Source organism: Schistocerca gregaria, chromosome 2, assembly GCF_023897955.1.
Source record: "Schistocerca gregaria isolate iqSchGreg1 chromosome 2, iqSchGreg1.2, whole genome shotgun sequence".
Classification (NCBI taxonomy): domain Eukaryota; kingdom Metazoa; phylum Arthropoda; class Insecta; order Orthoptera; family Acrididae; genus Schistocerca; species Schistocerca gregaria.
This window is the reverse complement of record NC_064921.1, coordinates 401915441-402203798: the sequence shown is the minus strand read 5'-3', so window position 1 is coordinate 402203798 and position 288358 is coordinate 401915441. Positions and strand designations below refer to the sequence as shown.

Genomic DNA, 288358 nt, shown 5'->3' with positions numbered 1-288358 from the left:
CCAGACTGTAGCGCCTAGAACCGCACGGCCACTCCAGCTGGCCCGCATAGTGCGCAGAGCCATTTGAACACACTGTTCGAATAAATATTATTTTGCCTGATCTGACTCTCATTCAGAAACCATTAAAAGTAAATTATTCAGCTGATATGCCCAGGTCCTCCAACCATAAGCAACAGACAACTGACAAATTCAGAAACTTATCATATAACGTTTTGCAGTGTGCACTGCAGCTGATGTTTTATGCAGCCTACTAGCTTCATGGGGGAACCTATCATTTTATATTATTTGGGGTTCACAGATTCAGCATCTCTCTAATCTGCATACCCACAGAGCACCAGATGAGCAACAGATTGTGTTCACAGCATATCTGCCTTCTGGCAGCTTCCGTATCTTTATTTGGCATATCCTACTGCTTAAATTAAAATATAATTGAACATTACAATCACCTGTTATTCAGAAGCAAAATAATGCTTAATAAATACAAGTACATTTTATTGAACTGGAATCTCGCATCCATTACGTGCTTCAGACACCGTGTGCCAACCAGTCATTGTGTGATCATGATTCTACTACAGCCCACCAAGGCTTCTGTGGGATCCTGCCCACTTGTATCTTTTAGGGTGCCTAGGAAGGTGTTTTCTCGGATAGCTAGACAACATACAAACAAATCATATTAATAGAGTTTATTAAAGCAGTTGAATTGATAATACTTAATTGGCGACATGTAAATAATCAAATTGGGAAGTCACTGCTATTGTTAATATCACTGCAGCTCTTCTAGTGCGCCTTTTCTACTGTCTGAGTCTACTAGTGCGGCTGAGCCCATTTTTATTTCTTTATTTCAATGTCCCTTATGGGGTGGGCTGGCAGCAGCATAGGCGCCGCTCTTCAGCCGAGAGAGAGACAGTAAGTACAGAATGTGGAGACAGTTAAAATGGCAAATGGAGGTAATGCAGGGAAACAAACATATAAAAGGGGAAACATTATGGAAAATGGCTTAAAAAAGGGTGGACTGTAAAAATGGTGATAAAAATCTAAAAACTGTACACAAAAAAGCACACACTGTGACGATTAAAAGAAACACAAGGTAAAGTACGGCCGGAGCATAAAAGTAGCGATGGGCGGTGTAGCACATAACAATCACTGGTAGCAAGACTATGTATTAGTCCAGCACATGATTAATATCACAGCTCTTGATGTCACAGAAGAACAACACCAAACACAACACTGACGTAGCACACCAACAATGACGAACAAACTGAGAGGATCCGCCAAGGGGATGGAGACGAGGGACAAGGGAAGAAAGGGGGGAGGGGTAGTGCTAGAGGAGGGGGAGAGGGGAGACGGTTGGAGGGCCTGCCAAAGGGGGCCAGGTAGGGAAGGACGTGGGAAGGGAACAGTTGAAGAGGGGGAGCAGAGACTCATGGAGGGAAGGAGGAAAATCCGCTCTGGGAGAAGGAGAGGAGAGGAAAAGGGGGGCCCTGGGGAGGGGGGAGAAACAAGGCCAGGCTACAGTTGGTAGGAAGGGTACATGTCACAGCGAAGTTCAACATCTGGAAGAATGAGGTGCTGGAAATTGCCCAGATGAAGGAGATGGAGGGTGTGGGGGTGGAGAGAGGGAGGGATACAGCAATAAAGGTGCGGCAATGGGCAGGGGGAGGAGAAGAAGGAGGAATCCAGGGGGTGGGGGATCAAGCATGTGGACAGAGTAAAAGATGTGAAAATGTTGGAGGAAAAGGAGGAGATGGGGGAAGAGGATGAGATCATACAGGGGTTGTGTGGGGGAAGGAAGGCAGATAGAAGGTAAGGCAGAGTGAGTGGAATTCTAGGATTTGGAAGGCCTTATAAAAGTGTGTGTGTGTGTGGGGGGGGGGGGGGGGGGGTATAACAAAGGATAGGACAGATGAGGGATTTGTAGGTGTGGAGGATGGTGGAAGGATGCGATCAATCCCCATGTCCAGCCAGACAGAAGTTTCAGGAGGCTAGATGGTCAGAAGATGAGGGGTACAGCTGAGGTGATGGTTGAGTGTGAGGCCAAGGTATCTCAGGGTGGGGGTGAGCTGGATGGGACTACCATAAATGGTTAGGTAGAAATCATGGTTGGAAGGAGCGGGTGGTGCGGCCTATGATGATTGCCTGGGTTTTGGAGGGGTTAATGTTAAAGGGTAGGATAGACAGCCAAGAAGGTAGTGTCATCAGCATGTTGGAGGAGGTGGACAGGTGGGGATGGCTTGGGCATGTCTTCAGCTGTGTACAAGAGATAGAGGAGAGGGGAGAGGACAGAGCTCTGGGGGACACCACCAGTGGGATAAAAGATCAGGAGTTAGTGTCATGGAGGGTGACATAGGAAAAACGGTGTGAGAGAAATGAAGCGACCAGGCAGACAAAACTGATAGCAGGGCATAGGTTTGGAGTTTAAAGAGGAGACCGGGATGCCATACATGATCATAGGCATTTTGGATGTCTAGGGAAACAAAAATGGCAGAGCAATGGGAATTAAGTTGGAGGGCGAGAAGGTGGACAAGGTTATGGAGTTGGTCTTCAGTGGAGAAGGAGGATTACAAGCCACTCTGGGTATGGGGGAGGAGATGGTGTTGACGAGGGTGGTGATGGATACGACAAGAGAGGATGGATTTGAAGACCTTACTGAAGATTGAGGTGAGGCAGATGGGGCATCAGGAAGAGGCGATGGAAGGGGTTTTGTTGGCTTTGAGTAATAAGAAGATGCAGAAAGTCTTCCACAGGTCAGGGTAGAAGCCGGTAGAGAGGATGAAGTATAAATTGGAAAGGACACTCAGGAAGGAGAATGGGCATTCTCTGAGGTGGCAGTAGGTGACACATTCATGACCAGGGGTTGTGTTGCGTTTTAACCAGAGGATAAATTTAATGTATTGTGCTGTGACTGGAGTGTTTATGTTGGAGGGGGAAAACTGCCCAAGTACTGGAGACTGGGAGCAAGTGGAGCTACCGAGGTATTGGTGCATTGCATGATGGTGGGGAAAAGGGAATAACCAAAGTTGGGATCATCAGGGATGGAGAAGTTCTCAGAAAGGTGGGAAGCAAAGTGGTTGGCCTTACTGAGGTTGTCAGGAAGGGAGTGGTCATTATGGAGAAGGGAATAATGGGGTGCAGAATGGGAACCAGTTAGGCAATGGAAGGCTAGCCAGTACTTGAAGGAGTTAATAGGGAGGGTGGCATTGAGACATGTACATGTCTGGTATGAGTCCCAGCGCTTCTTTGCTGTAATGAGGTGACTGAATGTGTCGCTGTACTTGCCAGTGGCACTGGAGTGTGTCCCTGTCACGAGTGTAGCAGAGGTCAGGGGGCCCATCGCTTTTATTCTCTTCGTACAAGTGCCATTCCTGTCGGTGACGTCCTAGTCAGCCTGTCATTGGCTGATGTCGTCTCACAGCCCTCTCTGCTGTATCATTCTTGATCTTCGTGCCAGCACTTTTACTTATGCCGGAACAACTTCTTCACCAGGAAGTAAAACCATTGCTCTCATTGCAACCTCTTCTTTTTTGTTAACAGGATGACACACTCTGGGTGTCCTGTGAGGGATACCACCCTTCTGATGTGGAGCATGTTGGTAACATTTCATACTATCCGCGACCTGGCTTCAAGGCAGTCTACTTTCCATACAAAGGAAGTTCGAACTATTTGTCGCCCATAGTTGCAGTTAAGTTCAGCGAGCCCATGAGTAAGTAATTCTATTTAATGACCTTTGTTTTCTGAATATGCTCTACATATAATAGTCAGAAATGCACTCATTAAATTGACAGTACAGTTTTCCTACAAAAAAAGAAGACAAGCAGTTCACATAGGTTGTTGATGGAGCTGATACACAGGTTAAATCCTGAAATGGTAAGTGATGGAGCACCAGCTCATTTCAATGCCATTGAAGCAAGGGATATGTGATGTTTACACCACCCTCATAGGAAACATGCGTCCTACAGACAAATGATAGACGAAACTTCCTGGCAGATTAAAAATATGTGCCAGACCAAGATTTGAACTCAGGATGTTTGCCTTTTGCAGGCAAGTGCTCTACCAACTGAGCAACCCAAGCACAACTCACTACCTCTCCTCACAGCCGTACTTCCGCCAATACCTCGTCTCCTACCTCCCAAACTTCAGAGAAGCTATCCTGCGAACTTTGCAAGACTAGCACTCCTGGAAGAAAGGTTATTGTGAAGACATGGTTTTTCCACAGCCTGGGGGATGTTTCCAGAATGAAATTTTCATTCTGTGCTGATATGAAACTACTTGACAGATAAAAACTTGGTGCCAAACTGAGGCTCGAACTTGAACTTGGGTAAAGCTGTGAGGATGGCTCATGTGTTGCGTGTGGTAGCTCAGCGTGTTTGGTCACAGAGTTAGCTACCCTCTGCAATAAAAAATCAACAATGAAGTTAAACAAGTGTCATAGGACACCCGCCCTGAGCAAATATGATGATCAATTATGAGCAAAAATGAGATAAAAAAATTGTTTGTAGAGCACTTACCCACAAAGGGCAAAGGTCCTGAGTTCAAGTCTCTGTCCAGCCTACAATTTTAATCTGCCAGGAAGTTTCATACCAGCACACATTCTGCTGCAGAGTGAAATTTTAATTCTGGAAACATCCCCCAGACTGTGTCTAAGCCATGTCTCCACAATACCCTTTCTTCGAGGAGTACTAGTCTTGCATGTTTCGCAGCAGGGCTTCTGTGAAGTTTGGGAGGTAGGAGATGAGATACTGGTGGAAGTAAAGCTGTGAGGACGGGTTGTGAATCGTGTTTGGGAGCTCAGTCAGCAGAACGCCTGTTCGCAAAAGGCAAAAGTATCGAGTTCGAGTCTTGGTCTTACACACGGTTTACTCTGCCAGGGAGTTTCATGCCAGCACACATTCTGCTGCAGAGTGAACATTTCATTCTCAAAGTGGTAGGTTATCTTTCAATAATTAAGACTGGATGAATTTAGCGTTTTTACATTCTGTTTGATAAAACAAAGTTAGAACCTTCATAAAGCATGACTTTATGCCTTTAGTCAGCAGCCCAAGATTCTGTTGGGAGTGTCATAAACCTCCAGGTGACCAGTTAAATGACCACAGCAGCAGAACAAGAATCCCCATATTCAGTATACTCATATTTTAACTGTGTAATTTCTCATCAGACCTAACAAAACAAAACAAAAAAAATTTTATAACGCTACATATGTCTTATATACATCTGTTATTCTGGTAAAAAATAACATAGTCCTTAAACAATGTTGGTGGCTCTATCTCGAAAGGATACAGAAGTTGAAACAATTGTTGGTCTTCGTTTCTTGAGCCTTTGTTTACTATTCCTCCAGGAGAAAAGAGATTGCAAACATGTGTCTGTGTATGTACGGATGGCTATATGTGTGTGTGTGTGTGTGTGTGTGTGTGTGTGTGTGTGTGTGTGTGTGTGTGTGTGTGTGCGTGTGTGTGTGTGTGTGTGTGTGTGTGTGTGTGTGTGTGCGCGAGTATATACCTATCCTTTTTTCCCCCTAAGGTAAGTCTTTCCGCTCCCGGGATGGAATGACTCCTTACCCTCTCCCTTAAAACCCACATCCTTTCATCTTTCCTTTTCCTTCCCTCTTTCCTGATGAAGAAGCCGCCGGCTGTGAAAGCTCAAAATTCTGTGTGTGTGTTTGTGTGTTTTATTCATTGTACCTATCTACCGGCGCTTTCCCGCTTGGTAAGTCTTGGAATCTTTGTTTTTAATATATATATATCACTAAGCTATCATAATGGTATTGATGATCGTGTACAGTTCAATTTATTTGTCATTTAATTTATAACAGTCACAAGCTAATCTAAAAATCTATTGCTGTTATTAATACGCAAACCCATCTTGGTGGTGGCCTGTAAGATGTCCGTTAATCTGACTGATTTATGATTTCAGTAGCATTTCCTTCATTCCTATCTACCACAATTAAATTCTATATCTGGAAAGATGTTACAACTATTTTCTTCTGAGGAAACTTAATTTTATTAAGTGCTGAAGAACCAACCATTTTGCGATTGGTCTTAAATTGTAGGCAACTTGACCTGGAGTTTTCTCATTAACTTTACAAATGTAAAGTTACAGGCATGAAAATTTATCCTACACACAATCCTTCACAGCCCCTGCCATGTGGTATCCTATCATCAACCTAATCTATGAAACATCTTCATCCATCCTTATGGCATACCTGCTTCCAAACCCTTGCCACATGAGCCATGCCCCTGTAGAAAACCATAGTGCAAAACACAACACAACAAATTTAAGTCTTGTTACAGGCATATTTTATTCCATCTGGTGCAGGGCCACCTATGAAAGCTGTCATGTTATGTACCCACACAGAAGTAACTTTTACACAGGTTTTTATGTGAGCATGACCACCAGTCAGCTGACCTCCCAAATGAACTGGACTACCCATTGGTGGAATACTTTGCAATGCCAATACAATTTAATTGTCTGGGAAAATGAAGGTGTACGAATGTGTGTTTTTGGTCTTGTTTATTCATCTATCAACCACTCAATGCCTCAGCTATATGTTGAATTACTATGTTTCCTTCTTGCATTGTTTATGTTCTGCCCAGGACTTTTCATTATCATAGGTATGAAAATACTTAAACCAATGCATTCTGATTCAGAAATTAAAGTAAATGTTTATTGTTGCAAGGCAGCACATCAGTTTGTAAAGTTTTGCATTCTGAGGACTGAGAGCACATGGAAGGATGGAGTCAAAGAATATAAATAATTTTGTATACCACTGTATCTATTTTAGTAAAAAAGATTAACTGTATTCACAAAACGACAAAATAAATTATTATATTTTGTGTGTAATCTCAGTTGTATTAATACAATTCATAAGTAAACATACGAAAAACAGTTTAAAATTAAGTACTAAACTTGTTATTGTACAAGCAACAGAAGTGAAATATATGTTATTGAAAAGAGAAATTATAGTTCATATACGTGAATTTACAAGGATTTTTAAACCTGAATTTACTATTTCTCATTTTTTTCCTTAGAAGATCTTCTGATAACAGTGAAGTGCCGTGCTTGGGCAAAGAACATTGGAACATTCACTACAGAAACTGGACGTACAGATTTTCAACTGATGATTGGGCAGATGCCACTTCCCAAACAATGAATGAAATTATTTTGTGGAAATTTAGTCAGAGGGCTGGTAATAGATTTTTAACTCATTTGAGTAGCTGTCAGCAGCCTGTTTTAGTAAACCACTAGATTACTCTACTTCTCATTTAAGAAACTAATTACTTTATTTATTTTCCAATGTGCACTATTACAATAGTATTCCATTTTTTGATCTAGTAATGTGGTGATAAATTCACTTTCTTTTCAAGTAAAAATTTAAGAAAGATCCATATTTTTGTACCTAGGAGATAAACAAATGTATGCCCTTGTATGCTCTTTATCCTAGGTTTGCAGGAGCAACAAAAAACTGGTATGTCACATTAGTCTGAATAGTTCAGGGTAAACTTTTAGGACAACCATTATTTTGAATGATTGTAATGAGGAGGTGTTTAGAAACCTAATGTTTTGCAGAGACATACTATTGATTATTGTCATGTGGACAAACTATAAAAATAGGACATATGCCTTTCCCCCATGCAGCTATACGGGGAATCCTTCTATGATAGTAGTACATTTAATAAATTTTTTACTATCTCAGACTGCATTCATTTAGGAATGCAATACATAATTCATATGAATTACCAAATAAAATACATTACCAACCCTTCCTCAAGAAGAGTAATGTTTATTCTTGCACTACACCGAACATTCCAACTCTACAGGTCCATCACATACACACTCAGAATAATCGTCTGCATCTTTGTAAGGTACATCTTGATAAATTTTCAAATTGTTTTGGAGCATCAACTAGATGAAGGTCTATAAGCCTGCATTCTTAATGTAACTTGTGAGCTTCTCTCCAGGAAGTACGTCAAGAAGGACAGTGAACTGCTGTCAAACTGTGTCATCATCTAATGTCAATTTCTTGGAAACTCTCATCTGATCAATGTACTTTGCAAGACATACATCATTAACACAATTTAAATAAGAGACATTTCATCATTATAAGAAACTTTTATGATGGAAAAAAAGGAAAAGTATGTATTGTTCATCCTCTGATTTCACCTCATACACCACCAAAAGTTTATTTACTTCACATATTTGTCTAAACTGGCTCAATCACATGCATCAGGGATATCCATATTGGAGAAATGAACCATCTTTTGCATTACAGAATGAGAAACAGGTGTACATGATTGCAGTGCTCTTTTTTGACAGTAAAATCATCAGACCAGATAGTTAGAATCCTTCTTTTGTGTGTGAGATTAATTTCAGTCCATCTTAATTTTATTACCATATAATGGCAAAATGTGTATTGTGACTAGTTAATTTAAATGTCCAGACCTCAGTAAATAAAATGACAGGGAGTTGGTATGACATAGTGACAAAAGTCATTTTAGCAGGTCCACTTTAGTGTGACTTCTTTTTGCCTCCGCTTTGCCAGCTTTATTGTGGGACTGGGCAGCTTTTTCCTGGTGATATTTTGTTTCCAGTTGCACCACCTCCATCTCTTCTTCTACATCTACATCCATGCCCTGCAAACCATTATTAACTGCATGGCAAAGGATATGTCCCTCTGTACCAGTGATTTGGGCCTTTTGCCATACCATTCCCATATGGAGCATCGGGAGAATGATTGCTTCAGTGCCTCTGTGCCAGCTGTAATTTCTTCAAGAAAATATTCGAAATGTAGCACTGCACTCAATCTGACAGCAGATGCCAAAGATATATGTGACACTGTGACCAATTGACTAAAGGAAATTTAAAAACTCTTATGTAGTTAGCAGCTTTCAAATTATTGAACAAAAAAGTTTACTTCATTCAGAAAACATTTCCCACCCACTTAACAAAATACATTTTCATTAAGGTACAGTTACTTCATTTGCCACAATAGATTGAACAATGAACTGTCAGTGAGTTATCACAATGACAGTTTTAAAGGCTTTACATTGGTCTGTTATCTGTTTACTTCCCTCGTGGAACATTTCCTTGAAGAGACATTCACTGAAGTGCACAAAACTTTGCAAATTGCATTAACTACATTTGTTTCAACAATATAAGTTGAGTAAAGTTTAAACAGTTTAAAAAATTAATACCTTCCTCTGCAATAGTGTGTCTCAAGAAGGGCTAAACTCAAGGGCTGTTTGTTCCATTCACAAGGAGGAAATCAGTGAAATTCCAAACTTGAACAACAGAGTGACTGACGTGTTTTCTGACAGTTAGAAGAATAGGTGTGCCCAGCTCTTGTATAAGTAACCTGCAAAACAGAGACCTCATTAGGTAATAGTTTAGTTATTTAAAATACATATTAAACTGTTCCTAGCACATATTTTTCTCAGAGTTTGTTCCCTTGGCCATAAAGCAAAATCCAGGAGGGTCCCCATATTTGCTCTCTGGTGCATTTTCTATGGGGAAGAAGTCACGAGCTCCCTTCCACAGTTACACCATTTTTGCTTTCACACCACAAGCCCGTCACAGAAACACATCTAGATTAAGTATGAACATCAGCAGGAGGAGAGCTGCTGAACTTTGATCTGAACCCAGATAGTTCGAAACCCCTAAAGTTATTCCATAAAATGTACCAGCACAGCTTAACCTCACACAGCTACAGAAGTACATGGAAAAATAGTTGTGGAGCTGAATACCTACAATATTATACACATGGGAAAAAAATGAGCTCACTTCTGTATGTACTTCATCATACTTTTTACAATATTTCATGGATTATAGCTATAGCTGTGTGATTACCATATTTAAGCAATACAGCATAAATGAAGTTCATACAGGTATAACAAACACTTGAGAACAATTCGGTGTTAAATATATTGACATTTTTCTCTCAGTTGCAACAATGAAAGCGAGCACGAGTCACCCCTGGTTACACCCATGTATTTTGGATGAGTTTAATGATTCCATTGTGACTCACTGATGTCATACTCATAGGATTCTACTTTTTTTTTTTTAATTTTGTGAAATGCACAGTTTAACATTCCTGAACATTTAAAGCAAGTTGCCAATCTTTAACCACTTAGAAATGTTACCTAGACTTGACTGAAAATTTGTGCAGTTTCTTTCAGACTATACTTCATTACAGATAACTGCATCATCTACAAAACATTACATTACTATCAGTATTGTCCATAAAGCCATTAATATATAATATTAATAGCAAGAGGACAATACACTTCCCTGGGGTCACCTGGGTTATCCTTACTGTTGATGTCTCTCCCTCCAAGATAACTTGGTGCACCCTCCATATCAAAAAATTGCTCATTTCAGTCATAAACTTTGCTTGATACCCGATATGATCATACTTTTGACAATAAGCGTAGGTATGGTAGTGAATTATGCTTTTCAGAAATCAAGAAGTACTGCATATACCTGACTGCCTTGCTCTGTGTCTTTCAGCAAGTGCAAGTTGGGTTTCACATAATTGATGTTTTCAAAATGTGTGCTGGTTGTGTAGTGTACTTACTCTGGGATACCTGAAGGATTGTAATTTTCTTTTTAATTGTCTATTTCTCTTGCTCTCATGATTTATAGGATGATAAAACCTAACAATATTATAATGCAAATGGTACTTAATCACTGTTATCTCAGTAATTTCAGTTTTTAATTGTTCATTTGGTGACAGTTTTTTCTTATTAATCATGTCTCTTGTTTTGGACACATGTAGTGGTTTTAAGGAGATTTTATGAAGGAAAAAGTGTAAACTTTATCAAAAAGTATTCAGTATAGTATTTATTTCAAGTTTGGAGTGGAGTTTTATTTAGTAGAAGGAAAAACATATGTCTATTGAGACTCCTCTCACAAAAATTTTATATCACAAAGATGATGCCATATTGATGTGACATGGTCGGAAGAAATTTGTTTGTGTAGCAAGAAGAAAGTTGCAAAAGAAGATTTTGGAGTTGCTACTATTAAGAATAAAAAAGGTAGAGCAATAACTTCCACTAGCATTACTTTACAAGACATTTATAAGAATTAACAGTGCTACAAGTGAATGCAGCAATAGCAGTGACTTGGTCTGCTGTCGTCCCTACATATCTTCAAAGACTTACCATCATTTATACAAAAATAAATAAATAAATAAAAAAATAAAATAATTAATCACATCGTCCTCACTTCAATTTGCTATCAATGACAGAAATCTGATAAAACACCAAATCTCTGACATCGCTGCAGCCAGAAAAAGATCCTGCAGGAATGGTAGCAATGATGACTAAAGAAAATCATTAAATGTGACACAAGTGCAACCCTTCTGCAAATTGCTGCAGATTTCAATGCTGGGCCATCAACAAGTGTCAGCATGCAAACCATCCAACAAAACATAATTGATATGAGCTTTCTGAGCAGAAGAGCCACTCGTGTACCCTTGATAACAGAATGACACAAAGCTTTACACTTCGCCTGGGCCTGTCAACACTGACATTGGACTGTTGATGACTGGAAATGTGTTGCCTGGTCGGATGACTTTTGTTTCAAATTGTATCGAGTGGATGGACATGTATGGCTATGGAGACAGCCTCATGAATTCACGGACCTTGCATGTCAGCAGAGGAATGTTCAAGCTGGTGAAGGCTTTGTAATGGTGTGGGGCATTTGCCAGTGGAGTGAATGGAACCCATGATACATACAGATATAACTCTGACAGGTGACACATAAGTCTGATCACCTGCATCCATTCATGTCCATTGTGCAGGACCCACACATCCAGAATTACACTTCTTCTGGCCATCAAATGTCACAGACATGAAAATTATTGAGCATATCGGGGATTCCTTGCAACATACTGTTTAGAAGAGATCTCCACCTCGTTGTACTCTTACGGATTTATGGACAGCTCTGCAGGATTCATGGTGTCAGTTCCCTCCAGCACTAATTCAGACATTAGTCGAGGGCACGCCATGTTGTGTTGCAGCACTTCTGCAACTAAGGCACCCTACATGATTTTAGGCAGGTCTACCAGTTTCTTTGGCTTTTCAGTGTAAATGTATGAATTGTACTTTATTTCTGTGTTACATACTTGCAACTATTGTGGATGAATGAAATGAATAGTGAAATCAAGAATGTAAAAAACCTACAGAAGAAAATTATCCAAATAATATACTGGAGATAAATGGTGAAAAACATGCAGACAACTACTTAGCATTTATTAAACTTGCATGGTTATGCTTGATAGCATCTCTATCAGTACTAAACCAAGATCCTATCCAGTCCTAAAATTTGTGGAACTGTTGTTATATTATTTGTAGTAGTAGTATTGTTATTCTATAAAATTGCTTCAGTATTATGTAAACCGTAGTGCAAGCAACAAGTACTCACAAATTGGACACAGTGTAAATTGTGCAAGAAGTTTTGAAAAGCCTCTTAATATATTGTAAAGAAGATTACTGTTTTAATTTCTCACACTTTTTATTTTTTAATTTGTCAATGTGTAACCTGTCAATATAGTTTTTGTTTAGGGTAGTGAAGGAAATTTAGATGTAGTAAATGGTACTGTACATACCAGATGACAAATGCTAGCAAAAACAGGAGGTCAGATGTCAGCAGGGTAGTAATGAATTTTATTTAAACTTAGTTGCTATCAGGGAAGAAAATGAGCTGATGGTTGATATAACATAATTCACAGTAGATGAAATTGACTCGCAAGCAACCCCAGAGAGAATTTTTTTCCTAAGATAATTGTGGAAGATAAGCTAGCATGGATTCTGAAAAATCTGTTTGTTTGATGTCACATGCACAGACACTGATCATTAATGTCCAAAATACAACTAATTTGAAAAGCTATTAATGACCTAAATATGAACATGTACAATTTGCGCACAGACTTGTGGAATGTGTTAACAAAACAATTTGAAGATTGGAACACAAAGTTATGTGTCAACCTGTGCAGAGTTTTGGCAAAGGACTTACACAGATACTTGTCCACTGCCTTAAATGAACTAGATCAGAAGCTCTCGCCCATAATTAAAGATCAGAAGAAGAATGTGGTCTGGTTTAGCAGTATAACCAACATTGAGAATAATTTACAAACTGCACCGACCAAAATTACAGAAACCGTGAATGTTGTGCAAGGCAATGGCATGGAATTACAATAAGTTTGCAAGGACTTATTAGATGAACTACAAAAACTATCAGGAGAGGTGAAGCATTTGAAATTAGCTCAGAAATTTGGAAAAAAATACCAAGAAAGTACCAACAAGTATACAAATTCAATGATCCACAGTTCACTTATTAGATGGTGGCACTATGCTTGTACAAAGGTTTGTCTATGAGCTTAAAACATACATAGATGTTGTGAAAGGAAAGGAAAATAATTGCTAAAGTCAACTCACATATTACAGGAGCAGGAGAACGAATACATCCAGAGCTTGTGAATCATAGCAGTAGCTCAAAGAAGCCAGCCGCAGCCTATAATCAAAGCTGAATAGTTATGTCAGGAAGTGGGAATGCATACATGCATTCACCTTTGACTATATCTGATGGTGAAGAAAGGGAATATAATTTGAAACAACCAATGACAATGACAACACCACCATATGTTGCATACAGTCCCAGGCAGCCGGAGACAGTGCCACAGCCTGTGAGCACAGCACTTTGTTTGTCATCTATTTTGGCCAATGAAGGCCTGATTGGGTATAGGCAGTTTTCAGTACATTTGACTGAGGGCAGGAAAGCAAACCCTGTTGTATTCATAATGGTAATGGCATTCCAGAATGTGCCGTCATATAACTGGACTAAAGCACAAACGGTCAGATTTGTAGTAGACTATGCCCAAGGTGACACTTTGCTTTGGACTACCAACATGGCTGAGCATTGCCATATATATAAAAAATGATTAAATGTTTCTTGACAAATTCTGGTCAATGATTGTACAAGAGAAGTTGCATCATGAGGCTTTTAACCTTTAGCACTTTAACAGTAAACAGGAAAGATTGTGTCAATATTTATAAAAATATCTTAATAAGATGCAGTACTGGACAAATCCAATCTCATATGTTGATGTCTCAAAGGTACTCGAGAATCAGTTGCTACTGCTTATCAAGACAAAATTATTTACAATACCAGAGAACAATCTCGAGTAACTCCTCTGTATTCTCAACTCAATCAATGTCATTTATGAAGAGGAGCAAGCTCCAGCTGAGAATAGGAATATACAGCCTGATACATCATGTGATGAAAACCACTATAACAATAACAGAAACAAGCTTGAACAGCCAGCATGGTTGGCATCCTTACATGCCTCAGCAAAGTAGCAAAAATAAGAACTACAGTAACAGAGGAAACTACAGATACCAAAGAAGGAATAGGAGAGAGCATGATACAGGTTACTGTGACCCAATACCTATGGAGCAAAAGTGTCCAGATACCAGATTTCAAGGTCCACCACCAGTAGGCAATAAACATTGATATGGCAATTGACCAGGACATACCGACACCAGGAGGCATCCTAACATAAATAACAGCTGTTACACGCAAGGAAACAGGGAATATGTACAGGAGATAGGACAAGGACAAAGGAAAATGATTCACAGTCTGAGCAGGATACAAATTGAAGAAACCATGAGCATACTGTGCATGTACTAGAGGTAACACAAAGCAACAAAATTACTCTGTTGCTCCCACAGGAAAACAGAAGCAGGTCGCAATAAGACCCCACTCATGGACCAAGGAGAGGAGCAGGGGCAAACACTTTTTTAAAAACTGTTTTAAATACTATAATGAGGATAATGATATTATGAAGGAATTATGTGTGAAAGATGGAAGTGATATTGAAAAGGCAGAAGAAATAACACAGGCAATGATAACAGCTAAAATAGTCAATGTCTCAGTATACATTTTATAAGATACAGGGGTGATGACTAGCTTTGTTTCACAAATATTGTTCATCAGGACTGGGAAGTATATAGACACACCAATTTTAACATTACATAATTGCTGCATCTTGAGTACAACTGGAAACAGATCAAGGAGAATAAAATTACAGGCTCATATACCCATAACACTCAAAGACATCACTATAGAATGTACCATTTTGATAGTAGAAAAACTGATTGTCAATTGGTTAATGGAGAGGGATGCTTTCAGACAATTCAAAGTACAGACTGATGTAAGTAACAGTAAGTGTTATTTCACAGTGAATGAGCAAGAGATATCAGTAGATTAGGTGAGTGCAAGAACAACACATAACAGCTGCAGAAGGGGTGGTAATGTAAAAATACACTTGTTATATCCTGAGATATTATTACTTGATGAACAAAAACACAAACACTTTAGCAGATAGAACGTAAATGCACTAGCAATACCTAGAGAGACCAATGAATCTACTTGTTTGTCCAATGCATAGAGGGAGGAGTTAGGAGTACTCATCCAACAACATGCTCATGTGTTTGAGAAATGAGCAGGAGTAATAAAAGGTTATGTGTATAAGATGGATGGCTATGTCCATGAAACATTTTGTTATTCATCTTACCCCATACTGTGGTCAAAAAAGGAAGCGATAAGGGAGGAAATAGAACACATGATTGAGTGGGGGATGGAAGAATCTTTTCATTCACGCTACTGTAGTCCTGTAATGATGTTTAAAAGCCAGTTGGCAGTGTGATGTTAGTACTTGATGGAAGGGGCATAAAAAATTTAATGTCCCAGCAAAGACATGACCAAAAAGTTTAGAAGAAACATTGCTGAAGTTCCATGCAGTCCAGTTTCTTACTACAATTGATATAAAAGTTTCCTACTGACAAATAGCCAAGAGCATTTGTATGTGGTGGAAGGAGTTATGAATTTTGTGTGTTATCATTTGGTTTAAATGTAAGTGCCAGTGTCTTTATCACAGTCCTGGATATCGTATTGGAACTGGAGCTGGAAAGCCAAGTTATGGTACAGGAAGATGACCTCCTGATTGCAACTCGCACATGGGAAGACCACATGTATATGAGCACAGGTGTTTTACTGCTTTTCTAAACATGGAGTAATAACAAAGTTGAAAAAGTCTGAATTCAGAAAAGAAAGGGTTAAATTTTAGGACACATTATTTCACCCCAAAGGATCTCATCAGACCCTGGGAAACTGAATGGCATTAGATACTTTCCATCTTGAGAAAATGAGAAACAGCTCAAGGTGTATTTGGATCTGGCCAACTTCTTTAGGAAATTTGTGCACAACCAATGTTTAAATAGTGACATAATTTTGAACTTATTCAGGAAAAAGAGTATTTTGTTATGGACAAGTCAATGCCAAACAAATTTTGAAAACACAAAACAAGCATTTGCCAGTGCCAATATTTTAAACTACCTGACGTAAACCAGAGATTCTGTATAACTACAGACACACCATCACAAGGCCTCAGAGCATGGCTTTTTCAAGTTAGAGCTAAATGGTAAACAAATTAAACAAACATCAAGCATTATTATTTTCAAGAGTAGAACCATTACAGAATATGAGAGAGCATACACTGAAACCAAACTCAAAGCACTCACTGATTTGTGGGCATTTTGAAAATTTTAATATTATTTATGAGGCATATACATGAGGGTGTACTGTGATCATCAAGCCCTCTCATTTCTCCTAACTTGCAAACCACCGAACAGTAGGATAGCTCACTGTTGCCAATATTTAAAAGAATTTAGTTCTGAAGCAGTACACATTAGGGGTGAACCAAACAAAATTGCTGACACACTATCACGACTACAACAACATGATTTTCTGGAAGTATTAGTTCATAGATGCACACAAGGGCAAGAAAATTGGTAGGTGTGCTTACCAGAGGATTATGTTAATAACTTAATTAAGTACATTCATAACTTGTGAGGATGCTGTGGTGTCCCCAAATGTACAGGCAAAAATCATCACCTGTTATTATTTCCTGAATATGACCTGTAGGATATATCAAGTGATCAGAAAATGTGTAATATTCCAGAAAACCAAACACACAAATAAGTCTAGATTGAATGAATTGCATCTTGTCATTCTGAGGAAATGGCTTGAATTAGTATCAATAGATGCAGATGGCCCATATCTCCAAGGAAAGGGGAGAGTGAACTATGTGATAGCATTGTACAATGTATTTTCTAGGTACCTCAGATTAAATGCTGTTAGGTCAGTAACCTCAGGCCCAATCATAAGGAGCATATTGGAAGATTACTTCCCTAGGGTGGAAAAGTCTAGGGTAATCTTTACTGACAATGTGACATATTTCATTAGGAAGAAATGGGAAGAATTTGTCAATAAATAAAATGTCAAACACATAATAGTATCCCATTTTCACCCAGAGACCAGCCCCAGAGTTTAACTGATTCATCTGTACATATACTACGCAGAAACACTCTAATTGGATTGAATTTGTATCATCATTCCAGCAGATCATAAATAATTGGCCACATAAATAAACTTGCTTCACATCCACACAGTCTATGTTTGACAAGGTTACAATAGATAAATGGGCAAAACCATTACCAACAGTACCTAAAAAGAAATTACTGTGGAGGAAAAGGTTATACAAACTGTAGTAACCTTAGAGGAAAAGGCAGAGCATAGAAAAAAAATCATATAATAAGAGATTGGCATGCGCAACTAAATTTGAAATAGGTCAGAAAATGTTGCTGTTTCCCATCCAAAATCAATAAAATACAAGAAACTCAATTAAAAGTGGCAACTATTATACACTGGGCCATGTACAACACTCAGTATTCTACATTCAGGATGTTACCAACTGTCCAAATAGTGGAAAGGAAAAGGCCTTGTACCCACATAAAGACCTGAAGCAATTTGTTCATTAGCAGAAAACAATAGAATTAGTACACACAAATTGAGCAGATGAAGAAGTTGGAATAGCATATATCTATTCAACAGCAGACAAATCATACATTATATATATTAAATGCACTTTACAGAAACATGTATTAACCACCTAATCAGAGCAATAAGTTTGCTATGATAAGATTTAGGTAAGTGCCAGGTAATACAATGGTAAGTGAATGATTATTTTAAAGGATGTTCAGAGGTGTAGTTAATAAGTGACAATTAAATAAACAGCAGCCGATCGACCTATTTAGAGTCACCACAGTATGGGACAACAACAGAGTTGACAAATGATGGATGTCTTCTGACCTAAACATAACTGTAAAGTACACTAATATTTACAGCATGTACTATGAGTTAAGTTTAGGTTTATTTACTGTATAAGCTAACTACAGTATTTAACAAAAGTACAAACTATATGGAAAATAACTGAAAACTGGGTACCATATATTAAAAGAATAACTTCAGCTTATTTATGCTATGCCTTAGATAAAAAATGTTACATGCAAAGTTATTTACATGTACAGAAAATGTTAATAGAAGAAATGGCAAGGATAAAACAAGGATAAAGTTTCCACAGTGGTGCAGCAGTGCAGCATATGGCTACAGGAGGGAACTGTTGAAGGAAATAAAGGAAGCAATTTTACCTTGTCCTTGATGGGTACTCATTGTGGCATTGATTGTACAAAGTGGCTTCTTCAGATTCTGCAGCAATATAGGGTTCATCATAGTCTATGAACTAATTGTTGGGAACTTATTAGCTTCTTCATTACATTATGACACTGTGTGTGGTGTGGGAATTATAATATGAAATGGCTTCTCCAGTCTCTGCTTTGACATATTGTTTGCTGTAGTCTAAGAACTAGCAGACAGGATTTCCTTCATTGCAGCTCCAGCAGGAATGAGACGCATTCGATGTCATTATACTGTGGGGACATTCTGATTGGCTCCAGTACTGTGTGATGGTTACGCACTAGCAACGTGGAGTGGAGACTGAACTTAAATAATCAATATTCCCACTGTAGGGACAAATGTAAGAAAAGATTATAAATTGATCTAAGGAGGGCATGGAGGAGAGAGAGAAAACTAAATGAAAAAATGGAAATGGCCGAGAGGCAGCACAGCTATAGCAAAACAAATACCCCCACAGGCATTAATGACATCACATGAGATTTCAAGTGCTTTTTGGGCATTTGTGTGATCATGTGTCCTCTCAGGCAGACAAATATGCAGGGATTTGGTAGACTGAGTGTGCACCTGATTAGGAGGACCCGGTTCTACAGGATATAGAGATGAAACTAGTTCAAGCTCCAGCCAAGTAACCTGCCAACGTGGTGTAAGCCAAAGCCCAATTGTGTGTATCCTACATGACAACCACTATTATCTCTATCAGCTGCATTCCCATGGAGGCCACTTTGAACTTCTGATGCAAGGTGGAGGCCGTGCAGCCCTGTACCTTGTTCCAGCATGATTTACAGTTGTTGCTGTCACACCATCCATTTCCAGACACATGTTCCTCCATTTTCAGTCAGCAGTCCATCCCTGCAATTTGTTGGTTTTATTAATGTTCACCTTGTATATACAGGGTGTTCAAAAACAGAGTCAAATACTTTGAGAGGTGGTAGTACTCATTGAAACAAGAAAAATAAGTCCAGTAAACAGGGTCTGGAAATGCATACTTTGTCTGAGATAAATCCAATAAACGGGGGTCCAGGAATGCATACTTTCTACAGTAAACACATGTTTACAGGAGGTGTTCAATGTGATACCCATTCATGACAATGCACCCCTCTGCCCTCCGGTGTGAGGAATTATGCACCCATTGAAGTAAACACTGTTGTTGTTGTAACTGCTGGCATGTATTGAAAATGTGACCCTGTAGTGTCTGCACATTGTATGGCATAGACCAATTCCTTCAAATGTCCCCATAACAAGAAGTCTAGCAAGATGTGCCCCCCCCCCCCTCCCCCACCCGACCAGTCCAGCAGTCCTGAAATGTGTGTGCATCAGATGTTCATGCACATTGCAACAAAAACATGCTGGTGCACCATCATGCATGAACCACATTTGTATTCATTGCTAGAAAAGCACAGCCTCCAGTAAGGTAGGCACCCTAGTTAAGCTTTGTGGTAGCATGTATGGCCATATTAATCCATCACCAAGTACAACTGCCCATACATTGACTTAGAATCGGTATTGATGCCCTCTTTCCTGAATTGCTTGGGGATTTACATCTGTCCATGCTGGTTAGGAAATTTACAACACCATCTCTTGTGAACCTGCCTAATCAGTAAATAAAATCCTGGATGTGAACAGTGGATTTACAGCACACTGCTGCGACAGCTGTTGACAGAACTACCATCTGCCATGATTATCCTGTGGTCTTAGGGCCTGAACACGCTGTAGATGATACAGGTATAGCAGTTGTTAGTGAAGTACCCCCCCCCCCCTCCTCCCAATAAGAGAATGAGACATGCCCACTGCTGATGCTAATCATTGCACTCTGGTCCCAGGGGTTTCTTCCACTGAATCACTTAATGTAGCACACGCTCATCCATGTCAGGTGTGTGGAATGCGCAGGGCCTTCCACTGTCAGTATTTTGATTTGTAAGGGTACCTGTGTTCCTCAGATACTTGGAAAGTCTACCAAATAGCTTATGAGAGGGCTCTCTTAGCTATGGATATTTTTCAGTGTAGAGGGCATGGGCTCGCAGGCTACATCCATTTGCTAAACCATACCAGAATATCATATCTGCCATTTCACTTTTTGAGTAGTGGGCTTCCATTGTTGACAAGAGGTAGAAGAGAGAAAATGTACATGTACTACACCATTTGTATGCACAAACAGCACAATAACAGTAAATGCATAAGTGAATCCACATTTGGAAGAAGGTAAAACATCATGATATGTAACCATGGTTGAAAGCACTGTACAATTAGACATACAAACACAATGAAAACTGATGTAAAGTACAACATGGCTCAAAGCACACAACTGACTCCAGAGTAACTATTGGTAGGTGGAGTACTGTCAGTAAGACATCATAATAACCTGCTGACACATTGGACAGAGTGCCAATGCAACAACTGTGCTTATATCCACAACCAAGCATTGCACAGCCCTTTCTGTAAACACATATTTATCTCGGAAAGTTTGCATTTCCAGACCCATGTTTATTGGACTTATTTTTCTTGTTTCAGTGAGTACTACCAGCAAAGACTCAATATAGAAATTGCAATGTAACATCTGCTCTGAGCAGTGAATAAACAAACACTAGACAACCAAGAAAGTCCACCACTACTGTCTACTGTTGTTGTGGTCTTCAGTCCTGAGACTGGTTGGATGCAGCTCTCCATGCTACTCTATCCTGTGCAATCTTCTTCATCTCTCAGTACCTACTGCAGCCTACATCCTTCTGAATCTGCTTAGTGTATTCATCTCTTGGTCTCCCTCTACAATTTGTACCCTCCACGTTGCCCTCCAGTACCAAATTGGTGATCCCTTGATGCCTCAGAACATGTCCTACCAACTGATCCGTACTTCTAGTCAAGTTGTGCCACAAACTTCTCTTCTCCCCAATCCTATTCAATACTTCCTCATTAGTTATGTGATCTACCCATCTTATCGCCAGCATTCTTCTGTAGCACCACATTTCAAAAGCTTCTATTCCCTTCTTGTCTAAACTATTTATCGTCCATGTTTCACTTCCATACATGGCTACACACTATACAAATACTTTCAGAAACGACTTCCTGACACTTAAATCAATACTCGATGTTAACAAATTTCTCTCATTCAGAAACGCTTTCCTTGCCATTGCCAGTCTACATTTTATATCCTCTCTACTTTGACCATCATCAGTTATTTTGCTCCCCAAATAGCAAAACTCCTTTACTACTTTAAGTGTCTCATTTCCTAATTTAATTCCCTCAGCATCACCTGATTTAATTTGACTACATACCATTATCCTCGTTTTGCCTTTGTTGATGTTCATCTTATATCCTCCTTTCAAGACACTATCCATCCCGTTCAACTGCTCTTCCAAGTCCTTTCCTGTCTCTGACAGAATTACAATGTCATTGGCGAACCTCAAAGTTTTTATTTCTTCTCCATTGATTTTAATACCTACTTAGAACTTTTCTTTTGTTTCCTTTACTGCTTGCTCAATATACAGAATGAATAGCATCAGGGAGAGGCTACAACCCTGTCTCACTCCCTTGCCAACCACTGCTTCCCTTTCATGTCCCTCGACTCTTATAACTGCCACCTGGTCTCTGTACAAATTGTAAATAGCCTTTCGCTCCCTGTATTTTACCCCTGCCACCTTTAGAATTTGAAAGAGAGTATTCCAGTCAACATTGCGAAAAGCTTTCTCTAAGTCTACAAATGCTAGAAATGTAGGTTTGCTTTTCCTTAATCTTTCTTCTAAGATAAGTCGTAGGGTCAGTATTACCTCATGTGTTCCAACATTTCTACGGAATCCAAACTGATCTTCCCCTAGGTCAGCTTCTACCAGTTTTTCCATTTGTCTGCAAAGAATTCGCATTAGTATTTTACAGCTGTGACTTATTAAACTGATAGTTCCGGTAATTTTCACATCTGTCAACACCTGCTTTCTTTGGGATTGGAAATACTATATTCTTCTTGAAGTCTGAGGGAATTTCGCTTGTCTCATACATCTTGCTCACCAGATGGTAGAGTTTTGTTAGGCCCAGCTCCCCAAGGCTGTCAGTAGTTCTAATGGAATGTTGTCTACTCCCAGGGCCTTGTTTTGACTTAGGTCTTTCAGTGCTCTGTCAAACTCTTCACGCAGTATCATATCTCCCATATCATCTTCATCTACCTCCTCTTCCATTTCCATAATATTGTCCTCAAGATCATCGCTCCTGTATAAACCATCTATATACTCCTTCCACCTTTCTGCTTTCCCTTCTTGATATTCATACAAGTGGTTCTCTTTTCTCCAAAGGTCTCTTTAATTTTCCTGTAGGCAGTATCTATCTTACCCCTTGTGAGATAAGCTGTCATCCAGTAAAGTCTGGAGAATGCCACCATTCAGTAGGGTGGAGTTGGAGGTGGGGGAGGGAGAGGGGGTGACAGTTATAGTGTACCTAAACTGAGATACCTGAAAAACTGTATTTTATTAAATAATTTGTCTCTCTGTCTCTCATGATTTATAGGAAGATAAACCTAACAATAGTATACAACATATGGTATAGAATCAGTAATTTGAATTTTTTAATGTTCATTTGTTAACAGTTTCTTTAATTAATCAATTGCTTGTTTTGGACACTTCCGTGATAAGATGTTTCATGGTTCTCCAAATTGTGTGTAAAGGAAAAAGCGGAAACTTATATCAAATAGTTATTCAATATGGTGTTTATTACAAGTTTGGCGTAGGCTTTTATTTCATTGGAGGAAAAACCTACATTTATTAAGATTACTAATACAAAAGCTTTATATCATGACCACGATGTGACATAGTCAGAAGAAGTGTATTTATCTACTAAGAGAAGAAGATTCTGGAGCTGCTACTGTTAAGAAGAAACTAGGTAAAAGTATAACTTCTGTGGACATCACTTTACAATACATCCCTGCATATCTTCAGAGACTTGACATTATTTACACAAATTAAAAAAAAAAAGAAATAATTAAATCACATTGTCACCACTTCAGTTGGGATGGTGGAGATCATTCTGTTTGCAATACCTCATTATGATTGAACTCAGAATATGTTCTAACATTCTACAGAAAATGGCTGTCAAGAATATTGGACAGTAGTTCTGTGGACCTATTGTGCTATCCTTCTTGTTGCTGGGCATGGATTTTTGTTCAAGGGATTTATGATAGATTACAGTTAACAGAGGGACTAACTCAACTGCAAATTGGGTAGATAATCTGATAGGGATTCCACACAGCCCTGCGATTTTGTTCAATCCTAATGATTTCAGCTATTTCTCAATACTACTGGTGCTGGTACCTATTTCACTTATCTTTTCAGTTGTATGAGAATTAAATTAGGGCAATTCTTCTGCATTTTCCTTTGTAGGGAAGCATTTGAAAACAAAGTTAAGGATTTCTGCTTTTGTTTTCCTAACCACAATTTCAGCTGCTGTCTCATCCATGAATACCTGGACACTAACTTTGGTTCCACTAACAGCCTTTACATATGACCAGAATTTCTTTGGATTTTGTGGAAGATCATTCAACAGTATTCTGTTATAAGTGACTGTAGGCTTCCCTGGTGTAAAGGGAAGTTTCTCAGGTCTCCAGCTGGGTGGTAGCGTTGATATCTCGCGATGTTTTGGGAAGTGTCATACTGCCCATCTTCTGGCAAAGTGTCGAGATTCGCAGAGAGCATGCTATTTTATGCACGGTCACCCCCCTCCACTAGACCTCGGGTGACTGCGGTGGACCAGTTGTGTGCACACAGTGGTGGGGATGGCGGGCGCCCCCGGCGGTCACGTTCGGTTCTCGGTGTAAGCATTCTGCGTCCACAGCGGAAGACGTTGATGGGTGTGCTCCCAACGGATTGCTGCTATTGCAGGGTTCCATGCTGCACTGAGTTGATATCCCTCATCTCTGTTGACCAGATTCTCGTGAATCCTTATTTCTATGGATTCTTTGATAATGCTTTCCCAAAAGCCAGATGCTCGGCACAGTACCTTCATGTTTTCGAAGTTGAAGGTGTGTTCTTCATTGATGCTGTGTTCTGCTGTGGCTGATTTTTCTGTGTGGCCTAGTCGCACACATGTGATATGTTCTTTGCAGCATTTAGATATGCAGCTCTGTGTTTGCCCAATGTATTGCTTTCCACATTCGCATGGTATACTATATACTCCTGGTCTGTTAAGGTTCAGCGGGTGTTTGGCAGAACCTAGGAGCTCCCTCATCTACAGTGGTGGTTAGAGAATGGTTTTGATCTTGTATTTTCCCAGAAGTCGTGCAATTTTGGCCGAGAGCGGACCCACATATGGAAGGAACATGAGTCGTTTATCTTCTTCTTCTCCATCATTATTTTATTCTGGGGTTGTCACTGCTTCCTTCTTCCTTTTAAGCGCCCTGTTGATCTGCGTTTCACTGTAGCCATTTTGTTGGAAGACTTCCCTCAGGCATTGCAGCTCGTATGGTAGGCTGTCTTTGTCACAGATGGCACGTGCCCTATGTACCAGGGTGGTCAGTACTGTTTGTCTTTGTGCTGGATGTTGGCAGCTTGTTGCATGAAGGTATAGATCTGTGTGTGTCTTCTTCCTATGTACTGCATTGCCTAGTGATCCATCTGCCTTCCTCTTAATTAAAATATCAAGGAAGGGGAGGCATCCATTTTTCTCAGTTTCCATTGTAAATTTGATGTTCAGATGGATGCTGTTGAGGTGTTCAAGAAACTCATCTAGTGACTGTTTTCCATGTCCTCACACGACAAAAGAGTCATCGACATAGCGGAAGAATTGCTTTAGTTTCTGCCTGGCAGTTTGAAGGGCCACCCCCTCGAAATGTTCCATACAGAGGTTTGCAATCACAGGAGTCAATGGGGAGCCCATGGCCACACCGTCGATATGCTCGAAGAATTCCCCATTGCACTGAAAGTAGGTGGTTGTTAGTGCATGTTCGAAGGAACTGACTGTTTGTGGCTCAAAATGCTGGTTTAAAAGTGCCAAGGAGTCTTGAAGAGGCGCTTTTGTGAAAAGTGACATCACGTCAAAGCTCATGAGTAGGTCCTCCCTTTGTAGTCGCATGTCACTGAATATTTTTACGAATTCGGCTGAGTTTCTCACATGGTGGCTGAGGTGTCCCACAAGGGCTTGAGCAGTGTCACTAGGTATTTAGCAAGTTTGTAACTGTGGGAGTTGATGGAGTCCACTATCGGTCTCAGAGGTACCCCTTCCTTATGGACCTTGGGGAATCCATAGAGGTGTGGTATCGTTGGAGCTCTGGGGTACAGTTGCTTTTTCATTTTCTCTGGTAAGTCTAATTTCTTCAGCAGAGCTATTGTCTTTCTACTCATTGTTGGGGTTGGATCCTTCCTCAGCCTTTTGTAGGCCTCGTCTTGTAGCAGAAGGTTTATGTAGTAGTACGAGGGCTTCCAAAGGAGGAAGCAGAGGGAGTCAGATGGGAAACTTGCAGAATAATCAACAGATCTCGATTGCTTAAAAAAATAACATATCTGCGGAAGAACGGGCAGCTCTCCAGTCCCTTAGAGATGACCCTGATGTAATGATCCTACCAGTGGACAAAGGGAATGCGACAGTGCTGTTAAGTACTGCTGAGTACCGGCAGAAAATAACTAGAACCTGGACAACAGAGATGAGCGATACCAACTCAGTGGAGCAAGGGACCCTGCGATAGCAGCAATCCGCCGGGAGCACGCCTGTCAACGTCCTCCACCGCAGATGCAGACAGAATGATTACACCGAGAACCAAACGCGCCCACCAGGGGAGCCCGCCATCCCCATCACCCCAAGCACACCACTGGTCCACTGCAGCCACCTGAGGTCTAGTGGAGGGGGGTGACCACGCATATAAATAGCTCGCTCTCTGCGAATCTCGACACTTTGCCAGAAGATGGGCAGTATGACACTTCTCGAAATGTCGTGAGATAGCAACGCTGCCACCCGGCTGGAGACCTGAGAAACCTTCATCAGTATTCTGTTATAGTAATAATTGAAGGCTTCACAGATTGCTCTCTTAACAGCCAAATGCATTTCATTCAGTATTTCTCTATCTTCAATCCTTTCCTCTACATGCTCCTCTTGTAAGCTAAAAGTTTCAAGTTCCTCATTTAGTATGACACTGCTGCTTTTTTCTGTAGTTTACTGACCTTCTTGTTTTAGTTGCCATTTGCACTCTGGTATTCACTGTTGCTATAACTACTTCATGATCACTGATAGCAGCTTCAGTGTGGAAATTGTAAAAGACATCAGGTCTATTTGTTACCATAAGATCTAATACATTCCCGTCTTGAGTGGGTTTCTGTACTACTATTCTAAGAAGTTTCCAGAGAAGGCATTTAATAATGTTTCACAGGATGTCTTTTTGAGCCCATCACTAACAAAATTGTACTTATCCCCATTGATAGTTGGATGGTTCAAGGCACCTTTGATGATTGCAGTATGATCAGGGAATTTTTGTACAAGTGAACTAAGGTTAAAACTGTGTGCTGGACTGAGACACGAACTCGGGACCAGGTTCGCAGAAGAGCTTCTGTAAAGTTTGGAAGGTAGGAGACGAGGTACTTGCGGAATTAATGCTGTGAGGACGGGGCGTGAGTCGTGCTTGGGTAGCTCAGTTGGTAGAGCACTTGACCGTGAAGGCAAAGGTCCCGAGTTCGAGTCTCGGTCCGGCACACAGTTTTAATCTGCCAGGAAGTTTCATATCAGCGCACACTCCGCTGTAGAGTGAACAATTCATTCTAGTAAGTGAACTAAGGTTTTCTCTAATGTTTTTGGTTACATCAGGAGGTGAGTCCAGAGGGTGACAGAAGGATCTGCTTATAATTTTAGGTCCACCCTTGATACTGAATCTTGCCCAAATAGTCTTACATGGAGCTTCAGTTTCTATCACAACAGACTTGAGTTTCTTGTCTACTGCATTAAATTCAACTCCATTTCCCACTAGTCTATCATTTTGGCATACATTTAAATTTTCCCCAAAATTCTCGCTACTGTCAACTTCTGATTTTACTCACTTTCTGTACCTAGTATTACATGAGCTTCACTGCCTTTTAGGAGTGCTTCAATTCCAGTCCTTTTTTGTGGATGCCTCAGCTGTTAATCATTAGGATTTTAATACTCACACCTGTGGTGCAAGTTTCTTTGGACCATACAATGATACTTCTGGGTTTCCTACAGCTATCCTCATTTGTACAGGATGGAGAATCATCTAAGCTTAAAAAAACATGTGTGCATCCCATACACCTTTGTTGTGTAGTGCACACCTGACCCGTTTAAAGTGACCCTTTGGTTCTCAACCCAATGGTGCAAGTTTAGGAAGTCACAATCTAGTGTGTCACAGAACCCTACAAGTTTGTGCTTCAAGCCTCTCAGTTGACTCAGAACCAGTGAGCCATGATCTGTTCTGTGGAAAATGAGGCAGACTGTGAGCTTTGTTGAAGCTCTATGGACAAGACTGACATTCTCAGCCTTCTCTGCCAGGAACTGGAAAGATGCAAGTGCAACCTTGGATGCCAAATGACTGGCGTTGCTTGTTCTTTGGTGTGCCACAATCTGCAGTTGGTTGCATCATGTTCTCTCAATGACTGCCAGAGTAGCCTCTTGAAAATGTTGAATGAGGTACATAGGCATACACACAGGGTGCACCTGGTGTTCCTTCCCATCCCTTGCTGCCACTTCCCTGAGGGGTACCATTTTTCTCTGTACTTTTGAGATAACAATGATTAATAGAGTGCTAACCTTTTTTGTTTGCCTACCAATGATGTGGCATACAGCACATTTCCTTATTTTTGAAGTGACTCTCACTGGCTCAGTTTTAGTTTCAGTGGAAGATGGCGCCTCAACATTGTTGGTTAGCAGGATGGGTATAACACCCTTAGTTCTCCTTGGTCCCTGTCTCTGCTGTACAGGCCATCTAGACCTGCCAGTGATATGCCACTCATAGTAAAGTGCATGGGTAGTGACAGACTATCAATTTACTACAGAACAGACAGTGTCCACAGGAGAGGGCAGTAGCTGAGGTTCTTCTGGCAGATGATATTTAGTAGCCCTCCCAACACATCTGTTGAAGCAACTTCCAATCACTTGATAGTTGTCAGGGTGATTTCCATTGGTTTATGAACAGCAACTAGCTCAATCCATGCCTGAGCACAGCATACATATTGGGGAAAAATTGTGCCTGGTGGAGTATTTTACAGGGTAGTAAACAAATAATTTTAAATGTAGCTTACTGATTCCCTCACAATTTATTTTTTAGGTCTGTTATGCTACAAGTATTACCAGTAATCTTTTAGAACTAAATCCAAAAATGAGGTAGGTTATATATTATAACATAAAAATTTGGCAGCTTTGAAAATGGATTCTCACCCAAGAAACCCAGTGCAGTTGGCCATGGCACTTGACTCTGTATATCTCCACATCCCTGTTCAGTATCTCCCAGAACCTCACTAAATCTCTTGCTGAACTGCTCCCAATGGTCTCTACTGCAAATGGTGGTTATTCAGACTTTTGACAGGTGATCATGTTAGTGTGACTGGTGTATTTCTTTCTCAACATAGGCACCTTGATGATGAACTCATTTCTCCCAACAAGAGACCAGTTTGTCAGTATTGTCAATGAAGAATGTTTGTCTTTAGGATGGAGCCACAACCTCACTTCTGCGTGCACCACCTCATCACTATCAAAGTGAAGTTCTCAAGAGTGCTCTTGTTTTGGAAACAGATGAAAATGGGATGACACACACATTGAGGTCAGCATCAACATTTCCTTCATGATGAGCATGAACAACCCAATGCTGCATGTTACTGATATTTATACAATCAGTGCCATACACAGCTTTAATTCTTCTATGGATTTCAATTGGTGGCACATTTTCTGCAGTTAGAAACTCAATTACTACTTGCTGTTTCACATGCATTAACATAGTTATGTTACACACCACCATGTTACACGCTACAATTCAGAGCCCTCTATTGACAGAGAGTTGCAGTTTGCACCAGCAAAGCAGGAAAATTGACCATGTTATATGTATGACATGTCGTTCCTTAACCAGTACTGTGAAAGAATAAAAAATTCAGAGGCATAACTTTTCAGTATGTCCTTGTAATTTTCTACATTACTATTGTCAGAGGAAAATGGGGGCTTCATTGTAACAAGTAACAGTTATTTATTTCAGCTAACTAGTATTTCTGGCAGTTTTCCATCTGAATGTTAGAGGCTTGCATAATAAGCTACAACAATCCACAATCACAATGCACAAGCACAAAAATATAGACCATGCCCATGTACTGTATTTCACTGAGCACATTTGTTCTGAGGTTGAAAGATTTTTAATATGTGATTAAATCTGATCCGGGAATGAGGAGGTGTAGAGTTCTTTTTTCTTCTTTTTTTAAAAAATAATTGTGTCAAATATGATGCAATTGAGGTCTGCCATTTTTGTCTGGAACAACATTTTGAAGCCTGTGTTATTGAATTGCCTGTAAATAATCCTTGCAACTGCTGCACTTGTTTAAATGTAAAAGAGGTGAGGTGTGTACATGGGCATGTCAGCATAAATTGCCTAAAATACTGTAATGAGAAGATGGACCCAGAAAATTTTATATACATCTACAGCCTCATACCAGTAGTCAGTTTGTCCATCAGAGTAACTTCAAATTCAAGACACACAACCAACTTCATTTTTGTTGGCCAAAAATGATCTCTCCAACAATGGCTGTCAGAGACTTACTATTGATGTAATTTGGCACAATGAAACTGAGCTGTGGATGAAAGTAGTCAGACTGAAGAAACAGTGCAGACCTTTAAATCATGTCTATAAACTATAAACAGGAGAAATACCTATTGTGAAAAATACAGCATGTTTTGCAATGAAATAGAAACAATATTTGAAGGTCTGTTACCAAAAAGAGTTTACAGGAACTTCCAAAAATCTTCAGGGATAGTCCTAAAAACTTTATACTCATATCTGCTTTTCGTCAAATGGCTGGTGTAGGTCTTCAGTTAATAAATAATCTCTCCTTTATGAGAAATGTGACAATTATCTAATTGACTGCTTTTGTGGAATTATGGGAAATTACTTCAGGAAGTGTGTGAGAAGTCTATAGTACTCCAGATTTCAAAGTGGAGCTGGGCTGGGGCACAATTGCTCCCCACCACGTTTCAGATGCCTGAGTTTCTGAGCATTTGTTGCAAGTGGTTTTTAGAAAAGCATTTATTAAAACAGTTGCTGTAGTGCCACACTGAGAAACATTTCAAGGACACACTGTGCGTCTATAATTTTCATATTAGATCACTTGCCCTCTTTTTCATTGTGGATGGCCTGTATCCAGCACTGATTACCTGTATGATTTTTTTAACTCTCACTACAATGATACATCTTTTTTTATTATATATACTGTCTTCTATACTGTCTGTGATCTTCATTTAAGAAACAGATTTTGTCACCAGTGATTTTTGAACTTCCTTGCAAGTGAGAGTATTTGAGCTGTGTCAAATGAAAACCCAAAAGACAGTAAATGAGAATCAGTACCTTGCCTGTTAGTCCAGGGATTAGCTGGATTAGATTCACACTTGTTTTGTATTCAGGCATGTCAAATAATGATAATAACATAAACATCAAAGAAAAAAATTGTATACACCCATATATTCAATGACAAAAATTATAGCAGATCAAAATGAGATTTTTAAAATCTAGCTAGTGTAGGATGGTACCTGCCATAAGAAGTTTGACATACAATCATACAGCTCAGTCAAAACCATCCGTCTATGCAAACCATATATCTACTATTGCCATGTACCATTGTTTGTGTCTGTTGGATGTGCAAAAAATTTCACCCCCTGAAGATAGGTACTAACCAGTAGTTCTGTCTCTTTTATATATAGTGGGCTAGCTCTGTTCCACTAAAATGCTTTATACTATAACCTACAGGTTATTATTAGTATTTACGTTGCCATCAAAGTAGCAGTACTAATAATTTTATTCACTTCAGTATACTGGTCAGGTCATGGTATTGGGGTTTAACCTGTCATGAGTGAGATTGGGTATGTCATACTTGATAAGTTTTTTAGCCCAGATTATTGAATGTCATCATTGCCTTGTAAATCTCATCACAGTAGCTGGAGATAAGGGAGATGGGGGGCAAGGAGCAGTGCTGAGTCTCTTGTTACCCCAGTGTCAGCAAGAGATACATATGTACAAAGGTGGCTGGGGTATGTCACACCTGACCTTGTAGTCAGTGTTACATTTTTGATATGTGAATAAGTTTATGAGATATCGTTGTTTGTAGTATCCTATGATTTATTTTTAGATTTTGTATTTCTCAATATGTCTTATGAAGAAAATGAATTTAGGCTACAAGAATTATTAGAAGAAAGTTTGGAAAACTTTTCAAGTGCTGCTTGCTGTGACTCTGAGAGCAAAAAAGAGATTGGCATTTCTCAAAGAAGTGAAGAAAGTGATTCAAACCTGGATGGTATTTTGGATGGTTTGGAATAGTCAATAGCTGCTTATTGGCTCCTAGTCTTATACATACAAAAATGGCACAAAATGGATGGATTGTCCTAGAGAAAGCATTTGTATTTGTTCTGAGAGTATTATTGCTAATTCTCCAGCCATAAAAGGTGCTGCAAAACATGCCAAAACAGAGACTGAATGTTGAGTTGCTTTATAACAAATGGTATATTAAAGGCTGTACTTTCATATACACCATAATCAAATAAGGAATAAAGTGGGAAAGTGTCCAGAAAATAAAGAGCAATACCACATGAAAGATGCAACTTTGGAGGATTTGAAGGCATTTATGGGACTTTCATATATAGTGGGCCTAAACTGCTCAAATAAACAAAACTTGAACAATTTGTGGCATTCAGGTGGTACATGAGTTGCAATCTTTCAGACTATAATCCCACTGCAGAGGCCTTACTTCCTCCAAAACTGTTTGAAATTCAATGATAAGAACACCTGGGGCCAAAGGAAAAAGACTGGCAATGTGGCTGCTATACAAGACATTTTTAACAATGTTGTTGACATTATTCAACAACATTAAATACCTTCTGAGAACCTTACTATTGATGAGATGCTGCTACCTTTCCAAGGGTGATAGCCTTTCCATGTATACATTAAAAAAGAAAAAGTCAAATATGGCATAAAAATACATGCACTCGTAGATGTGAAGACATTCTGTATCCTCAAACTGGAAGTGTACATGAGAAAACAACTACCAAGGCTTTACCAACTGAGTAACAAAGCATATGATATCATGAATCATTTAGTGGAACTAATAACAAAAATGAGTAGGAATCTGTCATTTGATAATTGGCTTATTAGTTACCCTCTTATGGTTCATCTCTTTAAGGAACGTTCATTGTCTTCTGTTGACATAGTGCATAAAGACAAGAGAAGTGTACCTGAGATTTTCATAAAATGAACAGAAGAAAATAACTCTCAATTTGGATTCTGAATGACATTATGTTGGTGTCCTACACACCTAAAAAAAGTTGTGCTGGTTATGTCAACTTAACACCATGATAAAAATATAATACAACTAAAGTTTGTGTTGGTGTTGCAGATGAACTGACTGCCACTTACAATGTTCCCTGCAACAGCTGATGTTGGTCTGATGATTTTTTATAGCGTATTCAATATACCTGCCATAAATGACATCATAATCTACCAAGAAAATAACGTAGGTGACAAAATATGCACAAAATGCTGGGATTTCATTTTTAATTTAGGTTTAACTCTGATAAATTATAATCTTCGCATTAGACAACAAAACATACGTCTTCCAAGAGAAACTCAAAAGAGAATTGCTGATCAATTGGGAGAACCTTTGCTGCGGGTTTCCAAAAAGATGGCTGGTAGATACCATATGCCAGGTGTGGTGACTGTACAGAAAAAAGAGGTATGAAAACAAAACATTGCTGTTTGAAGTGTGAGAAACTCATGTGTATGGAACACACAGCTTTTATCAGTGGAGAATGTGCTGATTAGTAGGTATATTGTGGTGCTGTGCTAATTGATCTCAAAAGACCGTTTAGTTATTTTTCTGTTGTTATTACTAGAAGATAATATAGTTATGTTAATTAACTGAAGAAGCTGTTATTTTGTTCCAGTTTTATATGAAAAATGTTAAATCTGAAAAATTGTATTTTTTCAAAGAAAATATAGACACTTCATTATTTTACTCAAAAAAAGTTTTCTATCTCAAATGAAGTATTTTATGTACTCATGTTGTTTAATAGATAATATTATAAATACGCTAAGTATAAAAAAATGCTTACTACATAATTATAGAATCAAAAATTCATCATCAAAATATCAGGTATCTGCTACCCACCTCATAGCTGTTGTAACAGTTTGTCACCTCATTCATGCCGGGCTCAGTATAAAATACCATACTTCATATATCCAAGCATTTAAATACTTACAAGTCAAGTTTGACAGAGATGGAGCAGGAAAAAAATTCTTAGAGTACTGATTTAAAAATTGAGTAAAATTATCTTTAGATGACATATGTGAGGAGGACAACATGTGACCAAAATATTACTGACACCTTACAAGTTTATGATGTAACTTAACAAAGTATCAGTATGTACATTACTGAACTGTAGGTAATGAGGTGTGGAGATTAATATTTTTTTTCATTATGGTAGGGATTGTGATAGTCATCACCTCTATCTTTACAATAAATTATGGATTGATATTCCACTAAACTGATGTTGTAGGTTACGTAAGTACCAGATGAGCTATTCACAATCCCATTTGATCACAGCCACTTTCAAGTATTTCCATTTGATTTTTACACTCCATGCATTCCACTGTGTGATGGTGAACAGTAAGTCAAATCTTTCACTGTTTGGTCCATAGGGCATCCTTCTATGGTTATAATTAGGGGCATTTTGTGATGTATTTATTATTTCATGAGCTATGTCTTCCCTGTGGCATCAGGTAATGTATTTATTTTCCAGTTAAGAAATTCAACCAATTATTTGCTAGTTTATGCACTACATTATATTTACTAAAGCTGATCCAATTTATTAGTGACTGACTGCTGCTCCTGCAGGAGATATGAGTGGGTATTGGTTTTGTCTAATTGGGATGATATCTCTGTTGTTATGATATAACTTGTTAGCCAAAATTGTGATTATATAAAGCACCTTTGTCAATTTTGAAATGTTCACTTCTTAGTATTCAGGAAGTTAAGGTTTTACTGTATTGAATTAATTGTTTAGGCCAGCTGCAGTAGTTGCTAGATGTAAAACTATAGGCAGGAATGGCCATTATCAATATGGAAAACAATAGAGTGGAATATGATTATGTTCTTGATCCATTTTTATTTCCAAAATCTGATATTATACATAACACAGAAATTACAGAGCTTATATGTTTAAGAAGATCTGTAATATGTGGTTTACAGTTCATGTTCTTATTAACATAAACTCCTAGGAATATAGAATATTCTATTTTATTTACTGATTTACGCCCTTGGGCAGAGTAGAAATTCAAGTGGCATGTTTTATCTAAGTTTAATGACAGACTGTTTGTAGAGAATGAGTTATCAGTACATGTGATGACATGTCAGTATGGGTGTCTGGACCACCAGCTTGGATCTTGTTAAAACTTTCATCCACATTACAGTTGCTGTGACTGTTCAAACACATGCATTACTGTAGCTGTGTAATATAAATATTACCAATACTATCATTCTCAATTAACAAATATCTAGAACAAGATTTTTGCTGCTATCACTGCTCTGCCTTGAATATGCTACCTGTATTTAAAAGATTGTTATACACATCCTTATGCCAATGTTGCTACTATAGTGACTCATTCTGTTGCATTCACTGCTGTTGTTGTTATTACAAACTCTGTTGTAGCTCTCTGATCTGCTGGTACCCTACCTGTTGTGGTTGCACAGGAATTTGGTAAGATGCTGAAGTCTGTAGTACTGCTGGCTGCAGTAAATTCTTGTTGTGTTACAAAATATGAGTAGCATGCCTGCAACCTTCTAAAGGCTTCTCATGCAAACTAATCATGCCTGCATATCAGACATTAATGGTAGTTGCATGTCTTGTTTCTGTTGCAGGAAGGTCTCTCATTTTCAGTTAACTACTTCCACATGCCATCATAATACATGTCAATATTCACAAAAAGCTGTCTACTCATGCTCAGCTTATTTACTATACACTTGTATGAATTGGGATGAAGGAAGCAGGTTTACTCTCAACTACTTCTCCGACAAAACTGTACTAATACAGTACTGAAATAAGTTTCCATGTTGGTTATTGTTTAGGTTTAGGTTTGTTTTAAATTTATGTGAGAACAGAAAGCTCTGTATTGTGTTCTATATTTTAAGGTAATACTTTATGATATTTTAAGTAAGACTATAATTTTAAAGTGGTACAATCTGGTGGTTCAAAGCAAGGGTACAACAGTTGACTGCTCCATAGTTTTCCTTGACTGTTCCACAGAATTCACCTACAAAATAAATACTCTGTGTACTCTGACAAACTACACACAATCTTCAATGCATTGGAGCAGATGAGATATAGTCAATCATCATAGTTCCTCATTTGCTCTGATTCTTTGCAGACCATTCAGTAGCCCTACCCAGCAAATAAATTCGTTCAGAATATCCTCCTTTTCCAGAGGCAAGAGAAGGTTGTTCACTCTGCTGGGTAATGGGCCAGGTAGAAATAGCCAGCAGACTATATGATCAATACAGCATATGGTTTAAATATTGCAATTTCTTGTGGTGTCCCCTTAGATAATACTGTATATTAGTTGAGGATGCTGTGGTAGTGTGAGTTTTGGATATGATTTGTTACAAGCTGTGGCATGTGAAGGCAATAGCATAGCCACAGTGAATCTTTCTCCAGCCAGGGTATATGATGATATTCCTCTCACAAGATTACAAATAGGTAAGCCCCCTTTATAGCACAATTTCATTCTGTGGTGAGAGGCCCCATCAATGTGGAGTGCTTGTGGTGTACCACCATTAGTATCACAACTGTTAGTTAATTGTATTTTGTTTTCTGGCCTACAAATACCTACAGACTTGTTCTTTATTTTAGATTTTGACTAATGTCACAGTGGCCATTTTTAAAGCAGTGATCAACCATCCAAATGTATCTGTAGGAAGATGCTAGCTCATGTATCCATGTATACATGTTTTTTATGCTAAATCTGTACAACAATTACTATAATAGCTATATTTGGGAAGGAATGAAATTTGTCATTTACTTCGTACATCAGTTCACAGCATTTTTGTTATGAGTTCTCACTAAACGCTATGGCTGAGTCATCAGTCATAATTTTGTTATATTTTATTCTTAATTTGTGATTTCAGGGTAAGTGAAGGCATACTTTGTAGGAACCAGTTATTCATCATTTCCAAAAAGCATTTATTAAGGGTTTTACACCTAAAGCACCCTTAATAAAAGCTTTTTGAAAATGATGAACAATTGGTTCCTTCATAGACTTATTAAGATCTAACTGCCTAATGAAACTGAAAAAGTTACCTGCTGATGGCAAGGAGACTATCAGTACCTTCTATTTGTGTGCTTCCAGATTCACCTTATTGCCACAGCATTCAAAAAGTATTTCAGTACTGTTGTGATAGTGCCACGACATTTAACAGTGCCGCCACGACAGTACGCACAAACGGCGATAGAGGCGCTCCGCAAATCAGATGAGCGCGGGAGCGCCACCTAGCTACGAACGGTACCGGCCGCATGTCACGGCACAGCAGTCGAATACGAGAGACTGAGTTGTAATCATGTGATCAGCTATTGTTTCTAAGAGAGAGTGTGAAAATCCACGCAATTATTGTGATTAAAGGTTATAACACTTTTTGGCGACGAGGATGGGATATTTTCACCGCGTTGTGGATTTGCGTGTTCGTGACGGGGCAGACATGGAACAGCTTATGCAAGCGCTCATTGAACAACAAACACAGCTGACGGCAGCGATTCAGGCGTTGTCGACGTCGCTTACTCATCGTCTGTCTTCCTCTTCTCCGCCTCCATTCCCTCCTTACGACGAGGCCGCTGAAGACTGGGAGAATTATGAGAAGCGTTTGCGGCAACACTTCTTGGCTTTCGGCGTTGTCGACGCTCCTATGTGTAAGTCGTTATTTCTATCTTGGATTTCCCCTCGGGTCTATCAGCTGCTATCTCAGTTAGCCCCTCTGCGGGAACCAGCCTCCCTGTCCTTCCAAGAAATGTGTGACTTATTGTCTGCCTATTATCGAACAAACACCCACGTCGTTGCCGCCCGCGTGGCGTTCTACCGGTGTCGTAAACAGCCCCATCAATCTTACCGGGCTTGGGCGGCGGAACTACATGGCCTGAGTAGGAAATGTCAGTTTGTCACGGACACTCATCACGAGTCTTATGCGGATTCAATGGTTAGGGATGCTATTCTACGGCTTGCTCCTGATAAAGAAGTTCGGCAACGTGCCCTACAACTGCCAAACCCGTCGTTGTCGGAAGTTCTAAGCATCGCTCAATCCTTTGAAGTGTCTCACGCTGCTGGCGCGCAAATAGACGCGTGGTGTGATGTAGGCGCTGTACAGTCAACTCTCGACAAGGACAATTTGCCTGTTGCACAGGAGAACGAAGATGTGGCGGCGGTTCACTCGCGTAAACAACGTCGCGTTGGGCCGCAACGCTCGCAGCGAAACCAGCAACCACAGAAGCCGGTTCGTTCCGCGCTTCCTTCTTGCCCCCGTTGTTTCGTACAGCACGACAGGGCAGCGTGTCCAAAACGTTGGGCCACGTGTAATTCATGTAGGAAAAAAGGCCACATTGCTTCTGTGTGTCAGTCCCATAAAGTTCCTGTCGACGAGGACGAGGCGTCGGACATGGATGTTCACTGTGTGCTTTCTCAAACAAATAAGTTGTTTGTTACTGTTCGTGTTCTGAATAAAGACATCCGCATGCAAGTGGACACTGGCTCTGCAGTAACTCTCATTAATTCTCGCACGTATTTGGCGTTGGGCTCCCCTCCTTTGTCTCCAGTTACGCGCAATCTGAGGACTTACAATCAGCAGAAAATTCCTATCATGGGCCAGTTTGATGCTTCCACTGCCTACAAGTCTGTTGTTCGGCCCCTCACGTTTTATGTGGTGGATCATGCGGGCACTGAAAACCTGTTCGGTTATGATGCTTTCCAGTTGTTTGGGTTCTCCATTGATGATGATGTGCACCTCATATCTGAGGACATTCCGTATCAACAGCTTGATGGATTGTGTTGTGAATTTTCGTCCGTGTTCTCTGCTGGTCTGGGTTGTGCCAAGGATTTTGCAGCCCACATTACTCTTAAACCTACGGCTCGCCCTAAGTTTTTCCGGGCACGCCCTATTCCAGTGGCGTTGCGTGCACCTGTCAAGGCTGAGCTAGACAGGTTAACAGCTTCAGGGATTCTCCTTCCGGTTACCTCCAGCGAATGGGCATCGCCGATCGTGGTGGTTTCTAAACCAAACGGGAGTCTGCGATTGTGTGGTGACTTTAAAGCCACTGTCAACGCTCAGAGCGTCATTGACACTTATCCTCTTCCTCGTCCTGAGGAGTTGTTTACCAAGCTCGCTGGGGGCCAGTTCTTTTCCAAACTTGACTTATCGGAGGCGTACCATCAGTTGCCGTTGGACGCTCCTTCCAAGGAATTTCTCGTTATCAACACTCCTTGTGGGTTGTATCAGTACCAGCGATTACCATTTGGCGTCGCTAGCGCACCGGCCATTTTTCAGCGGTTTTTGGAACAGCTCACGGCTTCCGTTCCCGGCTGCATAAACTATCTGGATGACATTGTTGTCACGGGAGCCTCCACTGCGGAGCACCTTCGTAATTTACGTTCACTGTTTCGGGTTTTGCATTCGGCTGGGTTGAGGTGCAATCTGGACAAGTCACAGTTCTTCCAACCCTCCATTGAGTATCTTGGTTTCCAGTTGTCCCGTGAGGGCATACGCCCTCTCCGTGAGCACGTTGCGGCCATTAACGCTCTACCCCGGCCGTCTACGGTCAAAGAACTTCAGGCGTTTCTAGGCAAGATTGCTTATTATCACAAATTCATTCCATCCGCAGCAGCGGTAGCTTATCCTCTGCATCAGCTGTTACGCAAAAACGTCCCCTTCTGTTGGTCCGACGGGTGTGAGCAGGCTTTTGTCCGCCTGAAGGCTCATTTGCAGTCGGCGCCTTGTCTTGCCACATTCCGTCCGGGTCAGCACTTGGTTCTGGCGACTGACGCGTCACAGTATGGCCTAGGGGCTGTTCTCGCCCATCGGTATGAGGATGGGTCGGAACGACCCATTGCCTATGCTTCCAAGACCCTCAACGAGACGCAACGGCGTTACTCTCAAATCGAAAAGGAGGCGCTCGCTATCATTTATGCTCTAAAAAAGTTCAGCGTTTTTTTGTATGGTTCTAAGTTTCACCTCATCACCGACCACAAACCGCTGGTCTCTCTGTTCAGCCCCTCGGCGTCACTTCCGGATAAGGCAGCTCACCGCCTGCAACGTTGGGCCTTATACTTGTCTCGTTTTCATTATGAGATTCACTATCGCCCCACGGCCCAGCACGCAAACGCGGATGCATTGTCACGATTGCCGATGGGCCCCGACCCTGTTTTCGATCGCGATGAACTCCTCTGTTTCCACATTGATGAGGAAGAACGTCGTGCAGTCGAGGGCTTTCCACTTACAGGTTCGCAGGTCGCGTCAGCTACTGCGCGGGACCCGGTCCTGCGTCGGGTGATCGGTTTTGTTCAACGAGGTTGGCCAGACAGGACCGGGGGCCGGGCATCGGATCCCCTTCGCAACTACCATGCCTTGCGCCTTCGTCTGTCTGTTCGTGATGGTGTTGTTCTTCTGGCCACGGATGGCGCATCTCCACGGGTCGTGGTGCCAGCCTCTCTTCGCAAAGATGTTCTCAAACTGTTGCACGGAGGCCATTGGGGTATTTCTCGGACTAAGTCCCTGGCCCGCAGGCACGTTTATTGGCATTGATTCGGACATCGCCCATATGGTTGCTGCATGTGGCCAGTGTGCTCAACAACTGGCGGCACCTCGTACAATGCCCTCTCCGTGGCCTGATCCAGCTCAGCCATGGGAACGGGTGCACGCCGACTTTGCTGGCCCCTTCCTCGGTACTTATTGGCTACTGTTGATTGACGCCTTCTCGAAGTTTCCATTTGTTGTTAGATGTCCGTCGCCCACCACTGCGGCGACGACGCTGGCTTTGTCCAAAATCTTTGCGCTAGAAGGTCTTCCAACCACGATCGTCACGGACAATGGCCCTCAGTTCTCTTCGCAGGCCTTCCGTGATTTTTGTACTGGACAAGGGATTCATCATGTTACCGCACCTCCCTTCCATCCGCAATCGAATGGGGAGGTCGAGCGCCTTGTCCGCACTTTCAAATGCCAGATGAAAAAATTCCTTAGTGATTTTTCCACAGATGACGCCCTGCTGCAATTTCTGAGTTCTTATCGCTTCACGCCTCTGGGTGATCGCAGCCCTGCTGAACTCTTGCATGGCCGCCAACCGCGCACTCTACTGCACCTGCTTCACCCTGTCAGGCCTTGTACTGTGTCTCCTAGTGCGGGAAAATACTCGGTGGGCGCCGACGTGTGGGCACGAGGGTATGGATCTCGCCCTAAATGGATTCCAGGGGTGGTCAAGGCTCTTCGCGGCCGCCGGCTTTGTGAAATCCGTACGGGCGACGGCACGGTTGTTCGCCATTACGACCAGATGCGCCCACGAGTGGTGGCCACGCCTGTGCCACCGCCCCATCCTTCGCCTCCACCAGCCCGAGACGCCAGTCCAGTCGCTGCTGCCGATCTACCGTCCGTGTTGATGCAGCCGCCGTCGCTGCCGCTTCCAAGTACTCCGGAACCGGCCCCAGTCGCGACGCCGCCTTCTCCAGGACCCATCTCGCTGGAGCACACTCCCAGGTCAATGACACCTATGGATGCTGCTCCGGAGTTTTCACCCATCATCTCATCCAGGAGGCACGTTCCTCGCACGAGCTTCCGTCCTGGACATTTTCGACCATACTCCCGTGTCTCTGCGCGGGATCTCCTCGGGGCCTCACAAGAGGCCATGGATGTCTCTGCGCTGTCCATGTCTCCAAGGAAGTGAGTGTTTATTTTTTTCAAGGGGGGAAAAGTGTTGTGATAGTGCCACGACATTTAACAGTGCCGCCACGACAGTACGCACAAACGGCGATAGAGGCGCTCCGCAAATCAGATGAGCGCGGGAGCGCCACCTAGCTACGAACGGTACCGGCCGCATGTCACGGCACAGCAGTCGAATACGAGAGACTGAGTTGTAATCATGTGATCAGCTATTGTTTCTAAGAGAGAGTGTGAAAATCCACGCAATTATTGTGATTAAAGGTTATAACAAGTACAATATATATTAACCTCCATTTTTTGGTAATTGAGTCCCCCTTTGTCCATTTCTTTTTACTGATTTTATAATAAAATGATAAATGTTTGCTTCCATTGTTCAAGTTTCAGGATTGCCATGTGATACCCTGGTAAGAATCAAACATCCAATTACGTTCAATTGGCAGCTCTGTTTTATGGTACTGGTGTTAGAATTGAACTTTTTTTTATCAAGAAGTATTCTTGTACCAGTATTTTAATAATTAATTTTATATTAAAGGATAGTGAAAAAATGTAGTGACTTGTTTACATATTTACATACAGAAATTTCTACTTCTTCCATGGAGTGGGGGGGTTTTCAAGCAGACTGTGATTTTAGTTTTTGTTTAAAGTTAATTTTATTACCTGTTGAAGTCTTTACATTGCTCGGTATGTGATCATAGGCTTTTATGGCTGAATACCTCACTCCTTTCTGCACCACATTGAGGCTGAGTTATGGGTGATGTAAGTAATTTCTCCTTTTAGCATTATAGTTAAGAACTTGAAAATCTCTTCGGGTTTGCTGCCGGATTCTAAAATCAACTTGACTCGATATTTCGGTGATCCAACTGGTCGCCATCTTCAGGAGAATGCTGCTTGCTGATGAGTCCCACTGAGAACTAATGCCTGGCTGCAAAATGACGTCTTATATAGCCCACCGTGCAGTACACGGCGCGTGCGCCGCCCGTCACAGTTGCTGCCCTCCAAGACAGGGTAGGGGCGCCGCCCCTGGTAGAACTCTGCGGCAACGATATATCGCACTCATGGTCGCACCGAAGAACGTTCAATTTTGATGCGGGATAGTCGATTGAAATCTTTGAAGTTGAGTCCTTCAGATCTATTAGTGAGTTTTGATGTGGTATCTCTGTTTACGCAAGTTCCTCTAGAAGAGTCGCTTAATTTGATTAGTGAAAAACTGTATGAAGAGTTGGTGAAGCTTTGTCGTCATGTGCTGACATCCACATATTTTTTATTCAACGGCAACTTTTTTGAACAGAATGACGGGGTGGCTATGGGTAGTCCTTTATCACCTATAGTCGCCAATTTATTTATGGAGGACTTCGAGGATATGGCACTAAAGACTTCAGCTTTGCAACCAACGTGCTTCTGGAGATACGTGGATGATACGTATTTCGTGTGGCCGCATGGACGTGACTCTCTTAATAGATTTTTGGACCGTTTCAACTGTCTTCATCCCCGCATCAAATTTACCATGGAGGTCGAAAGTAATGGGATGCTTCCATTTTTAGACGTTATGGTTTATAAAAAACCAGATGGTACTTTGGGACACAGTGTTCACCGAAAGCCGACGCACACAGATCGGTATCTGCATTCTACAAGTTGTCATCCACCCTACCAACGCAGTGGCGTTCTCAGGACTTTGGTATGGAGAGCATATGCCATTTCCGACACGGACAGCTTAACCCAAGAACTTGCGCATTTGATGGCTGTTTTTAAGGATAATGGATACTCCGAGAAGCAGATTCGTCGGGCTATGGAGTTTGGACCATCTCTGGGGGTGCATGAAGAGGAACATGGATCGGTGGCCTTTCTTCCCTATGCAGGAGGTATATCGTTTAAGATTGGATGAATTTTAAGGAATTTTAACATCAAAAGTGTGTTCCGACCTCCTAAGATTAGGGCACTACTTGGCTCTGTAAAAGATGATCTGGGGCTTAGGAAACCCGGTGTATACAGAATTCTGTGTCAGTGTGGGAAAACTTACATTGGTCGTTCGATTCGCACAGTTCATGACAGGTGTGTGGAACACCGACGCCATACGAGGCTACAACAGCCGGAAAAATCGGCAGTAGCAGAACACTGTTTAAATGAGGGACACGGCATGAAATATGACGAAACGGTGGTAGTTGCCAACATTTCCAGTTTTTGGAATAGTGTTTATAAAGAGGCAATTGAAATTAGGTTGCGGATAATTTAATCAATAGAGACAATGGGTTTCCTCTTAGCAGGACGTGGAATCCGGTACTATCCCGCATCAAAATTGAACATTCTTCGGTGCGACCATGAGTGTGATATATCGTTGCTGCAAAGTTCTACCAGGGGCAGCGCCCCTTCCCTGTCTTGGAGGGCAGCAACTGTGACGGGCGGCGCACGTGCCGTGTACTGCACGGTGGGCTATATAAGACGTCGTTTTGCAGCCAGGCGTTAGTTCTCAGCGGGACTCATCAGCAAGCAGCATTCTCCTGAAGATGGCGACCAGTTGGATCGCCGAAATATCGAGTCAAGTTGATTTTAGGATCCGGCAGCAAACCCGAAGAGATTTTCAAGACTTATTACGCCGGGAAAGCCTACGAAGTCATTATAGTTAAGAATATTGCCATTCTTTCCAAACTATGGCTGCCTATTGACAGTGAATTTCATAAGAGAATAAAATTACTATGATTCTGCTGTCAGTATGTCCAGCTGTTTAAAGAACTATGTGCAAGAGGTTCCAGAGTAGGCACCATTTATCACATACTTCTGTGCAAAAAGCAAATTTCCCTAGAACATGATGCTATTAAGGCATTACCGAATCCATATGGGAACATAAATCAACTTTATCAGATTTTTAGCACTAAAATAAGGTAATATGTGTGAAGCAAATGCTGCAGATCTTAGATGTTTAGAAGGTTTCTAACAAGTGACTTCCAGTTCGGGTTATTAACAACATAAACACCTAAAAATTTAGAACATTTTGTCTCATTTATTTATATTGAGTCATCACAATTTTTGCAGTACAGAACTGTTTGTGTTGTGACAGCCTATTTGCTGGGAACTCTGGTTACATTATCAAACAACGGAAAATTCAGGATGTAATAACAGCATTAATCAGAACAGATTGCTATTCACAATATAAAGGAGGTTTTTAGCAGCAGACAGGTAAATTTAAAAGTAGATTATAGGATATTATTTAGTCAAACAAAGTCCTTCATCAGACAAAGGCAAACACATACCCATCCCCCCTATATGTATATTTGCAACTCGAATACACAGGGCTTTGTCATCTTACTGCAATCCAAGATGACATTGGCTGTACATGTATGAGTTGTACATATATGTCTGTCTCTCTCTCTCTCTCTCTCTCTCTCTCTCTCTCTCTCTCTCTCTCTCTCTCTCTCTCTCTCTCTCTCTCTCTCTCTCTCTCTGTGTGTGTGTGTGTGTGTGTGTGTGTGTGTGTGTGTGTGTGTGTGTGTGTGTGTGTGTTTTCTTCATATGATGAAGAACTTTGTCTGATAACTAAATAATAACCTACAGTCTACTTTTAAATATGTCTATCTGCTACACAACATTTCCTTTATGTAATCATATAATGAGTAGCAGTCTAGTCCAGTTCATATTGTTAAGTCCACAAGGATCACCTCCTATGAAATGAAAACTAGTTACTAGCAAAATCTTAGATACCATAATACAATGATGGAAAAAAATTGTAACACCAAGAAGCAATTGTGTGACATAAACAAAAGTTGGTAGGAAAGTTTCTACATCTAAAAAATTATGTCTATTCAAATTTTGTGCCTGTTACAAAAGAATGGTACCAGTAGTGCACTATGAGGATGCAAATCAGTTTTGCATTAAATACATTAGTTACCTTTTGATATTGGATATGGCGAGTTGATGTTACTTAAGAATGCCTTCAAGTTAGCAAGGACACCATTATCAGCACCTCATTGAGTTTGAATGAGGTCATATAAAAGGGCTACCCTGAAACCTGGATGTTTCTGCTGTGATGTTGCAGAAAGACTTGGCAGGAACGTAAACACTGTACTGATGGCTGTACATATGCAAGGAGACCGGGCTCTGGATGACCACATAGCACTACAAAGGGGGAAGACCATTATGTTCAGCAAATGGCTCTGGCACATTGAACTGCATCTGCAGCAGTAATCTGAGCAGCAGTTGGCACAACAGTAACACAAAAAACTGTTACTGTACTGTAAGGACAACTCCAAGCTAGATGCCCTGTAGTGTGCATTCCACTGACACCAAACCACCGCCATTTGCAACTTCAGTGATGTCAAGCTAGAGCTCATTGGATGGCACGGTGGAAGTCTGTTGTGTTTTCTGATGAAAACTGGTTTTACTTTGGTGCTAGTGATGATTAGGAGGAGGCCAGCTGAGTGTCTGCAACCAACCTATCTGTGTGCTACACAAACTTGACCTGCACCTAGAGTAATAGTCTGGGGTGCAATTTCATATGACAGGAGAAGCCCTCATGTGGTTATCCTATTTATCAAGACTGAAAATTTGTATATAAGTGTGATGATTCGACCTTTTGTGCTGCCATTCATGAACAACATTCCTGTGTGACTATTCCAACAGGATAACACTCAACTTGCCCGTGAAAGGCAAAGGTCCCAAGTTCGAGTCTCGGTTCGGCACAAAGTTTTAATCTGCCAGGAAGTTTCACTCAACCACATACTACTGTTGTAACACAATATGCTCTACAGAGTGCTGACAGTTTGTCTGCTTGATTATGAGATCCATCTCCAATCAAGCACCTATTGGACATCATCAGATGACAACTCCAGTGCCATCCACAAAGAGCATTCACCATCCCTGCATTGACTAACCAAGTGGAATAAGCATGGAACTCCATCCCGCAAACTGACATCTGGCACCTGTACAACACAATGCATGCATGTTTGCATATTTGCATCCAACATTCTGGTTGTAGCAGTATTTCACATTTGCAATGGCTTATCTCATTGTTACCTTAACCTGTGATCTTCCAGTGTCAATCACTTACATATGTTACCTAGACAAATATATTCCCAAAATTTCATTACTATAAATGAATTATTCTTTGGTGATGTGATTTTTTTCTGTCAGTGTATCTGAGCTTCTCTGGGAGAGTTTTGTGAACAGCACAAATGCTTTTGACAGATCACAGAAAATACCAGTTGACAATACTACATCACCTAAATTTTGTCTAATCTGATTCATGAATCAAAAAACTGAATGTTCTGTAGAGAGCCACTTCTGAAATCCAAATGGAAATCAAGTATCTTACTTTAAGAGGAAGGAATAATAACAGTATGGAAAGGATAGAGGAGGTATTGTGATGTGGACAGGCACAATGAGAAATACATGCTAACCTTTCTTCATAAGTATAGAATAAACAATTCATCAAAAACATCTCACACACACAAGGGTGTGCAGACAGTGGCCATATGCATGTGAGTTGTTCTTGTGTAAATCCATGTGTTTTGTGCTTCTGAAGGAGGACTTTGTTTGAAAGCTGAAAAATTTCTGGCATTCTTTCTAATTGTGCCATCAATGACTCAACATCTCCTACATGTGATGAGTATTGATCTGCCTTTTCCATATTGCTATTGTTTTGAGAAAGTTTTGTCACAATTCTAGCATACATAATCTTTTACACTCCTTTCAGGAAGAAGATACATTGAGAGACTGGTTGGCAATCATTAATATCTGTTGCATTATCTTTCTTGTAAAGAGGTTTGGTAGTACCATAATCTGTCTGGAAATTTCCCTTATGATTGCGATATATTGCAATGTGACTGAATACATTGCATGTATAAGAAGGACAGGATTTAGAATTTCTCTTGGGAGTTCTCGGTTTTGAAGAAGTTCAATACATGCTTAATTTCTTTGGTAGAGCATAGAGTAAGTGTGGTTTGACTACATTTATGAATCAATGCTTCTTGCATATATTCTATCGCTTTATCCCTTAAACTGTCTGTGCCGCTACTTAAAGCAAGTGTTTATTAAGCAAGTTGGTTACTTGACTGCCACAATTAGTTATTTGACTGTTTTCTTTAATAACAAAGTCCTCACATCTTCTCCAAACTTGATTCAAGGCCAACAACTGCTAAATCAGTATTCCAGAAACTTGAAGTTAAAATCAGAATAAATTTTACATAGACTGTAAATCAGACAAGAGAGTAATCTTTAGAATATGTTTTTATATGAGGCTGACTTTCAGTTTAGACTCTGATATTCAACCAACTGATCAAAAATGTTTTTTTCCCAGAAAGATTCGGTATATATATTGACATTATTGCAATATACCATGTTTGAGTCGTTGATATTTCTTGGAGCTGTGTATGGTGCAGTGATGTCAAGCAGAGCAGTAAAGCTCCTGTCACTGCTCAAAGCACATGAGGGATACCTTAGCAGATCTCTGTTTCACTATGTCAGCTATAGAATTGTTATATTTAAAACAGAACTTATATCTATGCAGTCAGTTAATATATTTTTCCAATTTTTGATCATATTATGCTTTTGTAAAAAAGGAAATACGATGTCTTTTTGACATTCCAGTTCTTGTTCTGAGCACCATGCTGTAAGGTCATGTATCTTTTGCATTATGTAATTTAACATGAAATAATAATCTGGTTGAACTTATCTATGTTTTTATTCATTATTACTCTGAATATTCTTTCTACTAATGATTTCTAAAGCCTGGATTTATGTTTCAGTTTGTTAAATACAATGGAAATGACTTGTTTGGTGAAGCAATGATCACACAGCATCAGGTCACTATTGTTTATGCATTTTCACTTTTACAAATTGAGCCTGCAGTCTAGTGCTCTTTATGAAATCTGTTTATCACTGTTATTATCATGCAAATATTTTTATCGCATTGAAACTGAATGTTGACTTGGTCTTGTGTCACAAAGCTTTTTCACTCTCCAATGGCGATTTCTGCTCCTGATATTGAATTGCACAGGTATCAGGAATTTAAGTAATTGTCAGACTAAACATGCAGTGACAGATCTCTCATTTAACTTCAGTAATTTTAAATCCTATTTTTTTTCAGGGCTGTGGTATTCTTTCGCAGCCATCAGTGTGATGTGGCCTTGTTTCTCAAACATTTTACTTGTTGTTGTTGTTGTTGTTGTGGTCTTCAGTCCTGAGACTGGTTTGATGCAGCTCTCCATGCTAACCTATCCTGTGCAAGCTTCTTCATCTCCCAGAACCCACTGCAACCCACATCCTTCTGAATCTGCTTAGTGTAGACATCTCTTGGTCTCCCTCTACGATTTTTACCCTCTACATTGCCCTCCAATACTAAATTGGTGATCCCTTGATGCCTCAGAACATGTCCTACCAACCGATCCCATCTTCTGGTCAAGTTGTGCCACAAACTTCTCTCCTTCCCAATCCTATTCAATACTTCCCCATTAGTTATGTGATCTACCCATCTAATCTTCAGCATTCTTCTGTAGCACCACATTTCAAAAGCTTCTATTCTCTTCTTGTCCGAACTATTTATTGTCCATGTTTCACTTCCATACATGGCTACACTCCATACAAATACTTTCAGAAAAGACTTCCTGACACTTAAATCTATACTCGATGTTAACAAATTTCTCTTCTTGAGAAACGCTTTCCTTGCGATTGCCAGTCTACATTTTATATCCTCTCTACTTCGACCATCATCAGTTATTTTGCTCCCCAAATAGCAAAACTCCTTTACTACTTTAAGTGTCTCATTTCCTAATCTAATTCCCTCAGCATTCCCTTAATTCAACTACATTCCATTATTATCGTTTTGCTTTTGTTGATGTTTATCTTATATCCTCCTTTCAAGACACTATCCATTCCGTTCAACTGCTCTTCCAAGTCCTTTGCTGTCTCTGACAGAATTACGATGTCATCGGCGAACCGCAAAGTTTTTATTTCCCCTCCATGGATTTTAATACCTACTCCAAATTTTTCTTTTGTTTCCTTTACTGCTTGCTCAATATACAGATTGAATAACATTGGGGACAGACTACAACCCTGTCTCACTCCCTTCCGAACCACTGCTTCCCTTTCATGTCCCTCAACTCTTATAACTGCCATCTGGTTTCTGTACAAATTGTAAATAGCCTTTCGCTCCCTATATTTTACCCCTGCCACCTTCAGAATTTTAAAGAGAGTATTTCAGTCAACATTGTCAAAAGCTTTTTCTAAGTCTACAAATGCTAGAAACGTGGGTTTGCCCTTCCTTAATCTAGCTTCTAAGATAAGTCGTAGGGTCAGTATTGCCTCACGTGTTCCAACATTTCTACGGAATCCAAACTGATCTTCTGTGAGGTCGGCTTCTAGTTTTTCCATTCATCTGTAAAGAATTCATGTTAGTATTTTACAGCTGTGACTTATTAAACTGATAGTTCCGGTAATTTTCACATCTGTCAACACCTGCTTTCTTTGGGATTGGAATTATTATATTCTTCTTGAAGTCTGAGGGTATTTCGCCTGTCTCATACATCTTGCTCACCAGATGTTAGAGTTTTGTGAGGACTGGCTCTTCCAAGGCCGTCAATAGTTCCAATGGAATGTTGTCTACTCGGGGGGCCTTGTTTCGACTCAGGTCTTTCAGTGCTCTGTCAAACTCTTCACGCACTATTGTATCTCCCATTTCATCTTCATCTACATCCTCTTCCATTTCCATAATATTGTCCTCAAGTTCATCGCCCCTGTATAAATCATCTATATACTCCTTCCACCTTTCTGCTTTCCCTTCTTAGCTTAGAACTACTGGGTTTCCATCAAAGCTCTTGATATTCATGCAAGTGGTTCTCCTTTCTCCAAAGATCTCTTTAATTTTCCTGTAGGCAGTATCTATCTTACCCCTAGTGAGATAAGCCTCTACATCCTTACAGTTGTCCTCTAGCCGTCCCTGCTTAGCCATTTTACACTTCCTGTTGATATCATTTTTGAGACGACTGTATTCCTTTTTGCCTACTTCATTTACTGCATTTTTATATTTTCTCCTTTCATCAATTAAATTCAATATTTCTTCAGTTGCCAAAGGATTTCTACTAGCCCTCGTCTTTTTACCTACTTGATCCTCTGCTGCCTTCACTACTTCATCGCTAAAAGCTACCCATTCTTCTTCTACTGTATTTCTTTCCCCCATCCCTTTCAATTGCTGCCTTATGCTCTCCCTGAAACTCTGTACAACCTCTGGTTCTTTTAGTTTATCCATGTCCCATCTCCTTAAATTTCCACCTTTTTGCAGTTTCTTCAGTTTTAATCTACAGGTCATAACCAATAGATTGTGGTCAGAGTCCACATCTGCCCCTGGAAATGTCTTACAATTTAAAACCTGGTTCCTAAATCTCTGTCTTACCGTTATATAATCTATCTGATACCTTTTAGTATCTCCAGGCTTCTTCCATGTATACAGCCTTCTTTTATGATTCTTGAACCAAGCGTTACCTATGATTAAGTTGTGCTCTGTGCAAAATTCTACCAGGCAGCTTCCTCTTTCATTTCTTAGCCACAATCCATATTCACCTATTATGTTTCCTTCTCTCCCTTTTCCTACTACTGAATTCCAGTCACCCATGACTATTAAATTTTCGTCTCCCTTCACTATCTGAATAATTTCTTTTATTTCATCATACATTTCTTCAATTTCTTCGTCATCTGCAGAACTAGTTGGCATATAAACTTGTACTACTGTAGTAGGTGTGGGCTTCATATCTATCTTGGCCACAATAATGCGTTCACTATGCTGTTTGTAGTAGCTTACCCGCATTCCTATTTTCCTATTCATTATTAAACCTACTCCTGCATTACCCCTATTTGATTTTGTGTTTATAACCCTGTAGTCACCTGACCAGAAGTCTTGTACATCCTGCCACCGAACTTCACTAATTCCCACTATATCTAACTTTAACCTATCCTTTTCCCTTTTTAAATTTTCTAACCTACCTGCCCGATTAAGGGATCTGACATTCCACGCTCCGATCCGTAGATCGCCAGTTTTCTTTCTCCTGATAACGACATCCTCTTGAGTAGTCCCCGCCCGGAGATCCGAATGGGGGACTATTTTACCTCCAGAATATTTTACCCAAGGGGACACCATCATCATTTAACTATACAGTAAAGCTGCATGCCCTCGGGAAAAATTACGGGCATAGTTTCCCCTTGCTTTCAGCCGTTCGCAGTACTAGCACAGCAAGGCCGTTTTGGTTATTGTTACAAGGCCAGATCAGTCAATCATCCAGACTGTTGCCCCTGCAACTACTGAAAAGGCTGCTGCCCCTCTTCAGGAACCACACGTTTGTCTGCCCTCTCAACAGATACCCCTTCGTTGTGGTTGCACCTACAGTACGGCTATCTGTATCACTGAGGCACGCAAGCCTCCCCACCAACGGCAAGGTCCATGGTTCATGGGGGGGATATTTAACTTCTGATTCTAAAATATTTTCTAAAAAAAACCACACTTATTGGAATGGATCTAGCATTACACACATCATACAAATAAACAGAACAACCATAACAGGATATGCTCCGTAATAAATCTTTATATGTAATGAAGATAGTTGTAACTCTTGAAATGATATTCCTGCCCAACTCAACCTAAACACAGAACTAAGTATGATTGTTCATCTACACATCAGGCTAGTACAATGTTTTCCTATAAATCAAATGGTTTTTCTATATTGTAATTCTTAGCAATAAAATACAGAAAATCTTGTATCCTCTCAGTTTGGTGAATATTGTTGTAGTCAGGTTTAACAGTTCTAGTGCATAGGCTTCTAAGTAAACCATTACCAGGCACTTTCTAATTGAGGTGGCAGTCCAACCTTTAATGTTCCATGCTAATCACTGGATATTGTGTTGTGTTCATATTATTAAGATAATAACGTCACACATTCTGAAATAACTCTTTAGTAATTACACCAAGACAAAAATAAAATTTGAAACAATTTAGAGCCTATTATTCTTTTAAAAGATTTATTTAAATTTTCCTTGGTATACAGCTCCTTAAAAATGAAAATATATTGAATTTTATAATTTTATGAATCTATGTGAACATCACGTTTAACATTCTTTGTCTCATATTGGTGCACACATTTAAAATTACATTACAAAATTAAATCACAAAGTGAGTGAAATTGCTAGTAAAACTTTTGTTGACCAAAATGTAATGCAAAAAACTAACAATATTAATTTTTGCTGTATGCATATTTGCAAGATAATATCTGACTTTAAAGGCAACACTTGAAGGAAAACTGTACTGTCTGTTTAATTTTGTGTTTGTGATAAACATAAAATCTAATGCTGTCATCAGACTGAAGGTTGGTTTAAACAACACTTCTTTACTACAGAACAGTCCTACTTGAAACAGTAAGTCTCTGCTTTTTCAACCTTTCAACTGATTCATCCCTCAACTTAAACGGGAACCTACAGTGTAGGCAGATTCTGAACTACAGTGTAACTTAGAATTTACCACATTAATAATCATTGCCAGATGCGAAAGAAGTGGTGACAGAACATTTGTAGGACTGACTGAAGAATGCACTTCAGGAGTTCAGATTTATGCAATTTAGTGTACAAATTACTTTCCTTGTTTGCAGTAGTGAAAGGTACGTCATCTGTCATAAAAACTGGGAGTCATCATTGTCTTCAAAATTTTCCCTTCCTCTGTTGGCTGCAGTGATACTACAGAATGGGAATGAATCCCTTTGCTTCAGCTTCCCTTGCTTATTTTTTACTCTTTCATTATCATTATGAACAGAAATTTTAAAAAACAAGGCTTAGAACTACTGTTTAAAACCTATAAATAAGAGAAACAACTGAAAATCAAGGCAAAGAATTGATCTCTTTGCTCCTCTATGATTTAATACATAGTCTGCATTTCACTTTATATTTAATGAGAAATGATGTAACCAGGTTCCATTGAAGCTGTTGTGGCATGATGATGATTTAATGTTATTGCATTAGCAAAGAACTCCCTCATTAAAGTTGATCATTATGACCTGATGAGGTCTCACAATAAGTTTAACACTTTATTCTGAGAATTTAAATTCATCTGTTTAACAGTAACAATGCTCTGATACCATGTTTGCTATATGATATTCAACATACAAACATTTTTTATTACTTCATGATTGTGGATACCAAATGGAAATTAAAACTAAAATGTTGTCAAATAAGTGAGTTTTGTATTGTCATTAGACATTTCATTCAACGAAAGAAGAAAGAACAGTTTGCAATCTCTGTTTCAACACATCATTCAAAATTTATAATGAAAACACTTCAGTTTTTTGTTCATATCTGTATATAATGGAATTTGTTTTCTGATAATATAGTACATATTTGAATTTTGTTTTCAGGTTTTACAGGTTTTTATTTAATACTGATGTAATAAAACAACTTAACAAATTATTTACTTCACAGTTTTATAATATATTTCAAATATATACACTTAGCATGCAAATAAAAGGCAATAAGTGTCTATGTATTAAATTATCATCTACTTTTTTTTCTTAAATATCACACAAACATATTTTTTCTCACACGGACCTGCCCCTGACAATTTTGTGCAGTCCTCAATAATAGCCACAAATTTGTACTGCTGATTTCTAAACATTTGTGTTTCATTTAAATAGCCTTCTCAAATCATGTTTAAATCTGTTAATTATTTTCACAAACATGTGAACAGTTAAAACATAGAAGTGAAAAAATTATGATATACTCAGTATAAATATAATTTTAATTCTCTTCTATGACTGGAATTCCTTGTGCATCAAAGTGGGAAACACACAAACAAAAAAACAAAAAACATCAATATATTGGGTTCATTCATGAGTTTTTGATTTTCCCCACTAAAAATGCACTTTTCAACACTTCTAACTTGATTACTCTCACAGAAATATCTATTGTTAAAGCACAGATAAAGCAGTCCTCTTTATATCTTCATGGCAGATTTGTTTTGACTTCTGCCACTACAGAAAACAATGGCACATATCTTCTCAGTGGACCAAAAACTGCAGAAAATAGGCACAAACTTGCTATAGCCATACTAGCGATGGTGCTAGTCCATCATCAGTTCTAAATGCATTGAACCTTCTCGTTCACCTTTCACTTTAGAGTAAATGATATTCTTTGCCCAGGCTCTGCATTCAACATTAATCAACACATGTTCTGTAACAATAAAACAGAAAATATTCATCAAGAATATAGATTGCTGGACTAGGGATGCACATTATTTTAAAAATTGAGTTTCTATTGTGTTTTTCAGAAACATATTTTTTAATTTTGGAACCAACCTAATTGCAAATTCCAACTGGTCCTTTATTTTCTTTATTTGTTCTTTTCTCTGTTTGTTACCTGCCCTCTATTTATCAAGTTATATTTACATTTGCCAGAAAGAGCTTATACCAGCCTAGGAAATACAAGGGGTCCAGCAAAATAAAGGCACTCTCTGATATTCAGTATTAATGGAACAAAATGTCAATATGATTACAATTCTCACAATGGGGAAGGTTATTTTATGTGTTCAAAGTGATCCCCATTTATACCCAAACAATGTCGATGCCGCTGAACTGTTGACTGAACTACAGCTGTCAGTGTTGCCAGTGTGATAACCATATAGGACACCTCAATGGTTTCTCATAGCTCATTCAGTGTAGCTGGCTTCTGTTGATAAAGTTCTTTTTCAAGGTCTGCAATAAGTAGAAGTCAAGAGGTCTGGAGTTTGTGGTGGATACTCAACAGCTCCTCTTTGACCTATCCATCTTTCAGGTAGGTTTTCATCCAAGTAGGCTCTAACATCTCTGTGGTAGTGAAGCAGAGCACCATCTTATTTTAGGCAAAATAATTAATTTTCAAACAGCTCTCAGATGACAGGTAAAATTGATGTTTGCAGCATATGAAGATACACTTCGCCAGTACAGTACCTTCAAAGAAGAATGGGCCAATTGAACCTTGTGATGACAGATCACACCATGCATTAACACCTGGCAGGTTAACATGTTTGTCCACATTAACATGAGGATGTTCAGAAGCACAGTACAAGCAATTGTGGCAGTTTACTGTACAATTCAGTTTGAATTGCAGTTCATCAGACTAGATAATCATGTCTGCAAACCTTCATCCTCTCAAATCATGCCTTGAAACCGCTCGTAGTACTCCATCTTTCAATCCAGGTCATCCTTGTTGATAAAATGTGTATACATCTACATCTATAACATACTCCACAAGCCACCTAAAGGTGTGTGGCGGAGGGTATGGTTGTCAGTAAGCCTCTGTATTGCCTTTAATTTCTCGAATTTTCTTTTCGTGATCAATACACAAGATGTATGTGGGGGGGAAGTTGTATGTTGAATGACTCCTCCTGAAAAGTGCTGTCCTGAATTTTCAGTAGTAAATCTCCCCATGATGCACAATGCCTAACTTGTAATGTCAGCCAGTAGAGTTTGTTTAGCATCTCCGTAATGCTCTCTTGCCATCTAAACGATCCCGTGATGAAACATGCACTCTTTGTGGGATCATCTCTATCTCCTCTATCAGTTCTACCTGATAGGAATCCCAGATAGATGAACAATACTCAAAACTTGGGCGAACAAGTGTCTTATAAGCCACTTCTTTCATGGATGAGCTATATTTCCTGAAGGTTCTTCTGGTGAATCTGGTATCTGCATTTTCCAATGTCTGTTTTATGTGGTCATTCCACTTAATCTCACACTGGAAAGTTACACTTAGATATTTTACGTCAGACACTGTCTCGAGCTGTTTGTCATCAATAGTGTAGCTGTACAGCACAGGATTTCTTTTCCTGTGTATGCGAAATATGTTACATTTATTTATGTTCAGGGTCAACTGCCACAGCCTGCACCTTTCATCAATTTGCTGCACGTCGTTCTGATAATTCTTACTGTTTTCTGGCATTGCTACTCTGGTATAGACAACTGCATCATCTGTGAATAGCCTGAAAGAGCATCTGACACTTTCTACTAGATCATTTACATACACACATAAAAAAAAAGTTTTGCATCACCCTGGTTCCCAGAACTCCTGAATATAGACATTGACTGTGGATATTGTATCACAGACACAGTCACTTTGACTGTTCAGAGATGTCATTAAACCCACCCAAAGATGTAAACAACCATGCCAGAGCAGCACATTTTACATGGAGGGGGTCCAACAGACAATCAGTTCCAGTCATTCCACCAGGACAGAAGTACACAGCTCATGTTGTCTGTAGATCAACCATGCCTAGATGGTCAATACTGTGCTTCGATCATGTCAACATCGTTACTTTGTGCCAGGAAGGGCTCTCAACAAGGGAAGTGACCAGGCATCTCGGAGAGAACCAAAGCAATGTTGTTAAGACAAGGAGATACAGAGAGACAGGAACTGTCAATGTCATGTCTTGCTCAGGCCGCCCAAGGGCTACTACAACAGTGGATGACCACTACCTATGGATTATGGTTTGGAGGAACCCTGACAGCAATGCCACCATGTTGAATAATGCTTTTGGTGCAGCCACAGGACATCATGACTCAAACTGTGCACAATAGGCTGCATGATGTGCAACTTCAGGGTAAGGTTCATATTTGCGACCACAACACCATGCAGCATGGTACAGATGAGCCCAACAACATGCCAAATCGACCACTCAGGATTGGTATCATGTTCTCTTCACCAAAGAGTGTCACATATGCCTTCAACCAGACAATCATTGGAGATGTGTTTGGAGGCAACCCGGTCAGGGTGAATGCCCTACACACACTGTCCAGCAAGTGCAGCAAGGTGGAGGTTCCCTGCAGTTTTCGGGTGGCATTATGTGGGGCCAACGTACACCACTGGTGGCCATGAAAGGTGCCATAACAGCTGTAAGATACGTGAATGCCATCCTCTGACCAACAGTGCAATCATATCAGCAGCATATTGGTGAGGCATTAGTCTTCATGGATGACAATTCGCACCCCCAAGGTGTACAAATTGTGAATGACTTCCTTCAGGATAACAACATCGCTCGACCAGAGTGGCCAGCACATTCTCCAGACATGAATCCTACCAAACATGCCTGGGACATATAGAAAAGGACTGTCTATGGACGACGTGACCCACCAACCACTCTGAAGGATCTACGCTGAATCACCATTGAGGAGAGGGTCAATCTGGACAAACAATTCCCTGATGAATTTGTGGGTAGTATGTCACATGAATACAGACATGCATCACTGCAAGAGGATGTGCTACTGGGTATTAGAGGTACCGAAGTGTACAGCCATCCAGACCATCACCTCTGAAGATCTTGCTGTATGGTGATACTACAAGCAATGTGTGGTTTTGATGAGCAATAAAAATGGCGAAAATGATGTTTATGTTGATCTCTAATCCAATTTTCTGAACAGGTTCTGGAACTCTTGGAGTCAAGGTGATGCAAAACTTTTTTGATATGTGTATATTGTACACAGCAATGGTCTTATCATACTCCCCTGTGGTACTCCAGATATTGGTCTTGGAATGTACACTTTCCACAATTTGCAGCCTTCAGAATTTGTCATATGCTTGACAGGCTCATTCAGCTTTCACATGGATCCTGCTTGACAGATTTTTGAAGTGACCTAGTAAAATGTTGCAACACAGCAGTGCTGGAAGTCAGACTTGTTGCATGTTTTTGGTTGGCCAGACCTTTCCTTATGCACAACCTGAACAGTATCATCAGCATCAGATTTATCCTAAACGTGGTAAATTGCTATATGTATTGGTGGCTGAGTTCCGTAAATATTACACTATTGCCATTATACCTCTACAATGTTTCTGTACTTCCAGTACCACTTCAATAAAGCCTTGCATAGCTCAAACAACAATTTTACATCATTCATTGCTGCACTGACATCTGCTAAAAAACATGCACCAGGATCTGTCGAGAAAACAATGGGCTATGCTACAATGCAAAATTGCAACAAAATGTGATTTTCCAAAGATATTAACCAACAAAGAGTGTCTACATTTCTCTGGATCCCTCTGTAGTATCTAAGTCAGTAGGTATTTCAAATTGACCAATTCCATTACTGAATGACTCAAAATAACTCACTGATGTGGCAAGCACTTATTAAAGGTACAGTAATTAGAAAACACCATGTTAATTAGTTTTTCAAATTAAGAGAGAAAAAAATGATATTAAATATGTCAAATGTTTGATTAGGAGGACTAGAAACAAAAATAGTGAAAATCACATCAACAGAACATACATTCAACATGAAGACTAATGCAGTCACAAGCGTAGAACAGGAAAGGGGAAGCATATTTGGCAAAGTGAACAAACATAGGTCAAAGTGGAAAGTGATCTGGAATGTATGAGTTCATCAGGGAATCCATTCATTCATCTATATCTTGTCTCATGTGCAGGTCAGTCACATATATGTATATATAATATTTAAAAAATTGAAAGATCAGCATGAAAAATAACACACTACCTTACAAAACTTAAAGATGAGGTAGGTAAAGTAACATAACATATTAACAGCATGAGGAAATGAATGAAGTGTGGGAGCATGTTCCTAGATGCCTCACAGAGAGCTGGATGTCACATGGTGTGAGGTCGTCTTGACTGTAGTGTTGTGGTGATGAACTACAGTGTGTAAGTGCCTGCCACTCATCTTCTTCAACAGCTGTCAATGGCAGAAGACATGCCACACAGTGCCAGAACAGGCCACATACAAAAGTAGACCGAAGAGTTGGAGTCTCTCTCCGCCATGCATTTCCTTGCTACAGCTCAGGGTTTTTCCCAGAAAGTCACACCACAGAAAGTGCTGCCTGACCAGCACTTCCCACATTGATGCCAAGTGATTCAATATCTTTGTTTAAGGAAGATAAATGTGTTTCTGAGTGTTTAATCTGAAGTTTTAATTTTGAGTACTTTGGCCACCACACTTATTATCAAAGGGGTGCACATGTGCACCAGCATGGGGCTGTCTTTTCAGTGATAACCAGTCATTTCCTTCTCCATGTTAGCAAGAGGATTTGATCATATTGTCTCCCTAATGTTGTAATTATTACGGAGTAAATTCATATATGCTCGTCATTTTTACCTGACTGTTTCCTTTGTGTCTCATGTATGATGTGGTATTAATGCATAACTGCACCCTTGTGGATAACATGCCATTTCCCTTGCCACTGTACGAAGAGTACTTAATTGTTTTGTTTCTTTCACACATGATTAAGTTTAGAGTAAGTTCATCCATGATCACTTCCTCCACCACCTCTTGTATTACAAGTTCATGACGGAGTTTTGTTATCACAACACTGTTTGTGCCTAGCCTGTGCTGATGTATTGGTCTAACAACATAGACTGCCATGAGCTTGCTTGCAGCTTATAGATTGCGTAGTGCTTTGTTGACAGGGTCATGTGAGATAAATGGTGTTCTCACCTCAAACTGTGAGCACCCACTATGTATCACCCACCACGACTTATTTGTGATTTGACATCTGCCATCTGTAAGCCAAATACAGACAATCTCCCTGTAATCAAGGGAATGCTGAAGGGAATTATGTTAAGTGGTACAGACCCCTTCAAGCTAGTATTTAGTTATGCTTTGGTAAGCAGATAAGATATCAGTGTGTGATATGAATAGTAGTGCCCATGAGGGAGGTAGAAATGTCATACATCTCAACATCATCAGTAAAAAAACACAAATTGCTGTCCACCATGTCCACCAAATCATTATGTATATAGAGGACAACAGTAGTTGTCCTTATGATACCCTTGTCTCTGATGAACACTTGCTGTCAAGGACAACATACTGTGTTCTATTACTTAAGAAGTCTTTGAGCCATTCATACATCTGTGAACTTATTTCACATGCTCATACCTTCATCAACAGCCTGCAATGAGGCTCTGTGTCAAATGTCTTCCAGAAATGTGCCTGTTGCCCTTCATCCATAGTTTTCAGTATATCATATGAGAAAAAGGGATGCTGAGTTTTGCAAGAATGATGCTTTCTAAAACCATGCTAATTCATGGACATAAACTTCTCAGTCTCAAAAAAAGTTTATTTTAATGAACTGACAATATGTTCAAGGATCCTGCAGTGAACCCAAGTTGGAGATATTGGTCTGTAATTTTGCAGATCCATTCTTCTGTCCTTCTTATATACTGGAGTCACCTGCACTTTTTTTCCAATCACCTGGGACTTTATGCTTGGTGAGAGATCCATGTACATGCAGGCTAGATAAGGGTGTAATGCTGCAGAGTACCCTTTGTAAAATCAAATTGGGATTCTATCTAGATCTGGAGATTTATTTGCTTTCAAATCTTTCAGTTGTTTCTCTATGCCAGGGATGCTTACTACTGTGTTGTCCATGTAGGAGTTTGTCCAATGGTCAAATGATTGTATGTTTGTATGATTCTCCTGTGTGAACAATTTCTTGAACACGAAATTTAAGACTTCAGTTTTCATTTTGCTATCTGCAGCTGCCATACCACACTGGCTAACAAGGAACTGAATGGAAGCCTTAGACTAACTTAGCAATCATATATAGGACCAGAATTTTCTCAGGTTCTCTGCCAGATCTTTTGCTAAGGTGTGATGGTGGTAGTTGTTGTAGGTTTCGTGCACAGATCTTTTCAACAGACACATGAACCTCTGCTAAGCTTTACTTGGCATCATTTGAGCATTCTCTTTTGAACCTAGGGTTCAACAGCCTCTGCTTCCTCAGCATCTTATGAATTTCATTATTATACCATGATGGGTCTTTTCCATCAATTATCCACCTACTAGGGCCATAGCTCTCCAGACCACAATTTACAATCTGCTTTGCTTCAACTTTGCCAATAATTTATCATGTCCATCTTACTGGAACTATGTGATGTCAGTTCACTGTCTAAGTGACATTCTAACAAGTGCTTATCTACTCTACCTATCAGAAACAGTCTTCTAGCCTTCTTGACTGATTAATTAACTTTCATAATGATAGTTTCTATAATGACATCATGATCTTTAATCCCCATTTCCATACTGAAATTAGCTACAAGCTCTAAGATATTTCCATTGCATGTGGGCTGCCAAGCTAGCTGCTCAGGACAGTTTTCAGAAAATGTGTTCAAAAGTACTTCACATGACTATCTGTCTGTACTTTATGCAATGAATCCATGGACATTCCAATCTATAGTCAGTAGGTTAAAGTTGCCTCCAACTAGTGTTGCACAATCTGGATATTTACATGCTACTTACCGTAGACTTTCTTTGAATGACTCTAGAACTGTCATAGCAGAATTGGGGGGCCGGTAAAAACAGCCAACAATTAATTTGGTTTCATTTACACCTGTTATGTTCAACTGGACAACTTCACTGTCACACTCAACTTCAATAGTGACAATATTTTTGTCAATTACAATGAACACTCCCTCTTCTACAGCCTCTAATCTGTCTTTGTTGTATATGTTACATGATGCTCTGTCTATTTCAGAGCTTGACATTTTTTGTTACAGTCAGCTCTTGATCCCAAGAATAATTTGAGTGCAAGAACTTTTCTGGAGGGCAGTAAATTTGGGAACTTTATAATAAATACTTTGACAGTTTACTGATAAAATTTTGACAGTTGAACTGTCTATACTCTGAATGTGATCTAACTTCCCTTGCTGTGTATTTGGTGGTGAGTGATCGTCAGAGCACCTCCAGTGCACTCCACAAATACTCTTCTACCAGAGTAGCTGCTTCCTTTGTGCAGTTCACCTCTGACCTACTAAGAGGAGTCCTATAAATCCCCACATGATAACACAGGTCTAGGAACATGTAGCCAAAACTGTCAAAGAGTTGATGAAGCCTGGGAACAATGCTGCAAATTGTGAGCTCTGCTTGCACCCCACATGCAAGACCAGCAGTCTTCACCACCTGCACCAGCTGCCTGTATGAACTGAGGATGACGCCAGAATCCATACAAAAGGTTACGTCAGTGCCAACGTGAGTCACTACTTGCAGAGGACTGCACTCTGCACGCTTGATAGCCACAGGCAAGGCCACCTCCACATCTCAGATGAGGTCCCCTGGCAGACATATTGAGTGCACATTTGCTTTCTTTCCAGCCCATAATGCTACCTGCCTAAGGGGTTCCATAACTCGCCTAACATTGAAGCTCCCGATAACTAGTAAACCCCTTCCCCCATGTGCCTGCTTGGACTGTGCTGAAGGAGCTGCCACATGTCTGTTCACAGGATGAATAGGTGAGATCAGGTGGCCAATCTCTGCATTGGCCCTCTGCCTTGAGCGACGTGAACTCATTACTACGTGCTACTCACCCTCCTGTGAGGGCAGATCCATCATGTCAGTTACACTAGGGGGTGCCTTGGGAGCATAGCCGTGGACAAAACAAGCAACATCTGAGGTGTCCCATGTGACAAACCAGATTCTCTACCACCTTACACCCCAAGGCAGCAGCCTGAAGGTGACTGACCATAGTCAAAAGCACATTCAGCTCTTCAAGAACTGTGGCCAGTTCCTCCTGCATCCTCAACACAGCATTGTAACCATCCTAGCAAGAGTAACTGAGGAAGTGAACTATAAAATCAGAAAGAAACACTGATATGGAGGATGTGTCACCAATGGATGCTGATGCATTAATGAGCTATGTAGCTGGCTGTTCATTCAGCAACTGTTGTGCTACAGACTGAATGAAATCACCCTCACAAAAACACCAGATTGAACCTCTTAAACATAAAAAAGTGCAAGAAATTCAATAAATACACTCCTGGAAATTGAAATAAGAACACCGTGAATTCATTGTCCCAGGAACGGGAAACTTTATTGACACATTCCTGGGGTCAGATACATCACATGATCACACTGACAGAACCACAGGCACATAGACACAGCCAACAGAGCATGCACAATGTCGGCACTAGTACAGTGTATATCCACCTTTCGCAGCAATGCAGGCTGCTATTCTCCCATGGAGACGATCGTAGAGATGCTGGATGTAGTCCTGTGGAACAGCTTGCCATGCCATTTCCACCTGGCGCCTCAGTTGGACCAGCGTTCGTGCTGGATGTGCAGACCGCATGAGACGACGCTTCATCCAGTGCCAAACAAGCTCAATGGGGGACAGATCCGGAGATCTTGCTGGCCAGGGTAGTTGACTTACACCTTCTAGAGCACGTTGGGTGGCACGGGATACATGCGGACGTGCATTGTCCTGTTGGAACAGCAAGTTCCCTTGCCAGTCTAGGAATGGTAGAACGATGGGTTCGATGACGGTTTGGATGTACCGTGCACTATTCAGTGTCCCCTCGACGATCACCAGAGGTGTACGGCCAGTGTAGGAGATCGCTCCCCACACCATGATGCCGGGTGTTGGCCCTGTGTGCCTCGGTCGTATGCAGTCCTGATTGTGGCGCTCACCTGCACGGCGCCAAACACGCATACGACCATCATTGGCACCAAGGCAGAAGCGACTCTCATCGCTGAAGACGACATGTTTCGATTCGTCCCTCCATTCACGCTTGTCGCGACACCACTGGAGGCGGGCTGCACGATGTTGGGGCATGAGCGGAAGATGGCCTAACGGTGTGCGGGACCGTAGCCCAGCTTCATGGAGATGGTTGCGAATGGTCCTCGCCGATACCCCAGGAGCAACAGTGTCCCTATTTTGCTGGGAAGTGGCGGTGCGGTCCCCTACAGCACTGCGTAGGATCCTACGGTCTTGGCGTGCATCCGTGCGTCGCTGCGGTCCGGTCCCAGTTTGACGGGCACGTGCACCTTCCGCCGACCACTGGCGACAACATCGATGTACTGTGGAGACCTCATGCCCCACGTGTTGAGCAATTCGGCGGTACGTCCACCTGGCCTCCCGCATGCCCACTATATGCCCTAGCTTGAAGTCCGTCAACTGCACATACGGTTCACGTCCATGCTGTCGCAGCATGCTACCAGTGTTAAAGACTGCGATGGAGCTCCGTATGCCATGGCAAACTGGCTGACACTGACGGCGGCGGTGCACAAATGCTGCGCAGCTAGCGCCATTCGACGGCCAACATCGCGGTTCCTGGTGTGTCCGCTGTGCCGTGCGTGTGATCATTGCTTGTACAGCCCTCTTGCAGTGTCCGGAGCAAGTATGGTGGGTCTGACACACCGATGTCAATGTGTTCTTTTTTCCATTTCCAGGAGTGTATATTATGATGAAAATACAGAAAATGATAAACACGTAACTTTCCACTCTGTGTATGTATATTAGTCAGGAGCTGGAGCCTGACTGATTGTCAACATGGAGAAGTGCATAATTTTTGGGCTCAGGGCACCCTCAGTGAGAAGATCCAGTCTGTGTCCAAGTTCCCACATTCCCCTACATACATGGAATGCTGCAGGTTTCTTGGGATGGCAAATCTCCTTAGGTACCACCTGAAGGATGTCATGAGTGAGCATGCACCACTCATTTACACAGTCCAGAGTGAGCGCACAAAAGGTGTTGGTCATGTTTGCTGGATGGCACACATGTCAGACAGTTCTGAGCAATTGAGGCATGACCTCTTGTAAGCCACCCTGCTAGCCCACCCTCAGCTGACTGCCCCGCTTCCAATTGTTAGTGATGCCAGCCAGTCTGTAGTGCCTTGAGAATTTCGATGCAAATTCTAGATACCCTTGGCTTTCCACCATCTCGAACACCCAATATTTTACGCACAAGCATGAGAAATGGGAGAGTGTCTCTACCTCACAAAGGTTTTCTGTGTGCACAGGGTGGAAGTGTGTCAAGAGAATGCCACAATGTGGACGGTCAATTGGCGTGGGCAAGTGGTTGTCTCGCTCATCACAGAAGATACATGACCAGCACTAGGAGCAAGTGTGCCTTATTCCATGACAGTGCTACGTCAGTCATTGTGTAAAAGAAAAGAAAAGACACTTACTTTTTCTTACTTACTGACTCTCTAGACTTGCAGATGGTGGGCTTGTGAGAACCTTGAATCATTGGACTTACGAAATATGACTCACTTATGTGAAAACTGTTATGTGGTGTTCCATTTGTGGAGGTGAAAATATAGTCTGATTGATTTAAGAGTATCCTGAGTGTATGCAATCATTGTTAAGAGTAGAGAAAGTTCCTCCAAACAGCATCAAATCTTCGGGAAGAAGTTGGGCAGGTTGTCGCAGCTGACTATCCTGAGAAGGAGCTTGGCAAAGCACCTCCAAGTAAGTCCACTGAAGAAGGAGACATGTGAGTCTTGCACACCAACACTACATTGCTTCCTCTAGTTGCTGGAAACTGCCAGAAGTCTGCACCACCATGTCGAGAGGACTTGGCAGTCTCTGCTGTTTTTCTTGGCAAAGATCACAGCCACAGCAGCATTGAGCCTTGTATCGTTGTGAGCTCCTCACTGGGTGTGAGGTGATTAGATATTTCTGTCCCTCAGTGGAGGGGTGCCATTTCACCATTTTTACTGGCTACCAATCCCTGACAATGGGTTTTGGTCTCAAGGAGGGCATGCAGATCCCACCCCACCTGCTCTGACAGGAGGAATGTATCGCACAATTTTCTATGGCCATCAAGACTGAAGTGGCACTGTGCAGCAATGACAGCACCTTGGCCAGCACCTTCAACCCAGGAGGTGGCTCATGGGCCCCAAGGCAGGAGCTGCACTGGCATTCAAACCACTACTTGCCTTGGCAGAGCCCCAAGCCACAGCAGGCCCCACTACACTGACTGACCATGTGCAGTGCCACTCATTGCCCCAGTTGTAGGTGTGATGTCACATCACCCATGCTCCAGGTGTACAGTGGGGCAACAGCAAGCCCACTGCAAGCTTTGCTGCTGTTCTTGCTGCAACAATAAACACCAGGCCCACTGACACCATGTCCTGTCTGGTGTGTAGGACTAAGTGTGCGCAGTCATCTCCTCCATCATACTTGATGCTCTGTTGCACCCCCACCCCATCTGGAATGTTTCCTACTCACTTGGGGAGAAATATGTGGCATCACACCACAGCTTTTATGTGCCTGCCACCTCTCTGATTCAACAGATAGCAAAAGCAGTTGACATGTCACACAATTCTGTGTTGGGCTGTGAATAGTAGCAGACCCTACAGTTCAGATCTCTCTCCTCTCCACCATGCATTTCCTTGCTGCAATTCAGTGTTTTTTCCAGAAAGGCATGCATTCTCTAAGCCAAGTACAAACAGTCCCCCCCACCCTCTTCAATCATGTGTATGCTAAAGGATATTATGTTAAATGGTACAGATACCTTCAAGTTAGTATTTAGTTTCACTTTGGTACTCACAGCAGATCGATATTCACATGAATAGTAGTGTGCACAAGGAGTGAAGTCGTGATTTCTCTGAGTCAGCTTAAGTTAGTACATTATCCTATGTAATCCTACAATTGTTATAAGTAATAGTGTCCGGTTCCAATAAACAAAGTATGAGAACATTCCCGTGTCCATTTATACCATTCTGCAGACTCAGCCTTGCATTTGCTAGTACATGGCACAAGTTGAGTTCATGTGTAGTTCGACAGTGAGGAACATATTTCTCACCATGCCAAATGGAGCACGACTCACAACATGAGGCAGTTTAAGGAATGGGAGAAGACAGTATATATCAATTAGTAAGCTGTTACGGTGTGCTAGTCTTCTTGATTTACAACATGGCCAGGAGTCAACATTTGGACGACTTCACAAGGGGAAGATCATCAGAAAACTGGAAGAAGATTCAAGTGTGATGAGCATAGCTCATGGGTTTGATATTGCTTACAGTGGAGAGCATTTCAAATCATAGGCACTGCTGGCTAAAGAAGAAGAGGTGGTTAGCCATGGTCAGTTGTAGCAGTAGATGACCATAACTTTTTGCAGCAGGCAAGAAGGGACCCACGTCAAACAGCAGGTGCAATTGCAACCACAATTAACAAGACTGCAAGGCATGCAATTTCATTCTTCACAGTGGCATGGTAACTGCATAGGGTGGGTCTCCAAACCTGATGACTGATATGTTGTGTTTGTTGACACCTGCACACCAGTGACACAGTTTGTGGTGATGCCATGACCATAGGGAGTGGACCAACAATGAGAGCAGATTCCATATAAATATGGATTCTGATCATACCCTCATATGGTGAGAGGCAGGAACATATAATGCACACAGTAAATTGTCATACATTTTGGTGATCCATGTGTTATGGTGTGGAGAGACACATGGGTATACTAATGTCTAAATCTTTAAACACCAGTCCATGTTAGTGTGACACTGTCCTCCTCCATACACTTCTTTTCGGGGGTGCATTTGGCACTGACTTCATTTTGGTGGATGACAATGTGCGACCGTGTCAAGCTGTACAGGTGGAGGAGCTTTTGGAACAAGAGGATGTACAGGGAATGAAGTGGTCTACCCAGTACCCCAACTTCAGCCCCATGGAGTATGTATGGGATGCATGGGGAAGATGTACTGTAGAATGTCCACATGCACCAGTTATCATCCGACAATTGTCAGCTGTGTTGGTGTAGGAATGGAACACCCTGTCACAGGAACCCCTTACCAAACTAGTGGCCAGTAGGGGAGCACACTGCAGAGCAGCATTGCTGTCTGTGGTGATCACACATGCCATTAAGAACTATATCCTGCTGTTTGTAATGTCCAGGTGACCATCGTAAATCCCACTGACTTCAGTGAAATTATTGTCTTTGGATAAAAGTGTCATGTCTATTCATCTCTTTGTGTATTTCTAAGTTCTGCATACCAGTCTGTTTGTGGCTGGCTGGTAAATTATTTTCTACTTTATAAGGCTGAAAAACTATGAATAAACATCTTACATATAAGATGCAAACATAATACAATGTAACGTCTGTAAAACAATAGTGATATCATCTATTAGAAATTCTTCTGACTTCACACTAGAAACGGAAAAAGAAAATTAAGGAAGCTGCTGACAACAACTAACTGCATGGCTCAAGGATACTAAAAGAACTGAAATGAATTTTTCACAAAATGTATTGAATAACAAGTAACACAGCTGAGTAGTTAAGGCAGTAATTTAGGGGTATCCATTAAAGAAGATGCTATTCATAAGAGAGATATCAGATGAAATGGAAGATAATATTTTGTGGCTATTAATAATCATTTTGAATTGATAACTGCTCTAGTTGACAAAAGAATAAATAATTTACTTCAACTGAAAAGGTGTATTTAGTTAAAATTCTGTGCTCTACTAGATTAGGTTATAGGCTGGAAGATGTGAATCAATAAGCAACTATGTTAATTTCTTTATCATATAACTTTTCCATTACAGAAGATATTAGCAATGGGTACACTAGACAGGTCATTGATTAAATAATTCTTTCTTTTACAATAAAACTATGCCACGTTTAGAATTTTAGTTTCACTCACATTATGTTTTCACTCTAGATCAAATTTACAAAAATGTGTAATTAATTATAAGAAACAGACACTGTATCAGCAACAAATGATCATTAATGTGATCATAATTTCTACGCCATATCTAAGGACACTGACTACTGGATCTTGTATTTATTAACTGAACCAATGAGAAATACAGGCTGAGGTACATTTATTTATTGTCATGAATATGTTCAAATAGCATTTTTGAAAATCATCAGCTTTTGACATTGTCATTATATGCTAGACTGTTCAAAATATTGTGAAACAAATTTTTTATCATAACAATTTTGAAGACATGGATATTGTACACGTAATAACTCTCAAACCCTTTATGTGGAACAATTAATATGTCCATCTAATTTAATCTGTAAAATTGATATTAAATTTTCTAGAGCTGAGCTTTTCTTAATATCAACAAAAAGAGGAATAAAGATTTGGATATATACAACAGCCATCCACATAGTTTCAACTTCCTCATTTCTTTTCTTATTAAGAAAAGAAGTCACATTACTAGTTAGTGCTATAAAATAAAGCTTGGTGATTCTTGACTGGTTAGTTGTTTGCTATTCTCATAACTGAAAATGGACTCAGAGAGTATTGGGTAGATTATCTCTGATGTGAATGAAAAGTGTAATCAAATGAATTCCTCTACGTGAGAATTAAAATTATTTGCATAATCAAATCCAGTGCAGTACCTTGTGAATGAAATATATACTTACTTGTTGCATTTGTAAGCTGGATTGCAATAACAGGGGTAAGATAGTTCTCCTGATTTTTAAAGGGAAAATAATACCCAGGCAATCCATAGCCACTCACGTATTTAACGGGCCCAATGGTTTCCACATCTGCTGGATTTTCACCTCTACATGATATCCATATTGTATTTAACTGTAAAAGTAAGCAGTGTTTTACTTTACATTGCCTACCAAAATATTCACAAAATTTGTGTTTCATAAGTTTGTTGAACGAAGCTTTGGATAACAGCTACATTTTGCTTTTGTTTGTATCTTTTATCATGTAATTCAACTCTCAACAAATTTTGTGTTCTGTTTCTGTTACCTGCTTTGGGTCAGTCTTGTTAATATTTTTTATATGTTGTTTCAAGTCATTTGGCATCTGCTCTGGAAGTTCATAATCATATTTGTAAAATTCTGGTGCCCAGCCATATATCTGCAAACAAGATTTTGCAAGTCAATAAATTTTATAGTTACATGTAACATTATAGTTCACATAATTTAAATTTGCTGTTTCCATTTCTATGTTAGAAATAACAAATAGAAGAGGTACTGAAATATATGTGTGCCTTTGTAGGTAATAATAACTACAGTAATAAGTAAATGTACCTAAGAATACTTATAGGGTGTCCAAAACCCTTAAATGACAGTAGATGATCTTAACCTCAATATTAAATAAGATGTCATTGGTAAAAAATGAATGAATGAGGCCCTCAGTTAGCAATATGTGTGAGACACATATTTGTAAATTGCTCATTTCTGATAACAAATAACTCTAGCCTCATCACTGTGGCGGTGCAACCTGAAAAACATTCACAGTCAAAACTTATGTGTCCAAGGTGGAATTTTATCACTGTTTTACATTTCATAACTACATTATTGGTTAAAGCCAGCCCTTTACCCCCAAACATTTCTTATTCATTACCCACAATTATAGATTGTGTTTCAGTACATATGATACTTTGTATCTTCTTTCTGTCAGTGCCTTTCCCTCTATTACTATGCCTACTTCATTTACTGCATTTTTGTATTTTCTCCTTTCGTCAATTAAATTCAATATTCCTTCCCTTACCCAAGTATTTCTACTAGCTCTCGCCCTTTTACCTACTTGATCCTCTGTTGCCTTCACTATTTCATTCCTCTAAGCTACCCATTCTTCTTCTACTGTATTTCTTTCCCCCATTTCTGACAATTGTTCCCTTATGCTCTCCCTGAAACTCTGTACAACCTCTAGTTCTTTCAGTTTATCCAGGTCCCATATCCTTAAATTCCCACCTTTTTGCAGTTTCTTCAGTTTATCTCCTTAAATTCCCACCTTATTGCAGTTTCTTCAGTTTCAATCTACAGTTCATAACCAATAGATTGTGGTCAGAGTCCACATCTGTCCCTGGAAATGTCTTACAATTTAAAACCTGGTTCCTAAATCTCTGTCTTATCATTATATAATCTATCTGATACCTTCTAGTATCTCCAGGATTCTTCCATGTATACAACCTTCTTTTATGATTTTTGAACCAAGTGTTAGCTATGGTTAAGTTATGCTCTGTGCAAAATTTACCAGACAGCTTCCTCTTTCATTTCTTACCTCCAATCCATATTCACCTACTATGTTTCCTTCTCCCTCTTTTCCTACTCTCGAATTCCAGTCACCCAAGACTATTAAATTCTTGTCTCCCTTCACTACCTGAATAATTTCTTTTATCTCATCACACATTTCATCAATTTCTTCATCATCTGCGGCTAGTTGGCATATGAACTTGTACTACTGTAGTAGGCATGGGCTTCATGTCTATCTTGGCCACAATAATGCGTTTACTATGCTGTTTGTAGTAGCTTACCCGCACCCTCTTTTTTTAAATTCATTATTGAACCTACTCCTGCATTACCCCAATTTGATTTTGTATTTATAACCCTGTATTCACCTGACCAGAAGTCTTGTTCCTCATGCCACCGAACGTCACTAATTCCCACTATATCTAACTTAAATCTATCATTTTCCCTTTTTAAATTTTCTAACCTACCAGCCTGATTAAGGGATCTGACATTCCACGCTCCGATCCGTAGAACACCAGTTTTCCTTCTCCTGATAATGATGTCCTCTTGAGTAGACCCCACCCGGAGATCTGAATGGGGGACTATTTTACCTCCGGAATATTTTACCCAAGAGAATGCCATCATCATTTAACCACACAGTAAAGTTGCATACCCTTGGGAAAAATTACGGCTGTAGTTTCCCCTTGCTTTCAGCTGTTTGCAGTACCAGCACAGCAAGGCCATTTTGGTTAGTGTTACATGACCAGATCAGTCAATCACCCAGACTGTTGTCCCTGCAACTATTGAGAAGGCTGCTGCCCCTTTTCAGGAACCACACATTTCTCTGGCCTCTCAACAGATACCCGTCCATTGTGGTTGCACCTATGGTACGGCCATCTGTATCACTGAGGCACGCAAGCCTCCCCACAAACGGCAATGTCCACGGTTCAATTTTTCCACTTAGGTTTTACTGAATATATTGGTTCAGTTTTTCCACTTGGGTTTTACTGAGTATATTGATTAAATTATTATTATTGTTATTATTAATATGAATATTATTACTTATTTATCAGCTTTGCCTGTACATATATGGATCGGATCTGAGTACACACTTGCACTTATGGAAGTATTTCACTATCAGATGGCAGGAACATCCCATAATAGAGTTGAGATTGTTGATAGTGAATGTACTTTATTCACAAAATGTGATACATCAACATGCTTACATAATATCATCACTCATAATGTGTGTTGTTATTGATATCCCCCACACAATATTAGTTTAACTCAATAATGATTAAATAGACTAGTTAATTATTGACTTGTATTATTTTCCCAAAAAAATATTATCATATACAAACATTTTGTAACTACTTTACAATTTGTTTTTTTAGTATGTGTACATTGATTGAATAGAATGGACTTCCTACAAGCAATAGTTTTATTGTTTGGTTAAATTTTTCCTTCAAGCTATATTTGAAATATAAAATGTTAAGCAGTTGTACAGTTTTACTGCCATGTAATCAGTACTTCTTTCTACACTCATGCTCATAAATTAAGGTTATGCTGATACATGGTAAAACAATGCTCTGGTGGGCAGTTTGCAGGTTTAAATCACATCAGGGTATGACCGTGCGGTGCATTTGACCTACGGTTGTTGCACAGTGGAGCTGGCAGCAGTCACATACGCAGAGGGGTGTCAGTGCATGTCAGAGTATGGTGCAGCGAGTAAGTGTGCAGACATTTTCAAATGTGCTTATGGTGACTGTGTGTTGAAAAAGGCTCAAAGAACACATATTGATGATGTTATGAGAGGTAGATTACTAGGGCAACTGCAGGCTGGTCAAATACAGCAGGTCATAGCACAGGCCCTCCATGTGCCACATAGTGCGATGGCAATGATTCCAGCAGACAGGAAACATGTCCACACGCTACAGTACAGGATGTCCACAGTGTACAACATGAGAAGTCAACCGATATTTCACCATCAGTGCCCGCAGTCAGCCACGGAGTACAGCACGTAGCGTTGCTCAGGCCCTTACCACAGCCACTGGAACATTTGTCTCCAGCCACACAGTCTACAGATCACAGCAAACATGGTTTATTTGCCCGCAGACCTGCAAGGTGCATTCCACTGACCCCTGGTCACAGGAGATCCCATAAAGCCTGGTGTCAAGAACACAATACATGGTCATAGGAACAGTGGTCCCAGGTTAGTTCACAGATGAGTCCAGGTATAGTCTGAACAGTGATCCTTGTCGGGTTTTCATCTGGTGTGAACCAGGAACCAGATGCCAACCCTTTAATGTCCTTGAAAGGGACCTGTATGGAGGTCATGGTTTGAGGGTGTGGGGTGGGATTATGATTGGTGCACGTACACCCATGCATGTCTTTGACAGAGCAACTGTAACAGGTCAGGTGTATTGGGACATCATGTCGCACCAATACGTCCACCTTTTCAGAGGTGCAATGGGTCCCACCTTCCTCCTGATGGATAATAACACATGGCCCCACCGGGCTGCCATCATGGAGGAGTACCTAGAAACAGAAGATATCATGTGAATGGAGTATCCTGCCTGTTCTCCAGACCTAAACCCCATCGAACATGTCTGGGATGCTCTCGGTCAATGTATCGCTGCACGTCTTCAAACCCCTAGGACATTTCAGGAGCTCCGACAGGCACTGGTGCAAGAATGGGAGGACACTCAGCTCTCTGAAGAATAAAGATTCTACTGGAGTAGATAATACCTCTAACAACTTATTGAAAATTGCTGTGGTCCTATAAATGATGTGTTTAGCCGCATTTTCAGTGCATCCTTACAATGTGGGACTATGCCTGACAGACTCAAATATGCTGCTGTGAAACCCTCTTCAAGAAAGGTGAAAAAACAGAAGTTGCATATTACAGGCCAGTTTCTCTTCTGACTGTTTCTTCAAAGATATTAGAAAAGCTCATGTACACAAGAATTTTGGAACATTGTCAGCAAAAGACAGTTTGATTTCTGAAAGAATCAGTCAATCAAACAAGCAAAGTATACTTTTATAAATAAAATTCTACTGTCCATAAACAACAGAACTGACAACAGGATCATATTGTGATTTATCAAAAATCTTTGATACCATATACCATCAAAGATTATTATAAACTGCTAACCTTTAGGAACAAGTGGTGTACCAAATAAGTAGTTACATTCATCCCTCAAAGACAAGAAGCAGAAAGCAGTATTAGAGAACACAGATGATTTTTGTAGTTGTGTAGCTTTATCAGAATGGAAATGCATCAAATGTGGAGTGCCACAAGGATCTATTCTCAGTGCTTTACTGTTCCTGGTATTTATAAATGACCTATCACAACATATAAAGCTACAGTGCAATTTCATCATTTTTGAAGATGATGCTAACATTATGATTAATGGCCATGCATGTGAAAATCTTTGAAGAACTACTATTAATATCCTCGTTGAATTAGTACAATGGACTCTCATTAAACTTTAATAAAACTAGTTATATTCACTTCACTGTGAGTGCCAAAACTAAAGAAGAGGTATATGTTAATTGTGCCCCACAGATAACAGAAAGTGTTGAAACGACAAAGTTCCTGGGTGTTATGATTGACTGCAGAGTAAACGGGTCTCATCATATAATGAATCTTTACAAGAAACTAACTCATCAGTGTTTGCATATGTATTATCTCTGAGAGTAGAAACTAAAACATTGTAAAACAGGATACTATCGATGTTTCCATTCTCTAATGACATGTGGTGTTACATTTTGGGGAACTGATCACTGGCAAAGAAAATATTCTTGCACCAAAAATGTGTTTAAGATTAATGAATGGTGTAGACTGTAAATCTAGTTGTAGAAATCTCTTCGAGAAACTAAAACTTCTTACTACTTCTTCTCAGTGAATATTTTCACTTATGCTTTTCATCAGTAAAAATAATAGTTGTATCAAAGATACTGTGATTATCATGAATACAATACCAGGAAAAAGCATGATTTACACAACGATTGTAAAACTTTGACAATGGTGGAGAAGGGTGTGCAGTACACTGGGTCAAAAGCTTATAATGCTGTACCTCCAGATATTAAATGTAAGTTTGACAACAATTTCGTGTTTAGGGATTCTCTGAACAATTTCTTCTGGAAAGGTCATTCTACAGTTTGGGTGAGTTTGTTAGTCACAATGAAAAAATCTTCTAGAACTATGGAATCTACGTATCGTGTAATATAATGTGAGATTAAAGAAGTAAGTAGATACTCATTTTTTTGTTTTTAACTTTCTATGTGAAACTTAGGTAAAATGCAAACATGACCTAGTATTACTATTGTCTTTTTGCAACATCACTATGAATCCACCAATTTGTTTAGAGAGATCACACAAATAGTCATAAAAAAATGAACTGACATGCATGTTATCATTCTGAGTTTGTCACTGATGGAGCAATGTAATAATAAACTAGATTTAAGAAACACATCATTCGCATAGCATCCTCTATTACTAGTGGTTTAATGTTTTGGAGAGCAGATAAAGCTGAATTTATTTGCTTGTTCGGGTAGTGACATGGTATTTCCACAGTAAACAGTAATCAGTAATCTATGGCAAGCCCAAAGAACTTTGTGTTTTGAACTACATTCATATCAAGTTTTTGTAATTGTAGCTGTTCTTCTTCTCTTGTTGCTCTTAAATAGTATTGTTTTAGTTTTCTATCATCAAGAATTATCCCGTTGGTTTCTAGCCACTAAGCGATAGAGTGAAATATCATTTTGCATTTCGTTATGATATCACATAAATTTGTGCCTGTGATTATGCTGATGGTATCATCTGCAAAAAGAATAATTTCACTTTCAGTGTTGAAAGGGCAATCATTTATATATCTCAGAGAAATGTCATAAACTTTCAATAAGTCACAAAATATACCAAGAAGATTTTGGCCTGGATCTAATCCCTCTGAGATTATACTTAATACATTCAAAAGCTGCAGAACTCTTGACTTTCCTGTCTGGAATCCAAATTGTATACTATTTATAATGCCATTTCTTACAAAATATGAGATGAATTTAATGTATATTTCTTTTCAGTAACTTCTGAGAAAACGTGCTGTAGGCTAAGTGGTCTGTAGTTGCCAGAGCACGGTGAAACCCCATTTTTGTATAGTGCTACAACTTTGGCTATTTTTATTCTATCTAGAAAACTACCTTTTGTCAGACATGAATTAACTAGGTGGCAGAGCAATTTGGCCATTTCTTTTGTAATTAACTTTAAAATTTTATTTGGAATCCATTTATGTCAGCGGAGATTTTATTGTCAAATTTGTCACTTGTGTTATCTATTACTCTGTTGAAGGATGCAAATACAAGAATTACTGGTGGAGTGTAGCTTATTTTCAGGCAATTGTAGGGCTTTCATAGGATCAATTTTGTTGTTTTGTGTAAGTCTTTGGAATATGTTGGTAAAATATATGTGGAAAGTGCTACTAACAATTATAGAATCTTCTAATATCCTAATGTTTTCTGTGACCTTTAGGCATTTGCTATTATTGATAACAATTTTCCTGCTTCTTTGTTAATTAACTTCCATGTGCTCCTGACACTCTGATTACTGAGCACTCATATTTCCCACAAAAATTTATGGTTTATAGCATTCATTTTCCTTTTTTTATGAGATACTAAGTGTGCCATTAATCAACCATGGCACATGCCCTTCCTGTTTCTTTACTGACCTTGCTTTACTCAGTAGGCATTCTTCTATGGCTTTTAAGTAAATATCCAGTAAAATGACATATTTATCATTTATATTGTATTATCCATTTATATTATATTGTCCAGGTTTTGTATAAATCTATTGACTTCAACACTCAGTGCCCTGTATATAGATATTATAAGTAATGTTTTGCAGTTCAGCTTTTGCATCATTGAATTTGCAGTGCTTTTCTGCAGAACATTTGTCCATGGGAACTGCTGGTACTGGGCAGTTTGTTTTCCTTTACAAATATGTAACTACCTCTGTTACTGAATTGTTTCCTACAAAAGTGTGATATTATTATTGTCTGGATTTTATATGCTTATTTCTTTTTCTCTGAGCCATGTGATAGTTACATACTGATATGCCACCTTTCATGTACTGCATCTTCTTGTATAAAATATGGAGCCAGGTTTTATTTAGTACTTCATACTCTTCCTCCAGAGACAGAGTGTGCTACAAGTGACATCAGCAAGTGCTAGATATCAATATTAATTCTATTTTGGAGATATCTGCCAATAGATCTCCCTTTGTATTCATTTTGCCTTAATTATTTTCTTTAGATCAAAACTAAACAGTATTAAAGGTAAGTTATATCACTACCTGAGCTGAGTCTTGGTCTTGAATAATGCAAAAAGATCTCTCAAAAATGTAACTTTTGATGTTGTGTTAGTTGGACTTCATTTCATTAAATGCCTTGCTTTTTATATTATTTTTTATCAAGATGGAATTCCACTAGTATGTTTCACATTGCCTGCCTGTGTTTAGAACCATAAGGTTTTCTGACATCAAAAAATATGACTGCTGTTTGTAATGACAATTAATTCAATGACATGCTGTCATGTGCCAACAGTGAAACTGCTAACTATCGGATTTCATGAATTTATTACAGTTGAAGAAAGTGTTTTACCCACAGATATATTCAACTGAATTGGGTGTAAACTACATTTTTCACTGCTGAAATCAATTGTTTCAAGACACACCTGCCAAAGGTATAATGAAGATGACTGTTGTTACAGCATTTCTGACAATGAAGATATTATAATCTTCTCCATATTTGATTGTGACTGTGTACCCACCCCTTCCCCTCTATCTCAACAATAGATCAATGAATTAACATGTATTCCCAGTACAACTGAAATATTGTCTATCTGTAAAAATGTGCATAGTAAAATAGAAAAAGATTACAGACACCACATTCCTTCCAATCTATTAAAAAATGAGACTGAAACCTCTGAAAGAAAATATGTTTAATGTAAAGACACTTTTCCTCTCAAATGCCTGTTTGATATCTGTAAAGTATTCTTTATAAACAAATGCATATTAATTTCACTAAAGAAGTTTTGACATTGATTTAAATCCGCAACTGCCATTTTCTGTGAGCTTAAACAAAAATATAGTAGGAAACTGAACAATTTTTGTAAGAAAGACAACCCTCTCATGTGGCCCCCTCCAGGTTCAGTACTTGGCCCTGTCTTGTTCATGGTCTATATAAATGATTTAGCAGAAGTATATAAAAAAAATTTCAAAAACAGTATTTGATGATAATGTAGTGGACCAACCAAAGACATGAAGGATGAATTAGATTATAGCAGATATAATGAAGAAAACATCCAAGGATGCTAACTGATTCAGAGCCAATAAATAGCACTTAACTATCAAACACCATATGAGCACATAAAAAATCATGAAAAAACTTAAATTTACAGTGTGTCAGTCTCTTCCTTATCATTCAACATGAATGCCTGCTCATGTTTTTTTTACAAACTCGGACTGATTTGTGGAGTCTCATTGTGCATCTCCATTATGATTTAATATTCTCTGTTGGTGTCACCAAAGCATTATTTACCCAGTTACCTTACCTTATTAAGTTTAATGAAGAAACATGGACGTGAACGATTGTAGCTGTATCCCATTTCAGGTCTACAGTCTCCCCATGTACTGGTATCCACAATGCAGCCTTTTTTATCCATAATAGGACGATCATAGTCACAGTGCATTAGTGTCTGCTTCAAAGTTTCATTGTAGTAAGCTGTAATTGGAGAATTTTATAATGCATAGTTCATGCTCTCTATTGTGAGAAACATTATTCACTCTTGGGACAACTTTAAATCAAACATCACACTGAGTGTAAAATTAGAGAGAGTCTCATTAAGGACAAGTAAATTGTCTTTCATACTGAGGCTGGAAGATTTTATTGATTAATACTACCTAAACACAATCAAATGTATTTCGTACTTACGTGCACTGAATTCATTTAGAATTTCTACCCAATAATCTACACTAGTCTGATTGTTGGCTGTGTACCAGATAAGTGAGCCAGCTTGTTCAATGTCCCTTGACATTGGTCTGAAGCCCATTCCTGGAAAAAAGTTGTAGATTGCAATAACACTGACATGAGAAGAATACAAGCAGAATGAAATTAATGATTTAGAATGTAATTGAAAGTCAACTTCACTAATAAGTTTTTTAATATATATAGAAAACAGATAATCACAATATCAGTCTTACTCATGGGAATAAAATGGAATTCAGATACCAAAAAGTCAAATAAAACATCCATTTTTTTAGTATTTGACCAGTTTTTGCTCTTATATGTATAAACTGTCTATCAAAGAGAAACATTAGTATCTACTGACAACAAGACTGACTTGCCACAAACCTCAATTAAACTGGGGCAACATTGTAAACATAATAGATTAGGAAGCTTAAATTGATTCGCAGCAAACAATCTAAAGTGTGTATGTTGCTAAAGACTTTTGTCTCAGGACCTTCAACTGATGCTTGTTTAATGATTTTTGTGATGTCATGCCAGCCACTCATAGTGACAAAATGTGAGGAACATCATTAAACAAACATTGTCTGCTGATACTGAAGCAAAAGCCTACAGGGACTATGTCAAGTGGCCAACTTTGCAATCTAACCCATTTCATTAAATACAAATCAGTCCCTCTTTTGCAAATCTTTGTGTGTTGTTTGTTCCATAAAGTCTATCTAAAAATTTTGGATGAATTTTTACTCATACTTTTGTTATAGAAATTAACCCTTTCTGCTCCTTGGGTCCTCCAATGTACCTAACATTTCTTTCAATATGAAACAAACTATTTGTAGGGTAATAAAGGAATTTATTTGGAACATACCACTATTTCCACTCTGTAATAAATTTTAAGGTTTTTCTCAAATTGCATTGTCAATTCTTTGTCTACACAGTGGTGTATGACACAAACCCAAATATTTAATAACCTCAGAGAAATGGAAGAGGGAAAATCACAGTCTGCTGACATCTGTGCAGGTACTATGAATCCATGGAGCAAAATTATTTTCACAAAGTTAACAGATAGATGTTTATTAGAACAATGAATACATGCTTTTACTGAAGCCCTTTTAAATGTGAGAACAATTTTTCCATTCCAATTTTTTAAAAAAATTTAAATCTAGCTCTTTGACCTTGATCAGCTTTCATCTGCTCCTGACTGCAGAGATCAGTGACATACAGAATTTAATTGGTACTCTATAACAGTTGATCTAGTTGTGATGACCAATTACAGCAGAGCTGCATCTGCATATACACTCTGCAAATCATAGCAAAGTGCATGGCAGGACTACTTCAATTTGTTCCTATTCCATTCACATAACGCATGGGAAGAATGTCTCTTTGAATACCTTTGTGTGCACTGCAATTAGCCTAATACTGTCTTTGAGATCCCTATTGGAATCATACACAGTGAACTGTAGTATATTTTTAGATTGTTCATTTAAAATTGGTTTTCACAACTTTGAAAGTAGGCCTATCTTTAAGCATCTATCAACTCAGGTTTTTCAGAATTTCTATCACAACCTCTCATGAATCAAACCTGTAACCATTTATATCCACTGTTAATCCTGTTTGTGTGGGTCCTGCACACCTGAGATCTTATATCACTCCATAATACTCCCTGTGCTCCTTATTTTCGTCATTGGTCACCTTTCTGGGGAATAGGTGATCTTCAAAGATGACCATCTGAGAGACTCATACCCTGAAAATTTGGGCATTTCTTGATCTGATGATGCTGCTGTACATCATCTGACACTATCCAGAACTCATGAAAGCATTTCACACTACCTTTGAATTCATGAAGAGATACTGACTCACTGTTATTGCCTGTCTCTTCACCCATCATCTCCATGAAGAAATACTTCTTCCTCAAGGGTATTGAGGCTTTGCTGGATGGATTTTACCTTGTCTGCATCACAAAGTAACCTCATCACTTGGCAATAATTTGGTTAATTTGTCATATATTGCAAAAATCTCATCTAATGCTGTTTATTCTGTTTTGCAACATAGTTAACATATTAACATGAAAAATGGTTATCCCTTCCAGCTAGATATTTGAGATGAAAGGTTGCAGCAGACATCATTTTTAAAAGTCAGCTCAGTAATTTAAGACTTTTCAATGAAGCACTCACTAACAACAGCTACTTGGGCACAAGGGATTCAAGAGAGAGCCTCTAGAAGAAAGAGCACTCCAGAGAAACTTTTGGCACAGATGTTTCCCTCCCTGGCCTCATGGAAGTCATATGAGATTTCAAAAATGAAAAGAGAACATACCTACTGACACAAAGCATCCCCTATAGTCAAAAAATACTTAATGTTCTTTTTATTGAATTTTATTTTTATTTTTACAGTTAATGTGTTGGTATGTTGTATGTACCCTGGTTTCCATACTCAAAGAAACCAGTAAGATAACTACAACTCAAAAAGGTTATGTATGCCATTGGATGAGATTTTGCTAAAGGATACAGCTTACTTAAAAAATGAATGCAATATTTGTTTATCATTACTGTGGTAAAAACATATTTAACTTTGGTAGTTAGTAGTTTTGTTTTCCAGATAACTGCAGTTTTTCTGATTTTTTGTGACTGATGTAAAAAGAAAGGAAAAAAGTTCTCTGACATTTATTCATATTACATGAATTCATTTCTCATATATACCAATATTATCTATAAAACATTAATGAGTAAAGTTAACTATTTGCCAAATAGCTGAGCAGAGCTGTTGGGGAGGGGGGGGGGGGGGGCTACATGCAAATAATTGTCCTGGCTGGTTACACAGCATCAGCACTGCAACAATGGCACACAATATAGTCTGCCAGGACAATGTTGTTATTCAGGTATATGTGTACCCTTTAAACCCGAAGAAGAATTCTGTGAGTTATTACCTTTACTTCTCGTATCATTCCTGTCTCACCAAAGAAATTCCTTATAGTATAACTAATAATGTGGATACAGAAAATCTACTGATTACAAATATTTTCTGTTCATTGCTCACTTTCTCCAATAAGATAAATGCTTCAAAAGTGTGGTAAATTTCTATGAAAGGTTTAATTTGGCAAGTGGCAACAGCATTTTTATGTGTGGTTCTTTCATTAACTGTGAACATTGTTTGAGTCAGATGCATATTGACACACATCTCAAATCCTCTTAACCATTCATACCTGGAAGATTTGCAGCCATAAATCAGAGACTGTTGTGAAATTTCATGATGAAATAGTAAAAAAACTGGGTGAAAGTGTTGAGTTGGCTGAGATTCTAAGAGTATGAGAAGAGTGCATGATATTTCGGAAAAAAGAACTGAAAATAAAAAGGAGATGTGTGTGATGAATTTGTATTTGCTAAAAACTGCATCTAGATCAATCTTTCAGTGAAGTGTTTTGCAACATTTAGTTACAAGCATCAGGATTTTTTGCACCTATTCATGACTGTGGTGGAAACCCGGCTCTGTCATCACACTCTACAGCTGAAATAACACAACTCAGTAATGGACAATGACCAGTTTGAGTGCACTGGAGTAGGTTATGGACATTATATCAGATAACAAAGTGCTGGCCAGTTTTCTTGGGATTCTCTTTCCAGTGATATCAAGAATTACTATGAAAACAATCTATAACTGTAACCTATTTTGCTTCACTATTGAAAATAAAACTTGAATGGAAAGTGACCAAGAATGTCCTGTTAAAATGTTACTCCCTGAGCAGGGCAAAATCCTATGCACCCTATACCATTCATAATATGAAAATGAGTAAACTCGTCTTTGAACTAGTTCCATATTCATGCTAGTCTACATATTTACATCCTAGTGACTTTCTTCAACTCCTGAACTTGAAAATTTGGCTGCTGGATAAAAATTCTTCATAGAAATAATCTCCTACACTGTGGCTAGGCCAGACCCCCAAGTATCATTTTTATCCAGAACCTATAAACTAATAACGGAAGATTGAAGTAATGTTGGTTTATAGAACACTGTTTCATTGTTTCTAGCCCAGTGTATTTCAGTGCTCCATCTGATTTATTTTTCCATATATAAAGTAGTTGGCGATAATTGCAGCAATCTGTTAGTTTTTTTCCCCACTATCTCTGAAACGAGGAAGAACAAAAGGAAGGTAAACTGCTGTAAATTAGGGTAATCTGTAAAGGAATTACCTGGATTGGTTCCAATTAGAGACTGGCTGCCTTGCCATTTTGGTGAGTGATCATCTAGACAGTAAAGGAGTCCCTGCATGCAGACCGCAAAAAATGCTGCCAGTGCAGCATAGAAGATCAGGTAAAACAGTACGATACCACCTGGAACAAAGTAAATATATATATAACTGAATCAAAATTCTATATTTTTTACAGTGATTATCCTTCATAAAAAGGTTATTTTTCATTAGAATGAGTTTCATCTTCATCAGTGTCATCAAATACAGGCAGTATAGTTATTCTGTGAAGTCTAATGGAAAGGAAATTCGTGCAAAATAACATGTGCAAAATTTGTATGTACTTTTTTTTACCAGTGTCACATCTTTCTGAATAAAAGAAATAGAAATTTTATCAAAATGACTGATATCATATCAGGGGATGTCACAGTAATGTTCCTAAATGATGTTAGAAAGCTCTGTAAAGGAATTAGCACAATCATTTTGTAGATTTGTTCAACAGTGACATAATGTTCCTCCAGTAATCATGCAATGTATAATGATAGAAAAATTAGGGTGTTGCTGTTTACTTTTCAAAGGAAGCATCTAAGTATTCAACCTTATTGATATAGGTGCACTATAATTTTCTTTCAGCACACCAAACATCTTACAAAGACTTGATCTGTACCTAACTCACTGCTTCAGAAGGAAGGCATACTCTTTGTTCACAATAATCGAAATAGTCACAGAATGAAGTTGATCCAGGTGCAACATAACTGACATGTATGGTTACTATATAAAATTGCATGAAATTTCCCAACTCTTTCCATATCAAACTTTTTAATTAATTATACTTTATCACTTTCTTTCTGTGAATCAAGTTTTCATATTTGGTTTCTCCTTTAGAAATTATCTCCAGCATAACTAACATCTTTCTGTAGTGATATAGTAGGTTTTGTGGCAGATAGTGGCCACAAAGTGAGATATGAGAGTATTGCTCAGCTACTGTTCGACACGTTGTTTGAAAAATGTTCCTATTTCTTAAGCAACTGACGTATGAGGTCGATGCAGAAGTATAAAGTCAAAATTCCTCAATACAGGTAACAATTAAATAAAACATCACTACAAACCATTTGATAACTTAAAGATTTCTTGCCCTGCAAACATTCATGTTCAGATTTATTATCTATGTTTTAAATGCAATATATATATGGTGTTAAATGGGGCAAATTGTAGGAAAATTGATAAAGAAGGTATGTTAGACATATGGCCAAGAATGCATTACAAATGGAAATAAATCCACTTGAAGGTGTAGATATGAGATCTCTGACAGCCTAGATTCCAGTAATTGAAAATGAAAATGAGAACACACCAGGAAAGTCAGAATGTTGTATCTGTACTAATGTTTTAGCTTCAGTCTCAAGAGGAAGTATTGTCCGTCATAGTCTCTCAGTCAGACATGGATCTTAGGAGGACTCGACTTTACTGCTGTTGCCTGCTCACTCTGTTGTGACCCTGTGAAATGTAGTGTGGCCCTGAGAGATGATGGCCTGGTATACCAATCAGGAACAGGCTGACGCTGTCTTTATATGAGGACATGCAAATAGCAGTAGGCAGTTGGTATCATGACTGCACCAGGCAAAGTAGCCCCACCAACAGCAATCACACCATAAACTGTTCGCAACAGTGTTTCATTGTTTGTGTGAGACAAGCTCTTTGATGCATGTGGGTAACCACAAAAGGTGGTTGGGACCAGTAGATACACAGGCCTTGGTGGAATAAGTGTTGAGCAATATAGAATAAGATGCCAGTATGAGCACGGAACAGGTGGCCTGTGAGCACGAAGTAAGTCAGATGTCCATATGGAACTTTCTCAACAGCAACTGCCTCTGCAGTTGCAGACCTTGTTATCTACGGGCACAACTCCACGACTGAGATTTCTGTTACCCACCCTATTCACAGATAAGGCCACCTTTACAATGGGTGTTACCTTTAACCTTCACAACACCCACCTGTAGGCTGAGTATAGTATGATGGCAGTGAACCATTACTACTGGTTCAGCCTTAAATTGTGAGCAACCATTATTGGAAACCACCTTGTGGAACAAGACATCCTCCCACAATGCCTCACTGGCGATGCATAATTATACTTCCTGTGGGAGACCAAGACTCCCATGTGGAAATATATGTTTTTGGTGTACAAAATGTATTACGCCTGCCACATGCTGGTGCTGCTACCACATGATGATGCTACGGCTCACTTCCACATTTACATATGAAGGCAACTTGACAACACGTACCCTGCTGATGGTTCGGATGAGGTGGTGCAGTTTCATGGTCTGTTCAGTTGCTGAACCAAAATCCTTTACATTTTCAACTGTGATGACATCTGAAAGAAGTCATGCATACGGAGCTCATCCTGGATGTGCAGGTACTGGAACAACACATTCATGCTGCCTGTAATGCCATTCAGTTACAGTATAGCACTTTTGAATGTGTGTGGCAGTTGTTGTGTTGTATTAACGCACATTTAGAGGCCTGTGGAGGCCACCTCAAACACTTTGTGTAATAGTGGTCTCATCACAGCATGTCGTCCAATGCATTGTACTGAACAGGGAGGATGAATTAATAAATATCATGTAGTGTACACACCATGGATTTCTGGCCATATGTCCAAATGTTTTGCGCTTTATATCCTCAGGGGTGGTTTCCTGCAGCTTGTCTCCACTAACAAAATTACAAAATCACTGTTTGATTTTTATTTTTGCATTTTTGTAGTAATTTTCGCTTTTTATGTTTTTATCTTTTCTACCAACATAGCAGCCGTGTTCAATCAATGTATTATAAACAGGATTTGCATGCAAACGGAACCAGCGCTCTCTGAGGGTGCACTAATTCTGTTTTGATCCATCGAATCTTACTGAAAATTGGCCTACATTATCATCGGAAATTGTACAAATGGTCATTCGAGTCATAAGACGTTTCATAAATCTGAGTAGAGTTTGTTTGGCGCCGTAAAAACGTAATAATTCACCATAACATAAGAAGCCGCTTTTGTTGGAGTTGGGCACTTCTGTAGAGTTTTCAGTGAGTTGCGCCAGTTACTACCAGAATGACAAGAGGAACAGTTTTAGACGATTCGATTCTTATAAACAACATGATAGCAACAACGACGACGTCCTGTTGAACTGTAGCGATATATTTTTGTTCAGTGCTGAATAATAATAAACGAAGGTTACATAAAGTTTTTATTTTGGCTTTCAGTCATTTTGAATCACCACAGACATACGAAGCTGTGGCCTGAAACAACGGACAAAGCAAATTAAGATAAATATATCCATGTAAGTTTTGAATTTGACAGGCGACTGATTTGGGGACTTGACTCAACGGACCAACGGACAAAATAGTAGGTAGATCTGATAGGGCAATTAGAAAGCCTAAATTAATATGTTCACTCAGGGATTCAGCCCCGTTCTTTGTGACTACTAGTGACATGTTTAAACACAAGACCACCTCCCTTGTTTCAGAGAAGAGTGTTTGCGGAAAACGAGTATGGCTATACTGAACCCGGACTCTGATGCTCCACTGCGGTGCTGAATTTTCATGAAGTAGTCGGTCAGATCGCCCAGATTCTGAGCTGTGGGGAGCTTAACAGCCTGATCCCTGCCGGTGTACAACTTATCTTATCACTGATAAGCTAAGGAAAAAGTAGTAAATTTCGGTCAGGCAGATGCTGTGCATTGTGACATGCAGCTGTCAGATCAGATTGTGTGGGGCAAAGCGAGTGTAAAGCACTTGGTTCTCATCCTATACAGAGTGAGTTAACGGGTGAAATACCGTTCAATTGAAAAGAACAATCTTTCTGCTCAAGCACGTATTCTGTTACGAATTATTAACGACATTCCAGCCAATTTTTTCTACTTTTTTTACAAACAGACTAGCGATGCTTACTGATTATGTACATGGGACGCAAGACAGAAAACTTCGCTTCTATTGGCATGCTGCAGTGAGACTGTCTGGTCTAATCTATCAGACAGTAGACGTCAGTATTATCTCGTGTTCTCATTTCATTAGCACTACTACGATAGACTTCGAGATTTACGCTAGTAAGTCAGGCTACATGTGACTAGAAACTTTATTGCAACCCACCACCGTCCTGCAAGTCACGACTACCTATTACTTGTCCTCTGTTTTCTTTTCCCCGCACAGTTTTCTAATAGGCGAACTTCGCGCTGGTCGTTCCCAGGATATGCCACTTAGCCCCATGGGGTGAAGAGGAATGTCGGGTATACACAATATCTACGTTAACCGCTAGAGATGCCACAGATAGAGTACTGTCCTGTATGCCTACATCAATATGGGCTGCAGCACAAAAATGCAAAATAAAAAATGTTTGTTTTAATGTGGTGGTGCGGGCTCCCTTGTAGTCGTAAATGACGTTGGCCTCATTTGGCTGAATTTTCCAGTGGGCAGCTGACAAGAATTAAGTCAATATTCACCAGTCAGACCTCTCACTGCCTTGCGTCAAGTTCCCAGTGGTATCCCGGTCAAATGCTTGGCGCTTCAGTTGCTTCAGATTTTTGGAATAATAATTCAATGGAATTTTGGCAGTTTAAAATGAGAAAGATTTCCCGTGAATCTCATTTATTGTCTACCTTCATCCACACCACTACCTATAAAATGTCAAAGATTGCATTCATAACATGGAGATCGCTCTAAAAATGTACTAGTCACTTATGATGGGACACCAGTGGGAAAAATGACATTTTCATAACTGAAATTTATCAAAAATAGCCTTCAGACTACCATGTTATAAGACAGGCTCCAAGTTCTAGTCTTCAATTTAAAGCTCATTACTTCGAAAACCATCGTATTTGAAGTAAACACAAAGTAACTTTCCTTAGATCGTATTGAGTACTTTAATTACTTCAATTATTTAAACCTCGTTAATTTATTAAATCATATGTTTTGTACTAAATTTCTTACATTTAAGTAATTAACCTTAAATATGTTTTTAATTCGAAAGCTGCACTACAACGCTATTTTTATAAAAATTCCGCCGGTAAATCACGCACCAGAAGTGCATCCTAAGAGTCTATAGAGCCTAAAACGGCCCTATTCTTATGAGACACTGACGCAAAAAAAAGAAAAAGAAAAGAAAAAGCAAGCAACTGGTATTCATCTTGATGAGTGGTGCTGTAGGCGCTAAAGCATTCATTATCAACTCGTTGGCCTCAGGATTCCAAAGGTGACAGTTCCGAGAGGATTAAGTTTTCTTTTCGTTCAGTGCAAATAGTCATCCTCGAGTTTAGATGTGGTTGCTGACATCCAAGCTTAAAATCACTTAGTTGTGCATTGAGGGCTGAAAGTTCCACGAGGTTCCTAATTGCTTATCTGAATCGACATTTGCGTCTTTAAGTCTTGAAAACATGTGATCGAGAAGCTGTTGCAACTAAAGCAGATCATATGCTGAAAGGAAAAGGCAACGAAACGTGAATTTCTTTCATGTATTGCAAAGCGAATGTAGTAAACAACTGCGAACGGTTTTCTCAATGGGCGTTACGTCTTGCTAGGACGTCAGGAATCATTTTATTGCCAATCTAGGCAGCCAGAAGTAACTCGTAAAAAGAATGGAAATTGGAATAGAGCAAGAGCCAGCCACTGGCCCATCTCACGGATAATTAGCGTCCTCTTTGTGAGCGTTTCGCCATAAATGGACAATGACATGCCGCTCTTAGCGGCTGTTCTACTGAAGAGCTATTTCGATGTTGCATACGATGTTAAATTCTCTCACTGAGACGTTACAGCTGATATTCACGACTTTGAGCTTTGCAAACGAGCTTCAAAGATTCTCATCAGCAGAGGAAGCTTCTTACACTCTGTATAAGAAGGTATGGGGCACTAAGTGCTGCTGGAATTTGACTGCGATGCTGTGGTTTATCAGTCAGTTGGTAAGTGCACTATTTAAGGTAGTCATTGAAACGAAGGCATTCATAGTGGTACAACAATTACATTGATGGATGGGGGAAAGGGCGTACTTTAACGTTCAGTCGACGTATTTGTAATAAGGGACGAGGCTTAAATTCATATTAGACGAGGGCTGTGGAGTGAAATCGGTCGGGGATCATGTAACGGATCATCAGGTTTCTCATGCAATAAGTGAAACCGCAGGAAACCTTGATCAGGATGGTCGAACAGTGATCTGGGTCCCGTTCCTTTCGGTTACGAAATCTGTGCTTATCGCTTGGTTCATACGAGTGATTCCTCTGTCGTTCCTAGTTGGAACAAAGTTATATTTAAGGAAAAAAATAAACTGTCTTTGAACATTATCCTCGATTTATTTACTAATGAGTTTTGGCTTACAATGCCATCACAAAAAAAAAAAAAATGAAACCACAATTCAATTGCGATTCTTCTACTCACATTTTAAGGTTCAAATGGTTCAAATGGCTCTGAGCACTATGGGACTCAACTGCTGAGGTCATTAGTCCCCTAGAACTTAGAACTACTTAAACCTAACTAACCTAAGGACATCACACACATCCATGCCCGAGGCAGGATTCGAACCTGCGACCGTAGCAGTCGCACGGTTCCGGACTGCGCGCCTAGAACCGCGAGACCACCGCGGCCGGCTCACATTTTAAGGAGAAAAGTTTAGTTGCTGATCATACATATAGACTTTAAGGAAGGAAGGGTATACATTTTCCGAACGAAAAGTAACGAATCAATAAACATCAGCTCTGGAAAGTCCCAATGAAGTGGTTTTCCGTCGAGACCGATGGAGGTGGGGCTCCAATTAAAAAGACTGGACTCGTGTACAAGAGGACGGGATACAGACTCCCTTCCCACCATCCACATGCAATTTTATTGCGGGCTTAAATCACGTAGGCCGAGAGTCAAAGTGATTTCTTTCTGAAGGGCGCCGTCGAATTACTGTATTTGTTTCTATAATTAACAAATTTGTTTTACATGACAAAAGAAGCCTTGATTATTAAGTCGTGGCTTTCAAATAGACAAACTGTTACATCTACGTATTTATATGAGTTGAGTGTTTCCAACTGTGTCTCACTGACATTATAGCCATATGACAGTATTACATTTTTTCGGTTTGTGAAGCGCAATGAAAAAGCTTTTGCTTTAATTATTGCCACATCAACTTACTTATCTTATTTGTGACATTCTCTCCTCTGTTTCGTGATAGTACAGAAGAAGATGATGCCTTTCTTGGACTTTTTTGATGTCCTCCGTCAATCCTAACTGTTAGCGATCCCAAACTCCGCAGCAACAGCCCATAAAAGAACAGCCAAGTGTAGTGTAGGTAGTTTCTGTAGTAGATCTGTTGCACCTCCTAAGTATTGTACCAATAAGACACAGTCTTTGATTCGCCTTCCCAAAAATATTATCTATGAGATTTTTCTTATTTAAGTTGTTCGTTATTATAATTTCTAGACATTTAGTTGAATCGACAACCTTCAAATTTGGGTGATTAATTGTGTAGCCGGAAGTTACAATTTTTTATTACTCATGTGGAGGTCTTCACAGTTTTTATTGTTCAAAACAACCACTACTTTTCGCAGTATATAGATATCTTGTCTAAACTTTGTAATTCGTTTTGATCTTCTGATGACTTTACTAGGTAACAAACGTCAGCATCATCTGCAAACAATCTCACATTGTCTCCTAAGTCTTGATACAGATTAGCAGAAGGACTACAATGTTTCCTTGGGGAACCCACAAGTAAATTATGTTTCTACATCTACATCTACATCTACATCCATACTCCGCAAGCCACCTGACGGTGTGTGGCGGAGGGTACCCTGAGTACCTCTATCGGTTCTCCCTTCTATTCCAGTCTCGTATTGTACGTGGAAAGAAGGATTGTCGGTATGCTTCTGTGTGGGCTCTAATCTCTCTGATTTTATCCTCATGGTCTCTTCGCGAGATATACGTAGGAGGGAGCAATATACTGCTTGACTCTTCGGTGAAGGTATGTTCTCGAAACTTTAACAAAAGCCCGTACCGAGCTACTGAGCGTCTCTCCTGCAGAGTCTTCCACTGGAGTTTATCTATCATCTCCGTAACGCTTTCGCAATTACTAAATGATCCTGTAACGAAGCGCGCTGCTCTCCGTTGGATCTTCTCTATCTCTTCTATCAACCCTACCTGGTGCGGATCCCACACTGCTGAGCAGTATTCAAGCATTGGACGAACAAGCGTACTGTAACCTACTTCCTTTGTTGTCGGATTGCATTTCCTTAAGATTCTTCCAATGAATCTCAGTCTGGCATCTGCTTTACCGACGATCAACTTTATATGATCATTCCATTTTAAATCACTCCTAATGAGTACTCCCAGATAATTTATGGAATTAACTACTTCCAGTTGCTGACCTGCTATTTTGTAGCTAAATGATAAGGGACCTATCTTTCTATGTATTCGCATCACATTACACTTGTCTACATTGAGATTCAATTGCCATTCCCTGCACCATGCGTCAATTCGCTGCAGATCCTCCTGCATTTCAGTACAATTTTCCATTGTTGCAACCTCTCGATACACCACAGCATCATCTGCAAAAAGCCTCAGTGAACTTCCGATGTCATCCACCAGGTCATTTATGTATATTGTGAATAGCAACGGTCCTATGACACTCCCCTGCGGCACACCTGAAATCACTCTTACTTCGGAAGACTTCTCTCCATTGAGAATGACATGCTGAGTTCTGTTATCTAGGAACTCCTCAATCCAATCACGCAATTGATCTGATAGTCCGTATGCTCTTACTTTGTTCATTAAACGACTGTGGGGAACTGTGTCAAACGCCTTGCGGAAGTCAAGAAACACGGCATCTACCTGTGAACCCGTGTCTAAGGCCCTCTGAGTCTCGTGGACGAATAGCGAGAGCTGGGTTTCACACGACCGTCTTTTTCGAAACCCATGCTGATTCCTACAGAGTAGATTTCTAGCCTCCAGAAAAGACATTATACTCGAACATAATACGTGTTCCAAAATTCTACAACTGATCGACGTTAGAGATATAGGTCTATAGTTCTGCACATCTGTTTGACGTCCCTTCTTGAAAACGGGGATGACCTGTGCCCTTTTCCAATCCTTTGGAACGCTTCGCTCTTCTAGAGACCTACGGTACACCGCTGCAAGAAGGGGGGCAAGTTCCTTCGCGTACTCTGTGTAAAATCGAACTGGTAATCCATCAGGACCAGCGGCCTTTCCTCTTTTGAGCGATTTTAATTGTTTCTCTATCCCTCTGTCGTCTATTTCGATATCTACCATTTTGTCAACTGTGCGACAATCTAGAGAAGGAACTACAGCGCAGTCTTCCTCTGTGAAACAGCTTTGGAAGAAGACATTTAGTAATTCGGCCTTTAGTCTGTCATCCTCTGTTTCAGTACCATTTTGGTCACAGAGTGTCTGGACATTTTGTTTTGATCCACCTACCGCTTTGACATAGGACCAAAATTTCTTAGGATTTTCTGCCAAGTCAGTACATAGAACTTTACTTTCGAATTCATTGAAAGCCTCTCGCATAGCCCTCCTCACACTGCATTTCGCTTCGCGTAATTTTTGTTTGTCTGCAAGGCTTTGGCTATGTTTATGTTTGCTGTGAAGTTCCCTTTGCTTCCGCAGCAGTTTTCTAACTCGGTTGTTGTACCACGGTGGCTCTTTCCCATCTCTTACGATCCTGCTTGGCACATACTCATCTAACGCATATTGTACCATGGTTTTGAACTTTGTCCACTGATCCTCAACACTGTCTGTACTTGAGACAAAACTTTTGTGTTGAGCCACCAGGTACTCTGAAATCTGCTTTTTGTCACTTTTGCTAAACAGAAAAATCTTCCTACCTTTTTTAATATTTCTATTTACGGCTGAAATCATCGATGCAGTAACCGCTTTATGATCGCTGATTCCCTGTTCTGCATTAACTGATTCAAATAGTTCGGGTCTGTTTGTCACCAGAAGGTCTAATATGTTATCGCCACGAGTCGGTTTTCTGTTTAACTGCTCAAGGTAGTTTTCAGATAAAGCACTTAAAAATATTTCACTAGATTCTTTGTCCCTGCCACCCGTTATGAACGTCTGAGTCTCCCAGTCTATATCCGGCAAATTAAAATCTCCACCCAGAACTATAACATGGTGGGGAAATCTACTCGAAATATTTTCCAAATTATTCTTCAGGTGCCGAGCCACAACAGCTGCTGAGCCCGGGGGCCTATAGAGACATCCAATTACCATGTCTGAGCCTGCTTTAACCGTGACCTTCACCCAAATCATTTCACAATTCGAATCTCCGTCAATTTCCTTCGATACTATTGCACTTCTTATCGCTATAAACACGCCTCCCCCTTCACTGTCCAGCCTATCTCTGCGGTATACATTCCAATCCGAGTTTAGCATTTCATTACTGTTTACGTCTGGTTTCAGCCAACTTTCTGTTCCTAGTACTATATGGGCGTTGTGACCGTTTATTAATGAGAGCAGTTCTGGGACCTTTCTATAGACGCTCCTGCAGTTTACTATAAGCACATTAATATTGTTATTCCTTGTTGCATTTTGCCTACTGCCTTGCCGCGTCTCAGGAGGCGTCTCGTCGGGCCTAGGGAGGGAATTCTCTAACCTAAAAAAACCCCATGTGCACTCCACACGTACTCCGCTACCCTCGTAGCCGCTTCCGGCGTGTAGTGCACGCCTGACCTATTCAGGGGGACCCTACATTTCTCCACTAGATTAGTTCCCGTCAGATTATTACAAAGTGTATTATTTGTGATAGGAAATCATGAATGTATTCGCTGAACTGAGACGATACCACACAGGGACGCAATTTGATTAGAAGTCCGTTGGGAGAAATGATGTCAATAGGCTTACGGAAATCTAGAATCAACTTGAAATTCCGTGGCCATAGCACTCATTACTTCGTGTGGTAGAGATTTCATGATGTTAGAACACTGTATATCCTCTGAAATCCTGATATAAATCTATGCAAGTGTTCCCAGCTACTCACTTTACAATGATGCGCAAAACATTCATTTATACGTAGGCAGGATTGTTGGTGATAAATGATTTTTTTTCTCACACTCTAAATCTTCGGATTATTAGATATAGCAGCCACTATACAACCACATCACCTTCACTCCTCCAAGTAGTTACAGAACAAGTGGATGGTTGTATCCCTAGTGTATCTGAGGGCGGCAAACAGAATGAAGCACAAGGAAGGCCTTGAAATTGGCTACCAAAGAACAAAATGCTAGAACCGGTTGGGGTCAGGAGTTAACCGAAGCTGTTCCAGTTCACGGCCTTACCTCTGCGTCAGGACGGATGTTCCACTGAGAGCACTTTTCGTCGACGGGAAATACCAGTTGCTTAAAGGGATTAAATTGCTCTCTAAATTTCCATCAGCGTCCGTGAGTCTTCTTGAAGGCACTTCACGCCAGCGAAAGAGACACACAACAGCACGCTTCCACCATTATCCTATACTCTCTACAATTGGTACAGTTGGCCTGAGAATTCATATCGTTTGCGCTAGCGTTATGTCTTCCGGTCACGGTAACAAATTTAAAACTGTATTCGTTGTACGTTTACTGCCCAGTTTTGAGCGTCCTTGAAGTGTAGCAGATGACATCTCTTGACACGAACGGTTAACGTGCAAACACGATGGTTGTTGGGTGATAAATGACCTCCGTCGCAAACTCCAACAAGTAGAATGTGGTCAGTTTCTATTATACGTTAAGGCCTCTAATTCTCCTGTTTGCTCTATAGCCTTGCAGAGTCAGCTGTAGTTTTTTCCATCAAAAATAATTTTACGAACAGCGAACCGTTGTAAATTTATGCCTATTTATTCTAAATGATATGTCTTCGTGTTCCTTTCGTAGAACTAACGTCAGCATGGACTTTCTAAATCGTGAATTTCCGACGCTGACGAGCGTGGTTTTCCGCCCAATCTTTACCCCGTAGACTAAAGCAGGCGGTCTGAGATCTGATCCATGGTACAGCTCGCCTCTTTTTGAATTTTTTTACCGAATGTGTTGAACTGCCATGTGAATGGGGTAGTGGGGCTCACAGGTAGAAATACCAGTTCGGCATTTTTCCTATAATCGCGAGAAACACTTCGAACACAATGGTCGGAATTGGTGGATTGGAGCTATTTTTTTGTCGTTCTGGAACATTATGTCCCAGATACATATTTAAAGGCGTAGATTGCGTAAGAGTATGTGTATATTGAAATGTGTGTAAGAGAATACATTGACGACCTGTTCGATATGTGTTTCAGTGTACGTCGCTATCTTAAGAACACGTTTAAATATAATTTTGCTCGCCTTTTCAGCTACAAGAGTGATTTTGCAGTAAAGGAAACTAACTGCAGTGTATCTATGACTTGCAAGATGCAATTGTCTGGATATGAGCAAGTGTGATTCGTTGTCCCTACGATTGCATATTCAGTCTGTTTATTCAGTTTATTTATGGCTCAGTATTTAGTTTACAGAAGTTGTTAGAAGCGCTTCCAAAATGAGTATTAATCTGATACATTTACTTGGCCTTTGATATGTCGTTTAGTTTCCATGCCAGCGAGTAGACAAACACAGGCTAAAAGAAGTAGGTTTTCTGTTCGTTGTACAAAAAACTAGCAGGGGACTATCTCATTTTCAAGATACATGTATGTAGAACAGTTTTCCTGTAGACTGCATTAAGATTCAGTAATTTCGTCATGTGGGGGGCATACTTCACCCATTTCGTGACACTATTATCTGCTGGAAACATTACGAGTGCGAAGAACGCGTATGTGACTTTTGAGTTATTAAATCATTTCGCTTGCTCCTTTCAATTAAAAGAGTAATTTTGCAGGCACAGAAGTTACCGCCAGTATATCTGCGGCGTTAGAAATAATGAGTTGCACGACAGTGTTTTGTCAGTTACGTAGAAGTGTATTTGGATACGTATTGCTTTGATTTATTCATTCAGTGTATATTTACGTAGGCGCGCACTGTTTATTGTTACTACAGTGTTATCTTAAGCAACAACAGTGATCGCCTGTTATCATCGATGACCACTACGCCTCGGTTGCTGTCAGCTGGGATGATCACGCTTGTGATTCCACCTCAGAGCCGAATAGTCCTTGCAACGTAGGCAGTACCACGTTCGCGATTCGTGACGCCTCATACAAACACATGATGGCAGCTACCTGCTCGCCGTCTGAGGCGTCTTCGTTTGCGTGACCGAGGGAGGTGGCGCAGTGGTTAGCACACTGGACTCGTATTTGGGAGGACGATGGTTCAATCCCCTCCGACCATCATGATTTAGGCTTTCCATGACTTTCCTAAAACGTCCCAGGCAAATGGCGAGGAAGGTTCTTCTGGAAAAGCACGGCCGATTTTCTTCCCTCATTCTCTTCTAACCCGACCTTGTGCCCATTCCATAATGACCTCGTTCTCGACGGCGCTTTAAATACTGAAGCTCCTTCTTTCCTTCCTGGAGGGAAGACGGTGGTACAGCACTTCCCAGCCCCATGTCCTGCAAAGCGATGGGCGCGTCATGCAGAAAGCGTCACCGTTTCTCTCTCTAAGCTGTTAGCAGGCTCTGTCGCAAAACTGAACAGATTGGAGAAACAAGCGGTGATACTTTCTGTAGGACCCTCCCATCGTTTTGCAGGACAATGCTCGGACTCATGTGCCGTTAGTTGTGGCTGATTAGTTCCGTCGATGGGGTTGGGAAGTACTGTACCATCCACCAGACTCCACAGACCTAAGCCCTGGTCACTTTAAATTCATTCCTAAATTGAACCAATCACTTCATGGCATTCGCTCCAGAAATATTGCAGCGATTCGTCGGGTAACACAACTGGTGCTGCTGAGGATATCCCACGAGATCCACATGGCTGGCCACGCTGGTGACTACTTACAAGGACAGTAAAACTTCGAAACATGTACCTATTTTAAATAAGTTGTAATCAAATAGTTCCCACTATTAAACACCCAAAGCTGCTAGCTAGGGAAATCTTTTGCAGTAAGTTTCGTTAATTCCCAGCTATTTGGTGATGTTGAGGTTACGCTTCACCCGTTTTGTAAGCCGCCTTAGAAACGAAGTAATAATTATCTTAGCATGCTTCGAATTCGTCGTTTCCCCTACATTTAAGCAACATTCGTAGGAGGGAATCGCAAACGAAACACACTGCTGACCATTAAAAACATGGTTCCTTGGTCCACTCAGGTGTACCGTCCGTTTCGGACGTAATTGAGACGAAGCGTCATTTCGAGGGGCAACGGAGAGTTGTGCATAATTGACAAACTTAGTCTGCTACATTTTATAGTAAGTCTGTATTCGGTTTGAGGCAGTCTCTTTTGCTACGCACCGAGCGAGATAGCGCTATGGGAAGACATTGGACTCGTATTCGCGAGGGCGGCCGTTCAAATCCACGTCCGGCCATCTAGCTTCAGTTTTTCGGGGATTTTCCTAATTCATGGGCAAATACCGGGAAGCTCCCTTTGAAAAGCGCACAGCATTTATCGTCCTCCTCCAACCCAGGCTTGTGTACCTTTTCTAACGATGAGATTGCCGACGGCATATTATATCCTGATCTTCCTTCCTTCCTTCTTTCTCTTGCCAATCAACAATGCAGTGCTGAAGAAAGGAAGATTTGTGTTTACCTACGAGACGATTTGGAGACAGGGCGCAAGATCGGATGTGTAAAGTGCGGAGACCCAATCATTTTAAAGAAACCATCACGACATTTTCCTTAAGCGATTTAATGAAACAGAAAATATCAATGAGAATGGTCAGACGATACTTTGAACCACACTCTTCCAAAATGCGAATCTCGTATCTCAACCACAGTGCAGGTTTGCTCGTACATTTACTGTAGTGGACTGCAGTGTACATGGGCTGACTTCAGAGGATTAGCACATCAGATGACTGATTTACAGTGTACATGACCGTAATGGTTGTAGGTTGAGCGCAATGGTAGGATAAAATTGTTATGACGAAAAGCACACTGTGCTCAGGACCCCCGAGGAATACAGGGGCCACTGTTAACAGCATATTTAAGTTAACAGAATTGTAATTTTATCGCCCCACGGATAACTGTCAGACTATAAATTCTTATGAAAACCCATCATTCTTGTGGGCGTGGGATAGAGGCTAACATTATATTTAATGAAAGTGGAACACCACGCCCGTATATTCAAAGTATTTATCATTCAGACGACTCTCATAGTTGATAGTAAGCAAATATTTACGTTAGAAGGTTACACCTTTCCCACATATGCTAATAAACACACGTATGATTACTATGACGCATTTTTCCACTGTGTTTATATCTACAGGGTGAATCAGGAAGATACGCAAATATTTAATATGCTGTTCTACAAGTAAAACTAAAGAAAAAAGTTCATATAAATATAGGTCCGCAAATGTTTAGTTACGGAGTTACGGCTAATAAAAGATTTTGCCTGAAATTTAGCACCTTCGCTATATAAGGAACTTGAATCTTAAAATGGATAAAAGTACATGAACATCAAAACACAGTGGAAAAATGATTACTATGATACCGTTTTCCATTGTGTTTTTATGTTCATGTATTATTATCCATTTTAAGATTTATATAAAGTGGAAAAATTCGTCATTGTGTCCAACAATTTTAAATACTGTATATGGCAAGACGCCAGACATGATCCAACTGAAAAATATACAGTGATGTCCAAGAAACATAACGTGTAAAAGGTTGTACAAATTATATAAGATAAGTAAAATGGCAGCAAGGAACCCACATAGTGCAAGTCAGCAGCAAGCAAGGTATAAACGCATAACAACGTATCTGCTATAGCCGACTTTTCAAGAACAAGAGCAGCAATCAAATCTAAAGCCCCTGGTTAGTATAAAAGACCCATAATTGTGAATGCTGGGAACTCAAATGTCATATTCACTATCTTATCTACATGCAATAAAAATTACATAAACGGGAAAATCATCAAATGTAAAAATGGGTTAAATAACGTCACGGACAATATACCTACAGGAGTACTAGAACGGTATAGTACCATCGTATCTGGCTGCACATAGTTTATGTTTTATCAAAATTGGGGACCAAAGTGTAGAACACCATCCGGTACCCCATTAAACTCTTACCATATACGGCAGACACAGTATAATCAATCATATGTATAATAGAAAAATAGGTGTAAACGCCAATAAAATGTAAAAGAATTTGACTGGTAAATTCTTAGTTTTATTTAATCCCTAATAAAATGGTTGTTGAACACCTGCGTGGGTAAAAAACCATGGTTTCGCGTTAACACAAAACAAAATGCTTGCTGCAGCCAATCAAAAGTGCATAAGGTTCGACCTCGAGTCGATCCTAGGTCTTCTTATCTTTGCCTAGAGCTCTGGAAGTGCTTCATGAATGGGAAAATTTACGAAGATACAACGCAGTTCTAATTCCGCGTTAAACTGAAATTATCCCTCTATGTAACGAACTGTGTGAGCTGGTTCTCAAGTCGGACGAAGGCATGGTCATTTCACCCTTAACAGGATCAGGAAAAGTAGAGTACTATGTTGGAAACCAACAGTCGTATTAATGGCTGCTTCTCTACGTCCTAACGACTGCAGACTAGTGACAAAGAGAATAAATTCTGATGCAGGGTACGATTTTTATCAGTGTTCTTTATAATTAGGGACGTTAATTGGTTCACTGCAATCTACACGATTATAATCAAGTACTGCAGTAAACAACGCAGCGTCCGAGGTGTTACCCAAGATTTCCGAGAATTTGAATAATGCGCCCAAATAATCGGCAGTACAAACTTGCGCTGCTACGCGCCTGATAGTTGTCTCTCTCAACTGTCAGTCTGCCAAGTGCCGTCATTGTGAGAGAATCACCGTGAACGTTACTAATTACATCTTTACTCTGGGTTCTATTATACCTGTGAATTTAGAAATGGGTGACCTGAAGGATCAAAGGATGTGCATGAAGTTTTGTTTGAAGCTCTGCAAAACCACAGCTGAAACCTCTCACATGCTAAGAGAGGCTTTTAGTGAGCAAGCTTAGAGCCAAGCAAGGCCATTTGAATGGTTTAATTGATTTAAATATGCCCAAGAACGTATGAAGGATTAGCATACTCAGGTCTACAGGCATTATGCACAATTCTGGAATCGATGGAGAAAGTGCGTAAAGTGGTAAAGGACAGAAGGCAGGCAATCCATGATGTTTGATAAATCGTTGCATTTTGTACAGGGCATATCAAGACATTGTATTTGATGAAATGGGCATGAGACGAATTGCAGTGAAATTCTTCCTCGTCTTTTGAACGGTATCCAATGAGACCATCCATTTCAAGTGTATTGGGAACTGCCGATAACAGTTCGAGATTATCGCAATTACCGGCATAGACTCGTAACTGTCGATGAATCAGGGAATTGAACTACGTTAGCAGTGGAAGACACCATCCTCTCCATGGTCCAAAAAGCTCACCAAGTTTACAACAACATTAATGCTAATATTGTTTTTGACATTCGCGGAATTGCCCACAAGGAGTTTTCTTAATGTGATCAGTCTCTGCACCTGGACATACGTCGTTCATTGTGACAGAATTCCTGAAGAAAAAAAAAGCAATCCAGCTTCCAATTTTTTTTTCGTCTTTTCAAAAATGAAATTGAAGTTCAAAGGACGGTGTTTTGACTTCACAGAAGAGATTCAAGAGGAATCGCAAATAATTGTGCATACTATTTAGCCAACAGACTTCCAGTAATGTTAAAATCGGTGGAAGCGTTGCATATAAGCAGTAGGGGACTGGTTTGAAGGTGACGATGGAATTTAAAATGTAAGATACTTTTCTGGCTTTTATGGAGATATTCGCCGAAATTTGAGAATCACCCCGTCCAGGCTGTGCTTACTCCAGTAACCACTGGCGCAACAAGGTAAAACTGGAGGATTACATCATGCTCTCTGAATCACAAATGGAAAACAAGTGGAGGACATTATGATATTCCCAGAAGTAGTATACAGACAAACAGAAACGTACAAGTTTTTCTTTGAAACTGAAAGTAGGTCACAGTGGAAAATTCGTAATGGACGTCATGGCAAAAGGGATGGAGGTCCCTTGTGCGCTCCAGATAGTGAGTGGCGTATTATTAATATTCTGAGAGGTACAGCTTGCTGGCACTGGCCTGTGACGCACGGCGCGGACTAATTATAAGGCGGCCGCCGCTGCTCGCCCACGGCAGGCGAATTTTTGGCCGAAAGCCTGTGGCTCGACTTCCTTCCGCCCGGGTCGGTATAGTTCACAAAGTTGCACAATCTCACGCACTAATTGTCCCCTCTCAGCGGATGAATTACGGGGGTATTTTCCTGCATGGAAGCGGAAAAACTCACCCGCAGATTAATACCGTTTACAGCCATTAGTAAACGCTCACCTGACAACATACAGCTGATAAGAGCATTTCGATGAAAGAATGGAACATTTTTGTTGCACTTTCATGGTTGGTAAGCTTGATTATTCCGAAGGTCATATAAACTATTTCAACAATGTACAGCGTACATTTCATTGTTGACAGCCGTCTGAATTTCGTCAATGTGTCGACTGCGATGGAAAATGGAGAACATCGCGTTACATGAAAGTTTCTGGCAGATTAAAACTGTGTGCCAGACCGATAATCGAACTCGGGACCTTTGCCTTTCGCGGGCAAGTGCTCTAACAACTGAGCTACCCAAACACGACTCACGCCCCGTCCTCACAGCTTTACTTCTGCCAGAACCTCGTCTCCTACCTTCCAAACTTTACAGAAGCTCTCCTGCAAGCCCTGCAGAACTAGCACTCCTGAAAGAAAGGATATTGTGGAGACATGGCTTAGCCACAGCCTGGGGGTGTTTCCAGAATGAGATTTTCACTCTGCAGTGGAGTGTGAGCTGATATGAAACTTTCTGGCAGATTGTTTTGATCTGCTAGAAAGTTTCACATCAGCGCACACTCCGCTGCAGAGTGAAAATCTCATCACGTTACGTGTTGCTCTTAACATTTTGATTTGGAAGACTGGACTGTCGCACAAGCCAAAACAGAACTGGATGAAGTTCATGCGCATTTTGCACCATAACTGAAGTCCATTTCCTTTTCGATTAATGAATTTAAACGTGGTCGGATGAGAACAGAAGACGAAGCACGCTCTGGCTATCCAGCTGAGGTCAACACATAGGAAACCATTGACAACATCCATGATATGGTAATGCAAAACCACTGAATGAAAATTCGTGATGTTGCTGAGACTGTGGGTAGCTCAGGTGAACAAGTGGATAATACCCTGCACAGAGAATTGGCTATCAAGAAGCAGTGTGCGAGGTGGGTGCTGCGATTGCTCACAGTCGACCAAAAGCGCGTCGAGCACAACATTTCACCACAATGTCTGGCGATGTATAATAGTAGTTCACAAGATTTTTGAGCTGATTGGTGACTGGTGATGAAACCTGGATCCATAATTACATGCCAGAGTGAAAACAGCAGTCAAAACAATGGACAAGGGCTGGTGAAAGTGAACCGAAGAAGACAATGGCAGCTGGTAAGGTGATAGCCACTACTTTTGGGATTCCCAAGGAGTATTCCTCATAGATTACTTGTAAAAAGGCTGGACCCTATTATGTTTCATTGTCGGATCGTTTGAAACTTGCTCTGGCTGAAAAAAGCCCAAGGTTGGCAGTCAAAAGAGTGACCTTTCTCCAGGATAATGCATCATCCCACACATCACCCATAACATTCGCGAAAGTGCATGAATTGAGCTTTGAAATGGCTCCTCATCCATCCTGTTCACCAGACTTTACCCTAAGTGACTTCCTGTTCCCTAACTTGAAACTTTGGCTTGCTGGGAAGAAATTTTCATCAAATGAGGAAATGCTAGTTCCAGTAAATGAGCATGATGCTCATTTGAGACCTTCATTTTCAGATTACATTGTCATTTCAAATGATTATTGGCTCTTACCCTTGTTTTCGGTGCTCATTAGTCTGTAAGCTTCCAATTTTTTTCACCTTTTCCCGTTTTTAAAGCCGTATTTCAACCTCGAAGTGCTTGGCAAAACCTTCAGATAAGGAAAAGCACAGAGGTAGAGCGCAGTTAAGCAGCTGAAGCGACGCTATTTGTCTGTTACTGCAGCCTTTTAAAGATACGGACATGTGATGACTTAAAGCAATAAGTTTACCTTTCTCTCAACAAGATTAAAACATGCAAATTTTATATGAAGCAAAAACAAAAAGCAACAAACCAGTAACCCGACGAGCATTCGGTCTGATTAGAAACCGCTCTCCAATATGGTTCTCATCAGTTGCCTGACATAACCTGCAATATTACAGCATCCGCAGACGAAAAGAAGCAAATAAATACATAAAAGCCAGTGTCTCCTGAGTGACTACTCTGGCTATAATAACTTCTCTCCATTCCCGTGTTGGCGAAAACAATGGTAGATCCACAGATAGTACCTAAGACAATTAATGTTTCATTACGCTCTAAAACTTTTTCCTTGCATGTCGTGCGTAAAACCACGGGGCTTCTGACTGCAGGGTCAAGGAACTAAATTTTTGGAGTCGGCGCATTAAAGAGGTAATTTTTCCAGCGATAAAGACAAACACAGTGTCCTTTCTCCAAGGTATAAAACTATACATGTTAAATATATCTAATTAGTTTTGTCTCGGTCTCATTACAAATATGTGGAGCGAAATTATGGTAATAAGGCTGGCAAAAAAATCTAAAATATTTCTTGGTAGGCTTAAAGACAGCCTTTGAGATTATGCGCTTTCCACGCTGGTGACAGTCTGTAAACTCCGCGTTGTTGTCGTATCGCTCGTGACCGGCCGCAAGAAACATGGACGCCATGGAATGCACTGTTCAGCCAGTACCCGCAGATGGAGTGTTCTGTTTTGTCTGCTCCTGTAAATTCCAACAGTCACCCGAGATTACCGGTGAAATGTGTTCACTTGCTAGCCGACGAGTATAAACATCCCTTAACTTACGTAAAGTCTAATTTTCGGTAATCTGTCTAAAATTTGCGTTGTACCGTCGTTATTTTCGATAGAGCTCTACCCGCTCAGCAGCAAATCAAATGTGCTACCGATGTGGCACAGTGTTACTAATAACTGCGCTGTGGTTTGACACAAATAACTGCTCTCTAAAAATTCAAAATATACGTTTTATTAATGTTCTGCCCATCCCTTCTTCAATCCTAGCTTGTGCCTCATTCCTAATGACCATATCGATGAGGTTAATCCTTTTTACTATGGGGTATCCGAAAGTTTTGTGTATGCCTTTTCCCTCTTACGGAATTGTAGCATTATGACAGATGAACCGACTATCTTTTTTTTCCTTGAAGCATGGCAGATCTCTCCGTCTTCCGCGGCTCTAAATGACGTAACAGATCTTTGAGTTGCTACGTGGACAGTAAAATATGTCCGTACAGAGATCACTGTGGCGTAAATATTGCGTAGAGTTATACGGAACTCTTAAGAAAGCAACAATGAGGCAAGAAAGGGCTAGCTAGCTCTTGCTTTACAATACACGGGTGAAAATGTATCGTGACATAGAGTTTTTTGTTCTCTTGTCGTGTACAGTTGCGATGATGTGCTTGAGATCAGTGTGCTGTAATTGGGTGTGCTTGAGATCAGTGCTGCAGCTGGCCCAATTAGGTAGAAGTGGGGTCCTATCCTAGTTAATTGTTGGTACGTAAATCAGACATGAAAGAAATTATATATCGACAATAACCATATAAAATTAATTGTTCGTAAGGCGGGTGCCAGGTTGAGATTCATTGGGAGAGTCCTTAGAAAATGTAGTCCATCAACAAAGGAGGTGGCTTAAAAAACACTCGTTCGACCTATACTTGAGTATTGCTCATCAGTGTGGGATCCGTACCAGGTCGGGTTGACAGAGGAGATAGAGAGGATCAAAAGAAGAGCGGCGCGTTTCGTCACAGGGTTATTTGGTAACAGTGATAGCGTTACGAAGATGTTTAGCAAGAGAGGCGCTCTGCATCGCGGTGTAGCTTGCTGTACAGTTTTCGAGAGGCTGCGTTTCTGGATGACGTATCGAATATATTGCTTCCCCCTACTTAGACCTCCAGAGGAGATCACAAATGTAAAATTAGAGAGATTCGAGCGCGCACGGAGGCTTTCCGGCAGTCGTTCTTCCCGCGCCCCCTACGCGACTGGAACAGGAAAGGGAGGTAATGACAGTGGCACGTAAAGTGCCCTCCGCCACACACCGTTGGGTGGCTTGCGGTGTATGTAGTGCCGAGATGTAGAAGTAGATGTAGATGTAGAAATGCGAAAGTATTGCCGGTGCAGGATTTTGTACACGAACTGACCTCTCGATTACCCCTCCCCCCCACCCCCCACCCCCATAAATGGTCGATGGGATTCACGTCGCGTGATCTGGATGGTCGGATCATACACTCGAGTTCTTCAAACCAGTCGCGAACAGTTGTGGCGTGGTGACAAGGCCATAGTAGTTTGGCTACATGAACTCCATGAATGACTGCAGATGTATTCCAAGTAGCCGAACACAACCATTGCCAGTCAACGATCGGTTCACTTGGATCAGAGTACCCAGTCCATTCCATGTAAATACAGCCCACATCAATATGAAGCCACCACGAATTTGTTGTCTTGTTGACAACTTGAGTCCATGGCTTCGTCAGACCTGCGCCACATTCGAACCCTACCATCAGCTCTTACCAAGTGAAATCGGGCCTCATCAGACCAGGCCACGGTTTTTCAGTCGTCTAGGGTCCACACGATATGGTGACGAGCCCACGAGAGGCGCTGCAGGCGACGTCGTAGTGTCAGCAATGGCATTCGCGTCGGTCGCCTTCTACGACGACCCATTAACGCCAGATGTTCCCGCACTGTCCTAACGGATACGTTCGTCGTACGTCCCACGTTGACTTCTGCGGTTATTTAACATACTGTTGCTTTTCTGTTAGCACTTACAACTCTACCCAAAGGCCGCTGCTGTCGATCATTAAGTGAAGGCCGGCGACCACTGCGATTTCCGTGGTTTAGAGGTAATGCATGAAATTTGGTATTCTCGGTAGACTCTTGACTCTGTGGATCTCGGAATACTGAACAACCTAACGATTTTCGAAAAGGAATTTCTCACGCGTCTATTTCCAAACTACCGTTCCGCTCTCAAAGTCTGTTAATTCCCGTCATGTGGTCACAATCACGTCGGACGCCTTTTCACATGAATCACATGAGCACAAACGACAGTTCCGGTAATGCACTGCCCCATATACTTCTCGTACGCTATACTACCGCTATCTGTATATGAGTACATCGCCATCCCATGACTTTTGTCACCTCAGAATACTTGTCGGAAGATGATAAGAAGATCTGGAGAAGGGCTGCGCAATCCTCCCCTGATCAACACGACTCGTTGCGTAAGTACTCAACAAACTCTGTCGAAAGTCGTGTTTTCACTGAAGTGCGTGAGACCTATTGGGCACACAAGAGATGAACAAAAATAGGGAAAAACCGAAAACACAACAGATTATCATGTCTAACACAGAGCAGGATAATCGTAGCTATTCTAAACAGCTTCTAGTCGTCTTCGAATGCATAAATACAGGTCCTATTGGGTTTTCGAGGGGTCCTATACCATTCTTCCTGCGAAATAGTCGCAAGTTCAAGTTAGGAAGATGGGGGTGGATAGCGATCTAGACAACAAAGGTGCATTAATATTGAGATCTGGCGACTGTGGTGGCCAGTAGATGGCTGGCTCTGAGGACTATGGGACATAACTTCTGAGGTCATCAGTCCCCTAGAACTTAGAACTACTTAAACCTAACTAACCTAAGGACATCACACACATCCATGCCCGAGGCAGGATTCGAACCTGCGACCGTAGCGGCCACACGGTTCCAGACTGAAGCGCCTAGAACCGATCGGCCACTTCGGCCGGCTGACGTTGCGAACTGTGTGAGTAGGGGCACTGATGTCTTGCTACATCGCCATTGGGGAACAAACAGTACACTATGAGATGGACCTGGTCAACCTAAATGGTCACATACTTTTGGCAATAGCGCTATCATGCAGAGTAGCCACAGGGCCCTTGAAATACCACGATATGGCTGTCCAGATCATCACCGAACCCCATTCATGCTTCGCTCTTGGGACGTAAACTCGACCAGAAGTTGGAAACAGTGTGAAACAAAACTCATACGACCAAATGATTTTCTTCCATTGCTCCGTAGTTCCGGTTTTATGGTTTCGGCACCACGTTTTCCTGTTACCGACATTTGCATCAGTGACGTGTTGCTTTGGAATTCCAGCTCGCCCTGCAATTCCCTACTAACGGGATTCCCTTCGCGTTATTTTGCTGTTGCCAGTATTCGCGAGTGCAACATTCAGTTAAGCACTGGTTTTTGCAGCTGTCGTCGTCTTACTATTCGTCAATAATCTCTTCTTTGGCCGTCTACCACGACCACTCAACACACTCTTTCATCCGCGTTTGACTTCCCCGATGATGTTTTTCCGTTTTCTGTGTATACGGTGCCGGCTCCCTTGGCTTCGCAAACACCCACCATTTACGAGCAGCAATAATTTGCTCACGTTTGGATTCATTTAGCTCCGACATAATGCACTCGCAACTGCATGAACACTGTTCTGACTTCGACTGCCACTTGCAGCGTATCGAGGACGTTGCACAAGTGCAGTTCGTGGACAAATAAAACAGTACGACCTGCAGGCTTCGCTGTTATGTTCATGTACGAGGGTGTCCAATAAGTAAGTTTCCCTATTTTATATAAAAACATTCCATACAATTGCCCTGTAAAAATAATTTTATTGACATTGTACATTGTTACTTCGCTACATAGTCGCCATATTTTTCAAAGCGATATTAGTAACATGACACAAGTCTTTCCAAACCAGTGTTCTACCAGGTCCGGTACTGTGCTCGTAACCAGCTGTTAACTCAAAAATGTGTGTGAAATCTTATGGGACTTAACTGCTAAGGTCATCAGTCCCTAAGCTTACACACTACTTAACCTAAATTATCCTAAGGCAAACACACACACCCATGCCCGAGGGAGGAAGCCTCCGCCGGGACTAGCCGCACAGTCCATGACTGCAGCGCCCTCAGACCGCTCGGTTAATCCCGCGCGGCCAGCTGTTAACTGATGATGTGACTTCATCATCGGTACTGTAGTGCTTATTTCTGCTTATCTCCAAAATAATGTTTGAGAATGTGTGAAAATCACTTGGAGCAACACCCGGTGAATATGGAGGATGGGGCAACACTTCCCAGTTGAATCTTCATACCGCCACTTGGGTGGATTCGGCCGACCGATGGGCCGAGCGGTTCTAGGCGCTACAGTCTGGAACCGCGCGACCGTTACGGTCGCAGGTTCGAATCTTGCCTCAGGCATGGATGTATGTGATGTCCTTAGGTTAGTTAGGTTTAAGTAGTTCTAAATTCTAGGGGACTGATGACCTCAGAACTTAAGTCCCATAGTGCTCAGAGCCATTTGAACCATTTGGGTGGATTCTAGCTGTGTGAGGCCGAGCATTGTCACGAAGGAAAAGAACTTTGGAGACCAAACTCCAGGATGTATTCTTTTGATGGCAGCTTGCAGATTCCTCAAGATATTACGATATTTTTCTGCATTCATTGTGGCGTTACGAGGCAGGCAGTGGACGAAGTAAACCCCGTGAGAGTCCCAAAAGATAGTTTCCATAACTTTTCCTGCCGAATATGTGACCTTTGCCTTTTTGGGGCACTTTCGCCAGGTTTCTTCCACACAATGCCCCAGTGACAAGGAATTTCGAGATCAGATCATCCTTTTTCTGATGCATTTCCAGAAACATTCTGGCCCAATCCATCAGTTGCTACTTGTGGACATCCTTCAGAAAAACAGGCGCCCACCTTGCACAGACTTTGCGGTCGTGAAGAGGGACCGTCGGGATCTTTGCGGTGGATGAGCGCCCAACTGCAGCCACAGGAGACAGCCGGATTAGGATGTTGTCAATGGTAACGCTACGATCTCCTTCCACAACACTGAGAATTGTAAAAATGGCACCATCACGTGTCGCTGTAGTGTGCCTCGATGTGCGCTGTTCGTCATATATATCTTCGCGCCCTTGCAGAAACTGTACACGCCAACATCTAACAGTTCGAATGTTCAAGGCAGAGGTTCCGATGGATGTCGACAACGGATAGTTATTTTGCTGCAAAAAACCGAATTGCAGAGCATAGCTATAAAATGGCACACTTTGTAGCGGTAACTGCACTGCGTACTGGATAAATAATGCAGTAGGAATCGTAAGACGGTGTGGGCATTGTCAACACATACCATTCGAACTCGCCAGCCCTCAGATGTCAAGGGCATCGTTTACTGTGCACAGAAATAAACGAGGGAAACTTACTTATTATACGGCCATCGTATGTTCAAGCATGCATTACCCGTAGTGTTTGCATATTTTTGTCCAACAGTTGTAAGTGCGGCGTGCTTGAATAACGCAGCCTATGTCTCATTAGTATTAATAAGGAAACTTACTTACAGGTTGCACATCAGTGGGTAAGCAGCATCTTCAGTTGAGGACAATATACACAACGCATTATCGTCCAGTTACGAATACAAAATTATACGTGCTTTGTACACCATAATAGCACTCTTCTGAAACCGTAAACAGATTTTTAATGTGGAGTATCATTGTGGCTGTGGTAACCATTCTAGCACGAGAGTGAAAGTAGCAAGTCATATCTTCAAAAGGCGCATTCGTTGTCATTTTGGAAATTATTGCTGATCTTTCTTTCTCTGGAAGTGACAATCTGCCAACTTCTTCTCACAATAAGAAAAGTACTTAACAATAAGCTCCTCCAGTGGTGTAAGTGTGCTAGTTGTGTGAAGTGCGTTATAATTTGTGGGAAAATTTACAATTCACCGCGAGAAAAATTAATTTATTCATTTTCCCTAGTAACTTAAACAACAAGAAAAAGTAGCAGCAAGAATATTTCCGTTCGGTACCAGAATACATTTCGTCTACATATGTAACCTGATTGAAGACGTACCTGTCTAGAAAAGAAGTCACCTACAATAACTAGCTTGTAAATTTTCTTTTATACTTTTTAGATGGTTGAGGCTGAGTTACCTTTTAATTATTTTCAAACGTATCAGTCTTTCCCCTGCTTTTTATTCTGAGTGGTACCGAGGTTGTTTTACAGATGATCAATATTTACCGGCATCTGCGTGTTTCATGCCTAATTTGTAAACTCAACGCACTTCCTTGAAAGACCGCTCTTTCATGTACATAGCATACTTTTTTTAAAATTAAAAGAAGGTCTCAGATAAGCGAAGATGAAAAAGGATTCAGAAGTAGCAGGACTCAATCCCGCATACGTGTCAGCTACATATAATTTCGAAACTTGAAATCTCTACCAGTTACACCACTGTGAATCCACAGCCTTCGTAAGTCCATTTTTCACTTACAGCTCCTGAAGACTTTAACCATCGATACCTTTAAGTGTAATAAACCGTGACAATAACGCCACGCTTTGGAGAGATCCTCAGTATTGGAAGCAGCATACAAGGGGAGATGGATAAGTAATGCAGACACATGTGGGTTTAAGTCAGTATTCCAATAGGCTATATTACCCTCCATTCTTTTGAGTACAAAACCCTATTTTTCAACATAATTTCCGTTCAATACCACGACCTTACGCCGCCTTACTGGGAGGGCCTGTACGCCCTCGTGGTACCATTCTGCTGGTCGGCGTCGGAGCCAACGTCTTGGTGCATCAGTAACCAACGGAGATATACATTTGTGCATTTCTGTTTGATACGGCCTTGCCGCAGTGGTAACGCCGGTCCCCGTTACGCGCTGTCGGGCTGGGCTGGCACTTGGATGGGTGACCATCCGGTCTACCGAGCGCTGTTGGCAAGCGGGGTGCACGCAGCCCTTATGAGGCAAACTGAGGAGCTACTTGATTGAGATGTAGCGGCTCCGGTCTCGGAAACTGACGTACGGCCGGGAGAGCGGTGTGCTGACCATGCCCCTCCACATCCGCAGCCAGTGACGCCTGTGGCTGAGGATGACACGGCGGCCGGTCGGTACCGTTGGGCCTTCATAGTCTGTACGGGCAGAATTTAGTTTAGGTTATACCGGTACTGATGGAAACGTGTGACCCCATAAATGATTGCGAGCGCCTAATTTTCAAGTTGACTGTAGCTGCATTGGGCCTTTATGGACTGTTCGGGAGGAGTTTAGTTTAATTTTTGTTTGATTGTGATCTGTCGAGCACATCGAATAAGAGTGTCCGCACGTTCCAATATTGGAGGTCACAGCTGTATGCAGCTGACCGGCACTGGGAGAACGGACAGGTTTCCGATGATGACAGCCCCTCACCCAACGACTGACCGTGCTTTTGTTCTCTGCTAGGTCTCAGTAGACATTCTGAAAGTGCCTGTGTATACGTCCGATACTTTGATTTTCCACCAAGAGAGGCTCAGTGACAGCTTTCTATTTGGAACGGACCTCCGATACTGACGCGGGTTCGAAGGCTACGTATAGCGCCGCCACTATGGGAACTCATGAAACTATAGGGGCTGCAGTGGGAATATTCCACGATATCCCACAATAATTTCCATACTTTTTCAGCCGAAACTGGCAGAGAAAAAAATATGTTGCATTGCTTAATTGAAAGAAGATCACAGGAAACGCACTGTAACTGAAAACGACTGAAACGGCTAAATTCAATCTCGCTACTCCCGGTTCTGGGAACTCGATACGACCACGAATGCGATAGAGATCCCAAACCGTCGTGACCGGGCACGTACACGCCATACTAACGTCACGGAAGAGTATAGCTGCGGTGAGCCTAGCGTCTCCCAGCTACGCCCCCGTCCTCAGACGTCAGCGGCCTTGGCGCGGGGCGAAGGAACCAGCAGTTGCTGACAGGGTATCGGGCGAGACGCAGCCTTGGGGTGGCGAGGCCAGGGCGCCACGCGGCGTCGACGTCACGGTCGGTGTGGCCGAGTATCGACGGCAGCACCCCCCACCCCCGCGGCGCGGCGTCGCGACCCACCACAAGGCGGCGCGCGCTGGCTGGAACCGGTAGGCGCCGGCGGCCGGCTCCCGCCGTGGCCTTCCAGGGCTCCAGCCGCTGCTCACGTGCCTGCGCCGCACCTATTGCCCTACCTGGAGGACGCGCTAGCAGGCACGCGGCTCTCTCTAAGCTCATAGGTCGTAAACAACACCTTGAGAACAGTAAGCTTCTCTAACAGAAACATTGCCAATGTATTTTACCGAAACGTCCCACACGTTACATGCTACGTGTCTGATATAACGGAATAGGTTCACATGCCTAGATGTGGCACACACACACACACACACACACACACACACACACACACACACACGCGCGCGCGCGCGCGCACACACACAAAGGCGTGCGCGTGCTCCCCGGTACACCTCAGAGTATTTTATCTCTTATTGTAACCATAGCTTCAACTGATGAAAGAAAGCGTTGGCCACAACAAACTTGTTAGTTGCTTCAGAAACTCAGGTGATAGTAACACAACGACTACTGCGCGTGTTCCAGATTCTACAAACTCTTCTTGCTTTTTTTCACTTGCTCTCTCTCTCTCTCTCTCTCTCTCTCTGTCTATCTGCAATGACTGCTCTACTAAATGCTTATTTCTATTTCGTGGTACCCATGGGGAATATTTTTGGCGAAACCGAGACATTGCAGTGAATAGACCACTTAATAACAATATCTGTGTTTAATTTGCCAAAGCACATTTCGAAGTCACCGCTTCATCATCAGAGTTGCAATTGTTACGTAAGGGCTTTCATTGAGTTCAACGCACCGTAAACGAGTATCTGTAGAATTTACAACGCGTTTTTAATTGAAATTTGTGAAACTGTCGTGGAACGTTCATTAAGTTGTAGAAGAATATAAATGTGGATTTTTTTTCAAAGATATAATACACCATCTGATCAAAAGTATCCGGATAAGCGGAAATGACCACGAGAAGTCACCTCAGGCACCAGTATAACCGGGGATGGAATTAGGTCCTGAGAGCTTAGTGACTTCGAACGTGGACTACTCACTGATGTTACCCGAAAAACAGCTCTATCAGGGATATTTGAACCCGTCTAAAGCTGCCCTAGTCGTCTGTTGGTGATATGACTGCGAAGGAACAACCACTGCTAAACCAAGAATAAGCAAACCTAAATTACGAACGGACACGGACCGTCCAGCATTGCGTGGTTGTAAAAAAAATCGCACGAAATCAGCGGAAAGAATCACCTGTGAGTTTCAAAATGCTACCAGTAGTGCAGTTGAAACAATTGACTTTTCGCAGGAGTTAAAAAGAGTACGGTAGAATGGTCGAGAAGCTCCTCATGAGGCCTACACTTCTGCAGTCAATGCTATCACTTGGGGTGGTCTAAAGGGCGACGTCAATCGGCCGTGTATGACGGTAAAAGATCGATTTGGACCTATGACTCACTCTGTACCACGTGGAAGAAACGATGGAACGGTTTGTGTTTGGTGAACAAGTGGAGAACGTTATCTGCCAACATGCGTAGTGCCCACACGGAAGTACGATCTACATCTACAACTACGTGACTACTCTGCAATTCACATTTAAGTGCTTGGCAGAGGGTTCATCGAACCACAATCATACTATCTCTACTATTCCACTCCCGAACAGCGAGCGGGAAAAACGAACACCTAAACCTTTCTGTTCGAGCTCTGATTTCTCTTATTTTATTTTGATGATCATTCCTACCTATGTAGGTTGGGCTCAACAAAATATTTTCGCATTCGTAAGAGAAAGTTGTTGACTGAAATTTCGTAAAAAGGTCTCGCCGCGACGAAAAACGTCTATGCTGTAATGACTTCCATCCCAACTCGTGTATCATATCTGCCACACTCTCTCCCCTATAACGTGCTAATACAAAACGAGCTGCCCTTTTTTGCACCCTTTCGATGTCCTCCGTCAATCCCACCTGGTAAGGATCTCACACCGCGCAGCAATATTCTAACAGAGGACGAACGAGTGTAGTGTAAGCTGTCTCTTTAGTGGACTTGTTGCATCTTCTAAGTGTCCTGCCAATGAAACGCAACCTTTGGCTCGCCTTCCCGACAATATTATCTATGTGGTCCTTCCAACTGAAGTTGTTCGTAATTTTAACACCCAGGTATTTAGTTGAATTGACAGCCTTGAGAATTATACTATTTATCGAGTAATCGAATTCCAACGGATTTCTTTTGGAACTCATGTGGATCATCTCACGCTTTTCGTTATTTAGCGTCAACTGCCACCTGACACACCATACAGCAATCTTTTCTAAATCGCTTTGCAACTGATACGATGGATGGATGGTTACACTATGGAGGTATTTTCCGTTGTTAGGATGTGGTCCCCTTATTATGCATAAGAAGATGCTATTGCTGAAGGATATGAACACGATTTACAGCAGTGTATACTGCAAACGGTGGAGGAAAAGTTCAGAGACTATGGCTGTATCAGCTTGACAATGCTCCCTGTCATAAAGCAGCATCTGTCAGACAATGGTTTGTTCAGAGCAACATTCCTTAAATGGGGTGGTCAGTCCAGAATCCCACCTGAGCCGTATGGAACACCTGTGGGATGAGTTACAACGTCGACTTTGCACCAGATCCCAGCGCCCAACATCGCTACCTGCTCTGCTTTCGGCTCTTGAGGAAGACTGGGATGCCGTTCTTCCACAGACATTCAGACACCGCTCCACAAACCTACGGACACCTGATTGAAAGTTTCCCTAACACAGTTCAAGTCGTCATAAAGGCGAAGGGTGGACGCATTCCATATTAATGTCCACTAATAGGTGTCTGGACACTATTGATGATGTCTGCGAATGTCACATATGACGGCTATAAAACAACGGGGCCATTGCTGCAAAACACTTTATTTCAGCCGCCTTCAATATCATTCTCCTCCCCTATCACTAAAGCGCTCCACGAGAGATGGAAACAGTGCTGGAAATCTTCCTCTGTGAGCTCCTTGATGACGCGTGCCGCTTTCCCTTTCACTGCTTCAACGAACTGAAATCTTGCTCCTTTTAATGCAGATTCGACGTGGAGATACGGACAAAAGTCACACGGTGCTAGGCCAGGCGAATAAGGCAGGTGGTCTAACACTGCAATGCTGTACTTCGCTAGAGACCTCTTAAGAGACAATGGGTACCAGCAGATGCGTTGTCTTGATGCACCCATGACTTGTTCTTGCGCAATTCAATTCGTTTTCTTCTTGTTTTATCACGCTGTTGAACAAGAACCTGAAGGTAGTAATGCTGATTAATAGTTTGACCTTCAGGAATACCGCGAAGAGACACAATATAGAAAAAAGACAATCATCATCGCTTTGAATCTTGGTTTGCTCATCCGAGCTATTTTCATTCTCGGTGAAGCTGGGTTCTTCCAGGGCTCGGATTGGCACTTAGTTTCTGGGTCATATATGAGAAAGACCACGTCACTCTTTTTAAGAAATTAGGATCATTTTCAATAGTGTTCAAAATGTCAGTACAAAAATGATCAGCCGCGCGGGGTAGACACGCAGTCAGTGGTGCCTTCTGACGGTTCGCGCGGCTCCCTCCGTCGGAGGTTCGAGTCCTCCCTCGGGTGTGGGTGTGTGTGTTGTAATTAGCGTAACTTAGTTTAAGTTAGATTAAGTAGTGTGTAAGCTTAGTGACCGATGACCTCAGCAGTTTGCTCCCTTAGGAATTCACACACATCTGAACATTTTTATTTCTTGTAAACACATATACGGTTTCGACTTGGATAAACCTGTAAAGTGAGTACAAAATGAACTGGACAATTGACGATCTTCGTCGAATTTGTATTTATCTGAATAGATAACAGGTTTGGGCTTCACAGCTATGAACGAATCTTAAAAAGAGCAGCGAAGTGCAGGACGATACTCATAAACTGCAGCTAACTGTTTACATATACACGCCCTGCGTGTTGCTGTTATTTTTTTTTAAATTTGATCCAACGATGCCTGTAAAATCTAAACCAGTTATTTTTTTTAAGTAAATGAGAACGTGTAAGGGAGGAAAAGAGAGGCTAGACTGACAACACTTTTAGCGTACGTAATGCGAACTACAAATGTCTTTTTTAATTAAATATTGATCGAGTTCTTTCTGTGACTTATCGTACCTCTCACCTATCTATTTTTGCCAAATATGCCCAATCGTTTCATGTGGCAGATTACACCTCAAACTTTTTAGTACGAGTAGTTTCTGCAGCAAACCACTATTTCATTAATTTTCCAGTTGAAGTACCAGTGCCTTTCGCGTGAAACCATCGATGTTATTGTGATCATTGACAGTGACTCTAAGCATATCTAAAGTTGTTATAATGTAAATTTGAGTTTCTGCTACTCCTTTACGAGTGGGCGGCATTAAAGTTTAGCCCCATTTTTATTTTTTAAGTTTTTAAGGACTAGTAAGCATTATGAGTTCATGGGAGTTTCGCGATGTGCTATTGTGTCTAGGAAAAATGCGAAAATAATGTTTCAGACGTTCCAATGTCAAGCCACCTATTTAAAACAGCCGGTTATTTCCTTGTTGCTAATTTCTTTTTGTATTTGCTGCTCAATATGACGATAAAGATTAATTTCTGAAAAATTTTAAAATCCGAGAGGCGTTCAGTAAATAATTCAACACATTTTTTTTTCTGAAAGCAGATTGGTTTTATTCAGGATTCCAATACACCACATTATTTCCAAATCTTTTGGCTAAGAAACCTCCGTTCAATGCAACGGCTTTATGCCACCTTACTGGGAGCACCTGTATACTCGCTAGGTCCTCCTCTACGCGTCGACGTCGAAGCGAACGTCTGCTTGCCATGGAGTGCGTTCTTCATTGAGCCAAACAGACGGGGGTCGGAAGGTGCGAGGTCAGTGCATTAGCGTGGATGAAAGAGGGCAGTGCCTCGGGCATGGATGTGTGTGATGTCCTTAGATTAGTTAGGTTTAAGTAGTTCTAAGTTCTAGGTGACTGATGACCTCAGGTGTTAAGTCCCATAGTGCTCAGAGCCATTTGAACCAAAGAGAGCAGTCCAATGACGACAGACGCTTCACCCGACGACTCACCTTACTTTTGTCCTCTGTCGTCTCCATAGACAGCCTGCAATTGCCTATGAATATCTGCGATGCTCTAGCTTTCGCCAGAGCAAACTCGATGATACCTCTCTGTTTGAAACGCACCTCAGTTACAGACGCCATCTTGAAGGCTATGTACAACGCTGTCACCTATCGGAACTTCGTGAAACTATAGGGTCTGCAGCGGGAATTTCCCATATTGTTCCACAAAAAATTCCGCCGTTTTTCAACTGCAATTGGCCGTGGGGAAAAAAGTGTTGCATTACTTATTGAAGGCCCCTCGTAGACTGTGGGTTACGCTGCTTTTGCACTCTGCGGAAGTAGTCTGTGAGAAGTTACAAGTCAAATCGATTGACAACCTGTTGTACGTCGGCAGAGCCGAGCCTTGAATTCCAGCGCAGTTGCCAGCAACTGGTGGTGCACGTGTTTGATAACGCCACGTCTGTAGTGATGTTACGGAAGGAAACAGACTCTAACCTCCGCAGTATTACTTCACTTAGTCTCTTGTGCAACCTCAGAATTCGTAACGCCTTTTGGCAACGACGGAGGCCGCACCGAAATTGAGCAAGCTTCTGGCGGACAGCGCTCGTTATAAATAACGGCGGCGTTTGTCTCTTCAGGGTCTACGGCGGCTTGTTTATGTAGGTCAAGGACAGCAGCCTGTGTTCTACGTGTTCGGGTGCTGTGTTATTCACGCGGACTTCCCCCCGATAGCTGTGCCGGCTATTCCCGTTACGCCCCGCCCCCTTGCTGGTGGTGAGGGGGCGGCTCCGCGATGACGCGCCGAGTCGCTCAGTCAGCGGGCTGCCCCCACTGGCCACAGGCCACCGACCCCGGGCCCACAATCGATAAGTTGTCTTTACGCAGCTCGTCAAACGCCGCATGGGTGCGCACGCGTCAGTCTGGCCGGGCCCTTAATGAAGGGCGCGGGCCGAGAAGCACACGACCGCCTCCTGTTCGCACGGCTCAGACCACCTACTCATACGGGCTTACAAAATCGAATGTGTTCCGCAAGTCAAACTCGCTCTGTTGAGAAATTTTGTACCACGCTAGTAGTCCAAAATAACTACTGGATGATTGAGCAGTCGACTACTTATCAGATTCATACTAGAGTGGTTTCGTAAGTCTGTCAAATTTCCGTGAAAGAATGGAACATTTGTGTCGCCCCTTCATGGTTGGGCAGCTCGATTATTACAACGATCGTATAAAGAATTTCAAATGTTCAAATGTGCGTGAAATCTTGTGGGACTTAACTGCTAAGGTCATCAGTCCCTAAGCTTACACACTACCTATCTATATCCGAATCCCGCTCCAGCTGCTGCCGGGTCTGGGTGCTGACGAGTCCTCTCCATTTGGCACGGCCCTCCCACCACTTTTCTTCCTCCACTTGCTGCCAGGTCACACCTCTCCTTTCTACAGATATTCTCGCTCCCATTTTCCACCGTGTTCTTGGGCGCCCTCTAGGTCTTTTCCCATCCATCTTTAGTTCTTCCATAATTTTGGGGAGTCTCTGCCCATGCATCCTCTTAACATGCCCATACCATCTTAATCTCTTTCTTTCAATTTCTTCTCTCATACTTTCTTGTTTAAGGTCCTTCCTAATCTCTACATTCCTTAGCCTGTCCATTCTTGTTTTTCCCTTAACTGCTCTGAGAAATTTCATTTCCCCTGCTTGCAGTCTGCTCCAGTTCCTTTCTTACACACTACTTAACCTAAATTATCCTAAGGACAAACACACACACCCATGCCCGAGGGAGGACTCAAACCTCCACCGGGACCAATCGCACAGTCCATTACTGCAGCTCCCTAGAACGCTCGGCTAACCCCCGCGGCAAAAGAATTTCAACAATGTTTCTTAAGTGCCGTCTGAATTGCTCAGTGTGTCGACCACTATTGAAAATCGAGAAAACCGAATTTCGTGATATTATTAAACGTTTTCACTTGAAGAGTAAGACTGCCGCACAAATCAAAACAGAATTGGATGAAGTTTACACGGACTCTGCATCACCACTGCGACCATGTACTTTTGGATTAATGAATTTAAACGTGGTCTGTCAAGCACCGAAGACGAAGCGCTCTTCGGCCGTCAAGTTGAGATCACCACAAATGAAACCTATCACACACTCCATAATATACTAATGGAAGATCGCCGAGTAAAAATTTGTAGGATTGTTGTGTCTGTAGGCATCTCAACTAAGCGAGCGCACAGAGAATTGGCTATGAAAAAGCTGTGTGCGAGTTGGCACCCCTCACAGTCGACCAAAAACCCATCTGACACAGCATTTCAACATTATGTCTGGCGATGTTTAAACGCAATCCGCAAGACGTTTTCCATGGATTTATGACTATTGGAGAAACCTGGACCCATCATTCCACACCAGAGTCAAAATGCTAGTCAAAACAATGGGCAAAGGCTAGAAGAAGGCAAAGACCATTTTGCCAGCAGGTAAGCTGATCCCCAAGGAATAATCCCCATAGATTACTTGGAAAAGGCAGAACCATAACTGGACTCTACTATGCCTTATTTTCGGATAGTCTGAAACTTACATTCGCTGAAAAGAGACCAAGGTTAGCACCAAAAAAGTGCTCCTGCGCCAACGGCGGAAGTGCATGAATTGAACTTTGAATTGGTTTCTCATACACCTAATTCACCAGACTTACCCCGAGTGACTTCTTCCTGTTCCCCAGCTTGAAGCTTTGGCTGGCTGCGAAGAAATTTTCGTCAAATGAGGAAATGATAGTTGCAGTCAAAGAGTATTTTGTAGAGTTTGACAGAACCGCTTTTCTGATGGGATAAAAAAGTTGTAGTATTGGTGGACCTAGTTTATATCCCTCAAAGAGGATACCCCAAGTGTATATCCCTGAAAGGAGACTGTCGAGAAGTAAGATGTTTAAGAAACAAACATTTTTCTTCCTTTCTTTTACCAGACTTATCAAAACGCCGTTGTATGTCGAACTGGGCTGCAATGTACTAGGAGGGATAGTATAAAGTTTTGAGTATAAAGGGACTTCAAACACTAAGTTGCATAATATAGGGTGCCCATAAAAGAATGTGCTAGTTAAAAATTTAGATAGTATGAACTGTATGCGTTGTAAAGCATTGGTTCAAGGTCAAAATTAAATAGCAAGTTGGACAGATTTAAGTAAGCAAATGCGCGAGTGCTGCTTTGTTGTTTTCCGGCTTGCAACACCACATATACCAAATGGCGACCACTCAGCATAAAACGTTTGGTGTTCTGTAGTTTGGTAAGACGAAATCAGTAATTTTAGTTCAACGTGCATTTTGTTTAAAGTTTAGTTGTGATCCTTCATGTGGCAAAAACATGCGCCGACCAGTTGTGTGAGTAAAGGGAAAAGTACGAGAAATGACATTTATTCTGTCAGAGCATCTTACCATGAAGTAATAAGAAGTGTGTCCGGAAAGCGAGTCTTGAACTTCAGTTGCCAAAATGACAGTGTGGATGGTTTTAAGAAGACGTTTACACGTGCATCCATATCAGTAACAGTTGGCACATGCATTAAAGCCAGATGACTGACATGTGAGTTATAACTTTGCAGGTGAAATGCTGCAGTGCGAACTTGACTTTCTCGATCTTGTGGTGTTCAGCGGTGAGGCAACTCTTTATCGAATTGCGAAGGTAAATACCCATAATGTTCGTATGTGGTGGTCAGAACATATCATGATCTTGTACATTATCAGAGGGATTCCGCAAAATTAAACCTTACTGTGCTGTGTACCGACCTGAAGTGTGTGGACTATTTTCTTTTCGCTGAAGCTACCCTAACAGAAGTGGCTTATCTGAATATGCTGCAAGAATGGCTCTTCCCTCAATCAGAAGGTGAACCGAACACCGTAGTTCCTGACTATTCGATTACTGGTTACATTTTCCGCTGGCCTCAGGTCATGCGATTTTGACTTCTGGGGCTTCATGAAAGATCGTGTCTACGTTTCGCCACTGTGATTTGCCAGAGTTGAGACACGAAGCTGAAGAGACTATTGCTTTCATTTCTATGAACTCGTTAACGAAAGTGTGGGAAGAATTGGATTTTAGGTTGGGTCATACAGGCAACGAGATGTGCATGTATTGAACATTTGTAAAAAAGTTCTAGTTTAGTTTACCTTCAATCTGTTGTAAATAGTCTACACTGACATGTTTTAATACGCCATTGACACTGGGACTATCGTTTATGGTCCCCTGTACTTCTGTAGGGTGAGTAACTTTTATCGAATGCTACACTACACTTCAAAGTGACGCAGTTCCGTGAAAGTAATTTTCGAAATAGGCATCAAACCTCTGTAAAGGACGGCCGGAACGTTCTACCAGTCCTTCAGGTTTTCGGCAGCAGAAATCGACTCCTTACTCACGGAGACGTTCGACAGCCGCTGCGTGGCCATCCTCATCTTTGTAAAATCTCCTTTCTCCAGATTTTCTTTCAGCTTGCCGAAAGTATGGATAACACATTTTGCAAGATCTGGTCTTCCCGCTCAATATCACCCATGTTCATGTGGCCTCGAGCAAATTGGTGGCGCCGTTTCACTACGGCTGGTCGAGACGTTATATTTGGTCCGTATACTGCCGGAATATCACGGTGAACCTCTGTGCAACTTAGATTTTTTCCCCACAAGAATCGTACTGTCCCGCGTAGCAATGTAGCAAAGATTCCAGTTGCGGCGTCATTTCACTCCCACACTGTGCTGCACCCCTCATTTGTAACGCAGCAGAACTGTGTCTGCAGCAAACCCGGATCATGTACTCTCTTCTGGCAATGTAGTAGTCTTATTGTGCAATGGTCTTAGTGTGGGGCTACGTATTTAACTTACTTTCCGAATTCTCAAAGTATCGCTTCAGAAATGTTATGTAGTTAGCATTTTGTTTGTTTGTGGACATACAGTTGTAAACAAATAAAAACATATCGCACTTTAATTTTTTCGAAGAGATAATGAAACAGGAAGTTACAAACTACTGCAGAAAGCTCATTCACTTTATGAAATTCCTACATCTACGAATCTCCTCCCTTTTTACGTGCGACGAAATGTAACCTGAGAGCCTTGGGTTCATCTGAGCGGGATGTCCTGCATGTTAAGCTGTAATTAGACAAAGGCTATCGAAACACATTAGGAGAAAGTGACGCGGTTTTACTGTTTAAATTTTCTCTCTTTCTGTTTTATAAGTCTATATAGGTAACCGTTTTCAGTTACATCACAACGTGTAACGTGGAAGTCTGCAACAATGTTACAGTTCTGGCTCATGAATGATACATCATATACGCGAGGAATTATCTCATATTAAGCAGAAAGCGGTAGCATTGCTTGGAGAGGATGACCTTGGTCTGTCAGCAATCTTATAAACACCAAAACATCATACGTCTTTCGCTTTTCCATAAGTGTACAGAGTCTACCATAATTAATGCGTAAATGCATAGAGGCAAAAGTACACGATGCTACAAGCAAAAAAGGTCTGGTAAACATGGACTCTTAAAATGTATATCTGAAGAGCTATGGGAACTTCTTAATCTTCGATACTGTGAAACAAATCTCTTCTACTGCGAGCTCGTTGCTTTCCATATTTTGAGAGGTGGTAGTATGGACCAAAACAAGGAAAAAAAATACATGGGCTCTAAACTGCATGTCTTAAGAACTAGAAGCACTTGTTCATCTTCACTACTGCGAAACGCATCTCTTTTACTGCATAGCCCCTAAAGTATGTAAATTAGAACCCGTGTTCAGTAGATAGTGTTTTCCTATTTTTGTCCATACTGCCTGTTCTCAAGGGAAAACAAAGAGCTTGCAGTAGAAGGGATTTGTTTCATAGTGCCGAAGAAGTTTTTACAACTCACGTTTACAACACTTTCTTGCGTCTAGTAACGTGTACTGCAAACTCGATGCGTTTACGTCATTAATTATGTTACACTCTGTATAAAATATATGACCTATTCCCCGTCGTTATGAGATATTGCACAACTAGTATATGTAGAGAGTTTTCCTAACACCGATTCATCACAGTTATGAGGAACTTGTGAGCCTTAGAACCAGTAGCGTGAGGTTGTTGAGCGATCTCAGATCAGCTTAATAACTATTCATTGTCATCTGAAGTTCATTCTAGATGAATCGCGCCCACAACGAGGGCATAATGAGATTCTACATGATGATACGGTGATATATCTAACTGAAATTCTCACCATTGTACAGCAGCCTTATGAAACAGTTTGTCAGCGCTGCACAGTGGAGGCGTCCGATGAGGAAACGGGAAACTACCTCCAACTTTAACATTGAGATATAAATTATTTAATACGTAATTCGTGTTCATGCACCAGTCATAAGACGCCACAACAGAGTCACCAACAAAGTACGAACTGATCTCTTGCGAAACAATATTCCTTATTCAAGTGACACCAGCTAATGACACTAATGTTTTTCGAAAATGAACATGCTAGATAAATGGTACAAATGAAGAAAAATTACTAGTACAATATTTGGTGCAGTGTACCAACATCAGTGATTAAGGACCCAGAGAAGTGGCCTGTAAATAGGCTCAACAGCGACCTCTGGTGTGTAATAACTATGATCAGTGTTACGCTAGGCGCAATCAATGAATAGCCGTTAAGGTGAAACCTTGAAAGCAACTGTCAATATGCACTGTTGACTTCAAAGGGCGTCGTATGAAGCATGCGAGTGAATTCGAACGATACTGAATAGTCATGCTGTGACATTTCGATTCGTCCTGGCCTTGGCGTTACGCCACTGTTTTATGTATGGGTCCAGTGGGTAGAGACTGGACGTGCGCAGCGCCGAAGGGCTGCTAGCCTAGACAATGTGAACACGGAACCCGGTGACCACCGTCTTAGCCACAGGTCCATAACGACCAGTGCGGTTTTATACACAATGTTTGAGTACTGTAGTGGGCGTGGTATGCCTCTGTGTCGGTTTCTGTTCTCCGGAAATCAGAAACGCTTTAGTCTGGAATGGTCGCGCGAAAGTCTTCGCTGGTCAGGTGAGCAGTAAAACATTTTCAGACGACTCCTGTTTAAGAGAGGCCCGCATCGATGATGTTATTCATCTTGCACGCTACAATGTTGACGGAAATTTGGTAGCCTGCACTTTATGCCACTTGCGAAGAGTGCTCTTTTGATATACCATTGTACGTAATTGGGACAGCCTGAAACACAATAGGCCGCTTAGGCAGGAATTAGAGCCCGAGGTTTCAGTTTTCAGCACTTCTGGACTTCAAACAAAATTGGATTCTTAGAGAAAAATGTCTTATGCAATCACGTAATCCTAGTCACTGAATATGATCGGGTATCTAATATGATAAATACTGTTTATTTCAGTCACACTTATATCGTTCTTGGAGCAATTTTAAATACCGTTAGAGCAACTACACATGGGAATGCTTGTTCTCCCTTCCGGTTGCGGCCAATCATGAGCTAGACATATCCTGTTCTCTGATGCATCGAATGTCTGACTTTATATATATACGGACTGGCTGTTTCAGGGTTCTGAATGTATATAGATGTGTTATACTGCGCATAAACGAGTGTAGAGATCGATTACTGCTCCATTATGGTATTGGAGAAAACTCAATGGAAGCCGTAACAACCATACATCCGTAGGTGTGACCGTCCGGAGCAACATAAAGTGGAATGACCACGTAAAGCAAAAACAGTAGTAGGAAAAGCAGATGCCAGACTGAGTTTCTTTCGGAGAGTCTTAAGGAAATGTAATTCATCCACGAAAGAAGTAGCTTAAAAAGCACTTGTTCGACGGATTCTTGACTGCTGTTCATCAGTCCGGGATCTTTACTAAGTTGGACTAACGGTAGAGATAGATAAGATCCAACAAAGAGCGGCGCGTTTGCTCACGGGATCCTGAAGAAGTAGGATTATCAGAACAGATAAATAAGATCCAAAGAAGAGCGGCGCGTTTGGTCACGGGATCCTTATCAAGTAGGACTAACAGAAGACATAGATAAGATCCAACGAAGAGCGGCGCGTTTCGCAGCGGGATCGGTTACTTGGCGGGAAAGAGCTGCGCAGATGCTCAACAAACTCCAGTAATAGATATTACAAGAGAGTCGTTGTGTAACACAGAGAGAGAAAAAAAAATGGAAATTTGTGGTAAGGTCTTATGGGACCAAACTGCTAAGCTCATTGGTCCATAACCTACACACTACTTAATCTAACTTAAACTAACTTAGGCTATGGACAACACACACATCCATGCTCGAGGATGGACTCGAACCTCCGACGGTGGCAGCCGCACGGACCGCCGCACCACGGAGAGACTTACTGTGTAAATTATGAGATCGTACGATCGAAGAAGGTTAGCGAAATGGTCATACGAAAAATCAGATAAATTAGATGCAATACGGGGTTTTACCGACAATCATTCTTCTCATGTGCTATTCATGAACGGGGGAAGGGGTTAGACACTACTACCATCCCTGCCACGCCAGTAAGTGGCTTGCGCAGTATACATTTTGGTGTAGACGTACATCGTTAGTTTTACGTGGGCATCGCTGTAGACCAATATTATGACACCAAATGTTACGCGCGCATACATTCTAAGCTCTGATATAAAGACCGCCCTCGAACTATGAAAGTTTCATGGAACTCGTTCTTTTTTATTTTTATTTTATTATTTTTGAATCGAATTCAACTCGCATCATTTACGTGAAACACATTCCGCTCTTCTTGTGCCTGGTGAGTTAGTTTTACATGGTAGACATAGACAAGCGCACTTTCAAAAGCTATTCAAAACTTGCGATACTGTTGATTGATACACGATATCTACACTGCTATATAAAGACATGACGTTTAAGGTTGTCATCAAAATTCTCGAAAAGTTCTTGACCGATTTACTTCAAATTTTTGTACGTTATACGAGTGTAAAGCGGCAAAGAGTTCCACTACGATTCTATTCTGGTATGGGAGTAAAATCTCTGGAAACAGTAACAACCGTAAAATACCTTGTGGGAGAACACACGTACGTACACACCCACACTCACACACACACACACACACACACACACACACACACACACACGAAACGCTTCCACTATGGAAAGTGCTATTGATGTGCGGTTTTCACGGAATGGTTTGGTAGCCAGGTGCTCATATTGTTACCCAATACATAGATTGTAATAATACTTAGACAGTGACTTTTTGTACAAACATACACTTTTTTTTAAATGGAACGTTGCCTGCTGACATTAACAGACTAAAAGTATGGCAAATTAGAATTTCTGGTGTTTGTTGCAGGATTCGAGTGCTTGTTGTTTACGAGATACTGTATCGTATTTTGAAATGTTTCCACACTGCCACTTGTTTGTGCCATTAACCAGCGTAGTTGCTAGATGCGATGTTGTTATGTTCCCTTACTGTGTCTCTTGAGTACGACTTTATATTAAGTTAGTGTGTGACAGGTTAAGCAATAGGCCGTTGGTGGATGAGGGGATTTATCAATGCGGAATATATATATGATTTTTTGTTTTCTTCCTTGCTGTCAGTTTTAACAGAGAAGGCGAAAGTTGTATTTATGGCATGGGCATACGATTAGAATACTACTACGGGATCTGAATCGTCCGAAACTAATCCTACCCGTTGCAGATTAAAACTACGCGAAATACTGTCACTGAAGCTACTGTCTTCAAAGATCCAGCAGCTAAGAGATTTCTCTCATACCCTGTATAACAATGATACCAACCGATTTACTCATTCAGTTACCAGTTAAGGTTTTGTTTGCAGTACCAATAAACAAGGCTCAGGGTCAGAGAGAGGGATAAAGAGAAGGTGGACAGAGAGTGGTGGGAGGAAACCGACATAAGGAGGAAAAGGAGAAGATGGACAGTGAGGAGGGCAGGAGAAGATAGAGATAGAGGGGAAGGGGGGAGATGGACTGTAGGAGGGAGGAGGACAATCAGATGGAAAAAGAGAGGGGGAAAGAGGAGATGTACAGAGAGATGGGGGAGAATGAGATTAGGACATACATCTAATTCCTAGACATAGCGCCGGCCGGAGTGGTCGAGCGGTTCTAGGCGCTACAGTCTGGAACAGAGCGACCGCTGCGGTCGCAGGTTCGAATCCTGCCTCAGGTATGGATGTGTGTGATGTCCTTAGGTTAGTTAGGTTTAAGTAGTTCTAGGGGACTGATGACCTCTGAAGTTAAGTCCCATAGTGCTCAGAGCCATTTGAACGATTTTGAACCTAGTCATTTAGGAGCAACGCCGTGTTCGCTAGTGTACCACAACGTGGAGTAGTTTTCTTCTTGTTTAATGACATTAGTCCCGCACGTTGCAGGATCCGCTTTTTAGCATACGTTCCTCATTTGTCAAGTGGAGTATGTCATGGAAGTTCAAATTTGTGACCTTCAAGTCCTCTTCAGCTCTGCAAAACCACCGTACTGAGACGTCTTTGATATCGCCGATCTGTGCTATTGAACACAGCCCAATCATCTCAGACTTTTTTCCTGAAATCTTCTTGCTGCTAGAGGTGAAAGAAACAGGCGACCTGCTTCAGTAGATGATGATCGTGACGATGACACGATTGGATTATAGAACACGAAACTCGTGACAAAAATATCAAAAACACAGGAAGGGAGGAGTTTCAGAATTATTTCGTTTGTTAAGTTCCATGAGGGGCCACATCCAGGCGGCATTTCCCATCCCAGACGAGAGGGGTCCAGGCAAAGCCTTCTAGATACAAAGCCTACGCACAGCGGCCATATTGGCAAGTGACGTCACAAACTGTTGGCCATCTTATCTTTACTCGCCAGTCCTGTTGGCGTGTATGTTGTGTTGAAAGTGTGTGCCACGTGACACTGATATATATTTCATACAGTATTCGCCTACAGTTCTTCGAAGTATGGGATACAAGTGTTGCGTTCCCTTTTGCCAGGGAAATTATAAATCCCAAAAAGGCATGAAAGTGCACTTGTTTCGATTTCCCTAAAGTGTGAAGTTGAGAAATCGCTGGATTGCAGCTATTCCCAGAGAGGAATCTGTGTCTACGCATCATTCAAGGGTAAGTAAATGACAAAAAAATTTATAGCCTGATATTTGTTTCCAATGCACCATGTTTACCAATTGTTTTTAAAAGCAGTTATGTACCATGTACCAGTATAATTTGTTTCTTAATTCTGGACCATTGCTGCGAGGTTAATACGAAGCTGGCTGTGAAATGTGTCTCGTATTTGCAACTATTGTCACACAAAATAGTCATATTAATTAGTGTGGCTCGAAATTCCTTATCATTCCTACCAGATTATTAAGTTTCCAGTACTTTTATTTCGAAGAGCTACAGAATGATTTTGTTCGGTTTTACATATACAGTTATTCGGAAATAATTTCAACTTGAGTAAACTACCTTAGAAAATTGCTTTAATGAATTCAGTGTTCGACAGATTAAGCAGTGTAGAAAGCAGAATTTCGAGGTAAGTGGATTGTGATTAAATTAACAACACTCTGCGATTAAATTAACAGCACTCATTAAATTAACAATACTAAACTAACAGCACTATCCTTCAGTCAATGATATTTTCATGTTTAAGGTTCTAAAATTCTGGAGAAACAGGGAAATAAAATATTTTTTCGGGTTTTTTGATTTATTAAACATTATGTCAGGAGGTGCTCCATTTCGTCGAATGATTTGAGTTTTGTGTGAGGTCAGTAAATTTTGAAGTAGATAGGAAAATTTACGAAAATAACAGGAGAAAGAAATTCTTAAATTCTGTAGGAGCTCCAGCTGCTTTATTTAAAACCGAAAACGACTACTTGTTGTTGCATATTGCCTTTTTTACTGCAAGAAAACGTAGCTCCCGAGGTAGAAGAAAGAATTTAAAATTACAGTTTGTATTCAAGCCTAGAAATGCGTATTTAGGACAAATTGTCAAAATAATCTTACATCTAGATATAACATATGGTAGTTTTGTTCAGTTACTTCACGCAGTGATATAAATTTCCATACTGTCATTACAAGGCCATGTAGAAGTGGAAAGCACGAGAATCCCTATGCAGTTTAAGCTCTAAAACCCGTAAAGTTCGTATAACTGCAGAGTGCTTAACAGCACCGTTCCGATAAAGACCCGGCCATCAGTATGTGACGTCACACGTGTGCGCGCAGGCCTGTGCTCTAGGCGGTGTTGGTCCAGGCCGCCGTGTGGCTGGCCGCAGGGCTAGGCGGCTACCTGACACTGTTTACCCAGCGGCAGCGCACGAACACGTTCGCCTTGAGACAGCCGCGCGAGCGCACCGTGCCGCGTCACCAGCACCGGAGCGGCGACTCGTCCGACGTCCCCGCCACGCCGCGCTGCTCTGGCAGATCTCAGGCACACTATTGTTCTTCACTCCGCGTTACGATTAACCTGTCATCCCGGGAGACAATAAAAAGCAACAAAAGAAGAGCTCAGCGCACAGACTATTTCTGAGTAAAGGAAAGCTTTTCGGCCGGTTGTGCGCCAGCGTTTCGTAACACTTGTTTCTCAACCACCCACAGCGCCGTTCTGGCTGAATGCCTGTTCGACTGTGCCGCGCATGCAAAGGCAGCTATTCACACGCGATCACTGACGCCCATCCGCTACCAACTGTTCCGTCAGCACAGCTTCATCCAGAAGGCCTAGAGGCATTCCGTAAACAGTACGCGAGTGCAAATAAGTAGCGTTGTGCCTCAACAAGCTGACTTTACTTGCTTGTTACTTTTATGCCCGAGTATTGGTTCAAACGGCTCTGAGCAGTATGGGACTTAACATCTTAAGTCATCAGTCCTCTAGAACTTAGAACTACTAAACCTAATTAACCTAAGGACGTCACAGACATCCATGCCCGAGGCAGGATTCGAACCTGCGACCGTAGGCGGACTGAAGCGCCTAGAACCGCTCGGCCACCTCGGCCGGCTATGCCCGAGTACTCACAACTTCTATCCCTCAGATTTTTTCAGATCAATGTTAGATTATACACCACATCATCATCACAGAACGTAGCATGTCATTCTCAATGGAGAGAAGTCTTCCGAAGTAAGAGTGATTTCAGGTGTGCCACAGGGGTGTGTCGTAGGACCGTTGCTACTCAAAAAATGGCTCTGAGCACTATGGGACTTAACTTCTGAGGTCATCAGTCCCCTAGAACTTAGAACTACTTAAACCGAACTAACCTAAGGACATCACACACATCCATGCCCGAGGCAGGATTCGAACCTGCGACCGTAACGGTCGCTCGGTTCCAAACTGAAACTCTTAGAACCGCACAGGCACACCGGCCGGCCGTTGCTATTAACAATATATATATAAATGACCTTGTGGCTGTCATCGGAAGTTCACTGAGGCTTTTTGCGGATGATGCTGTGGTGTATCGAGAGGTTGTAACAATGGAAAATTGTACTGAAATGTAGGAGGATCTGCAACGAATTGACGCATGGTGCAGGGAATGGCAATTGAATGTCAATGCACACGAATGTAATGTGCTGCGAATACATGGAAAGAAAGATCCTTTATCATTTAGCTACAATATAGCAGGTCACCAACTGGAAGCAGCTATTTCCATAAGTTATCTGGGAGAACGCATTAGGAGTAATTTAAAATGGAATGGCCATATAAAGTTGATCGTCGGTAAAGCAGATGCCAAACTGAGATTCATTGGAAGAATCCTAAGGAAATGCAATCCGAAAACAAAGGAAGTAGGTTACAGTACGCTTGTTCGCCCACTGCTTGAATACTGCTCAGCAGTGTGGGATCCGTACCAGATAGAGTTGAAAGAAGAGATAGAGAAGATCCAACGGTGAGTAGCGCGCTTCGTTACAGGATCATTTAGTAATCGCGAAAGCGTTACGGAGATGATAGATAAACTCCAGTGGAAGACTCTGCAGGAGAGACGCTCAGTACCTCGGTACGGGTTTTTGTTAAAGTTTCGAGAACATACCTTCACCGAGGAGTCAAGCAGTATATTGCTCCCTCCTACGTATATCTCGCGAAGAGACCATGAGGATAAAATCAGAGAGATTCGAGCCCACACAGAGGCATACCGACAATCTTTCTTTCCACAAACAGTACGAGACTGAAATAGAAGGGAGAACCGATAGAGGTACTCAAGGTATCCTGCGCCACACCCCGTCAGGTGGCTTGCGGAGTACGGATGTAGATGCAGATGTAGAGATCATCATCATCATGTCCGCCACTGTATCTGAGTGGACAGCGCTTCAGCTTGTCATGCTGGGGGGTCGGGTTCGATTCCCCGCTGGGTTGTAGATTTTCTCTGCTCAGGGACTGGGTGTTTGTGTCATCCTCATCGACGCGGAAGTCTCCGAAGTGGCGTCATCTCAAAAGGCTTGCACCACACGATCAGGTCTACCCTCGGGGAGGCCGTCGCCACACGATATTTCACTTCATTTCACCATCATCATTACCCCCCACCACCACATTATGCATCCAGCCCCGGAGAAAGGGCTGCTTTCCCATGCGTACAGTTTTCAGCAGCAGGCTTCCGTTTTATCGCAGTATGTTTCATGTCATCACCTACTTAGATTCGATCAGATCATAAATTTGCTCTTTTCTCATATTCGGAAATCGACAAGAAACTTCCCTGGTCCATCTACCGTCCGTTCTCAAAAAAATGGTTCAAATGACTCTGAGCACTATGTGACTTAACATCTGTGGTCATCAGTCCCCTAGAACTTAGAACTACTTAAACCTACCTAACCTAAGGACATCACACACATCCATGCCCGAGGCAGGATTCGAACCTCCGACCGTAGTGGTCACGCGGTTCCAGACTGAAAAGCCTAGAACCGCTCGGCCACACCGGCCGTCCGTCCTTTCATTTCCCGTCTATCTCTATTAAATTTCATTTCAGCTATAACTAGGTATTTCACTTTAGGTCTCTTCCAGATTCATTTGTTTGTCTTCGAACCACTCTTAGTTCTTCTCAACGTGCACAACTCCGTTGTTCGCTAAACAACTCCTAATGGCAGAGCGTCATAGAAACCTCCCATGCCGAGTCTGTGGGCGAAATTGGTGCTCTGATTCTAGCTCGACTATCACCAGATCTCACTAAGGAACAACAGAAGAAGCTACTTGCCATTCTTCAAGAGTTCTCTGAATACTTCAATCCACAGGTGAAGAGCAAATTAGACACATCGACGGTGAAGCACCGGATTAGCAATGGAAGGCCATTCACAGTTGTTACAGACCAAGTACAGGGTCAGTCGTCCACGTCATCAAAGTTTTCGCGTTTTTGTTTTTTTTTTTCACTACTGTAAAAAAATACTGGTAGCGTACACCGTAAACTTTCCGTTTCACACGCATCGGAAGCTTCATTTTCAAAAATAACTCCTCGCAATGTTTTATCAGCTCTTTATTTCTTTTGCTGCCATCCACTTGTCAGCGGCTTCTATGACTTCATTGGTTACTTTCTGCTATTTTTGTTTTGATGCGTTGGCTGTAAAATATTATTGTAACTGATTTTCAGGCCTGTTTTCAAACTATGTTAAATTCGCTTTAAAATTTGTGTGCGCTACAGGCAAACATTTCAGTAGCAACCGAAAATACTTATGGTTCAGATATATTCAATGAACACGTAGTCCTATTTCTTTTTCCCAGTTTAACGATATGATGGTTTCTCCTGGGGCTCCTGAGGATAGTTATAGTGATATAAAATTTGTAATTTTCTCACTTAACTTTTTTTTTTAAATTTACGGGTTCACACTATCCTCATGAAGTACAATGGAAGCTGTAGCATCTATGTATACATTAATCAGTAATCAAACTCACATTGAATGAATGCGTTGTTTCTGAAGATCAGATTTTGTGGTAACCAAGCCAAAAGTTTCCCAAAGTCTACGAATTCTAGGCCAACATGTAATTTATACTTATTGTTCACTGTTATAATTTCACACCTTGCAAATGGCCCATTAGCCATTTTTATATAAATCCAAAGTTTTTCTATGCGACTGGTGAATGTCTTCTACAGTTCAGCCACACTCCCTATTTTACAATATTAACTGACATTTTAGTATCTCCGGACGCACTGTGAGGTATGTAATAGAAATAAACTGTCTCCAGTGTCTCGGTTATTTTTCGGGGTAAAAGATTCAAAACCTGTGAAATATAATTGCTTTGGTTCTTCCTTGAATGGGAATTTGTACGCAGCACACTCTTTTTCCAATATTCTCACATTGTGTCCACGCGTCTCTCCTCTTCCACATCCTCTGTCACACCTCTGAATTGTTTATTTTCATTTAGATCCACATTACATAACATTAGACCATAAATATGCAAATATATATATGAACAGCATGATGTGAGAAGACACAGTAGAGTCAAGTTATGAAAAATATTTATATGGATTCAAAATTTTTGTACTGATACAGACGGAAAATATTCGTGACTAAAACAAGATAAATATCACAAACTCATACTCAGAATTAATGTTACATAGAGTTTTGTATGATGCGCTGTTCTCGTAATATCAACATGTCTCTTTCCAATAGCTACAAAAGTGCCATTAAAGACGAGAGTGTAGTACGTAAGAATTCATTTTAAATCTGAAAGTCAAAAATGGTAGAAAAGTACTGTACAAGTGATTGGAGACTGTTTGTTGCTAGTTAAGCAGTCACTTTTAGCTGTTTTCTTCGGTTTGACTAAGAACTTACCACACTGGATTGGCGATCTAGAACATCGCTTTTATGTGGCTTGCCATATTTGTACACCTACTTTTACTTGTCTGTCTTAGGTACACGATACACAGACTAACAAAAAACGGCCTACGTTACTCATCGGTAAAGGTCACGCACAAGTTTCCCCACCTCAGATAAGAAAGTCTATCATCATGGTTTACTCGGTGAACTGGTTATTGCTACTGCAGGCCAGAAGCGAACTGCCGCCTCTGCTGCACAGCACATTCCGTAGAACTAACAAAGAATGAGGAGAGAAAGTTTCCTATGAACTTCCCGATCGTATACTGCGTAGTATACGGACATGGGTTTCCACCGCAATTTACTTCTCTCATGTAACCATCTAAAATCACCAATGTTTTCGATATACAGGAGAAATATAATAGAATGTACAAGGCCAATTCTCTCCACTGTCAAATAGCAAAGCTAGTGTCTCCTATCTTGCTCCTTTCTCTTTTTCCTCTTCGTCTATCTCTATTAGCCACGCAATCTTATTTTCCTTTACATTTCCTTAATTATGTTTCGTCATGTCCCTATTCTTCTCCTCCCTTCCCCATCAGTCTTCCTCATACTCCCTGCTGCTAGCACTCCTATCCTGTCGTAATGTCTAATTATAGCAGTACTTATCATCTACGAATATAAACTCTATATGTATGTATTTTTCCAAGAGTGCCTTTGTAATTGTTTATTTCACTTTTACTTGTACTAGATGTAGTTTAACATGCCTACTAAAACATATGAATGTAAAATAAGTAGAATGTCTGGTTAGATGTAAGAGAGGGCCTGATGGCCCTAATCTTGCCAGGTTAAATAAATCAATAAATAAATAAAAAATAAATAAATATAAACTGGGTTGGAAACCCGTATTCGAAACCTTCATCCAGCAGCAGCTACCTCCATCTCCACTGGCCATAGCGGCAATTAGTTGTGATCACTGAATAACAAATAATACTGCGAGACGTTCCTCCTACGGTCCGTCAGAGTACAAAGTCACGTTTGTTGCTAAAAGAATGGCCTGGTGGCAGGCGCTGGCGCCTGTAACTTCAACGCCTTTGGATGACATCTACGGACACGGGTCCCTACCCTCGATTTGTTTCTCAAAACACCCTCTACAGCCCCTTGACGTTTCTCGCAACATTTCCGGAACAACCCGTATACAAAATGTGCTTTGTGTAGTTGCTCTAAACTGCTGACGATGTGCATATCTTAGCCCGTAGTAAACGTCAGGGTTATTTCTCGTTTGTTGCATGTCACTTTCGTAGTGCAGCGATGGTTACTGGCGAGGGGCATGCATTACGTTACTTATTTACTAAACTATTGTCTTACTGTCTTCTACTGCCGTTTCAAGATATCAGGCAGATGTAAGAGTGAGGCGAGGGGCCATCGAGGGGCACCAGTGGTAGCTGGCAGCTCGTACCTGTCAGCTGGCGGCCTTGACACGGAGGCCCAGATGCGGGCCCGCCGCCCTTGTTGTGCCCACGGCTGCAGCGCCGCGCCGCTCTGCTGCCTGCCTTCGTCACAAACATTTAGTTTCTCCGTTGTCAGCAGGCGACTTGTCTTGTACATTCGACCAAGCCCAGGCGTTCAAGTGTCATGGCCACGTACAGTCCCATCACATCACTTTACAAGCACGCAATCAGCTCATGCAACAGTGTCATGGAAAGCTGTACAGTTTCCGTCGGCTCGATGGGACGACGGTCGGTGTCACTTTCGAATACTTTGCATATGGTGATTCTACACTGTCGATTTACATTGACACTGCCACGCCTGCCTAATATCGTGTAGGGCCCCCGAGAGCACGTAGAAGTGCCGCAGCACGGCGTGACATGGACTCGATTAATGTCTGGAGTGTTGCTGGAGGGAAATGACACCGTGAATCCTGCAGGGCTGTCCCAGAATCCGTGAGAATGCAAGGGGGTGGAGACCTCTTATGAACGGCACGTTGCAAGGCATCCCAGATAGGCTCAATAATGTTCATGTCTGAGGAGTTGGGTGGCCAGCGGAAGTGTTCAGACTTAGAAGAGTGTTCCAGGAACAATTTTGTAGCAATTCTGAACGTGTAGGGTGTCGTATTGTCCTGCAGGAATTACCCAAGTCCGTCGGAACTCACAATGGACATGAATGGATGCAGGTGACCAGACAGGATGCCTACATACGTGTCACCTGTCAGAGTCGTAGCTAGACGTATCAGGGTCCCGTATCACTCCAACTGCACACATCCCATACCATTAATGAGCCTACACCAGCTTGAACAGTAGCCTGATGACATGCAGGGACCACGGATTTATGAGGTTGTCCCCATACCCGTACACATCCATCCGCTCGATACAATTTGAAACGAGACTCGACCGACCAGGTAACGTGTTCCCAGTCATCAACAGTGTTCTGTCGGTGTCTTTTTTTTCTGTTTTTTTAAAAAAAATGGTCGTGTGACTAGGGTCTCCCGTCGGGCAGACCGTTCACCGGGTGCAAGTCCTTCGATTTGACGCCACTTCGGCGACTTGAGCGTCGATGAGGATGTCGGTGTTGACTGCCCCAGGCTAGACGTAAATCTTTGTGTTGTGCAGTCATCAAGGGTACACGAATGGGCCTTCGTCTCCGAAAGTCCATATCGATGATGTTCTGCTCAATGGTTCGTAGGTAGCAATTTGCGGAAGGGTTGTACTTCATCTACATCTACGTGATTACTCTGCTATTCACAATAAAGTGCCTGGCAGAGGGTTCAATGAACCACCTTCAAACTATCTCTCTACCGTTCCACTCTCGAACGGCAGGCGGGAAAATATGAGCACTTAAATTTTTCCGTGCGAGCCCTGATTTCTCTTATTTCATCGTGATGATCATTTCGCCCTATGTAGGTGGGTACCAACAGAATGTTTTCGCAATCGGAGGAGAAAACTGGTGATTGAAATTTCATGAAAAGATCCCGCCGGAACGAAAAATGCCTTTGTTTTAATCTGCCCTATTTCGCGATAATACAAAACGAGCTGCCCTTCTTTGTACTTTCTCGATGTCATCCGTCAGCCCCACCTGATGCGGATCCCACGCCGCACAGCAATACTCCAGAATCGGGCGGACAAACGTAGTGTAAGCAGCCTCTTTGGTACACCTGTTGCACCTTCTAAGTCTTCTGCCAATGAATCGCAGGCTTTGGTTTGCTCTACCCACAATATTATCTATGTGATCGTTCCAATTTAGGTTATTTGGTAATTGTAATCACTAAGTATTTAGTTGAATGTACAGCCCTCAGATTTGTGTAGCTTATCGCGTAATAGAAATTTAGCTGATTTCTTTTAGTACTCATGTGAATATCTTCGCACTTTTCTTTATTCAGGGTCAATTGCCACTTTTCGCACCATACAGATATCTTATCTAAATCATTCTGCAAGTCGTTTTGATCATCTGATGACTTTACAAGACGGTAAATGTCAGCATCATCTGCAAACAATCTAAGACGGCTACTCAGATTGTCCCCTATGTCGTTAATAATATAGATCAGGAACAACAGAGGGCCTATAACACTTTCGTGGGGAACGCCGGATATTAATTCTGTTTTACTCGATGACTTTCCGTCTATTACTACGAACTGTGACCTTTCTGACAGGGAATCACGAATCCAGTCACACAACTCAGGCGATACTCCGTAGGCACGCAGTTTGATTAGAAGACGCTTGTGAGGAATGGGGGTCGAAAGCCTTCTGGAAATCTAAAAATATGGAATCAATTTGACATCCCCTGTCCGCAGCTCGTGATCGTGCGGTAGCGTTCTCGCTTCCCACGCCCAGGTTCGAATCCCGGCGGGGTCAGGGATTTTCTCTGCCTCGTGATGACTGGGTGTTGTGTGATGTCCTTAGGTTACCAGAATGAGATTTTCACTCTGCAGCGGAGTGTGCGCTGATATGAAACTTCCTGGCAGATTAAAACTGTGTGCCCGACCGAGACTCGAACTCGGGACCTTTGCCTTTCGCAGGCAAGTGCTCTACCATTTTTTTTTTAATTTCATTTTGTTCGCGTTTGTTCGTTGCATCTGCTCGGGGCGGACGTCGTAAGACATCCGTTTAAGTTCGTTGTTGATCGATTAGCTTAGTTTTTTTTTATTATTATTACAGAGGGCTGCTAACCCTCTGACCGAACACGCTGAGCTACCGTGTCGGCTATCCATCTGAGCACCGAAGCACGACTCACGCCCGGTACTCACAGCTTTACTTTCTTTCAGGAGTGCTAGTTCTGCAAGGTTCGCAGGAGAGTTTCTGGAAAGTTTGGAAGGTAGGAGACTAGGTACTGGCAGAAGTAAAGCTGTGAGTACCGGGCGTGAGTCGTGCTTCGGTAGCTCAGATGGTAGAGCACTTGCCCGCGAAAGGCAAAGGTCCCGAGTTCGAGTCTCGGTCGGGCACACAGTTTTAATCCGCCAGGAAGTTTCGTCCTTAGGTTAGTTAGGTTTAAGTAGTTCTAAGTTCTAGGGGACTGATGACCATAGATGTTAAGTCCCATAGTGCTCAGAGCCATTTTTTGACATCCCCTGTCGATAGCGCTTATTATTTTATGAGTATAAAGAGCTAGTTGTGGCTCACAAGAACGATATTGTCTGAATCCGTGCTGACTATATGTCAATAAATCGTTTTCTTCGAGGTATTTTAATGTTAGAATACAGTATATGTTCTAAAACCCTACTGTAAATATACGTTGGTGATATAGGCCTGTAATTCAGCGAATTACTCCTACTTCCCTTTTTGGGTATCGGTGTGACTTGAGCAATTTTACTGTCTTTAGGTACGTATCTTTCTGTGAGAGAGTGGTTGTATATAATTGCTAAATATGGAGCCATTTTATCAGCATGCTCTGAGAGAAACCTGAATGGTATACAATCTGGGCCTTGCCTTTATTAAGTGATTTAAGCTGCTTTGTTACACCGAGGATATCTACTTTTATGTTTCTCATCTTGGCAGTTGTTCTTGATTGAAATTCAGGAATATTTACCTCGTCTTCTTTGGTGAAGGAGTTTCGGAAAACCGTGTTTAATAATTCTGCTTTAGTGGCACTGTCATCAGTGACTTCACCGTTGTTATCGCGCAGTGAAAGTATTGATTGTGTCTTGCCACTGGTGTGCTTTATATATGACCAGAATCTCTTTGGGTTTTCTGCCAGATTTCGAGACAGAATTTCGTTGTCGAAATTATTAAAAGCATCTCGCATTGAAGTACGCGCCATATTTCGAACTTCTGTAAAACTTTGCCAATCTTGGGGATTTTGCGTGCTTTTAAATTTGGCATGTTTTTTCGTTGCTTCTGCAACAACGATCTGACCCGTTTTGTGTATCATGGGGTATCAGTACCATCACTTGTTAATTCATGTGGTATATATGTCTCAATTGCTGCTGATACTATCCCTTTGAAAACATTCCACAGCTTTTCTACACTTACATGATCAGATCGGAAGGAATGAAGATTGTCTCTTAAAAAGGCGTTAAGAGCATTTTTATAAGCTTTTTTAAATAGATATACTTTGCGTTTCTTTTTGATCATTGTAGGTGTTACGGTATTCAGCCTAGCAGCAACTGCCTTGTGGTCGCTAATCTCTGTATTCGTCACAACACTCACTATGTGTCCAGGATTATTTGTTGATAAAAGGTCAAGTATGCTTTCGCAACCATTACGCTCATGAACTAATTGTTCAAAATAATTTTCTGAGAAAGCATTCAGTACAATTTCGGATGATGTTTTATGCCTGCCGCTGACTTTATAAAAGTATAGTTTTTCCAGCATATCGAGGGTAGATTGAAGTTACCACCGACTATAATTGTATGAGCGGGGTACTTATTTGAAATGAGACTCAAATTTTCTTTGAACTATTCAGCAACTATGTCTTCCGAGTCGGGGGGTCGGTAAAACGATCCAGGATCCAATTAATAGTTCAGTCCGATTGTCAGGTATAACTTCTACCCATACTATTTCACATGAACTATCAACTTCAATGGCGGCCGCGGTGGTCTCGCGGTTCCAGGCGCGCAATCCGGAACCGCGCGACTGCTACGGTCGCAGGTTCGAATCCTGCCTCGGGCATGGATGTGTGTGATGTCCTCAGGTTAGTTAGGTTTAAGTAGTTCTAAATTCTAGGGGACTAATGACCACAGCAGTTGAGTCCCATAGTGCTCAGAGCCATTTGAACCATCTACTTCAATTTCGCTACAAGGCAAACTACCTCTGACAACAATAAATACTCCACCACCCACTGTATTTAATCTATCCTTTCTGAACACTGTTAGTTCGTTTGAAAAAATTTCGGCTGAATTTATTTCCGGCTTTAGCCAGCTCTCTGTACCTACAACTATTTGAGCTTCAGTGCTTTCTGTTAGGGCTTGGAGCACGTTGAACGATTCTCTTCAGTCGTCATTGGTCCCGTTCTTGCAGCATCTTTGATATATTACCAGATTCCTGATATTCAAAGCACACTCACGAAATAATTGTACGGGAAAATGCCCACTTCATCGCTACCTCGGAGATGCTGTGTCCCAAAGCTCGTGCGGCGACAATAACACCATCTTCAAACATACTTAAATATTGATAACCTACCACTGTAGCAGCAGTAACATCTGCTCCAGACACTTATTGTCTTATATAGGCGTTTCCGACCGCAAACGCCGTATTCTGCCTGTTTACATCTCTCTGTACTTGAATACGCATGCCTTCAACAGTTTCTTTGGTGCTTCAGAGTATATTAGAGTGATTGCTAACTAGTATTCAGAGCAAGTACGATTCACGCTTGACGTTGATGTGTCGCATCAGGTCGGAACCATCGAGTGGAGCTGTGTTCATATTACACCGAAAGTCAACATGCGTCGCTTTGTCTGGTGCTAAAGGTGAGATTATTAGGAACCGTCAGTCTTACAAACAGTAGGACTGTAGTGTATTTAGCAAAAAACTTGGAATGATAATAGATTTTAAGCGTATTTTGCTGTTGTGAACTTAATTGTATAACATACGATGCACTCTCGCAACGTCCGTTCTCCTGTGAGCCTCCACAAAAGGATACGTCTGGCGTGACGCTATACGAAGAATTATGACATAAAAAAGTTTGTGTTTTAGTAATTCACACGATGCATTTCGGACCTCGTGGGCCACCAGTAGGTGCAATCATTTAATACATTGTTTATGTCTGCGCTTAAGCCATGTGATACCAAATTTATGTTCCTGTTGTGAGAAGGTTAGACATTAAGTTTCGAAATTTGCAAATCAGACAACGAAAAATGAGGTGAAAAGAGAGAAAAATCTTTTGGTAAATTTTTCACTATTTCTCATCTTATTTTCCATCGTTTAATTCACGAATCAAACCTTGTCGCAGCAGAAACGAATTTTTCGATCAAGAGCAGACGTAAATATTGTACCTGATGATGGACCCCAGGGTCCTAAATGCATCGTGTGACTTTTTCTGTGATTGAAGACGTTATTGTTCTTACTTACTGTTTAATAATAGTAGAGTTTATTAATGGCCATTGCAAAATTCACTATGGATGTTCTTGAAAAATATCGGATGTTAATTCCAGCACACTGCTGGAAACTGAATAAAACAGGAAAAGTGTTGTCTAAACATCTACATTTATTTGCCAGAGAAATATACAGACATATCAAATAGTACTCAGAAGACAGTACATAGCACCTTTTTGAATTTCTGCTGTGCCCCTTGTTTTTTTCCTAATACTTCCAAACAATATTAAAAATATTTACGACCCAACGAGCCCGCAGCGTAGAAGATATCTCTTAGAGACATTATGTAATAAAATCCAGACTGTTGCTATTGTAGTTTAATAATGTATTTATTGTATACACTGTATGAATTAATAAACTACCATAGCAGCAATCTGGATTATATTTCATATCATTAAAACGCTATGTTTTTCTCAGAGTGAATATTTCACAATTAAAAAAGTCAGTAAATTTGTAATTTTTTAATCTATAATACAGGCTTTTTTTTTTAGATTTCGTGAAATCTAAATTACTTTCACTTTCAGAACTTCTCTCTTTCCCGAGAAATAAGTCGTAGGAAATATATGATGTCATCAGGCAACCTTCGCAACGTGTCACGAAAACCAATCAAGCAATGCAATAAAGATTAAGGAGACACAGTAGTACATTGCTGTAACATGAGTCAGCGCAGTGAAGATGGTTTAACTTTGTGGTGGACGACGACACCGCACCGTCAGCGTCAAAATTTTCCTTCTGAAAATTCTAGACAGTGACGCACCATTTCGTTGACAGTCTCTCTGTGAATGCCCCCGTTTCAGATGCACTGAGGCATGTTTTGACGTTCCATTCTGTGAAGTGCACCATTAATCGAGCCTTAAGTAACGGTCACTAAAGAGGCAGTACATAGACGATCTGGGGGTCTCCAAACAATGCCGACAAATCTTTTCGAGTGTATGGAACTCGGTTGACTCACTGCTGTCAGTAAGGACTTACATAGCAGATACAATTATTAAAGTACATTAAATTTACGTTAAGACCTGAAAATTTCTGGGATCTCGAAAGTACTTTAAAATCTTATTCGTGCTTTTCTGTGAACTGCCGTAGCTAAGTGGTAAGCGGAATTGTACTGCCCGAAAATTCCATACTCTTCATGGAAGACGATCACTAAGTACGGGCCGGCCGCGGTGGTCTCGCGATTCTAGGCGCTCAGTCCGGAACCGCGCGACTGCTACGGTCGCAGGTTCGAATCCTGCCTCGGGCATGGATGAGTGTGATGTCCTTAGGTTAGTTAGGTTTAAGTAGTTCTAAGTTCTAGGGGACTGATGACCACAGATGTTAAGTCCCATAGTGCTCAGAGCCATTTGAACCATTTTTGAACCACTAAGTACGGATAAACAGAATCTTTGAGGATGGATTCGTAACCACGGCGATCAAATGTGTCTTGCTAATGACCTGTTGACCCTAGAGAAGGCCACGAAAACATAGCTCATACTACACTGCAGCGTCCTCGGCCTTGTGTTTACACAGCAGTGATAGCAAAGCGTGTGTTATCCAACGTTTCTCGTTGGACGCGCGGGTGTCTGTCTGTCATATGACGCAGGGACTGCGACTCATGAGAGAAGTCGTCAGCCAGCAACAGTCCAGTTTCGACAGAGCTGAGCAATTCGTTTCTGGTTTGTTTCAAGAGGTTTGCAATCACGTAACTGGCGTAGCTCATTTCCATCAATTTCTGACTACAGTGGAACGACCAGCTGTATGTTTCAGCATCAGTTTGGAAATGCGTGTTATGAGTGAACGAATACTCTTCTGTTCTTTATTGACTGACAGATACCACGACTATATCTATTACTAAAGTATCTTCCACACAACGCGTGCATTCTGGATAGGAATAAGAGACGGAGAAACTACATTTTACGTTGTCTTGCCTTCTTGTTGCAGTATTTTCCTCATGTTTCAGGTCGACCATCAGCTGTTAATGTCATATGTGCGTGGTAGTGTAAGACTGAATAGAGTCAAAGCGTATACTTAAATCACTTATACATTTTTTATTTGTGAAAATAGCCTATGTCATAGCCGGCCGGGGTGGCCGAGCGGTTCTAGGCGCTACACTCTGGAACCGCGTGACCACTACGGTCGCAGGTTCGAATCCTGCCTCGGGCATGGATGTGTGTGATGTCCTTAGGTTAGTTAGGTTTAAGTAGTTCTAAGTTCTAGGGGACTGATGACCTCAGATGTTATGTCCCATAGTGCTCTCTCGTGGTCGTGCGGTAGCGTTCTCGCATCCCATGCCCGGGTTCGCGGGTTCGATTCCCGGCGGGTTCAGGGATTTTCTCTGCCTCGTGATGGCTGGGTGTTGTGTGATGTCCTTAGGTTAGTTAGGTTTAAGTAGTTCTAAGTTCTAGGTACTGATGACCATAGATGTTAAGTGCCATAGTGCTCAGAGCCATTTGAACCTATGTCATAACATCAGCTCTTATTAATCTACCGTTATTGACTCTCATCGTAGCATTTTTTAAATTTTTTATGCGATACTTGAGTCGTGACTGTAGGATTACAACTACATCTGAAGTAACAACAGGCGAGTCACAACAGAAAGGATTTAACGCCTTTTGTCAGTGGTTTTTAGAGGGTGCCACTGTGCACGTTCATACTTTAGCCCACGTGCTGTTTGTCAGGTCAATAGGGTTTACTTGTCAGTACGGACCACGGTCGTCAGACCAGAGCCGTCGCAGTGTGAGCACAAGTGGGCAGAAGGCCTTCCCTCATTGGCAGCGTTTCAGAGGAAATGATGCAAGTGCTCACCGCTCGTGACGTGCTGTTAGTAGGTGCCAAGATGAGCCAACATGCGACGCTCTAAGGTCCATTGTTCGGTGCTTTGCTGTGCGTTATCTGCCTCTGCGTGCCACACAAAAGCCTAGGCGAGGCGCTAACACAACACGGACACGTCGCTAAGGACAAACGCCTTCCTGACACTGCGTCTCTCTTGGTGGTCTCCTTCCTAGTGGCTGTCCTGTTGTCATGGCCATCGCTTATTCATTGTACGATTAAAATTATTTGTTTTTATCTTCGTGGCCAGATGACCTCCCGGCCTCCACAGCCGTCAGATAAGCTAAAGGAGTGATGTCGTTTGCGTTATCTTCTGGCGAATCGTGTAAACTTGGTTCTACGCGTTATCTTATTCTATTTGTCTGTGCATCGTGGTTCAGGGATGGAAATAAAGGAGAGGCCCGGCATTTCACTAAACGTGCGTGGGAAATCACCTAAAAGCTGCACTAGTTGGCCGCTGCACCAGAGCAAGGATTGTTAGCCTGCAGTGTGGATTCGATCCGGGACTCATTCAGCTACCTGTCTCAGGTTAAGTTAAATGGCCCAGTGATGTCAGTTTATACTGTAAACCTGAAAATTTTATTTGTGACCTGTAGATCTCACACCCATAAGAGATATAATGCTATTTAAAGAAACTAACTTTTAAAAAATCAGTTTCACTACTGTTCTGATGATGATCAGAATAGCAAAACACTGATATTATAATGTCATGGGTTTTCCTCGCACGGCTAGGTCAAAATCCTTGCCGAGATGTTTCCCAGCAATTTCTGATAAATTTCATTAATTACTCAATTAATTTGATATCGAAATTGGTCCAGGGTTTCTGGGAGGGGGAAGGCTGAGGATTTCCCAAAGGGGAAAACCATTTAACAGAACAAGTGGTGAAGGAGCATTACAAAGTTTGTAATCAAGCAGAGTGGAAAGAGAACTGAACAATAGGTTAAGGGGAGAACGATGGTTTGCAACAGAACAGTAAGTTAAGGGACGATTATAAATTTGGCAACCATGCAGAGTGCGCTGATACCGTCATTCCATCTTGATTAAATCTGGCAACAATGCAGAGTTGGGTGATGTCCACTTTGCCCTACTACTTATAGGATAGACTACAGTAGGGGGTCGTTTCAAACCTATCTTCGGACTGAAGACCACACAGTTTGTCGGTAAAGTTCAGTCTCATTATGCGATATTTACTCTAAACATGCCTCAAAACCGCTCTTAGCCGTGATTTTTCCTTCAATTTTAATACCTCTTCCGGCTATTTTTGTGAAAAGGTTCATGGCACACTTCGTAAAACTTATAATGGCCGTAGACCTGTTTGCGTAAGCTATAATAGCAATTAAAGCGGTACATTGTTCCACTCCAAATGCAGAAAACTCTAGGTGACATTGTTACCTCAGCATATAACCCAATATTAGCCATAAAGTAAAATTCTTTCCACTTCGCTTGTTACCACTTGCTGCAGTCCTTATGTGGATATTTTGAACTGTTGAGGTCTACTTTTCCTTTGAGAACTACGTGCATTTATTTTTCCAATTATATGCAGCGCTTGACCTCTGTGAGATTATTTTTAGGTGGTACAGTTTTACTTACAACAGCTACATGTGTAAATGGTATTCAAAGTAGAGGCCAGCAGATATTATATTCCTGACAGATTAAAATTATGTGGCAGGGTGAGTCTAGAAACGGAAACCTTGCCTTTCGCGGACACTGCGTTTACAGATGAGATATCCAAGCACGACTTCTGACTCGCCTCTCAACCTGAATGTCGTTCGTACATCTCTCCTACTTTCAAAACTTCTCAGGAGCGCTCCTGCTTACGTGCCTGGAATACCACTCCTAGAAGAAAATAAGGTTTCGTCTACGTGAAAAGTAATTCAGCCATGAATCCGAAATTAGTTTGTAATACCTCTGCGCTTAACTACGCGTCGTACAATAAAAGCTGTAATTCGTTTCCATTTCTCCCACATGATGCAGATTTCAGTTGCTCATATGCGATAGGAACTACTATTTAACAGTGAATACGAACCACGTTCTGACTAGAAATAACGTATACGTTCAAAATTTTGTTGGGATATTACCCTCAATATTAGTCTGTACTAGTCTCGCATTTCCAAGCCAGGCCTATGTACAGTAGCAATCACAATAAAGTTCTCAACGAGCAGTAATGGAGATTCTACCTTTAAGACGAATGTGAGTTTTTCTCCGACAGAAAGTTTGGTAAGTACTTTGACTGAGAGTGATAAAGGTGTGTTGAGTTCGAGTCTTGGTTTAACACAGTGTTTTAATCTGTTACAAGGTTGCGAGGCTCTAACAGGTACGATCGTTTATTGTCCACGTAAGTTTCTATTGAACCTCTGGTGCTGAAGACCAGTGTTTCTCTTCTCATTCTTGTTAACTTCCGTACTAGTTATGATCATTTCTATGCACATGAAACGAACTCAGAATCTGTACATCATGTGCCATGTGCGATTAAATTCTTGATATTGTTCTGGAGTGTAGTACCATTCATTAGACTGACGACTTGCATGTACGGCCAGAAGTCCACTTACTATGACTGCTTTATCGACAGTGTAATTACGGTATTAAGAATGCGATACGGCAAGGTAAAACAGGATCTGCGATTACCTTAAAGTAACTCTACAACTTGAGTCAGCTTTGTGAAATTTGAGTGAACCGGTATCCCAAGTGCGTAATGTGCAAAAATAGAAAGAAACAAGGTTACACATTAACATATAGCCAATAATCTGACCATTAAAAGCAGAGTACATCAGTTTAATCAAGATGCGATAGGAAATGGACCACGCCCTACTTAAAGAAGCCATTTCCGGTATTCACTTGACGTAATTTACGGGAATAACAATAAACACAGATGCCAATGGCTAAATGAGCGTTTGAGCCACGTTACTCCCGTCAGCAACGCGTCACGTCCCTCAGGTGTGATGAGCGACAATGCACCAGAGCATCGCTTATTCACAAAGAAAATTTGCACTATCCTATAACTGTAAGAACACTCCTCTCCCCCTTTCTCCGACAGAGATAATAGTGTTAAAAAGGCTCTTTATAACATTCCTCATTACTTGTTCATATCCGTAAACAAGAAGGAAATTGAAACTTCCTGACAAATTAAAACTGTGTGCCCGAACGAGACTCGGGCCCAGAAAGATGAGGTTCGGGATTCGAGTCCCTATCCGTTAGAAAGTATTAATTTGCCGAGATGTTTCAAGACGACGCACACTCCGCTGGAGAGAGAAAAACTCATTCTGGAAAGAAGGAAGTTGCGTCACATTTGACGAGAGAAACGTTTGCGCCGCCGGCAGCAGAAGAGTGGGACGTGAGCTCAGCATCAGGCGAGGGGGGAAGCCCCGGGCACGTCACGTGACATCATTGGCTACGCAGGCGCCAGCATGGCCGAAACCTTATAGCTCGCGCGCTAAATCGTACGCCAGATTTCCTAAATGCAACGGTGGCGAACTAATTGACCCAGTTTCCTTTCTTGGTGTCTGGAAGCATACCGATGCTAAAATGCATGTTATGTAAATATATTATTCAGTCAATTGTCCACCATGTTATTGACAGATCCCACAGGAGGTGCAAATACAAAAAGCAACACGTTACCATGCCATACGGCGTAGGAAAACCGATGGAACTCAAAACAGCTTCTAGTCGTCTCGCAACGCATAAATGTTGTTGTTGTGGTCTTCAGTACGAAAACTGGTTTTATGCAGCTCCCCTTGCTACTCTATCCTGTGCAAGCCTCTTCATCTCCAAATAACTTTTTCAACCTACGTCCCTCTGAATCTGCTTACAGTATTCATCTCTTGGTCTCTCTCTACGATTTTTACACCCCATACTACCCTCCAGTACTAAACTGGTGATCCCTTTACGCCTCAGAATGTGCCCTATCAACCGATTCGTTCTTTTAATCAGGTTGTACCACAAATTTCTCTTCTCCTCAATTCTATTCAGTATCTCCTCATTAGTTATGTGACGCACCCATATAATCTTCAGCATTCTTCTGTAGCACAACATTTCAAAAGCTTCTGTTCTCTTTTTGTCTAAACTGCTTATCGTCCATGTTTCAAATCCATGCATGGCTACACTCCATGCAAATACTTTCAGAAAGGGCTTCCTGAAACTTGAATCTGTGCTCGATGTTAACAACTTTCTCTTCTTCAGGACATTTATTTTTAATTTTTTTTTTTTTTTGCCTTTGCCAGTCTACTTTTATATCCTCCCTACTTCGACAATCATCCGTTATTCTGCTTCCCAAATAGCAAAACTAATTTACTACTTTAAGTGTCTCTTTCATAATCTAATTGTCTCAGCATCACATGATTTAATTCCACAACATTCCATTGTCCTCGTTTCGCTTTTGTTGATGTTCATTTTACAATCTCTTTTGAAGACACTGTCCATTCCGTTCATCTGTTCTTCAAACACCTTTGCTGTCTCTGGCGGAATTACAATGTCTTCGACAAATATGAAAGATTTTATTCCTTCTTTGTGGATTTTAATTCCCACTCCAAATATTTCTTTTGCTTCCTTTACTGCTTGCTCAACATATAGAGTCAGTAGCATCAGGGATAGTCCACAATCCTGTCCTACTACCTTCCCAACCAATGCTTCCCTTTTGTGCCCCTAGACTCTTATAACTGCCATATGGTTCTTGTACAAATTGTAAATAGCCTTTCGCACTCTGTATTTTACTTCTAACACCTTCAGAATTTGAAAGAGGGTATTCAGTCAACAATGCCAAAACCTTTCTGTAAGTCTACAAATGCCATAAACATAGGTTTGCCTTGTCTGTACTGCCACGTGTGTTCCTACATTTCTCCAGAATCCAAACTGATCTTTCCGAGATCGGCTTGTACAAGTTTTTTCATTCTTCTGTAAAGGGTTCGTGTTAGTATTTTGCAGCCATGAATAATTAAATTGATAGTTCGGTAATTTTCACACTTGTGAACACTTGCGTTCTTTGGAATTGGAATTATTATATTCTTCTTGAAGTCTGAGGATATTTCGCTTGTATCATACATCTTGCTCCCCAGATGGAAGAGTTTTGTCATGACTGGCTCAGTAGCTCTAAGACAATGCTGTCTATTACCGGGGCCTTGTTTCGACTTAAGTCTATCTTCATCTACGTCCTCTTCCATTTCCATAATATTTACCGCAAATGTATCCCCCATTGTATAGCCCCTTTATTCTCGTTTTGCTTTCCCTTCTGTGCTTAGGACTGGTTTTCCATCTGAAATCTTGATACTCATACAGGTGGTTCTCTTTTGTCCAAGAGTCTCTTTAATTTTCCTGTAGGCAGTATCTATCTTACCCCTAGTGATACATGCGTCTACATCCTCTAGCCATTCCTGCTTAAGCCATTCCTGCTTAGCCATTTTGCACTTCCTAGTGATCTCATTTTTTAGAAGTTTGTATTCCCTTTCGCCTGCTTCACTTGCTGCATTTTTATATTTTTTCCTTTCCTCGATTAAATTCAATATCTCTTTTGTTACCCAAGGATTTCTGTTAGCCCTCATCTTTTTACCTGCTTGATACTATGCTGCCTTCACTATTTCATATCTCAAGGCTACCCATTCTTTTTCTATTGTATGCCTTTCCCCTGTTCTTGTCAGTCATTCCCTATTGCTCCCTCTGAAACCCTCTACAACCTCTGTTTCTTTCAGTTTATCCAAGTCCCATCTCCTTAAATTTCTGCCTGTTTGCAGTTTCTTCAGTTTTAATCCGCAGTTCACATCTGCCCCTGGAATTTAAAATCTGCTTCCTAAATCTATGTCTAATCGTTATGTAATCAGTCTGAAAACTTCCGGCGTCTCCAGGCCTCTTCCACGTGTACAACCTTACTCATGATTCTTAAACGAAGTATTAGCTTTGATTAAATTATGCTCTGTGGAAAATTGAACCAGGTGGCTTCCTCTTTCATTCCTTTCCCCAAGTCCGTATCTCCTTACTATTTTTCCTTCTCTTCTTTTCCCTACTATCGAATTCCAGTCCCCCATGACTATTAAATTTTCGTCTTCCTTAACTATCCGAATAATTTCTTTTATCTCATCATACATTTCCTCAACCTCCTCCTCATCTGCGGTGCTAGTTGGCTTATAAATTTGTACTACTGTGGTGGGTGTGGGCTTCGTGTCTATCTTAGCAACAACAATGCGTTGACTGTGCTGTTCATAGCAGCTTCCGCATTCCTATTTCTTTTTAATGATTATTAAACCTGCTCCTGCATTACCCCTATTTGATTTTGTATTTATAACCCTCTATTGGCCTGATCAGAAGTCCTGTTCCCACTGCCACTAAACTTCACTAATTCCCACCATATCTAACTTTAAGCTAAACACTGCCCTTTTTAAATTTTCTAACCTACCTGCCCGATTAAGTGATTGGACATTCCACGCTCCGATCAGTATAGCCCCAGTTTTGTTTCTCCAGATAACGACGTTCTCCTGAGTAGTCCCCAACCGGAGATCCGAATGGTGAACTATTTTACCTCCGGAAAATTTTACCCAAGAGGATGCCATCGCCGATTAACCATTCAGTAGAGCTGCGTGCCCTGGGAAAGAATTACGGCTTTATTTCCCCTTGCATTCAGCCGTTTTGGTTGATGTTACATGGCCACATCAGTCAATCATCCAGACTGTTGCCCCGGCAACTACTGAAAAGGCTGCTGCCCCTCTTCAGGAACCACACGTTTTTATGGCCTCTCAACAGATACCCCTCCGTTGTGGTTGCACCTACGCTATGGCTATCTGTATCGCTTATGCATACTAGCCTCCCCATTAACGTCAAGGCCCACGGTTCATATAAGTCCTGTATGATTTTCAAGGAACTCTTATACCATATTTCCTGCAATGTAGTGATAAGTTCATGTAACGATGATGGAGGTGGGTACTGATTAGACACCCTTCACTCCAAAGTAGACCACAATGAGATCTGACGGTTGTGGTGACCAGGGGTGACACGACAATTCATCCTCATGTTACAAAACCAACCATGGGCGATACGATCCTTGTGAACAGGAGCCCTATCGTCTTGGAACACTGCATTGGCGTTGGGGAACAAGCATTGTACCACGGGATTAAACTGGTCAGTTAAAATGGTCACACAATCATGGGCGGTAATGTGACCTTGCAGCGAAACTATGGGGCACATGGAATACCATGATATATCTGCCCAAATTATCACCGACCCCCAGCCATGTTTCACTCTTGGGACGTACACTCGGCCAGAAGTTGGAAACTGTGTGGAAACAAGACTCATCCAACCAAATGACTTTCTTCCACTGCTCCATAGTCCAGGGTTTACGGATTCGGGCCGGCAGCGGTGGTCTCGCGGTTCTAGGCGCTCAGTCCGGAACCGCGCGACTGATGCGGTCGCAGGTTCGAATCCTGCCTTGGGCATGGATGTGTGTGATGTCCTTAGGTTAGTTAGGTTTAATTAGTTCTAATTTCTAGGCGACTGATGACCACAGATGTTAAGTCGCATAGTGCTCAGAGCCATTTGAACCTTTTTTTTTCTGATTCGGCATAATGTACCACTGTTGTGTGGTTTTGCAAATCTATCTCGCCTACAGTTCCCAGAATCTGGAACTTCCTTCGTGTTGTTTTGGTGTTGACAGGTTTCGCAAGTGCGACATTCAGTTCTGCTGTAACTTTCGCAACTGTTGTTCTCATGTTTTTCGTCTTATATGAACTTACGCTCTCGGAACTTTAACGATAACTGACAGAACGATGCAGAACGCCTCTCTTGCAGGGTCTTGCATTGTAGTTGGCAGAGAATATCCTTGACGATTTAGGCTTACTAAATGAACCTGTAACGAAACGTGCAGCTTTTCTTTGGATCTTCTCTATTTTCACTATCAGTCCTATCTGGGACAGGGTCCAAACTGACGCGCAATATTCAAGTACTTGTTGGATGAGGGTTTTATAAGTTATCTCATTTCTGGGTGGTCTATATTACCTAAAGATTGTTCCAATGAATGTCAGTAAGGTAAATTATATGTCGTCGATTCACTTTAAATCGCTGCGATCGCATTCCTATGGATATTTTATGGATGTGACTGCAGTCATGTAAACATACAATTATGTGTCTTTGTGCATCTTTGTGTGTAGGAAGTTACGCATGTTCGTGCTAAGGGGCAATTCTACCTGCACGAAGCATAGATCCTCTACAGATCTTCCTGCATTTTGCTACAATTTTCTAGTGTTGTGACTTCTCTGTGGGCGACAGCATCATCTACGAAAAGTCCCTCGGAATTTTCAATGTTATACTACACTACATGTATTGTGAAAAGTAACTCTCCATTGGGATAGGCCCAAAGCTATTTACGTCTGAAGGTTTCATTCCTTTGAGAATGACGTGCTGTGTTCTTCTTTTTGCTGGAAACCCTTCAGTCCAGAGCCACTGCTGTTAGAATAACCTGTGGTACTAATTTCATAATTCAGTATTAGTTTCTCCATTCACGTCGTCGTTGTTGTTGTTGTGGTCTTCAGTCCTGAGACTGGTTTGATGCAGCTCTCCATGCTGCTCTATCCTGTGCAAGCTTCTTCATCTCCCAGTACCTACTGCAACCTACATCCTTCTGAATCTGCTTGGTGTATTCATCTCTTGGTCTCCCTCTACGATTTTTACCCTCCACGCTGCCCTCCAATACTAAATTGGTGATCCCTTGACGCTTCAGATGATGTCCTACCAACCGATCCCTTCTTCTAGTCAAGTTGTGCAACAAACTTCTCTTCTCCCCAATCCTCTTCAACACCTCCTCATTAGTTATGTGATCTACCCGTGTAATCTTCAGCATTCTTCTGTAGCACTATATTTCGAAAGCTTCTATTCTCTTCTTGTCTAAACTATTTACCGTCCATGTTTCACTTCCATACATGGCTACACGCCATACAAATACTTTCGGAAACTACTTCCTGACACTTAAATCTATACTTGATGTTAACAAATTTCTCTTCTTCAGAAACGCTTTCCTTGCCATTGCCAGTCTACATTTTATATCCTCTCTACTTCGACCATCATCAGTTATTTTGCTCCCCAAATAGCAAAGCTCCTTTACTACTTTAAGTGTCTCATTTCCTAATCTAATACCCTCAGTATCACCTGATTGCCGTCCGCGGTGGTCTCGCGGTTCTAGGCGCGCAGTCCGGAACCGTGCGACTGCTACGGTCGCAGGTTCGAATCCTGCCTCGGGCATGGGTGTGTGTGATGTCCTTAGGTTAGTTAGGTTTAAGTAGTTCTAAGTTCTAGGGGACTAATGATCACAGCAGTTGAGTCCCATAGTGCTCAGAGCCATTTGATTTTGAACCATCACCTGACTTAATTCGACTACATTCCATTATCCTCGTTTTGCTTTTGTTGATGTTCATGTGAATCTTATATCCTCGTTTCAAGACTCATTCACGTCGTATTAAGCACTTATTTCAAAAACTGTCATGCGTGTATAATATTCCTTTCATGCTTCACCTGAAAGCAGGATGTTCAGTCGTGATACGCTGTTCACCAACAATATTTTAAATTTTCAATTACAAAACATCAGGAGCCTAGTTTATTCAGAGAGAAATTTCTTAAGCAATAAGAAGTGAAAATTATTATTTTTATTTCCTTCCGACGGCTGACACTATGTCAGACATTATTTCAATTCTCTGCAGTTTTCACGTGCAGTGTTAATGTCAAATTTCATTATGTCAAATAATTTTGTTGTTTCTGTTTCCATTAGGACTTCTCCTTCTATTTTTGCAGTAACGGGAGTTTGTACAACACTGAATATTTCATGTACTGCCGCAGTTCAAATGGTTTCGACTCATGTTTTATTTCTCCTAGAGTTCAAACTGTCGTCGATATCGAGATCACGAGCGATGATTGTAGACAACAAACGAAGTGTAAAATGCCTAGCTTTTAGGCGGCAGTGCAGGAGCGGCACTAATTTTTACTGAAGCGTCCCAAAACGTGGAAATCAGTGAAATGGTCGATAGATGCAACGAAAATGTCGAGACCATTAATCTGATACTGGAAAAATTATTGCAAAACTGTCGTCACAGCTGTGCTAAAAGTGACGATTACGTTGTGGGGATGTTTCTGCCTGTACTCGAACTGAAAACTTGATGAACGGAGGTAAAGAAGACTAAGCTTGACTAGTAACGCATTTTTAAAGATATTATTTTCTTTATTAACTGACAGTAACCGCCTGCGAATTTCTGCTCCAGGTGCATTTCGCAGTACGCAAACGCGGTTTAGTGAGCTTGCTGTGGCCTGCGTACGTCAGCGATTGACCCTGCTGTAGTGGGGCTTCCCGGTGCACGGGCGGTTGAGCAGGACAAGAGTAAATGTTTTAAGACCGCAAATTCTGCCAGCCACAACAGTCTGTGGGGCCAATCTGGCTTTTCATTCCCCTTGGCACTGAACCGAAACCACGGAGACTGTAGTTCATTTGACGAGTACGTATCAGGGGTACATTGCTTTCGAATAATACCCGAATTCGTGATGCCTGTCTAAGATATTTTAGGCAAATTAACACAGATGTACGAGAATTGAGAAATTAGGTGCACGATTTGACTAAGTTTCATATTTCCCGTGAAGCAATATTTAAGTGCACACCACTGTAAGCCGGAATTTCAGCTAGCGATGGTTGAGAGTCTAGGTTCGCATCCAGAGTGGATAACCTCCGTTCAGCCACCCACATCTAAGTTTTCTGCGCTTTCATTAATTGCTCAGGGCCCTTTTGCAAATGAATGGTTGTTTTGCTTCCCCACCATTGACCATCCCGAGCTCGACTTCCATCTCTAACGACCCAATCGTCGACGGACGGTAAACCCTTCTCTTGCGCACCAGAGTAGCACGAGTTAAATATTTTTAAGAAGCGTCTAGTGCTTTGCTGAGATAGGTTCCTTAGATCGTACTCCAATACTACTCAACCATTCTGTAAAATGTAAGCCTGTGCTATGGACCATATTCGTGACAAGTTGTGTAATATCGAACGTGTTAGTGTGTTTACAAATTAGATACATTTAGATAAAATTCTCTCGAGCTTATAGGCGTCTCACGTGGTTTAAAACCCACCAGCTTTCGGCCGAGTGACTGTTGTGAAGTATAGGGTGATTATAAATTTGTTATACAAAAGTAACCTTTAATTGTGAAAAAGGTAAATAACTTACAGAAATATTTTATACAGTACTGAATGAAGTATATCTTATTTAAAGATATTCAATGTGGCTGCCTTTTGTAAAACGACAAATGTCCCATCGGTAATCAGTTTCCTGGCAAGTCCTATGAGACAAGTCTTGGTCTATGGCGGCAACTGCTTGTATTATCCGCTGTCGCAGCTCGTCGAAGTTTCCAAGAAGTGGAGGAACAAATACCCCTCTTTAATGTAACCCCATACACAGAACTCCATTGGGGGAAATAGATGATTCGTTATGGCCAGGATATTGTTCCTACATTGCAATCCAAGTCAGCACATTCCCACGGAGATAGCCGACAACTTCACAATGACAATGCGGTGACGCTCCATCTAGTTGGAAAATAAATTCTGTGTCCTTATCTTGCTGTAATTGAGGCAGTACATAATGTTCAAGCATGTCGATGTACGAAATGCCAGTTACAGTTGGCCGTGAATCTTTTTACAGCTTACAGTACAACCCCAGGTTGTATTGAAGCCAGTTTCAGTGAAACAATTGTACCAATTAATAACAGTTTGTCTTTGAGGCGGTGGCTTGCGATATTTAGTCCTGAATTGTCTCTCAGCTTAGTGGATTTGGATTGATAAAACCACAAACAACGCTGCACATGCTCTGCACCATTATACGACTCCATGATGACTATTGGAATAAGTCATTCGCGCATGCCACCTAGAGGGAATGTCGCGAACTGACAGTGTTAGGCGGGGATGCGAATTTGAGATTTGTAGTATTCAGTGCTGATCAAGCATTTCTGTAAGTTAGTTACCCTTCTCACAAGTAAAGTTACTTTTGTACAACTAATTTATAAACACCCTATAGTGTCAGTGACTGCTTGACAATGGCCGAGATGCACTTTATCAGTGAACATCACCATTAAGCCATGTATTTATATATAAGTAGATTCTCTCTGTGAAAACATGCCTCTATGCTGGCAATTTACATTGTCCCATGGAACTGAAATTTAACCAGATTTCCCTTCCCACCCACCTAGCGGGTCGCGTCAGGGCATTCCGTCACTGTCATCGCACCGTGGGGCGCGTGTTTCGGCGAGTAGTGGTGTTAGCTCCAGGCCAAGCTGAGCTGTGGCACCGCGATACAGAGGAAATCTATCTACTGCACAGAGAGGAAATGGCGGCATCGCCTTGAGCCAGCTCCACAGGTTGCAGCGGGCTGCCGCTGACAAGTTGTCGGGTGGAGCCAGGGCTTGTATGGCGTGTTGGCCGCAGCTGTTTTGTGTCAGCATAGTTGGCACAAAGAGTTGCTCCGCGTAGCAGTTATTGGTGAAAACGGAAGCCCACAGTACCGAGCGGAAGCGGCGATTTCGACTTATACCAGCGCCAGAGGCCACTGGCGACAGCGGCTGGCAAGCTGAGGAGTGGCACCAGGGTCTTATGTGGTCAGCTGGCCACATTTGTTTGGCTCGTCCAAGGAGGCTCAGTAGGACATAGTGACCAGCAAGAAGTGGGAGCAGTCACACCGTTTTGTTCCAGCGCCATTGGCTGTTAGGGACAGCCACTGACGAGTCGTGGCGGCGGCGCCACGTCCTTGAGAGCATCCCACGTGGACTTACCTTTGCACCATCGTGGCCAACCAAGGGTTTGGCTGCAGCCAAGGCCTGCAGGCACCCCAGCTGGACTTGTCTTTGCATCGGCCTGGCAGACCAACGGTTTGACTGCAGCTGAGGTCTTGTGGGAATCCCATCTGGATTTATCTTTGCATCAGCATGGCTGATCAAGGATTTGCCTGCAGCCAAGGCCTTGTGGGCATCCCAGCTGGACTTAATTTTTGCATCAGCGTGGCTCGCTGCAGTCATTCACTGAACGTGCTGAACTGAAGCCAAGTGAGCTGGAGTGCATGGACAGCGACCAATCAAGAGAAACTCAGTAGGGAACAGTGCCGTAGAACGACAAGCAGTGTGACAGTAGCAGCATACTGTAATGACCAGAGCAAGGTGTGGCAACTGGCTTCAATACAACTTGGACTTGTACTGTAAGCAGTAAAATGATTCACGGCCAACTGTAACTGGCATTTCGTACCTCGACATTGCGGAGCTGGGGTGGTCAGTGGTGTCATCTTGTCAGTGTCCAGTAGAAGATGGCAAATCATTGCTGTGAGGAGGATTAGTGTGGCAAGACAGTGCAGAGAACAAAGTCATGTGAGCTTTTGTGGTCCATATTCTATATTGCCAAGCTGCGTTAGTTGTCTGACCAGCATAGATGAAGTCCGCTTGATACAGTTCGCTTTTATACGAAAGCACAGCGAGGCCGAGAGGAATCTGGTTGCGCCAGGAATCTGACAAATGTTTTGTTGCACGATGCGGCTGTGGTGGCTTGGAGCGTAACATTATCATTGTGAAATTATAAGAAATTGCACATACAGCGAGGCCATTGGTCGATAACACTATGGTGTCTTTCGTCTCCCTGGGTTTTCTGTTAATGTATCTTTGCTTATCTGCCTTTTGGTCGTAGATATAGTCGTTTGTCCTTTGCTTGGTGCCCATTTGTAGAGTTAATCATGGGCAAGACAAGTTCTCATTTTATTTTGAAGATCTCTTATATTGTTATTTTGGGCAGAAGAAAGATTATTTTATTCGTGTAATGCATATTTTAGTTTAAATCCAGTTGTATATAATTTTTGCTCATTGTGACATACGCTTTTTAGATTTCTGTGGGGGATGGCATATTATTTTGATCTGTTGTATCATTAGATTCCTGTAATAGTCATTCTTGAAATTTAATGTCAGTGTTCTCTGGTGCTGTAACGTATTTTTTAATAACGTAAATATTAATTATAAGCCCACACTACCAGTCAAATTCCACCCAGATTCTGTCCCACAAGATAACAACATTTTTAAACACAGAATACAACAAATTTTGAGGTACATATCCCAACCACAAAAATTTGAAGTATATATATATGTATCGTTTTTATTCTTTTATATGCTGGATGACAATCACTGGTTTATTTTTACACTTACGGGTTTTAGCTGTAACATAAGACGATTTACAGATCAGTGTTGCAACATAACATATAAGATGGCACGTAACGCTAAGACTCATGCATTCTATACAAGAACCGTAATTCATGCACGAAAGGCACACCCTTGATTTACAAGGTTGTTTACGTTACGGTCCCCGCACCCCGTCGCATCTTTCCCCTCCCCCATCTTCTCAATCCAGTTCCATTCACGGGTGAATGAATTTGGATACCACTTCATAGAACACACATTGCCTAAATCTAGTGTCATCGCCATTACATAACACGTGGAACAAAACTTATTTCTTGACTCGTTTCGTAACGTGGGGTCTCGGAATTTTGTTAAGGCTCTCCGCCAGGTACCTCGTCTGCCTTCAAACGTCTCTCACTGCTGACTTCTTTGAACATTTCGACCACTCTCTTACGCTGATAAAGCAAATCCGTGATTAATCGGGCAACTTTTCTTTGAATGTTTTCTGTCATTACTACAATACTAGAAATAAGAATAATCTTCACAAAGATTTAAAGTCACTCAGTCTTGTACAAAAAGGTGTGCATTATTCAGGAACACACATTTTAAATAACTTGCCAGCAGCCATAAAAAGCTTAACAAACAATGAAATTCAGTTTAAGAGAAGCCTAAAGGATTTATTGGTGGCCAACTCCTTCTACTCCATTGATGAATTTCTCTGTAGAACCAACTGATTTGTGTGCATACGTATATAAATATAATCTAACTTCTGCACTATCTCAGTGCAGTAATGTGTTCATTATATATATATATATATATATATATATATATATATATATATATATATATATATATATGTGTGTGTGTGTGTGTGTGTGTGTGTGTGTGTGTGCGTGTGTGTAAGTACAATCTAACTTATGCATCATTTCAGTGCAGTAATGTGTCCCTTGTAAATAAGCATTATAGTAGTCGTATTACATGTTTATTATTACCTTATAAATAAATAAATACTTTTTTATTTTAAGTTCAGTGCATTAGTATTTGTAAAATGATTCTTTCATAGAGCGTTCATCAAAAAATGACGATCATTTCACTTGGGACCTGTAGAATGGCACATTAGGTTATGTGTTTGAGTTGTAAATATTTGTCATGTATTGTTTTTTTTCTGACATGTTCTACATCCTGGAGGACCTCCTTAATACGGATCAATTGGAAAGAAAGTTAATCCAAATTCGTAAAGGTCCCATACTGACAAAAAATAATAAAGAATTGTTAGACGAGAACTTTTCGTGTACAAATTAAGGTTCTTAGGTTTTTTCTAATAAATCTGAGACTAGTATTAACTTTCCCGTGGCCGGATCGTGTGGTCTGGGAGATTCGCCTGCACGAGGCGACACTGTGTGTTTCCTAGATGTGCGTCCAGCATTCGCGCCGGAGAGGCGCTGACGGGCTGGGTGTCCGCATCGCAGAGTGCGAGACGGCGTCGCGATATTATTACCCGCGCTTCGCTTCCCGGAATAGCCGTGTGCGGCACGCGGGGACCGGGCTGTGTGTGTGGCGCCCTCGCCAGTCGGAGCCCAGCCCGACCCGGCCCGGCGCAGTCCACAGCCTGATTGGTTAACGACCCCCGTGCCGGTTTGTGCACCGCCGGCAATCAACGAGCGGCGAGGTGGTCATCGGACTGTGACCCGAGCCGGCGGCCGCCTCGTCCCCCACACCGGCAACGACAAACCTCCACCTTTCCCTGCTTTGTTTCTATTGCTAGCTTCAGAAAGCCTTCCGTCTGACTCATTCTGCTAATTTCAATAATTTTTATTCGCAAGTAGGTCGCAGTATTCGTTCTAATTTTGTTCAAATATTAAAAAGATGGTTCAAATGGTTCTGAGCACTATGGGACTTAACTTCTGAGGTCATCAGTCCCCTAGAACTTAGAACTACTTAAACATAACATACCTAAGGACATCACACACATCCATGCCCGAGGCAGGATTCGAACCTGCGACCGTAGCGGTCGCACGGTTCCAGACTGTAGCGCCTAGAACTGCTCGGCCACCCTGGCCGGTTCAAATATAAAGACTAGTGTAATCACATTCGATAGTAACTCAGAGGACATTTACATCTAAATTTACATCAAAGCTCTAATCATCAATGATATTGGTCACAAACGTGAAACTATCTGATTAATTAAAAAAATAAGGCGACTTTCCACGAATTTCTCTCCTTTGCCAACCTTTTCATCTCAGAATACACTTGCAACCTGCGCCCTCAATTATTTGCTGGACGTATTTCAATCTCTGTCTTCCTCTACGCTTTCTACCCTCAACAGCCCCCTCTAGTACCATGGAAGTCATCCTCTGGTGTCTAAACAGATGTTTTATCGTCCTGTCCCTTTTCCTTGTCAGTGTTCTCCATACCTTCCTTCCTCCACCGATTCTGCGAAGAATCTCGCGATTCCTTACCTTATCAGTTCACCCGGTTTTCAACATTCTTCTGTAGCGCCACATCTAAAATGCTTCGATTATCTTCTGTTCCGGTTTGTCCACTGCCCATGTTTTGCTATCATACAATGCAGTGCTCCAGGCGTAGTTTCTTAGAAATTTCTTCTTCATATTAAGTCACATGTTTGATATTAGTAGACTTCTCTTCGCCAACATACAGGATGATTATCTTTGTGTCGTCGTTGCCACTGTTGAGTCTTGTGCCACAGGAAGCAAGGTTCAAATGGCTCTGAGCACTGTGAGACTCAACATCTGAGGTCATCAGTCCCCTAGAACTTACAACTACTTAAACCTAACTAACCTAAGGGCATCACACACATCCATGCCCGAGGCAGGATTCGAACCTGCGACCGTAACGGTCGCGCGGTTCCAGACTGAAGCGCCTACAACCGCTCGGCCACTCCTGCCGGCCAAGAAGCAAGGGACCGGATGTTTGGTGGCCAGTATCCTCTTTCTACAACATAACTGTAGACATGCATTAACAGGGTTCCTTATTAACAAGAACTAGGAAGCTACTTATCTTCAAAAAAATCCATGTGATGTGGTACAAGCTCTTCAAATAATAGTCCACGTTAGCCTCACTGCTGCCGAAGTACAAGTCCCACTATAAACACTATACTCTCGTAACCGGTGACGTGAACTAACAGACGACAACCAGAGTAGTGACTGATCTAGTAATTGAGCTGACTGCGACTGCGACTGACTCTGTGACTGACTTAGTGACTGCCTGGAACTGTTACTCAGACTGGGCCCTCCGGTCCGCTGCGGCGATCTAAATACTTTCTGTCGAGAGGGCGTTGGCGGCAGCTTCTCGCGAGTCTGTCTTTGGCCTCTCTCCTAATATAGGCGCACTTGTTTCAGCGCGTTATCGATCATCTTCGAACCTCTTTGCCGACCGATGAGCTGGCGACAGTTTACGCCAGCACAATTATAAATAAGCTTTCGCTACTTTAGCCAGTGTAGAGGGAGAACTATTTGCTGTATGGGTACCAATCTTTATAGGAATAACTTTCAGACTGTGTGCTGTAGTATTTGATTTGTTAGAAGTATTAGTGTAAATGACTTACCGTTAGGCGCCGGTAATGGCATTGCGATGTAGGGCTGAACTCACATGCATCAGTGGGCATTGTGTTTGCAGACGGTCAATATGGGTCTGGACAAGCTGAGCACGGCTTTACTCGCAAAGATGTTTTATCAAACCAATAGAAACAGTAGTGCTGCTCTTCGAGAGCATCGGCACATTAAAGGAATACGGAGAGATTCTCTTTCTGCACGGAGATCGAAGAACATGATTCGGCAGTTCGAATAAAATGGAGATTTGGGGAGTGCTCCTGGGATAGGCCGACGGCCAACTGCGCCACAAATTGTTGAAGTAGGTACTGTTGCCATTGCTGAGAATGCTGGCTGCAGTGTGCAGTCTTCAAACAATGCACGGGCTGTGTCTCGACAGCTGACAATTCCCCGGTCCACCGTTCGAAAAGTGCTGCGAAGAACTGTGAAATGGTATTTCTTGAGCGCGTTCGGGCTTTTGCGGATGCAGATGGTCTCACATTGAACAAAGTTTGTAGCCTGGAAGGTAAACATGTTACGCAATTAATAACTGTTACCCTCTCACGTGGGAATTGAAACGTGTTTTTTTTTCTCAATTTCTTATTCGTCATTTCTCTTCGGCATGTCCTTAGAAATGTTTCAACAGAGTATCATTGCGATACGATCACTCGCTTTTCGTGGGGGACCTTTCAAGTACCGAAAGTTTAACTCTACGGCATAAAAGTATTTCACGAAATACAGCTCTTGAAGCCATGCGGACATTACATACTTAAGTTATTGAAGCTGCAGCTTATCCTGGTGATCATTAAGCTCTTCAAATATCTACAAGTTATGTAGCACCACCTAAAAAACTTACTGGCATTCTGACTGATTTAAAAATCCACTGCTTCTGTAAATAATCTGTCTTTATTGCACGACTAGTTTCGGAAGATTATACATTCATCGTCAGGTGCCACCAAGCAATTTATTAATTCAGGGATGGGTGACGGGCGAACCAATCAATGCCCGCCAAGCACCTATGAATCGATAAATTACTGGATGGCTCCTGATGACTGAGCTACAATCTTCCGAACTAATCGTGTAATAAAAATATACATTATTTATAACTGCAGCGGATTTTTTAATTCACTCAACCTGATCATTAGTTGCGGATGTTCTCAAAAACACATTTGAAGTACTGACATTTTGTTGGTAGAAGAGAAGCTGCAAGAAGGCTACGTTGGAAAAATCGAAACTCAACCTAGCTTATCCTGATGGAGAGTGCTAACTCTTGCCCGGCCTATTCTCCAGCATTAGATGTGAGCCTGGAACAATTCAGCAGAACAGAGAGAGTCGACATAAGTAAGAAATGCAAGACTTGGCAAAGAAATATTACCTGGAACGAAAACGCTTCAAAAATTCTGAACAAACTCGATTGGTAGATGCTACCAGAAAAACGCTGAGTTAGTATTGCTACGTCACATAAGCAACAAAAAACTAGATACATGCGTTTGTTATAAGCTGTGATTACTGTATAGTTGTTCCATACCTTTGCTTGTTCATCAATAGTCCGAGAAACCTGTTTGCCTGTTTGGTCATGCTTACGGAACTCAGTGTATATGAGAACTAAAAGTAGCACAATACCGTAGCCAGTAAATTTATTTTGGTAGCTTGTCCTCCTAACGTGACCTCGACTACCCCTTTCACTTGAAAGCGGCAGGTTGATGTACGTTCGTGACCGGGTTTGTTGTGGGCGTGGCCCAGTATCTTTAGGTTCGGTCCTAGCGTGACCGCAATGCTTGCGCCCACCCCATCCAGCGTTTCATCAACAAGCTACTACGAGGCTTCGCACTCATCGAAGGAGGTTCAAGATATTGTTATATGTACTGAGGAGAATGTCGGTTAAATAACCTGTTTCCCTCTAGTAGCCGAAGTTAGCACGTCAGTTAGACGCATGTTCAGCGACTGGCGAGTAGTTGAAGTGGTGCCAGAGCTCCAGGAGCTGACTGTGTTCGGTGCTAGTAGTCACGATGACAGCGACTGCGTGGTGCGGCACCTCAAAAACTTAGTTTCCCAGAATCAGCAACCCCGTCAGCCACAAACAGGGTAGAATAAGGTCTGATGATGTGGGTTAGTAAATGCCGCTAAAGTGTCTGAGGACATAAGAATTTGCGACTCTGAGCCCATTGAAAACAACTGTCATCATGAGAGAGTCATCAGTCTTTAAGCGAGGCTAGGGGGCCCCGGTCCACTAGCTCCATGCTGGGCAATGTCCTCCGGCCACAGAATACATCAGCTAAGAGGGCGGGCCTACGGCCGTGGGTGGGGATGATGCGTTTCACAGTTACCATCTGCGGAATTACAGCCTAAAACTCAAGTACAGAGTGGAATACATAAACTCATTAGACGGAACCATGAACACCACGCACCAGATTCTTTAAAGACTCGAGCTCGCATGTATAAAACAGCTTCAAATATCTGATTACTTTACAAGTGAGTTAACGAGTTAAATAAATCGTTATGCGTGTAATCGATAAAAGCTTATAAAGTGGTTGAAATTATCTGCGAAGTGTATTGGAAGTTACTAAATACTCTCATTATCATATACTGGATGAATACAGTCTGGGCAATTTGGGTGCTCTTAGTTACACTACCTCAAAACATATTCGCAGTTTATAATATTTCTCTTAATGTGTTACACGTTTAACAGAAAAAAAATGAGAATGAGCATAAGGCATCGTTGGCCAGGAGGCCCCATTCGGGAAAGTTCGGCCGCCAAGTGCAAGTCTTATTTCAGTCGACGCCACAGTGGGCGACTCGCGCGCCGGTCATGAGGATGAAATAATGATAAGCGCAACAAAACATCCAGTCCCCGAGCGGTGGAAATCTCCAACCCGGCCGGGAATCGAAACCGGGCCCACTTGCATGGAAGGCGAGCACGTTAGCACCCAGCTAAGCAGGAGGACGTTTAACAGAAGATTATAACTCTTAACGAAAAGATTATGACGGAATTTTAAATTATTAAATTCGCCCAATAATCGACTAGCTGAGTACCTGGCATTGCCTGGGCATATAGTTATTCCAGTTCTATTAGTCCATCTCTTCGTCCCTCATCTCTCTGTCCCACTCCTCCTTCACCCTCTCAGTCCAACGCCCCCTCCACTCCATCTCTCTGTCCACCTTCTCAAACCAACCCCCATCTTCCAGCCTATATCCTCCTTGCCTTCTCTTTGTCCATTAGTTTTACCCCCTATCTGTCTGACTGCTCCATCCTCTCTCTCTCTATCCAGCTGCCCCCCCCCCCCCCCCTGTCCACCTGCTACCTCTGTCCATCTCTTCCACCTCCTCTCTCTGTCCGTCTCCTCCTCAATCTCTCTCTGTCCATCTCCTCCTCCACCCACACACTGTCTGCTAATCTCATTCCCCTCCCCCCCCCCCCCTCCTTCTCTCTCCACATCATCACACCAACCACAGTAGGAGGTTGCTAGTTCTTACCCGCAAAACATTCCTTTCGGTAGTAAACAATATGTGCGCCAAGTCTGGCTGAAATCGATCCAGGAGTTTGGGAGGAGTTTTTTTTTTTCCAACAGCTTTGACCGCATAGGCACATGTTACATATACACTCCTGAAAATGGAAAAAAGAACACATTGACACCGGTGTGTCAGACCCACCATATTTGCTCCAGACACTGCGAGAGGGCTGTACAAGCAATGATCACACGCACGGCACAGCGGACACACCAGGAACCGCGGTGTTGGCCGTCGAATGGCGCTAGCTGCGCAGCATTTGTGCACCGCCGCCGTCAGTGTCAGCCAGTTTGCCGTGGCATACGGAGCTCCATCGCTGTCTTTAACACTGGTAGCATGCCGCGACAGTGTGGACGTGAACCGTATGTGCAGTTGACGGACTTTGAGCGAGGGCGTATAGTGGGCATGCGGGAGGCCGGGTGGACGTGCCAGCGAATTGCTCAACAAGTGGGGCGTGAGGTCTCCACAGTACATCGATGTTGTCGCCAGTGGTCGGCGGAAGGTGCACGTGCCCGTCGACCTGGGACCGGACCGCAGCGACGCACGGATGCACGCCAAGACCGTAGGATCCTACGCAGTGCCGTAGGGGACCGCACCGCCACTTCCCAGCAAATTAGGGACACTGTTGCTCCTGGGGTATCGGCGAGGACCATTCGCAACCGTCTCCATGAAGCTGGGCTACGGTCCCGCACACCGTTAGGCCGTCTTCCGCTCACGCCCCAACATCGTGCAGCCCGCCCCCAGTGGTGTCGCGACAGGCGTGAATGGAGGGACGAATGGAGACGTGTCGTCTTCAGCGATGAGAGTCGCTTCTGCCTTGGTGCCAATGATGGTCGTATGCGTGTTTGGCGCCGTGCAGGTGAGCGCCACAATCAGGACTGCATACGACCGAGGCACACAGGGCCAACACCCGGCATCATGGTGTGGGGAGCGATCTCCTACATTGGCCGTACACCTCTGGTCATCGTCGAGGGGACACTGAATAGTGCACGGTACATCCAAACCGTCATCGAACCCATCGTTCTACCATTCCTAGACCGGCAAGGGAACTTGCTGTTCCAACAGGACAATGCACGTCCGCATGTATCCCGTGCCACACAACGTGCTCTAGAAGGTGTAAGTCAACTACCCTGGCCAGCAAGATCTCCGGATCTGTCCCCCATTGAGCATGTTTGGGACTGGATGAAGCGTCGTCTCACGCGGTCTGCACGTCCAGCACGAACGCTGGTCCAACTGAGGCGCCAGGTGGAAATGGCATGGCAAGCCGTTCCACAGGACTACATCCAGCATCTCTACGATCGTCTCCATGGGAGAATAGCAGCCTGCATTGCTGCGAAAGGTGGATATACACTGTACTAGTGCCGACATTGTGCATGCTCTGTTGCCTGTGTCTATGTGCCTGTGGTTCTGTCAGTGTGACCATGTGATGTATCTGACCCCAGGAATGTGTCAATAAAGTTTCCCCTTCCTGGGACAATGAATTCACGGTGTTCTTATTTCAATTTCCAGGAGTGTGTTTAACATACTCTCTATGACAAAAAAAGAACCGACGCAACACGAAAGAATTATCCGAATGGGACGGAATTTGGTAGATGTGCCCTACATGTAGAGACAGTTTCAGAAAAATTGGATGATTTATTCAAGAAAAAGAGCTGCACAAATTGAGCAAGTGAATAACGTGTTCGTCCATCTATGACCGTTAATGCAACCGCTTATTCGGCTTGACACTAATTGACAGAGAGGGGAGGTTTCAAAATAAGCGTAGCTCACAAAGCGCAACTACGCAAACCATATTCGTCCAGTATTTGAGAATGAAAGCATCAAACTTCGCACATAATTTGAAACCTTTACGAGACTTTCTCTCGCTCACACATCCTACAAACTGATGAAAGGAAAGAAGTTTGTCGCTTATTACATTTCCGCTATTCACGCAATAAAACTGCTGCATCAGACATGTTCTTTTAACATAATACTTCTTTTCCAACAACTCTAATCCCAACACATTTTGTGGGCAGCATTCACATATAAAACTGACTCTACCTAATAAAATATATCACTTTACAACACATAGCTCAGGAGATGTGATATCGTAAACACTGAGATGCGTTAAAAACTTCCGCATTACGCACAGCTTTTCGGTTTATTACTTCTTTACTACTAACTATATCCGCAACACATTACGCAGACAGAATCAGATACATCACGGGCCGTTACTGCAAAATTATACTGGTGCCATTGCACGATGCATTGTTCAGGAAGTGTGACGGCTTGTGTAACCGAGCGGTTCTAGGCGCTTCAGTCCGGAACCGCGCTGCTGCTACGGTCGCAGGTTCGAATCCAGCCTCAGACATGGATGTGTGTAATGTCCTTCGGTTAGTTAGGTTTAAGTAGTTCTAAGTTCTAGGGGACTGATGACCTCAGATGTTAAGTGCCATAGTGCTTAGTGTCATTTGAACCATTTTGTTCAGGAAGTGTGACGTCATAGACATTGCGCAGGGTGAAATTCGCTAGACATACGGGTGAAATATGTGTATAAATATGAGTGAAATACACTTTAAGACATAAAGCAAAACAAAAAGAACGACGCTCCACGAACAAATTATCCGAATGTGACAGAAATCGGCAGACGTGATGTACATGTACGGGCAAACAAATGATTATAATTTCTGAAACAATTGGGTGATTTACTCAAGAGAAAGAGCTTCGCATGTTGATCAAGTCAGTAATGAATTGATACAACTCTGGCCTTTATGCAAGCAGTGATTCAGCTTGGCATCGATGGACAGAGTTGTTGGATGTCTTCCAGAGCGATATTGTGCCACATTCTATCCATTTGGTGCTTTAAATCGTGAATACCCAGAGCTGATTGGACAACCCTGCCCATAATGCATCAAACGTCCTCAATTCGTAGCAGGACTCCTACAGTTGTCATTTGAGGCACTATGTACAGCACAGCGGTATGTCCACGATATTCTACGCTTCGTTTTATTGCCCTTCATGGTAGGTCAATCTGGGCTTACATTTCAGCAAGATAATGTACGTTCGCACACGGCCAGAGTTTCTACTGCGTGTGTTTGTGCTTGCCAAACCCTAACTCGGCCAGCAAGATTGCTGGATCTCTTCCAAGTTGAGAACGTTTGATGCATTATGGGATTTTGACGATCTGATGGACAATTGGCTATAATTTGGTACGATATCCCTTAGGAAGTTATCCAAAAACTCCACCCCTTTGAGCGTTAGGATGTTCTTACCCCACAGTGGTTCTTTCCATACAGTAAGTGATTAATGTACGAGGCATGTTTTTTAAGTAAGTACCGTTTTGAAGTTAAAAAGAGATGTGCTAAGATACCTCAATAATTTTATTTTTACATGAAAGCCTGTACCTTAATCTACTTTTCTACATAATTTTCGTCAATATTAAGGCACTTGTCATAACGTTGTACCAGTTTTTGAATACCCTCCTCATAGAAGTCTGCCGCCCGATTTGTTAACCACTGCATCACCACTGTTTTGACTTCGTCATTGCCTTGAAGACGCTAACCGAACAGGTGTTTCTTCAAGTGCAGGAAAAGATGGTAGTCACTGGAAGCAAGATCGGAACTGTAAGGAGTTTCCCATCGAAAAGATGTGATGAGATCTTTGGTCTGAGTCGCGATATGCGGACGGGCATTGTCTTGCAGCAAAACGATGCCCTTGCTCAACTTCAATGGACTGTTGCCTTGATTCTGATGTGACGTAGGCCACCCATGTTTCAGCGCCCGTAACAATTTGGCTTAAGAAATCATCACCGTCGTTGTGGTACCGCTCAAGGAAAGTCAATGCACTGCCTAAACGTTTGGTTTTGTGCACATCCGTCAGCATTTTCTGTACCCAACGTGCGCACAATTTTCGGTAATTCAAGTGCTCGGTCACCATGCCATACAAAACACTGCGAGAAACATTAGGAAAGTCATCCCGCAAGGAAAAAATCGTAAAGCGTCTGTTTTCTCTCACCTTATTGTCCACTTCCTGCACCAAACTTTCATTAACGACCGAAGGACGCCCACTCCGTTGTTCATCATGCACATTTGTGCGGACATCTTTAAATGCTCTCACCACTTTCTTACCATACCATCACTCATAATGTTTTCTCCGTAAACTGCACAGATCTCACGATGAATATCGATCGCTTTTAGGCCTTTGGCACTAAGAAATATTATAACAGCCCATACTTCACAGTTGGCGGGACTCACGATTATCGGAGGCATCTTAAACACTCAGTACACAACATAAACAAGGAAGAATCAGTCTGTAATTGCGTCAGTGTGTAGATTAAGGTACAGGCTTTCATGTAAAAATAAAAATTATTGAGATATCTTAACACGTCTTTTTTTTTTAATTTCAAAACGGTACTGACTTAAAAAACAGGCCTCGTACCATGTTTGGTTGAAAACCACGTAGTGGTTCAGGAGGTGCAGTGGGACACACATACATACATACATAAATCCACATTTATAATATGTACGGTCGTTTCTAACAACAGCATCAAAGAAGAGAGAATCGGCGTCTGTGTGGAGTGTCTCGCCTCTGCGACTGGCACAGCGCGGCAGGACGGCTTGTGAGAGGCGGTGTGCTGGCTGGCTACACGCGCCTTGGCTGGACCGGCTTCCCAGAAGCTGCAGAGCCGGCCAAAAAGAGAACGCCGAGCTGCAGCCGAGGTGGGCGCCTCCGTAACGCTGCAGCAGCTGGCTCCACTTAACCCGCTTTGCTGCTCGACGAATTTATACCGCATATTTTGCTACGCAGCTAACAAAAAAATAAAACGATGCTCCACTAAGTGTATGCTCGTCTACTAATGTACGGCATATGGACGACACCATCTCTATCTGGCAAAGAGAATCGCACAGGTGTCAGGTCGGTACATGACATCACGTTGTATTGCAATGTTACCTTAACATTGAAATAATACCCAACAGCATTGTACATGTGGACCTTCGCTTTGGCTGTGGACCAACACAGATGGTAGTGTATGTACAGGGTGCGTTAAAAAAATGTATACGCACTTTGAATTGTCATAGACAATTTATTTCCCGTTCTACAAGGTAAATAACTGTGAGAAAGTAATGTTATGTTTCTTCAATAGGTGGCAGCAGTGGTAAGGAAGTAATTGCAACATGGCGGACGTGCGTTTGAGCTTTGAAGCGCGGAAGCAGATAATTAAGTGGTACTGGAAGTTTGAGAATGTAGCTGCGGTTCGAAGACAGTGGAGAAGTATGGTACAGAACCACCTTCAAGGTTAACAATTACACGTCTATGAGACAAATTCGAAATTCATGGAACAATGTGTGTTGTGCATAAAGGTCGATTAGGGCGATTCCACAACTGCGATCTTGGAATTGCTTCAGCGTTCGCCTCAAAAATCTTCAAGGTAAGCGGCACGTAAGAGTAATGTAAGTGCCAATAGTGTGCTACGCATTCTGAAGAAAGGCAAGTCTCGTGCGTACTTTCCAAGGCTGGTGCAACAGCTAAGTGACGAAGATCCAGATCGAAGGTTAGAATTTTGTGAATGGGTTCAGGAGATGGTGAGACGTGAACTGGGATTTATGGGTACCATAATTTGGTCGGATGAAGCCCAATTCAATCTCAATGGAACTGTCAATAGGCACAATTGTGTGTACTGGGCTGAAGATAATTCTCACATTACAGTTGAAAAGGATGTGAATTTGCCTGGTGTAAGTGTGTGGTGTGGTTTGTCTGCAAGGGGACTCATTGGTCCTTTCAGCTTTGAAGGTACTGTTACTGGAGAAACGTACCTAACAATGCTTGCTCACTCCATATTCCCTGCCATTCGTGCATTATACGGTAATTATGAGTTTTACTTCCAACAAGATGGCGCCCCGCCGCACTATCTTAGGGACGTAAGAGCGTACATGGAGCACAATGTGCCAGGCCAGTGGATAGGACGCAGGGGACTAATCGAGTTTCTTGCACGCTCTCCATTCCTCACATCGCTAGATTTCTTCTTATGGGGCACAGTAAAAGATGAGGTGTACAAACGTAAATCACGTAACCTGGACACACTTTAGAATGAGATTCAGGCGGTGTGCACAGAAATCTCATTGGACACGTACGATGTACGGAATCAGTGGTGACCCGTACTCAGAAATGTATTGATGCTGGAGGCCACCAGTTTGAACATTAGTCACATTTGCAAAGTACATTTATTTTTCAAGTTAGACTTTTAAGCTTTCCATTTCCAGAAATTTAACATTGTAGAACGGGAAATAAATTTTCTATGACGCTTCAAAGTGTGTATACATTTTTTTGACGCACCCTGTAGAGCACGAGGGGTGTTCAATAAGTAATGCAACACATTTTTTTTCTCGACCAACCTCGGTTGAAAAAATGCGGAATTCGTTGTGGGACATCGTCGAGTATTCTCGCTGCAACCCCTATTTTTCATGGATTTCCGATAGGTAAGGAGTTTACGTAGCCTTCAAAACGGCGTCTATAACGGAGATGTACCAAGCAGACAGCTGCAATTAACTTTCTTTTGGCGGAAAACTAGAGCATCGCAGATATTCATAAGAGGTATAAATTGTCTACAGAGACTTGGCACTAAACAAAAGCACGGTGAGTCGTTCGGAGAGGCATCTGTCATCATTGCAACAATGCCTGCGTGACGACCGGCCTCACGCAGCTGTGACTCGTGCAATGTTGGAGCGTGAAGACACTCTCATTCGATTTGATTGACAGATCACAGTGAAACAGCCTGCTGATCAACTGGACGTCTCTGTTGGTAGTGCTGACACCTCCCAGCTGAAGTACTCAAACGTATGTGTCCGCTGGCATAACAGAAGATCATAAAGAGCAATGGTGGACATCTGTTCGGAATTGCTTGCGCGTTACGAGGCTCATGTTGACTTTTTTGTCGAACATCGTCACAGGTGGCGGAACACGGGTTCATCACTTCGAATTGGAAACAAAACGACAAGTCATGGAGTGGCGCCTCTCCTCTGAAGAAAAAGTTGAAAGCCCCACCCTCAGCGGTAAAGTCGTGGCGACGGTTTTCCGGGACTCTGAAGGAGCTAATCTATTTGATGTCCTCCCTCATGATGCAACGATCATCTCTGAAGTGTATTCTGCTACCCTCAGGAAATAGAAGAAACGACTCCGGCGTGTTCATCGCCACAAAAATGCGAACGAACTTCTCCATCCCCATGACAACGGAAGGCCTCATCCAAGTCTGCGCACCCGAGAGGAGCTCAAAAAACTTCATTCTTCCTCACCCACCCTGTAGTCTGGATCTCGTACCTTTCGACTTCCATCTGTTTGACGCAATGAAGTATGCACTCCGCGGGAAGCAAAATTTGATGAAGGAGAGGTTACTGATGCAGCAAGACATTGGCTCCGACGTCGCCCAGTACTGTTGTACCAAGAGGACACACTGGCCCTCAATGTAAGGTGGCGTAAGGGCGTCACATTGAACGGAGATAATGTTGAAAAATAGGGTTTCGCAGACAGAAGCGTATGATGTACTGGAATCCTGAATAAAACCAACCTGCTTTCAGAAAAAAAAGTGTTTGCGTTACTTACTGAGCGCCCCTCGAATTTCGGCGAGTATCGCTCCAGAAGTTAGTGAAACTCAATTCATAAATTCTCGGGAAACCGAAGCAGTGCATACAAGATCCCCCGGGAAACCAAAGCTATTGATCGAAATTCCGTGACACAACTCATGAAATAATTGGAATATTAAGAAATCTTGATTCTTTGGAAGATATAAATTACAATGTCAAGAGAATACCGCCCCCCCCCCCTCGATAAACCGGCAACATATCTCACGTTACTACACTTATATTTTCACGATATTACAGTTTCTTCTCCTTTCGTACAAGATATTTATTGTTATCTGGTATATATATATATATATTAACAGTAAAAAATAAAAAATAAAGTAAGATACAATCTGACAATCTGTGGCTATTGGCCCGACTGCTGGTAAAGTGCATCCTCTCTTCGCTCTTCACCGCGACAATAATGGGCGGGGGTGGAGGAGCGGGTCGGCGAGCACATCGCCAAGTCACCTTTTACCCCCGGCAAAGGGCACCGGTACTCAATTCGTTCCGTGGGCGTTGTGACACTATTTTAGTTGCCACAGATACGTTGCATTCCCGACCAACCGGTTTTGCGCCATAGGGTTTCCGACAAAAGCCTGCCCCGCTGCTGATTTATGCCAGACGTTCTACCGCAGCGGACGTGCTGTCACCATTGGTCAGGAAGTACGCTAGCCGACTGCCTTGTTTCCGCTCATTTCCGTGCGCTACTTAACTTCTACACACTGTGAGTAATGGAGATAATTACAACAACGAAAGCGAAATTGTATCTTCCAATGGATGGTCATTGCTACAGCGTGCACAGAAAATGCGATGAGTGTAACAACTGGTTATGCGTGAATTACGATGGAATAACTGCTGAGGCTTTTAAAAATTGTAGATGGCCAAATAATGGCTGAAGGGCAACATTCTTGCCTATCTGAAGAAGCAGATGTGCACATTAAAAAAACAAACGTAAAACTGACGGAAAAGATTCCTCGCAAAATTGACAATGCGTTTTTCACGTATTTTTAAGAGGAAATTCAAGAGCTGAGATATAAAGGATTACATTTTACCAAAAACTGTAGTGTTGAACTATGAAATGACTACAGTTAAGCAATGAAAGTAGTTCTCCCCAAACATCACTTTCCGGATGTGGTTTTCGCTTTAACCATTGTGTGTTGAAGAAAATACAAGAATTGGGACTAACAGAGGAATAGATGGACAGACAAGAAGTAAGATTGTTTTTCCGCATGTGTGCGCACCTTCCACTAAGTGTTGTTGGTGAAGCGCGGATGGCAACAATGGAGGAAAAGCCCAGGTCATGAAATTCGCATAGCAAATGGTCAATAAATGGACAGAACATCCTAGTACATCAATTGAAATGTGCAATGCTTTTAACCAGCGGCACAGGACACTAATGCTGAAGATCCTTTGTTTCGAAATTCGTGGCACAGGAAACAAACACTGGCTCTGAGGCATGCGTATATAGTCATTTTCAATGTGTCCAGATCACGAAATAAACAAAAACCTATAACGACAAAATCATCTGTTTTCCAAGGAGGGATTTTCACGGCACTCCTGAGTAATGTCAAAATACGTAGCGGAACGTCCCCTTGCTCGGATGCAGGCTTGAATCCATCGTGGCATACTATTGAGTCATCTTCAAACAAGATCTGCTTCAAATTGTCCCATTGTTAAATGTTCAATTTTGGAACATAACCTACAACCAGCTTAGAAACAGAAGTGATGACACTTTCTGTAGGACCTGGCCATCATTTTGCAGGACAATGCTCAAGCACGTACAGTGCAAGCTGTTACTGATTTGTTTGGCTGATGGGGCTGCTAAGTACCATACCACCTACTGCTCTCCCTTGACTTAAGCACTCGTACGTTCAATTCGATTTATAAACTGAAGGAAACACTTCACGGCATTCACTTCAGAACGGCTACAAATTCGTCGGACAATAGACCGCGCCGCTCGCACTGTTAACACAACTGGCACTGCTAAGAGTATCTTCCGACTTCCACATCGCTGGCACCGGTTTATACACAATGCTGGTGACTACTTTGAAGGTCAGTAAAACTATGAAACACGTATCTATTTTGTACGAGCTGTAAGTAAATAGTTGCGACTATTAGAGTTCCAACCCTCGTAGCGAAGTTAGTGCCATGTAGGAAAAGATCTGCAATCTTCACAACGAAGAAGAAACTCGCAAAGTCAGGTCTGACAACAAGAGAGACTAATCGTTCTGAGCAAAGCGGTTTTGAGATATGTGCTGCAAAACGTGTGGGCAAATCATTGCGTGACAAAGGTGAATACCGAAACTGAAGGAGCTAATAACCTTTAGTTGATATGTTTATATTGTTGCTGTAGATTATCATTAAAAATAAGTTAAGTAATGTGTTAAATATTTTGATCCACTTCATAACTAAATTTAACTTTTTTATTGTTTCTTGTTTACTTCGTCACTTACTGTATCACTTTGGGCTTACTTGAAATATTATTTAGCAATTTATTATCAAATTATTGTTGTTACTCATAATTACCGCCATGAATAGTACACTTTGTTTATCTTGTTTTAGTACTGTTGCGCACAGCTTACCCCAGATGTGTTTAGCGACTGTTAAACGACTGCTGAAAATCCAGCTGGCCTCGGTCACAAAACCTCCCCTTTTCCCTGAATCTACCTGCCATTTTCACTTCCTGGAACCTGCGCTGCCCCACCCCAGCGCATTCCTCGTGCTTTGTTCCCTCGCCAGCGCTGGCCCATAGTCGGAAGTGTCAATCACCGGCATCCTTGCAGGTTCTACACCTGAAAGCGCCTAGCTCCGTAACGCACACGCAAATGTCCAATCTCTGCCAGCTTTGCCGGACGAATTCCGTCATATATTTCAATGCATAGAGAGATGCATGTAAAACTTCTGCCGGAGACCTGGCACACCTCATCGCTCAGCCGCTTTCTAGAAGCCTTCATGGAAACACCTCCGTCGCTGTGTTAGAGAGCTGAATGGCACAAAAAGACCAATTAATATGTCTGTTGAAGCACTGATAATGACTTATGATTGTCTCTGGACACACACGTTACCTCTTTATATCCTCCATTCGAACCACATTTTCCTCGTTTCCCAGCGTTCTTAGCTGATGTAGTCTCCTTAAATTTCCCTTCCCCAGAATTCGCTATATCAGAAAATATTTTGTACAGCTATAAATTATTTCATATTTGCCATTATCATTATTAATATTATTATTATCATTACTGAAAACAGCAGAAGTAGAACTACTGACAACATTAAGTTTGTTAGATCTTAATCAGTACTATCCATTCACATTGTCTCTAGAGACATATAAATAATTTTATTAGTGTATGTTCTATTAAAATTATTGCTGTTTCTAAGGTAACTAAAAAAAAAATGGCTCTAAGCACTATGGGACATCTGAGGTTAGCTGACCCCTAGACTTAGAACTACTTAAACCTAACTACCCTAAGGACATCCATGCCCGAGGCAGGATTCGAACCTGCGACCATAGCAGCAGCGCGGTTCCGGACTGAAGCGCCTAGAACCGCTCGGCCACAGCGGCCGGCAGATAACTAAGACGTAAGAAAGGTACTGTATGGGCGAAATCCAGGTCTGATGTAAGAGAGACCCCGAAGGCCCTAATCTGATCGGGTTACATAAATAAATAAATATCCAGGTCAGGCATGTAGTTTATACCTACCAGGATATTTCAAAACAGCTCTATTTTCGACATAGAGTGAAAGATTTATTCTGAGAATACTTATGTAGCCTTTTGAATACATTATGGGAGAGGCAGTGATCAATTTCTTACAAATATTTACTATTAAAAACAGTCTTGATCACGATTTATTTGTCAAGGTGACCGGTTTCGACCACTACTGCGGTCATCTTCAGACCATTGAGTAGGAACCTCTGATGGAGAATCACTACTCTCCAACAGAAAGAGGTTCCTACTCAATGGTCTTAAGATGACCACAGTAGTAGTCGAAACCGGTCACCTTGACAAATAAATCGTGATCAAGACTGTTTTTAATAGTAAATACTTACGTAACCGTTTGGAAATGGTATCTGTATCACACAAGGAAAAGAGTCTTATTTCGACAGTGGCAATAAAATGATGAATAAGTAGATGTCTCTATACTGCAGCAAGAGTCCACTTAGGTAGCACTTCCGCACGACTACAAGAAGCGGTAGCGCCACCGGCGATGTTAACCCAACGGGCCTCTGAGGTCCAGTGACGTGAGGCGGCCTGCTCTGCGCTTCCTGCTGTGGTCAGAGTGCGAAAAGTGTGTCCGCGGTGCAGCGCAGCGGCAGTGAAGCGGAAGTCGCCGCTTCCGGCGTCCGAGTGGCGAGCTGCCGCAGGCATCTGGTCCCTGGCGCAGCCGGCGGAGAGGGCAGAGGAACCAGTCAACACGACGTAGCAATATGCTACACGTTACCATCGCTCTCTTTGGCGGTTACACTGGACACTAGAAAAGTCCAACTGGCAATGGAGTCCCACATTTTCCTGTTACTTCTCTTTTTCTTCCCGAAGCTACGCGGAGTTTAATACTCTGTTCTTTCATCATTCTGTGTACTTTTTGAAAGGGGTCATTTGTCCATAATGGCTGTCCAAAACGTTTATGGTTCTGAACTGTGTTAGTTTCGGTACTTACGCTGTTTACAGGCTCTCGGAGTACTTATCAAGGATCGAGCACAAACGACATTGGTGAATTACTATTTTTCACACATATTTACAATGTGAAATATCGCCTTGGAGCATTCTACTGGCATTGAGGAAGTTTTTATATGGATAAAGCAGGCACTAAAATGTATTTACGATTTCAGAAACATAACTTCTACAGAAGTACTAATAGTACTTGGAGATATGCCAGAGTGAATGCTAACATATTTGAAACTATGTCAGATGTGCACTCGTGGAACGAGGAAGAACTAGAACAGGCTTTTTGCACTATGAGACTCCTTGTACTGCAGTTATCTTGCCAATTATTGGGAGACTCCTAGGGGTGTGCCCAGCTTCCCAATTGGGAAGGCGTCCTTTCTTCGCGGCGAATGGCATCTTTCCTTTAAAAGTTTAACAGTTTGTTTTAACCGTGTCTGCTGAACTAGGTGACCATAGTGAAGCGCATAGAGGTTTAGTGTCGTAATAGGGTTGTCGATAGCTGAGGAAAAGGGGAGATACCCTCACTCCATGAGACGCGGTGGCTATGTTCCCAATACAACTCAGAACATGTCCGATGACGAAGCTTTGTAAGCGACCACTTTTCCCCCCTTTTGCTGGCGAAATACTGTTAATGATAATTTCCTCCAGCACCAGTATATGAACCTCCTCCTACACAAGTGTGCATTAACTATGCAGTTAGGGAGGAAGGGATATGATTACAGTTGCACACCATAACGCAAAACCAACAGCAAATCAAGCATTTTATGACGTGAATACAGTCTGGTGCAAACTGATATATTACAGTAAGGATTATGATTTCAATGATAACGAAGTAAAATTATAAAATGATATCATTCCGAAAGAGTCGATTAGTTTCTCTCGACACTGAAAAATGGTCATATTAAAATCCGTAAAATGTTACTGTGTCATGTATTTTTATGGCGAATACAATGGCACACTTTTATAGGTCAACTTCTTTTTCTATTCATCACCTTCCTCAGTAACTGATTGTACATACCTACGCGTGGTAATGATACCTACAGACTAATAACTACATTTGATTTGATTGGATCTGAGGGAAGGCCGAGAACGTAAGCACCACCTTAGCAGTGGACAACGGCGTCACCACGCGGGCGACCGTCTGTTTACAAGGTTCCCTTCATACATTATTTATGAACTCTTAGCTATTCACGTGACGTGTTATGTGTGGCCCTCTCCCCTCACCTTCCTCGCTCCCATCCCATTACCGGCTCAAAAAGTGGAGCCCCGCTAAGGCCGCGACAAATGAATCTCTCATCTTCTCCACAAGCATCTAAATTTGAAAATAATGCAGTCATTTAAACAATTACTCTCAGTTACATTAGTCATCGTTCCAATTCATTTAATGCTATACTGTGTTAATCTTTACATATCACCACATCTACTGTCATAGCTACTAACCCTAACAATCCTTTTTATATATTCTAATCTTTGTATGAGCTACAAAGTTTACCTTTTGCTGTTTCAGTGCAAACTGTTCCAGAATGACTCAACACAGACTTGTTACCCTGTCCTTTTGTCTAATTTTCCCATAGACCTGATTCATCACTTATTCTTTGCGTTACCTCTGCATCCAGTACTTTAGAAGTCCATTTAATTATTAACATCTCTCAGCACTGGGCATAACAGAATGTGAAGCAATTACAAAGACAGTTATCCTTTAGTCGACGGCTGACATGCTACTGCTGTTTGTGTCTGCGAAAGACTGTATTCTTCCCAAACCAGCTGCCTCTAATAGGGGAACCCAAGTCCAGCCACTAAGAACTTGTGCGTTAACTTTACGGTATCGTACATCAGACAAAATATATTGTAGTAGAAATATACTTGCAACTGCGAACACGGTAAAACTTCAGCTGCACGATTTATTGCCGAGGTATGAAAATTTTTGCCAGACAAGGACTCGAACCTGCATTTCTGGCTTTACGTGGGCAGTCTCCCTAACAACGTCCGATATCCGAGCACACTTCCTGCACCGAACAAAACCCCCCATATTTCACTGTGTGCCCACATGCACTTGCACAGTTGCTGTGATTCCAACACAGGAAGAGGCTATTATTGTCGCGGTTTGTGTATGCAGATGATACTATTTTACAGTATCTGCATTTTACCGTGTACTATGCAATGTCCTTCAGACGTGCATGTATGTCACTAAAAATTATGTACTGAAGTCTAACACCATTCGCAATTGTGAATTCATTTAATCTATTTCATACCGTTGTAGAACACAGCAGTATCTATTCCTTCTGACATGCATGCATGTTTAAAGGACATTGCATAGTACATCGTAAAATACAGACACTCCAAAAGAGTAAGCATATCCTGTTTGCTGTACGTAGTGCCATACTAAACAAGAAGACACAACCTGAATCTAAACATGCTGGGCGGCCAGGGTGGCCGAGCGGTTCTAGGCGCTACAGTCTGGAACCGCGCGACCACTACGGTCGCAGGTTCGAATCCTGCCTCGGGCATGGATGTGTGTGATGTCCTTAGGTTAGTTAGGTTTAAGTAGTTCTAAGTTCTAGGGGACTGATGACCTGAGCTATTAAGTCTCATAGTGCTCTGAGTCATTTGAACCATTTTTTTAAACATGCTGACTGATTGCAGGCTACTGGAAACAACACCTTATGAAAAATATTTTCCAGCGGTATTGCAGTCTCAAGCATCGGGGAAGGCACTGATGAAGTAAGGCAGTTAAGTACCGCGCACTTCCATTCATGAATGAAATCCAGGCGAAGTTTCGCACGTTTGACAAAGTGTCACCCTGATCCACTGCCATCCCAGTGTGTAACGAAATGGCAGACCAGGTCCTTCCAGTTCACTACAGCCTCCTATGAGAATTTCTGACCAAGGTATGAAGAAGCAAGAGCTACGTGGAAATCCCCAAACCGACTTAGACCTAGAACTGGGGGATCCAGGAAAAAGTTTTAGCTGTGGTGTTTCCTTCGTGCAATTACTCTTTGCGACTGTGGAGAAGCACAAACGATTTCTCACCTGCTCAGTTGCACACCTCAGGCCAGCTACAGTGTGCCATGGAGGAGCTAGATAAGCAGTAGCCAGCTGTGGCGAGCTCTATAAATACTGATCTAACTTACAAGAAAGTCCTGTCTTTTCAAAATTATTATATTGGTTCCTTAGAAATATCTGTTAAGTATTATAATTGTGGCACATATATTATTTTTGATGTGTAAGGGCTAATCAAATGGAAACGAGACAGATGGGGAAAAAATAAGTTAACTATATAGTGATTCAAAAGTAATCGCGACATCTGTTAATAAACTTATCCGACTGTGACACAAAATCATTTTTCAAGAAATAAATATTCCATAGCTACAGTTGACTTATTTGTTCATTTATTTATTCTCTCTTGACTAATTTATAAGTAAATGCCATTATCAACTGCATATCATAATCATACGCTCTTAATAATCGCAAAGAAGGCACAAATTATAGAAATTACTACTACAGTAATGATAATTATAATTGGTATCGTAGTAATTTACTAATTATAACTGGTGAAGATCATGAAGAATGTGTCACAACACATGTAATATTGACCTTGGTTTCCATATTTCGTGGCCTCCTTTCTACCGTTAAACTGTATGATCCTGTATGATGATGTTCATCAGCATCATCACCTCATATGATAATGAGACTTTAGACTCGAAATTGGTTTTAAGAGAATAGATAAATAAAGAAGTTATCCGCAGGTAGCTGTGAAAGATTTACTTTTTAAACATAATTGTCAGCTGTCAACTCATACAAATATTCTCCCCATCATTAGGGAAGTTCATAAAACATCATTGTATGTATGTTATTCCTTAGATGAGTACAGTATTTAAACTGAACAACCTCAATGGAATCGCTCAGCGATGAAAACTCAAAACATTTGCATGTTGTCTTAAGAAGTATGATGGTTTTCTTCGCTCTCCACCGCTTGATGCACGTCTGTGAAAATCTGTCATCGCTGTAGGACTACAGACCTTTTATATTCTCTGGACGCCCCCTCACTATGGAGAGGCAGCTCATGACTAGCATAAGCGAAGAGTCACGCAAGGTGTGCCACGTGCAGTCAGCCGTTCTTGTGCCACTCTTCCAATACCCAGGTGGATGCTGCCACTTAAATGCTTTTTATTTAATTTGGATGACCAATAAGAACTTTATAGACTCTCCCGACCTAAAAGAAAGTTGACTCTAGGACCGCTGAATATATTGAAAAACGAACACGTTCTTGTGATTGGAATTTGCCACCTACCTTGATTTGAAACCGTGCCCTTAAGGAATGAGGACCTAACTCCTTAGCTAAACGTCATCCATCTCGGTGTTCTCCAGAAGTCATCTTCATTGTAATTTATTTTTAAAATTATTCTTCAAATTAACACAGTTGTCTTGTGACGTTCGGAAATTACGGTAGTAAATTTGCAAATTTTCTGAAATACAAAGCCGCGCGGTATTAGCCGAGCGGTCTATGGGGTTGCAGTCATGGACTGTGTGGCTGCTCCCAGCGGAGGTTCGAGTCCTCCCTAGGGTATGGATGTGTGTGTTTGTCCTTAGGCTGATTTAGGTTGTGTGTAAGCTTAGGTCCTGATGACCTTAGCAGTTAAGTCCCATAAGATTTCACACACATTTGAACATTTCTTTGAAATACAAAACCCAACAACCGTATTGAATACACGAGAGTTTAAGATCGACCGTCATTGGTATGGAAGGAATAAATATTTGAATAATTACTGAATTTCTGACGCTAAAAAAACTTCCCCTCATCGAACCACAAACCACAAAAGCACAAAATTTACGCCACTTAGTGACACGGTTAAAAATCATTGTTGTTCAACTAGTATACTGGATGTCCATTCGAAACTAAAATAAAGCTTTTCACGCCTCTGAAGCACTGCCCAACAAACTGTTTTGATAGAAGTGTACGGTTCAGAATGTAGCTAACTTCTGAAGAAAACCGAGAGAGCTGCCGACAAGCTAAGGCGCTAGATCCGTATTCCTTAAGGAAGGTGTTTCAGACCACTCCGATAGCCCTCATTTAAATATTCCGTAGATTTCCTAACTCACGTGAAGTCGATGCTAGGCTAATTACTCCAGCTATTGTAGCTTTATATTTATGGTTGCAGTCAGTCGCAGAACATGAATCCAAATATATTTATTGTTTCTGTGGGCATAAAGTTTCGGACTTTCATCCACGAATTAATTCATAATTTTCTTAAGTCCAGCACTAAACACATTTTATATACTATAAAATAAAAACTAACCTAAGTTAACCTATTGTAGCAGTCTGTTTACTGTTCCATATATATGTTCTTTGCTCAACAGCAGCTTGGTAGATGCAGCCATGGCTTCAACTGATGCTGTAAATTCAGCATAACGACACTGGGATATTTTACAGCAACGTCTGTAAATGTTTTCAGAAAGAAGTGCACTCGCCACGGATCATGAGAAAACAGCGTCTAGCGTTGTGTGAACACGCTGTCTCACATTTTTCTGTGGAATCACTCCCATTAGTTTCTCTTTTTCACATGTCCACACCTTTCAAACGACATTACTTGTGTTTTGGACCGAAGACAAATACTTTTCTAAGCTATACCATCGACGCTTAATAAAACAGTGGAAGCGGTTCTAAAAAATGTGTGTAGCTCTACTACATAACGCACAAGGCAAGAAGCAATGTTTGCACACAAGACCGGGTACTGCTTCTTCGTGATGACGGTGGGTGCACTTTTTCTGACGACGTTTACAGAGACCACTGTAAACTTTGACTCCAGTGTTGTAGAATTCAATCTGGATTCTGCTGAATCCTGCCAGCTACTGTTAAACAAGAACAGGTATCAGCAACAATAAACAGAATGCTAAAACAGGTTAAATTAGCGTATGGTTTATTTTAATTTATTGGACGTAGATACAGATCTAGATGTAATTGTGTTAAATTTAGCCGGCTGCGGTGGCCGAGCGGTTCTATGCGCTTCAGTGCGGAACCGCTCGACTGCTACGGTCGCAGGTTCGAATCCTGCCGCAGGCATGGGTGTGTGTGATGTCTGTAGGTTAGTTAGGTTTAAGTAGTTCTGAATTCTAGCGGACTGATGACCTCAGATGTTAAGTCCCATAGTGCTCAGAGCCATTTGAACCATTTTGATAAATTTAAGTAAATAAGGGACCAAGTTCGGAAACGGGTATTACTATGCGCATGCAGGAAAGTACACCATTTGAAATAATGATGTTATGTGACTGGTTGTGGCCACAAACACGCATCTCGTCACAGTAACGGAAAAATAAGAGTCAATACGCTATACAGATTTCCTTCAACAAACCCACGTCATACGGAGCATGACTTTTGTTCAATTCGAGCAAGTAGTACGTTCCCAATTACCCCTTTCTGAGCTGAGCGTTAATCAGTAGGCTTCCTTTCTTATTGTAAAATTCCCTTGGAGATCAGGTGGGATGTGACGAATTTATCTGTTATTATTTTACAAACAGTGCATTTATAATGACATAGATTATCATTGCCTTAACTGCCGCAGCTATCATTTAAAGTGCGCGCGTTTAACGGATCAGCACATCGCCAGGTGAATATATGTCACCTACTGTAGTGAATGAACCACAGCCCCCTTCTCCAAGGCAGGCCATGAAGAAGCAGCGCCGTTATTTGTGCTGAGTGGGGAGAGACGGATAAGTGTAGGTGGCCGTCACTGCGACCTTGGTCTTCTGCTACCTGCTTCGCCCGCTACAGGCAGCTCAGAAAGTGCACACCCCATGGCAGCCACTGTTAAAGGAGGTCCCTGTTTGCCTGATGCTATTCTACAGATCACAAAACTCCTGCGAAGTGGTGGCACGCAAGCAGACACACACACACTGTGGGGTGAAAATGAATTACCGTTGGTTACGTGTTGCATTTCGCCATCCGATACGCCAACAGTTTAACGTGAGAGAAGGTAACCGAGTTTATTACAATACCGGAAGTATCTCGCGCCAGATAGTGGTAACTAGCTTAGACTGTCAGACGTCAGATGTTTGAGATCACCGGTAGTGGATGATAAAGAAAGTTCACACACTAAAATACAATCGTTTAGTTTCCTTTGTCAAACTGTGGCTTAGTAAAAGCGCACAGCAGTTGAAGATCTATTTATTTACAAAGCGCCATCAAAGGTGGTTGTATAAATGCATATACATCTCTACATTAGGAAAGTATTATTATACTACGCTTACAGGTCCAGCAAGTATTTTTTTTCTTTTTTCGTTTCGTGATCTAGCCGCTCATGGACTGGAATATAACGCACCCGTAATATCTCCGTCTGATAATAAGCCTACAGTGACTCTTAAAACTACTTAATAGTACAATAAATTGTATTAAATTCAAACAGCTACTCCTCGCACATTGTACCTGCATAAACCACCAATTTAAACTAAACTTGAATGTCGTTTGGCCGGCCACGGTGACCGAGCGGTTCTAGGCACTACAGTCTGGAACCGCACGACCGCTACGGTCGCAGGTTCGAATCCTGCCTCGGGCATGGATGTGTGTGATGTCCTTAGGTTAGTTAGGTTTAATTAGTTCTAAGTTCTAGGGGACTGATGACCGCAGAATTTAAGTCCCATAGTGCTCAAAGTCATTTGAACCATTTTTTTTTAAATTCGTTTTCCAAGATTTGTATAATGAATTCACAACATTTTAAAAAGATATATGCGTTATCAGCCTACACCAATATTCTAGAACATCAGTACGTGCTATTGAGATTTATCATTTATTGTAATGTTATGAATATAAAGACACAAATCTGAAATGTGTTTATATCATCATGCGCTCTTAACTTTCTCATAGACAAAAATAAAATGACCTACTGACGATGGTGATACTATACCGAAAAACATACGGATGAAACAGAAAAAGTTTGTGTTTGGTCAAGGCTTTTCAAGTTTATTTCTTTGAAAACAAACAGGGACGAAGAGACAAATTCAGCCTCAAAACGAATATTAGTTTTCAACAGGAATGACATTGTGTTTTCACGTAATGGAACTGGCAGAGCACCACTGTTGCTGACACCTGAAGATGAAAGCGTATAGCCGAAACTCACTCTGATACACTTATTCCTACAAATCATAAAACCAGATGTACGTGTATGTGTATGCACATGTCTTCCACATCTCTGCTTAAACCACTCGGTCGATTTCAAACAAACTTGGTACACATATGACTTATTGTCTGAAAATCATCGTTGTGGGGATAAAAACCACCTACCTGTCGATGGGGTGGGAGGTAGATGTGAAAAAGCAGCGTAGCCTATGACGTGCGAACTTTCAGATTTCAGTCATTCAGAAGTTGAGCATGAGAGCACTTAGTGGCTTGGAACAATCTTTACACGTAATTTCAAACCTTTGTGAAAATTTTTCTCCCTCACAACCCAAACAAAAAATGACAGTAAAAAAAATTGCTGCTTACTACATTTACACTGTTCGTGCCAGTGAAACTGTGCCGCATAAAGCACGAAGTTTTAATTTATTACCTCATTGCTAACTCTACTCACAATGCATTTTGCAGACAGTAGCTACATATACCGGGTGATCAAAAAGTCAGTATAAATTTGAAAACTGAATAAATCACGGAATAATGTAGATACAGAGGTACAAATTGACACACATGCTTGGAATGACATGGGGTTTTATTAGAACTAAAACAATACAAACGTTCAAAAAATGTCCGACAGTCGGCGCTTCATCTGATCAGAATAGCAATAATTACCATAACAAAGTAAGACAAAGCTAAGATGATGTTCTTTACAGGAAATGCTCAATATGTCCACCATCATTCCTCAAGAATAACTATAGTCGAGGAATAATGTTGTAAACAGCACTGTAAAGCATGTCCGGAGCTATGGTGCGGCATTGGCGTCGGATGTTGTCTTTCAGCATCCCTAGAGATGTCGGTCGATCACGATACACTTGCGACTTCAGGTAACCCCAGAGCCAATAATCGCACGGACTGAGGTCTGGGGACCTGGGAGGGCAAGCATGACGAGAGTGGCGGCTGAGAACACCATGACCACCAAACGAAGCGCGCAAGAGATGTTTCACGCGCCATCTGTCGGACATTTTGTGAACTTTTTTTTTTGTTCTTATAAAACCCCATGTCATTGCAAACATGTGTGTCAATTTTTATCTCTCTGTCTACGTTATCCCGTGGTTTGGTTCAAATGACTCTGAGCACTATGTGACTTAACTTCTGAGGTCATCAGTCGCCTAGAACTTAGAACTAATTAAACCTAACTAACCTAATGACATCACACACATCCATGCCCGAGGCAGGATTCGAACCTGCGACCGTAGCGGCCGCTCGGCTCCAGACTGTAGCGCCTAGAACCGCACGGCCACCCCGGCCGGCTATTCCGTAGTTTATTAAGTTTACAAATTTATACTGACTTTTTGATCACTCTGTACTACTGGATATACCTGAAAATTATATCATTGTACAGTGTGCATAGTTCAGGAGATACGGCATCGTAATTACTAAGTTGCTTGAAAATGAAACTAAAAGACGAAATTCACTAGAAATTCGAGTGAAATATGTGTCTAATAATGTGTTAAATACATTAATATATTTGACATGTGCGTACATGGGCAAAACCACATCTGAAAAGCTCATCCTGGAATAATTTCAATCAAATTTGGTACTGTATTAGTTACGATCTGGAAAGAGGTACTGTGGGGGTAAGGATCAACAGAGTTCTGTTGAGGTGAGCGTGATAACTTGGAGAGAGGAGAGGGGGAGGTGGAGATGAACAGAGAGAGTGGAGAGGAGGAATCAGACAGAGGAAGGAAAGAGGGGAAGATGAACTGGGAGAGGGGGGGGGGGGGAGGAGAAGGTGGAGAGATGGGAAGAGAAGATGGACACAGAGGGAGTAAAATGTAAAAGATGAGATACACAGCGAGAGGAAGAAGGAGGTGATGGATTAGATACAATGGCCGGGCTGAAAAAAAAAAAAGAGCTGTTTAGTGTAACGCTCGTTTCGGTATCAACTGTTCGAAGTTAGAGGAGAGACTGCACGTTAAGTTGACTGCCAGTGAGAAACTTAGGTTGTGGACGCGCAGGCTGTTGAAGGGCATGCTGGAGAGCGCTCGCAGAGGCGGCAGCTGCTGCAGTGTTGTGACCTGGGCCACAAAGGCCGGTCCCGCGGAACACAATGCTGGCTGAGAGCCAAGGCCCACCACCGCCGCCCCCACCCCGCACGACAACCTGTGGGGCGCCGCCGAAGAGGGCGGCCCGTCCCGGCTCTGCTGTGTAGCACCTGTTGGACGCTGAGCCCGCGCAAATCCACCAGACGACCGGAAGCGATGACCTGCGCATCACCGCCTGCTCCGTCTGCATTTACGCGCATTCATCGCTGCCGAGCTTACGCTAAAGCCGTCGGCACACGGACCGTGCTGTCGAACGTCAGCGTTCGGCGTGCTGAGTTCAACGTGCTGCTGAACGCTCGGAAACGATGCGACTTGTGCATACGGTACGTGGGTGGGCCCCAACGTGGTATACGCGATCGCAACGCACTCCAGCGGCAATTGCAGGATGTTTCTAGTTCGTAAATCACACTGTTTACTCAACAGGCGTGCGCAAAATTCCCACGTTAGCTCTATTAAAACGCACATTTCCTCCGTTGTTCATATCCTAGTCGCGTTGTTCCATATGTAATACACACAAATAAAAACATCAATATCAATGTACATGTTTTAAGCCAAAAAGGAAAGTACCGTGTCCAATCACTAAGGACACAGGCTCATAAAACTTCCATTACCAACAATGCGACACAAATTTGCAATAGTTCTCCACATAAGATAAACACTATTTTATCTTCCCCCCCATTTTAGTAAAACCCTACTAAGGTCATTCTTACTTGAACACTGTTCCTACCCAGTATCAGAAACTTTACAACATGAAAATTATGAAACTCAAAAGAAAAAGGAACAAAATATCTTTATACAAGTAGCGCAAGCTGTCCTGTAGTTTAAGCCAATCGAACAAACTCACTCCTCAAAAAACGGTGAACTTATATTTACATAACATCAAATATTGTACTATATACTTCCATTAAACTAATAATAAAGCATCAGAACCTATTATATTCCTGAATGTTAGGAAAAAATATTTAGACTTGACAAGACGCGAACCATCTTTTCTTTCTTTTTTTAATCTCATTTTGTTCGCTTTTGTTCGTTGCATCTGCTCGGGGCGGACATCGTAAGACATCGGTTTAAGTTTTTTGTTCATCGATTAACTAGTCCAAATCCAAGAAACGGTGGTCTCTTTCATCAAAAGAATAAACAATTAGAACACGCAAATGGCTAAAGAAATATTGTCTGATTGTGATAATTGTGGGACGCGATAGATCTTGACTAAGTTCCGTACCTAATTATCGTTTTTCGCAGGTTTAATTTTAGATTCTTCAGAGGACATCTGAGTGTGCATTCTGAAACTGAGAATTTGGGCGCTGATGCACGGAACTGATGCGTCCTTCACTGCTCTGGAGTAAGCGGCGACCATGAGAGTGACGAGTAAAATGTTCAAACATTTCGGTCACTTCTGGACGTGGTTTCCTTGAGGATATGGTTGCCGTAGTGAAGGAGAAGCTTGAAGTAATCACACACCAGGAAGTATCTCTGTCTGATAGTGCCCTCTGAAACCTAAGCTTATTAACAAGAACATTAATAAGTTAGCAACGCATGTACACTTAATGTTTGTATTTAAAATGGTTGAAGATAGCACTTCGTCTCAACTACATTTATACCTTGATGTGTGATCTAAAACTGGATAGTTTTGAAACAGCAAACTTCCATCTTCAGACCTACGTCGTCGGAAGAATCACAATACCTCATCAAATATAAGACCTAATTTTCTCTGAAATCATTGAATGAAACCTGCGACCTCACTAAAGTAAACGAAACGATTCGCACATCAGAAAATGGTGCTACATCCAATGTAACGCGGCAAAGAACAGATTTCTCGTTTCATCCAGCCTAAAGCTGTGGCTGACTAGAGGACTAGGTTAACTTTATTAATTTCTCATCTGTAAAACAACAGGCATCTTCTTACGATTCGCACGCTTTTAAGAGCTAGCTGAGGAAAATTTCCTTGGTCCAAGAGACAAGTTGGAATACTGTTGTTCAATTATTTTGAAACAGCAACTGGAACTACCCAAAACAAATGAAGATTTATGCCTAAAATGTGTGTTGGGAACAGTTTTCTTCCACTCAGTGTCTCACTATAAATATCTATAGAATGAAAATAAATTCTAATGGACCAGTGATGACGGTACAAAAATGTTGATATGTGTGCTTTTGAAAACCAGTACGAAAATCACATATCTATCATTATTTCTGTGAAAACGATTACTAGAAAACACAATAAATCTAATGCTCAGTAATATGTCTTCTAGATACTACAAGATACTACACAAGTTCATATTAAGTATTTCTACTGCTGTAATCCGAAACTATCAGCTTATCGCCAGGTTCCATTTAACTCGACGTGCCTCGTGTACAACAAAAATAAACTTCATAATTATTCTCATCATTTTAATTAATTTACTTCAGCCACATCAATCAAGAACGCAGAAGTTTTGCCTCTACATCCAAAGCTACATACATACTCCACGAGTCACCGTAAGGTGCGTGGCGGAGGGTACCCTGTACCACTCGCAAATAGAACGAGGAACAAACAACTGTCTATATGGCTCCGAATGAGTGCTAATTTCTCCTTTTTTATCTTCTTGGACCTCACATTTACACTGTGAACACATCTCCACGCCAGTTCGGATGACGAGTAATTCAGATGACGATTTATTCGGATGACGAGTAACTGTGCATCGTTATCGAGTGCTTACAGTTGTGTATTGAAGTCTTTTTTGTAATTTAGTTTCCCGGTGTTTTACCGACCCTCTTCTTCCCTTCTTTTGAAACAAATCATCTGGTTATATCTTAGTAAGAAGTCAAAACTGGTTATGATACGTTTTGTGTACCTTGAGGCTGGAAAACATAATATAAAAAAAATTACAGGTCAATCACTGATTTTATTCTGAGGCGGAATGTCTAGACTGTATAAAATTTCGTCTACTGTACAGTGTGAGTACTATCGGTTTTATACATTTGACATGGAGTCCACAACTCCTGAGGTTTTCACCAAACAAGTCCATCTTCGATCGCTCTGTACGGAAATATCATTCTGGCAGCATGAAGAAGCAGTTTAAGAAGCACTGTATTATCTTTCTTTGAGTTTCAGTAGCCAGCTATGCATCAAGTTGTTTAAAACATATTACCTATTTCTCTTTCCGTACCCCAAGGCGTTGAAAAGCTACTGGGTCCATTTCAAGAGAACTACTTTCTAAAACGTGAGGGCTAAGTCGCTGGGCGTTCTCACACAAAAATAGATATTTGTGCTCCAGATGGACACGTCGGCTTTGTTCTCGCACTCGTTTAGGCTTCGCAGCTTGCCGTCAAACTTCTGAGAACTGGCCAGGCGTTTCCTCGCTCCAGTGCAAGAGCGGTCCCTTCCGGGAGATGTGGGCGGCTCTCGGTACTTCTGTCCGGTTATATCTTCTGCTGATTTTGTCAAACTCACTGAAGCAGATTACTGTACTTCCTGTACCAGGCCTTGGCGAATATACACACCTCAATCTGTACGAATTAACCTGCAGGTGTTGTCCGCATTTTCTAATGGAGCATGTTGACAAAGTGCTGCGTGCTACTTACACTGTAATAATTGATAGCAATCAACAGACAGCACCGTGTAGAAGAGAGATACTGTTGAATGCTATCAATTATTAATGTCAAAACCTACCAACCGTTTCCTCACAATAGTAATGAATAATATTAAATTACCTTCTTCCACTAATTTTCCTAAATTACGATTACCTTCATGTGTTATTTTACGAAAATATTTATCTACTCAATTCGGATGTACCTGGATGCGATCTCGTCAGTGGGAAATAATTATGGTATCTGGAATTTCGTTGGCAGGGAAGGAGAAGTGATTCCCTCGTCAGCAGACTGTCAATCTCTCAGTAGTGTCTCTTGGTGGAAAAGTGTATAGTCTGAAGTTGAAATCTTCTGGGTTATTAGGCCGCGTCATATTTCTTCTAAAATGATCGACGTTTCGACTCCTCTGCTGGGATCTTCCTCAGGATCTTCTGGTGTCCACTACTGCTAGAAATAGTGGTCGCCAGAAGATCCTGAGGAAGATCCCAGCAGAGGGGTCGAAACGTCGATTATTTTAGAGGAAATATGACGCGACCTAATAACCCAAAAGATTTTAACTTCAGTGACAACGGTCATGAAAGAATGCAGGCTTACATAGTGTATAATCTGTTTATCAATCTGGGACATTAAACTTGGCCGGCACGTAGGTACTGGGGATATTCAAGAGGGGCTGAGTGTGTGACGTCACCTGGTTTTGCCGACTCTCTGCCATTTCTTTACGAGCCACAGGTAACACAGAACCCCTACGCTGTGCAGATACTCATGACAGCCGTCTATGCGACAAAGACATACGTGACACTTCACTGGCAGGACTAAAGTAAGGAGTACGAAGAAGAATTACAAAGCATGTGTTACAGGTTTTCATAAACGTTTATTATTTTCATCATGGCATCGACAGCAGCAACCGTTACGAAATTGTCTCGAATGAAAAACAGCCCACAGTTGCACTAAATTATGTTTATTTTAAACGTTGACAATGGTTTCAGCTATAATAATATGGCCTTCTTCAGAAGTCACACTAATAAGTGAAAAATGGCTGCCGGCCGGTGTGGCCGAGCGGTTCTAGGCGCTTCAGTCTGGAACGGCGCGATCGCTACGCTACCGCTACCATTTGAACCATTTCCTAGTTGATTACATGTTGTCATTCCACTTTAGATAATTGGTATTTTAAGGTAATTACCGTTTACAGTGATTCCTCGCAGATAGTATAACGACTACTAGTGAATATATTCGCCTATCTATGCGCAGTATGTTAGATTGATTTACGTTCTTGGGGAACTGCCAGTCTGTCCATCAATCATTTTGAGCTTCTGCACCTATTTCTGCAATTCACTACAGTATTCTGGGATTGCTACCAAGGAGGCGCGTATCGACTAATCTTGTAATACAGTTATTGCCCAACATAGCGAGATGGGGCGTTGTTTAAAATACTGAATTAGTGTACTGCAATATTAAGGTTGTATTTCCACCCTTACCATCATGATTTATTTATTTATTGTTTATTTGGCCTGGATGCCTCAAGACCGTCTCTTCAGCAACAGCACTTTTTTTAAAAAAATATTACTAAACATTCTCAGTTTTCATGCGCTCTTCTGGTTCAGCTATGTAGAGTTCAGTTATGTACATCTTGAGAAATTATCATGAGAACAATTATAAATACCAAAACGAAAATAATAGTGAATAATAATAAGAAGTTGCAGTCATAATAATAATTGTAAAAATAGTAATAAGAGCATTAAGAATAAGATTTGCTGTTGCTGGAGAAAGGGCCTTGAGGGTCTAATCTGGTAAGGCTAAATCAACAACAAATAAATCAATCATGATGGTGAGGCGGGAAACACAACCTCACTCTAGCAGCACACGAGTCCAGTATTTTATACAACGCTCCATTTACCTATTTATGGCAATAACTATAGTACAAGACTTGTTGGTACGCGTCTTCCAGGTAGCAACGCCAGAAGATTGTGGCGAATTTTAGAAATAAAACTGTTGATTAGTTAAGCATATCTGAAGCAGTGCATAGTACCATTAGAAACGGAAGGGATAGTGAAAGAGGAGAAGACTGAAATAGCAGTGGTAGTGACGCTTAAGAAAGAACTGAGTTTCAATAAAAGAGTGTGGACAAGGGGGAGGGAGAAGTGAGGGGGGGGGGGGGGAGAGAGGCACTGACGAGGGTGCGGTGCAGACAAGTGGAGCAAATTGCTTTTGTGGCACAATGTGGATCATTGAAGTTTGAAAGGAATTTAATTTCACCGACGTTTTGAGAAAGATTACTTCAAAATCGGGTTCCTGATCTAGAAAATGATTTGGAGAAGATAGCTGAGCTACTTTGTGGTATAAAGAAGATTTTACTTTGTTTAGAACGAGTATCTCTGCTGCGGTGCCCGACAGTAGTGTAAGAGCTGATGATAAGAGGGAATGCGGTGATCGAGAAGATAGTAGAGCAAACCCAGGGTACGATGGTCTCTACGCTTATCGACGAACAGCCATGATAATTATTCGTAGGCAGGAATGATGTCGAAATAGCGAACGTCATAGAAGTATCCCAAACAAGAATTCATAGCCAGCTACAGTCCGCGTGATCTGTCATACTAAAGTTTCTGAAGTGCGGGATCACCATAATCAAGATAGGCTGTATTAGTGATTCGACGAGCTTAGTTTTAAGCTTGAGAGGAAACAGTTTTTATATTTCTCTAGTGAATGAAGTGACACTGTCACCTTGTTGCTATCCCAAAGTTACATGTAGACGAAGAAAAAGATATTCCTCAGCCGTTTAGGATTAAGGGTGGAAAAGATTAACTGAACGGAGAGTAGTGAGCGATTAAGATTGTTTGTGTTTAAGATGGGTTAAGAGTTTCGAGTCAGTGTTTTGCATCCGCTCTGTTAAGTAAGTGAGCACTTACATAGCAGTTGAAAAGTTAGTTGGACTTGCTGTTAGGTTAACGGAAGGTCGTCAGTGTATGAATGATATTTGGAGTGAGGGAGAACAGACGACATATCAGCAACATATAATGATAAACGTAATGAACCCACTACTGATTCCTGAGCCACCGCTGTTGTTGCATCCGCGACTACAACGGTCGCAGGTTCGAATCCTGCCTCGGGCATGGATATGTGTGATGTCCTTAGCTTAGTTAGGTTTAAGTAGTTCTAAGTTCTAGGGGACTGATGACCACAGATGTTAAGTCCCATAGTGCTCAGAGCCATTTGAACCATTTTTTTGTTGTTGTTGTTGCATCCCCCCAATTTGACCTTTTTGTTCTGATCACTGGACACTGTCGCTGGAATATAAGAAGTTAGTGGAACTACTGTAGGTGCACTACGTCTTCGCTAATAGTTTTCCCATGCTGCACCTAACCATCAACAGGACGAGAATCTAACGTTTTTACAGTTATTCGTGTGGGAAGCGAAGCTCACGCTTGGCGTGGAGCCCCTACCGTGTCTCCTCGCTCGGCAGCTGTTCGCCGCCTGGTCCGAGGCGGCGTCTTTCGCCTCTCGCCGTACGCCGCCGTCTGCCATCCAGCATCGTAAGCAGAGGGCAGCCAGCCGGCGTGTCTGTGTTGCACGTGAAGCGCGTTTTTTCTCTCCGCCGGCGACTCCGCTCGCCTTGCCGTGCTGGGAAAGACTCGCTGCCGGCTTTCACTGATCGGTATGCGTCCTCCGTCTCGCGCAACATTATTTGTCAGTCTGTACTTTTAACAGTGTTCCCAACTTGCTAACATTCAGATTTCCAAGACTGTGTTGAACCCACCATGAACCAAGACAAGAGTCTTGCCTAGGTGAGGTAGCTTGTGTGCCTCAATGATATAGACAGCCGTAACGCAGGTCCAACCACAACGGACGGTATCTTTCGAGAGACCAAACTAATTCCTGGTCCCCGAAGGGCGGCAGGAGCCTTTTCCTTAAATGCACGAGCAACAGTCGGAATCCAGAACGAGAGTTTCATTCTGCAGCGGAGTGTGCGCTGATATGAAACTTCTTGGCAGATTAAAACTGTGTGCCGGACCGAGACTCGCACTCAGGACCTTTGCCTTTCGCGGGCAAGTGCTTTACCAACTGAGCTACCCAAGCACGACTCACGCCCCGTCCTCACAGGTTTACTTCCGTCAGTACTTCGTCCCCTACCTTCCAAAGTGCGTCGCGACAAAATGTGGTGACCCAGAAATGTACCCATACATTTCTGCACAGGTCTGAAGAACACTTCTTGTACTCGAAGTACTTCACAAAGTTCTCTTATAGCATTTCCCCGAATTTTTTTGACTCTGCATGGTGTTTAATGGGTTGTAAGCTGCAGTGACTCAAGTAACCCACAATCCTCATAGAATAGTTTTGCGAGTAATGTCCACACTCTTCAATCGGTATAAAAACCTGCAGAATTTGTCTACGGCCTTGTTTCCAAGAATGCATGAAATTTGGGTACAGTCTGTTTGGACTCTGTCTTCTGTCTGTTATGGTGGCACTGTTTTTTCTCTCGTTACGTAACGTACAACAACCAGACACATAAATTCGAAGTTAATATACCATGGGCTTTTTCGAACCGCGATAGAAGCAATAAGAGCGACGCAGGAGGTTGGCAGAAATGGTTCAAATGGCTCTGAGCACTATGGGACTCAACTGCTGTGGTCATTAGTCCCCTAGAACTTAGAACTACTTAAACCTAACTAACCTAAGGACATCACACATATCCATGCCCGAGGCAGGATTCGAACCTGCGACCGTAGCAGTCGCACGGTTCCGGACTGCGCGCCTAGAACCGCGAGACCACCGCGGCCGGCGAGGTTGGCAGACCAGACACATAAATTCGAAGTTAATATAGCATGGGCTTTTTCGAACCGCGATAGAGGCAATAAGAACGACACAGGAGATTAGCGGGATGTCACCGTCGTTGTACATAATCTAGAATTTACATGAGTAAAAATACAGATAAAACCTTAAGACATAATTCATGCTAGACACATTGCGCAAGTCCTAGGTGGAAAAACAACATTTCTTGTGTTGATAATAATACTACTCTCCATTTCACCGTTCATAACGTCCAACAGAATGAATTCCAGAATTTCATTGTTTATGGCATTCGACATCAATGCGAAATCTATTTAGCAGAAACAATTACTAAGTAAACTCTACCTCACCGTAGTATACTAGCGTTTCTGCACCGGCTCCAAACATCGGTGGGACGTGAATATATGATCTATTTTTCTTTCTTTCCCTGATTTTAAGTTGGGAATTTGTTTCAGCTTCCGTGTGAGAACTCCAAGCAAAATAATTATTCTAAGCACGTGCACCATACCACATTTTTGCCTCCTTGAGAGATGCTTGTCTCACGTGGTTCTCCGGGGACCTTCTACAAAGTGAGGAACAGAGGACTGTGAGTGACTTTGAATGATAAGCAGAGGCTGGTGAATACACTTATCGTCTATGAGCACGGATGAGATCTGACTCTGCTGTGAATGTAAGAAAAAGTGGTTTCTGTTCCGAGCCAGCTCAGAGTCGTGCGTTACAGTGAAATTTGCCACTTCATCGGGATAAAGCCGTCAACGAGCATACTTTTTGCAAAGGCTCCATTTCATAGGAATCGTTCCCTTGGAGAGAAACTTAAAATTATGTCATTCTATGTAAGAAAACATTCGTTTCAATCTCTTCCTAAGTGCTACAGAACTCTAGATGACAGCGACGCAGTACGTTAGGAAGCGATTGTTTTATTCGTGCCTACCTCATGTCGTATATCTGCAGAATTCGCAACTCCCGCTATTCATTTATGTACATAGTGACAGTCTCAACTGCTTCGAGCTCGAGATATGAGGTCGCAAGGCAACTTGTAACGCGAACAATTTGCGATGCGCATAAGAAATGCCCGGAAGTGACCTTGTAAATTCGGAGGACGGCATTTCCCTAGCAGCTGCGTAAACGACTTGTCACAGGCATAATGCAAACACCGTGACGCACGGCAGACGCTTGAGCTCAAGGTACAGGTAAGCTGAGGAAAATTGCTCCATAACATATTATTAACCTGAGTCACACGAAATTTTGGTCTCCCGACGTAAACTCCACATTACTTACTAAACCTGTACGCACGCTGTGACTCAACCACGGTGCATTCGGTCAGTGCCTCTGGTTTACCTTAACCCTTTCAGGCGCATTTTTTGTAGCAACTCATCGAAGATAATTTTTTGCTATCCTATTAGAATCGTGTTCAACTGAAGATGTTTATTTTTTGATAATTTTATTTTTGTAATTCAAGAAAAAACTGTGGTGGTACATATATCACCAAGGCACATTTGTCAGTTGTTAAAAACTGTGATGGCAAATGGATTTTCCACTTCCCTGTTGTGAGCTGTTAGGTGTTGCCATTACACGTAAAAAATAATGAACACTGTTTCCTGTTTTTATTTTATGTTTTCTTTTACTTTACTTAAAAAAATATTTGTTACCGATATTGAAGTTTACTTGCCACAATGTGAAAACAATCCTTGAAAGTTTGTTACACAATAAAGGTATGAGCTGATTCAGGTCACAATAATGTTTATTGCAGAAACGAAGCAATGTGTTCCGACCACAATAATGATCCCACGACAAACAGAAACTGCAGTTTTCGTACACCTGGTGCAGTGTACTACCACAAGATGTCGGGCATAGACAGAGGTAGTAAAACGTATTCCCTAAAGCTTTGGGATACCCTTAAGTTGATGTTAGGTATACTTGCCACCACAAATGAGAGATTAATTTTGTCGTAAGTATACTCCCCAAGCCCCTTCCTGGAACTACTTTGGTGGTAACCGTATTTCCCAATAAACATTGAAACGCTGTTGCTTGGTAGGATATATACTTCCCACAGTCCTGAAGGCTGTATTTCACAACAAGCAGAAACAACAGCTGGTGCAACGGACGGCCACTAGATGCCAGGAGCGTACGGAAATGGTGATACTTATTCCCTTAGAAGCTGTACAAAAATACATATTGTGGGAAGTATATCCTCCACGGCTTGACGAAATGGTTAAGTTTGATGAAATGCAAAGAATGGTCCCTTGCGGTGTTTATTTCATTTAACTCAAGGACTGCCAAAATTAGTGCACTGTTACTTCATAATAAGTACCTCGTTTGGAGATTATCGAGGGCTTAGGAGAGATACTGGACTATTAACTAAAACTGAGTATCAGATGGTGACTGATAGCGGTTATGTTCACAGTAGCCGCAGACATCAAGCTTCGTGCTCATAAACGAGCTGCTTGAGCTAAGCAGGGGGAAGTGAGCTTCTCTGTGGGACAGTGGGGCTATTATTAAAGGGGAAAATGAACGAGCAGCAGTTCAGAAAGTGGCGCGTGATTTTGGCATGGATACGACTCACTACTACTTGTGACAATGAACTAATTCGTAACGTCATCCACCTGCAAAACTAAAACATTATTAGTGGATCGTTCAACAAAATGAGCACAGTATTATGAGTTACAAGATACAACTTTTGATTTCATTTTTCCCTTGCTCATGATCAGCTCGAACAGCTCTGAAGCTGCAAATTTAAGATTTACGGATACATTCATATCTGCATTTAAATCTAAATGACTACTCTGAAATTCACACTTAAATGTCGGGCAGAAGGTTCTTCGATCCAACTACAGACTATTTCCGTACCGTTCCACTCTCTAACAGCCCGTGGGGAAAAGGAACACTTAAATATTTCTGTACGAGATCCGATTTCCCTGATGTTATTACGATGATAATTTCTCCCTATGTAAGCTGGCCACAGAAAAATATTTTCTCATCCAGAGGAGAAAAAGTTGGTGACTGAAATTTTGTGAAACGATCTCGCCGTAATGAAAAACGCAATTGTTTCAATGAGTGCCATCGCAACTCGCTAATCATATTCGTGACACTCTCTGCCCTATTTCCGATAGTACAAAACGAGCTGCCCTTCTTTCAATTTTTTCCACGTCCTTCGTCAATCTTACCTGACAAGGATCCCGTAGTGCACAGCAATACTCTAGCAGAGGACGAACAAGCGTCTCTTTCGTAGACGTGTTGCATCTTCCAAGCATTCTGCGAATAAAATGTAGTCTTTGGTTTGCCTTTCCCGCAACATTATATGTATGATCGTTTCAACTTAACTTCTTCGTAATTGAAAGACCTAGGTATTTAGTCGAATTGACAGCCTTTAAATGTGTGTGATTTATCATCTAATACTGTACTCTTGTGGATGACCTCACAATTTTCCTTATTGAGAGACAACTGTCACTTTTCGCACCATTTAGATGTCACGTGTAAGTCATTTTTCAACTGGCTTTCTGGTGATTTTTACTAGCCATCATACCTGAAAACTATGTGAGAGGGTTCCTAAATCTTTTAAATAGGTCAGGAACAGCAGAGGGCCTGTAACACTTCCTCGGGGAACGCCGGATATCATTTCTATTGTACTCGATAATTCTCCGTCGATTAATACGTACTGTGATCTTTCTGAGAGTGAAACTCGGATGTAGTCGCACAACCTAAGCGCTACTTGTAGCCACAAAATTTGATTTGATGTCTCTTGTGGGGAACGGTGTCATAAGACTGCTGGAAATCTAGAAATATGGAATCAATTTGCGATCGCCTGTTGGTGGCACAGCTGAAACAACTGAAACCGAGTAAAAATGAGAACTACATGCGAACAAGAATAAAATTTATAATATGTATCAAACTTGGAAATTAAAGGTAGATAAGGGAAAAGTATTTAAAACTCATATCGGGAATGTGGTCTGGCATAGGTTCTTCGCAAGTGAAGTGCTCTTAAGGCTTGGAATTTAGTGCCCTTATTTAGGTGAAGTTTGTTTGTTGTTTTGGTCCACACTATCACCTGTGAAAATTGCCTATCCTACAATCTTAGCAACAACAGTACCGGTTCATGTATTCCACTGTCAGACTATCTGAACGATTTTGGCATATAACTTTCGACTCGTTCGTTTCCGGACCAGAGTTTCTTACTTCAGGTTGATTCATTTGCCCTTCTTCAACACCCATGAAAACCTGTAACATCATCAAGGAATCTCATTTTATAACAGGGGGAAAGAGGGTGGGGAATATTTATAGGGACGATACGGGTCGTAAATGGGGAAATTCACTGACATGAGCGACTTTGATAAAGGGCAGATTTTTATCGCCTGTGGCCTGACAACAAGGATCTCGGAAGAGGCGATCCTGGACTGCTGTTTGCGTGCTACTGACGTGAGGAAGGCTGGAAAGCGACTCGAAAAGGATGAAACCACGAGTAGGCGAACGAGGTGCTGGATATCCACATCTCACCTCATAAGATGAACGTCGGAGGTTTGCCCGGCCTGTAAAGCAGGACAGGCGGAGATTTGTGGCAGATATCGACGACAGAGTACAATACTGGTGCAGACACAAGTATTTCGGAGCACTCCGTTCAGCGCACATTGTGAACATGGGGCTCCTCAACAGACGAATCCTTGTTGACCGTCAGTTAGGAGTGGAGCAGGAGCGGAATCATCGAGGTTGGACCTTGGATTAATGGAAACATGTCGTCATATGAATCGCGTTACTTGTTACACAGGTTCGATGGTCATATACAAATATGCTGTCATCTAAGCAAGCGATTCTCGAATCATGCTCAGAGTATGGGGGACATTCACCTGCGATTCCATGGACGTCTGGTAGTAACGTACGACATCGTGACGTATGTGGACTGCGTGAACATTACTGGACACCACTTGCGCATCTCCTCTTGCCTGATTTCCTCTCCGACAGCGATTGCACTTCGAACAGCAGGACCGTCAGTTTCACCATTCCAAAATCGTGCCGCAGTGGTTTGAGGAGCATGTTAGTGAGCACAATCTGATGCCACCAAATTTGTGTCATCTGTAACAGATGAAACACATCTGGGAAGGTAACGGACGGCTGCTCTGCGTCCACAAACCACCGACCCGTAATTTACGGGAACTGCGTGAGCTTTGCGTCGACATCTGGTACCTTGCACTTCTGGAAAACTGCCAAAGAGTGCTGGAATCCGTGTCACGCAGAATCGCTGGTCTACTGCGATCCAAAAGTGGACACACACACAGTATTAAGGCGATGGTTACGAATTTTTGGCTCATTAGTTTTCGATTCTCAATTATGTGAGGTATGCAGTTTTGATTCAAACCTGCAGTTATTTGGTGACTCCAACAGTTACGTGACTGCCACAGAATAATAGATAGCATTTCCATCTTGCCTTTATTTTTATCCATCGTCGGTGAAAAGTGCAAATGATTTCAAAGAAGATATATATTTTTTGGTCTAGTGAGTGTATATTCGATTACGAAAGATATATCGTGAAAGTAAACGAACTGCGTACGTTAATGCCTGTGGATCTCTGTGATGAGGCAGCAAATGTATTCAACCAGCAGAAGCTGTTTTTTTTTTTTTTAAATATATAACGCAACCCCTGGTCGTTCGACTAATATCTTTCAGGTTGAAAAGTCTCCAGCAACAACAGAAATATAAGAGGCGTTCAGTAAATGATGCAACACATTTTTATCTCCTCCAATTTCGGTTGAAAGAATGCGAAATTTGTTGTGGGACTTCGTGGAGTAGTCACGCTGCAGCCCCTATAATTTCAAGGCTTTCCAATAGGTGGCGGCGCTATAGTAGCCTTCAAAACGGTCCTGTGACGAAGATGTGTTCCAAACAGAGAGTTTCTTTTGGCGGAAAACCAGAGCATCGCAGATACTCATAGGTGCTTGCAGAATGTCTACGGAGACCTGGCAGTGAACAAAAGCACGGTGAGTCCTTGGGTAAGGCGTCTGTCATCGCCGCACCAAGGTCGCGCAAACCTGTCCGATCCCCGCTTGCTGGGCGGCTGCACACAGCTATGACTCTTGCAATGTTGGAACGTGCGGACACTCTCATTGGAGGTGATCGATGGATCACAGTGAAACATCCTGCTGCTCAACTGGAGTCTCTGTTCGTAGTGCTGACACCACCCAGCTAGAGTGTTCAAACGTATGTGCCCACTGATTTCCTCGGCGCATAACAGAAGACCACAAAGAGCAACGGAGGACCATCTGTGTGGAATTTCTTACGCGGTACGAGGCCGACCGTGACATGTTTTTGTCGGACATCGTCAAAGGCGATGGAACACGGGTTCATCACTTCGAACCGGAAACAAAACGGCAATTTACGGAGTGGCAGAACACCACCTCTCCTCCTAAGAAAAAGTTGAAAGCCGCACCCTCAGTAGGTAAAGCCATGGCGACGGTTTTCTGGGATTCTGAAAGGGCTATATTGTTTGATGTCCTCCCTCATGGTGCATCGATTAGCTCTGAAGGGAGTTGTGCTATTCTCAGGAAATAGAAGAAACGATTTCGGCGTGTTCATCGCCACAAACCTGCAAACTATCTTTTCCTTTCCCGTGACAACATAAGGCCTCATCCAAGTCTGCGCACCCGAGAAGAGGTCAGAAAACTTCACTGGACTCTTCTTCCTCACCCACCTTCTGCCCGGATCTTGCACCTTTCGACTTCCAATGAAGGATGCACTCCGCAGGTAGTAGAACGTGGATGATGGAGAGGTTATTGATGCAGCAAGACGTTGGTTCCGACGTCGACCAGTAGGGTGGTACTAAGCGGACATACGGGCCCTCACAGTACAGTGGCGCAAGGGCATCGCTTCGCACTGATCTGAGATTATGTCGAAAAATAGGGTTTTGTAGAAAAAAAGAGTGGGGAATAATATGCTGTGTTGGAATCCCGAATATAACCAAGCTGAGAAACGCTCTTGTTACAGAGCTCTGGAATGGATGCTGGGTGTCTGCCGGTACGGGATAAGTGCCCGGACGCCCCCTAAGCGGGAGAATGTCGCTGCAGGAAGCGGCGCCGTTTAAATATACGGAGCGGCGCGTGGGACACAGGCCAAGCTTAGAGTGCCAACGGGAGATGCTCCGCCAACCAACCACTGGCTGCCATCTCGCAGCCACCACGCAGCTGTGTGCAGTCCGGACATTCGCCGGTTGCAGTGCGACACACGAGCTACAGAAGAAAAATACAATAAAGATTCTTAAGGTTTTTTTACGTTATGTTAAATCTGTTTGCTAGAATATAGTCGGGGTTCTTAAATAAAGCTGAAATCTCGCATGTTTTTTTGTGTCCTTACAGAGAATACATTGAAACGGGTGTCGCTGCTTTAGGAGGCAGGATCCTGATTGTTATTCGCAACAACAACTTTAATGTTGTCAAGATGTCGAGCCTAAGTTGCTACTGATTCTCTACCGATTGTGTGGAGTTTACATTAGTGTGCAACTTTTTTTTTTTTTTTTTTTTTTTTTTTTTTTTTTTTTTTTTTTTTTTTTTTTTGGTCATCAGTCTACTGACTGGTTTGATGCGGCCCTCCACGAATTCCTTTCCTGTGCTAACCTCTTCATCTCAGAGTAGCACTTGCAACCTACGTCCTCAATTATTTGCTTGATGTATTCCAATCTCTGTCGTCCTCTACAGTTTTGCCCTCTACAGCTCCCTCTAGTACCATGGAAGTCATTCCCTCATGTCTTAGCAGGTGTCCTATCATCCTGTCCCTTATCAGTGTTTTCCACATATTCCTTTCCTCTCAGATTCTGCGTAGAACCTCCTCATTCCTTACCTTATCAGTCCACCTAATTTTCAACATTCGTCTATAGCACCACATCTCAAATGCTTTGATTCTCTTCTGTTTCAGTTTTCCCACAGTCCATGTTTCACTACCATACAATGCTGTACTCCAGACGTACATCCTCAGAAATTTCTTCCTCAAATTAAGGCCGGTATTTGATATTAGTAGACTTCTCTTGGCCAGAAATGACTTTTTTCCATAGCGAGTCTGCTTTTGATGTCCTCCTTGCTCCGTCCGTCATTGGTTATTTTACTGCCTAGGTAGCAGAATTCCTTAACTTCATTGACTTCGTGACCATCAATTCTGATGTTAAGTTTCTCGCTGTTCTCATTTCTACTATTTCTCATTACCTTCGTCTTTCTCCGATTTACTCTCAAACCATACTGTGTACTCATTAGACTGTTCATTCCGTTCAGCAGATCATTTAATTCTTCTTCACTTTCACTCAGGATAGCAATGTCATCAGCGAATCGTATCATTGATATCCTTTCACCGTGTATTTTAATTCCACTCCTGAACCTTTCTTTTATATCCATTATTGCTTCCTCGATGTACAGATTGAAGAGTATGGGCCAAAGGCTACAGCCTTGTCTTACTCCCTTCCTAATACGAGCACTTCGTTCTTGATCGTCCACTCTTATTATTCCCTCTTGGTTGTTGTACATATTGTATATGACCCGTCTCTCCCTATAGCTTACCCATGCTTTTTTCAGAATCTTGAACAGCTTGCACCATTTTATATTGTCGAACGCTTTTTCCAGGTCGACAAAATCTATGAACGTGTCTTGATTTTTCTTTAGCCTTGCTTCCATTATTAGCCGTAACGTCAGAATTGCCTCTCTCGTGCCTTTACTTTTCCTAAAGCTGAACTGATCGTCACCTAGCGCATTCTCAATTTTCTTTTCCATTCTTCTGTATATTATTCTTGTAAGCAGCTTCGATGCATGAGCTGTTAAGCTGATTGTGCGATAATTCCCGCACTTGTCAGCTCTTGCAGTCTTCGGAATTGTGTGGATGATGTTTTTCCGAAAGTCAGATGGTATGTCGCCAGACTCATATATTCTACACACCAACGTGAATAGTCGTTTTGTTGCCACTTCCCCTAATGATTTTAGAAATTCTGATGGAATGTTATCTATTCCTTCTGCCTTATTTGACCGTAAGTCCTCCAAAGCTCTTTTAAATTCCGATTCTAATACTGGATCCCCTATCTCTTCTAAATCGACTCCTGTTTCTTCTTCTATCACATCAGACAAATCTTCACCCTCATAGTGGCTTTCAATGTATTCTTTCCACCTATCTGCTCTCTCCTCTGCATTTAACAGTGGAATTCCCGTTGCACTCTCAATGTTACCACCGTTACTTTTTATGTCACCAAAGGTTGTTTTGACTTTCCTGTACGCTGAGTCTGTCCTTCCGACAATCATATTTTTTTCGACGTCTTCACATTTTTCCTGCAGCCATTTCGTCTTAGCTTCCCTGCACTTCCTATTTATTTCATTCCTCAGCGACTTGTATTTCTGTATTCCTGATTTTCCCGGAACATGTTTGTACTTCCTCCTTTCATCAGTCAACTGAAGTATTTCTTCTGTTACCCATGGTTTCTTCGCAGCTACCTTCTTTGTACCTATGTTTTCCTTCCCAACTTCTGTGAGGCCCTTTTTAGAGACGTCCATTCCTCTTCAACTGTGTTGCCTACTGCGCTATTCCTTATTGCTGTATCTATAGCGTTAGAGAACTTCAAACGTATCTCGTCATTCCTTAGAACTTCCGTATCTCACTTCTTAGCGTATTGATTCTTCCTGACTAATATCTTGAACTTCAGCCTACTCTTCATCATTACTATATTGTGATCTGAGTCTATATCTGCCCCTGGGTATGCCTTACAATCCAGTATCTGATTTAGGAATCTCTGTCTGACCATGATGTAATCTAATTGAAATCTTCCCGTATCTCCCGGCCTTTTCCAAGTATACCTCCTCCTCTTGTGATTCTTGAACAGGGTATTCGCTATTACCAGCTGAAACTTGTTACAGAACTCAATTAGTCTTTCTCCTCTTTCATTCCTTGCCCCAAGCCCATATTCTCCTGTAACCTTTTCTTCTACTCCTTCCCCTACAACTGCATTCCAGTCGCCCATGACTATTAGATTTTCGTCCCCCTTTACATACTGCATTACCCTTTCAATATCCTCATACACTTTTTCTATCTGTTCATCTTCAGCTTGCGACATCGGCATGTATACCTGAACTATCGTTGTCGGTGTTGGTCTGCTGTCGATTCTGATTAGAACAACCCGGTCACTGAACTGTTCACAGTAACAGACTCTCTGCCCTACCTTCCTATTCATAACGAATCCTACACCTGTTATACCATTTTCTGCTGCTGTTGATATTACCCGATACTCATCTGACCAGAAATCCTTGTCTTCCTTCCACTTCTCTTCACTGACCCCTACTATATCTAGATAGAGCAGTTGCATTTCCCTTTTCAGATTTTCTAGTTTCCCTACCACGTTCAAGCTTGTGACATTCCACGCCCCGACTCGTAGAACATTATCCTTTCGTTGATTATTCAATCTTTTTCTCATGGTAACCTCCCCCTTGGCAGTCCCCTCCCGGAGATCCGAATGGGGGACTATTCCGGAATCTTTTTCCAATGGAGAGAACATCATGACACTTCTTCAACTACAGGCCACATGTCCTGTGGATACACGTTACGTGTCTTTAACGCAGTGGTTTCCATTGCCTTCTGCATCCACATGTCGTTGATCATTGCCGATTGTTCCGCCTTTAGGGGCAATTTCCCACCCCTAGGACTAGAGAGTGCCCTGAACCTCTATCCGCTCCTCCGCCCTCTTTGACAAGGCCGTTGGCAGAATGAGGCTGACTTCTTATGCCGGAAGTCTTCGGTCGCCAATGCTGATTATTTATCAAAATTTAGGCAGTGGCGGAGATCGAACCCGGGAGCGAAGACGTTTTGATTATGAATCAAAGACGCAACCCCTAGACCACGGGTACAGTGGGTGTGCAACTATGGTTAGTATTATAAGATAGTTCGCTATCGATGTAGTTGTGTGCAACAAAGAATCATCGTTGAACGTTCGTGTGACACTGCAGCTTGACCTGTGGTCTAGGGATAGCGTCTTTGGCTACTAATCAAAACGTCCTGGTTCACCTGTTCGAAGTTATGCCCTCCTTGACCCTTATTCATAAAAATCAACAGCAATGGCGGCCGAAGACTTCCGTCATAAGAAGTTGCCAAAATGATTTAAATGGCTCTAAGCACTATGGGACTTAACATCTGAGGTCATCAGTCCCCTAGAACTTAGAACTACTTAAACCTAACTAACCTAAGTACTTCACACACTTCCATGCCCGAGGCAGGATTCGAACCTGCGATGTAGCAGTCGCATGGTTCCGGACTGAAGCGCCTAGAACCACTCGGCCACAGCGGCCGGCAAGAAGTTGCCCTCGTTGTTCAAGCAACCTTGTCAAAGACGGCGGAGGAGCGGACAAAGGTTCAGGGCACTCTCTTGCCCTTGGAGTGAAACTGCCCCTAAAAGGCGGAAGAATAAGGAATGATCAACGGCATGAGGATTCAAAATCCAATGGAAACCACTGTGTTGAAGATACATCAGGTGTATCCACAGGACTGTAACTGAAAATGTATCACGATCTTCGCGAGATGACTGCCAAGGGAGAGGTGACCATGAGAAAAAGATGGAATAACCAATGGAAGAATAATATTCAACGAGTCGGACGGTGGTTCAAATGGCTCTGAGCGCTATGGGACTTAACATCTGAGGTCATCAGTCCCCTAGAACTTAGAACTACTTAAACCTAACTAACCTAAGGACATCAAACACATTCATGCCCGAGGAAGGATTCGAACCTGCAACCGCAGCAGTCGCGTGGTTCCAGACTGAAGCGCCTGGAACCGCTCGGCCACAGCGGCCGGCTTCGGAGGGTGGAATGTGAAAAGTTTGAAAATGGTAGGGAAGCTAGAAAATCTAAAATGGAAATACAAAGGCTCGGGTCTAGATACAGTGGAGTGAAATGGTAAGAAGACACGTATTTCTGGTCAGATGAGTATAGGGTAATACCAACAGGAGCAGAAAATGCCTTAACGGTAGTAATGTAGGGCAGAGAGTGTGCTACTGTGAACAGTTCAGTGATATGATTATTCTCATGAGATCCAACAGCAAACCAAGAACGCTGACAACGATAGTTCAGATACACATGTCGATGTCACCAGTAGACGAAAGAGAGGTAGAGAAAGTATCTGAGGATACGGAACGGGTAATTCAGTATATGAAGGGAGATGAAAATCTACTAATCTTGGGGAATTGGAATGCGGCTTTAGGGGACGAAGCAGAAGAAAGAATAATTGGAGAATATGGGCTTGATAGTGGGAATGAGAGAGGAGAAAAAATAATTGATTTGTACAATACATTTTAGTTAGTGAATAGTACATGAACGATTCAAAAATAACAAGAGGAGGGGGTATACTTAAAAAACGCCTCGAGATACTGGAAGATTCCAGTTCGATTACATGTTGGTCACACAGAGGATCCGACACCAGAATCTGGGCTATAAGCCGTACCCAAGAGCAGATATAGACTCAAATCACAATTTAGTACTGATGAAGAGTACACTGAAGTTTAAGAGAATCTTACAGAAGAACCAGTGTGGGAAGAAGTGGGGTACTTAAGTAATGAGGAATGATGAGACGCCTTTGGAGTTAGCTGAAGATGTGAATACTGCGATAATGAATACTACAGTAGGCACTTCAGAGGGAGAGGTGCGACCATCTCTAAAAAGAACAGTCACAGATGTAGGGAACATAAACATGCGTACATTTCAGTATGAAATGAATAGTTCAATTGAGCGACGGGAGAAGGAAGTACAAAAATGTTAGGAGAAAAACAGGAATACAAAGATATAAATCACTCAGAAGTAAAATAAATAGAAGGTGCAGGGAATCAAGGCGAAATGGCTGCAGGAAAAATGCGAAGAAATCGAAAAAGAAATGATCGTCGGAAGACTTTTCTGTTGACGCGACAGAAGAAAAAAATGGAGTCGATATGGAAAGATAGGCAATCCATTATTAGAGACATAATTTAGAAGAGATTTGGGAGACTTAAGATTAAATTACAAGGCAGATGGGGTGGATAACATTCTATTGGAATTTCTGAAATTGTTGGGTGAAATGGCAACCAAACAACCATTCGAGTAGGTGTGTCGATTCTATGAGACTGGCGACGTAACATCACTATCGGAAAAATATCACATATTCTATACCGAACATAGCAAGGACAGATATATATGGAAACTATCGCACGATCATATTGCCAGCTCATGCATCCAAGCTGTTGACAAAAGTAATATAAAAAAGATGGGATAATAATGTAAAATCTGCACCAGGGAAGGTAAGTAAAATACAGGAAAGGTCCCAGGAAAATCTAATGCATCTGGAAGGCAAATCGCTTACAAGACTCTAGTCCAACCAATTCTCTTGCGCCATGTCTTGAGGAATATGTACGTAGGCTAGATGTGGAACTAAATAAATGCACTTTTTGTGGTGTGTAGAGGGCTTTATTTTCATCTACTATATGCTTTGTTAGTTTAAATGTCTGGTGATGTAGTGTCTTTACAACTCGACATACACCAATCACTTTTCACCCTCGAAGAATTACATTTGATTCCCATTTAATCGGAGATAATTTCGTGCCGCAGTGTCAAAACGCGGACGAATTACCGGTGAAGCAATGTAGCCCCGCCAAGCGCCCTCGCTTTCACATCAGGGAGGAAGGAGGGGAGTGCAGAGTTCATTGACTGGTCGAGTAGTCGGTCACCAGAGATACATCATTAGGAGAGAGGAGGGGTTGAGAAGAAGCGGCTGTGACCTGTAGCATGCTACGCAGCTGCTTATACATTCGTTTAGTGCAGCCACAACTGAAAACCTAAACCAAGGCGGCCGATGAGATATTAGAATCTTGGTCCTCACGAATACTAATCCAGTCTCCCTTTCGAGTGATGAAGTCTGTCAGTACAGCTGCATACGAAATAAAAATTTTTATTCATCGCATGTGGATACTATTACTTATCTCTCTTCCACTGACGAAATTTCAATAATGTAACTTATAACTATCCTCATCATTTGGATTTGTAGCTCCTTGTGTTGACCGTGTTTGCAGTAAAAATTGTATGAAGTGAGCTCCGCCAGTTACGCAAAACACCGTTTTTTCTCAGTACCTGAACATGTTTCAGCATCACAGTGCTACCATCAGTGGGTTTCGGTTTTATTTATTCTGTAGTGTGAACATCTTTATTAAATGATTACAAAATTATGTGGATGTTTAATTCCAACAATAGTTCGTTTCTTTTTTTTAATACCTTTACATTTGGTGTCCGTGAGTTTTCTGGATCACTTGTGTATTATTTTAAAAAATGGCTCTGAGTACCATGGGACTTAACATCTGAGGTCAGCAGTCCCCTAGAACGTAGAACTACTTAAACCTAACTAACCTAAGGACATCACACACAACCATACCCGAGGCAGGATTCGAACTTGCGACCGTAGCGGTAGCGCGGTTCCAGACTGAATCGCCTAGAACCGATCGGCCACAACGGCCGGCGTGTATTATTTACTGCAGGTAGCTTGTCATGTGCAACCAAACGATGTTGATAAGAAATTTTGCTGGGAGTTAACCTATCATCTAGATTTTAATTTAGTCTGTCGCGATATTTCGTGCCTGTATTCGTCTTTACTTACGTTTCCGTGTGGTAAGCTCTTTTATTCTCCGCATCATGGTGAGGTGTCGTGATGCACACGTAAATATTACATGTATTTTCCAAACTGTGATTGTGGTTGTTGTGTGTCCCAGCCCAGTCAGTGTTCATTTGTTCACCAGAGAGTTTGGGGCCAACTTTGAATTTCGCTTACATTTTATCTGTGTGTGTGTTTTCTGCACGCTTCTTAGCTGTTTGTGTTGTCTTTTACATGGTGTTTCTTTTATGTGGATGTCGTGAGTCTTTGCAGATTGTGGTGCATCATTTTGTGTGTGTGTGTGTGTGTGTGTGTGTGTGTGTGTGTGTCGGTGGACATTATCTGTTTGTGTTGTCTTTTTCGTAAAGGTCCTTTGATGTGTTAAATAATGTGCCCTTGCAGGGTGTAGTTTATTCATTTGAGACAGGAAAACAGGTTTTAAATGAATACACTACACTCTGCAAGGGCACACTGTTTGACACATTAAAGGAAATCTACAAAAAAGACAACACAAACAGATAAAGTCCACCCACCCACACAGACACACACACACACACACACACACAAAGATAAAATGTAAACAAAATTCAAATTCGGCGCCGAACTCTCTGGTGAACAAATGAACACTTACGGGCTGGGACACACGACAACCACAGTCACACTGTGTTTTGGTGAAGTGAAAAGTGCTTTTACGACCTTATTTGTGGAAAATACGTGTAATATTTACGTGTGCATCACCACACCTCACCATGATGCGGAGAATAAAAGGGCTTGCCACACGAAAACGTAAGTAAAAACGAATATAGGGGCGAAATATCGCTACAAAGTAAGTTACTTTCTAGATGATAGGTTAACTCACAGCAACATTTCTCATCAACATCGCTTGGTTGCAGATGACAAGCTACCTGTAGTAAATAATACACAAGTGATTCAGAAAAATCACGCACCCCAAGTGTAAAGGTATTAACAAAAAGAAACGGACTATTGTTTGAATTATATATCCACATAATTTTGTAATCGTTTAATAAAGATGTTCACATTATAGAATGATGTGATGATAGCACAATGGTGGTGAAACATGTTTGGGTACTGAGAAAAAACGGTGTTTTGAATTACTGACGGACCTCACATCCTACAACTATAATTATCCTGTAAGAGGGCAGTAAATAGCTGCTAGTTTCCAGTTAAGACTTTACGTCCTCATTTTGTCTTCTATAGTAACAGTGATAAATGAACTTCAACTAACGGTAATAACAGAGCTCTTGAAGAATTTAGAAGTACTGACAAGATATGGAACGTATTTCTACGTATATTGAAACCATTTTAGCAGTGTTGTGTCTTATAATCCACTACATTTCGCGTAGCAGACATCTTATGCCATCTCAACATTGAATTACAGATATTCTTATTTTCATTTGTTTCTATTGCTTCTGTGTAGGTAATACCCCATGAGATAAAGTAGTAAACAGTCATTGTAACCTTCAGCTCCTGCTTTCGAAGAAACGTTTTAGTAATCCACGCAACTAATAAGAGAGAGGACTCTCCCATTACCCTTTCAAGTAGTCTTAACACAACATTGGATAATACTCGGCTCCGTGAACAGAAACGCTTATAATTTATGTAATTTCCTGAGCAGGAATGTGCTTCTAACAGTTTGGTATTCTTAACTGCTTGAACTCCGAGTGCATTTCTGTTGATTATATCGTATTCTGGTTGCCTCGAAAGAAAACGGTTTTAAATATCTATGTAGGGTACAACCATGTTTCTACGATCTTTAACAACTTACAGCTTTTATATTTCAAGGTTTAATTATAACTGTTGCGCTGCATCAGCTCGGAAAGTCTGCTAATGATAAGACACCTCTTGATACCATATTGTCCAACAGTTACGTCCAGGACACTGCAAACGACCCGTGCTCAGTTCCGTTACGACGGCTCTCATACCAGACTAAAGTGTGTGTCACACTAAAGTATGCAATGGCTAGGGCGCGAGCTGTCTGTGATATTGTATGGTTGGGTTGGTCATCTGTTTTTTTTTTTTTTTTTTTTTCGTAAATGTTTCTACCTGTGTTACTGGAATCACTGAGACTTTTGGTCGTATGAATGTTTCTTGCGGTTATACGTGAATCCACAATATCATAGAATTACGTAGCATCTCGCTCGTGATACGTGTCATTAAGGGATAGCTGACAGCTGTGGCAACAAATGTGTCAAAAACAGTTTATCTGTCTGGCTCACCTAATCCACTTCTCTCGCGAAGCACACCATATATCTGTCTTAGGCTCCTTCTTCGTGTAGAATTCTTTACTTCATCACACACACACACGTACAAACTGAAAATTCACTATCTGATTAGTGCACAGCGAAACTGTCGCTAAGGAGGAAAAGTTCAATAGAAGACTATAAAACAAAAATAAGTTCAGTATCGAAAGTAGTATATATATCTAAAAACAGACTGTTGTTCGAACTGTAGATAGATTATACATGTTACACGTTGGAAAGAGACCCACGAAAATGTTGGCAACAAATGCAACATTTAAGCATTGTCAGATTATTACTTTATATGTAACTCAGAATTTCCCGTAATTTTTTTTTTTTTCGCTGAGCGCGTTGGCACAGCAGCCAAAACACTGGAAGCTTGTTTATGAGAATTAGGGGCTTTAATCCCTGCCATTCTGATGTAGATTATCCATTGTAGGTGAAACAGTGCGTTAAAAAATGACTGCGGCCAATTTTCTACCCTGTTTTCGTTCAAATGAAATAATGCCCTTTCCGTTTCTCACTCCCTCTCCCCCTCCCTCTCCATCTCCCTGTCCCTCCCCGCCCCCCTCTCTCTCTCTCTCTCTCTCTCTCTCTCTCTCTCTCTCTCTCTCACACACACACACACACACACACGGTTAAGCAAGAAAATATGTATTAATAGGTTGGCAACACAGAGAACTTGCACAGAAAACTAATGAATGAACATAAACACTGTACTGAATGCAGAACACGTGAAACTACGGTACTGTTTCTTCTGCGAAGTTTGAATAAAGTGAGATGAAGTGGAAATAGCACTAACGTGGCGTAAGAAAAAGTGAATTAAAAAAAGGCGAGAAAATGGCAAGAGTGATGTGTAACCAAGATTGCTTTATAAATAAGAATCGAAACTTGTCCGGTGGAGAATACTCTTTATTTGCACTAAGCTTAAGATGGAAAACCATTAACAATTGAAAAAATGCTCCCTTTGTAATGTGTTACATTCTCGAAGTCACGTTAACTTTTAACCGTCCTTACATGATACATTACAACGTAGCTTCACTGTCACGCGATAAAACTTGTAGTTCCAAGTTAAGCAGTACTAGTCGAAGACCTTGAAAATGTTACACAGAATAAATAATGATATGCCTCTTCTTGGAACTAGAACTGTATGGAATAAAGCTTCACGTTAATAATAATTTCGTCTATAGCGGACAACTATACAAGCTTTGCAACCGATTTGTAAGCCAATAACGTAATATTCTTTGTCATTTAGGCCCACCATTTTATTAATCTGTAACGAATTTTTTTTATTCATCTGCAACGAATTTTTTTTTCCCGAGGTTTGCGAGCGACGAGCACAACAGTACAATAATATTCAACGTTAACTACTATTTTATTTCATCCAGCGCGCGTTTCGACTACCACTCAACCGTCATTAGAAAGATTATTTAATCTTTTACATTTTTTATTAACTTTAGTGGTTCACATATACACACCTCGCACGCTATAATGGCTCTACTTTCATTTACACATGCAAAAGACCTCATAACCCTAATGTTGCACTTATGGCTGTGGAAGAACGGCATGTGATCACGCTACTACAGTAATTCAGTGCCTGAACCACAATGAAATTTCCCTGACGATGACTGTCATGGCAACCGTAACGTATAGCGGCCCGTGTAAAAGGGTAACTTGCACAATATAGTGTTTTATATGTGAAGCTCTAGTCGTAACAGAAGCTTGGAAACGCTGGCCTGCGCCTTGTACAGTTTGGGATAACAGCTCGCAAGCGAGCGCTGAGCACGACGTCATTATCAGACTGAGTATCTCTCAGCGGCCGGCCGAGTCAGCTCAGAGTGCTGTGACCGGCTTTCTTTCCCGTTACGAATAAATAAAGTTACGAAACGCTGCTGATGGCGCCGGCTTGCGACAGGTGGCTCGAGGCGAACCACGCAGGTGTGGGGACCATCTCTGCCGTTCACTCACTCTCGTCCTTCACTGGCGGACGATTCTGTAAGAGGGCGTGGATGCTGCATGGACGAGTTGTCGAAACTCATCCACAGCGCTTACGCGGAAAACCACAACACAGTCACTTCTGGCTACAGGCGATAGCGGTTTTGTTTTCGTTGTAGTTAGCCGTTTAGGATATCTTATGGATTAGTCACGATAAACGTAATGATGTTCAGCGTGTGGCTTGGGCCGCAGCTACACCGGAGTTAATTTAACGTTATTCGTGAGCGGCTACTGATATTAACAGACAGTGGCTATGTACTTATTTCTGTTCGAGAACACGCCTTTAGTACAGGAGATGTTATCGGAGAGAAACAACTTTAAACTGCTTTTAAACACTGACGAAATCATCTCGGGTTATCAGCTGAGTAACGGCTTCGTCCTGATGGAACGTTTCAACGAGATTCCTTCTCGTCATCTTCGGGTAAAGTCAAGCGATCAGAAAATGACGAGTAGGTAACTTGCAAATACGTAACATCAGAATGATAAGGTTATTTAGATGGTAAGGTTTGGCTTCTCCCATTTTCAGAGAAAACCTGAATTCCCATTGGCATTTGAAAGTTAACTGCCAGGGTAAGACACCTAAGTTACTTCACAGTATTGCTGATGCTTCCATCTCTCTAGAGCGTTGCAGAGCTAATATTTAAACAATTCAACGGCAAAGAAATCATTGAATGTCACGCTGTCTATTGCTGTCTTAAAGTTTATGCCACTTCCTTAACCATTTTCAACAGCATTTTTCGCCTGTCATCTACATGTTGGGAGCAAGCAAAAGCTTTGACGAAGGTGATTGTTATCGCGACTGTTGCACGTTGTCACCAGAATAATTGCAACCTGCGCATTTATATACGAGGATCTGTGATATGATCAATCTGTTCTAATATACGATCAAATAGTGAAAAGTCTCAACTTCCTGCGAAGTCTGGCAAATAGATAGACGTCAAGAAAGGTAACATTACGCGATCAATGTAACGATCAACGAGAATATATGACGAACATGAGCTGATGGGTTACTTTCTGGGGTGGCATCTATAACAAGCTAATAGAAAACGTAAAGAATATACAAAAGAGTACAGTACTATTGGTTACCAGTTTTTATGCTTTGCGAGAGCGCGTAGCAGGCTTTCGTGGCCGTGGAAGTTGCCGCTGACCAGAAAATCTTTCGAGTCGTTAAGCCGCGTCACATTCTTCTGTGCCTGACGTTTCGATCCCTGCGCTGTGATCTTCTTCTGGATCCTACTGGTATCCTTGCACAGCTAGTTCAGGGACCCGAGCAGAGACTTCAAAACGTCAAGCATTGGCGAATTTTGAAGAAGAATGTGACGCGGCCTAATGACTTAGATTTTATCATCGGAAATGATCTAACCAGTGATAACCCTACAGCTGTTTAAAGCAGAGATCTGTGTCACCAGGCACAATTTAGTCGATTATAGGGCTTATTTTTGTGTGAGTAGTTCAGATGAAATTATTCACTTGTAAAGGAGGTTTCCCACATACTGTACTATATGGAAGAAAATCAGTACATTATAGCTAAAAATTACTATTACATCTGTGCCAAGGACAGGTACTCATATTATCTCCATAGCAAGAATTGCAAGTGGTCCAAATCCTACAACAACAGTCATATTTACCTACGATCAGAAAACTGTTCTGAGGACTATTAGTTCTCGTATTCTATAGCATTAAAGGAGAAAAGTATGAAATTTGTATAAGATGTGTAAACGTTGCCTGGAGCTAGTTAGGCTAAAATAAATCGTCTGTTCAACGACATTACGTATTTTCCCCGCAGATGCGTGTCAGCTGCTAATAACTGGCGAACATTTACGTAGAAATTCCAAAAACCAGTTTCAAAGTATATACCGGCACTGAAAAATTGTTGTTCAGAAACAGACAATATCTCCCCTAGAGAACGTGAAGAATTAGAAAAACTAGTACTTTTACCCGCACATACATGCAGGTTTTCTTGTCCCGGTCTTTTCGCAGATCGAAGGTGAAAACGCGATAATATATGCTACAATAAACACGTATCTGTAGATCTATTTCCGTCGATCTCAACGCTGGAGTCATTGACATCTGCTGAGGCGAACGAAAACGACGATGAGAGAAGTGCAGTATTACGCGGTAGGCAGCAACGAGAGCACAACCACACTCGCAGAACAGAGAGCTAGCTAGTGCGGACGAGCTGCCTTGGAATCGAGACTCACCCCAACTCTTGGCGGTCCTGCCGAGGAACTGCTTGGTGGACGGGTTCCAGATCTCGAGCTTGAAAGACTCCCACTTGCCGAGCGCGCTGGGCCGCATGTACGGGAAGGGGTCCTCGTCATTGTCGGCGACGGTGGTGGTGACTGTGGTGGTGGGCGCCATGGTACTCGCACGGCCGCGTCTCGGCGTGGACTGAGCGCTGCGGGCGCGCCGACGGCCGCGCTCGGCTGGTTATTTCTGCCCGCGCCGCCTGGGGGGCGCTGCCAACCACAGCCACGAGCGGCCGGGCCCGCTGGCTTATCGTACGCGCCGCCTTATCGCACACGTGATACCCTACCGCTTCCCGGAGACGCCGCACGCTCTTTGCGCCTTTTAGGTGAGCGACGGGCTATCCGCCAGAGGCTAAGAGCCGTTTCCTCAGTGCTCCGATACCAAATCGTGCATTCCTTTCAGCGTCCGCAAGGGGGGCAACAGGCCTCCTCCTGGAATACGGAATTCACAATATACATAAATGACCTTGTGGATAACATCGGAGGTTCACTGAGGCTTTTTGCGGGTGATGCTGTGGTATATTCGAGAGGTTGTAACAATGGGAAATTGTACTGAAATGCAGGAGGATCTGCAACGAACTGAGGCATGGTGCAGGGAATGGCAATTGAATCTCAATGTAGACAAGTGAAATATGCTGCGAATACATAGAAAGAAAGATCCCTTATCATTTAGGCTACAATATTGCAGGTCAGCAACTGGAAGCAGTTATTTCCATAAATTATCTGGGAGTACGCATTAGGAGTGATTTAAAATGGAAAGATCATATAAAGTTGATCGTCGGTAAAGCAGATGCCAAACTGAGATTCATTGGAAGAATCCTAAGGAAATGCTGTCTGAAAACAAAGTAGGTTACTGTGCACTTGTTCACCTACTGCTTGAATACTGCTCACCAGTGTGGGATCCGTACCAGATAGGGTTGATAGAAGAGATAGAGAAGATGCAACGGACAGCAGCGCGGTTGGTTACAGGATCGTTTAGTAATCGCGAAAGCGTTACGGAGATGACAGATAAACTCCAGCGGAAGACTCTGCAGGAGAGACGCTCAGTAGGTCGGTACGGGCTTTTTTTGAAGTTTCGAGAAGTCAAGCAGTATATTGCTCCCTGCTACGTATATCTCGCGAAGAGACCGTGGGGATAAAATCAGAGATTAGAGACCACACAGAGTCATCCCGGCAATCTTTCTTTCCGCGAACAATACGAGACTGGAATAGAAGGAAGTACCGATAGAGGTACTCAAAGTACCCTCCGTCACACACCGTCAGATGGCTTGCGGAGTATGGATGTAGATATAGATGTAGATGTAGAATTACAGAATCCTCAACCTTTTTTAGGAATGTTTTTTTGTGACGCGGTTAAAACATACATTTAACAATACCTAATGCATAGGGAAACGCTGGGTTTATTTGGTTTTGATTTTGTTCAACGTAAATTGCAGCGTTTCCTTAACGCGGTGGGATTTTCGGCGCTGCTTTTGGGTCATGGTAGCTGCAGACCACTAGGCAACATTATTGAAATGTAGTCCCCGAGCTTTACAACGCGGTTATACATGCAGCGATCGTGTTATCAATTCTGCAATCCATTCGCAATGAATGCGCAACAACGTAGGCCTATCAAACTGAGAAGACGTTGCTGACATGATTTAGTCTTAGGTTGTCAAGAGTCTTTTTTACCGACTTATCACTTTCATCTTGTCGAATACTTGCCCTCGGTTTCATTGTACTCAAATAACCCAAAAAATGTAGCTTTTCACTACAAATTTTGTTGTACTTATATCTAAACAACAAGGATTACTAATTAGGACTCACGAAAATAACAAAATAAATCCACCAACATTATCAGACGTAAAGTTTTGAAAGAAAAAATTAAAATAAATGTTTTTCTGTAAGTTTATTTCTTGTTTCTCCGCGTAGAGAAGTATCAAATGGGCGAATTCTATGCTGCTTATCATTGCTAGTATCCAATAGAATTCCTTCAGTGGATCTGATTCTTTTCTATCTCAAATATTTAAGTTTCATTAACAACCTAACATTACTGACGTATGGATAAAAAACACCTGAAATATAGATCAAATGAAGTTCTTAGCGTACGAAACATTCTCAAACTCCCCGAATTATATAAAAGTTGCAATTTCAGTATCTGGGACCCTACTTGGGTGAAGTTTTCTCGACGACCATGTGCATTCTCGAAGCTTTGCATGGCCACTGTAGTAGAGGAAAACACATCGAGGATCTAGAGTCATCGACTGATGGAGAAATGAATTTAAGCGTACATCAGAGAAGTGTGTTAGGACTCTTTTCTGTCCATCTTGTACATTAATAAGCAAACATACAGTATTAACAGTAAACTTAGACTTATTGCAGATGAGGAGTGCCACAGGGAAGCGTGTTAGCACCATTACTAATTCGTCCATTAATGAACTGACAAACGAAATTCATTGATAGATGATCTGTTGTCTATAATGAAGTACTATCTGAAGCAAAGCTGCTGAAAAATCCAGTCAGTTTCTGACAAGATTTCAAAGTCTTGCAAAGATTGGTAAATTTCTTTTAAATATTCTGAACAGTAAACTGGTGCACTACACACAAACACAGTATCCTGTCAGTACAACACCAATGAGTCACAACTGGTCATACGAACACCTCAGTCTAACAGTTCCTGAACATATGAAGTAAATGATCATTTAGGCTGAATCATTGCAATGTAGGTGACAAACTTCATAGTTCGATAGAATAATGGGAAAATGCTGTCAGTGTTGAATGGAGACTCCCTACACAGGGTGTCCCAGGAGGAATGGTCATTATTCAAGAAATGATAGGGACGATCATTCGAAGCAAAAACAAAAATCTAGTAACATTGGCTCTAAAATACTTACATTAAGAGTTATGAGCACTTTTTCAGTGGAAGAGATGTATTTCACAGTAGGGAAGATAATCAAGTGCTCACAGTCTTAACGTACGCAATTTAGAGCCCATGTTTAATGGACATTTTTGTCTTGTTTTGTTCCTTCCTGTAAAATAAGGAAAGCAATGATCTTGCGGTTGAAGTGGATTGTTTCACAGTATCGAAGTAGCATGTGCATATAGCTTTTAAGTTATGCTTTCCAGAGCCCATGTGTACCATACTTTTTTGCTTCGAATTTCAGTTTCTGACATATCCCTGAATATTGACCATTCTTCCTGGACACCCATAATAATACCAGTGCGACCTACCCCGGCTTGTGAGACCCTTACCAAATCTAACACGAAGTATTGAAGTGTTGCACAAATTGATTCATGAGAGAGGTCTCCGAAATACTTAAGAACTTGAACGAATGGGCGCTTGGAGGCAGCCTATTTGAAGATCTTCAGTAACCAGGAATTACAAATATTCTTCATCTCCCCCCCCCCCCCCCCATGTATCGCTCCCAAAATCCATATTCTTAATGCTGTGGTACTAAATCAGGTATTGTCAAAGCCATATATAAGAAATAAATTTAAGTAAAATACATTGAGGATAGAGTATCATCTTCAGGTGATCCACATGGAAGTGTGTTAGGAACTCGACTGTTCATTTTGTGTATTGAAAACATACCAAGAAATATAAGTGATAACCTCAGACTTTTTGAAGATGCTGTACTTATATCTGATAAAGTATTACGTGAAATAAGGTCTCAAATATCCAGTTTGATCATGATAAGACCTGAAAGAGGTGCAAAGATAGGCAGTTTGCTTTGAGTGTTTATAATGTAAAACCCATCAAAAAATGTAAATCGTAATGTCATATAACAATAATATCAGTGGCTCCCAGTTGGAATCAGTCATTTCACATAAAACTTGGCAGCAATAATTTGTGGGGTTGTGGAAAAGAATAATTTGATTGGCTCGGTAAAGCAATGGCAGACATTGGCTCAATGGTAGGATTCTGCGAAACTGCAGTCAGGCTCCAGAGATGACCCATCATAGTGTACAGCTCTATTAGGTCAAGTTCCAGGGTTAGGTTCTGCAGGAAGTGGAGGAGTCACTGTTTGTTACATCCTGCCTCGTCCCCTCCCTCAAATTTATCAAATTCAGCTTGATATCACACCCAGTTTTAATCTTCCACAGATGCCTATGATTATATAATAAAGTATATAAGATATTACAATAAATTAGTACACTATTTTAGCATAACTATCAACATACTGCAGTTCAAAGAAGTACATCGATTTATATACACTCATTCAAAGTTATGGGAACTACTAATGTCAATGACATGTAATTGGTATAAGAACTGTAATAGGTACAAGCTCACAGAACTTTCAGAACATCAAAATTTACTCTTTATAAAAGCGAAGTGAGCATTCACCATTATCAGTAGCATATCACTTCACATTACGAATGTAATCACAAGTCAGCAGACTACAGTTATCTGAGCATCAGCTCACCTACAGGCAGAGACAGGGACAAGAGAAAAGCATTACATCATTCCATCCCACTCCTCTCCCAAGCTGTGCTCCTTCTTGGAGACAGGGCAGTCTAAACTAAGGTGAACACAAATTTTGCTGTCCCAGTGGCAGCTCAGTGTTTTACCTGATATTGAAAGAAACAGCCAGTTAGAAAACTTCTTGTGTCAATGAGGAGTGGGACATGATATCATTCTTACCCAGTGCGTGTGGTGGGAATTCCCTAATGTCTGCATCTGAGGCACGTAGAGGCAAGGAGTGTGGCAGGATGCATTGTCAGCAGAACACATGCATGGACACACAGTTTTGTCAACATTCACAGCAACCTAACACATATCTGTCAGCAACAAACAGTTTTGTCAGGTTCACACTCCCACTCACACCCCAGTCTTTCTTACTAGCTATTAAAACGAAAGAGCCAGTTAGTACGTACCCCCTTGAGACAGCCATCTTGTCCTCTATAGCCCTCTTGATGATGACTGAAATTTGATATTTGCACCCCACTCTCTCAAATTAAGTGTCACAATATTATTTCCACATCTAAAATATCTGTATTATGTATTGACACTACTTGTGTAACTTACAGGTTGAGATGCACTTGACACCTAAAACATATCTGTGAGTAGTAGAGCTTTTTAAGTATTCTAGTGCAGCTTGCATTGTTGCCATATTTCGAATGACATCATGTGATGACATCACACATTGTAACCTGTCACCCCCACTCCTCCACACACCTGCCTGACATCACAATCCAAGTTGATGGAATCAGTCCAGTTATCCTGATTACAATTGTGGGAAATTACAAAATGATTGGAAGTTCAAAAATGGTTGGAAATTCAAAGTAGCTCAATCACTCTAAAGTATAGCTCGATCATTTGTAAGCCCTATCATAACAATCTAAGATGGTGGACCTAGTTCACTTGTTCTAGGATTAAAGTGGCAACAGCTCAGTTGCCTTAAGTTTAAAATGGTGGGAAATTAAAAAAAATCAACTTTTTCTAATTTTATAAACAGTGAGAATCCCACTTGTGTTACCTACAACATTTAGCTGACCAACTGCCACTGGGATATTATTAGACAGAAACTATTGCATCAGCATCTTATTTGTTTAAAGAACAACTCACATCATGATTGGTGGGTGTGATTCCCCTTACCATGCCAAGAGATCGCCAGCTGCTGGCCAGTACCAGAGCATACCTTTTGACATCTCCACCGTTCTGCGGCTGGCCACTCGACCATACACTCAAGGAATGGGAACAAAAGTGAGTGCAAGCTGTGTTCATAAATCTCCTCTACCACTGCAGAAATGTGGGAAACTGTCCAGAGAAAGCGCAACTCGAGCTTGTTGCTGTTTTAGTAGACAGGCAGACGTTTGTACTTCCCTAAGAAACCCAGACATACCAGTTCTCTTTACACTTCGGTTTCTCACTTATCATTCAGAGGTTTTATTGGTTTATTAATGTTTTTGCAATGAAAAACAGAAAATGGCAAAATGTGATGGTCAAGACTGCAGTTTTTACAACTGCTGCGATGTAAATATAATATGATGGAAAGTTTATTAACTTAGCAGACTGAAACAACAAGTTTAGCACAATTTCTGGCTTTCTGTTTTAGCAAAATATGTCCTATGAATAGGGAGTACAAAATCTATTGTACTTGTTGAATGAACTAGTGAGATAATGACATTTAAAATCTGCAGAGCACTTACAGGCAACATTTACTTTGTTCAATAATTATGTGACTTTGGATGCAGTTGAGAAATCAGAAGGCGGGGTGATTAGCATGCAGTAAAGATCAAAGTGTACAAGTCAAGACTATCAGTATAGATGAGCCAAAATATTATAAGCACCTGCCCAACAGTATGTTGATTCACCTTTTTTACACAATACAGCGGCATTCCTGAATGGCATGGATTGGACAAGTCCTGGGTTGGTTTCTAGAGGAGTGAAGTGCCAAATTCCTGTCAAATTTAGGTTTGCAATAGTGATTTTCCATAGTTCTGACTTAATGACGGTAATCACAAAGAGTTGAGGAATGGACATCAAAGAAATGTCTTTCTTGGAGAGCAGCACAGATCACAGAACAGAAGGAAATTAGTAATTGTTGTTTGGTTGTAGGACAGGTGATAGAAATCCATTGAATTATTACGTTAAGGGTGTCCTGGGTAGGAATTAAGGGGCCAGGAGGGCAGATCACACCTCAGGATCACTGTCACCAGTGGAGCAACATCAATGAACATCAGCTCTGATTTCGATGACATGCAAACTAAGAGGCTGTTTGGTAGAAGCACTGAACACATATCAGAAATCACGAAGTGGTAGTATTGCGTTGGTGTGCTGGAAATGCATTTATAAGAGTTGTAGACATACCATACATTTTCTGCACAACATAGATGGAGCGACGTGACAGAGAATACGTAATGTAATTCCATCTAAAAATGTTTGCACTTGGTAATATAACGTTCGGGATGTTATGGCTTCAATAATCTGTCAGGTATGTCAAATCTGTCTCATGTCACCAGTGCACCATTCTTTCTAGAATGGCCATTGTGAAGCGCCATAGTAAGAATGATTACCTGTGAGAGTTACCTTCATAACCAACGAAATTCCTCCATTTGTATGGAAAGATCCCACTCAGTGTGTAAAACTACTGCTGACTTACACTGCTCTCTACATTATGACTTAGCAGATCAAGCATGCTAGCGATGTGCTCCTTCAGTTGATTCCTCCTGATATGCAGATGTATGTTGCATCACATGTTTACGTTATTCTCATAAGTTATGTTCAGATCAGACGAATTTGATGGTTATGTCAATGTGGTTGCTTCATCAAGGTCACTACCTCGATAGCGTGAGCTAGCGTTTCGTCCCTAGTTATCATGACTGTGCCTTTTCTTACAAGGAGAAAGTGATCTTATGTTTGGACTAACATTGTATTTTTAAGTATGTTTTGAGAAATACTTCACATAAATTGTAATGAACTCCTCAATTTCTGTCTAAATTGCCTACAAGTAAGTCACGGCTGAAAGAGAAAGTGGTGCAGTTCATGTTAACCCTTTGATCTTTGATAGATTCTGACAACAGTAAGGAATGTAAGTTGTTTCACAATTCTTTGTTCAATCCTGTTTACTAAATGCCTCTCAGCCATTTTTCAGTGTCTTAGTAGTTATATATTGTTCTTCTATCTTCGTGATTGCATAAAACTTTTAGTATCCATATGTTGTTGTCATCTTCAATCAGAAGACTGATTTGATATAGTAAACTCCATAGTCAACTATTCCTTTGCTAAGAAAGGTACAAGGTATTATCTCAATTTATTTCTCAAACCACCACAAAGATACAGATACCTCACATGTCTTCAAATCAGGTGGATATAATGGACAAGACATAAATGTGAGTACTCTGAAAACTGCTGTAACATGATTTCAGACCTTGAACCATGGACAGTTCTCCTGCTGGAAGACATTTAAGTGTGGTGGGATGTCAATACAGCAACTCAGAAATGTTAACATCACCATGGAGATCAACTAATTATATTCATATTCACTGAACTTTGCATCGAATTCAGCGAATATTGTGTCAAAATCATTGAAATCTATGTTGTATTCAGTCAATTTTCTGTTGAAATCAGTCAATTTCCTACAGAAATCGCCATATTTTGTGTACAAATCAGAATTTTTGTTGTTGAAATCAGTGAATTATAGGTCAAAAACAGAAAATGTTGTGTCAAAATTGGTTCACATAATGGTTGTGTTGGAGTCTAGATTGCACAATGTCATATTCATATGGTCCCAGTCGATGCACAGTAGAATACTATTAAACACAACACAGCAAATGTCCTGTGGTTTACACCACACTTAGCTTTGAACATAACAGCATGTTGCATGTAAATGGATTTGGATTTAAGACAAAATTTTGCTACGATTTAAAAAAAAATGGAAACGTGTGATTACCTAACACCAAAACATGATTTACTTATGAATGTGTATTAAATTCAGACGCTGATACTATTCAGTATATTAACTTAGTGTAGTGTTAATAGTTTGCTCTGTGTGACAGCATAAGTCATTCCTCGACAAGTAACTTGGAAATTAGATCAGTGCTGCATATAAGTGAGGCACATTTGTTTTGTACTCTAATAGAACAATAAGACAGACAGTTCAGACGTGGAAATAACATTAGGGTACTGAACTTGCATGTGTATCGGGTCTTGCACCTTATCGAGTAGAGAGATCAAACTGTACTAATCGCCAAGTACACCTTACGCTGTTAGTTATAATAGTAGAAGCAATATGTGAGCCATGTGTGTTTTGTACTTTTACAGAACAACAGTGCAGACAATTTAAGTGTGAAAATAAGACCGTCATATTTAATTTTAGGGGCCATTGCACCTTTAACCAACTGGAGTACAGATATTGAACTGTAGTCGTCACTAAGTGGGGTATACAGAAAACATGATGAACAACTCTAGGGGAGACCTACTGATTGGGGTCTCGTTTTAATGGGGAGCAAATTTAATGGATGGTAAAATGCTGAAGTGTATGTATGTGAGAGAGCAAAATATATGTGTTTCGGCTTGGAGGATCTCAGAATGGTGCATTTCCAAGAAAGTGGTGTGGATTAAGAAGGAGTTTAAAAATGTGATTGGACAGTAAAATAATAGTCCATGATTGGGAGTTCTAACTACATGTTAGTGTTTGCTTAGAAGATGATTGGAATGTTTCCAAGATAAGGCCACAGCTTAGGAAAGGAAAGGGGAGTGACTTGGTGACATCATCCTGCCATCTCCACTGATGCCCTGCCTTTGCCTCCCCCTTCCACAATCTGAGGAAGAAATAGTGTGCATGCTTAGTCCAGAAAGTACTCTGCTTTCCTATTGGAATATCTTTTTCTTTGTCTTGGTCAAATTGCTTATTCCAGCTGTAGACTGTTGAGCTGTGTCAGATTTGTTTTCTGCAATGGGTACAGTCAGCCTGTGAATGGACACCTTTACCTGTCTGCTGGAAACAGGCTGTCAGGTAGTAAGTGAATCCATGTGGGCAACAAACTGAAGCGTATACTATGTTAACCATGTTGTTGTTGTGATCTTCAGCCCTGAGACTGGTTTGATGCAGCTCTCCATGCTACTCTATCCTGTGCAAGCTTCTTCATCTCCCAGTACCTACTGCAACCTACATCCTTCTGAATCTGCTTAGTGTACTCATATCTTGGTCTCCCTCTACGATTTTTAACCTCCACGCTGCCCTCAAATACTAAATTGATGATCTCTCGATGTCTCAGAACATGTCCTACGAACTGATCCCTTCTTCTAGTCAGGTTGTGCCACAAGCTCCTCTTCTCCCCAATTCTATTCAATAACTCTTCATTAGTTATTTGATCTACCCATCTAATCTTCAGCATTCTTCTGTAGCACCACATTTCGAAAGCTTTTATTCCCTTCTTGTCTAATCTATTTATCGTCCATGTTTCACTTCCATACATGGCTACACTCCATACCAATACTTTGAGAAACGACTTTCTGACACTTAAATCAATACTCGATGTTAACAAATTTCTCTTCTTAAGAAACGCTTTCCTTGCCATTGCCAGTCTACATATTATATCCTCTCTACTTCGCCCATCATCAGTTATTTTGCTCCCCAAATAGAAAAACTCCTTTACTACTTTAAGTGTGTCATTTCCTAATCTAATTCCCTCAGCATCACGCGACTAAATTCGACTACATTCCATTATCCTCGTTTTGCTTTTGTTGATGTTCATCTTATACCCTCCTTTCAAGACACTGTCCATACCGTTCAACTGCTCTTCCATGTCCTTTGCTGTCTCTGACAGAATTACAATGTCATCGGCGAACCTCAAAGTTTTTATTTCTTCTCCATGGATTTTAATACCTACTCCAAACTTTTCTTTTGTTTCCTTTTTTGCTTGCTCAATATACAGATTGAATAACACCGGGGATAGGCTACAATCCTGTCTCACACCCTTCCTAACCACTGCTTTCCTTTCATACCCCCTCGACTTTTATAACTGCCATCTGCTTTCTGTACAAATTGTAAATAGCCTTCTGCTCTCTGCATTTTACCCCTGTCACCTTCAGAATTTGAAAGAGAGTATTTCAATCAACATTGTCAAAAGCTTTCTCTAAGTCTGCAAATGCTAGAAACGTAGGTTTACCTTTCCTTAATCTTTCTTCTAAGATAAGTCATAGAGTCAGTATTGCCTCACGTGTCCCAACATTTCTATGGATCCAAACTGATCTTCCCCGAGGTTAGCTTCCATCAGTTTTTCCATTCGTCTGTATTGAATTCGCATTAGTATTTTGCAGTTATGACTTATTAAACTGATAGTTCGGTAATTTTCACATCTGTCAACACCTGCTTTCTTTGGGATTGGAATTATTATATTCTTCTTGAAGTCTGAAGGTATTTCGCCTGTCTCATACATCTTGCTCACCAGATGTTAGAGTTTTGTGAGGACTGGCCCTCCTAAGGCCGTCTGTAGTTCTAATGGAATGTTGTCTACCCCAGGGGCCTTGTTTCGACTCAGGTCTTTCAGTGCTCTGTCAAACTCGTCACACAATACCATATCTCCCATATCTTCATCTACATCCTCTTCCATTTCCACAATATTGTCCTCAAGTACATCGCCTTTGTATAGGCCCTCTATATACTCCTTCCACCTTTCTGCTTTCCCTTCTTTGCTTAGAACTGGGTTTCCATCAAAGCTCTTGAAATTCGTGCAAGTGGTTCTCCTTTCTCCAAAGGTCTCTTTAATTTTCCTGTAGGCAGTATCTGTCTTACCCCTAGTGAGATAAGCCTCTACATCCTTACATTTGTCCTCTAGCCATCCATGCTTAGCCATTTTGCACCTCCTGTCGATCTCATTTTTGAGACGTTTGTATTCCTTTTTGCCTGCTTCATTTACTGCATTGTTATATTTTCTCCTTTCAACAATTCTTATGATGGTGCCCTCCATCTTGTATCTGCACCTGTGCTCAAGTTTATGTGACTAATATTAAATGGAATTAATAGAGGAATTGATTATTCACTAAGAAGGGCAACATGACTGGCAACAAGTTTGAGTCACGTGTGGTGCATTGGTTTGTAATTAGCATTAGAGAGAGAAGGAAGAGCCATTCTTGTAGTGGTCAAGATGGCAGTGGCTCTCCGACCAGGGCCTTGTGAGTCTGATGGGTTGGAAAGGGCTACAGGTGTCTATCATGTCAGAAGGTGGCTGCAGCAAGATGGACTACATGCATGAAAATTCTTTATTACTCCAACAAGCTACAGCCATTAAAGTAAGGACTCTTATCTGACGATGTAGCTCAGTGTTGACTCATGTCATTCATGTTTCACAGGTATGGTCACACTTCAATCTTCCAGCTCACAGTAGTGCCAAAAGGTGTCACAATGGCAGCCCCAGTAATGCTGAGGTGCATGGTTGGCATACCTTGGCAGTGCTGCATCGGATGTAGTGGCCTTATGTTATTAGTGCTGGGGGTTCAAGGAAGGGGTGATTGGCTTTGACATACACAACAAAATCTAGTGCCTGGTGCTGGCAATGGCTAGTATCTTGGTGATTATGAGGGCATCAGTTTGATTCTAGTCCCTTCAGGTGGAGGTGTGCAGCTTCACCTGGCCGCTGATGAAGCCCAGCTGTGGCGACTTGTACGCCATGGCTGGATGGCAAGCTTTTGTAAAAGACTTCACAGGTCTTGTTGTCTTTGAGCTCAAATATACCGAGAGTTGTCTGTTATATTTGCATATTTGCCAGCTTCCATATATTTAGTTTGTTTGTCCATTATCTGTGTGCAACTTACCTCTAAACACATTGTCTGACTTTACCTATAACACCTTCTACGATAGTGTATCTGCTGAGGTTTTGAGCTATGTGTGAGTTTCTTAGTTTGTGTGTTGATTAGATGTGCAGTGGCTGGACATGGTTTGTAGGTTTCCAAGAAGAATAACAATGGTGTATTCTTCCCATTCGTTTCGTGACTGCAGTAGAGATGATTTGGACTTTTTTTTGATGGTATGAAATAGCGTGCTAGTGAAAGAGGCTATAGTCATACATGCTCACTAATATATATACTGTAGATCCAAAGAAAGTGGTATACCGGCCAAATATTGTGTAGGGTCCGCGAGAGCAAACAGAAGTGACACAGCATGACGTGCCATGGACTCAACTTATGTCTGAAGTAGTGTTGGAGGGAACTGACACCATGAATCCTGCAGGTCTGTCCATAAATCCGTAAGACTATGAGGGGATGAGATCTCTTCTGAACAGCACATTGCAAGGCATCCCAATTATGCTCAATAACGTTCATGTCTGGGGAGCTTGGTGGTCAGCAGAACTGTTTAAACTCAGAAGAGTGTTTCTGGAGACATTCTGTAGCAATTCAAGACGTGTGGTGTGTCGCATTTTCCTGCTGGAATTTCCCAAGTCCGTCAGAATGTACAGTGGACATGAATGGATGCTTACGTATGTGTCACCAGTCAGAGTCGTAACTAGACGTTTTAGGTATACTATATCACTCCAACTACACATGCCTCACACCATTACAGGGCCTCCACCAGCTTGAACAGACCCTGCTTACATGCACGGACCATGAATTCGTGAGTTTGTCTTCATATCCATACACATCCTTCCTGTCGATACAAATTAAAACGAAACTCGTCTGACCACAAATTTCCATAGATTCTATTACAATTTTTCTTTCCTTCTCTTCCATTATCATTTAAATCAGACCATCTAAGAATTGCATCTCCACAACTAGAAGACCTAGTAAACATTACTGTTAAATCTCCTTCCCACATATTTGTTTATGATCTTGATCCACCAAGTAGTTGAAGTTGATAAAGTACCTCTATTTTCTTACTCCTTATTTCTCCATTGTTAAGAATGTGTCCTTCCAGACTTATTTTATCAGTATCAGATGAAGTGAAGTATAACATATCTGTTGGTGAAATGAAAGTATGTTTGATTCCAGATAAAACATTATTTCCTTTCTTTATTGTCCCAAATTCAAACAGTTTTGCTTCATAATTATCGATTAATTTTTTATTGAATTTTCTGTCATGGATAATCGGATTCTGATCCATCTTGATCAACTATCACAATTCTAAAATTCATGTATAGTTGTGCATGATTCAGATGAAGCCATCCATCACTAATCATTATTTCAATTTCTATATCCTAGTTGCATACATTTAAATAATTTTTTGTTTTTTCACTCACAGGAAATGAGTGAAACTGATAAGTCTCGATTTTGTTTATGTTTTTTTTTAAGGATAAAAGTTACTGAGATATTTTTAAAACAACTGTTACACAAGCACCATTAAAGTAAATCAGCTTGTCAATTTCATAAGTTATAGTAATTTCTCGATCTTGAGTAGGACCAAAATAGGCATAGGATAACATAGTACATAAATTATTGGCTCTCCAGATTCAGAATTTGTTTTAAATGATGCAGTAATATTAGTTTCTCTTTGAAAATGATCAGTGCATTCAACAAACATTACATCACTCAAAATAAAATTTATATTAATTATTTCAAGTGGAATAATGTGAGGAATATCTTTAACAACATTGATTTCATTAGCTTCAACAACCTGCTTACTAATCTCTAATATACTACCAATACTATCTTTTATATCCATGTATAATTTTACGACACTTACGATAACAATATTATTTAAAATTTCGTCAGCTATAATATGAAAAACTGGATGTTTTGAATGAATAAATTGTTCTAAATTTTTTAGACTGTACTGACCTATAGGAATTCCTGTCATTTCTGCATTGCAATATAGTTTATTATTTTTCTGTGTAATATTTCGAGCTGAAAAAAGTTGAATAAAAGCCAACTAGTCAAACATTTTTATAAGTTCCTGTTATTTGAACAGTTAATATTTTTTAAAGAATAGATGACTCACCACTCAATTGAGATAGGTATTTGTATTTAAAAAAATTATTTAAATAAATGACAGATGGGAAACCAAAAATAAGAATAGCAGTAAATAAATAAAAAATAAACATGATAAATTTGTACCATATTCTGTTTGATGTGCAGTCATCTGGCCAAGTGGCTGTGGAAAAACTACATTGTTGATTGACAATTATATTCTAGCTCCAGGATGGTTGCATTGGAATGAAATTAATCGTTTATGTGTTTATTCTAAAAGCTTAAATGAACCGAAATATAAAGAATTTATAAAAAGATGTGAAAAATTGAAGATGAGCAAAATGAAAATATTACTACTTATACTGAAAATAAAGAACAAATTATTCCATTAGATCAATGTCTATATAATTCAGTAGTAGTATTCGATGACTTCTTTCTAGAAAATCAGGATACAGTTACAATATATTTCAGTAATACCAAAACAATATTTTTAATTTATTAAATGTTTTCAGACAAGATGACACAAATTTTAACCATATTTATCTTGGTGGTTATTTAAAATTTGATGATTTTAAAGAAATGTGTGGTAAATGTTGGAATGATCGATTTGGTTTTTTTTTATAACAGGCATGACTAGTAACCGAATGAAGATAACTTCATAACTAAAATACAGACTTTCATAACAACATAAATGTTAAACATAAGAGCTAGACTTTGAAAAAGGTTAATTAATGTTTTCATATCTAATAAATGTTTGCAAAATACAACCGAGAAGTTAATAAAGCTAAACGAAATAAAAAGAAAGCTGAATATTTGAAAAAATAATTCAAACTTTGGAAAAAAACCATGAACAGAAAATTAAAACTACAAAAAAGAAGATCAACCAATTACTCATGCTATTGAACAAGTAATACAAGGAATCGAAGGTCAGGTGATGATGTTTTGAAAACTTTTCAAAAAACACACAAGTTGAAAAAGAAATTCATCGTGTGTGCCTGGGACCAAATTAGAAGAAAGACTAGCACATTGGGATCCAGGAATAAATCCATTAGTTGCAGGTTGTAAAAAATTGTCTGTAGAGATACTTAAGATTTAAAAAAGTCACAAAGCACATAAATAACTTCAATTAGCTGTGAAAGAAAGAATGTAGGCAAGTGATGCTTGACTGGTGGAAAAAATAGCTGGAACTGCAATTAGGGGAGTAATCAATGGAAAATGAAAATTGGGTTTGGGCACAGTTGTGACTGCTTCAGCTGGTGCTGCCTTAGGTGTGGATGACAATGGTTGGGCATTGTAACATTATTAATCATTATAAATTTTTATCTATGTAAATAAATATCATTTCATTTGATTGTACTTTGCTATCAAGTGGCAACACTAAACCGAATATAGGAATAATAATAAAAAAAATTGTATTTTTGATTCGTTTGGTGGTATGATTTCAAAACAATTGGTTAAATATCTCAGTTCATGTGATTTCTTCTGTAATGGGCAACAAATTAATATTTTAATGAACTAATGTGTGGTCATTTGTGTCTATTTGTTTTAAAGTTTGTTTATAATTTTAATGGTGTGTCATCTTTAATAATAAATGGACATTTTGGAAATAAGGTTAGCCTAAAAGTCACACAGTCAATGGTGAGATAAATTTAGAAAACATAACAAATCGAGACAATAATTGATCCAAAAATAGAAAGTTTAATTAAACAATCCTATATAGAATTATGCATCATTATTATGGCAAGTAAAGGATATATTGATTTTAATGGCAGGAGAATAATAGATATGAAGGATCAAGTAAATGGTTGCTAAACAAAATGTAGAAAAAAATGTTACAAAAAGTATTCCAACACAATTCGATAATTATTTCTCATTTTAATAAAAAGTTTCACAGATTCATCAAGTTAATTTTAACAATATAAAAATTCTTGATGAAAAATGATCAGCATGCATGTAAATCTTACATTTTCTTAGTACAGGTGTAGTAGACTAGAAAATACAGTATATGGTAGGTAAATAATTGAATTTACTATCATGACTGGAGATGAAAAATTGCAAAATTGTCATAATGATTTCAGAGTTAAAAGAACTACAGTTGTTGGTAAGAATAGAATCAGAGGTTTGGAATTTGATGATGTTAATATTACAGTATTTGTATCTTATAAACTACATGAAATAAACAATAAGAGTTAGTCAATAAATGTATACAAATCAAATTTTTTACTGTAAGATTAAAAGTTTCTGTTAAAACTGTTATACTTGATGTAAAGATAATTATATTTGGAGAAATAATTTAAAACTTAATATATTTTATTGTATATAAATGGAAAACCATATCCACTGTTTGAAGTGTAAAAAAATTACTGAAACATATAATTGAAGGTCGTTGTACAGTATATAAAACTAAAAAGAGTAAATTCGTTAAAGGTATTTTGTAGGTGAAGGAGTGAATGATTGTCGTCAAGGATGGAGCACACCTTCAGTGTGTGATTTGCTCACCCCTTCAAATATATGTGACCAAATTATTAATGTGTTACACACAACCAATGAGAAAAATTTTAAATGAAGAAATTTAATTTCTCTCCTTATAGATGATTCATGGTAAGCTGATTTGTTTGAAATGGTGTCTGGTAAATTAAAAGAAATTTCCAAAATAAAGAAAGGATATCAATATTTATTATCTGTTATGGATATTTTTTCAAAATTTGCCTGGGCTGTTACAGTTAAAGATAAAGCAGGAAAGAATGTAGCTGATGCTTTTGGAAAAATATGTAGAGGTCACAATCCAAAAAGTATATAAAAAGATTATGGTAAAGTATTTTATAATAAAGATTTTAAAGAACTGATAAATAAATATAATATTAATCATTATTCAACTTGTACATAATTAAAAGTATCTGTTGTTGAACATTTAAAGAAAAGATATGGAAGAAATTTGCTCTTAAAGGAAACTATAAAGGAGTTAACTTAGTTCATAAAGTAATTTATGAATACAATAATACAAAACAATCCACTATAAAAATGTAACCAGTGGAAGGAAGTTAATGGAAAGGTACATAAACCGATTGTTGTAGCTAAAGATATAAATAAATTGAAAAAAGGAGATAAAGTTAGAATTAATAAATATAAAGGACTTTTTGAAAGAGGATGTACAGCTAATTGGTCAACAGAAATTTTTGATTTTGAAATTGGTATTAATTCTAATCTAATTACATTTTAAATGAAAGATTTAAATGGTTGACAAATAGTAGGAAATTCATATGAGTGTGAATAACAGGAAACAAAATATCCTGATATATGTCTAGTTGGAAGGTTTTTCAAAAGGAAAGATAATAATGTATTTGTTACATGATTGGATTTTGATAGTTCATATAATAGTTGGGTAGTTAAAAATAATATTATCTTGTAAAAATTTTTATATGTAAATGGAAGCCATTATTGAAACTTTAACTGAGTTTGATATTATTACAATACGTATTCTCTAATATTTTATTAAGAAAGACAGTGTATATTTTGATAATTAAATAAAAGTTAACAAAAGTGAGTTAATGTCAAAATCATTTGAAGATTTTAAGTTTGCATTGATGGAATCGAATGTTGGATTTAGTGAGTTTTGCTTATGAAGTGTATATGAAAATAGTTATCAATCTTATATGAAATTCAGTTATGAATAAACTGTTGGACATAATTAATTTGTGCGTTCAAACATCCTTTTTCTTTGTATTTTCATCATATTCGTCAGCTATCTAAATTTAAAAATATCTTATAAAATTTGTGTATATTTGTATTAATCTGTACGATCTGTGTAGCAATATGTTACCCAAATGACACTGAAGATACAGTATCTAAATTCATAAATTAACTGACGAAAAAATGAATTATATATGCTGGCCTGTGTAACCAAGTGGTTCTAGGCGCTACAGTCTGGAACCGAGTGACCAATGTGGTCGCAGATTCGAATCCTGCCTCGGGCATGGATGTGTGTATGTCCTTAGGTTCGTTATGTTTAAGTAGTTCTAGGGGACTGATGACCTCAGACGTTAACTCCCATAGTGCTCTGAGCTATTTGAACCATTTTGAATCAGTTATACAATCCAAAAGAAAAATAAATTTGCCTTTTTCATGTACGCTTTAAAAGGCAATTTATTGTGTAACATTTATTCTTAAAATATCTGCAGTCTCTTTCCATATCTTTATCTTTCTTTGAATTTTATACCCCTTCGATTCTTTGAATGTTCCTTTAAACATGTTATTTTGATCTGGCTGCAGGCTTCTTGAAAGATTTTAGAAACAACTGAAGCTGTTTTTTCTTTAGGTAAACTATCTGGAACAAAACTTTTTATTTTACATATTTTGTTTGCAATCTGGAACTGTACAATAATTTCTTGTTGAATAGCAATTGGAACGAATTCTATAGAGTCTCTATTTTGAATATTTTAATTATTTGTTACCCTGTTTGCATGCATTAGATCAATGCATTTTTAGTATCATCACGAAGTGCGTATAAAAAAAATTATTTGTCATCATCTGAGTAGTCACTATTACAAGTTGAAAAGCAACATATTAAATGTAATTTCGAAAGAAATACAGCAACTTTAAAATACTTTTTTCTAGAATAATGATTAGTAGTTGTTATATAAATAATTCCTTCTTCTTCATTTGAAGACATTATTACTACATATCTTAAATGCAAATGTTCTTTCTGTTTTCCTTCTAGTTGTTGTTGCAATAAATGTTTTTCTTGTTCTTCAAGTTTTAATTTACTTTGAAAACCGAAAGCAAACTTTTTTGTTTGAAGATGTTCATATTCTTTTGTGTAGTTCGATTAATTAACTAGTATCCTCAATTCTTATGTAATAAACTTTAATTTCACTAGAAACATTAGTTCTTAAACTAGTTTTTTGAAATTTCTAACATGTAGTAAAACCCGTTTTTTGAACTAAAGTATTGGATGTAATTCTCTAATTTCATTTCGAATATATTTGTGTTCCAAAGAATGAGAATTATCATATTGTATTTCGATGTACTCTAGGTTGTAATTTGTTAAAGACTGTACTAAGTTTCTTTCAATTTTTGAATATTCCAAAATGAATAAACCAAAATATCATTAGGTATTAAAACATCTGTTTGATTAAAGTAAGAAGCGGAAATACCTTCAAACCAATTTCTTAAATTTAATAGTTAATCTTGTTTTCAAATAAATTCAAATATTTTCAATGTAGAAGATTCGGAATTAGGTGTCTCTGCAATAGCTGCCATTTCTTAAAAATAATTTTTACTAGAGATTTTAGTTTGTTATTAAAACTATGGTTTTTCTCATTCTTATTTTAACAATAACAATATATGATCGCTGACTTTTTTTGTACAAATATTCCATAATGAATAAAGATTAAAATATCCAGAGATGGTGAAGTCCCACTCTGAAATTCCATAATGAATTAAGTTCAAATTTCCAAAGGGATAATTGGATTCCTCTGTAAAATAATAAATTCCCATTTGTTTAATTATCTTTTAACTATGGAGAGAGTGGCTGGCATGACACTTGCTGAAACTCAGCATAGAAAAAATAAATTCATTTTGCTATGTCTACATTTATTATATTATTAATCAATTGTATTTGAGAGTAATCAGTTAAAATGTTAAAATAAAAGTGCCAACAAATAATTCTTTAAGTTTCTTCCATTTGTTGATATAAATTTACTGAATTAGGATTGTAATTAAGTCTTAACATTTCTTCGTATTTTGGCTGTCTATCGTCAATTCAATATAGTTGTCTGTTAATTTTTTCTCCGAGTTCTAATAACATAGTAAGTGTATCCACAATCATCTGCAAAAAATTTCAAAACAACAAAAGTTGTCTTGTATTTTCATTAACTGTTTGAGGAACAACATGAGGCAATAAACTATTTATTTCTTCATTTCTTTCATGCAAAGTTTTGATAGTATTATGAACTACTCCATTGAAATTTTGAGTGTTATCTTCTCGAATTGTATTTAATTTTTTAAAGTGAGGTACTTGTCCTTTACACATCTTTGTAATTTCTTTCTTAATTTGATATTCTACTTATTTCTAAAAGATTGTAAAACTTCTTCATAAACCCAATCGCTGAAAGTTTCTGCTAATTGTGTTTCAGATCTCATAACTAAAAAATATAGGCTGATAACTTTTGTTGAGTTTTGTATATATTTAGGTAGCACCATTACAGTACTATTGAAACTCACAGAAGCTTTACAATATTTTTGTTGAAGATGCTCTTTAATTGCATTCCTTAGACATCCATATCCTAAAAGATCACCAACTTGATGTATCCCCCAGTAGCCAGGTGGTCAGTGCAACAGAATATCAGTCCTAAGAGCCCAGATTCAATTCCCAGCTGGGTCTGAGATTTTGTCTCTTCAGAGACTAGGTGTTCTGTTGTTCTCCTCATCATTATCATCATCATCATCATCATCGTTTCATCCCCACGAAAGTGCAAGTAACCAAAGTGGCGTCATATCGAAAGACATGCACCTGGCGTACAGTCTACCGAATGGGAGGCCCTGGCCACATGGCGAACTTGATTTGCACGAAACCATGGACTATTCTTTTCATCAATAATCATAAACAATTGCTTATTATTATGTATAAGCTTGTTGTTGTTAGATCCATAGTCTATTCAATTTAAGAGGAAAAATTGTTATTAGAGTTTTCATTTTTTTAAATACAATATTGTCATAGACTAAAGACAGCTTCAGCTGTCAATGATACATTAATAAAATTGATATCTGAATGTAAGTGTAGGTTTTGGGTTGGTAGTCAATACAATCTTTTTACATTTGTTTAAAATTTTCAGGCAGAATGCTGATCCCAGCTGGAATTTCACACAGACAAGTTAAAACATCACTTGTAATCCAGGCAATATTTTTTTTAAAGAATGGAATTATTTTTAAAAGGAAAATGACCCTTCCTAGAATTTTTTATACAAATGTAATAATGTAATCTTTTTACATTTGTTTAAAATTTTCAGGCAGAATGCTTATCCCACCTGGAATTGCACACAGACAAGTTAAAACATAACTTGTAATCTATGCAATTGTTTGTTTAAAGAATGGAATTATTTTTAAAAGGAAAATGACACTTCCTTGAATTTTTTATACAAATATAATCAAACTTACATATAACAAATGACAAGCCCAAATCACCAGAAAGTAGATGAACTGAAAGGCAGAGTAAAACAACAAGAACTTAAAGGTTATCGAAAACCTACAAAATAACAACTTATGAACCATAATGGTAACAACCCACTTCTCAGCCCTTTCCGGCACAATGAGCTGAGTGAACTAAATGCTAGAGAACGACAGCTTATTCTAATGATTGAGCTTATGCGTAAAAAAGAATTTTTAAACAATTGTGTTTAACAAATAAAACATGGAGAGATATAATTGTTGACTATATTGCAAAGGAAAATTCCTTTAATATTTTAGAATGCAAAAAATTAATTTAGAGATTTTGTAGTTTATGTGAAGTATTTTTGATAGAATTGTATGATAAATTAAATTTGGAAGATATGCTAAGTAGATGCAAAAATCTGAAGATCTGAGAATTTGAAAAAGAATGATATTGAAATCATAGCTCAAAACATCAGAAATTATCTGAAGATCTTTTGTGGGAGTTTCAGGATAAATTAAATTGGAGTTTCATATCAAACGATCAAAAATTGTCTCAACATTTTTTGAATTTTATGTGTTGTCTGAAGATTTGATTAGAAAATTTCAGGATAAATTAAACTGGGAAGGTATGTTAGGTCAATAAAAAAATCAGAAGATTCCATAATATAATTTAAAGTTAATTGGGAAATAATTTTAAAATATCATGAACTATCTGAACTTTTTATACAAACAATATTTAACCTTATGATATAATGATGAAACAATCTAAAATTATGAATTTCCTATTTGCCTATGTAATGAAAGTCATCAACTTGTAAAAACCAGCTGTAGCCATATTTTTCATAAAGAGTGTATGGATGAATGGTTAAAATAATAAATCAAGTGTACAATGTGTGGAAGTGTTTTAAAATATATAATGAGAAACTTATTAGAAATCGAACTGATGATATTTTATAATTCTTAGTGTATCTTACAGTGTTTGGGAATGATTAATCTTACAATATTTTCCTTTTTCACAAATTTAATAAATATCATATAAAACTTCACATCAATAATCGAATACCTTGCCCAGATGGAAAAAAATTGTAAATATTATTACAAAAATCATATAGAACAAAGTCCAAGTGAAGTACATTCTAAAATATTATTATTGACGAATAAAGAAGAAAAGCGTTAAACCAATACAGTGACAATGAAATGTAATTATGTCAAGAGATGATAAATTTACATTGTTTCTATGTTAGACCATGTTATAAAGATAAACATAATAATAAATTTAGGAAATGTACTTTAGAATACATGAAAAATAAGAAAGTAAAATCACCTTATACTTGTTGCGTAAATATCTGTTAAACAAGAAATCTGAGAACTCTTGAAAATTTCAGTTCTTATTTTTACAAATCTAATAATTTTTTTTATTTAAATAGGAGGACTAAAATGAAGCAGTTATGCAATTCTGTGATAAATGTAAAACAAATAATTTAAATAGCTATACTACATTAAATAAGGCTGATCTAAATACATTTAATGAAAAACATCAAATCACAAAAGGAGGAAGTCTTTGGAAACAATTCTCGTATTGTAAAATTAGAGATGATGGTTTTTTTTAAAAAAGATAAAGAATTGAAAAAATTTCCATTCTGTAATCAGGTCTTTGAGGAACAAGAAACTAGAAGAAAGAATAAAGATAAAACACTGAAAAAAATATTTTCATTTTCTAACAGCTTTGAGAAACTATAATCTAGAACTAATTATGAAATATTATTTTGTTTTTATACAACTTTATTTGAGAAACCAAGGAACAGAAGAGATTGTGTAGTTGATACTGCATTTGCAAACAGATTATATACTACAAATTCTGAAAATTATATAAACTCAATTGAACCTAAACAATCGTTGACGACTTTAATGCCGAGGACTATGAAAATTGTAAAACACAATCCAAGAATACACCATGGGTTGAAAATCACTTTAACACTTTTTTCTGAGTACCGAATTCCACAAATAGAAACATTACATAATTCCACTTCAAAACTCAAAACTATAGGATCACAAGTGAAAGAGAGATAAGTGAAAATGTAAAACTGGTAAATAAAATATTTTATCAAGAATTTATGATTTTAATCGCACAGATCAGGATGGACATTAAATAGAAGCATTGGTTTACAACTAGGAAGTAATAGATATTTTCAAATGAGAGGATCATCTTACTTTGAATTACCAGATAAGGTAAAAAATAAAAAGTATGTATTAATATAAAAAAGAAAGATTAGAAGTGTTTCTGTGGGTAATAAAATTTGCTTACTATTGTGTCGATACAAATTCAGAAGGAGCTATGAAACATAAAGATGGTGGTCTTAATCTTGGACAATTGAAAATATAGATTATACTGTTGTGGTTGATCATATTCCACAAATTGAAAATAAAGTTTATGTATCTATTAATGTTTATTCTTTTTATTAAAAATCTAAAATGTATCTATTAAAAGTTATGAATAGTAAGAAATTGAAACTTGTAAATCTCCTTTATTTTAAGGAAGGTAATAATTTACACTATTGTTGTATAAAAATTTATCAAGTCTGTTTTCATGTGAAATTAATAAACATGAAGAAGTAAAACTTATTTGTGGTACATGTTTACTCCGTTTTACTAGTAAACAAAAAGTAGATAAATACACATCAAATTGCTTAGTTCGCAAATCATTAAAAGTAGAAATTTCGCATTTCTGCTTTTAATGGTTTGTTTTTGTGTAAGTTTTAAAAATTATCTATATGTTGAAAGTTTACAATTGAAGATGGACAACTGTCACCAAAATCCAGAAAATTCTTATGCAGTAATCTATCAAAAAGAACATGAAGTGGGTCCTGTTATTATATAAAATTTGTAAATAGAATCTATAAGGAATCTGGTGTTTATAGAGGACCAAATTGTCATTAAAAATTTATTGACAGTAAAAACAGAGGTTGAGGAAATGGGAAGAATGTATTGTGAAGTTCAAGAAATGCAAATATTAACTCCTCTTGAACAATCTACATATACAAGATCGCAAAAATGTACATTGTGTAGCTGTCATTATTCGCAAAAAATATAATGGTTCGTCATCATGGTCATTTGATTGGAGAATACATAAATACATTATGTAATAGATGTATTTTACAGTTAAAACATCTGAGTTTTCTGCCAAGTTATTTACATAATTTATCAAGATATGATTCACATCTGTTTTCGAAAGAACTAGGTTATGGTGAAAAAGAAATTGATTTAATACCATGTAATGAGGACATATACATTACTTTTGGTTAGAAGACAGCAAGTTTGGAAATTAGATTTATTGACACTTTTAAATATATGGCTCCTTTACTTCATGAAGTTTTATCAAATTTGAGGAGAGATGAGATGAAAATACTTAAAAAAATTCCCAGAAGAGTTATTTGTTTTAATAATCAGAGAATGTGTGTATGCACATGATTACATGGATTCTTGGAAAAAAAATTTGGAGAGACAATTCCCAGCAAAGGGAGAAGTTTACAGTAAACTGGATGACTGTGAAATAAGTGATAAGGATTATAAACAAGCAAAAATAGTTTGGAGAAAAATGAATGCTAAAAATCAAAGTGAATGTCATGATCTTTATCTTAAAACTGATGTATTGTTATTGTCTGAAGTATTTGATAATTTTAGAAATAGTGTTACAAAAGTGTATTATCTTCATCCCTCTTCATATATTACTGCACCAGGATTACCTTCAGATGTAATGCTGAAAATGACTAAACAACCACTTGATTTATTACATGATTACAATATGATTTTAGTGGTTGGAAAGGGAATGAGAGGAGGAATACCACAGTGTTCTAAACCAATAGATACATGAAGAACTTTGGTAGTTTAAATGTATCAGATTATCTAGCGGATTTAGATGGAAATAATTTATGTGGTTATGGTAAATGAGTCAATATTTACCATAATGTGGATTTAAATGGGAAGAACCACCCAATTTTGGCGGTACAAAAATAAGTGAAGTAACAGATACCACTAAAATTGGGTATGACTGCATGATTTACACAAAGGTTTACTGGTTACTTCTGGAAATAAAATTGTAGCTAGAACTAAAGATGGCAAATTGTTCACTTCTTTAGAAACAAAAATTAATTATTTATTTCACTATAGAAATCTTATGCAGCGTCTGTCTTCGCTGAAGAAATATATTGATTTGAATAGTGACATTAAAACTGAATCGAAAACTGATTTAGAATAGGATTTCTATAAACTGATGAATAATTCAGTATTTGTCAATACAATGGAAAATATGAGAAAGAGAGTTAATATAATATTAGTGTCAGATGTGAAAAATGTGATAAATCGATAGGAAAGCCGAACTTTAAAGCAAGAACTATATTTAATGAACGTCTTGCTGCTATTCATTTGTAAAAGACAAAAATTTCATTTAATAAACCCCTGTCTGTTGGTAGGCGTATACTTTATTTATCAAAAGAACTGATGCATGATTTTCATTATGTTGAAAATTGTGATAAATTGATAGGAAAGCCAAACTTTAAAGCAAGAACTATATTTAATGAAAGTCTTGCTGCTATTCATATGAAAAAGACAAAAATTTCATTTAATAAACCCATCTATGTTGGTAGGAGTATACTTGATTTATCAAAAGAACTGATGTATGATTTTCACTCAAGGATAATGAAACCAAAATATAGAGAAAATATTGGGTTGTATTATCAAGATACAGACAATTATATCTATAATATACAAACTGAAGACTCTTAAGAAGATATGAAATCGATGACTGATAAAATTGATACTTGCGATTATTCTGAAGATAATGTTTATGGTATTCTACAAGTTAACAAGAAAATTTTAGGAAAAGTGAAAGATGAATGGAAAATAATGAAAGAATTCTGTGGTTGGAGAGCTAAAATATATGCTTATAAGGTTGCTGACAAAATAGAGGAGACATGTAAAGGAGGTAAGAAATGTATTGTCAAAAATAGAATAAGCTTAGAAGATTATAAAGATTTTTTGTTTAACAATAGAGAACAGTACAGAAGTATTAATATGATTCAAAGTGAAAAACATGGAATGTACGCAGGTGACATAAACAAGAAAGCACTGAGTTCTTTTGATGACAGAAGTTATGATTTGGAAAATAAAATACAGACATTACCAAATGGACATTTCAAATTACTAAAACATTTAATAAAAATTTTTCTATATAAATGGAGACTCTAATCAAGAATCTCAACAACGTAAGTGTCTTGATAGGGATTAAAAAACTACCTGAGTTAGTGAGAAAAGTTTCAGATAATGATGCTGGATATGAATACTTGTATACTAGATATAGAGAAAAAATTTTATGGAACTTAATAATGAATGTAAGATTATTTTAGCAGATAGATATTGTAAATTAATTACTGAATGGGATTTTAAGTTAACTGAAAATGAACAGATGAAAGTGGATTATAAATAAATGAAGAAACCTAAAAATAAAAATAATGAATTTCAAGATATTTAATTCACAGTGTGAAAATTTTGGACTTTCTGATTTTCAATTTACTTTTTTGCTTTTTACATTCACCATAATCAATTTCATTAATTTTCTTATTCTCGCCTTCAGCAAAAAAATATTGAATTTTATTTTCTTATGTTCACCTTTGGTATGAAAAAATATTCTATTTAATAAAAAATATCCTTTTTTAAATTAAATGAAATGTGTTACAATTGAAAACTAAATTATTGTAGGATGATTTAGTAAGTTAGGTATCAAGGTAGAAGTGAGATAGAACTGAGATACAACCTATTAAAACATACTACTGGACAAGTGTGCTAGAACTGAGCTAGAACCTACTACATCATTCTACTGAACAAGATCATAGTCTCTTCTTACAGAGTACAACTAACTATAAGCATTTGTGCCAAGTTCTAACATGATCATTGCATTACTGGCTTGGTAGAAAGATGATGCTGTCATCTTTGGCGATGATTGCTCAGTGGGCTCAGAGGTACTGCACTCAAAGGTAGAATATGGACACTTTTTTTGGTGTGACTATTTCACCACTTCTGATTTGTTGTTTCTCCTGGTAGCAACTTTGTTTACTTGTAGGTCTGTCACAAAGTATCAGACTTGCCACATTACCATGTTCTTCAGAAAACGTAACTTTTCTCCCCCCCCCCCCCCCCACCTGAAAACCTCCACTCTGTCATGTGATGGTGGGATGGGGAAGAGGACTGAATGTGGATGTAGAGAAGAAGATGGGGAATGGAGCTGCACCTGTGGTGCCATCTCCCTGTCCATACCTTAGTATCCACCTTGTGAGTGACAGGAGACACTGGCTGAACAAACAGCTATGGGATGCATCCCACAGCCAGTGAAGCAGATGATGTGGCAGGGCAGATGGCTCTCTGGGGTTAGCGTCTCCACAGACAACAGTGCAGTCTGCAGAATGGGCTATTGCAGTAGCAGTGAAGGCTGCAGCTGTGTGGCATCAGTCTACATGAGCACCACTCTGGATGGTGCCAGTCATGACTGGTGGAGATAACCACTGTGGTGGCAACATAACATAAAGCATCGTGGGCACAACCCTTGATGGTGCTGGCAGAGAGACAGACATGACTGCTGTTGTGGAACCCAATAGTTTGCTGGATCTGTGGGGTCAAGTTCCACAGCAAAATTGCTTACATACGTGCAAGAATGGCGATGCAACCCAGCAGAATCTTGTACGATGTAAGAAGTACATTCCAGAACTTGTGTGATGAAGCAATGCTCCCAAAAATTTCTTGTCAAAAACGTAACAGAAGACTTCATTGTGTTGCTGAAATCTCGCCCGACCTGGTGGAACAAATGGTGTCCATGGTAGCTGCAGAAGACACAGTGGCTTATGGTGGCGATCATCAAGTAATAATTGTGACAGCGCCTTTGTCACATACCAACAAGAGGTAGGAGGAAAAAAAGACTTGCCCCCCTTGTGTGGGAGGACTAAGTTTCTGCATGTGATTTCTGAACATTAAGACAAACCGTTCAGCTTCAGTGTTAGACTTAGGGTGATAAAGATCATTGGTGACATAGTGTGTGCTGTTGGAGCAAAACTGTTGAAAATGTTATCGTTAACATAAAAAAGAATAAGTATTGGCCACTGCGTAAAACAATTTGTAAGATTTTTTGTGGGGAGCATGGGGGCTATGTAACTAGGCTGTTTATGTTTTTATATTAGTAGCGCCACGTAGCTCTCTGTATGAAAATTGCTGACTGAGCTGTGTGCACTCCGTGGCTGGTTGCACTCATTGTTGGAATATTCGCTAGTGTAGTGCTGTGCAGTTGGATGTGAACAGTGCGTAGCATTGGGCAGTTAGAGGTGAGCTGCCAGCAGTGGAGGATGTGGGGAGAGAGATGCCAGAGTCTTTAGAGGTTACTATAAGCAGACGATCTGGACATGTGTCCATCAGAAAATGGAAATTTATAAGACTGGGTGTTATTAACTGATATATATATATATATATATATATATATATATATATATATAATGACTCTTGAACACTATTAAGGTAAATGCATTGTTTGTTCTCTATTAAAAGCTTTCATTTGCTAACTAAGCCTATCAGTAGTTAATGCCTTCAGTAGTTATATCAAAACATGTAAAGAGAAAAGTCTCAGTATGTTTAGTTTTGCTCACCTCATTGCAAATCAAATAACGTAAGAGTTTTTCCAGCACTGTCATTCTTAATTTTCAAAGGGGTAGTTTCTAAGTCTATTGCTTCTCCCTCAAAAATCCTAAACAAAGTGCAGCATAATTACAATCAGCTTGAGTCCTGGCAAGTTCTGCCAATAATTTTGTGGTAGAAAGCTTTATCTGCTGAGAGATCATCATCATAAATGACCTTGCTCAATCCATCCAAGACTGTCCCATTAGGGACAGCGCAAAAATTGCGATGTTGGGCTATGATGTCTAATTATCAGTATTGTTATATAGATTCACTTCCCACAATTCGAGCACTGAATTCTTGTCTTGGTTACTGATTAACTCCAACACCACATTTGATTCATCTGAGGGCTCTCATGTTGTTAAATCGGTATCCAGAATTCTGAAACTCTTCAAACTTTACCTCTCCATTTTCGGTGTATTGCTGCACCAACTACTTCTGACCCAGCTGAGTAGGTTGTTTTACAATGTGTGTGCCATAGATGGCCATGTAGATTGAAAGACTTTCCTCATCCTGTGGTGTGTTACTATTTTTCGTGTCATTTGGTGCTATCTGCATGGTGAGGTGTTCTCCTGTTGAGTACAGAGAATGTTCATGCATATGTTGCGATTCCTCACACTCTCCAGTGGGAAGTTTTAGCTTTTTTTTGCACCAAGGTCATTGGCTTATAGGTTTCATGAAGCATTTCGCCTGCACACACTTATTGATACACTGTTGGTCAAATGCAAAAATTGTCCTCACAGTTCATAAAGACAGTCCTGATCATCCGTCAACGTAGCAATTGCAGTTTTATGCACAAAGTCTAAGCTGTGAAAGGAAATGCAGATGGAAATAAAGGATTTCCATGCAGCCTTGTCCTTCCAATGGAAAGACAGGTTGGTTGGTTGGTTGTTTGGGGGAAGAGACCAAACTGCGAGGTCATCGGTCTCAGCGGATTACGGAAGCACGGGGAAGGAAGTCGGCCGTGTCCTTTCGAAGGAACCATCCCGGAATTTGCCTGGAGAGATTTAGGGAAATCACGGAAAACCTAAATCAGGATGGCTGGACGCGGGATTGAACCGCCGTCCTCCCGAATGTGAGTCCAGTGTGCTAACCACTGCGCCACCTCGCTCGGTGGAAAAGACAGTGTTGACTCTAGACTTGTAAACAGGTAAGGGGCCACAACAGAGCAGACCCACAGCAGAGTCAGTCGAAGTTTTGGAGAACATTGGTAGGTAAGTCATCACAGAGCAGCCCCACCATATTTCTTGTAGAGATATTGGTTTTGGTGGGCCACCAAACGTTCAGACCCTCTGTCGTCCTTGTAGAGATGGCCAGCAGCCATCCATTGTGACTGTGTGGTTGCACAATCATCATCAAAGAATCTTCTGGATAAAATAGCAAGTTCATGAACCACCACTTGTGCACGCACAAAATAATTTTCAAATGGCCTAAGAGCCTGCAATGCTGTTAAGCAGCCTCTTGCTGAATTATCAACACATGAGGGAGCACTAGCAGTCCTTTTTTTAACTTCTTGCATATTGTGCATATACTATGATCAATAGAAATGTGTGAAGTGAAATAAAACACCACTATATACTTAATTTGAAGAACTGGTGTGTACAATTACAAATTTATGACATACGAATATGACATTATAATGGTACAGAAAGCATCATAAAGGAACATAATAATACATACAACATTTGTAATAATACAGGCTTTACAAAAGAATAGAAATAAAGACAGACATAAGTGTTACAGGAATTATGACATAAGTAAATAAATAAAAAATGAGAATATCTTTCCAAACATTGACTTCACACATGAACATTACAAGAAAAAAGAGCAGAATAAATAATGTTTAAACATCTTTACAAAGTAAAGAACATATTATTAATGCTAATTATAGTTGAGGATAACAGTATTCCTCACCATAGTGAATGTAGCTTAGTATTAGAAAAGAAAAAAATTCTATGAAAAAGCGCACAGAGACAAGAAGAGCACAAATGCACAAGGGCACACAAACACATGTCGGAATAACACAAAAGGAAAGGACAAGGTCTATTTTCAGTGTAACATTTGGTATTGAAGTCCAACCCAAAATATCATTCTCTAGATCTTTTCTCTTATGGCAACTTATTTTTTTTTTGCAAAAAGTTCCAATCTAAGCATGTTTTCTGTATTTTCTATTATCTTACCTCATCATTTATTTTTCATTATCTTATCTCATCATTTGTTAGTAACAAAATCCTACCTAAGCCGGTGGTCCCTAAACCCTACTTTGTTTTTGTTCATGTCCCCTTTCAAAATAATTATTCCTCATTGTACAATGCTCTTTTCCCAATTCTTTTTCTTACATCTTTCCAATGTGTTCTTTCCCAATTCCTTATTTTCTTATATAGTCTACCCCCTCTTAAACTAACTTAAAGCTATTGAGCTCAGATGCATAAACTAAGGGACAATGCAATGCAGCAGCACGGACATTAATACAAACAAGAACAAGAAAAAATGCAAAGTGGCAAAGCAAGCTGCAATAAATATTAATTAGGAAAGCAAATGCAACATTACAACTAATATGAGGCAATGTGCAGCAACAAGAAAAAGTAAATAAAAAACTGCCTTAGCAGAGTAATAGAAAGTGAAATTCAGTAGGACAATGCCTGACAAACAGAGCAGCAAAAGCAATAAACTATACTTATATATGAGAAAGCTCAGTAGAAAAAATATTACAGTAACGATAGGAAATGTCTAATATCTATGTCACATCTTAGCACTAGAGTGATGCATCACAATCAGTTACTCTACCAAACAAGTTACCAAGTTGTTGAAAAGATTATTCCTGTGAAAGGAAATGTCTATTTGTGCTCTACCCCTTTTTTTAAAGAAAGTAGATCATAAAATTATTATTTAATGGATCTGTAGACAGAAAATATTTACATTAGTACATCTATTAAATTTTATTTTAACCATTGCTGCAGCACAGCTAGAAACTAGATATTAAACAAAATAGGCATATATATATATATATATATATATATATATATATATATATATATATATATAAAGCATGAAACATCATTCACTAGCTATATGGCATTTCACAAGGCAGTAAAAAAGATCTCTCAACTAGAAAGATATTATCATGTGTATAGACGTAAAATACTTCTCATGATTTCATAGGCATTTTTGTAAATATCAGAAATTGCAAGCTCCAGAGTTTAATCATTTGTTTTCATGTATGGGCGTGTCGTATTTGCGATGCTTTCTACAAAGAAATGTCAATAGCAAGGTAAATGGCCTCTTTTTCCTACACCTGTGCCTCTGAAAGGCACACACTTATGGTTTTTTTTTTCAAGGGACTGTCACACAGCTGGGCATCCACAGTGCATTATGTCAAGGTCACCTACCTTCTTTACCAAAACATTTACAACAGTGGTTTTCTCTAGACTGACAGGCTCATATAAAAAATTCATATGTTGAACATTTACATTAGAAGTGTGTAGAAACAAAATCTGATATGTAACAGCATCCAAAAATTTCTGCTGGCATTGTGATACTCACATTCACACATGTACACACATTTCATAGCTCTTTAAGTACGATTCTTGGTTTCCAACATCCCTACTCATTATTCATATACATGTAAACATGCAATCACATTCCTCATATAGCATCATCTTATTGATCATGAACATATCTCAACATCATAATACACATCGTCGTCATAATAATATCATCATACCACATCAGTCACATCTCAAAATCGTGACGGCTTCTTTCAATAATTTCAAATCCTAAAAATAATTCTCTACTCGTTTCAATAGTGTCATCTATCTCAAATGTACTTCAAAGTTCATGATCTCATACCAAATACATCATTCAAAGCCCTTATAGTATCAGAATAGTTCTGAAAAAATATGAACAGTTCACAAAGTACAGACAAAATACAGTTTTGTAAGTGTGAATTCATTGATGTAGTAAAAAAATGTTTACCTCTTTTAAATGATAAGATAGCTATGTAATTCTGTGTTAGAGAAATATGGTACTGATGTGTAAAACTGAATAAGCAAATACCATATTAACTAGGGCTCCTAGCACTTGCCACACGCTTAGCACACAAAGTTGGCATGTACCCCCTGATGATTAATGTAATTATACTCTCAGGTGTTACAGATTACAGCAATGGAATGAAATGTATCACTGAAAACCTTCTTTGTATCTTTGTAATTAAAAAATCACTAAAAAAATGTTTTAAGTACAAAAAATAATCACTCAAATGCGTGTCCTACAGCGCTAAAATGTGAATCTTGTTGTAAGATAATTTCTGTCAATACCTAACGGTGAAAATGTGCCAAGTAACGTAGTTGTCATCGTCCATAAGCAAAGTTTTGCAGAAGTCAATCTATTTACCTCATCATAAAGAAAGGTGAAATTCTATGCATATAGATGTCATAGTTATAATGTACATTACTGTGACCAAGAAATTACTGTACTGTAACGTATTGTTACGCTGCAAAAAAGGCTGTCTCATTGTAGGTATGCCATAAAGGTTACTACTAAACATATTTTAATTTCAGAAGAATGTAGAAAAACTATGCAGATATAAAACAGATACAGTGCAAAAGCAATAATGTAAAGTGTGCTACTCATTAATAGTGACATGATATAATGTGTAGCTGTCAAATAAACTAACCACTGCGTCATGTGTTAGCTCTCAGAAAGTACTTTAAATCCAGAATGTCTTTTCAAGTAAACCAAAATATTGCATTGAAATCTCATTATCAGAATGTGTTCTAATACATAAGCCTTATAATTGTTACGTAATCGTGCAACCAACAAACAAGAATGTACACACAATAACACTGTGATGTCTGTTCACTACAAAAATGAATTCGTAATTACTGTCTAAATAAGTTCCCTAGGTTCTTGACTGGATAGTTAACTTCAAAACATTGTTGCATGTTAACAGTTTCTAAGTGTGGCAAAGCGTACTAGTAATGTTAAGCGAAAAATGTTATGGCAAAGCAGATTATCTGTCAATAAATGGTTTTACATGTGAAATGTGGTGTAGTTCTTTGCTTTTCTTAGTGTGCACAGCGTCAACTTCAAAGCAGTTATCATCTTGTGTACATTGGTAAAAAAAGCTGAAATTTTCCTCAAGGTTAGCTTCTATCTTATTTTTCTCTGGGCCAGCTGATACACGTTGCCACCTGTGGTGCGAGTCATTGTCGGTTACCTCTTTGTTGTCGTGCATCATTAGTGGGATTTGGAGATCTAACTTCGACAATTTAGACTTGTGGAGAAGGCTCTGCTGGGTTTGAATCACGCCAATTTTGGTTAAATTCTAGTTTGTTGTTAAGATTATATCGTCTGTCGTCATGTCGGTAATTTCTTTCTTGTTGGTCACGTGGTGGAGAATTTCTCCTGGAATCATAATTGCGTGGTGGGCTGCTGTGTCTGAAGTCATTCTGTCTCCTTTGATAATAATTATTTTGGTTCCCATATTGTCTGTTTCTATGATTGTCTCTGTCATAGTCATTTCCACAGAGAGGTGATCTTTCCCTGTAATTATTATTATTCTGCCAATGGTCATATGGGTGGTGTCTATTTTGATCACGATTTGCATTATGAAAGTAGTCTTGTCGTGGTCAATTACTATTTCTGTCGTCATGAAGTTGTGACAGATTTGACCTGTAATTGTTGTGTTTCTGTTTTCTTATTCCGCAACTGTCTGTGTCTATTTCCAGTTCTTGTAAGAGTCCCTGAAAAGCTTCGATGTCTTTGCAACGTCCTGCCAATATAATATGTCGTAAATTTTCAGACAATTTGATTAAGCAAATGCGAATAAGTTCTGAGTGGCTGTATGGGTTTGACAGGTGCTGATTCTTGTGCAACATGTCTTCGAAATATTTGACAAGACTGGAAAATTCAGATTGTTCGAAATATTTCATCATTATGATGCCATGTTTTACGCGATCTTGAGTAGCTTGAGACCAATATGCTGAGAGGAAGGAATGATAAATTTCTTCCTCACTGTGACTATCGCGAATGAGCGATCACATTCTTCCAACTGGTTCATTCTCTAAGAAGCCACATATAAATTCTAATCTGTGCCCTAAAGACCAGTTGGGAGGAAAACAATGAGAGAATTGATGAAGCCACGCTTGTGGATGAATGTCGTTGCCAGAATTCTTAAATGTTTTGAATTTACGTGTAGTAATGAACAGCTTATAGGCGAAGTCATCGTGTCGGCAGGTCGCAAATCGGTCATTGTTACGTTGTGTCGGCGGTTCCATCTCAAAATTTAGTGCACCCTGCCAATATCTTTTATAATTTTCGAAATGCCACGTGCTATTTTTTGTGGCTTTCCGTATTTCTGAGTCCCTCTTCCTGTGTTGGAGCGCGAGTCTCCTCTGAAATATGTAATTCTTGTATTACCTGTGTCATCAGATCTTGTACTTCCCAGATTTCTCTTTTGTACTGTGTATTGATTTGATTGTCATTTTGTTTAAAATTCTTAATTTGTTCATACTCTTCTGTGTCAGTGAAGGCTACCGGTCTAGTGTCATTCAGATCATCATCTACTTTGTAGATAAGTTAGTGAACTGATCCAAAAGCTCAGATACTTTCTCCAGTAATGAACTGATTTCCTCAATGTGTTATTCTGAACCAAGTTTCAGAGTGTCCATTTGTGTTGAAAGCTTATTTACTGTGTCCTTTACGTTTTTCTGAGTTTTTACAAGTTGTGTAACCAAATCGTTAGATGCAACTGAGTCAATTGGAGCTTGCAAGGTGTCGTGATTTTCATGAACAATAGTTTGCAGTTCTTTTATGGTTAGTTCATGATTCTGTAATGCATTTTCATGATGGGAAAAATAGGTTGAAAATGCTCACTATTTTTTTGTTTTTACGTCATTACAAACTTTTTGACATTTAGATTAGATTTTAAGTAACTCAGCCGTTAAAGCGTTCAAGCGTTTGCTCAATTTTGTCAAACTTTTGAAGCTGTCGTTGTGTTTGTTTCTGACTGTTCCATTTGTTTCTGATTTTGTTCCATTGGCTGCATTAATTGCAATAATAATGTAGTAGTGTCTGGAACCTGTTCCTCTATGCTTTTTGGCAGTGAATTTGCACCGGCAACATTCGCATTCTGAAACACAGAAAATGTGTTTTCACTTAACAGAGATAAAGGTGAGGACGCAAAACCTGAAGCTTTGCAAGATTTTGTCGTCATTTCGGATTCCTGAGATGAGCTATTGCCGAAACATCGAGCGCCAGCACTGCCCTGTTCACTAGTTGTTGCACTGTCTGTACCCTTCTTTAGTGCCTGGTCCTTTTCCCTATGCACAATTGCCAAATTACTATGGTGAACATTAGTTAATTCATTACACGGTGGCGCTAACACCCTACTGTCCTCTTCACTGTCATTTCTCAGCTTACTTTGGAGCGTAGTATTACGTTTTTCACATGCCATAATTGTCACAATATTTCACACGATAACACAGAAAAGCATTATTTGAAGAGGAAAACAAGAAAACACATTAAAATACCACTGAAAATAATATCTAGTTAATTGCAAGCGCAGCTGCGAAATACATGGTGTAAATCTACATACATGCCACAAGTGTTTTACTGTACAACAATTAAAAACTACAATTACAAAGGAAATTCTGTCTTCTATTATGCACTAGCAATAAACAATAACTACACTAATTACTCAAACTACAAGAAAAAAATCAGAAGATTCCTGTGAGGTATCCTCGGCTAAGGGTCGACATATGAAACTTCCCCTTTGAAAATTAAGAATGACACTGCTGGAAAAACTCTTACGTTATTTGATTTTCAAAGAGCTGAGCAAAACTAAACGTACTGAGACCGTTTTCTCTTTACATATTCTGATCATTTCTAAACTGATACACAGTATTTTAGCGCAACGCAATGTGACTTTCAATAATCCCTACAAAAGAATAGTCCTGACTAACAATAACCTATATCCTTCATGATTCACTTACCTCACAACAATCTTCGTTACTCGAGCTACTGCAATACAGCGAGCGCCGATACTACCAGCAAAATAAAAGATTCTGACTACTGAAGGCATTAAAGTCAAAGTCAAAGTCATTATATATATATATATATATATATATATATATATATATATATATATATATATATATATATATATACTCCTGGAAATTGAAATAAGAACACCGTGAATTCATTGTCCCAGGAAGGGGAAACTTTATTGACACATTCCTGGGGTCAGATACATCACATGATCACACTGACAGAACCACAGGCACAAAGACACAGGCAACAGAGCATGCCCAATGTCGGCATTAGTACAGTGTATATCCACCTTTCGCAGCAATGCAGGCTGCTATTCTCCCATGGAGACGATCGTAGAGATGCTGGATGTAGTCCTGTGGAACGGCTTGCCATGCCATTTCCACCTGGCGCCTCAGTTGGACCAGCGTTCGTGCTGGACGTGCAGACCGCGTGAGATGACGCTTCATCCAGTCCCAAACATGCTCAATGGGGGACAGATCCGGAGATCTTGCTGGCCAGGGTAGTTGACTTACACCTTCTAGAGCACGTTGGTTGGCACGGGATACATGCGGACGTGCATCGTCCTGTTGGAACAGCAAGTTCCCTTGCCGGTCTAGGAATGGTAGAACGATGGGTTCGATGACGGTTTGGATGTACCGTGCACTATTCAGTGTCCCTCGACTATCACCAGAGGTGTACGCCCAGTGTAGGAGATCGCTCCCCACACCATGATGCCGGGTGTTGGCCCTGTGTGCCTCGGTCGTATGCAGTCCTGATTGTGGCGCTCACCTGCACGGCGCCAAACACGCAGATGACTATCATTGGCACCAAGGCAGAAGCGACTCTCATCGCTGAAGACGACACGTCTTCATTCGTCCTTCCATTCACGCCTGTCGCGACACCACTGGAGGCGGGCTGCACGATGTTGGGGCGTGAGCGGAAGACGGCCTAACAGTGTGCGAGACCGTAGCCCAGCTTCATGGAGACGGTTGCGAATGGTCCTCGCCGATACCCCAGGAGCAACAGTGTCCCTAATTTTATGGGAAGTGGCGGTGCGGTCCCCTACGGCACTGTGTAGGATCCTACGGTCTTGGCGTGCATCCGTGCGTCGCTGCGGTCCGGTCCCAGGTCGACGGGCACGTGCACCTTCCGCCGACCACTGGCGACAACATCGATGTTCTGTGGAGACCTCACGCCCCACGTGTTGAGCAATTCGGCGGTACGTCCACCAGCCTCCCGCATGCCCACTATACGCCCTCGCTCAAAGTCCGTCAATTGCACATAAGGTTCACGTCCACGCTGTCGCGGCATGCTACCAGTGTTAAAGACTGCGATGGAGCTCCGTATGCCACGGCAAACTGGCTGACACTGACGGCGGCGGTGCACAAATGCTACGCAGCTAGCGCCATTTATGATTTCATGACATCCAGTATTACAAATTTCCATTTTCTGATGGACACATGTCCAGATCGTCTGCTTACAGTAACCTCTAAAAACTCTGGCATCTCTCTCCCCACATCCTCCACTGCTGGCGGCTCATGTCCAACTACTCAACACTACGCACTGTTCACATCCAACTGTCCAGCACTACACTAACGAATATTCCAACAGAGTCCAACCAGCCACAGAATGCACACACTGTAGTCAGCTATTTTCATACGGAGCGCTACGTAGCGTCACCAACATAAAAGCCTGTTGTTGTTGTGGTCTTCAGTCCTCAGACTGGTTTGATGCAGCTCTCCATGCTACTCTATCCTGTGCAAGCTTCTTCATCTCCCAGTACCTACTGCAGCCTACATCCTTCTGAATCTGCTTAGTGTATTCATCTCTTGGTCTCCCTCTACGATTTTTACCCTCCACACTGCCCTCCAAAGCTAAATTTGTGATCCCTTGATGCCTCAGAACATGTCCTACCAAGCGAATCCTTCTTCCCGTCAAGTTGTGCCACAAACTCCTCTTCTCCCCAATCCTATTCAGTACCTCCTCATTAGTTATGTGATCTACCCATCTAATCTTCAGCATTCTTCTATAGCACCACATTTCGAAAGCTTCTATTCTCTTCTTGTCTAAACTATTTATCGTCCACATTTCACTTCTATACATGGCTACACTCCATACAAATACTTGGAGTTACGACTTCCTGACACTTAAATCAATACTCGATGTTAACAAATTTCTCTTCTTACGAAACGCTTTCCTTGCCATTTCTCTACATTTTATATCCTCTCTACTTCGACCATCATCAGTTATTTTGCTCCCCAAATAGCAAAACTCCTTTACCACTTTAAGAGTCTCACTTCCTAATCTAATTCGCTCAGCATCACTCGACTTAATTCGACTACATTCCATTATCCTCGTTTTGCTTTTGTTGATGTTCATCTTATACCCTCCTTTCAAGACACTGTCCATTCCGTTCAACTGCTCTTCCAAGTCCTTTGCTGTCTCTGACAGAATTACAATGTCATCGGCGAACCTCAAAGTTTTTATTTCTTCTCCATGAATTTTAATACCTACTCCAAATTTTTCTTTTGTTTCTTTTACTGCTTGCTCAATATACAGATTTAATAGCATCGGGGAGAGGCTACAACCCTGTCTCACTCCCTTCCCAACTACTGCTTCCCTTTCACGTCCCTGGACCCTTAAAACTGCCCTCTGGTTTCTGTACAAATTGTAAATAGACTTTCGCTCCCTGTATTTTACCCCTGCCACCTTCAGAATTTGAAAGAGTGTTCCAGTCAACATTGTCAAAAGCTTTTTCTAAGTTTACAAATGCTAGAAACGTAGGTTTGCCTTTCCTTAATCTATTTTGTAAATACGTCAGTATTGCTTCACGTGTCCCAACATTTCTACGGAATCCAAACTGATCTTCCCCGAGGTTGGCTTCTATCAGTTTTTCCATTCGTCTGTAAAGAATCCGCGTTTGTATTTTGCAGCTGTGACTCATTAAACTGATAGTTCGGTAATTTTGCACATCTATCAACACCTGCTTTCTTTGGGATCGGGATTATTATATTCTTCTTGAAGTCTGAGGGTATTTCGCCTGTTTCATACATCTTGCTCACCAGATGGTAGAGTTTTTTCAGGACCAGCTCTCCCAAGGAAGTCAGTAGTTCCAATGGAATGTTGTGTACTCCGGGGGTCTTGTTTCGACTCAGGTCTTTCAGTGCTCTGTCAAACTCTTCACTCAATATCATATCTCCTATTTCATCTTCATCTACATCCTCTTCCATTTCCATAATATTGTCCTCAAGTACTTCGCCCTTGTATAGGCCCTCTGTATACTCCTTCCACCTTTCTGCTTTCCCTTCTTAGCTTAGAACTGGGTTTCCATCAAAGCTCTTGATATTCATGCAAGTGGTTCTCCTTTCTCCAAAGGTCTCTTTAATTTTCCTGTAGGCAGTATCTATCTTACCCCTAGTGAGATAAGCCTCTACATCCTTACAGTTGTCCTCTAGCCGTCCCTGCTTAGCCATTTTACACTTCCTGTTGATATCATTTTTGAGACGTTTGTATTCCTTTTTGCGTGCTTCATGTACTGCATTTTTACATTTTCTCCTGTCATCAATTAAATTCAATATTTCTTCTGTTACCCAAGGATTTCTACTAGCCCTCGTCTTTTTACCTATTTGATCCTCTGCTGCCTTCACTATTTCATCCCTCAAAGCTACCCATTCTTCTTCTACTGTATTTCTTTCCCCCATTCCTGTCAATTGTTCCCTTATTCTCTCCCTGAAACTCTGTACAATCTCTGGTTCTCTCAGTTTATCCAGGTCCCATCTCCTTAAATTTCCACCTTTTTGCAGTTTCTTCAGTTTTAGTATACAGTTCATAACCAATAGATTGTAGTCAGAGTCCACATTGCCCCTGGAAATATCTTACAATTTAAAACCTGGTTATTAAATCTTTGTCTTACCATTATATAATTTGTCTGATACCTTGTAGTATCTCCAGGGTTCTTCCATGTATACAACCTTATTTTATGATTCTTAAACCAAGTATTAGCTATGATTAAGTTATGCTCTGCGCAAAATTCTACCAGGCGGCTTCTTCTTTCATTTCTTAGCCCCAATCCATATTCACCTACTGTGTTTCCTTCTCTCCCTTTCCCTACTACCGAATTCCAGTCCCCCATGACTATTAAATTTTCGTTTCCCTTCACTACCTGAATAATTTCTTTTATCTCATCATACATTTCATCAATTTCTTCGTCATCTGCAGAGCTAGTTGGCATATAAACTTGTACTACTGTAGTAGGTGTGGGCTTCGTGTCTATCTTGGCCACTATAATACGTTCACTATGCTGTTTGTAGTAGCTTACCCGCACATCTATTTTTTTATTCACCAGAAGTCTTGTTCCTCCTGCCACCGAACTTCACTAATTCCCACTGCATCTAACTTTAACCTATCCATTTCCATTTTTAAATTTTCTAATCTACCTGCCCGATTAAGGGATCTGACATTCCATGCTTCCATCCGTAGAACGCCAGTTTTCTTTCTCCTGATAACGACGTCCTCTTGAGTAGTCCCCGCCCGGTGATCCGAATGGGGGGACTATTTTACCTCCAGAATATTTTACCCAAGAGGACGCCATCATCATTTAATCATACAGTAAAGCTGCATGCCCTCGGGAAAAATGACGGCTGTAGTTTCCCCTTGCTTTCAGCCGTTCACAGTACCAGAACAGCAAGGCCATTTTGGTTAGTGTTACAAGGCCAGATCAGTCAATCATCCAGACTGTTGCCCCTGCAACTACTGAATAGGCTGCTGCCCCTCTTCAGGAACCACACGTTTGTCTGGCCTCTCAACAGATACCCTCCGTTGTGGTTGCACCTACGGTACGGCTATCTGTATCGCTGGTGCACGCAAGCCTCCCTACCAACGGCAAGGTCCATGGTTCATGGGGGCGGCATAAAAACCTAACTAGCCCATTTGCAACCTGTCAGGAGAGATCACAGCTGCAATCCCGTAAGTAGTTGCATCCAGAGCTAGCACAAGAGGCTTAACTGTTCAAATTAATCAAACCACGACGACGTAATAATGCAATCTTCAATTACTAACTGCATTTCAGCATTCTTGCGACGACACAAATGGAATAGCTTTCTTGTGCACTCGGATCAGTGGAGCATCAATTTGCAATGAATGTAATATAATTAATTAGCTTCCCACTGGGAGCTTGTATTTCTTTAATGGTAAGAGACTCCAGCAAATATGTAGTTTGAGACAAGTGGAATTAGCAGGATGAATACCATGTGCATTTATAACATGTATTGAATATTCAAATTCATCTAGGCAGAAGGAGCACTTTCCCTTGTTGCACTTTAAGCCAGCCATGGAAAGAACTTGAAATAAGCAGTCTAAGTTTGCCAAATGTTCAGCACTTGTTTGACTTGTGACAACAACATCGTTCAACTATTTTGTGCAGTAAGACACTTTTGCTATTAATTGTTCCAGGAACCACTGACAAATAGGAGCTAAAGCACTCTCGAACAGTAGTCTTTGAAACGGAAACAAAATATTGCTTGAATTGCTCTTCCAGTGGCAACTGCAAGTATGCCTAACTTAAGTCAGTCTTGGAAAAGAGTCTGTCCTGTGCCAATCTGCCCATTAATTCCTCCAGGTCTGGGAGATGAGAGTCGCGCGGAATTAGCCGAGCGGTGTAAGGCGCTGCAGTCATGGACAGTGCCGCTGCGCCCGACGGAGGTTCGAGTCCTCCATCGGGCATGGGTATGTGTGTTTGTCTTTAGGGTACTTTAGGTTAAGTAGTGTATAAGCTTAGGAACTGATGACCTTAGCAGTTAAGTCCCATAAGATTTCACACACATTTGAACATTTTTTGGGAGAGGAGAGGAAGCTACGACAGTTTGTGGATTTGTTGTTTGTTTAAAATCAACACATAGATGGAAACCTTCTTGTGGATTTTTGAGGATGACCAAGGGTGGTGCCCATTGATTTGTAGCAACGGGTTGAATAACCCCATTGCCTTTCAATCTTTGCAATTCCTGAGCAACTTACGTATTGCAAGGGAGGCCAACCTTGCACGAAAAAGTCGCAGCTGTGCACTGTCTTTAACAGTGATGTATGCTTCAAAATCGTTAGGCCTTCCTAAACCTCGTTCAAACAGTTCACTGTATTTATTACACAAACGAGAAACGTTAGTGTGAAGGCACTGATACGCTTATTTGTAACACATTGTCTTGTGTGCACAGGATGAACAAATCAAACAAGGCTAAACCAAAAATTATTTGCACTGTTTCTAGAACTGAGTGCAAGAAACGAAACACATTTTGCCAAGGCACGAAAAGTTGCTGGCAAACTGCACACTCCTAGTACTGGTATTTCACGTTCGTTCTATGTGGACAAAGCGAAAATAGGCTTCTGTAGCTGTGGGCTACAGATGCATTCCTCTTTACTTAATAGGGATACAGTCAACCTTTGTCTAACTGAGATTTAATTCTCTTTAGAGCAACTCTTAAGTGGGCAAAAAGTTTGTTCTGCTGTTTGTGTACTACAGCTGAAGATTTCCGCTATGTGTAGATGTGAGCCTCCACGTGTGCTGGCTCTAAGGGTAACGCCGACATGATGTGCACTTGTCGATTGCGTTGCTGAAGCCGTGCGGCAGCGTAACAGTGCTTCTGGCCCGAGCCAAGGCTGCCGTGTAAACATACTGTTTGAATATGGCCTTGCCTGCCACACTGGAAACATTTTGTGTCACGTCAAGGACAAGGTTTTCTGACAAGGTTTGAAAAGCACGACTTCCTCATTGTATTATGTAGTATACCACGTGTACTATGAGACTGGAAGCTTTAATCTTTACTTAATTGTTAGTCTGAGCCCTGCTTTTATTCACTTTAACGTTGCTTTCGACTGAATGTCTTATGCACTTTTAACAATAGAAATACGCGGAGCCTCAAAATCACCTTCACGTGTGTCCACAGGTATTTGAGATTTCACTATGGACAACGCTGTTTTCAGACCTAGATCTGATAATTTGAAAACAGCAGCGCGATTACGTACGCATGTCTCATTCCGTGTGTAAGCATCACGTAACATAACATCAGTATAACAGAGTCCACAAGAACGCTTAAACGTGCAGTGTCTTGTGAGCCCTCTAGATTCGGCAGTCCACTGATTTAAAGTTTGTGAAGGCTGCTTGTTGATGCTGCCAGATGAGCCTGCATCTGCTCCTGATATTCTGACAATCTTTTTCCCTACTGAACAAGCGAAACTTGGGTGGCGGTGCTACTTGCTGATACAGTAACTGAGTCATATGCTGGTCACTGAGTAGCTGTGTCTTCAATCTGCTGCCTCCAAAACTGCACAACTTCGTTTGAGACAATTCCTCTGGCTGCTCGGACATGATCAATACATGATATATAGAAAATATCAAAACACGTAGGGCAACCCCAGAGCATCCGAAGCGTGGAAACAACGTGCCCCCATCATCGACGACTTTGTAATGAGGTGAGTAAAGTCTGTATTAACGACCAGACTCATCGCCATTTCTCTTAGCGGACGAAGTAACACTCGTCGCTACAGTGGTGAGTTCTTAGCCTTACTCCTGGAGGGTACCGGGTTGATACTACAGAACGTAAAATATTAGTTCAGTTTATTATATCATGAATAAAATGAAATACTTAATATGTTTGTTTGTGTGGCCATCTTCCGCAGCAGCTGTTAACATCTGTTATTATAGGTAATCAGTTATTACAGGTTATGTGTCTTGAGCTGACAGATAATCTATAGTAACAAATGAAATACTTAATTTTGTAATAATCCGTGTTCACACGAACGTCATGAGTACTTATTGATGTCACTGAACATTAGCGTATCACGTGATACATAACAAGATACCAGTCTCTTATCACAGAGTACAAGTGACTATGAACTATTGTGCAGAGTTCTATGTAACGCAATCTTCGTACTGTTGCCTCGGTAGAGAGACGATGCTGTCATCTTCTGCGATGATTGCTGACTGGGCTGAGCGATGCTGCGCTCAGACGTAAACAAGCGAGCTGATGCGGTAGCGTGTGGAAACTCTTCTGGGTGTGTCTACGCCACTGCCTTTCTTTCGTCGTTGCTTCTGGCACCGACAGTGTTTACTTGATGCTCTGTCGCGAGGTACCGACCTTCGTACGACACAACATGGACTGGTTTCTGTAAATGGAAAGTTAACCCATGGGAGATACTAGCATATTCAAAATAAAATGTTATATTGCGCTATTTAAGAATAGGTGTCTGAACAAGCTTAACTGACAGCAGCCATACTGACTCATATTAGTTAGGGTTTATTCAGTTTTGCAGGAAAGCCACCCTCTGTGAGGGACTTAAACACCACTAAGTAATCCACTTTAAACTACAAGTAAAGCTGTTCACTATACGAACACCATACAACACGGCTGTCCAAGCGCTCTCGAAATGTCTCGAAACGCCGGTTATTGCCCCAGCTCCAGGATCGTGGCATGCTGTAAGTGCCGAACTTGCGACTCTGGGCAAGCATCCAGATTTCAGCATCGAGCAGCGGCTTCTATACACATTGCTACACTGCTCCCCTCCTGGAATAATTCGGCTCACCAGATTCTTGAGTACCTGAAGAATGACTGCAACAAAGAAGCGTTTGCTAAAGTTCATATTTTACAAAACATTGGTCTGAAGCAAAAGTTCTAAGTTAGCTATTATTCGTCTGTACTCCTCTTTGCGTCCTTATTTATATTTAAAAGAATTGTCTCTATTCCATCTTCTTTAGCTTATAAACTCTGCACAACTATGAATGACAATCCTCACTCTAGTTCGCATAGTTATAGTCACTGGATGGTTCTGTAAACTATACTGAAGTTCTGCGACACGGACACTGGTCTATAATATGTTACTACAGTTGACTTCAATTGATACCTTCGCCCACACCATTCGCACTTCGGTCAATTTTTCACAGTCCATTCACTGCTTCCTGCAAAATTTTCTATGTTGCCACACTGAGTCTCTAGGCGAAGTTAGTCTATATAGCACCCACAGCCTGCTTACATCTCATAAGGGAACGTACTGTACTACAAAACCTAAAAAAGTGTCACATATCCTCTTTCATATACATCAAAATCTGCATGACTCCTCTTAGGATTCTCACTTCTTAAGCTCCTGTCAGGAAGTTCATTAAACCACTTAACTCTATTTCTCTACCGTTCCGCTCTCCTACAGCGTGCGAGAAAGACGAACATTTAAATCTTTCCGTGCGAGCTTTCATTTCTATTTTTTATTACAATGATCATTTTTTTCATATGTCGGTGAGTATCAATAATATTTTTTCGCATTCGGAGGAGAACATTGGAGATTAAAATTCGTGCAAAGGTGTCGCCACAATGAAAACGCCTTTGTTTCAATGATTACCACCGCAACTCGTGTCTCATGTCCGTGACACTCTTTACTCTATCTCGCGAGAGTACGAAACGATTTGCCCTTTTTTCAACTTTTTCAACATCCTCCGTTAATCCTATCTCGTAATCACCCCATACTGAACAGTAATACTCTAGCAGACAACGGACAACGGATAAGTATAGTGTAGGCAATCTCGCAATCTCTTTAGTTGACCTGCCGATATTCTAAGTGTTCAACCAATAAAACGCAGTTTTTGGTTTGCCTTCTGAACTATATTATCTATCTGACCTTTTAAATTTAAGTTGTTCGTAATTATTATCGCTAGATATTTAGTTGAACTGAGAGCCTATGATTTAAGCGATATATCGTGTAACGGAAATTTAACAGATTCCTCTTAGTACTGGTCTGGATGAACTCACACTCTTCATTATTTAAGGTCAACTGCCTTCCATCACCACACAGAATTCTTGTTTAAATAATTTTCCAACTGGTTTCTAGACGGTAAATGTCGGCCTCACCTGCATACAATCTAAGGTGGCTGCCTACATCATTTATATAGACTGGTAAAAACAGAGGGCCTACAATACATCCTTGTGGAGCACCAGATAGCACTTCTGTTTTACTAGGTGATTTTACGTCAGTTACTAAGAGCTGCAATATTTGACAGAAAATCATTAATCCAGTCGCGTAACTGAGACGATAATACATAGACACGTAGTTTGATTAAGAACCGCTTGAGAGGAACGATATCAAAACCTTTTGGAAATCTAGAAGTACGGAATCAGTTTGATATCCCCTGTCGGTAGCGCTCATTACTTCGCGAGAATAAAGAGACAGCTGAATTTCACAAAAACAACGTTTTCTGAATCCGTGCTGACTGTGACAACAGATAGTTTTCCACGAGGTAATTCATAGTGTTCGAACACAGTACACAATGAGATGACTAAAGTCATGGGATAACGATATGAACATATACAGATGGCGGTAGTATCACATACACAAGGTATGAAAGGGCAGTGCACTGGGGGAGCTGTCATTTGTTACTCAGGTCATTCATGTGAAGAGGTTTCAAACGTGATTATGGAAAGGAATGGAATGGAATTAACAGACCTTTGCATACTGAATACTAGTTGGAACTAAACGCATGGAACATTCCATTTCGGAAATCGCTAGAAAATTCAATGATCCGAGATCTACAGTGTGAAGAGTGTGCCGAGAATACCACATTTCACGTATTACCACTCACCACGAAAAACGCAGTGGCCGACGGCCTTTACTTTCCGACCGAGTGCAGCGGTGTTTGCGTAGAGTCGTTAGGGCTAAAAGACAAGCGACACTGCGTGAAATAACCACAGAAATCAATGTGGGACGTACGACGAGCGTGTTCGTTAGGACATGAGGCGAAATTATGTGTTAATCGTCTATGGCAGCAAACAACTGATGCGAGTGTCTTTGATAACAGTACGACCGCTCTCAGAGCCTCTCCTAAGCTGGTGACCACATCAGTTGGACCTCAGACGACTGTAAAACCGTAGTCTGGACAGGTAGGGCACGATTTAAGCTGACAGAGCTGATGGTGGGGTTCGAATGTGACGCAGACCCCACGTACCCAAGGACCCAAGTTGTCGACAAGGCATTACACAAGCTGGTGATAGCTTCATCATGGTGGTGGCTATGTTTACATGGAATGGACTGGGTCCTTTGATCCAATTAAACCGATCATTGACCGGAAACAGTTATGTTTGGCTACTTGGAGAGCATTTACAGCCCCTCATGGACTTCATGCTCCCAAGCAACGACGGAATTTTTATGGTTGACAATGCACCATATCATCAGACCACAATCAACTGTTCACTATTGGTTTGAAGAATGATTTGGCTACCCAAATTGCTCATCATGAGTATCATCGAATATTTATGGGACGTAATCGAGAGGTAAGTTCGTACACCAAATCTTGCACAGGACACACTTTCGCAATTATGAGCGGCTATAAAGGCAGCATAGCTCAGTATTTCTGCAGGGGTCTTCCAACGACTTGAGTCCATGCCACGTCGAGTTTCTCCATTACGTGGTGGATGAGGAGGTCCGACACGATATTAGGAGGTATCCCATGACTTTTTTCACCTTCGTGTATACCGTTTTAGGCACCCGGGATATGAAAAACTAACTAACATTGGTGATGACGCGAATATGTCCGATGACACACTGAATGGGAATGATGTTATGCCCCACACATCCTGGCTCTAAGAAGCTCTCCGATCGGCCTGTAATATGCCTTAAGAAGGAGTTGAAAAAATGTGATTTTACGGTGATACTCTGAGCTGAGACTGGAAGAGCAAAATACACTCCTGGAAATTGAAATAAGAACACCGTGAATTCATTGTCCCAGGAAGGGGATACTTTATTGACACATTCCTGGGGTCAGATACATCACATGATCACACTGACAGAACAACAGGCACATAGACACAGGCAACAGAGCATGCACAATGTAGGCACTAGTACAGTGTATATCCACCTTTCGCAGCAATGCAGGCTGCTATTCTCCCATGGAGACGATCGTAGAGATGCTGGATGTAGTCCTGTGGAACGGCTTGCCATGCCATTTCCACCTGGCGCCTCAGTTGGACCAGCGTTCGTGCTGGACGTGCAGAGAGCGTTAGACGACGCTTCATCCAGTCCCAAACATGCTCAATGGGGGACAGATCCGGAGATCTTGCTGGCCAGGGTAGTTGACTTACACCTTCTAGAGCACGTTGGGTGGCACGGGATACATGCGGACGTGCATTGTCCTGTCGGAACAGCAAGTTCCCTTGCCGGTCTAGGAATGGTAGAACGATGGGTTCGATGACGGTTTGGATGTACCGTGCACTATTCAGTGTCCCCTCGACGATCACCAGAGGTGTACGGCCAGTGTAGGAGATCACTCCCCACACCATGATGCCGGGTGTTGGCCCTGTGTGCCTCGATCGTATGCAGTCCTGATTGTGGCGCTCTCTTGCACGGCGCCAAACACGCCGGTGGCGGTGGGGTCCCCTACAGCACTGCGTAGGATCCTACGGTCTTGGCGTGCATCCGTGCGTCGCTGCGGTCCGGTCCCAGGTCGACGGGCACGTGCACCTTCCGCTGACCACTGGCGACAACATCGATGTACTGTGGAGACCTCACGCCTCACGTGTTGAGCAATTCGGCGGTACGTCCACCCGGCCTCCCGCATGCCCACTATACGCCCTCGCTCAAAGTCCGTCAACTGCACATACGGATCACGTCCACGCTGTCGCGGCATGCTACCAGTGTTAAAGACTGCGATGGTTCTCCGTATGCCACGGCAAACTGGCTGACACTGACGGCGGCGGTGCACAAATGCTGCGCAGCTAGCGCCATTCGACGGCCAACACCGCGGTTCCTGGTGTGTCCGCTGTGATGTGCGTGTGATCATTGCTTGTACAGCCCTCTCGCAGTGTCTGGAGCAAGTATGGTGGGTCTGACACACCGGTGTCAGTGTGTTCTGTTTTCCATTTCCAGGAGTGTATGTGTGTTTTGGCTTAATAGCTCTCTGACTTGTATATTTCCAAGAATGGGTAGGGGAGAGGGTGTGGAAGTAGGGGAGTGTCCTCTTGGGAATGCTATTCACATGGATTTTTCCAAAAGTTTCCACTGCATTCCTGATCACTGATGAGCCAAAACTTTGTGATCATCTACTTAGAGTGTTTGTCCATCTCTGAAAGGCAGCGATTTTGCATGTTCAAATGGCTCTGAGCACTATGGGACTTAACTTCTGAGGTCATCAGTCCCCTAGAACTTAGAACTACGTAAACCTAACTAGCCTAAGGACATCACATACATCCATGCCCGAGGCAGGATTCGAACCTGCGACCGTATCGGTCGCGCAGTTCCAGACTGTAGCGCCTAGAACCACTCGGCCACAATGTCCGGCGATTTTGCATGTCTTCGATTCGTTAGTCTCTCGTCATTGATATGGTAGAGGTGTACAAACAAGAGTAATCTTCGTTTTGTTATTACTTTTGATATTTTCTCTATGTTTTCGTAGATCCTCTAGTGGCCTCATATTTTCTAACTATATTGCAGCCATTATTTTTCTAATAATCTCGCTGTCAAGTATTTCTGTTCTATCTAACCTATGATAATGAAACATTTCCATGCAGATACAAATTCTGGTCTTAGCACAGTGATATAACGATTAGTTTTGTATTTCTAGATACGCAGATCATCTTGTAGGTGGTTTCTGACAAACTATATGCTCTTTCCATTTCATTAACTCTTGCATCTATTACAATTTTTTCAAGTCCATTGTTTTGTATAGTTTCTCCAAGATATTTAAATTTAATAACTCGCCCTATTTCCCTTATTTATGTTTCTACGTATTTTGGTGAATTTTTCCTGTTTGTCATGAATTTTGCTTCTTCAGTCGAAATTTTGAGACCAATTCTATTTCTGAAAAAGCGGGGCGCTTTACCTGAACTCAATTTCTTTTCTTTCTCACAATTATTAGTTCAATTGTGCGATTTCTTAACTCCAAATTTCATTTCCTTACGACTTTTTCTGAAATAAATTAAACTGTCCTCTTGTCTACCGCCAGTTCTTACTTAAAATGGCTGAGATGTTTCTCGCTTGAATTTGAGTTCAGATAACGTATTTGTTAAGAGTATTACGAATTACGTTTGCTAATTTTGCTTTAACAAAAATTATGCAGTGATTTTACCTATTGTTTTTATGTCTACCAAACTAAATGCTTTCCTGAAACTATTAACTGATACTATTATAGGCTTGGTGGTTAACTCTATGTGGCGAATTACTGATATTATGTTAATAACCCGTTATAGTGCAGTAACTCCCCTTTCGAAAACCACTCTCATAGTCTCCCATTTGTTTGTCCAAAGCGTCTTCAACTATTATGGAGAATTATTGATAATATTTTGCATGCCAATATCAGAAGTGTTATTACATTTTATTCTTGACTTTAGTTTGTCTGTTTCTATGTAAAAGGTGGATTAATGCTACTTTCTACTCTTTTGGGATCTTCTTTACTTTCCAAATGTTCTCAAGATGCAAGTGTACATTAATCACAACCTTTGATGCTGTTCATTTCAATAATTCAGTTGCAGCGACGTACTGATGACTTTCTTCCTTGTTTTTAAGTGTTTCGATGGGTTCATGAATTTCTATTTCTGTAGGTGGTAATTACCTGAAGACTTTCTGGCACTGCTGGAAATTGTAATTTTACTGTTGGGATCAATTTAAGATCCAGTAAAAACATTTTGCTAATATTGCACAATTTTCCGTGCTATTTAATCATACAGGGCGTACATAAAGTCCAGAAACACTTTCAATTATTCACTGCACAAGAACTAAACATTGTACTGATGGCATACATATTGGATTTTGTAGAAAAGCTCTGAATATTTTTATTTTTAAAAATTTTTTTTGCAAACATTCGATATGCGAACCATGAGTGACCCGGCAGACGTCAATATGGTAATCGAATTCTTGCCATACCCATCCCAGCATGGCATCGTCGACTGTGGCAATCGCTTCCTGTATTCTCTCCCAGAGCTCTGCTACATCATGTGGTAGAGGTGGTACATACTCCAGATCATTAACGTGTCCCCACAGAAAAAAGTCGCCTGGAGTGGAATCTGGTGATCAGAGAGGCCATTTCATGAAACAGCTGTTCCGTTCTGTATCATGGCTGATCCATAGTCGTCATTGAGCTTCTGCATAAGCTCCAATTTGAATGGTTTCATAGACGGCTTCTGTCACAGGACTTTCCACACTGTCTTGGAGCCATTTCGAGTTCATGGGATGCACAACACACCGATTTCTTTTTGCTCCTTATGAATGTCTCTCGTAAGCGCTCCACATTCGCATCACTCACACTGGGACGTCCGCTTCTCTTTGTTGGCCACAAGCAACCCGTCGTCACGAATTTGTTGTGCCAGTGGTAAATGGCCTTCCTTGTTGGTGGCTTCTTACCGTACTTGGTTCTAAACATCCGCTGAACAGCTGTAGCACACTTGTTTTTGTCGAACTCCAACACACAGAAAGGTCACTCCCCCCTCCTCCCCCCTCCCCCGGACAATGTTTCAGAAACAGTCATCATACATTGCCTCACTAATTCAGCATCAGTGAAAGTTTTCATTCTTTTTGCCAAAATATTACACACTTGGTATGATGCTCTTGTGACAGCCTCACTTTGCCCAACTGGCTAACATAACGTACTGTTAACGACGAATGGTAGATTTTAGATGAACAATTTTTTACTTTCTTCCATTTGAATATAAAGCAAAAGTTACTGTAAATGAATTGTGCTTACTTGTGTAGTGGCGAAATAAAATGTATCTTTTTAGTACCACAATCGTATCCCGGCATATTAAGCAAGTAGCAGTAACTTCTTTGTGTCCATTTATAAAGCAAAACTCTTCTTCCCACATTTCTTGGAAACTTCCTTTCTCTCCACATATTTTCCTCTTAGTCACTGTTCTTGAGGGTACATCAGATATCATTTATTCACCCGGCCGTAGTGGCCGAGCGGTTCTAGGCTCTACAGTCTGGAACCGCGCGTCCGCTACGGTCGCAGGTTCGAATCCTGCCTCGGGCATGGATGTGTGTGATGTCCTTAGATTAGTTAGGTTTAAGTAGTTCTAAGTTCTAGGTGACTGATGACCTCAGAAGTCCGATAGTGCTCAAGAGCCATTTGAACCATTTGAATAATTTATTCCACTAATAATTATATCACCAAATATTAGCGCAAATACACCCAATACGCGACTAACGCTCAGGGGCATCGAAACTTAGTTCACGAGTGACATACTGACATGACAAAGCTAACAATGAGGCGGCTGCGGGACAAACGAACGGCTGTGGGCAAGCGGCGCGTTTGATGCACGGCTCACATTGTTGGCTAGCAGGCCGCTCACGCCTGTAGCGCTGCGGAACACCGTCAAGTGGCGCGTTAAATGAAAGTGGTGGATGGTTTTTAGTTACCTAATTACTTCCTCGACTATAATCACTATTCTACGCAGTTTCCGTAAACAAAACACCGCTACGCCTGGCAAGTAGGTAACTAATGCTACCCGTGCGAAGCCAGTGAGAGTCGCGGACCGCACGAAAACATGATCTGGGCCGCAGTTTGGACGACAACTGGACCATACGAACGACACGCCCTTTTCGTGCAACTGATTTAGAGGCGCCGCAATCGGAGCGGCGTTAGGGATAAAACGGATGTAATAAGTTAGCTACCCCATTGTAGTCTACAACTTCGATACAATGGTAGGTGCAGGCAAGTCGCGAATGGCCAGTAAGTGCAACTGTGAGGTATGAATGTGATGAGCATTAATCACGTTGCCAAGATACTCAATTCCAGTCGGAAAGAAGGAATATTTCGGATAGCTACACGTCAGTTCCACCGTAAGATGGCAACGGCCTTGCGCCTTACATGAGTCCATTTAACATGACAATTTAGGTTTTGTTGGAGTAATACTCTAAATTACGGCGTAGGAAATCTATGCGGAAACGCAAGAATTAGCGATTTTGTAATTATAAGATTTTGCGGAAAGGCAGTCCGCGAGACAGAGCTCGGCTACCTCCCCACCTAGCCGCCGAAGGCCACAGCCTAACGGTATGAATGGTGAACTGGGGGATTTCTGTAATCCGTTTAGAGAGGCCACAGCAGTCGCCAACCTCTGAAGGACGTGTGGCTGCAGGTGTTCAAGTGTTTACCAAAACAGAGCAGTGGATAGCTGGACAGGCTTTCCTGTATGTGCTCTCGCCTATGTCCCACTAATTTTACGCCTTCGAGTAACTCAAGTGGGGCAGGCCAGGAGTTCCGACTGACAAACTTTCTATGCAAGAATCTGTGTTCGCTACGACGGGAATCTTGCCAGGATAATCTTTAGTGGTCTCTTAGGAGAAAACTTCCAGTAAACGTTTTATTGCCCATACCTGTGGTTCTTCCCAGGCGGCGAGGGCGGAGTTTACTTGTTAAATTTTGTAGAAATAAATGTCTTCGCTTTGTACTAGAAACATATGAATTTAGGCGCTTGAATCTTTGTTGTTTCCGGGCGAACAGGATGGGGTGGCGGTCATGGTGGTGCAATAGTTCCTTGCGGTACTTGTCATAATTGTTCAGTCCTTTGTCCCTGCAACTGTATCGCTTTCATTAAAGACGCACCCTGAAGAGACATTCTGAACACTCAATATAAAACACATACAAACAGTACTGCTGCAAGAGAGCTTTTGTTACACAGTATGCCACAGTGAGCTTTCCGCGAGCTGTATCCTTTGCGTCACTTTACTTGTGTCCGACTTCTTAGATACTGAGGTGGCTCGTAATTACACAGTTAATTAGCAAACTCTGACTAAGTAATACTCTATTAATTGCAACAAAACTTAGTTTTGATGTCCAGGCTCGGCTGTAACTATGGAACTGCACGCATGTACAAAACGAGCCACGAGTACTGAGTTCAGAATGGCCGTTCTGTGGCTTCACGACAGTCACTAGAAACCACAAGTTCGTAGACTTGTTGACGGTTGTGATAGCTTCGGTGACTAGGCACCGTTCACTGGAGACGGAAGTCTCTTTACTGCCCGACGGTCGAAACGGGCTGTGGTGGTCGTAAGTGCTTTGGGACCAAACTGCTGAGGTCATCGGTCCCTAGACTCACACACTACTTAATCTAACTTAAACTAACTTATGCCAAGGACAACACACACACACCCATGCCCAAGGGAGGATTCAAACTTCCGACGGGGGTAGCCGGGCGAACTGTTGCAAGGCGCCCAAGACCGAGCGGCTACCCCGCGCGGCCGACACGGGCTGTGTCACAGCGAATATGCCACATCGACGTCACTCCGATAGAACTTCCTGGGAGTGAGAAAGATCCGACCTCGAACAGAACTGCATTCCTGGCCTCTGACGACGCTATTTCTGGATAGAGACGCAGCGGTGGCGCCTGGGAACTATTGGAGGCACAACTTCTTCCCAGCATCTCATTGGCACTTCGTTAGCTTTGCTGTGCTGTATCTCTGCGGTGGTCGACACTTCTTGTGCCGCTCCCGGTACTCTATGGCACCGCATCTAGGGTTCATGCCAAAAACCATTTTCGATTGTCTCCAGTTCTCTAAACTTTACTGCAATATTGGCTCTACTTGTGGTGCTTCTTTCTTTGAAAAACCATTTATATTTTGGTTAAACTATTATTCTCTTGTGAAGATTCAGAAATCTGTTGTGAGTTTTGCGCCACTTCTTGGCCGGAAGAGCAAAGACTTTTCAAAAAACTTAAGTAATGGATGTGATGCTTTATACACTCCTGGAAATTGAAATAAGAACACCGTGAATTCATTGTCCCAGGAAGGGGAAACATTATTGACACATTCCTGGGGTCAGATACATCACATGATCACACTGACAGAACCACAGGCACATAGACACATGCAACAGAGCATGCACAATTTCGGCACTAGTACAGTGTATATCTACCTTTCGCAGCAATGCAGGCTGCTATTCTCCCATGGAGACGATCGTAGAGATGCTGGATGTAGTCTTGTGGAACGGCTTGCCATGCCATTTCCAGCTGGCGCCTCAGTTGGACCAGCGTTCGTGCTGGACGTGCAGACCGCGTGAGACGACGCTTCATCCAGTCCCAAACATGCTCAATGGGGGACAGATCCGGAGATCTTGCTGGCCAGGGTAGTTGACTTACACCTTCTAGAGCACGTTGGGTGGCACGGGATACATGCGGTCGTGCATTGTCCTGTTGGAACAGCAAGTTCCCTTGCCGGTCTAGGAATGGTAGAACGATGGGTTCGATGACGGTTTGGATGTACCGTGCACTATTCAGTGTCCCCTCGACTATCACCAGAGGTGTACGGCCAGTGTAGTAGAACGCTCCCCACACCATGATGCCGGGTGTTGGCCCTGTGTGCCTCGGTCGTATGCAGTCCTGATTGTGGCGCTCACCTGCACGGCGCCAAACACGCATACGACCATCATTGGCACCACGGCAGTAGCGACTCTCATCACTGAAGACGACACGTCTACATTCGTCCCTCCATTCACGCCTGTCGCGACACCACTGGAGGCGGGCTGCACGATGTTGGGGCGTGAGCAGAAGACGGCCTAACGGTGTGCGGGACCGTAGCCCAGCTTCATGGAGACGGTTGCGAATGGTCCTCGCCGATACCCCATGAGCAACAGTGTCCCTAATTTGCTGGGAGGTGGCGGTGCGGTCCCCTACGGCACTGCGTAGGATCCTACGGTCTTGGCGTGCATCCGTGCGTCGCTGCGGTCCGGTCCTAGGTCGACGGGCACGTGCACCTTCCGCCGACCACTGGCGACAACATCGATGTACTGTAGAGACCTCACGCCCCACGTGTTGAGCAATTCGGCGGTACGTCCACCCGGCCTCCCGCATACCCACTATACGCCCTCGCTCAAAGTCCGTCAACTGCACATACGGTTCACGTCCACACTGTCGCGGCATGCTACCAGTGTTAAAGACTGCGATGGAGCTCCGTATGCCACGGCAAACTGGCTGACACTGACGGCGGCGGTGCACAAATGCTGCGCAGCTAGCGCCATTCGACGGCCAACACCGCGGTTCCTGGTGTGTCCGCTGTGCCGTGCGTATGATCATTGCTTGTACAGCCCTCTAGCAGTGTCCGGAGCAAGTATGGTGGGTCTGACACACCGGTGTCAATGTGTTCTTTTTTCCATTTCCAGGAGTGTATGTCACCTGAAATCGTTTGCAGAATGCGTAGCGTTCTCAAGGTTAAGAAGAGTTCGCATTGCCGCTTAATTTATTTGTGTCGTGCTCATGTTCGATCACGAACGGATATGAGACATAGTAACTACTAACAGAGAAACCTAAGAGACTAGACAGAGCTGAAAATTTTCTTTGCTATACTACACCATACATTAAAAGAAATTGGATTTAAATCGCAAACAAGGTAAATGGCAACGCGCCTTCTGCAGTAACTACGACGTTTGCCGACATGCAGTCGGTCGCTTGTAGCTGTATGAAAACTATAAAAACACCGTTATTTCTGTTGCACAGAAATACTTTAAGTGATAAACAGGCACTACAGAATTTGAGAGCACAATAACCAATTTAATTACCTTAGTCAGTATTGCTAACAATAGGCTCCGTACAGTTTTAATGTTCTATCTTATATATTTAATCTTAGATGCACACATGAATCCTTACATAGCACTGAACAATAGTAATATTTTATAATAACTAATTAGTGATTGCGGTCCGCGCAACATACACGTCCGCCGTCTTTAAAAAATATATCAGGGCTGTGGTAACAGAAGTCTATTACAATTCTTCAGCTGTCAAAAAATAATAAACACAAAATATCGCTATCTATACAATTTATAAACAATTCGTATTCTGAAACCGTGGCGCGTAAGATATTCTTTGAAATATCAGTTGGTCGCTGCTCAGCGACGATCTAAGAAATTTTTACACAAATTGTATGGCTTTTATGAGCCTGTATGGTTAGATTATCGAATGTAAGTTTATTTAAGCTATCGAAACAGATACTAATATTACATACTATGGTCGTATTTGATTATTTTCGAGTTTCCGTTTTATTTTCAGACGGGAGAAACCGTATTTTAATCTTAGAGGGATAATGATCTGAATCTCATTCCCCGTTCGTGATTACTTTAACATTCACGATTTCCTTCATATTTCTTTTGGATGTGAGCGTGTGATCCAGCTGATATTCTCCTGGAATGTATGTACTGCCATAGCCCAATTATTTCTCCTAAAATCAGTTTTCAGATAGGACGATATTAATATTAGATACGTGTAATGGGGAAGAGTGCTGTAACTCTGAACACTTTTCAGACTTTCGCCTCTGTGACAGAAGATTAATATATTTTCTTGTTCCATTAGGATATGACAGCATTCACTTTTCGTGTTCCGCGTTCTTGTTCTGAAATTGCAAAAACTACTAAAAAAGTAATTTTTTTCCAAATGTGAAAATGTTCTAAGGTGTAACACTCATGTAGCTAGAAAAAATATTCAGTTGGAAGATAAAAGATTGCCTTAAAATTCTGTTACTGAGGAACTTGGCTCCCTCTGATATTCACTCTTCACTCAGATGAATCGTTGGCTATGAATACAGCCTTTTTCGCACAGACAACGCGCTGCAGACCAGCGTAGGGAATCGGCGGAAGACAGGCGGCTGCCTACTGCGACGGGCGTATTAGGAAGTTGGTACAACGCTACGACAAATGTGTAAGTCGCGAGTATCTAGAGAATTATCTGGAAGGTGTAGCTACGTGTTGCAAATAAAACAATTTTGATTTTCACTTTGGTTTCCGTTTCGTGACCGATGGAAGTTGAATAGAAGAGCCCTCCTAATTGCACACCTCTACATGCTTAGAGCTATACTCTATACGACTTCCTGTACTAAAAATACAGACTACAACGACACGTGCCAGAGACGCAGTCATATCATAAGACAAAGATAAGTTACGTAATCGCGTTTTGTGTGAAGCTGTGATGTGTAAGGAGCAGCCGTCAGCACAAGCTTCACGCCGTAGCCAGTCGCCTCCTGCAGTCTCTCTTGTCACTGCCAGGTCCAGACTAAACACAAGGAGCTTTCGCTGTCAGCGCGTAATGTGTGCGCCGAACGATTCCGAAGGAGGAGGACAGAGCAACATTTATTTTTCTTCTGAGGTGAAAAAGAGTATCAGCGACAACATTACCTACAGGCACCAGACATGCAAAAGAAGTGTTTATTAATCCCAAAAACATAAGTTCGTTGACGTCTATTTAGTGGTAGGTGAGACTCGAATCGTCATTTAATTACATGTATGAGCAATCTGTACAGGATGTAATGAACCTGGCCAATACCACATCCTGATTCTCTTCTAAAGAACACGGAACACTAAAATGCAAGCCGGCCTGGGTGGAGGAGCGGTTCTAGGCGCTACAGTCTGGAGCCGCGCGACCGCTACGATCGCAGGTTCGATTCCTGCCTCGGGCATGGATGTGTGTGCTGTCCTTAGGTTTAGGTTTAAATAGTTCTAAGTTCTAGGGGACTGATGACCTCAGAAGTTCAGTCCCATAGTGCTCAGAGCCATTTGAACCATTTTGAACTAAAATACAACACGGTCGAATAATACCTAGCATACAGTTTTAAATCTATATTTATGACTTAATGGCATTTAAATCTAGTATACAAATGTATCAATGCGAAATGATGCACCCAAGTGGTGGTGTTTCGAAAATATTATGCAGATTTCATCATTTTTTAAATAATCCACTTCTTTTGCAATTGTTATTAATAACAGTCACTACAGAAACATTTATATAACATAATATTGTTATTAATAATAGTCACTACAGAAACATTTATATAACATAATCACAGAACTATACGAAAAAGAGGGTTTTACCTTGGGTAAAGTTTTTAGAATTTCACCCATAGCCAGCCATGCCATAGAAGTTTAATACATTATCTTATCTCCTTTTTAAATAAGGCATTCACTGCTTACGAACTGCCGTCTTGTCCTGAATTTCAACACCTCTTTCAGCAAATTAGGGTTTTTTCCAATATGAAAAAACACTGAAGCGCCAAAGAAACTGGTTTAGGCACGCATATGTGTCTCCTGTCAGAGTCGTATCTAGATATGTAAACAGGCTGAATATGGCGTTGCGGTAGGCAGCACCCATAAACGACAACAAGTTTCTGGGGCATTTGTTAGATCGGTTACTGGTACTACAATGGCAGGTTATCAAGATTTAAGTGAGTTTGAACGTGGTATTATGGTCGGCACACGACCGATGGGCCACGGCATCTCCGAGGTAGCGGTGAAGTGGGGATTTTCCCGTACGACCATTTCACGAGTGTATCGTGAATATCAGGAATCCGATAAAACATCAAATCTCCGACATCGCTCGGGCTGGGAAAAGAACCTGGAAGTAAGGGATCAACGACGACTGAAGAGAATTGTTCAAAGGGACTAAAGTGCACCCCTTTTGTAAATTGCTGAAGATTTCAGTGCTGGGTCATCAACAAGTGTCAGTTTGAGAACTATTCAACGAAACATCATCGATATGGGCTTTCGGAGCCGAAGGCCCAGTCGTGTACCCTGGCTGACAGCACTGGCACAAAGCTTTACGCCTTGCCTGCGCCCGTCAACACCGTCGTTGGACTGATGAAGACTGGTAACATGTTGCTGGTCGGACGAATCTCGTTTCAAATTGTATCGAGCGAATGGACGTGTACGGGTATGGAGACAATCTCATAAGTCCATGGACCCTGCATGTCAGCAGGGGACTGTTCGAGCTGATGGATGCTCTGTAATGATGTGGAGCGCGTGCAGTTGGAGTGATATGGGACCCCTGATATCAAGATACGACTCTGACAGGAGACACGTACGTAAGCATCATGTCTGATCACCTGCATCCATTCATGTTCATTGTGCATTCTGACGGACTTGGGCAACTCCAGCAGGACAACGTGACACCCCACACGTCTAGAATTGTTACAGAGTGGCTCCAGGAACACTCTTCTGAATTTAAAAGTTCCCCAGACATGTACATTATTGAGCCTAGCAACGTATTGTTCAGAAGAGATCTCCACCCCCTCGTACTCTTTCGGATTTATGGACAGCCCTGCAGAATTCATGGTGTCAGTTCCATCCAGCACTATTTTAGACATTAGCTGAGTCCATGCCACGTGGTGTTGCGCCACTTTTGCGTGCTCGCCGGGGCTCTACACGTTTTTAGGCAGGTGTACCAGTTTCTTTGGCTCTTCAGTCTATATTCCAAGATAGAACACGGTATGTTCCTAGAAACAAATATTCGACTGAACTTTAAAAGCTTCGCTGTCGATAAAATCTTGTAGTACTGTACTTACTTATAAGAAACTAGTTACAAGATAATTACAGTTCGAAATATAGGGGGTGGACAAAACTATGGAAACACCGTAAAAGCAACACATTATCATGCCTAATACGGTGTAGGTAAACTGTTGACATTCAGACTAATTTGCAGTCGTCTCGGTTTGCATAAATGCGGGTCCTGCATGATTGTCAAGGGTATCTGGTATCTTATATCATTATTCCTGGAAAATAGTGGTAAGAACAGCTAACGATGATGGAAGCGATTATGCTCCAAATTAGACCAAAAAGGCTCAATAATAATGAGACATGGTAACTGGCGGCAAGGGGCATGCACCAATTCGTCCTCGAGCTTACAAAACCTGCACATTGTGGACGTGATCAACCAAAATTGACACATGTCCCTTGGCAGTAACGCGACCTTGCAGACTATCCATGGGGCCTATGGAATACGATGATATAGCTGCCCTGCCAGGTTTCACGCTTGGGAAGTAAACTAGACAGAAGTTGGAAACAGTGTGAAACAAAACTCATCCAGTTACTGGCGTTTGGCAAGTGCGACATTCAGTTCTGCAGCGACTTTTGCAGCTCCGATCATCTTGTTTTTCGTCACAATCCTCTTCAAAGACCGTCTATCACGATAACTTTCACACACTTTCGTCCATGTTGTGACTTAGTGGAGGACATATTCTCCTTTCTCTGCAAGCGGTATAAACCATCGAACTGGCATCTATTAAAACACCAGAAACCTCGGCTGCCTTGGTAATGGAAGCAGTAGGGCAACAAGGACATCATTGCCAAATTTATTCAGGGTGGCGAATCCAAAGAGAAGTGGCAATATGGCAATGACAACATGGTGGTAAGTTCAAATTTTGGCGGGAAAATAGATCAACTGGACTCCCACCACTAACCTAGCCCCCTCCCTCCCACTCCCCTCCCCCTCCACAAGAAAATGGTCGGCAAATTTTGGCGGGAAAATATGTCACTTGGGCTACCTCCAATATCTTAAGTCATCCAACCACCACCTCTTCCTTGGAATTGGCGTTAATGGTAAACCTCTCGGTCACCATAGGACTTCCATCTCATGTGATGAAATGCGACTGTCTTGTTTCGACACATTCCTCTAAAGGAACGAAGATTTATGGGACGTACTCCATTCCCCTGTCACATCATGTGTATAAAATCGAGTCTCAGTGTCATAACTACAGTGATTGTAAGTTAGCTACAGGTGTTTGTCAGGCACTGCAATCCCGGTGTATACATCTGCTTCACAGATGTTCTGTTTACATAGTGGCAGCTTGATGTGTAATTTCACAAGTCAAACACCACCGCCACGCGTTTATCAATTTCCTTGTAAGGGGTATTCTCCGTTACTAACGATCATTTTATACAGGACTTCTGCAAGCACAATACAATTTCTGGACCGTGGTCAGATGAGAACAGTGGACACTATACACCTATGAAAAGCTATGTTGTGCATGTATCACACAAAATCTATGTTTTAATGGAGTAGTTTTACATTTTACAGTTTGTCACCATAATTTATCATATAGAAACCTGCAAGAAGGTTGTATGTCATGCGCTGGAAATATATTTCTTACATTGCAATATTAACAGCGTTGCTTTCCACATGACTAATAAGATGGAAAACAGTATAACCTATTTTAAGTGGAGAACCGTGTAGTCTTAGGAGTGCATGTGTTTATGTTCTTTTTTACCAACACCTTCTTGATATTGACCCTCGTCACTAGAAGAATACTTTAGATATCTATATCTACTAATATACACCAGTAAGGAGTCATAACCTCCTCGGCATGCATGCATCTGGAGAAGTCTTGAGCACTTGGCTGGGGGTGGAACAACAGTGACAGACTCATGTTCTGACTATTCTTACACGGGACATGGAATGTAGAGGTCTACTTCTGGTCAACTGCAGATTAAAACGGTAACAGTGCTTCAGGGCGGGTTGCTCAAAGACAGTGCGAGGATATCTTTCAGTCTGTAATTTTATCCTAAGAATGCGGGAATGCTCTGTGACTCCCATCTGCATAGAGAAAGGTTGAAATTACGCACTATGCTAGAAGTGTTAGTAATACCTAGATCGCTGTCTGATATATGTTTATGCATATGTTCGAGAATTTACAGTGAATGGACATACTGCACAGTCATCTATCTACATTTGCAATGGTGCTCACAAAGTAGAGGAGGAGTGGTTTAGCGATGATATTGAAATTGGGAGGCATGCTGCTATGTCATTGGTCAGTGTTGAGTTTATGGTAAAATTGCTAAAACTGTTCACTCTATCAACTGTGATACTTGTTAAAGTACAATTGTGGTGTCTTTTCCATCCCGTACATTCACTGGTATGCTGTTGATGACCACATAATGATTGACTTGGTTCGTTTTCTTGTAATGGATAAAGAGTTTTAATGGAGGGGCAACACATTCTGGGGATGGCTAGCACAAGAACAGTGATCACTTGCATGGCTACAATACGAGGAATAAGTCGAAATGGAACACTGACACAGACCTCGAAATAATGGCGGAAAAAATGTGTGGCAGTGTACAAAACGTGATACAGCAGAAAAAACAGTGTATCAAACAACGAAACAGGGACCTCCTCTCTTGTGACAGTTTGTGGGATATGGACCTCCTACAGTACAGGTGAAGAAACTTTACACCGACTGTGCAAGTGACTTCAATCACTGGCTGACTGCTCAAATGGTTCAGTACCTCTATATTAATAGGATCACCACATATGCTCGATGCCGGCACATAGATGATATTCGTTTTCGATAAATATATCGACTTTACTGTTGCACGAAGCTAGTGGAGTGTTTTTATAGTTCGTAGTTTTTGACTCTCTGTTTGGTGGTACATGGTAGAGAGAATGTTGGGCTGATAGACACGAATGGATCCTGAGAGATGCAGATCTGCTTCGGACTGCAGTACATGCACGTAGTTTTGAGACGCACCGCAATGCAGTAGCAAAATGCTCGTCCTTCTCCCAGTTCCTGTACTGTCTTTTATATTACCTCATATTGCAGGAGTGGGTTTCTTTTGGCGCTGACCTTACACTTCGTACACAGTTGGCTGAGCTACAAGATTTTCCCAATTTCCACCGAATGGTCAAAACATGGTACTGTTGCACTAACTCAGCTGTTTCTACAAAGGTTGTAGAATGTGATATGTATAGCTCTCTTCGACTTCCGCTAAGTTCTGACTTAAATTGGAATTATCGCATGCGCAAAGCTGCGGGGATGGCAGGGAAGTGTCTGATGAGCAGCTACAAGATGCATGGGGACTGCCTAAAAAGCCACTTTGGAGTGGCAGATAGGGTCAAAAAAGTTGAATCATTTCGAAATATGAGCGTGCCACGAATAGGATTCACTAGTGCCTGTAATCATTAAAAGACTTCTCCTTAGGATCCAGGACAGGTTTTTATGATTGAATGGAAATATGATTCACTTGTGACTGTGATCCAGCGCAGTTATATGGTTGAATGGGAGGACTTGATTCCAAATCGCAGACAGCATTTCTACATAACAATATAGATCTGAAAAGCTAGTGTACCTTTCTTATGACCTCAGTCTAGTATCTACTGTATGTGATTATTTTCAATCAACCTTCACCTATAAACCGATGAATATATCACAGAACCTCTGACCTGGCATTGAGAGAGAATGTGTTAAAAATACTGTAGAAATATCTAGCGGCGGCGTGAGGGAGTTGCAAATACCGGCTGCGTACCACGTTCCTTAGCCAAATCACTTTATAAATTCGGTGGTTTTATTACAAGATTACACCGCCAGCGACATGTAACTGCACTGTTGGCCCATTAATAAACAGTCTGGCGATCACCGTCTGTATTCAGTGTCGCGGTATTTGGGTGGAAAACCACTTCATTCGGAAGCAATACCACAGCTCAGTTTATAAAGCCAGTATATTTTTTAACATGGTGTCCACTCATCGCTGATTTTCGCTCAGTATTGTTTCGCGTCACCAGCATTCAGTTATTGGCGAAGTATTATACTTAGTTGTAGGGGATGCTTTACACATTCACCTTGAGCATCAGGCTTATAAAATATTTGTGTGTGTGTTCTGACATCTGCAAAGGAAAGGTAAGGATTCGATGTGGAATATTGCGATAGCTGCAAAGGAAATGAAATATTTTTGTACTTGGAAAATTATATCCAGTGATAAGAATGGTTCAGATGTTTCTATTTCCAGAGCCGCAATCGTCAGGAGGAGGTAATTCTGAAACTTTGCTCATTGTCGAATGTCGTTCGACTGAGGCTGCAATCGTAATATTTAATTGTAAGTACAGTGATCAAATGTATATGTGGCTGGTTCCCTAGGACGATTCATTCTCGGGTGCACGGTGAGCGACTGAGCTGGCCTGTGGTGGGAACGATTCACATTTCTTGTTAACGACAGGAGCCATATGAATGGAAAGGTCGGTTGGGATACAGTAATATAGCTGATCGAACCATGTCGTCCTCTACATGGCTGAATAGTGAATTAATACTTGGTATGTGTTGAACAGCCTTCGCAATCGCTTGTGTTTTCTGTGGAAACTTGAAAAGATTGAATATGGACGTGTGTTTGCGCTTTATCATTATTCCTTCCCATGTTAATTGTCCATTGACTGCTTCTACACATTTCCCATATTTATTTGTTTGAGAGAATATAATTGTGGTGAGTGCTGAGTGCATCTAGTGGATGGGCGTAGAAAGCAAGCAAATAATCAGCTCAGGGTCAAAAATAGTAATGCCTTTGCGCCGAGAGGAACTGACCAGGCTTTTGTAAACAGTTCAGAGAGTGACCTAGATCTGTTGAGGGTGCTCTCGTCATGTATGAGGCCAGTGAGTGTGCAGGGGCAGATGACTTGTACTGTCAGCTGTAGTAGATGACCGCCTAACCTTGCGGGAAATACACTGCTGCAAGGAGTATATACAGTGCATGTGCTTATGTCATCTGTCTTCGTGGTATATGTCTGAGGGTCTGGTGGTCGATTGCTATATCCAGGATCCGGAAGTGGTGATTTTGTATGGAACAAGCTACGAATTATGTGTTTACTGCATCGATATGGTATGTTGTGATGGTATGTTGTGATATAACCAGGTTGGGGATCGACTTCACGCTGAAATATTCAAGCTTTCCTCAACAGCAGCAGAGGAATGTAATTGAGGAAGTGTCATTCCATATTTCATGATCTGTAGACCACTTTTGCAAGGTTTAACTTTCAGAGCAATATGCCAATCTATACAAGATAGTTTTGCAAATGAAAGTCTCATATGGAGAAAAAATGGCGGCCAGTGCTCCCACACCAGCAGAGGAGCAGTTTGGTGAGTAAATTCAGTAAGAGACAATCAGAATGCAGCCTCTGCAGACTGGTTCGATCAAGATGGGGCAAGGTATCTATGGAAAGTTCTGACAGTTACATGATGTCTTCTTTGCTCGAGTGTTCAAAGACAAGTTGAAGCAGACCATCTCTGGTAGGATGCTGTCCCTCATCGGCCATTGTGGCATTACGACATCTTCAGACCAGCAGCCTTAGGACATCGTAGATTCCAGCTGCTTTTCGCTTCTGTAGGACAGTGATTCGAATTCTGTTTGTGTAATAGTTCCGATTTTCCCGTCTGTGCTTAGACAGTGCTACCTTTCCAAACAACAAGAATGCTTTTACGATTAACTGTGTTTGTACAAGTATGTACAGTCATGATGAAGGCTTTTAGCTGTGAGAACAAGGACGAACGTTTGCCGTTTCTAAGACATATGTTGAAAGCAGGACATTATGATTTCCAGGAATGGTAGCATGTTATGGATAGGCTGCTTCATTAGAACAATCAGGACGGATGAATTAGTTGTTATTCTGAAATATTTTAGTAAACAGTTTCTGAAAGTATTGCAAAAGATTTCCATATTGCATCCAGAGGGAGACTTGACTGTTAATTACATAGACCTGTGATGTCAATACAATGCTGACAACCCCTCAGGTGCACATTTGAGGGTGAGTTGCCCAGCAATTAGGCTGGTATTTGACCCTCAGGCGTGAAGGCCATGCATCAGCCATGGTGGTTAGCTAATCACGTGCACGCGGCCAGAGGCGTCTTGCATGTGGGTCAGGCTGGAACGGTGTGTGTGCTCGAGACACATCTGGAATCATTCCACCTTGGACCTCTGTAGAGAAAAGTTCACTCATATGTCACGGTCGAATTTCTTAATGGTAGTTCAAAAGCGTTTTTGCATGCAATGAGTATTTGTGTTCTGCATTATTTCGGCTGTGTAAACGTTGTGAGTGTGTTTGCAGAGCGTTATACATACATTATTTTTTGACCATTTTACGCATAGTGAATGTGTCTGTACACTAGTGTACTGCATTATTTCGGTAATTTACAAGTAATTTGCAGGTGTGGTGGCTATTTATTGTGACCTCAACCGCATTAGGGTGAGTGTTTTGTAATCAGCATAATAAATAAACTACCTGAAATCCAACCCCTGATTAAACGATTCCATCTTCCGACCGAAAATAAATAAAGTACGCTGCTTCCTCTCCAACAGCTGGACACAGACTGAGTCCTTTTCCTGCCTCTTTTTCTTTTTTTTTGTGGTCCACTATCTTGTGTCAGGGGTCAGCAGTTGGGATAACAGCGCCCTCTGGTAGCAGTACTGTGTACTTGGTCAGTTGGAGTCTGGACCTCATGGCGAACACACACTGGATGGAGCTACTGTCTATGACAACTCAAATTGTTTAAATAAACAATGCATGCAAAATAAATACTCATATCCATCCTGGCCAGCTGCCTATCGCAGATTGAGTCGTTTTGCCGCCAATTCCAAGGAAGAGGTGGTTGTTGGTTGTCTTAGGTTAGTGAAGGTAGACCAAGTGACCCATTTTCCCACAATTTTTTTCCTGTCAAAATTTTCCCCAACATTTTCTTGTGGGAGGGGAGGAGAGGGGAGGGAAGGGATTAGGTTAGTGGAGGTAGCCCATTTTATCTATTTTCCCAGGCAAAATTTGAACTTCTGACCGTGACGTCATTACGACATTGCCACACCTATCGCCGCCATCTTGGATCCGCCATCTTGAAAAAATTGGCAACAGTGCAGTATGGGTTGATGTCTTTGTTGCCCTACTGCTTACAGAAGCACCTACCATAGGAGCATCAACAATTTTCTCACTTTTAATTCGCCTAGCCCTGTCATAACGCATTCACAACTGTGCAGAACAGCGTTCTGACAACAACTGACACTTGCAATTTATTCAGTGCATTGCACAGGTGCCATTGGTGATCAAGTACAACAGCGCAACTTACTGGATGGCTAGATCTGATTTTATGCCATTGGTGATCAAGTACAACAGCGCAACTTACTGGATGGCTAGATCTGCTTTTATGCCATTGGTGATCAAGTACAACAGCGCAACTTAATGGATGGCTAGATCTGGTTTTATGCCATTGGTGATCAAGTACAACAGCGCAACTTACTGGATGGCTAGATATGCTCTTATGTTCAAGTATTGCCTTTTTTGCTTAATTTCCATACTTTCATCCAGCTGCTGCAGAAGCTGCTGGAAACAAAAGGAAAATTCCTTTTTCAAGACAAGTAAAATTGTAAGCACGTTATAGAATTCGTTTTTCTCATATTACATGTCCTTGTGTTACAATCTGGTGCACGACCGACGAAATATGGTCTAATGTCCACATGTTATATATAAAAAGGTCTATGATATATCTATAATGGTGGAATCCTTTTATGGAAGTCTCTAGTGTGCATTCCTTCGTATAGTTCCAAAATTAGTAACTAGATTGAAGTGCAAAGCAAAAAGCATCATATGTACTAGGTATATTTTCATTTTCCTCTCCCTAGTAAAAGTTCACCCGTCCTACAAAAAAGTGTATTGCAATATCTGAAAGATTTTGGCGGGAGTATTATGTCTATCACTTTCGAGAAGTATTACTGACCTTGCGTCGTTGGACGTGAAAGGCGGAGAACATTCTAGTAAACTTCGGAAAATTTAAACAAGTGGCCTACAACATTTCATTTAATAATGTGTATAGAGTTGTAGCCAACCGCAGTATCGTTTTTGAAAACAGGATCATCCCACTAGAAAAACTCAGTCAACAACGTGAACGAGCACTAATAGACAGCGAGCAGAAGATAAGTAAATGAATATAATTGAGAACTGCAACTTCAAGTTATGATCAACCTAATCTTTTCCCTTGTTTGTTCTCTAGCTATCAAGAAACTCTGTGACAAAATCACAGAAGATATTTCTGATGTTTCCTAACAAAAAATAATTTTTGTAAATCGTAATTTTCGTCAAAGAAAAACAGGAAATATGTTACAAAGGGCATTGTGCACAAATAATTTTCTCCTCGGATTTGCCGTTTGGCTTGGATGGGGATTGTCTTTCTATTCATCTAACTACAAAAAATAGATGTGAAATCGGTACACAACAACTGAAAGAACTGTGCTGAGGAACATTCGAAGACAGACTATTTTTCAGGGCCCTCTATAACGATTTACGTTTGTATGGAGTGTCTCCCACTAACGAACAAAAGGAGACATCTGATGTCACGTCTATAACAGAAAATGTGCGACGCTGAACTCGAGAAATAGTGTGACGTCATGAGTCACCAGGTAGTGCAACATTTATTCACATTGCTGTTATGAATACTAATCTCATTCTGAATAATCACCTCCTACATTTTTTAAGATAGTAAACCTGCAAATAATCATTTGTAGTTGTGTGTCACATAACATTTCTTTCTCTTCCTTAGTAAGCATCCTTCATTAGAACGAAATTATGATTCTTGTGGTAACCTGTTGCTGTTGTGGTCTTCAGCCAGAAAATGGTTTAGTACGGTTCATCACATTAGTCTATCCTGTGCAAACCCTTTCATCTTTGCGTAACTACTGCTAACTTCATCCATCTGAACTGGATTACGGTAGTCACTTCTAGTAATCGGGCTGTGTATGTTTCACAGACCGCATTGATCTTTCCCACCGGCCTATGAAGTCCTGCGAGGGTGCTACATTTCTTCCCTCATCCTCTGACACAGGCCAATTTGCCGTATGAATAGAATGGTGGGAAATAAAAAAACTGGCACAAATTTTTAAAAAATCCAGCATGGTGGACCTAGCCCAATTGTGCTAAATAACTGAACTTAGAGTATCCCTATGATTTAACCATTGATGGTG

The 288358-nt window shown here is 41.0% G+C and overlaps 1 protein-coding gene across 1 annotated transcript; it reads right to left on the bottom strand.

The window, feature by feature from the left end:
* Nucleotides 1-52671: 52671 nt before the first annotated feature.
* Nucleotides 52672-218046, bottom strand: LOC126322591 (sodium/potassium-transporting ATPase subunit beta-2-like). Its single transcript, XM_049994460.1, has 7 exons — nt 217641-218046; nt 83536-83676; nt 79319-79438; nt 78939-79108; nt 70126-70236; nt 69786-69954; nt 52672-54881 (listed from the first exon to the last, which is right to left on the bottom strand). The coding sequence occupies exons 1-7, from the start codon at nt 217798-217800 to the stop codon at nt 54772-54774; spliced, it is 981 nt and encodes a 326-aa protein (XP_049850417.1). The 5' UTR covers nt 217801-218046; the 3' UTR covers nt 52672-54771.
* Nucleotides 218047-288358: the final 70312 nt, after the last annotated feature.

Coding starts and splice junctions, on each gene's coding strand:
- LOC126322591 (XM_049994460.1), bottom strand. CDS start 217,800: ATGGCGCCCACCACCACAGTCACCACCACCGTCGCCGACAATGACGAG. Junction 83,677..217,640: donor CAGGACCGCCAAGAGTTGGG/GTGAGTCTCGAT, acceptor ACTTTGTTCCAG/GTGGTATCGTACTGTTTTAC. Junction 70,237..78,938: donor TCTTCATTAAACTTAATAAG/GTAAGGTAACTG, acceptor TCTTGTTTGCAG/ATATATGGCTGGGCACCAGA.